Here is a 284409-nt window from a genome sequence, read left to right on the forward strand (position 1 = left end):
AAAACTAGGTACTTGATCCATATTTCTTGGAGGAGTAGAGCTGGGATCTAGTTTTGAAGAGAAGTTATTTAACTTCCTATTCTGTGTGGTTCAATTAGGTAAAAGTGTTTTCAAGTTCAAATGTGATCAAATAGGAAATTCAGACAAAGCCCAGTTATTTTTGAATGTGATTTTGGTGTTACATTCTTCCTGAACATGCTGGAGAAGTCAAGTTCAGAAGCATAGGTTTTGAGAAAGTAGGGTAGCCGCCCCTGATGGGTATTATTCCTGAGAATCGGTGTGGGCAGGAAGACCTTCAGTGTCCGTGTGTGAGGAGGTAGGGGTTTATTTTTATTTTTTATTTTTTTAATTTTTTAAAAGATTTTATCCATTTATTGGACAGACAGAGATCACAAGCAGGCAGAGAGGCAGAGAGAGAGAGGAGGAAGCAGGCTCCCCGTCTAGCAGAGAGCCCGATGTGGGGCTCGATCCCAGGACCCTGAGATCATGACTCGAGCTGAAGGCAGAGGCTTAACCCACTGAGTCACCCAGGTGCCCCGAGGAGGTAGAGGTTTCAATATGAATTTAAGGAAGGAAGTTTTGTCAGTTATTAAAAATCCTGTGTGAATGTCTTCTCCCTTGAAAAGAGAATGTCTTCTCCCTTAATGTCTTCTCCCTTGCAAAGCTCTTACTGACAGATAGACTGCTGGCCGACAGTGGCCTCCAGGCACCCAGGACATGCTGTAGTGTCGAGTGGCTGTAGCTGTTCTGTCAGCCGTGTAGCTGGTACAGCGTCCTGAACGGCCAGAAGTACTAACAGATAGTTGGTTACATAAATCTTAGCACATTGTTCTCTTACTGCTTTAGAAATCAGCGGTGAAAACGTTTCTTTTTCTGTATTCTCAATATTCACTTTTAGCCACCAAATGTGTGGGGGGTTTTCCGCACCAAGCTGTTCTCCTAGTTCCCTGCGGATACCACATCGGTGTCCCTCAGTCTGATTTAATTCTGACACTGTGTACGTGAAGTTAGTACGGACCCTGCAGGTTAAGGGCTCAGTCCCATAAGACTGGTTCCCCACCCCCACTTCAGAGGCCAGTCCCAAGTCCAGGCTGTCCCATGTGCTTTGACCAACCAGCTCTAGATCATGGGTTGTCACCGCGCCCTCCCTTTCCACAACGTGCCGGAGCAGCTCCCAGGACCCCGGGACACGGTTTCCTTATGAGATGACCTGTTTACTACAGAGGCTGCACCTCAGGAACCCCAGAGGGAGTTGACGCACAGAGCCAGGGATGCGGGTGCCCTCAGAGCTCCTGTGCTCCTCCAGGTGCACCAGCCTCCCGGCACCCCCATGCGCTTACTGACCAGGAAGCTCTCTGAATCCCTTCAGTTAAGTGTTTCTGTTTTTGTTTTTATGGAAGGTTCACTACATACACATGATTGATTAAAGGATTGGCCATTAGTGATTAGCTTGACCTCCAGCCCTTCCCCACTCCCCAGAGGTCAGAGGAGGGACCCGAAGTAGTTGGTTCCAGGGGCCATCATTAGGGGCTTTCCAAAAGACAGCCCATTAGCATAAGCTCAGATGTGGTTGAAAGGGGCTTCTTACAAATATCAAAAGACACCTTGATCTTCTTATCACTTAGGAAATTCCACAGGTTAGCTCTGTGCCAGGAATAGGGAGGAAGACCGAATACATATTTCTTACAAATTACTTGGAGGGGTTCAGTTTGGAGCAGCGGCTTGCATCAGGCGACCCAGTACCACTATTTACTAGGTACTACAGTGGCTCAAAGACAATGCATTTTCAAACTACTTCCAGAAATAACCCTATCAGTATGTACTCTCATCAACAGCGTGTGAAGATGTGTTTCACTTACACTGGGTTTTGCCAGTCTTACATTAGTGCCAACCTGAGAGGGAAATATTTGTTTTTCTTTGCATTTTTAATAGCTGTTGGGAACTTAAATTTTTATCAGCTATTTGTATTTCGACTTTTGTGAATTATCATTAAATATATTTAGCTTATTTTTCTGCTGGTATTTTATAATATCTTTACTGTTGTATAAAAACTCTATATTATGGATTAAATTTTTGTCTTTCTGATGTGTGTATTTTTCCTGGTTGTTTTTTTAACTTGTCCACATTGGGGTTTTTTTTTTTCTGTATGGAAATTTTAAATTCTGAAGTATGCAAAATTTACAATTTCCCATAATTTTTTGGCATCATATTTAGACCTTCCCTACTCTCAGAATTCTAAACTATTTCCTAATATTTTCCTTATCTACTTGAAATATAATTCACATATTACAAAATTGACTCTTAAAGCACATGATTCCTTGATGTGTAGTATATTCCTGGGGTTGTGCAACCGTTCTCACCACGTGATCCCATGTTGTTTTAATTACCGCAAACCTAACTACTTTTATGTCTTTTTTTTTTCTCATAATTCATCAACACTTTATCTGGATTTATTTTGTTGAAGGGGATGAGATAATGGTTGTGCCGAGATGTCAGTGGCCGCACAGCAGCTGTTGGAGCCGGGCAGCCCAGCCCGTTTCAGGGTGCCAGTGTGCCCAGCTTCCCGTGCAGGTAGGCGTGGGCGTGGGGCTGGGATCTGTCCTGGGTGTTCGTGCAGCCTATCCCGTGGGACCTCCGGAAAGATGACTTGAAAGCAGCCTGTCAGCCAGCGGAAGCACCATCCCGCCTCCCCCGTTCCCTCCTGCTGACGGTGCCGTGGCTGGGACCGCACGGGACAGCGGGGACTCCCAAGAGCCGCTTGGGATAGCGACTACCCGTGAGGACAGCTGGGAAAGTTTGGATGCCCCCTGAGTGCTCCGCTGCCCCGCCGCCCTGCCTGGCTTCTGCGGAGACGGCGACTCCTCGTGTGTCCACTCTGCCGCGTTCAGGTCTGATAGGAGCGCCCGACCGCAATTCTAACCTGTCCTTGACTAGTTTTACGGTTTCCTCAAGTGACAGGCCAGGGTGGCAGAACCGTATATTAAACAGTGTGTGTGATTTGAATGCTGTTTTCATGAACTAAATGTCCATAAAAGATTGAGTTTTCCCTAAATTTTATATCTCAAATCCTCTAATTAATGTATCTCATAAACTGATTTCAAAGAATGTTCTCCTCCGTTAATGTACGAAACAAACACTAATCTTGTGTTTTGAATTATTAATACTTAAATTTACTCTTCTGTAGTTTTCTGGTCAGTGACTCGTTCTTCTGTCTGGAAACCTCCAGTTAATATGGTGACTTTACCATGTACACTTGAATTATAATTTGGAAGATGTATTCTTTTAGACACATTAGCACTTACGTTGGCAAAGAAAATTCGTATTCACAAAACATTCCAGAGACAGTTGACAAAATTTGAATAAAATGTGTACATTAGTTAACACTTCTGTACCATTGTCAATTCTGGCTTAGATAATTTTACTGCGGTGTGTTGACGCGAGGGGAAGCTGGTGAAGGGTATATGGGAAGTCTATTTTTGCAACTGTTTAATCATTTGCAACAATTTAAAGTATTTAAAAATCCCAGAGACATTGTGTAAGAAAGAAATAATTTTACTTGGTTCAGAAACATGTACCTAAAAATTTTAAGTCATCTGCAAGGTGCCCTCAGGATGGAAGCCGGGTACTTGGGGAGGGAGGAACGGAAACAAGTGTGTGTGGTCTCAAGGGCACAAATGTCTGTGGTCCCTGATGGGCCCATCTCAGCCCTGCAGACGTGGCCTAGTGAGGCTGCATCCGGAGACGATCGTGTCTTCACAAAGACCTTGTGCACCCAGTACAGGCTCGTACAGGCATTCTTGGATACTGTGCAGCAGCTGTTTCCTTGACAAGCTCTGTGTGTGTTTCCACATGCAGGCCTGAGAACCTTGCAATTTTTCAACAAAACTCATGGAAAATCTGCCAAGGACAGTGCAGGCTTTGATCTCAGGTCTTTCCCTCTCTGAGCAGAAATAGGTCATAACTTAGGCTTATGAATTTAATATTACTGCTGATTATTGGGGCTGACAAAGAACTTTATTCCATAACACTATTGGGAGAGCCAGAGATTAAAAATTTCAAATTCTCATACCATTTTAGAGAAGTTAGATGTGTGTCCACACCCCTGCAGAAAGCAGAAAGCAAACATGGGATTGGGTTCAGGACACACCACTCTCACATATCGAATATTTTAAGCTGAAAGAATTTGAGGTTTAGCCTGAAACCTCCTGTGGGAGGCGGCCTCCCGGTACCCAGAGGAAGGGAGCCCCCTCACCCCCAAGAATCCTAACAGGCCTTGCCGAGTTCCCCGATTTACAGGCTTGCCTCACACTTCCCAGCCTGTTGTGTGTCCCACAACTGCCTGTTCCTCATCAGATGGGGTGAAGTAGGTCTGTCTTTGGGTCTTCATCTCTTTAGGAAGCGTCCCGCAGCAGGCGGAACTGGCGCTGAACGTCTCTGGGTGCTTTCCTCCCGCTGAGCAGGCTTCGTGGGGTTAGGTTTTAGACCCAGCCAGGGATCCAAGAGGTCAAGGAAGACTTTCCCTCTCCTCTGCTGTCTTTTAATACAGTTTGTATTTTCATCTTGACCCCAGGTGCATCCAGACAACTGCTCTTGCTCTCGGTTGTCGGCCACCAATGAGCTCTGCTCAAATCGAAGGCTCCACGGCGGGTGCTTCCCGACGTCTGGCAGTCACGTCCGCCGAGTCACTGTGCATTGCCTGAGTGCGTGGCTTTAGAAAATGAGGTTAGGAAGTGGCATTCTTCAAAGCCAGTTACGCTCTGGATGCTGTCCTAGGGTGTCGCTGTGGTAATCGATCTAAAAGCAAACTCTGCGCGCCCGGGACGTGCTGGCTACAAAGTAGGGCTTTGGTCTCCGCGGCTTCCCTCCCGGGTGTGTCTGTGCGATACGTGTGTGGCACACAGGCGCGGGGTGGCGCTCACTGCAAAACACGTGCTTTTGCCACTTCAACATTTTAAAGATTTAGTTAGCATTCACGAATCACAAAAGTTCTGCGATACCACGGCTGTTCTAGCTATATTATAGCTGTAACCTCAGTGTCTTTTCTTAATTGAGATATCTTTGTCATATAACATTCTGTTCGTTTCGGGGGCATAACACCATGAATGTATCTCTATATACTCTCCACAGCTTTCAAATATGCAGTACAGTACTGCTAACTTGTCCCGTGCTGTCCGTGACATCAGCAGGACTTCCTTTATGACTGGAAGTTTGTACCTTTGATCACTTCCACCCGTGTCACCCACTCCCCATCCCCCACCACAGGCAACCCCCAATCTGTGTTCTGTGTATCGATGAATCTGGTTTCTTTGTTGTTGTTTTTCAGAGTCCACATATAAGAAAGATCATATGGTATCTGTCTGTCTCTGACTGACTTCATTTAGTAGGATGCCTTTAGGGTCCGTCCATGTCCCAAGGGGCAGGATTTCCCTTTTCACAGCTGCAGAGTGTGTGCGTGTATGTGCAGCGCGTCTGGACACCACAGTTTTATCCGTCTCCTGATGGACACTCAGGCTGTTCCATACTTTGGCTGTTGTGAATGCTGCTGCAGTGGACACAAGGGTGCTAATACCTTTTTGAATTAGTGTTTTCTTTGTCTTTGGATAAGTGTACAAAAGTGGAATTGCAAAGTCACGTGGTAGGTCTACGTTAGTTTTCCGAGGAACCTCCACACTGTTTTCCACAGGGCCGCACCGGTTTGCTTCCCCACCAGCAGCGCGTCTTTTCACGTGCCTGTTGGCTGTCTGCATGTCTTTGGGGAGATGTCTGTTCGGATAGAACCATTTTTAAGTTGGACTGTTTGGTTTGCTGTGAGGTTGTATGAGTCCTTTATCTATTTGGATATTAATCCCTCAGCAGGTATGTGACATGCAAACATGTTGTCCCATTCAGTAGGTTTCCTTTTCATTTTGTTGCGGGTTTTTTAGTTTTGTTTTGTTTTTTTCGGTTTGGTTTTGGTGTTGGTTTTGTTTGCTGTGCAGCTTTTTTGTTTGATGCAGTCCCACTTGTTTATTTTTGCTTTTGTTGCCTTTGCTGTTGGTGTCAAATCCAAAAAGTCATCACCAAGACTGATGTCGAAGAGCTTACCACTGTGTGTTCTTCTAGGAGTTTTATGGTTTCAGGTGTTAGGTTCAAGTATTTAATCCATTTTGAGTTGACTTGTGTGTATGGTAAGAGAGTGGTCCAGTTCCGGTCTCCTGTGTACAGCTGTCCAGGTTCCCAGCAACATTTGTTGAAGAGAATGTTCTTTCCGCATTGCATATTCTTGGCTCCTTTGTCATAAATTAATTGACCTTATAGGTATGGGTTTGTTTCTGGGCTGTCTGTTTCACTGACCTATTTTTTATGCCAGTGCCATATTGCTGTTGGTGACAAGAGAGTAAGCATTTTTTTTTTTAAGATTTTATTTATTCACTTGACAGAGAGAGATCACAAGCAGGCAGAGAGGCAGGCAGGGAGAGAGAGAGAAGCAGGCTCCCTGCTGAGCAGAGAGCCCGATGCATTTTTAATTGGGAGGTGGGAGGTGTGCTTTTGAAGTATTAGAGAATCTGGCAACATTAAGTTCCATATTTTGGAATTCTGGAAAAACAACTGCTTTCTTCACTAATCTGTTACCTGCTTGGCTGCAGAAGGCATTTGAGTTTGCCTAGTTTGCTAGAATAAGAAATCCGATCCATCCATTGTTTATTTATTTGTATTTTTGTTGACATTTTTTTGCATATAGTTGACACACAGTGTCACATTAGTTTTGGGTACACAACGTTAGCTACCATCTGTCACCATCTTATCATTGACTGTATTCCCTGTGCAGTGTTGTTCTTTTAAGTGGGAATTCTGGCGCTGCTGGGGGCTCGCCTCAGAGGGGTCCGGCCGGCTCCATCCACAAGCACACTTCACGGGCTTCCCGCTCTTCTGGACAGTGGTGAACTGTATTGCACGTCTGTTGTCTATTAAGAGATGTCCATTTACGTGCAGATTGTCTTGTATGGAAGAAGCAAATAGTCCTGGGACTTACTAGGAAGTAAGTATGTATCAAAACAGCACTAGAGATGATTTCCCATGAGACTCGGTGACGCGCACGGCCAGTGCGCCCTCACGCACATTCCGGACAAGCCGGCCAGATGCTCTACAGGGAGCACCCCCAGCAGACTGCACCAGAGCGCGCATCACAGAAGCCGCTGTCGGTGGTGGTGGTGTGGCCAGCATACAGAGGGACATTTTAAAAATCTGTCCCATGAAACTCACCACCGCCTATCTGAAGGGATGCCTAAGTGGGCATCATTTTATTGTGTCATTTAATTTTGTCTTTATGGTAAAAGTCATGTCTGAGGACGAGCAGTGGTTGCCCATGAGGTGAGACTATGGACCTGTGTGAAGGGCGGGCTCCCCCGCGGTCGGGTCTGGACCCCCGTGGTGCTAGGGCGCAGCCTGGAAGCCTCCACGAGCGCCCACACAGACCCGAGGGGCAGCGGCAGGAGGATGTCAGCTCACTAACTCCCCACAGCTGATGCTCTTGAAATGCCATCTGCGGGCTGCAACTCCAGGGCCTTCCCAATTACCAATTCAAAGAACAGAAGAAAGGAGACATTTAAAAAAAAAAAAAGAGTAGTCATTCTTTCCTGAACACTTGCCTTATTTTTTACTCAGGGACACGACGCACAGTGGAACAGACATGAGTGTCCCCTTTGGGTCCACGACTAGGAAGCTCAGAACCGAGCGGGCCTCGCTCCCAGAGCGCGTGCGCGTGGGTGTGACGCGCGGCTCGCCCTCCTTTCTTCCCCTTTTTGGTTCACTCTTCTTTGGTTCCACCTGAGTTTGTGCTTTCTTGTATCCGTCAGAACTCTTTGGTTGCAGGTGCCAGAAACCAAAGTCACAAAGCTCAGGGAACGTATCTGGATCCAACTCACAGTTTGCAGTCAAGCCCAGCCAAGCCCACTGCAGGCCAGCCAGCCCCTGTCCGGCAAACGGGGGTGGGCGCTTGTCGCAGCAAGCCCTGTTCCAGCGACAGGACCGATAAATCCTCTTCCCTGTCCTAGGAGTTTACTCATCAGCATGGTGATAAGCCAAGTACCCCGCCACTGGGAATGTAAGCATGATTACGATGATGGATTTAAGTAGAATCACAGAATGTTCCTTTCTCAGGCCCTCCACTGATGCCCCACTTCTTGGGGCCCCAACTTTTTCTTGGTCAGTGACCCAGTTTTTATACAAGAGACCTGAGGCTGTGCTATAATCGTACAGAAGTCTGCATGGGTTTTGTGACTTGACCTGAAAATGTGTCATCATCGTCAAACTGCCCAGAGAAGCAGCTACTCTGTCGAAGTCCTTGTTTAGTATCCTGTGGTCAAGAGTTGGGTCTCCCCAAGCCTTTGAGGGGAATGCCATTCCAGAAGGTTTTTCGATAAGAAAGTGACCTGATTTGACATTGATTGTCACAGCTGCCCGAGACTCATCCCTGAGCACTGCCCTCATCCCCAGTAAGGACCAATTCCAGATGCCATTTCCACTGATTTCTCTGACTTTGCTGCCTACAACTCACTCATTCTTATGTCAAGTAAAGTACTCGGTTGTGCAGAGCAGAAATGGATTCTACCCACATACGCAGGAAAAAGTTTACTGGAAGGATATGGAGCAGCACAGAGGTCAGTGGGAAAGCTCAAGAAATGGGGTCCGAAGGCAGGCAGGCCCGCAGGGAGTCTGGGCAGCCGGAGCCAGGTCATCCTCCCCAGGAACGTGTTGGGATGTGGCCACACGCAGTCCTCAGGGGACTCTGTCACTCAATGACCTGAGCAAACTCGGACTCTCCCTCCAGCTTCCAAGATTGGGGCAGTGGCATCGGACTGGCCTGGCATTGGTCACGTGGCTTGCTCTCCCGTCTGGGCACAGGAGAGAGGCGCGTCTGCCTCGTTGGCCTTCTGAACAGACGCCTGAGGCCTGTGCGTGGCTTCCGTCTGCTGCGTCAGGGTAGAAGTGCTTATTCCTTGTTCAGAGCAGTCTCTGAGTTACAGCTGTCCCCCACGCCTACGCTCACCGCCCCCTTCCACAGTCCCGCTTCCACGGTCCCGGGCAGACGATTCTCCTGCCAGGTCATCAGAAGACCAGTAATAACCCGACGCTGCGTCCCGGGGCCGACGTCGGTCACCTCACTTCATCTTGCCGTGGAGGCATTTTACCTTCCAGCTTCAGCATCCCCAGAAGGCTGAGTACAGCATAGTAAGGGATTTTGAGAGAGAGACCACGTTCACATGACTTTTATTAGAGTATGTTCTGTTTATTGTTATTGTTAATTTCTTACTGCAGCCTAATTTATGAATTAAACTTTATCATAGTTTACCATTCAAATGTAGTTGAAAAATAAGGTCTGGTCCCCATATGCAGTTTCCTGGATCCATGGGGAGCGTCTTGGAACACGTCTCCTATGGATGAGGGGATGACTGTAACAGATTTTGAACAAATTTTTCTTGTCTAAATTTTGCAATGGGATACTCCATCATTTGAAAAATGTTTGAGCACAACCTAATATATGAGTATTTATTTATAAGTGGTATGTTTGTATACAGCTATTTAGAAATAAAACATACCAGACTAGCATTTTAAAAGGATGAGATTAAAAACATAGGAACACATATTTTATTTCTTTCCATAAGACACCAGGATTGTCCTACACCCTTGACATGTGCATACCTGGGCTTGGTGACCTGTGTGTTTCCCCCCCTGTGTTCTCACGCCCTGTCTCTGTCCTGTAGTTAGCTATGGCTGCGGGATGTGTGCCTGTTTGCCCGCACGGGGGCCATGAAACACCGTGGCCTGCTCTTCCCCAGCGACGAGAACATCCAGACTCAGGAGGAGCCTGGGAGCCAGAGGCCACGTGGAGCAGCCCCTCAGCCCTCACCCCACCTTTTCTGTGGGGTTCAGAACAGGGTTCTCTGTAAGCCACTGAAATGGGGGCCTTACCTGCGGCAGCAGCCAGACACCTGATCTGTACGACTGTACTTGTCATCATAAACAACCAAGCCCCCAGGAAGATGCTTCTGAGCAAAGCGGTTTCATGGATTTCTTCTTCCTGTACAAGCTGCAATAGTGTGGCTCCAAGTCATGAAAATGTGATTTACCAGCTTCTGCTGATGAATACCACTGAAGATTTTATTTTTATACTTTGGGTTTACATATTCGAAGTGCTGAAATATAATGGTAAGTTATCACATGGAAATAAAGCAATTACTACAAAACAAATAACTAGGAACGGCAGGGACCCAAGACAACTGGAAGTGTTTTTAGTTACCAGCTTGTGGTCAGACACTACCTCGATCTGAGTAACCGTGTGTACCCGGTGAGCCGGGACCAGCGTGCCATGACCATCCTGGCAGGTCTCCTACTGCCGGTCAGAACCTTGTGGAAACAGAACCACTTAATCAGATGACTGTGAAAGCAGGGGAGTGATTCCACTGTGTGGAGGGGTCCAAACCGATCAACTAGAAGCATAGTGAGTCACTAAATGATAGAACCTCAAGTTTTTATCCATTCCTCAAGTTTTTATCCATTCCTCACTTATTTCAATGGACTAAACTCATCAATTTGAAATTTTTATAAACTAAAGACTAAAATTGGGTATGCTGTCAGCTTTTAAAATATATATAGGGTCCCTATGTACAACTACTAAGTGTCTGTTTCATTGGAGAGCAGATTGCACTGTAGTACTTCACCCCAAACTCGTACAATTTTTACAAAATTGAGGTAAATCCCTCTCCCCCAGCACTGCCCAGGAGCAATATAATTCTTCCTGTGAATTCAGTATTCAAGAATTTTCTTCTGATAGCCAGAGCGGCAGAGGGGACACACGTGGAAAGGAGAACTGTCCCCCAAGGAGAACTCCTCCAGAGCAAGGAGACACGTGTGGTGGAACACATGTGAGCAGGACAGGAGGACCGTCTCCCGGGAAGACTGGCTGCGGCGCGTCTCGCCCGGATCCTGGTGACCGTCGGCGCTGGCTGGGAGCGGGGTGAGACAGATGGGACACTCGTAGGACTCCCGGTGCAGAGCCTGCGACACAGGAGAGCACGTGAGTTGCTGTGCAGGTCGTAACTCTGTCGTGATGGGGAACTTCCTAAATTTAAGTGAGAACTGTGTACCAAGAGACACGGACTTCTAGAAATGAAGTCTCATCCCATGTTTCAATGGCACCAGCTACACGTGCACTGCCAGTCTCGCGGAAGATGGGGAGGGAGACTAACCTGCTTGTGATGAGCAGTTCTAGAACCAAAATACCGTATAAGATGCTGAACATCAATGGTGTAGATTTCCTTTTAGTTGAGCAACCAAGGGTGGTCTTTTTCAAAATCCTCGACCCTATACAGCTTCCAAACTTCTTTATAAATTTTCATATTTCATGATTTTCTAAGTAAGTTTTTTCTCTGTTGAATTCTGAGTCTCCCTTTCTCCCAGGGCTGCTACAGCCGTCAGAGGGCAGCGCACAGGCACAGCCGGGGCAGAAAGCTCGGCACCACAGGGTCCCCAAGTCTTCCCGCTCATGTCACCCAGACTCCTGGGGGCTCTGCCGCTTCCAGTTAGTGACCATGCCTACCTGGATCTGGATCTTTTCCCAGTCTTCGTCTGTGAGCTCGTGGCCGCACCTGTCCTCCAGCTGCTGAAGAACACTTCGGTTTATGGCCAGGCAGTGGTCGATTTCCCAGAAGAGGTCCTCTATGTCTGTGCTGTAGGAGCACAGTAGGCGGTGACTGATCTCTGTGAACTGGAAAGGAAGCGGGAGGCACTGACAGGCCTGCAGGGGCTCTACCTGTAGGTGCAAAGGAAGCACCTTCTTGGGTTCTGGCCACCTTTTTTTTTTTTTTTTTTTACGAACTTTCCTCAGGTCTCTACCTTTGAATAAGACTTTTTGGGGAAACAGACATATGGATATTTACCTAATAAAGCCATGTCCAGATAGAAAGAGATTCAGAAATGCCCACCTGGTTGAAGTCTTGGTGGTTGCTAACAAGGGGTACTTTATAATTAAAAGTTGAGACCTAATAAAAGGGGAAAGGAGGGGCGCCTGGGTGGCTCAGTGGGTGAAGCCGCTGCCTTCGGCTCAGGTCATGATCTCAGGGTCCTGGGATGGAGCCCCACATCGGGCTCTCTGCTCAGCGGGGAGCCTGCTTCCTCCTCTCTCTCTGCCTGCCTCTCTGCCCACTTGTGACCTCTGTCAAATAAATAAAATTATTTTTTAAAAAGGGAAAAGGAAGAGGAGAGGAGAGAGGAATTAGAACTGCACAAACTTCATCCCATTACCACCCTGCTCTGGCAGCATCTGTTTTTTTTTTTTTTTTTTTAAGATGACATTTATTTACTTGACAGAGAGAGAGATCACGAATAGGCAGAGGGGCAGGCAGAGGCAGAGAGAGAGGAGGAAGCAGGCTCCCCACTGAGCGGAGAGCCCCATGCAGGGCTTGATCCCAGGACCCTGAGATCATGACCTGAGCCGAGGGCAGAGGCTTTAGCCCACTGAGCCACCCAGGCGCCCCTGGCAGCATCTCTTCTAATCAGTAAGCAGGGCGCTCACTGCGTGCGGCCACAGTGCCCTGCTTGCCGGGCCGTTGGAACCAGCACTCTTCCCTTCCTTCTGCTGGCCAGCTGTCTTCCCAGTGTGGATGCAGATTATGAACGATCATCTTAGCGTGACCATTATAAAAAAAAAATTATCCCCTTCTTCTAAACTAGTTTATTCATTCTGTTTTTTCTCACCAAACCCTAAAATAATAATAATAAAAACTCCCATTGCCCAAGGACCTTAAAAACCTCCTTAGCGGAGGTCATTGATTTATGGATAATTGTATAGCCCCTTGCTACAGAACAGATCTTTAGGACTTACTTTAAAAGTGTTTCCCTTGCCAGTCTACCACAATGGAGGCAGCATATTACTTTTATCTCAAACTTTAAAGAGTTTGCCTTGAAAGCACTGTCCTTGAATAGAGTTCTCTAACTCGCCCCTGCTCAGTTTATAAAGTACTACATTTTTGATACAAAAGGATTTAGAAAAACACCGTGATCTTAGGCCAACGATTTAGCAGGTTGTGGGGTGGCTGTCAGCACCTCCTGATGACAAGCAGCAGGAACGGCCGGGGTGAGGCAGGAGTTCTACAGACCCTCCTGCTACGGCGCGTGCACTGGTGGGAGAATTCGCTGGCGTCTGATGAGTAAAATGGAACATGCCTCCATCCTGTAGAAGCCACAGTTGCTAACTGCAAAGTGGTTTAACATCATCTCCTTCTCTCTCTATTCCTCCCCAGACTGTTTTGGTCTATGTTCTGATTTGGAAGTATTTACTGTGTGATTCTCCCTGGTTTTTCCACCACTTCTTTTCAAAAAGGGAACAGTTCTACGATTATTGGCTTGTTAGAAATTTAACGTGTCTAAATCTTTAGTAGGGGTTTTATTAAGACAGTTACTGTTTTGTTAGTGTCTTGGTTACAGTTATACAGGTCTTGGATGGTTTGTCCATCTTGCCCTAAGTCCTCTGTGAGTTCCCAGGAACAAACATGTTAGGAACAATGCCTACATAGAAAAGTGACTTTGTGATTACAAAGGGCTTCAAGAGTCCAGAAGTCATTCTCCTTCGCTAGGCTTGGAAGGAAGAATAGTTTCATGGTTTTCAGTTAGGTTGTAAAGATCTGGATTACCAGAGAAAAGGCAATCTTAGTTGAGAAAATCTTGAGAAAAGACTGGAAACAGCTAGGGCGTTGGGTGGGGCAGAGAGAATGGTTTTATTAAAGAGTTTTGGGGAACAGTGCTCATGCGCTGCTGGTGGGGATGTAGACTGGGTCAGCCGTTGTGGAAAACAGTACAGAGATTTCTCAAAAAATTGGAACTACCATATGATCTAATAGTTCAGTACTGGATATTTGCCCAGAAAACCCTCATTTGAAAAGATATATGTATTGTTTATACGTATTATAGCATTGTTTATAATAGCCAGGATATGGAAACCAGCAATGTGTCCATCCATAGATAAATGGATAAGATGTGGTACACACACACACACACACACACACACACACACAGAGCAATATTAGACAACCATAAAAATGATGACATTGTGTGATTTGTGACAACAGAGATGGACCTAGAGGGTATTATCCTCAGTGCAATAAGTCAGACAGAGCAAGACAAATACCACATGACTTCACGCATATGTGGGATCTAAAAACCATGAACGAAAAGCAGACACAGACCCGTAAGGACAGAGAACACACCGGCGGCTGCTCGAGGGAAAGGGGTTGGAGGGACGGGCACAGTGGGTGAACGGTTGTGGGAGAGTCTGGCTTCCAGGTACGACGGACGCGTCACGGGGATGAAAGGCACAGCTGCGGGAGGGCGGTCAGTGCTGGTGTGTCAGGGCCATGCGGGAGCTGGTGTGTCAGGGCCAGATGGGAGCTACGCCCGTGGGGAGCACAGCACGCTGGACAGACTCGGGAGTGTCTGTGTTGCACACCTGAAATCAGCGTAACATCACGTGTCAAATATCTTCAAATTGAAAGAGGGTTTTGGGGGTGGACTGCATTATTTTTCTTTATCTTCTCAAAATAGTGTGATACACTTAGAAAAACCCCCTTTAAGCGTCATTGTTTTTAGAACTTTCTAAAATGTAAGAGCTAGCTACTCTAGATCGTCCCTTTGCAAAAGAAATGTAACATGAGCTGCATCTTTAATCCTAAAACTTGCAGAAGCCACGTTTTAAAAAAATTTTTTTAAGGTAAAATTAATTTTCAAGTTTTACTTAACCCAGCATATCCAAAATATTATTTCAAAATATGTCAATTGAATAAACTATGAATGAGGTATTTTATTCTTTTTTTCCCGTTAAGTCCTTGAGATCTTGTGTATCCAGCCTGTTTCAACTCAGACTGGCCTCACTTCAAGGACTCGAGAGGCGCACACGGCATGTGGCTGGTGGCTCCCGCGGACAGTGCTACACGGAGTGGGGTTGTTGGAGAGTGACACAGTGCCCGAGGCCCAGGGATGTCGCTTGGCCAGGGCCACACCGGGGGGCTCCTTTTTAAACACGTAAATAGCTATGGAATCATCTTCTCCGAGGGCTGTGCTGGCTGTCACCCTCTTACTCTCTTGCTGCTCCTTCCCCAGCACAGAGCTGTCTGGAGAAGTTGGCACCCCGTCCAGAGACTCACACTGCCATTCCTCCCGCGCTAGCTGGGGCCACTGACATGGCTCTTCCAAGTGGACGTGGGGGTCTCCGGGCTGGACTCACAGTACTTTGCTGCTCCGGGGACAGCCCAGCAAAAGGCTGGAGGGGACAGAGTCTGCCTCCTACAGGGTGGCTGGCTGCACTCGTCCCTGGCTGCACTGCTTTGAGTCCCTGAAATCTGGGGGCTGTTTGCTCCAGCAGTTAGAAGTGTCCTGGTTGAGTGACCACACCTGTCCCGTGTTGCTGGGCTTGGAGATGGGAATGAAGCCTGTCCGAATCTCAGAGACAATGAGATGGATGATATAGGGGATGTAGATTCTAGATGGTGGTAAGAATTTCCAGCTCTCAAGTGTTCTGGTCCACGGGATATCTCACGTGTGTTCTGTTTTTATACGGCCCCACCTGTCTGAACACAGTGCGGAAGTCCCCTCTAGAGCTACGGCTCTGGGGTCAGACCTCAGAATGGGCCTTTGGGGACGAAGTGTGCCCTTCCACTTCTTTTCCTCCCCTAAGACGTCGTGGAGACCCACAGGAAGGGAGGGCAGCTGTGGTGAGGGAGCCCCTGCTGGCCTTTGTCCCTGGCTGGTGCAGGATGACTGCTGGGTTTCAGGGAAAGGCACCCACACGGCTGGTGGCTGGGGTTTTAATGATGTGTGCGGGAATCTTCCAGGCATAATTGTTTGCAATTATTTTTTAGCCATAAAGACGCCCCCAACTTACAGGAGTTTGACTCGCAATGTTTCGACGTTACGATGGTGGGAAAGCGACACACTCGTAGAAACTGTGGTCCACGTTCAGGACGTGGACCTCTTGCTGGGCTAGCACTTCGAGGTCGGACCCTCCCTGATGATGCTGGCTGGTGGCCGCAGCTCCCAGCAGCCGTGTGACCACCAGGGTCAACGGTCGGCAGGGTGGGAACTGGGTGCGCCCCCACCGCCCGCCCGTCCGTCACTTTCAGGACAGCGTTCGTGCAGTGCAGGAGCGACTGGACACCCTACTGTCACACAGGCTTCGTGTTTCCTGACTGCGTACCTGTGGGCTCGTGGGAGCACTCTGGGCACACTTCAGGTGGGCCGCGCTCTGCGGTGACCTTGGCGAGGGGAGGTGCGGGACATGCATTTTTGATTTAATGATATTTTTGATTTACGATGGCTTTGTCGGGAGCTCGTGCTGTCATCGGTCGAGGAGCGTCTGTATTTGGAGGCCTGGAGGAAGCTCGCCTGCTGCGAGGAAGCTGGTGCCGCTGCCCCCACTGAACTGCCAGGCAGCTGTAGCTTAACTGAGGTCGATCGGTGAATCCTAGGGCTTTGATTTTTATTTTGTTCTTTGGCTCTTCCACTGTCTGACACTCTCTAAACGGATGATGGGCAGAAGAGTTCCCTGCGGTGTAAACGGGAGAAGTCCTTGGCCGTCTGTACCGCGGGCTCCGGTTCAGGTTCCATGACCCCGGGTGCTGAGTTTTCTTGAAGGGAGAGCCATCTCCCAGGTCTCCATGGAATGGAATGTAGGATCTTTCCTTCCTCCAAAGTTATGCTCAGAGAAAAGGGGTCACATTCTAGTGCAGACCTTACAAAGAATTTCGGGTGCCGAGGCATATTCTGAAGTTCTTTCTGAACACAGACGTGTTGTCGGGTGTGACTGCCCGACCGGGGGCTGGCTCTCAACTGTCGCGCTGGGACAGCGGCCTCGGCCTCCCCGGAAGCCTGTTGGAAAGGCGGAGTCCCAGCCGTGCCCCGACCTGCTGGACCAGAACCTGGGCAGCGGCAGCCAGCTGGGGACTCTGCTGCTCGCTCGTTTGGGAACTGCTGCTGAGGTCACCCGCTTGACGGGAAGCGTCCACGTTATCTGGCTCCGCCTTCATGCCCTCCCTGGGCTGGGGCCCCCGCTGCAGGCGTGAGGGACCACCGGGGGCTCTCCGGGGCCCGCAGAGCCGGGAGCCAGCGCGGAGCGGAGGCCGCGTGCACGCGGAGCCCGTGTCGTAGCGGCGGATGCGCGGGGAGACCTGCGGGCGCCCAGACGCCGGCGGGACCCCAGCTGCTCGCACACGGGGAGGCAGACAAAGCCGCTCGGAGGGAAACACGCTTTGAAGGGCTGTTGGGGGACTGCCAGGGGCGCTGGCGAGGGCAGCCCCGGCACCTTGTCCAGGCGCCTCGTCCTGCCTCCGCGGGGCCGCCGGCACCCGCCCCGCTGCCTCTAGTACTCCGGGTCTGGGGCCGGGGGCGCCGGACCCCGCGCGGCCTCACCCTGCGCCGTTCCCCGAGGCTTCCCGCTCCGTCCTCGCCTCGGTCGCGGCTCGGGCCGTGCACCCGCCACGGCAGGCGCTTCTGGAAACCTGGGCCGGCCGGACCCGCGGCCCAACCGTCGTGGGGGGGGGTGTCTCCCGCTCCGAGCTCCGACCCGAGCGCTCCCCGGGGTCACCCGCGGCCCGACCGTCGGGGGGGGGGTCTCCCACTCCGAGCTCCGACCCGAGCGCTCCCCGGGGTCACCCGCGGCCCGACCGTCGGGGGGGGGGGGTCTCCCGCTCCGAGCTCCGACCCGAGCGCTCCCCGGGGTCACCCGCGGCCCGACCGTCGGGGGGGGGGTCTCCCACTCCGAGCTCCGACCCGAGCGCTCCCCGGGGTCACCCGCGGCCCGACCGTCGGGGGGGGGTCTCCCACTCCGAGCTCCGACCCGAGCGCTCCCCGGGGTCACCCGCGGCCCGACCGTCGGGGGGGGGGGGTCTCCCGCTCTGAGCTCCGACCCGAGCGCTCCCCGGGGTCACCCGCGGCCGCCGGGCGGGGAGGGGGGTCCGCCGTCGTGCAGCTCGGGGAGCGCCTGGCTCCGCCGTCCCGGCGTCAGCGGCGCTGGTTCCGCGCCGTCGCCCGCTGTCCAGGGGCGTCCGACGACCCCGCGTACGTCCCGGCGGCTTCACGCTTCCAGCCGAACGCCGCGGCGGACCGCTCTCTGCGCTTTAATCCTCGACCGGGACGGGCCCGTGCTCCGCTCCGCGTCTGCGCGTCCGCGCGTCCGCGTGTCTGTCCGAGCGCGGGCGCGGCGCGTGCTGGCGGCGGGGCCGGTCCCGCTCCCTGAGCCTCGGCCGGACGTGCGCGCGCCGCCTCTGCGCCCGTCTGCGCCTGCGTCACGTGCTCGTCTGCGCCTGCGTCACGTGCCCGTCTGCGCCTGCGCCTGCGCCGGTCTCCCCGTCGTTCGCGCGCTCCGTGTGGGGCCGCCGGGCGCGCGCCCGTCCTGCGTCGTCCGGGTCCCGCGAGTCGTGTCCGCTGCAGAGACGTGACGTGTCTAGCGGTTTAGAGAAGCTTCTCTTTATTGACAGACAGACAGACAGGGGGACGGGACCGAGACAGCGGAGGGCGGACCGAGGGGAGCGCGCGCCCCGCTGAGCCGGCCCGGGGCTCCGGGATCGCGACGGAGCGGAGCAGCCCCCGGGCGCTCGCGTGGACGGGTCGGTGTCCGCTTGTCTCCGCACCCGTGTGGACGCGGAAACTCCGACTCATTCCGTCGTGGCCGCCCGCGACCTGACCCCGCGGGAGCCCGGCCGAGGCTCCTGCACGGAAGGCGCGGCTCGGGCGCGGGAGCCGTCGGTGTCCGCGCCGCGCGGGGTCTCGGAACGCCGGGCGCCCTCCTCCTCCGGACTGTCCGTCGGGGCGACGCTGACTCACCGTCGCCGCACCGTCCTCCGGAACCGGCTTCCTGCGGCTCTGTGGTGCGGCTCCGGGACCCGCAGCCCCGCGCGGGCCTGCGCCCACGGCCCCGAGAGCCGCCTGCGGACCGGGCGCGGGGGTCCCCCGCGGTTCGACGCACGCGTGCGCGCAGACGCCGACGGCCTTGGGGACCTCCCGTGGGGACCACCCGCTCTTGTGTCTTTGCGGGAAACTGGCCTCGTTCAGCGCGAAATGCTGATGCCGGGGTCTCTGCTCGGACCCACGCGAACCGACGGGAGAACCTGCGGCGCCGCGAGACGCGGCCGGATGCAGGTCCGGTTTAACACAAGCGTCCGAGGGTCCGGCGTCCCGGGCTGCTGCTCCGGCCGCCGCTGCGCCGAGCCCCGGGTGCAGCCCCCGCGGCCACCCGCGCCCGCCCCGCGCCCCCCCCCCACGGGAGCCGCGCCCGCTGCGGGCCGGAGCCACCCACCCTCTGGGGGGCTGCGGGGGCTTGGGGTGCGCGGCTCCCCCGCAGCCCGGCCGTCGGCCTCCCCGAGCCGGGACCCACGGCTCCCCACGCGGCTCCCCGGCTCCGGCGTCGCCGCCTCCGTTGCGCGCTCACGGCTTCTCCACATCTGCACTCTTAACGGCACGCGTTAGTTGTGGTCTCCGCCCTGGAAGGCGACCTGCGGGGCGGGGCAGCCGCGACGGGGACCACCGCCCAGGGGGTGGCCCTAGGGCTCTGCTGGGGGACGGAGGGAGCTGGACGAGCTTGGCGAAGTGCGGAGCTGCGGGCATCCGCCCCCGAAGGGCTGTCGCCTGGGACGGACCGGCCCGGCCAAGCGCGGACCCCACACTCGGTGACGCGTCGCACTAATTCCTTCCTGCCGCTCGGAAGCACTTCGTCGTGAGGGAAGGAGCGGTTCCTGGCATGTGTGACGGTGCTGCAGGGCCACGAAAACGCGGTTACTCACTCTGAGTAACCACCGTGAGAGATTAACAGGATTGGTCCGACGGTGTGGGAACGGCTGGCACCGCACCTGCGACCCGGGGACCCAGGTGACCTGTCACAAGGCGGCCTCCAGCTTGCAGGAACAAGGAGGGCTCAGCAGAGGGCTCAGAGGCCCAGCAGGAGCCGGCAGGGTGCGGGGGGCTCTGCCAGCTGTGCCCGGCAGCAGGTGGGAGGGGGCGGGGGCCGGTGTGGCAGGAGTCGCCCTGCTGCCTCCCGCTGGCCTCTGATGGCCGAGTTGTCTTCTTGGAGCACGGGCCTCACCACCTCTTCTTTGACCTCAGACTCCTCATCCTGGGCCTGTCTGGAGGCTGAGACCCCTCCAGGATCCCTTGGGGCCTCGCGCCCACCTTCCCTCTCATTACTGTCCTGTGGGACTTTCCAGCCGGATGGTCATGGTTCCAGAGTCCCATGAATAACTGCCCTGTGTTCCTGTTTCCATGACTTCCTGCACCGAAGGCTCCCGAGGACCGCATGTGCACCCGGGGTGCGTGGCTCCGCTCCGGTGAGCTTGCTCTCTCAGCTCTCAGAGCACTGGGGCCCCTGCCCTGGGCACTTAGCGCCGCGGGACGCTGTTATCTTTTCCTGTGTGTATTTCTTATCTCCTCGAATGAATTCCTTAGGTCCAGAGAAGCATCTGATTCATGCTAAGGCCCTTAGCATTCCTTAAAAAATCTCGATTTTACGTTTGCTGTAGATTAGAAACAAGGACGCATATGTGCCCCAACGTCCACGTTCTAAAGGAGGACAGCACGGCGTCCTCTCTGGGATTAAAACAAAAGGGCGATGCCTCCGAGGAATGACGTGAAGTTATTTCCAACTCTCAAGATTGAACAAAGCATCGGCATTTAGCTTTTAGTCATGACATCGACGTTAGCTTATTAATAGGGATACTGAGAACCCTTCAGTCCGCATTTGCAGCAGAATCCTACACGCGAACTGCTGGGACCTTACTCTTGCAGCTGCACACAGTCAAAAGTCAGCAAGGGTGATAGTTACGACGTTAAATCAGCGATACTGACGACCACCTGTCCTGGCCGATTCTCAGCGCAGCCATTGTTAACTCTTGCTTGCATCTCAAGTTCTTGTGTGCTCTTGCTTTCTTTATTTCCTTACTGGGATCTGGGTCAGATGCCCTTAGTCACTGAAAGGGCAAAAACTGCCCCTCCCCCCAAAAGCAGCCAGTTGAGTTCTAGTTTTTAAACCAATGATTAATATTACTAATTCTACGGAAACAAAGTGTGTAAAATATTCAGTTTTAAGAAGGAATGTCTTCATATATGTTTCCTTTTAAGTCTTCTATTTCAGATATTTGATAAGCTTATTGATATGTAAAGCAATTACTGGTCATTTACAAGTAACATACGAGCTAAACATTAAAAAAAAATACATGAACAAAAGTACCAGGTGAACTTTGTCTGCCCGGGGGGCCTCTCTAAGTGATCCGTCTGGATGTCAGCAAATTGCTTACTAATGTGTTGACTTATGACCACCCTCAAAAGCAAAATGAAAAGCCTGGAATTTACAGCATATCAATGAATCAGTTGATAAGCTTTTACTGGTTTAATACCCTCCCAGTCTTGCTGCTTGGAACCACTCCAAGTTAGCAACAGAATGTTTGCCATCTCTACGTGATAAAGGAAGTCAAAGGACTAAACAAACTTTAAGACCATTATGCTGTTTGGTGAGATGTCAATGAAAAAAGTAAGAGAAATCTCATGTGGGTGGGTGTGGGAGCAGGCGGCCCCTCAAGTCAGCCAGGGCATCTGACAAATCACTAACCTTACTTTTTAAACAATGGTCAGGACTTTTAGCTTGGGTGGAGATAGTATAATGCATTTGAAAAGTTTTAATTGCAGCAATAAAAGACCATACCTCAATTATATGACATATGCTAGCAGAATTTCTAGATAAGGATCAAAGGCATTCAAGGACCAAGCACTGCATTGTGGCCAACACTCGGGCTTTCTGTACACACTGGGGACAGGTAGGAGCACAGCGGCTTTCCTGACCTCTCCAGGCCGCTCTGGCCGGAGTCCACCGAGACACGCTGTGAGAGCGCCCAGGACAGCTGTGCCATCCCCGACAGCCCCGGTGCCCACTCAAAGGCACTGCTGACTCCAACTGAATTCTCTGACACTCAGAGACAAAATCCAACATTTGATCTGTTCGGTTCTTTACACAGGACTGAAATCTATTGAAAAGATCCCACATTGTAACACATCACTTTGTTCTTGTTCAGTTTGTTAAGAATGTGCCAATGACATTTTAAAGGAAGAAAAATCTGCAAGAACAAATTCTCAGCGCATGGAAGCATTACTGTCTGTAGAAAGACGAACTCTGTATTGTATTCATTAGTTAACATCCAGTAGGTTCATGGAAGCCAAAGTTTAGAAGAGACTTCATTAGTCCCCCTGTAACAGAGGGAGGAAAAGGCAAGGCCAGAGTTCTGTTCTAAGAAAGAGGGGTCAGTTTATAAAGACAGAATGACCTGCACTAATCTAATCTACAGTATTAAAAACATGTCCATCTTGGCGAGATCTTGAAGCTCTAAACAGAAGCACCTTCTAATTTATTATGCCTAAAAATGTCACACTTTTCTCCCTCCTTGCCTTTCTTTCCTATTATAGACGTTTCCCTTGAAGGTAGCATATTGTTACTGCACATTTTGCTTTGTAAACTTACTAATTTCTCAAATTCAAACATCAGATGTCTGTTTACTAATGTACAGTTCCGTGCACTTTTAGGTGGTGGGAGGGTGGTGGGTGCCCAGGCCCGTTCTCACGGGCCGCCGCGAGGCTGACTTCTGGAGGAAAAGCTGGCATTTCTGGAATGTCACTATGTTACAAAGCTAGGCCCCTACCCAGAGGAGGCTTAATAAAGTCATTGTTCATTCTGGCTTTGGAATTTGTTTTTGTTTTTTTTTTTTTAAAGGTGGATTATTAGGAAAGCTGCACACGCTGCTTCTCCTGAAGCTGGACTTGAGCGCGCACCTTCAGTTCTGACACCAGCAGGACGGATGCCAGGAGAACCCAAGGCTGAGAGCTGCATTTTATTTCAAATCTCTTAGTCTGTGCTTTCTAGATTTTCAAGCTTCATGTTACTGGCAAGCTTATATTCCTTTTTTTTTTTTTTTTTTTGAAGATTTTATTTGAGTGAGAGCGGGTGGGCACGTGAGCCAGTGCAAGCAGGGGAGGAGCAGACGGAGAGAGTCTCAAGCAGATCCCCACTGAGCATGGAGCCCGATGGCGGGCTTGATCTCAGGACCCTGAGAGGACCCTGAGATCAAGACCTGAGCCAAACTCGAGAGCTGGACACGCAATCCACTGACCCACCCAGATGCTCCACGGTCTACCTTTTTGTACTGTATGGTCACTGACAAATTGGTGTAGATCTAGGTATTTTTGATACTTTTGTCCTTTAATCTGCACACAGAGGTGAGAGTTTCCCACCCATCATGTTACAGTATTAGGAGTCTGAATTTGCCTACGTATTTAGCTTTCCTGCCGTGCTGTGCATAGTCCTGTACTGGCACATTACTGATCAGCCTCCTATCATCTCAGCTTGGAGAGCTTTTTGCATTCTCGAAAGGCAGGCCCAGTGGTGATGGCCTCCCTCAGATCTGTTTGTCTGGGGACATCTTTATTCATCCTTCGTTTCTGAAGCCCACCTTTGCCAGAGAGTGTGGTCAGGTGAAATTTCTCCTTCCAGCACTCGGAGTATTTTGTCCCTCTCTATCCTGGCCGGCCGCGTCTCTGCTGGGAAATATGCCTTATGGGTGTTCCCCCGGGAGTGTGGAATATTTTTCTCTTGCTGCTTTCAAGGTTCTTTGGTTTTTGAGTTTTATTATAATATATTTTGCGAAGATCTCTCTCTATTTTTTAAAGATTTCACTAGTTGAGAGAGGGCAGAGGGAGAGGGAGAAGCAGACTCCTCGCTGAGCAGGGAAGCTGGCGCCGGCAGGGCTCAGTCCCAGGACCCCAGCATCATGACCTGAGCCCAAGGCAGACGCTTAACTGAGCCACCGAGGCGCCCTGGGGGAGATCTCTTTAAACTGAGTTTGTTTGGTGACTCCGAGCTCCATAAACTTTGCTCTCCAAATTTCTCACTGATTCGGGCAGTTCTTAGCCATGATTTCTTTTGACCAGCTTTCTGCCCCTCCCTCTCTCCTCCGGACTCCGATTCACAGACTGTTTCCTTGGATAGTATCACAAAGGTCACATATACTTTCTTCACTCTTGTTCATTCTTTTTTCTTTGTTTGCCTCTGACTGGATAATTTCCAAGTTCCTTTCTTCTAATTCACAGGTTCTTCCCTCTGCCTGATCCGTTCCGATGGTAATGCCATCTCTGCTCTTAGGCTCCAGAACTTCTTTGGTTCTTTGTTGTTATTTCTATTGAGCTTGTCACTTTTCTCACGTATTATTTTCCTGATTCCATCAAATGTGTCTTTTTGTTTTCCTGCACCTGAGCTTTCTTCAAATGCCTGTTTCGAATTCTTCACCAGGCTGTAGCTTGCCACGTCTTTGCTTGGTGACTAGGAGGCTGGCGAGACCCTTTGGTGGTATCATATCGTCCTGATTTTCACGTTTTTTTTCAGTCCTGCATTGCTGTCACCAAACCAAAGTAACCGTGGCCTCCTGTGTCTTTACTGAGTAGCGTCAGGAGAGATGTCCTGTCAGCCCTGTATGGGTTCTGAGGCTTTCTCAGACCTCCTATGGATACTCCTGCTCCATGTTGTGCTCCTCTTATGGCAGAATTCTTACGCTTGTGTGCCTTCTCTGGACTCTGCGTCACGCCAGGCCAGGCGCCGATGGCCTCCCTTCGACTTTCCCCAGGGTGACGGTGAGGCTCCAGTCTGTGTTCTCCCCCCGGCCCCCAGATGCAGGCTGGCTCTCCGCATGTGCTTCCTGGCCGTCGCCATCAGGAGTGCGCACAGAGAACCAGCCACAGGGTGTGGGTGAGTGAGGCACATGTGGCACTGGGGGCCACGTGCGGGGATCCACAGGTGAAGCACCTCCCCTGGGGCTTCTTGATGGAGGCTGCAGCAGTCAGTAGGGTCCTTGTGTTTTTCATGCCCTCAGGAGTCCTACCTGCTGCTCTTCCAGTTTCTTCCCACCCCGGGTCACGCAGCTCATGGCTCAGTATGCTGGATGGAAGGACGAGTCCCTTTGGTATGTCCCGCACAGCCCAAGAAGCTGGGTGCTCACTCACAAGCTCTCACGTTCCCCTGCAGGAGAAATCATGGCCAAGAAGATCTCTCTTGGGCCCGAGCTGTGCCTCCTTGGTGGAGGGGTGACATGGGTACAGTGTAAGTCCTCTGGCCCTCTCCAAGGGCGTTGTGGAGGTTTCCTTTGGAAACCTGGACTTCACAAAGTCTCTCTTGGATGTGGGTGATTGTCTGAGGCAGTGCTCTCCAGGGGCTCACAGACTGTGGCCAAGAGGGACTAGCGCACCTCAGGGTCCACAGGCACCGAGGTGTGTGTCCCTATTACTGGACACATGGTTGGGTGAGACTCCTGACTCGCTTGCTCGGTGGTGCTGGAACCCACAGTTCCCACAGAGGCGCTCTTACCTGTGGTTGGATGCCAGACTGTCATATGAGTGAGGAACATTTATTTGGCCATGCTGCTAATGTCAACCCCAGAAAACATTTTTTTCCTGATCAGAGTTTTTACGTCCCTTTATTTTTAGGTGTTAATTATTACAAAAGGATCCTATTCCACTGCACTTTGTACCTGATTCTTGTTGCTCTATAGGAAAAAATTATTGCATGTTTACCTTGAATTGGAATATCTAATAATTCTAATAACTCTTCAAATGACTTTACTGATTTAAAATCCATGTATATAGATAATATATGTACTAAATATTATATAATACAAACACACACACACGGTATTTTGTTTTCTTGTATTATTGCATTGGCAAGGATTGGCCAAAGTGTGATAATAGATAACCTATTTTGCATCTTTAGGGTTTCAGTATCTAAAAAATATGTTTTTAGTTTCTGATATATGGTCTTTACTGTGATAAGGAAATGTCACTTTAGCTTGAGATTGCTGTCATTACTAAGAAAGGCTGTTTAGATTTAGATTGAGACGATTTAATATAATTTTTCTCAGTCATTTTTATATATTTCTGTGTTTCCTATTTTGATAGGAGGTAAATAATTTCAGATTTAAGAGCATGAATTTGCACACAAGTCTTATCATAACCATAGATTTCCACATCTATGGTTATGCCTTCCATTCTGTGTGTCTACATTGTTTTATCTTTTTTAACCCTGGTGAGACTTTATCTTGTACTTGGTAGTTTTCCAATCACTGAAAAAATAGTCACTTCTAGTTTCTCTTTCCTGAAATACCAGCTATTGGCTTCACTTACTGGTTTTACTTTTATCCTAATAAATTACTTCTTTTATCTTTATACTTTCTACTTCCTACATTTAAGAGTTCTTTAGTGTTTAAATAGCTTTCTGACTTAAATGGTTAGTTCATTACTTTTCATCTTTCTTGTTTAATAATAAATGTGCTTAATCCTAGTGGCCCCTAAATACAGCGTTAGCTACACACCATAGAACTCTAGTGTGTTCACTGTCACAAGCGCCAGGACAGAATGTAACTTAGACTCTGAATTTCCTGATGTGTTTTAATACTCCTTTATTTTATTGTGATTTTCTATTTTTTCATGGCTTTTGCCTTTTTTTAAAAAAAAAACGATTTTATTTATTTGAGAGAGAGAGAGAGAAAGCATGAGTGGAGGAGAAGGCTAGAGGGAGAGGGAGAAGCAGACTCCATGGTAAGCAGGGACCCTGATGTGGGGCTCGATCCCAGGACCCTGGGATCCTGACTTGAGCCGAAAGGCAGATGTTTCACCAACTGAGCCACCCATGTGCTCTGGGATTTTCTATTTATTTGCATTTGCATCATTTCTTTTTGAGCATGCCTTTATATAAGGCATTTTTATTTCATTTGATTCAAATGTTTCTCTCATAAGCAGCTATTAGTGGACTTTGAATGTAATTCAAGTTTGTTATTTAATAAGGAAATTCATCTCAATCATGTTTGCTGTAATTACTATTATAGTTTAACCCTATCATGATACCTTGTCTACTTATTATTCTTTCTTGTTGCCTTTTCTTGGAAATCTTTAATCACTGTGCGGATGTTCCTTGGTGGCGGACTCTGGCTGTTTCTGGTTCTTTCTCTTTTATAATCATTGCCATAGTGAACGAGTCATGGACGTGTCTCAGCATACATGTATAGCTGTAGGGTGACTTCTAGAGATGGCTCAGAGAACTGTCAGCCAGAAGGATGTACATTCTTTGTCCTACCAATGTCTTATAAGAATGTCCATTTAGCGCTTGTTCTCATCAGTACTAGAAAATTATCTTCACATTTTCCAGTTCTTGCAATCTAATAGGTGAACAGTAAGAAGAGGTTCTTACTTTTGTTTAGTTTTTTTTTTTTTTTTTAAATGAGGATATTCCTCATTTTGGATTTCCTTGATCACATGCTTTCTTGATTGGGTTCAGGTTAAGCATTTTTGGCATGAAAGTATAAAGGTGATGTTTTGTTCTAGTATACTCTGTGCACATGAGGAGCATGTGGTATCAACTTGTGCAGTTATTGGTAATTTCGATCATTAGGTTGAGATGTCTGTTCGACCTTTCCGATGTAAAGGCTTCTCATACCCTTTGAAAATTATACATAATCTGTGGGTTGATGCTTTGAGACTTTGTGAATATCCTGTTCCTCCACCGTCTTTTACCCAGTAATTCATGGTAGTGTGATTTGTCCACATGGTCTGGATGCATCTGTACAGTACTAGGTAATGTGGCATTCAGTAGCCTCGTTCAGTGATTTTCAGATTTCACTAAAATTATACATTAAAATTGTAGATTAACTGGTCTATTTCCTAGACTATGCCAGCAGGAGAGTTTGAAAAAGGTAGGAAAAAGATCATTAAATTACAAGAGCCATTCCGTAAATGACTAAGAACTGGACTAAGAAAGGATAGCCTCTGGGCTCTGACCACATAGACACTCAGACACACAGCTGACCCCCCCTCTGCAGTCTTGCTTTTCACAGTGTCGGTTACCCACTGTGAACCATGACCTGTGGGTCACGTGGTACCCACTGTGAACCACTGTGAACCATGGAGCAGACGACCCTCCCCTTACACATTGTCAGAAGGTTGGTGTGGCCTAATGCTGTGTCACTCCCCTGCCTTCATCTCCTCACGGGGCATTTTGTCATCTCACATCATCACAAGAAGGATGGGTGCAGGTGGGTGCAGGAAGATATATTGAGGGAGAGAGACAGAGAGAAACAGAGTCATATAACTTTTATTATAGTGTGCTGTTTTAGATTTTTATAATTGTTCTGTCTTATTATTTGTTGTGGTTCATTTCTTACTGTGCCTAATTTATAAACTGAACTTTATCCTGAGTGTGTAGGTAGAGAAAAAATGTAGTATATATAGGGTTTGGTACCATCTGCAATTTCAGGCATCCACTGAGGCTCGTGGAGCACACCCCCAGGGTTAAGGGCAGACAGATGTGTACCCATATGGGCAACCAGAAACAATGACAAGAGTACCTACTACTAGTATACTATCTGACAGTAAATGCTGTCATTATTTATTTATTTATTTATTTAGGGCAAGAGTGGGAGTTGGGGGGAAGGGCGGAGGGAAAGGGAGACAGGGAGGCTTAAGCAGGCTCCATTTGCAACATGGAGCCCAATGTGAGGTTTGATCTTAGGCCCCTGAGATCATGGTCTGAGTTTAAGTCAAGAGTCAGATGCTTAACCAACTGAGCCACCCAGGTGCCCCTCTCTTTACTTACTCAAAATGAGGTTTGGCAATCCTAAAATTTGTATGGAACCACAGAAGACCCTGAATAGCCAAAGCAATTTTGAAAAAGAAGAGTGAAGCTGGAGGCATCGTGATTCCAGACTTCAAGCTGTATTGCAAAGCTGTAGTGTTCAAAACGGGATGGTACTGGCACAAAAATAGACATATAGATCAATGGGACAGAATAGAAAACCCAGAAATAAATGCACAATTATATGGTCAAACAATCTTCAATAAAGCAGGAAAGAGTATCCAGTGGGAAAAAGACCATCTCTTCAACAAATGGTGTTGGGAAAACTGGACAGCTAAGTGAAGAAGAATGAAACTGGCCCATTTCTTACACCATGCATAAGAATAAATTCAAAATGGATTAAAGACCTAAATATGAGACTTGAAACCACAAGAAATCCTTGAAGAGAATTCAGTCAGTAATTTCTCTGATGTTGGCCATAGCAGCTTTTTCTAGATAGCTTTCCTGAAGACACAAAAGCAAAGATAAACTATTGGGCCTCCCATCAAAATCAAAAGCTTCTGCCCAGTGCAGGAAACAGTCAACACTGCAGCGACCCTATGATGAAGTAATCACACTCCTGGATATTTACCCCAAAATACAAAAACACTCATTCAAAGGGATACCTGCACCCCTATGTTTAGTGCTGCACTATTTACAATAGCTAAACTATGGACGCCAACCCAAGTGTCCATCGACGGACGAATGGAGAAAGATGTGGTGTGTGCGTACATACAGTGGAATACTACACAGCCATCAAAAATAGCGAGCCCTTGCCATCTGCAATAACATGGACGGAGCCAGAGTGTATCATGCAAGTAAAATCAGTCAGAAAAGCACAAACGCCACATGATCTCACGATATGTGCGATCTAAGACAGACAAATGAGCAAAGGGGAAAAAAAGAGTGACACAAACCAAGAAACAGACTCTTAACTCTAGAGAACAGATTGCTGGTCACTGGAGGGGAGGTGGAGGGGAGGTGGAGGGGAGGTGGGTTAAAGAGGTGGTGGGATTAGAGGGCACCCACCGGTGGCGGCGCGCACTGACGCACACTGCTGTATGCAAGTGCTGAGTCGCTCGATTCTGTACCTGACGCTGATATCACACTGGAGGTTGATCAACCGGATTTAAAAAAATAAAATGAGGTTTGGGTTTATAGATTTCAATGTTTATGGCCAAATGGGACAAGTGAGTAGGGTGAGGAATGAAGAAACTGAAGTGAACATTTAGGAAAGTAGCAGAGAGAGCCGCGGATTATCGATCTAATTAACAGATAGCTGAAGCAGTTATAAAGTGCTTATTTGTTCAACAAATTGAGTATGACAGTAAATCAGCACTTTGGGGGAAGAATGATCTGAATTACAGTGTGTGTCTTTGTACGCGTGCGCACATTTGTGTGTTTGTGTCTGGGTACAGATGTATGATCATTGGAGTCTCACAATTCTGCTTTATGTGAAAGCAGAATGTAGCCTGTATTTTAAAAAATTATAATAAGATGATATATGTGAATGAAAAAATTACACACATAGGTAACATGACTATCATCTGTAATTAAAATTTTGTAAGAGAAAAAATTAATAATTTCTGATTTGAAAGCCAAGAGACTATTATATTAGAATTACTAAGAGTAATAATAATAATGTATCAGAACTCCTGTCCGAGCCAGGAGAGAGGCGAGCGTGAGGAAAACACAGGAGAAGGGTGACAACCCACCAGGCTCAGAGCCGCTCCCGGCCTCGAGGGTGAGCCCCCCTTGAGAGGCCGCCAGTCCCGGCCGGAGAGGGAGGAGGGGACCGACGGCCCTAAGACGGCCTCGGCGCGGGAGTGGCACTGCGGACCCCCGCCCAGGCTGAATCCACTGTCTTGGCCTACAGACGGGGCTTTTTGAAGCCGGATAAGGTCCGAGCGGAGGGGAGGACCGAGGGCAGCCCACTGCTCTCCCAGCTCTTAGAGCAGAGGCTCACATTTCCAGGCAGTTCGCAGCAGTTTAGCCGATCTGTTGTTGCTTCTGTCAAACGGGTGGTGCTGAACAAAGCCAAGCTTTTCTCTTGTCCCCCCCCCCCCCAGACAGCAAGGGAGGGGGCTTTCACTAGGACTCTGTCCTTGTCCCTCACATAGCCTGTGCTCCCCGATTCATGCCACAAGGTGCACGAACGGCTCAGAAAATAGAGTTTTTCTTACTCACAAGTAGAATGGCAGATTCTCTCCATAGCCTCTGCTCTGCCCTGCCTCCTCTTGGGCAACCAGCGGGCTGCTGTGGACGCTGCCCCGGCCGGAGCCGCCCCACGCCTGTGCCCGCCGGAGGGGACCCCCGCCTGCAGAGCAGCCAAGCACCTGTGGCCTCTCCCCCTGCGCTCGGGCTGCCCTTGCCGCACGGGCTCATCTCCAGCAGTGGTTACGTCTCCTTGTCTTCAGGATATTCAGGATTTTAGGGTTATTGGTTCCTATATCGCATTTAATGTCTTTCTCTCGAGGGTAGCTAAGTGTATTTTCTTAATGAAATCCATGAGATTTAATGACATCATAATCAGTCGAGTTCCCGATTTTCTTTTGTACTCACTGCCTGGACCAACTACTTGAGTGATCAGGAAGGGCCCCGGGACAGTCCGGCGTCATCTCGTTTGAGGGTCGAGCCTAAATGCACTTGGTTTCAGGATCCCTACGCGGTCCTGGGCTCTCTGGAGAAGCCCCCCAGCCAGGGCACAAACAAGCTGGCGAGGTTACGCGACGCACAGAGACACGCACCTCGGGTGAGAAGGCCGGACGGGGAGTCTGTGGAAGCCTGACGCTTCTGGTGGACGGCGGCCCCTGCCCCGGGGCACAGGGCCGCCGTCCCTCGGGCCTCACATTCTAACGGACCAGGGATCTCCTTACGCAGTAAAGGGTAATCTTCATCACTCTGACTCCCAACGCGAGTGCAGGCTCACAAAGCAGGTGCAGGAAGAGCTAAATAAACGTGTAAGGGACACTTCCATAAAGAAGGCGGCAGGGAAGTGCGACGGTGAGTTCCAGCTTTGCGATTTAAAGCTACGTGATGTCAGAACGCCAGAGCCTCATCCAGTGCTGTCCCCGGCAGCAGGGGCTGTGGCCACATCTGAAGCAGTCACCGTGAGGACGAGCTCGGACAACACAGGACGGAAGAGCGGCGCATCTCATGGCCTACTGGGCGTTAGTCCTAGAGCAGCGCTGGGGCTTCAGGTCATGACTGCCCTGTTACAGCTGAGCCCGGAGGCTGTGCCCGGAGCCACAAGCTGGTGGGACGGGCTGAGGCTGGAACCCAGGCTCGCCGGCTCCTCTGCTCTACCCCGCCTTGTGGGGTACAAGGGTGGAAAACTGGTAAGCCAAAAATAAACATGAAAGCTAAAAAGTTGGGGCACCTGGGTGGCTCAGTGGGTTAAGCCTCTGCCTTCGGCTCAGGTCATGATCTCAGGCTCCTGGGATCGAGCCCCGCATGGGGCTCTCTGCTCAGCGGGGAGTCTGCTTCCCCCCCATCATCCCCTGCCTGCCTTTCTGTCTACTTGTGGTCTCTGTCAAATAAATAAATAAAATCTTAAAAAAAAAAAGCTAAAAAGTTATTCAAAGAAAGGGTAGAAACCGAGGTTATTTATTTCTGAAACTCACATTTTGGTGACCCCATGAGGCCCAATGAGACACTTGGTAAAACTGTAGCACAGTGGGAACTCTATTTTTATAAATAAAACATTTTAACCTGCAACTCAGGGGATGTGAAAACTTAAGCTTTATCCATTCCTTCCTCTGAAGAGATTATTTAAGCAAGTGTCATGAAACAGCCAAACCAAAGTTGCTTTGAATTGAACCTTTTTTCAATTTTAGGATGTTTATGATTTAACTAGAAAAGAAAACCTAGAAGTATTTTACTGCCTGGGTTGGAAATCCAGGTGGGATGGGGTTTTAGCAGCTTCTCAAGCATCTGTAAAAGGCCTGCAAACGAAGTGAGTCTCTGGGCTTCACCGCCTCGGTGGGCCTCCCTGACCCCAGTGAACCACTGGTGGGCACACTACCAGGAGAATCAAGGCCCTGGACCTACCTTTTCTTCAAAGAATTTTCTTCTCAACTTGGCGTCTGTGGGAGGAACCTTTCTCTTCAGGTCTTGGTACCACTTCCTGACCACGTGTCCCCTCCAGCAGGCTTGGATCCTGGAACACAGATGTTTGACATGACTCACTCAGGATGGCCTTGACAGGTATTTCAAAACAGGGGGGAGGCCGGGGGGAGGCAGTGGCCAAGGAGGGAGGCAAAGCCCCTCCTTCCCTGAGAATGAGTCACCAGCCGGCGCCGCAGCTGGGGATGTTGTGGGGAGGGGGACGGACCCTTCCTACCTTGTGGCACACTTTATTTTGAACAGCCGGGCTCCGTCGTGAATCACTCTGGTTTGATACTGGTTCTTTCTACAGAGAGGGCAGGTTTTTTTATTTGTGAACTTTTCAAACGCCTGGAGGCATGCCTGAAGAAGAACATTTCACTTAAAATTTTATGAGCAATTACTTATAAATAACATTCTTACTCCTAATGTAATTATAGTGTTCTTTCCTCTCATCATCATGAGACAGTCCGGTTTGGATTCTGAAGGGAAGACATTTCATCAGATGTTAACACCTTCCTCATGAAACTTGTTCCAAAAATGAAATTTTACAAGAACATACATGCACATACATCAAAAACTTCTGAAAATCACTTGTGTCAAGGCAGGTGAGCCCAGTATAGACGGCTACCATGCAGTCAGGACACAGGGAGCAGGCGGCCACTCACTGTGAGGAATGTTAGTAACAGCACTGTGTTACACAAGCACGTGTGGTTCTTTTGTCACTTAAAATTCGTGATTTTCGGGCGCCTGGGTGGCTCAGTGGGTTAAGCCACTGCCTTCGGCTCAGGTCATGATCTCAGGATCCTGGGATCGAGTCCCGCATCGGGATCTCTGCTCAGCAGGGAGCCTGTTTCCCTCTCTCTCTGCCTGCCTGCCTCTCTGTCTACTGTGAACTCTCTCTGTCAAATAAATAAATAAAAAATCTTTGAAAAAAAAAATTCGTGATTTTCAAAACAATGAATTATTCTGTAGCCTAAAGTCAGATTTCTAACTCCCGAGTGGTGATTATGGATAAAATAAGTGGTTCATCTTGGGAAACTTTCAATGAGTAAGAGCTACGCGGCTGGCACCCCGCTCACTCTATCGGGGCAGGGGAGGGCGCGAGTCACTTACTCTGTGAAACACATGTGAACATGAAAGCAGCACCTGTGCATGAGAAGACAAAGAATGTTTGAAGTTTAAATTAGTGTTAAAAGAGCAGCAGCATAAATGCATTAATTAAAAGAAAAATTCTGAATGCTTAAAAGGTAGGCTGTGTTGTTTCTTTGAAAAATTAAAAAAGCAGATTAATAACCTTGATATTTCTAATATTTAGCATCTAAGTTGAGCACAGCACAGGCATATAATTCAACAAGAAAGACTAAGTTAACGACAGTCTGAAACATCAAACACACGTGTCTGCTAGTAAGTGTCCCAGCTTCTGAAATAGGTGTATTCCCTGGGTAGATCCTGAGAAAGGAAGCAAGCTGGGGTGTGTGTTGGGGGGGCCCAGCCCACACCAGGGTGTGGGGGGAAGGGGGTGCAGAGGGAGGGGACGGGCATCTCTGTGCAGGGCTTTGTTCAGCTGAGCTGCAGTCCTGGAGTGCTTAGCATTGCAGCTCATTGACTGTGATGCTTAAACAGAGAGTTCCAGAAATAAGTCCAGAGACGCTGGAATCATCTCTTCTTTCTCAAATGTGGGGAAAGTATGCTCACAAGAAAATGTCTCCTCTCTGTGGCCCAGAGTCCCCACCACACAGTGATACTCGAGGCTGTAGGATGAGGAGGAAGGTGTGTGGTTCTCCCAGAAGAACTGGGGGATGAGAGAGAGCAGGATACCAGTGCGGAAGGAGCCCACAAGGGGGCTGGTCTTCTGGCCACTGGCTTCTCTTCTCTCCAGTGTCTGGGGCCAAGAGAAGAGACGGCGGGCAAGACTCTTGGGGATGACTGAAGTCTCAGACACATTTGATGTGATTACTGATTCAATTTCTTTGCTGGTTATGGGTCTGTTGAAATTTTCTATTTCTTCCTGTTTCCATTTTGATAGTTTGTAGGTTTCTAGGGATTTGTTCACTTCTTTCAGATTGCCAGTTTTTTGGCGTATAATTTTTCCACAATATTCTCTTAGGGTTGTTTGTATTTCTGTGCTGTTGGTTGCAATCACTACTCTTTCATTTATGATTTTGTTTATTTGGGACCTTCCTCTTTCTTTTTGGTAAGTCTGGCTGGGGGGGTTATCAGTTTTATTAATTCTTTCAAAAACCATCTCTTAGTTTCATCGGTCTGCTCTTTGTTTCCAGATTGTTTATTTTTGCTCTAATCTTTATTATTTCCCTTCTGCTGGTTATTGGCTTTATTTGCTTTTCCTTTTCTAGCTCCTCTCAGTGTAGGGTTAAGTTTCTCTTCTTTTTTTTTTTTTAATTTAAATTTTACTTAGTTAACATACAGTGCAATATTCAGTGATTCATCACTTATGTACAACACCCAGTGCTCGTCACAGTAAGTGCCTCCTTAATACCCTTCACCCATCTATCCCATCCCCCCCCTCCACCTCCCTCCATGAACCCTCAGTTTGTTCTCTATGGTTAAGAATCTCTTAGGGTTTATCTCTCTCTCACCCTTCCCCTCTTTCCCATATATTCATCTGTTTTCTTTCTTAAAGTCCACATATGAGCGAGATCATATGGTATTGGTCTTTCTCTGACTTACTTAGCATAATATATTCTAGCTCCATCCATGCCATTGTGAATGGCAAGATTTCATTCTTTGTGATAAGTGGGTAATATTCCGTGTCTCTGTGTGTGTGTGTGTACATTTTTTTTATCCAGTCATCAGTTGATGGATATTTGGGCTCTCTCCATAGTTTGGCTATTGTTGATAATGCTGCTATAAACATTGGGCTGTATGTACCCCTTCAAGTCTGTATTTTTGTGTCCTTTGGATAAATACCTAGTAAATCAATTGTTGGGTCATGAGGTAGTTCTATTTTTAGCTCTTTTGAGGAACCTCCATATTGTTTTCCGAGTGGCTGTACCAGTTTGCATTCCCACTAACAGTGCAAAAGCATTCCCCTTTCTCCACATCCTCTCCAACACCTGCTGTTTCTTTTGTTAATTTTAGCCATTCTGACAGGTATGAGGTAGTATCTCATTGTACTTTTGATTTGTTTCCCTGTTGCAGAGTAATATGGAGCATTTTTTCATGTGTCTGTTGGCTATTTGTTTGTCTTCTTTGCAGAAATGCCTGTTCATATCTTATGCCCATTTCTTGATTGGATTATTTGTTTTTCGGGTGTTGGGTTTGATACATTCTTCATAGATTTTGGATACTAAACCTTTATCTGATCTATTGTTTGCAAATATCTTCTCCTATTCCATAGGCTGTCTTTTAGTTTTGTTGATTTTCCTTTGCTTTTTACCTTGATGGGGTCCCAATGATTCTTGCTTCTTGAGGTAGGCCTGTATTGCAATATACCTTCATCTTGTATGCCTGCCTTTGATGTATCCCAAAGGTTTTGGAATGTAGTATTTTCATTTTCACTTCCTTCTATGTATTTAAAAATTTCTTTTATTTCCTGGTTAACTCATTCATTCTTCAGTAGGTTGTTCTTTGACCTCCATGCATTCGTGGTCTTCCCAATTTTTTTCTTGTGGTTCACTTGAAGTTTCATAGCACTGTGGCCTGAAAATATGCATGGTATGATCTTGATCTTTTTGTGCTTGTTTAGGGCTGATTGTGACTCAATATGTGATCTATTCTGGAGAATGTTCCATGTGCGCTTCAAAGGAATGTGTATTCTGTTGCTTTAGGATGAAATGTTCTGAATATATCTTTTAAATCCAGCTGGTCTAGTGTGTCAGTCAAAGCCATTGTTTCCTCATTTTTCTGCTTAGCTGATCTGTCCATTTCTGTAAGTGGGGTGTTGAAGTCCCCTACTATTATTATATTACCAGTTTTCTTGTTTATTATTATTATTATTGCTATATTTTGAGATATCATGCACGAGCAGGGCAGAGAGGAGTAGAGGGAGAGGGAAAGGGAGGGAGAGAGAATCCACGCTGGGCATAGAATCTGATGTGGGGCTTGATCTCACAACCCTGAGATCGTGACCTGAACTGAAATCAAGAGTTGGATGCCTAACCAACTGAGCCACCCAAGTGTCCTTCTTTATGTTTATTATTAATTGATTTATATATTTGGGTGCTCCTAAGTTGGGGGACATAAATATTTACTTACCATTATTAGAGCTTCTTGATGGGTAGACCCCTTAATTATGATAAAATGCTCTTCTTCCATCTCTTGTTATGGTCTTCATTTTAAGATTTAGTTTGTCTGGGGTGTCTGGGTGGCTTAGTCAAACATCTGCCTTTGGGTCAGTTCATGATCTCAGGGTACAGGGATCAAGCCCCATGTCAGGCTCCCTGCTCAGCACTGAATCTGCTTTCCCTCTTTCCTTGTCCCCCCACCTTACCTCCTGCATGTGAACACACTCTCTCTCTCTCAAATAAATAAATGAATATATAAATAAGTATGACCATTCTGGCTTTCTTTTGACATCCATTAGCATGGTAGATGATTCTCTGTCCCCTCACTTTCAATCTGTACGTGTCTTTAGGTCTAAAATGAGTCTCTTATAGGCAGCATATCTTGTTTTTTAAGCTGTTCTGATACCCTGTGTCTTTTTATTGGAGTATTTAGTCCATTTACATTCAGAGTGATTATTGAAAGATACGAATTTAGTGCCATTGTGTTACCTGTAGAGTTGGTGTTTCTGGTGATGGTCTCTGTTCCTTTCTAGTCTTTGTTGCTTTTGGTCTCTCCCCACCCCCAACTCAAAGAGTCCCCCTTAATATTTCTTGCAGGGCTGGTCAAATGGTCATGAGCTCCTTTTTGTTTGGGAAACTTTTAGTCTCTCCTTCTATTCCACATTAGAGCCTTTTCTGGATAAAGTATTCTTGGCTGCATATTTTTCCCATTTGACATGTTGAATATTCCCTTCTGCTCTGTTCTGGCTTGCCAAGTTTCTGTGAACAGATCTGCTGTGAACCTGATCTGTTTTCCCTTACAGGTTAAGGACTTTTTCCCCCTTGCTGCCTTCAGGATTGTTTCCTTGTCTGTGTATTTTGTGAATTTGACTGTGATATATGTCTTGGCGATGGCCAGCTTTTGTTGAATTTTATAGGAATTATCTGTACTTCTTGGATTTTGATGTCTGTATCCTCCCCCAGATTAGGGAAGTTTTCAGCTCTACTTTGCTCAAATAAACCTTCTGTCCTTTTATCTCTCTCATATTCTGGGATGCCTAAAATACGAATGTTGTTGCATTTTAATAAGTTGCTAAGTTCCTTAAGTCTACCTTGGTGATCCATTACCTTTCTTTTCCTCTTCTTTTCAGCTTTATTACTTTCCATAATTTTATTTTCTATGTGACTGATTTGTTCCTCTGGTTCATCTATCCTCGTTTTATGGCATCCATTTGGGTTTGCACCTCAGTTATAGCATTTTACCTTTCATCCTGACTGGATTTTAGTTCTTTTATCTCTGCAGTAAGGATTTATCTAGAGTCTTCTATCCCTTTTTTCAAGCCCAGCTAATATCCTTAAAATTGTTGTTTTAAGTTCTAGTTTAGACATCTCACTTATATCTGTATTGATTAAATCCCTGGCCATATTATCAATAATAGCCAAACTAGGGAAAGAGCCCAAAACGTCCATCAACTGATGAATGGATAGAGAAGATGTGGTGTATCTATATCTATACCTAAGAGAATATAGATACAGCCATCAAAAAGAACGGCCATCAGCCATCAAAAAGCACGAGGTCTTACTATAAATATGCAGTGATGTGAATGGAGTTATATTATGCAAAGTGAAAAAAGAGAAAGACAAATATCATAGTTTCACTCATCTGTGGAATTTAAGAAACAATACAGGTGAACATATGGGAGGGAGAAGTGAAAAAAGAGAGAGGAAAACAAACCTTAAGAGACTCTTAAAGATAGAGAACAAACTGAGTGTTGATGGAGGAATGGGTGGGGGATGGGCTGAATGGATGATGGGCATTAAGGAGGGCTCTTTTCATGCAGAGCGTTGGGTATTGTATGTTAAGTGATGAATCACTGAATTCTACTCCTCAAACCAATATTTCAGCGTATGTTAACTAATTAGATTTAAGTAAAAATTTGAAGAACAGAAAGTCATGTACATACATATATACACACATACACACACACACATATTAAAAATTAAAAAGATAAAAAGTTAAAAAATTGAAAAATAAAAATATATCTTATATTTTTATATAAGGCTTACATATAATATATATTTTATATTATATATAATACATAATTTTATATATAACATTTTATATTATATAATATATAAATATATTTATATATTTCATATAATTTTTATACATAAAATAAATATATATTTTATATATTTTTATAAACAAAATATTTTTAATATTTTATATATCACATATTATATATTTGTTATAAATATATTATTTATTATAATAAATATATTTCATTATAAATATATGTATTTTATATATTTTATTATATATTATAGAAAATATTTTTTATATTTTTATTTTATATGTTTTATATAATATTTATATTTATATAAATATTTTTATATTTATAAAAAATATTAAAAGAAAGCTAAATCCTATTTCCCCTTAATTAAGCTTTGCTGTACTCTATGATCAGCCGACTTGGTAACTGCAAGGTGTTTGTACTGGCCTTCTGGGGCAGGAGCTTGTCGCACTGATTCTCAGATGGGCTTGTGCTAGTGCAAACGCAGCTGCGAGGCACAGGGGGCAGGGCTTGGTGTAAGCCGCTCCTCTCCACTTGGCTGCACTGTGCTGCCCCCTGAGGTGTTTCATCGTTGATGGGTGGGATGAACATGGCAGGCCGTGCTCTCTAGCCCCGGACCGGAAGGTTCTTGCTCCCCCTCACTCTTCGGGGAACCCCTACAGAAGGGCAATCAGTCACCCCTCTTGTGTTCCAAGCTTCCCTCAGATCCCTACCTTTACCTTCTGCCTGTGTCCAACCTGTTTTATCCCAGGTGGGACTGGGTTTTATAACGCCACAATTTTAGGGACCCCTGGGGCACAGAACCATACTGTTCCTCTGGGGGAGTGGGTCACTATGCTTTTGCCATTTGCCTGGACCATGCCAGGAAAGTGGTCGCAGGACCCACAGCAGTGCAGAGTTTATGGTGAGGCGGCGCAGAGAGCCGGCACCCGGACGTGGCCTGCAGGCAGAGTCCCTGCTCCTGTGCCTGCAAAGAGCGAAGCATGTTGATGCCACCGGTTCTTCTCGCAATCCAGGGTAACCTCAGACTACCCTATCCACTCCTGGGTCCACCCCGCCGACCCTCCTGAGCATGTTTAAGCCAGGCATGACCCCGGCGGTGGCAGACTTCTAAAACGTGAGACTTTGTCAGATATCGCACTCTGCTCTGTATAATCCGTTGTGGTGGTCTCTGCAAACAGGGCTCCTTTCCTGCTGCAGTACCCACAGTGGTAGCTCTCTCAGACCAACTCTCTGAACCTCCTACCTTCTGGCTGCTTTTCTACTTACAGACTTGCGGTTTTGTTATCACGGTCCTCAGACTGATTTCTTGGGGGTTCAGAACGATTTGATAATTATCTAGCTGTGTTTGAGGGACAAGGCAACCTTAGGGTCCCCCTAGTCTTCCTCCATCTTAACTCTTCTCCTCATACTTTCTAGAATAGTCTTTGGGTGTTTTATCAATAGATATTTGATTATCTGTACTGAATAACTTTGTACTTCCATATATTTAAAGTATTAGACTTTTACATGTACATAAATGTTCGATTTTGGCAAACATTCTCTGAGATAACAATGAATGATTAAATCGTGCTAAATGCACTAAGGATGTCCTAGAAGTTGGGATTAGACTCCAGCTGACCATGCAAACATTTCCCGAGCCACCCGGCTGTGGATTGCTAGACTTATTTCCGCATCTGTTAAATGGGTACAGTGCTTCCCTTAGTGATGCGCAAGAATTACTGGAGTCCGAAGTACTGAAATCATCAAATGCTGAGGAAATGCCAACTATTGGGAACAAGGAAAGGAAAACCAAGCATAACAAGAATAACGAGCTAAAGATGCAAAATAAACACAAGCATCTCTATGACGAAATGGAAATAAGAATTTAGTGAGAAATGTATAAAACACAGAACAGAGGAAATGGTAGGGATGATGTACCCTGAGCCCCTGCTGCCCTGCTTCTGAGACTCCGTGTAAGTTTTCATCCGTCATTCAACAGTCGGGCTCAATACTTACAGCACAGAAAAAAAGAGGTTGCTGGGGCCGGAATGACTCTGTGTGGGTCTATTAACTCTTGCTACACTAAAATGCTAAATTATACTAGATGATGATTCTGTGGTTTAAGGGTTAACATTTTACTAAAATACCTAGCTTTCATATATGTAAGATTAGGTCTTGATAGAGCACTGGAATACAATAAGTATACTTAAAATAACTTGTAAAATCAAATTAGCGAAGAACAAACGTTTTATGACTGTGAACTAACTTGTTAACGATGAAACTCATTAAAACAAATTAAGTTTGAGAGTTAAGTGTCAGGTAGAGAGTAAAGCTGGAGGTTTCCCAGGCTATGAATTTTGGGCCCGCTTTGACTCTGTTTGCTGTTTTTTTTTTTTCCAGCAAATGCCCAAGTGCCTGCTCTATAGGAATCACAATGCTGCATACATGGGAAACTGCTGTAGGGTGGCCACTAGCTTAAAATAAAACACAAAATTCTAGCAGTGGAAGTGTCCCTAACTGCCAGGAGATGACAATGGATCAGGCAGACATAGTATGTACAGGGAAACCTTTGATCAAGATTGATTGCATTTTATCTATTATGTCATCAACCTTCTTGTGGTAAAGTTTCACGAATAAAGATTATTAAAAGATTTTACTTGAAGATTCTTACACAAATTCTTTGGAGATATGTGAGCCTAGTTTTTCATTTCTTTTATCATTTCAATTCACAAAACAACTTAAAATTTCCATTTGCTTTCATTCTTCCTGGCCTGGCCTCCTCTTAGTGGTGCCTCCAGTCTCTCCTCAGCTATTTCCAGCCAGCGGAATGGAAGCATTCCTTTTGTATGAACTTTATACTTGAGAATATCATTTGGTAAATAAACAAAACTGTTTGATGAGGGTGTTTAGCTCTTTCTTACATATACATTTTAATTAATGGAAAAGAAAACGTAAAAGTATTTGAGGTCACATAGGCAGAAGAAACTAGAAAAATGAAACCTGGGATCTTAGGATCCAGCTCAGTCTAGTTCCCAAGCCTGCTTATCTGATCTTCAGGTTACACACCTGGGGGCGAAGTTCAAATTCTTCTTTGCATATTGGGCACGGCTGCACAGAGTCCCCTTGCAGGATGGATCTTTGTTTCACTTTTTCCCATTCATCTGAGGATAGTGGTGGTGGCGGAGGTTCAAAGAGGCCCAGCTTCTGTGCTAAAGTTAAAACAATACGAAACAGAAGTTGCAATCTATTTAGAATATAGAACTCAGATACAGTTTAATGATATTATTGTGTAAACAAATTTGAAAGCAAAACATACCATGTACTTCCACTGAATGCTAATCCTCCATGGTGTATAGAAGTCAATGGTAATAATACCTCCATTTGTGGCTTATGCTTTTATTTGTGAAGGATTCCCCACACCTACATCATGTTCACAATATCCTCTACAGGAGGCAGGACTGCTATCCAGTTTTAAGAAAGAAAATTTGAAGAATACTAGGCTTTCACATGTATTGGCCAAAGGTTCTCGCTGTTCACCTAATTTGTCTTTCAGGCTTCAGTGTTGTCTTCTGCCAGTTTAGTTTAGTTTAGTTTTTGCCACCAGTGACCTTCACAGAATGAGTGTCTGTCAGGTTCTTCTGTTGCTAAAAATTCTTACAATGTATAATTATTGTCAGGATCAATTCCTTACTTCAGCAATATTTGAGAGCCCACCATGTGTCTCCTCTGCATCAAGCATAGGTTACGTCCCAGTAGGAGCTGCCGCAGCTGGGGCACAGTGCTGGCAGGGTGCGAGCACCAATATCCACCCCCCACACGACCCCCAAATGAGGGAATGGGTAAAGTGCCACCCTATGGGCTCTCTTCAGATAGAAAGGGAAGTGTTACATCTACAAAACAAGAACAGGAAGTTGTACCAGGAACATTCAAACTACAAAAAAAGAGCTCTTAAAAATCAAAACTCTTATAGAAATGTGAAAGTCAACTCAAATACTGGAAGAGAAAGTTAAAGTCATCTCATAGAAAGTAGGAAGATGAGATAAAGCAGGAGACAGAAGATAAGAAAACTAAAGGACCAGACTAGGGAGGCCTGACATCTGAAAGACAGACATTCCGTAAAGAAAACAGAAAATCAAGAGTAAAGATCTTAAAATAGCCTAAAACATTTCCCACAAGAGGAAGTGAGTTTTTAGTTTGAGAGGCCCCAGGAAGGCCCAGAACAAAGGATTCACACCAAATCCCACCACTGTGAAACATCACAGCTGTAGGGACAAAAAGCAGATTTCAAAGTTTTGTGTGTGAGAGACATAACAGGTCTCAAAAAGGGTCAGAGGTCAGAATTAGATCAGACTTACCACCACCAACACAGACACGAGAAGGCAAATCTTTCAAAATTCTGAGAAGGACTCCCATACTGAAATTCTTTATTAGCTATCAATGGACTATGATAGGATGAAGCTATCTTTGTGTCCATACGCTTATACACTGGTCTCTTCTGGACTCTTTTCCCAGGAAGCTGCTGGAGGAGTGGCTTCACCCCAATGAGGGCATAAACAAAAAGGGGAAGCTGTGCCAGCCCCACAGAGCAACTGGGCCATAGGGGAGCAAAGTAATGGGAGGTTTTAGAAGGAATGCCTCCACAAAGATGAAAACGGAAGATCACCCACTCTGTTTTAGTATATGGAAGAATATACTTCTGAGATCTTGAGGATTGAATTTGGGGCCTTTTTATGCCAGCTATTAAGACATATTACAAAACTGCTATGAATTAAAACAGTAAAATCCTGACATAGAAACAGAAGCCCCTAATCATACATTCTGACTCTTCCTCCCTCTCTTGCATGAACTTGGAAAACTTGGGAAAGGCAAAATGTGGTGCTGCTGGTCAACCAAGAAAGGATAGAGGATGGTTTTAGGGAAAAATCTAATGTAAATTTTTCTATCAATTGGTTTTGCAAATACTGTATGCAAAGTAAACTGTGATGAGGTCTAAATGTGAAAGGCAAACTGTAAAAGTAAATAAAATGTGGTTTTGAAAACTTTTGTAATCTCAGAATGGGTAAGGATTTCTTAAATCACCCAAAGCATAAACAATAAAGAGAAAAACTGATGGATTTCACAGTAATCAGAATGAAGGTTTTATTCAATATAAAGTAACACCTAAAATTAAAAGACCGTGCCAGACTGAGAGATCTCAGTGGCTCCATCATCAAGGGATTAGTATGGAGAGTAATAAAGAGCTCCACGAAATCAGCAAGAAGAGACCTGAGTGCAATACAATGTATCGAGAATAATGAAGAGCATATGGTTCAACAGTTACTGGTAGCTGATATGCATAGTAGTGAAAAATTACTTTTCACAAAGAGCTCCTGGAAAAATAGCTCATTTACTCTTTTTAACCTCACTCTTTTTGCAAATTAGGAAGTTCTTGCTGATGTCTAATTTAAACCTTTCCTGCTAAACTGACTATGACGATCATCTAGTTGGTTGTCTCCATAAATTATATATGCACAAGAGACCCACTACATGACTGTGTCCTATTCTTCCCAGCGTCTGCATGTTCTCGGGCTGTGCCATTTCCTAGGAGACAAATAGCACTGTCTGCAGTGCAACGGGAAGTTATGAGTGTCCACTGGACTTGCTGCAGCCACAGGCTCCCCTTACACCATGCAGCAGCCCGCGGCTTCCCCGGGCTTCCTGCAGCTATCACACTTGCATGAGGGCACAGCGCCCCCCGACAAACCTAGTTTCCATGCCCAGCATTGTGTAAAAATCTTTTCTATTTCTAAATTTACAGTTTAAAATAATGAGACTTGCAAAAGATTGTAAAACCAGTATAAGGAATCCTCATGGGCCTGTTACCCACTTTTCCCAAATGTTAGTATTTTCATATCCCTTAGTTCAGTGATCAAGGTGAGGAAATTAATGTTGATCGAACACTGGCAATTAATCTGTACTCCTTACTGGATTTCATTCTTGTCTCATGGAGGTCTGTTTTTTGGACTCAGATTACACATAGCACTCAGTTGTCATGTCCCCTTTGTCCCTTGTATCTGGGACAGTTTCTCCTCATTTGCTTTCCTTGACTTGATACTTTTGAAGAGTACTGGCCAGGAAGTTATGTAGTGTCTCCATCAGTTTGGGGGAGTCTGATATTTCGTGATTAAATTCAGATATGCATGTTGGGAAGAATACCCCGGAGGGGATGCTGCGCCTTTCTCAGAGCATGAGATCGGGGGGCATGTCAGCATGTGTTCCTTTGGTGATGGCACTTGGGTCACATGGTCAGGGTGCCGCTGGCACCAGGTACCCGGTAGTTGGTGGCTATGCTTCCATCTGCAGTGCATGAGCACGCTGGGAGGCCGTGCCTGCACCCTGTGTCTCAGCAGCCACTGATGCTTGTTCTTACTGTGCTGTTGGCCGGATGGGGATTTTCTATTTCTGGCCCCATCTATGTATTTATCAGTTGTCATTCCACCGTAAGAGAGAACTTTTTCCTTTCCATTATTGATTGATTAACTTCCACCCATGTGGATTAGTGGATATTTATTGTATTCTACTATTTTTATTTTTATGTAGTTCTATCTTTATTTTCTTGCTCATATCATCCCCATCATTTTTAAACTTTAGTACATACATTCTTTCTGTAAGATTATAAATTAGAATCAGTTCTGTTCCAGGAAAAATCATAGTATTAATCTCAACTAGATTCCTTAGCTCTAATAAGCCAAAATATGAATGAGAAGATTAACTCACCTAAAGTTAATGGTGGTGGTTTTGGATCAAGAACATATTCTTTTTCTGGATCTTCCACTTTAGGGCCTTGTATAGTTTTCTTAAGTCCAGTATCTATTATTGCTTTTGTGTTTCTTTTTAGAGATTTGGATTTGTTCTCTGTCTTTTGTACCTTTGTCTTAGAGTGATCTGCTATTGAAAGATTTCGAAGTTGAAGATCATGTAAAATGTGATCTTGTAAAGCAACTGCAGTGACTGCTAAATTATCTTGTTTCGATGAATGACCCTAAAAATTAGAGAAAAAAGCCTTATTTATGGAACATTTTATAATATATCATTTGGAAGAAACCTTAAGCTTTAGTACTCAATCTGGGTGAGAAACTAGACCCTATGTAATGGTGCAGGATGCTTGACCCACGTTACGGAAGTGTGGGAAAGCCCAGTCTCCTCATTTATGTTGGTGACATAGTAATGTCTTTTCATCTGTTTGCAAAGGTCTTAAATATGAATTAATTCATTATGACCTATAAAAGCTGTGCATGCCTGAACACATTCTGCTTTACTACAATTAAATTAGACTCTAGGCAAAATCTTGCTTCCGTGATATGAAAGGGAATCCTGCGTTTAAGTATGCGCTCTTTTGGCAAAAACTTAACACGGAATAAAACTGCTGGGCGCCTACGTCATGCTTGCCGTCGGTACTATGGTGGACAGTTCCTCACTGGAGCGAGCTTTGCAATTATATTTTTATACTTTCGAACAGCGGAATTAAAATGCATGAAGCACTGGGCGTTACAGGCAAACAATGAGTCAGGGAACAGCACGTCGAAAACTAATGGTGTACTGTATGGTGACTCACAATGAGAAGAAATAAAGTACAATGAAAATACAAAAAAATAGTCATGAGTAAAACAGTGTTTATTTAAAAAAATTTTAAAATTTAAATTCAATGGATTAGCACAGAGCGTAGCATCAGTTTCCAAGGCAGCCGTCAGTGACTCATCGGTCGAACGCAACACCCGGGGCTCGTGACCTCGCGCCCTCCTTCACGCCCCCCCCCCCCGCAGCCCTGTTTACTTCCCAAGATGCAGAGTCTCTTAGGGTCTGTCTCCCGGATTTCATCCTGCATTTCCCTCCCTTCCCTTCGACCCCGCACCTCCACGCAGGAGCCAAGTCCTAGGAGAGCCCTCCTTCTCCGGCAGACTGACTTCACTGAGCACGATGCCCCCAGCCCCGTCCGCGGGCCGCAGAGGGCAAGACGCCCCGAAAGCCCTGGTCCCCACCAGGGCCGTACCTCGTGCTTGGACATGGTCCTCGGCGCTCCCGCTCCTCCGCGCGCCCGCGTCCGACGGCGCGTCCGGGCCTTCCGCGCGCCCTCTGCGAAGACAGAAGCAACCCGAGTCCCGCGGCACCGCCTCTCCCGGCCGCGGGGAGGACGCGCTGGAGGGTCTGCGGGACCGGGAGGCCCCGAGAGCGCGGACCTGGGCCGCACGGGGTGCCCGCGGGACTCGGACGGCGCGGCCCAGCGGCCGGGGCACAGCCGCGCAACGTCATTCAATGTCACGCGTCCACACGGCCGCCCCAAGCGGGCACGCCACGCCGGCCTGGGCCGAAGGCAGCCGCTGCCCCGACGGGGCCCCGCGCCGCGCCGTCCGTGAAGCGCGTCAGGGAGAGGACACGGACGGCGGGGCGCGACGCGCGACACTCGGGGACGACCCGGGCCTCGGGCCGCGGCGGGGCGCACGCTCGGCGGCGGCGAACACGGCCGGGGCGTCCCGCGCAGGAACCCGCGTCCCCGCCGCGCTCGCGGGCCCTTCCGGCCGCAGGGCGCGTGACCCGCCTCCGCCGTGTCCTCGGGGCGGCGCCGACCGCGCGTGGGACGCGGTGCCCAGACCGCCGGGGGCCCTTCCAGAACCTTCCTTCCGCGCCCGGCCGCCAGGGCTCACGGCCCGCCGGGCGCTCCTCCGCCGGGGCCGCAGTTCCCCGCCGGGAGCTCGGACAGCGTTGGCCCGTCACGCCCGCCGCGTCCCGACGGCTCCGGTGCGGGTGGGGCTCGCGTCAGGTCCTCGTGTCGCGTGGCCGTCGGCGCGCCAGTCCTCGCGCAGGGGGCGGAGCCGGCGTCGGGGGCGGAGCCGTCGGCCGCGGCAGTCCTCGCGCAGGGGGCGGAGCCGTCGGCCGCGGCAGTCCTCGCGCAGGGGGTGGAGCCGGCGCCGGGGGCGGAGCCGTCGGCCGCGGTAGTCTCGCGCAGGGGGCGGAGCCGGCGTCGGGGGCGGAGCCGTCGGCCGCGGTAGTCTCGCGCGGGGGGCGGAGCCGGCGCCGGGGGCGGAGCCGCTGGGGGAGGCGGTGGCTTCCGGTGCGTAGCGACCCGCGGTGAACCGCGCCCGGGCTCGGTAGCGACGGCGACCACCGGCGGCCGGAGTCGCTGGCGGCCGCCCCGTCGCGGTGGCCCTCCCCGGTGTCTGGACCGGCCGCCCCAAGCGGGTAGCGCGCCCGGATTCCCACGCTCTAGGGGCCCCTACCTGGGGGCGCCGCCCGGTCACCACGTCGGGACACCGTCCCCGCCTCTGCGCCGTCGCGAGAGCGGTCCCGATGAGCCCGCGGTGCTGCGGACCGAGGACCCTCCCCGCGGCCCCTCGCTCCCCGCTCGCTCCGGCAGCTCCGCACCGACCCCGACCCCGACCCGCGACTTCCGCGCCGCTAGCCGTTGCCCGGAAACCCGGTGCGCATGCTCAACCGCCGCGCCCCGCCCCTCGCGGCGCCCAGCTCGGGGCCACAGCGCGCATGCTCGGCGGCTCGGCCCGGGTCCCGGCGCTCCCGCGCGGCGCACGCTCGCCGCCCCACCCCGCGCAGGCGGCCCCGCGCTCGCTCGCGCCCTGGGTGGACGTCCCCGGCCGCGGGCACCAGCGGTCTCGGCGCGTGGGTCGGGTCTCGGCCCCCCTCCGAGCGCCGTTACGTCGGTCCGTTCCCGGCGCGTGTGCACCTGTCGGCTGTCGCGTGCTCAGATCGCGGCGGGCCCCCTGCTGCGGGCACCTGCGGGGCGCCTCCTCCCCGCGGGGCCCGGCCCGCCCCCGCCCCCGCCGGCGCCTCCGGGTGTTGCCCCGCGTTCCGCGTCCTCCTCCCGTGGGCGCGGGCCGTCCGGACGGGCGTTTTCACGGCCCCGGCGGGACGTGGCGCGCCGTGCGTGGGGCGCAGAGGGAGTCGCGTGCGGGCCGGGGTGGGCGCCCGAGCGCCGCGGGGTCCCCAGGACCCGAGCCGACGGGAGCCCTTTCGGGGGCCGCGCGCGAGCTCGGCCGGCCACTGTGCCCCGCCCGCTCCCCGCCCCGAGCTGGCGGCCGGCGGGACGCGGCGGGAGACCCCGGCCGGGCCTTCGGGGTCCGCCTGGCGCCGCGCGGGGCCTCCTGCGGGCCTTGAGTGTGTGTCCGCGGACCCGCCGGGGCCTGCTCGCTCGTGGCCTGGAACCCGCCGCCCGTGGCTTCCCTGCGCTGGAGGGCGGCGGCCCCAGAGCGGGGGTCCGCGTCGCGTCTGGTCCCCGAAACCCCGTCCTGGCCAGAAGCAGAGATTAGTAGACGTTCGTCTTTTTTTTTTTTTTTTTTTTTTTTTGAATGAAGTGACTCAATTGTGTTATTTAGTGTTTGGACGGTTACTGAAATCCAGTTCGGCTGAAAGTATGAAGAAGACATAGAAATGCAAACAGTCCCCCTCCCCCGCCCCTTTATACCTCTAAGGAAGTTACAACTTGAGTAGAAATTGGTCATTGGTCATTAAAAGACCTTAAAGTGAAAGTGTCTGACATGACTCGGAGTCCATAGTCTTCTGCTGTGAGCACAAGGTGACGTGAAGCTCCGCTTCTCCTAACGGTTTTCACAGCGGAATTCAGTTTCCTAAGCTGGCCAGTCCTGTCTGGGAGTTTTTAAAAGACAGACTAAACGCAAGCTAAATGTTTTTTGAGAAACCAAATTAAGTTCATAATTAATTTTAAGTTATTTAAACTTTTCTAACAAATGTTGTACTCTCGATTTATGTCGCAGTAGTAATGGGTCTAGAATGCAAGTAGGGTCTCTCTGTGGACCTGAGAGTTTTTCATTCTGTGACTGTTAGGACTGTGCCGAGGACACGGTGAGAAAGCTTTGGGTTTAGATAGGTAGATCTGAGTTCAGATCTAGTCTGACTCCTTAGGGGTCTGAATTTGGGAAGTTACTTCATTTTCCGAAACGATGGGTCCCTTCTACAGAAAGGGACATTTTCTACTTCTCTTGTCAACATCTGCCCGCCCTTTAGCAATAGCCCTGGGGATTCATCAGTTCTAGGATGGAACCTATGACCAGCCTGAGCTACTCAGAAATCAGTGTCCTGGCCACACTGACACAGCTGGTCTGGGCATGTGACCTAATGGGGCCACTCAGGTGAATTTAGTATTTTTGTGGGAGCAACTGTAAAATTCTTGTAATTCTTCCTACTGACGTAGAAACAAGAGAAGACATGAAACTACAGCTGTGCCAGCTCTCCTGTCATCACAACGTGAGAGCTGGTGCTGTGGGGCCAAGGTGTGAGCTGTAGAAGAGAATCACTCAGGAAACCGCCCAGATCGGGACAGGGACCAAGCCCTGGCAACATAGCTAATGCTGTGAAGCCAGCCCTACTCAGGGTTTTTACCTCCCCATGTGGCTGGGGTTCCCGTATGCTTCAGCCAGCTTGGGGCTGGTTTTCTGTTACTTGTGACAGGATTAATTTGAATGATAAGTGGGTGTGCTGTTAACCACCTGATGCCTGTGGTTAGATTAAAAACGGTCTTATGGGGGCACCTGGGTGGCTTGGTGGGTTAAGCCTCTGCCTTCAGCTCAGGTCATGGTCTCAGGGTCTTGGGATCCAGCCCTGCATGGGGCTCTCTGCTCTGCCACCCCCCCGGCCTGCTTCTCTACCTGCTTGTGATCTCTGTCAAATAAATAAATAAAATATTTTTAAAAACCCCATCTTATGTATATGAAGTGCTTAGTACAGTGCCTGCTACTCTCTGTACCCATTTTAAGGTATCTCTCTTCAACTCCATAAAGTTCTAAGAAAAATCCCCATTAAAAATTTCCCCTTCCCTCCGAGTGTCTAAAGTCAACAGTTTTACCCCCAGCACGTTTTCCATCCAGAAGATGTTGGTCTTTCTTGTTAGCTACGTAGACTATTTCTGTGCAGGCTTTTGCTTGGAAATTCAAGCTTGTGATTAAGACTCTGTAATTCTTGAGAAAATCAGAGCTGAGGTGGTTGATGTTGGAAGAAGATGCTGTGGGGAGCGTGTCCCTTATCCTTCCTTCAGGTGGTATCTTCTGTTCTTGGTCTCACTCCCCAAAAGTGCTCTTGATGATGTATTAGTGTCACGGCATTAAGGTTTCGTTTGTCTAAAGATGGGCCTAAGGTACTGCACGTCGGTAGACTATGTTTGCATTTTCTAAAAGCCCAGTGGCGTGCTGTTGTGTGCTTTGCAAAAGCACTCATGTGACTCATTTATTTTAGGGTTTCAAGACGCGAATGGAACGTTCTGGGAATGATCTGAAGAGAAAGGCTGAAGAAGACAAGACGCAGGTAAGGGTGTACGTAGAGGACCAGAGGTGTTTGGTTGCTCTGTTCAGTCACACAGAGAAGGGAGAGGAAGTGCCTGGGGTGAATGGCCCGCACGCCTGTGCTCTGCCATGTCTAAGCTGTGGTGCCCGGTGCCATATTAAAGAGATGCGCGTGTAAACATTGCGATGAGAAAGGAGATGATGCCTGTGCATCTCGGAGAAGGGGGTCCAAGGGTGGGAAGGCCTGGCTATTGAAGCGGGACACATGGATGCAGAGGGGAATCTTATTCTGTATCCTGCATAGGAGAAAATTAGAGAACATGTCCAAATTCTAGAACGACAGCTGGAGTTTGCCGGTTGACAGTGAGGTTTTTCCACAGTGACCCTAGAGACCAATCGCTGGGAACATATGGATCTTTGGTACATCGTGTCCATAGGGTTCACGTGTGCCCACCTCTGTGGGCTCCACTAGACACTGCGTGGATCAGAGTGGTTCTGCCGGTTCAACGTCCTCCCTTGCTCCTACTTTCTATCTCAGTGCTCCCACGTTTCTTCTTTGTGATCCACAAAATGCTCTAATCCTACACAAGCCATATTCTGTTCCTGCCTCTCTTCGCCCAGTTCTTCACCTTGAAAACAAATGGAAGGAGCAGAAGTCTGTGGCACAAAGTCCATCTTCTTCCTTAATTTAACTGTCATTGAAAACAAGTTTCCTGCACTTCATTTCTCTTAATCTTTAGTATTGCTTTTAATTTTCTACTAACACTTCTAGATTTATTACTGATTTCTATTCCTAAACTTGCCTCCACCCCAGGGCTTTCTTCCGCACCCCCCAGATAACTCAAGTCCTTTTCTGTATTTTGTGATGGATGAGGGTCAGCCATTTGGGGGGCGATCTGCCATCTCTCCTCCGCCCACAGCAGTGATCCCTGTAGAGACTCAGGGATATGGTAGGAGTCCCTAAAATATTTTCTTTCCTAGAGATTATACTAGATTTTATTTTTAATAAAGAAAGAGAAAGAGCTTAGGACGAGTTGTTTTAACTCCTCTGGCAAAATGTATACTTTCCTTTTTTTTTTTTTTAATCTCTAACAAGAGGTATGATGATTATGTCATTCCTGTTCACATTACAGTAGAGTGGTGAAATAACACTGATGAAAATATCTTGAGCACCGGAGAAATAAGGCAGAATTATCTTATTTCAGTTCTTTGTCTATAAACTCATGGGTGTAACAAAAGAGCTCTGTTAAAAACTCATTTTCTGAATAGAAAATGGAGCAAATTCATTCTTTGTTGTTGAATCCAATAGAGTTAGAAGCAATTTATCACTTTGGTAAAGAACAGTGTCTTGTTATGATCTAAAAACTGACATGATAAAGATATTCATGTTAAAAATGCTGTTGATCACCATGTACCAGACATTAAAAAGTCTTGTCAGAAGCAATTAGTACATATTCATTGTATCAAAGGACTTTGATTGGGTAATATGAACCTATTTCAGACATTTGTGATTTTTCTGCCCTAACTGAAAGTTTTAGGAGGTGTGTAAAAGCAGAAAAAACTCCAGGTTACTAGTACAGTCTCTACAATAACCTGGGACTCAGTGCATGCTGGTTGCCAACTGCTGCTGCTAAAGTATGTTTCTCTAACTTAAATTGGTTTGTGCGCTAGTATGTTTCATAGAGAAGGAGCTATTTCCTGACTAAACCAAGGTAAATTTTTTAATTAAATAGTTTTTATTTAAAGACATTTACTGATAAATTATGCAGGCCGTATAGGGAGTTCTCATTCCGTATAAGGTCAGAATTTCCCTGATACCAAGACCAGATAAAGATAAAAGATTACAGACCAATATCCTCATGAGCACAGATCCAAATTCCTTAATAAAATATTGCAAATAGAACTCAACAATGTATAAAAAGAATTATGTACCATGACCAAGTGGTACTTATCCTAGATGTACAAGACTTAGTTAACATTCAGAAATCAGTTAATGTAACCCATAACATCAACAGGCTAAAGAAGAAAGTTCATATGACCATATCAATAGATACAGAAAAAGTACTTGAGATAATTCAATACTCATTCTCAATAAAAACTCTCAGCACATAAGAAATGGAGGGGAACTCCTCAACTTAGAAAGAATACTGCAAAAACATCATATTTAATGGTGAAACTCTAGTTGATTTACCCCTCTGTCAAGGCAAGAATGTCCGTTCTTACCACCTATTTAACTTCATATCGAAAGTCCTAGCTAATGCAATATGACAAGAAAAGGAAATAAAAGTATACAGATTGGGAAGGAAGAAATAAAATTATATTTGTTGATCGATGACACGGTTATATAGAACATCCCAAAGAATTGGCAAAAAAACCCCACACTCAGCTTAGAACTAATAAACAATTATAATAAAGTTCCAGGATACAAAAGCGAACCACTCTTTGTTGTTGAGTTTCAGTCTTTGTATATTCTGGATATAAAACCTTTATCATAGATGCGATTTGCAAATATTTTCTCTCATTCTATGGGATATCTTTTCACTCTCTTGATAGTCTTTTTTGATCCATAAAAGTTTTTCATTTCAATTGTGTCCAATTTATCTGTTTTCTTTTGTTGCCTGAGTTCTTGGTGTCATATCCTGGGGAATCATTGCCAAATTCAATATTATGAAGGTTTTACCATATGTTTTCTTCTACAAGTCTTATAGTTTTAGCTCTTATAATTCAATCTTTGATCCATTTGAAGTTAATTTTTGTGTATGATGTAAAGCAGGGGTCCTGCTTCATTCATTTGTGGATATCTGTTTTTCCCAGCACAATTTTTTCAAAACGATTCCTTTCCCATTAAATGGTCTTGGCACTTCTGTCAAAAAACAATTAAACAAGCAAGTGAAAGTTTAGTTTAGGCTCTCAATTCTATCCACTGATCTGTGTGTCTATCCTTATGCTGATACCATACAGTTTTGATACTGTAGTTTGTAATAAGTTTTGAAATTATGAAGTGTGAGATCTCCAACTTTGCTTTTCTTTTTCAAGATTGTTGTAGCTATTCTGGATTCCTTGAAATTCCATATACATTTTAGAATGTATTTTTCCATTTCTACAAAAATGTTATTGGGATTTTGATAGGGGATTCATCACACTGAGTCTGTGTATCACTTGAGGTAGTACTTAATTATACTAGATCTTCCAGTAGTACTAAACCTTAATAGTATTATCATCTTTTTCTTTTTTCTATTTATTTATTTATATTATTTTTTACTGTGTTATGTTAGTTATCATACAATACATCATTTGTTTTTGATGTAATGTTCCAAGATTCATTGTTTACATGTAACACCCAGTGCTCCATGTACTACATGCCCTCCTTAATACTCACCACTGGGCTCACCCATCCTCCTACTGCCTCGTCTCTGAAAACCTCAGTTTGTTTCTTGGAGTCCACAGTTTCTCATGGTTCATCTCCCGCTTTGGCCCCGCCTTCACTTTGCCTTTCTTTCTCCTAATATCCTCCATGTTATTCCTTGTGTTACACAAGTAAGTGAAACTGTATAGTTGACTTTCTCTGCTTGACTCATTTCACTCAGCATAATCTCCAGTCCTATCCATGTTGATACAAAATGTTGGTGTTCATCCCTTCTGATGGCTGAGTAATATTCCATTGTATATATGGACCACATCTTTATCCATTTGTCTGTTGAAGAGCATCTAGGCTCTTTCCATAGTTTGGCTATTGTGGACATTGCTGCTATGAACATTGCTGTACATATGGCCCTTCTTTTCACTATGTCTGTATCTTTGGGGTAAATACCTAGTAGTGCAATTGCCGGGTCATAGGGTAGCACTATTTTTAATTTTTTTGAGGAACCTCCACACTGTTTTCCAAAGTGGCTGTACCACCTTGCATTCCCACCAACAGTGTAAGAGGTCCCCTTTCTCCACATCCACTCTAACATTTGTTGTTCCCTGCCTTGTTAGTTTTTGCCATTCTAACTGGTGTAAAGTGGTATCTCAATGTGGTTTTGATTTGAATTTCCCTGATGGCTAATGATGATGAACATTTTCAGAAAAATAAACATTGTTAAAATGTCTATGCTGCCCAGAGCAATCTTACTTTCAGTGCTATCCTTATCAAAATACCATTGGCATTTTTCAAAGTGCTGGAACAAACAATCCTGAAATTTGTATGGAACCAGAAAAGACCCTGAATCATCAAGGAAATGTTGAAAAAGAAAAGCAAAGCAGGGGGCATCACGTTGCCTGATTTCAAGCTTTATTACAAAGCTGTGATCACCAGGACAGCATGGTACTGGCATAAAAACAGACACGTAGACCTATGGATCAGAATAGAGAGCCTAGATATGGACCCTCAACTCTATGGTCAAATAATCTTCAACAAAGCAGGAAAAAATATCCAATGGAAAAAAGACAATCTCTTCAAAAAATGGTGCTGGGAAAATTGGACAACTATGTATAGAAGAATGAAACTCTACCATTCTCTCACACCACACACAAAGATAAACTCAAAATGGATGAAATACCACAACATGAGACAGGAATCCATCAAAATCCTAGAGGAGCACATAGACAATAACTTCTTCAACATCAGCCACAGCAAATTCTTTCAAGACACATCTCCAAAGGCAAGGGAATCCAAAGTGAAAAATGAACTTTTGGGACTTCTTCAAGATAAAAAGCTTTTGCACAGCAAAGGAAACCGTCAATAAAACAAAGAGGCAACCCATGGAATGGGAGAAGATATTTGCAAATGTCATTACAGACAAAGGGGTGGTATCCAAGATCTATAAAGAACTTCTCAAACTCAACACCCAAAAAACACATAATCAAGTAAAAAAATGGGCAGAAGCCATGAATAGACACTTCTCCAATGAAGACATACAAATGGCTAGCAGACGCATGAAAAAATGTTCATCAACATTAGTACTATCATCTTAAGAATATTATACCTTCCAGTTCTTGAACACAAGACATCTTTCCATTTATTTCGGTCTTTAAAAATTTCCTTCAGCAACATTTGTAGTTTTCAGTATACAAGTCTTGCACCTCCTTGGTTAAATTTATTCCTAAATATTTTCTTCATTTTGATGTTATCATAAATAGAATTTTTTTCTTTTTAAAAATTTATTATCATGTTCAGTTAGCCAATATATAGTACATCATTTAGGTGTAGTGTTCAATGATTCATTAGTTGGGCATAATACCCACTGCTCATCACAACATATGCCCTCCTTAATACCCATCACCTGGTTACCCAATTTCCCAACCACCCTCCCTTCTGTAACCCTCAGTTTGTTCTAGGAGTCCAGAGTCTCTCATGGTTTGTCTCCCTCTCATATTTCTTCCATTCAGATTTCCCTTCCTTTCACTATGGTCTGTGCACTATTACTTATGTTCCATATAAGCATTGTGGTCTGAAAATATGCAGAGAATAATTTCAGTCTTCTTGTATTGGTTGAGATCTGATTTGTGATCCAGTATGTGATCTATTCTGGAGAAAGTTCCATGTGCAGTCGAGAAGAATGAGTATTCTATTGTTTTAGGATGGAATGTTGTATATATCTACAAAGTCCATCTGGCCCAATTATCATTCAGAGCTCTTGTTTCTTTGCTGATCTTCTCCTTAGATGATCTGTCCATTGCTGTGAACGGACTGTTGAAGTCTCCTACTATTAATGTACTATTTTCACTATGTTTCTTTATTTTAGTTATTAATTGGTTTATATAATAGAACCCATGTTGGGGACATAAATGTTTACAACTGTTAGATTTTTCTTGTTGGATAAGTATGCTATTAAGTATGCTATATTGTTACTCTACATCTCTTACTACAGTCTTTGGTTTAAAATCTAATTTGTCTGATATGCGGATTGCTACTCCAGCTTTCTTTTGAGGTCCATTAGTTTGATAAATGGTTTTCCATCTCCTGACTTTCAATCTGGAGTTGTCTTTGGGTTCAAAATGAGTCTCTTATAAACAATATATGGATGGGTCCTGCTTTTTTATCCAATCTGAAACCCTGGGCCTTTTGATGGAAGCATTCAGCCCATTTAAATTCAGAGTAACTATTGAAAAACATGAATTTAGTGCCATTGTATTGCCTGCAGAGCCCCCATTTCTGTAGATTTTCTGTTTCTTTCTGGTCTGCATGACTTTCAGGTTTCTCTTTGCTTACAGAATTCCGCTTAATATTTCTTGCAGGACTGGCTTGGTGGTCACATGTTCTTTTAGTTTCTGCCTGTCTTAGAAGCTCTTTATCTCTGCATCCATTCTGAATGACAGCCGTTTCAGATAAAGTGTTCCTGGCTGCATGTTCTTCCCATTTAGTACCCTAGATATGTTTTGCCAGTCCTTTCTGGCTTGCCACGTCTCTGTGGACAGGTCTGATGTTATTCTGATGTTCCTCCCTCCATATGTAAAGAACATCCTCCCCGTGGCTACTCTCAGGATAGTTTCTTTGCTTGCAAAATTTGTAAGCTTCACTATTACATATGAGGGTGTTGGTCTATTTTTATTGATTTGGGAGGGGTCTTCTCTGCCTCTTGGACTTGAATGCTTGTTTCCTTCCCCAGATTAGGGAAGTTGTCAGTTATGATTTGCTCAAATATACCTTGTAGCCTTCTCTTTCTCTCCACCCACTCACGGATTCCAGGAGTTCTGACATTAGAATGTTTCATGGCATCATTAATCTTTCCAACATGTGCTACTAGCTGCCTATCTCTGTTCCTCAATTTCCTTCCTTTCCATCAGCTTATCTTCTAGAACACTGATTCTCTCTTCTGCCTCGTTTACCTTGGCTATAAGAGTATTCTCATTCATAGCATTTTTAAAATTTCACCTGGTTAGATCTCATTTCTGCCCTTAGAAATTCTATGTTGTCACTAATGCTTTTTTCAAGCCTAGCTATTGAATTTATGATTTCTATCCTGAATTCTATCTCTGACATCTTGTTTATATCTATATCCATTAGTTCTGTGGCAGGGGGCATTGTTTCTGGTTCTTTTCTTTGTTGAGAGTTCCTCCTCCTAGTCATTCTGTTGAGGGATGGTTGAGCAAGTGAGCAGAGTCCAAAATATCAATCATGACCCAAGAAAGATACACCTAGCAAAATCTGGAGTGGTCAGAAGCCACCACCAAAAAACAAGGCCAAAATGAAACACAAGCATAAAATCAAAAAATTAAAAAAAAAAAAAAAAAAGAAAGAAAAAAATGGGGATGGGGACCTATGATCTCTGTGAGGGCAAATCAGGATGTTCCAGTTGTTCCTGGGTGTATTTTGGTCCATGTGTTAGGGGACAGACACTACATCCCCAAATTCCAAGGAATGTAAAACTTACATATATATATACATGTGACGATAAAATTGAAGAGAGTGAGGACTAAAATGAGGCATGTATCTATGAAACATATAGGTGTGAAAAAATACAAGTTAAAAAGCAACCAGGAAATAAAAGTTGATACAATAAACATCTAGTTGAAATGAGGTTAAGGTAAAAGGAGAAAAACAGAGAAAAAGAAAAGGAGAATTATATCTGAAAAAAATAAAAAATATCTGAATTATATCTGGCTTCAGTCAACACCTGGAGCTCAATGTACTATTTTCTTTTGGCCTTGGGATCTTACAGTTTTGTGAGAGCCATAGGACTGTTGTCCAGCTGTTCTTCCAGCCCGTCTTCTGAGGGAGGGGCCTGCCATGCTATTTCTCAGGTAACCCTGCCTGGACAGTGTTGCTCTGCCCCCTCTTGGGGGAATGGGCTCAGTGGGGACTGATTCTGTGTGCTTTTGTTTCCTGGAGGCTTTCCATTCCTCTTCCAAGGATCAGAGCAAAAATGGCCCACACCCCAAACCTATGGCCCAGAGCAGAAAAAAATGCAGTCTTCTCTCTTTGATAAGCCCTCAAGAACAGTCTCCACTTCTGTATGCTCCCACAGTCTCCCACAGTGCATGCCCACAGCATCTCTTTCAGAGGTAGTCCCAGGGGCCTGGGAGTGCCATTGCCCTTTTTTATTTCAAAACCTCAAGTGGCTACAGGCTCGTGTGCACACCAGCAGCTCTTGGATCATGTCTGGGTGCTGCCTTAAAGCCCCTTCTGGGCGGTTATCACTCTGCAAGTTTTTGCCCGGTTGTGGGTGCGAGTTCCAGACTTTTTCAGGCTGCTCAGGAAAAGAGGAAAAGAGCAATTATCCACAGGCCTGGCTCAGAGTTTATAGTGATCTGAGCCGAGAGTCCCCTCCTGGCTTGCTGACCATAACCTGCTACCTGGCTCCTCTGCTAGGGCACTTTACCAGTTCAGGCAACCCCTTTTGCTCTGTGGTTCCTTGTATCCTGAGACCACAATGCCCTACCTAGAATTCTGCCTTTTCATTTCCTGAGGCCCTTTCAGAGAGGGATGTCTCTCACTAGAGCAGATTTCTAGGGCTCTGATTTTGCACTCCAGTGTTATACCACTTTCCAGGAGTCAGTTTAGGGAGGCTCCCTCCCCCTTTTGTTTATCTTCTGATATCTCCCCAACAGATCCATGACTCCACATGTCCTGCCTTGCAAAAACAGTCACTTTTCTGCTTGTAGATATCCAGATATACAGTCTTTTATCTCAGGATGATTTTGTGGGTGTTCAAAATGTTTTGTTAGATATCCAGCTAAATTCAGGGAACGAGTTGAAATGGGTTCCCTACTCCTCCACCATCTTGCCTCTCCTGGAATTATTTTCTTAATTTCCTTATCAGATGTTTCATTGCTAGTGTCTCTTTCACTTAAAAAAAAAAAAAGATTTATTTATTTTAGAGAGAAAGAAAGTGTAGAATGAATGGGGGAAGGGGCAGAGGGGGAAAATATCCAAGGAGACTCCTAGTAAGTGTGGAGCCCAACGTGGGGCTTGATCCCATGAGCTATGGGGTCAGGACCTGAGCTGAAACCAAGAATCAGTTGCTTAATCAACTGAGCCACTCAGGTACCCCTATCCTTCACTTCTGAAGTGTAATTTCATTAGATACAGAATTCTAGGTTACTGGAGTTTTTTTCTTTCAACACTTAAATAATTACTCGACTTTCTTCTTGTTTGCATGATTTCTGAAGTACAGTCTGGTGTCATTCTTAATCTTCTGTAAGGAAGGTGATTTTCTTCAGCTTCCTTCAAGATATTCTCTTTTTCTTTGTTTCTGCAGTTGGTATATGACATGCCTTGGCACACAGTTTTTGATACTTATCTTGCTTGATGTTCTCTGAGACTCTTGGATCTGTGGTTTGATATCTTTCATTAATTTTAGAAAATTCTTAGCCATTACTACTCCATATATTTCTTATACACCTCTCTTTCTTCCTGTATTCTCATTATAAGTATGTTAAATCTTTTGTAATTGCCACAGATTTCTTGGATATTCTCTTCCATTTTTTTTTTTTTCATTACTTTTTCTGTTTGAGCACAAGGTTTGGAAGCTTTTATTGACACATCTTCAGGATCACTGATTTTCTTGTCCATCGAGGCACTCTCTATTTATGCCACAGTGTTGTTGATTTCTAGCATTTCCTTGTGGATCTTTCTTAGAGTTTCCATCTCTCTGTGTACATTGCCCATCTGTTTTTGAATGTCGTTCACTTTTCCTCCTGGACCATCTTAGCCATAGTTTTAAAAAAATTTTTTCATTTGATAATTCCAGAGGTCTCTGTCATATTTGAGTCTGACTTTGATGCTTGCTTTGTCTCTTCAGACAGTGTTCTTGCTTTTGTTTTTGCCCTCCCCCTCCCTTTTTGCATCTCTTTTTTGTTGTTGAAAGCCAGACATATGTATTGTAATAAGAACTGAGGCAAATAGGCCTCTAATGAGAGCTGTACTTTTATCTGGAAAGTAGTTGTGCTGTGTTTAATCTTCACTGTACTTGTAGGTGTCAAAGCTTGCATTTCCTCCAGTGTTCTTACTGGGAGCACCTCCACTGTTCTTGGGTATCCCTTGAGACTCCTTTTTAAATAGATGCTGTGCCTCCATTATCAGCTCACTGAGTTGTGACCCACTTTGATGATACTGGAGCTCTGTGGATGGGGGCAAGGTGTTGGGGAGGAGAAGCATTCTATAATATTATGATTGAATCCTTATTCCTTTAATGGACTAATATCCTTGGGTTGTGACCTTTACAGAGTCCCTCAGTCCTTTTCTCCTCCCATTATGTGAGACAGGAAAACAAGCAGGGTCTCAGTCTAGGTCACACAGATTCCAACAAGAAGGCGTCGCCTGAGGGCAGATCCCTAGAGCAGAGTGACCAGAAGAGAATGCTCTGGCTTTATTTCAGAATGCCTACTTACCTCTCTCACTGCCACAAACACTAGGGGGACTTTTGTGAAATATTCACTGAGAGAACCTGGTCAGGCCTCCTATAGGTAAAACTCATGAAAGTGTGGTGGCCCCATAAGATGGTATCTGCTGTGTGTTGTTTTTTTAAAAATTTTTATTTATTTATTTATTTATTTATTTATAATAAACATATAATGTATTTTTATCCCCAGGGGTACAGGTCTGTGAATCACTATGTTTTACACACTTCACAGCACTCACCATAGCACATACCCTCCCCAATGCCCATAACCCCACCCCCCTCTCCCAACCCCCTCCCCCCAGCAACTGTCAGTTTGTTTTGTGAGATTAAGAGTCACTTATGGTTTGTCTCCCTCCTAATCCCATCTTGTTTCATTTATTCTCCTACCCCCTTAACCACCCCCCCCATGTTGCATCTCCACTTCCTCATATCAGGGAGATCTTATGATAGTTGTCTTTCTCCGATTGACTTATTTCACTAAGCATGATACCCTCTAGTTCCATCCACGTCATCGCAAATGGCAAGATTTCATTTCTTTTGATGGCTGCATAGTATTCCATTGTGTATATATACCACATCTTCTTTATTCATTCATCTGTTGATGGACATCTAGGTTCTTTCCACAGTTTGGCTATTGTAGACATTGCTGCTATAAACATTCGGGTGCACATGCCCCTTCGGATCACTACGTTTGTATCTTTAGGGTAAATACCCAGTAGTGCAATTGCTGGGTCATAGGGTAGTTCTATTTTCAACTTTTTGAGGAACCTCCATGCTGTTTTCCAGAGTGGCTGAACCAGCTTGCATTCCCACCAACAGTGTAGGAGGGTTCCCCTTTCTCCACATCCTTGCCAGCATCTATCATTTCCTGACTTGTTTATTTTAGCCATTCTGACTGGTGTGAGGTGATATCTCATTGTGGTTTTGACTTGTATTTCCCTGATGCCGAGTGATATGGAGCACTTTTTCATGTGTCTGTTGGCCATCTGGATGTTTCCTTAGCAGAAATGTCTGTTCATGTCCTCTGCCCATTTCTTGATTGGATTATTTGTTCTTTGGTTGTTGAGTTTGCTAAGTTCTTTATAGATTTTGGACACTAGCCCTTTATCTGATGCGTTGTTTGCAAATATCTTCTCCCGTTCTGTCAGTTGTCTTTTGGTTTTGTTAACTGTTTCCTTTGCTGTGCAAAAGCTTTTGATCTTGATGAAATCCCAATAGTTCATTTTTGCCCTTGCTTCCCTTGCCTTTGGCAGTGTTCCTAGGAAGATGTTGCTGCGGCTGAGGTCGAAGAGGTTGCTGCCTGTGTTCTCCTCAAGGATTTTGATGGATTCCTTTCGCACATTGAGGTCCTTCATCCCTTTTGAGTCTATTTTCATGTGTGATGTAAGGAAATGTTCCTATTTCATTTTTCTGCATGTGGCTGTCCAATTTTCCCAACACCATTTATTGAAGAGGCTGTCTTTTTTCCATTGGACATTCTTTCCTGCTTTGTCGAGTTGATCATAGAGTTGAGGGTCTATTTCTGGGCTCTCTATTCTGTTCCATTAATCTATGTGTCTGTTTTTGTGCCAGTACCATGCTGTCTTGATGATGACAGCTTTGTAATAGAGTTTGAAGTCCAGAATTGTGATGCCACCAACTTTGGCTTTCTTTTTCAATATTCCTTTGGCTATTCAAGATCTTTTCTGGTTCCATATAAATTTTAGGATTATTTGTTCCATTTCTTTGAAAAAAAAAAAAAAAGGATGGTATTTTGATAGGGATTGCATTAAATGTGTAGATTGCTTTAGGTAGCATAGACATTTTCACAATATTTGTTCTTCCAATCCAGGAGCATGGAACATTTTCCCATTTCTTTGTGTTTTCCTCAATTTCTTTCATGAGTACTTTATAGTTTTCTGAGTATAGATTCTGTGCCTCTTTGGTTAGGTTTATTCCTAAGTATCTTATAGTTTTGGGTGCAACTGTAAATGGGATTGACTCCTTAATTTCTCTTTCTTCTGTCTTGTTGTTGGTGTAAAGAAATGCAACCGATTTCTGTGCATTGATTTTATATCCTCACACTTTACTGAATTCCTGTACAAGTTCTAGCAGTTTTGGAGTGGAGTCTTTTGGGTTTTCCACATAGAGTATCATGTCATCTGCAAAGAGTGATAGTTTGACTTCTTCTTTGCTGATTTGGATGCCTTTAATTTCCTTTTGTTGTCTGATTGCTGAGGCTAGGACTTCTAGTACTATGTTGAATAGCAGTGGTGATAATGGACATCCCTGCCGTGTTCCTGACCTTAGCGGAAAAGCTTTCAGTTTTTCTCCATTGAGAATGATATTTGTGGTGGGTTTTTCATAGATGGCTTTATAATATTGAGGTATGTGATCTCTCTCCCTACACTTTGAAGAGTTTTGATCAGGAAAGGATGCTGTACTTTGTCAACTGCTTTTTCAGCATCTATTGAGAGTATCATATGGCTCTTGTTCTTTCTTTTATTAATGTGTTGTATCACATTGACTGATTTGCGGATGTTGAACCAACCTTGCAGCCTTGGAATAAATCCCACTTGGTCGTGGTGAATAATCCTTTTAATGTACTGTTGAATCCTATTGACTAGTATTTTGGTGAGAATTTTTGCATCTGTGTTCATCAAGGATATTGGTCTGTAGTTCTTTTATTTGATGGGATCCTTGTCTGGTTTTGGGATCAAGGTGATGCTGGCCTCATAAAATGAGTTTGGAAGTTTTCCTTCCATTTCTATTTTTTGGAACAGTTAGGAGAATAGGAATTAGTTCTTCTTTAAATGTTTGGTAGAATTCCCCTGGGAAGCCGTCTGGCCCCAGGCTTTTGTTTGGAGATTTTTGATGACTGTTTCGATCTCCTTACTTGTTATGGGTCTGTTTAGGTTTTCTATTTCTTCCTGGTTCAGTTTTGGTAGTTTGTATGTCTCTAGGGATGCATCCATTTCTTCCAGATTGTCAAATTTGTTGGCATAGAGTTGCTCCTAGTATGTTCTTATAATTGTCTGTATTTCTTTGGTGTTAGTTGTGATCTCTCCTCTTTCATTCATGATTTTATTTATTTGGGTCCTTTCTCTTTTCTTTTTGATAAGTCTGGCCAGGGGTTTATCAATCCTATTAATTCTTTCAAAGAACCAGCTCCTAGTTTCGTTGATTTGTTCTATTTTTTTTTTCTATTTCATTGATTTCTGCTCTGATCTTTATGATTTCTCTTCTCCTGCTGGGTTTAGGGTTTCTTTTTTGTTCTTTCTCCAGCTCCTTCAGGTGTGGGGTTAGGTTGTGTATTTGAGACCTTTCTTGTTTCTTGAGAGAGGCTTGTACTGCTATATATTTTCCTCTCAGGACTGCCTTTGTTGTGCCCCACAGATTTTGAACCATTGTGTTTTCATTATCATTTGTTTCCACGAACTTTTTTCAATTCTTCTTTAATTTCCCGGTTGACCCATTCATTCTTTAGAAGGATGCTGTTTAGTCTCCATGTATTTGGGTTCTTTCCAAACTTCCTCTTGTGGTTGAGTTCTAGCTTCAGAGCATTGTGGTCTGAAAATATGCAGGGAATGATCCCAATCTTATGATACCAGTTGAGACCTGATTTAGGACCGAGGATGTGATCTATTCTGGAGAATGTTCCATGTGCACTAGAGAAGAATGTGGATTTTGTTGCTTTGGGATGAAACGTTCTGAATATAGCTGTGATGTCCATCTGGTCCAGTGTGTCATTTAAGGCCTTTATTTCCTTGTTGATCTTTTGCTTGGGTGATCTGTCCATTTCAGTGAGGGGAGTGTTAAAGTCCCCTACTATTATTGTATTATTGTTGATGTGTTTCTTTGATTTTTGTTATTAATTGGTTTATATAGTTGGCTACTCCCACGTTAGGGGCATAGATATTTAAAATCGTTAGATTTTCTTGTTGAACAGACCATTTGAGTATGATATAGTGTCCTTCCTCATCTCTTATTATAGTCTTTGGCTTAAAATCTATTTGATCTGATATAAGGATTGCCTCCCCTGCTTTCTTCTGATGTCCATTAGCGTGGTAAATTGTTTTCCACCCCCGCACTTTAAATCTGGAGGTGTCTTCTGGTCTAAAATGAGTTTCTTGTAGGCAGCATATAGATGGGTTTTATTTTTTTTTAGTCCATTTTGATACCCTGTGTCTTTTGATTGGGGCATTTAGCCCATTAACATTCAGGGTAACTATTGAGAGATATGAATTTAGTGTCATTGTATTGCCTGTAGGGTGACTATTACTGTATATTGTCTCTGTTTCTTTCTGATCTACTACTTTTAGGCTCTCTCTTTGCTTAGAGGACCCCTTTTATTATTTCCTGTAGAGCTGGTTTGGTGTTTGCAAATTCTTTCAGTTTTTGTTTGTCCTGGAAGCTTTTTATCTCTCCTTCTATTTTCAATGATAGCCTAGCTGGATATAGTATTCTTGGCTGCACGTTTTTCTCATTTAGTGCTCTGAATATATCATGCCAGGTCTTTATGGCCTGCCAGGTCTCTGTGGATATGTCTGCTGCCAGTCTAATATTTTTACCATTGTATGTTACAGACTTCTTTTCCCAGACTGCTTTCAGGATTTTCTCTTTGTCACTAAGACTTGTAAATTTTACTATTAGGTGACGGGGTGTGGACCTATTCATGTTCATTTTGAGGGGGGTTCTCTGCACCTCCTGGATTTTGATGCTTGTTCCCTTTGTCATATTAGGGAAATTCTCTCCAATAATTCTCTCCAGTATACCTTCTGCTCTCCTCTCTCTTTCTTCTTCTTCTGGAATCCCAATTATTTTAATGTTGTTTCATCTTATGGTGTCACTTATCTCTCGAATTCTCCCCTCATGGTCCAGTAGCTGTTTGTCCCTCTTTTGCTCAACTTCTTTATTCTCTGTCATTTGGTCTTCTTTATGACTATTTCTTTCTTCTGCTTCATTTATCCTAGCAGTGAGAGTCTCCATTTTTGATTGCACCTCATTAATAGTTTTTTTTTTTTATTTCAACTTGGTTAGATTTTAGTTCTTTTATTTCTCCAGAAAGGGCTTTTATATCTCCCGAGAGGGTTTCTCTAATATCTTCCGTGCCTTTTTCGAGCCCGGCTAGAACCTTGAGAATCATCATTCTGAACTCTAGATCTGACATATTACCAATGTCTGTATTGATTAGGTCCCTAGCCTTTGGTACTGCCTCTTGTTCTTTTTCTTGTAGTGAATTTTTCTGCCTTGTCATTTTGTCCAGATAAGAGTATACGAAGGAGCAAGTAAAATTCTAAAAGGGTGACAAAGACCCCAGGAAAATACGCTTTAACCAAATCAGAAGAGACCCCAAATCATGGTGGGGGGGAGAAAGGGGATAAAAAGAGGTTCAGAGAAAAAAAAAAGAAACAATTAAAAAAAGAAAACAAATAAAGAAAAAATATAAAAAAGAAAAAATATATTAGATAAACTAGTTAAAAAACGTTAAAAAAGAGGGGCACCTGGGTAGCTCAGTGGGTTAAAGCCTCTGCCTTCAGCTCAGGTCGTGATCCCAGGGTTCTGGGATCGAGCCCCACATCGGGCTCTCTGCTCAGCATTGAGCCTGCTTCCCCCCTCTCTCTTTCTGTCTGTCTCTCTGACTACTTGTGATCTCTGTCTGTCAAATAAATGAATAAAATCTTTAAAAAAAAAGTTAAAAAAGAAAAGGGTAAAAGTTAAAAAAAATTCAGCAGCAGCAGAAAAAAAAAATTGAAAAAAAAATTAAATTAACTGCAAGACTAAAGAATCATGGGGAGAAAGCCAGGAGTTCGTGCTTTGCTTTCTCCTCCTCTGGAATTCTGCTGCTCTCCTTGGTATTGAAACCGCACTCCTTGGTAGGTGAACTTGGTCTCGGCTGGATTTCTTGTTGATCTTCTGGGGGAGGGGCCTGTTGTAGTGATTCTCAAGTGTCTTTGCCCCAGGCGGAATTGCACCGCCCTTCCCAGGGGCTGAGTAATCCGCTCGGGTTTGCTTTCAGGAGCTTTTGTTCCCTGAGCGCTTTCCGTAGAGTTCCGGAGGACGGGAATACAAATGGCGGCCTCCTGGTCTCCGGCCCGGAGGAGCCGAGAGCCCAGGGCCCCACTCCTCAGTGCGCCCTCAGAGAACAGCGCCCAGTCACTCCCGTCTGCCTGACCTCTGGCCGGCTCCGAGCTCACCGAGCCTGCGACCGGTTCAAGGTAACACGGAGCTGCGAGCTTACTGTCAGCTCTGTCTCTGCAGCCGGCTTTCCCGTTCCAATACCCGCAAGCTCTGCGACACTCAGACACCCCCGATCCTTCTGTGACCCCCCGGGACCTGAGGCCACGCTGACCCCGCGTGGGCTTCGCCCCGGTTTAGCCTCTGGAGCGATGTCCCTCCTCGGAACAGACTTTTAAAAGTCCCGATTTTGTGCGCCGTTGCTCCGCCGCTTGCCGGGAGCCGGCCCCTCCCCCCGGGGTCTGTCTTCCCGTCGCTTCGGATTCACTTCTCCGCCGGTCCTACCTTTCAGAGAGTGGTTGATTTTCTGTTTCTAGAATTGCTGTTCTTCTTTTCGATCTCCCTTCTCCCGTTGGATTTGCAGGTGTTTGCAATCTTTAGGTAAGCTATCTGGCTGATCTCCTGCTGCCTGATGTAGCCTCAGCTGGTACTTCTCTGCCATCTTGACTCCTCCTCCTCTGCTGTGATTTTTAACCCCAAAGCTTGTCCACACTCAGCACACAGCCGTTCCCAGTTACCGTGTAGCATGTCTGCCAGTGGCAGCCCCACCCAGTAAGCTTAGGTGTCTTGCGTTCCTGTGTATCTCTGGTGTTTTTTTGGGGGGGGGGTTTGCCCTGCGACCCCAGTCCTCGGGTTGCTCTAAGAAGAGTTGTTGACTTTCAGTTTACTCAGCTTTTTTCTTGGCACAAGGGTGGGAGTGATAGGTGCAGGCTCTGTGTGTGTGGGAGCAAAAAGCAGAATTGGGGAGTCTGGATAAGCTTTTGTTTATTTGACTGTTTTGTTTTTCCTTTAACTGTGTTTTTAGCTCGTTTCATTCTCTTTCCTTAGATAGTTTTTTTCCCTTTTTCCCTCATTATGTGTCCTTTTAGTCTCTCTACCCTTATTTTCTATGACCCCGGGATGTTTTTCCATGTTCACATTGTCCTCTAGTGCCTACTGTTTACTTGGTATTGCATGTTTCTAAAATTTCTCTCATTTTCTCACCTTCATAAATTGTCAGGAGATTGTTGAATAAATGAATTCAGATCTTCATTTGTATATTTTCAAGTTTTGGACTTTCTAAAAGACTACCCTTACCTTTTCATCAAATGATAGAACTTTGGGATAACATTTCTACCAATATGTAACTGTGCAAAGAAGAAAGTAAACATACGCATGCACACATGTGTACACATACTTAACATCTCACCTCCCAGAATTATCGTGAACATTTGGTGAACATCATTTAGCTGTATTTCCAGTGCACATATACAGATAGATGGTGAAAATTAGTTTGATATAAAGGGAATCACACTGTATTTACTATTTTAAAATAAAAATTATTGAGTTTTATTATTCGATAAAAGTTCTTTCGTACTGAATTTTTGTTTCTAAAATACTTTTCTAAAGTATAGGGAAAATTATAAAAACATTGAAGTACTGATATCCTACTTTCATCATCAAATTTCTTTACTGAAACATTTATAAGATTAGCGAATGTCCCTTCCCTGTCCCACTGTCATCTGTGCTATCAGGATCCTTGGGAGTGTCTTGCAGAACGGATACTGCAAACCTGTAAAAATATGAGGCAAAGAGATTGCAAAGCTCGAATTACAAATCTTGTGTAAGATTTGGGATTCAATGTACTTGATAAGAATCACATAAAGCCATTACTGATTGAAAATCTGGAAGAATTAGACCAAGTAATATTTATTTATTTATTTATTTAAAGATTTTATTTATTTATTTCATGGAGAGAGAGAGATATCACAAGCAGGGGCAGAGGAGAGGGAGAAACAGACTTCCTGGTCAGCAGGGAGCCCAATGTGGGACTTGATCCCAGGACCCCAGGATCATGACCTGAGCCAAAGGCAGTCACTTAACCCACTGAGCCACCCAGGCGCCCCAATTTATTTGTTTTTAAGTAAACTCCACCCATAACATAGGGCTTGAACTCACAACCCTGAGGTCAAGAGTCACATGCTCTACCTACTTTCTCAGCCGTTCAGGTGCCCCAGACCAGACAATGATTTTAGAAGAGAGAATGTAAAAGGACTGTGGCAAGAGGGGGCTTCAAGAGAGAAAAGTCTGCAGGCCACAGGCTGAGAGAGGCTCTTGGGAACATGGAGAAGTCTCCGGAATCATCTGTGACAAAAGAGGACGCTTTTGTTGCAGTCTAAGTGGAAGTGAACACACGTGATGGTGCAGCGTTTTGATCTGGCATTAGTTACTCAGATTAATTACTGTCGCAGTTTGTGACGCATCCATGTGGCTCCTGGTTAGGTATCTGTTACGACTTGTCATCGTAGTCACAATTCTGTATGCCCTTTGTGTTGTGGAAATGAAGAAAGACCCGCCAGGTGGGGACACATAGGTCTTTATCCAGAGCGTGCTCTGCCAGGGGTTTAGCACACTCACTCGAGTTCAGTGACACTCGGTGGCATGGGGGGGGGGTGTTGCGGGAGCTTCCCAGGGAGAAGCAGAAGGTTCTAGAGGGCCCTGAGGGAGGCTGTCGGCACAGGGAAGCTGGAGGAGGCTAGACAGAAGTGGGGCATCTTGCATGGCCGGTATGGGGGAGATTTGGCTTCGTCTAGCTTGTCCTGAGTGGGGATGAGGGGCTGCTTCGCTGGCCTGGTCCTGACCACGTGGGGCCAGTTGCTGTGACTGTGGTTGGCTTTGCGGGCTGGTCGCCGCAGGTTATGGCAGTGTTCTTGTCCTGTACGTTCTGGCGAGAGTCCGTTTGTAGATTCGGTGTCGCTCTTGCGTCCTTCCAGCAACGCTGGCTTCCAGCCCCTCTCCAGCCCAGGGTCAGTCACAAACAGTTGGGTTCACTTGACTTACAGGAAAGCCTGCAGGTTGGCACTTTGGGCTGGGCTTAGTTTGGAGGTGATTTTGGTCTCAACTGGGATCACTTACTGTATGAACGGGCAACTTACTGAAGAGGAAACCCCCAAAAGAGCTGTTATTCCAATGGAACTGGCAGGCCCTTGGCTCATCTCGGTTGGCTGGGGCGACCGGAGCCACTCAGCCGCACTCCAGAGGCTTCCCATCCTCTAGCCGGCGAGCCCAGGCGTGTTCTTCCTGTGATGGTGAAGCGCGAGGGGCCCAGCCCCAGTGCGCAAGCCTGTTCCAAGCCTTTGCTCCGGTGTCTGCGAATGTGCTACCGGGCAAACAAGTCACACGGTGGGGCCCAGAGTCAGAATGCGCGGTCCTGCAGAGTCGCCTGGCACCACGGGCAGGCGTGGGAGAAGTGCAGGCCTGGAGCCGGCTTTGCAGTCCCTCTGTCTGGTGTCTCTGCCGTTGTGCGCGCCCAGCCCTGTGCTTGGCTGCATGACTTGCTTTGTCCAGGCAAGTGAAATAGTTGCATGTAAGAAAACAACTTCACTGATGGCTGTGCATTAGTTTTCACATATGAAATGTGTCATTACTACTTTGAAAATGAGATCTTAATCCATGAACCTAGAATTTGTTAATACATAGATCAAATGTTTAAAATGAGGCCGTTAAGCTACTTTTCTGCTCCCAGATCTCTGTATTTTTTCACAGACAAAGGTAATTTGGAAGTAAATGTTTTTGTGAACGTCTGCGTTCTCTGTCACTCCAATTTATTTTCATCATCACTGAAACCCTCTGGGAGTTTCCACAGCAAAGTTTCCATTCATTTCTTCTTGATTGTGCTCGGTTTCTTAGTTGTGAGCCTGTAGGTAGCAACAGTCTTGCAGACTCGTTATACTTTTTACTCACATTAAATCCTATTATAATAACTGTCACTATCCCTTTATTACCCTTTAATGGATGCGAATGAAAGTGGAGTATGTTTAAGTCCGGCAGGTGTGCGGTTTTCTAAGATATCATCACGCTTTGTGTGCAAAGCGATGCGTACAGTTGAGGCCTGAAAAGTCCAGCTGCCCCAGCTGTGAGTGCCCTATTGTGAATGCTTCGAGATGCTCTCTAACTCTTCAAATGCTCGTTCATGGAGGGGATAAACACTGCACCAGGACAAGTGTCGTGTTGAGAACTGTTACCGAGCTTAAACTTCTTTAACAGAAAAAGATGTAGTTTTATGCTAGTATAAATACAAAAAGGAACCATTAAATAAAAGAATAGTACGTAAAATATTAGTTCTCTCTTTCTCTGAAATTGTTCTATTTTATTGTAATCCTCTCAGTAGTTTGGTTTGGGTGTATTTTCATGTTTATTTTCATTAGTGTCTGCTTCTGTGTTACTCTCAACATAACCGACTTAGGAAAGCTGATGGCCATGTCTTTAAATTCATATTTGACTTGCTTGTTCATTAAACTAGTGTTGCTTAGATGGTTATTTTATGAAAGAATGGCCTGGAGAATTGCAGAGGTAACAGGGAGGCCAGGGGAGAGTCGTGCCCTCAAGGAGATGTGAGTTTGGAAGGACAAAGACGTGCGCATGCTGAGCTCGGATCCAGGTGGACTGCGCCCGGGAGGAACGCTGGGTCAGTCTGGCGTGGGTTTGGAGCAGAGATAACACTTGGCTTTGGAGGTGTGGGCGTGGGGTCAGAGTGGGCTTGGAGGGCAGAGCTGGACTGTGAGGACAGGGAGGGTGTAGGCCTGCCGAGTGTGGGAGGAAGTGCCTGGAAGAATAGGAATGTGCAGGTGCAGAAGACCTGTCCTGGGCCTGGGAAGGGCAGGTCTGGCCGGGGAAGGGCGTTAGATGGGGAGGAGGGGGCCGGGCTTATACAGAGCCACTGAGGACCTTGGGGGCGAGAACTGCTCTCCTGCAGGTCGCTCACTGAGGGCTGGGAGCAAGCCGGGGGTCAGCGAGAGCAGGGAACACCCAGCCAGGTCGGTGCTGAAACAGTAGGGTCCCTGCGAGGAGGGGAGCCAGGATCTCCGGAGAGCCGCCTGTGGCCACAGAGCAGGGCTAAGGAAGGGGCAGCAGGAGGGGTGGGGGCCAGGGCTAGCTCCAGGGTGGAGAGAGGGGAAAGTGCTCTGCTGCCTGGAAACGCATTGGACAGTAATTTGTAGTGGAGAGAAGAAAGGTTTAGATTCTGAACTGAAAGCGTTTCTTTTTCCTATAGGAAAAAACCTATAATAACCCTCGCAAAAGATGTCTATAGCCATGAAACATAGGCATCCCTAAGCAAATCCGGTCAAGAATATTTGGTTTTTGCTCAAGAGGAAAGATGAATTATTTGCTCTAACGACACGGGCTTTCGCTAGCACAGTGCGTTCTCGCGTCCTGTGTCCTGGCGGACGGAAGAAGCGCCGGGAGCTTCCATTCAGCGGTTTACAATGGCCCTGTTTTTGTTCTGTGATTATCAATTGCTGTCCCAATGGCACAAATCACGTTCCCTAATTATTCTGGGTCATTGTAGGGGACAGAAGGATTAGTGACAGTTTGGAATGTGGAATGTTTTGCTCAGATGTTCTGGACTTGCTGATTTTTTTTTTGCTGGCAGGACATCTGAATCCAAAAAATATTTTAAAAATAAATCAAAATCCTAATTCTTAGAGAACCAATAATAATTTTGTTTGTTTTCTTATTTATGATGGTCCCACCACACAGTCCAGCACCCTGTCGCAGGAGGCACCCGACGAGTATTTGTGGAATTCACCGTCTCCGCGCTGGGGTACACATAATGGAAGTGCTCAGGAGGACAAGCTAGGATGACCTTTTTTCTCTTTGATTCAGGAAGGATTTGAAACAAAAGACCAGTGTGTCCTTTCTTTCACCATCAGGGCCACTCACACGCTTGTTAGAAGACCGTGTTCTCCCCTGTGAGTCCAGTGCAACTTGGGTTTTAGAAAAGACTGGTTTACGTCCGGGCTCTCTCACTTTCCAGAGGTGTGTGACCTCGCGCAGGTTACTTGAAGGCTTTGCGCCTTAGTTTCCTCATCTGGAAGATGGGAGCAGAAATTTCTGCCTCCTAGGATTTTTGGAGGGACTAAGGTCATCTACGTAAAGCATCTCCCCAGGGCCCAGCAGACAGCAGACGCTCGGTGAGCCGCCGTCTCTGCTGATAGTGGTCCCCACGGGCACTGGAGAGCGCGGCCCTGACAAAGCGGGCATCTCTTGTCCGATGTCATTTGTCACTTGTGGGCCCTTTACACAGGTCCATGCGGGAAAGGAATGGTCGGTTGTACTGTTGTTGAATAATATCAAAGACATTTTTATATAGTCTCGTGGGCACAGACACGCTGCAAATTATTGCTCAACTCAAAAAAATGGAGTCCAATGAACATGTTTTGGTTAAACTGATGCTACTTAGTTTAAACTTCACAATGGCTTCAGAGGAGGGCAAATTGAAACCACAGTCCTTTGAACAATGAGAATTTCAGTGGTTGAGCACGTGAGTTTCACTTACGGCTTTTCCTTGTTATTTAAAGCTCTTCGTTCTTTGAGAATGTGGTAAAGTTCTATCATTTCAGACCTCAGAATTAGAATTGAAAACATGGGATTCTTTACCTGGGCTGATGAAAGTAATTTATTGTTTGCCGGGTCAGACGCGGCATGCTATTTGTCACACTGTGGTTTGTGTATCTTTCTGGAAGCTTTCAACTTTGATCTGAGTCAAAGTACACTCAGTAGCACAGATGACAGAGTTAAAAAAAAAAAGCCAGTGATGTGCATTGTCACTCAGAGAAGCTCTAAATCAACAAGTAGAGAGATTCAGAGTGAAAAACCCTGTTCCTTTAAAGAGGCTTGTACGTTCTTGTGAGAGCAGACCTCTGCCTTTCTTGGGCGAGACAAAGGTGTGGGACAATTTATTAGTTAAAGATTGAGTTCACTGTGTGCAATCAAAAGGCGCCTCTTCAAGGCCAGATTCTGGCCCTTGCCTGTATTTTTAGGTAAACACTCGCATTTAAAAGACCTTGCAGAGCAGGGCTCTGCGCACATAAAAGCGGCTTTCTTAAACTGTCATCAGAGTGGATTTTAGAATGTGCTTTTAATACTTACAAGGTTGATGTTTGCCTTTTAAAAAATGCTATTTGAGATAGCTTTTTATTTAACTTTCCCCTCGGCATGCCTTTTACCTGATCTGCAGCAGCATTAAGGGAACTCACCTTGTTGAGAGAGCAGACGAAGTTTTAGGGAAATGTTGCACATGTGACCTTCTGAAAGTCAAGGCTTTAAAAAATCCTTGTTTAAACACCATAAAAACTGGATGGAAAACAAAGGCATATACTCTTCACTTGAACATTTGGTTTCAGATTCTTTTTGTTGAGGCTGAGTTGATTATACTGTGAGATAAATTAGTTGTTTTCCAGGATCGCTGTGTGCTTCCATTTCCTCTGGTTTTAATGAACAATGGCTCAGATCCATGAAAAGGTAAAAGAAAGAGGTTTGGAATGTAGGACAGACATACATATGGTTCTCTTACAAGATGTTTAGCTCTGTTGTTCCATCTGTTTTATAGATTTAATTATTGGAGATTCGAGCTTATAAAAATGTTATTCGAAGCTACAAACGACTGCCTGGTCTGGGTGCGACACGGTCTGTTCCGCTCTCCCCTATTTTGGATGCGACACGGTCTGTTCGGCTCTCCCCAGCACACTGCACTCTGTCTCCTCTTCCGAAGCAGCTGGTTTCCCATGGGCTTCTATTTCTATACCTGATACGTGTTTAAAGTCAAGTCTGTGGAGGTAAGTGATGCACATACTGTTTAAATTGTGTAGTTTCATGCGTTTTCACAAGACCCAAAGTCGTGTGATCACCAACGTCAAGATTGGCAACATGACCACCAGCAGGAGAAGGTTCCTTGGGGCCTTCTGTCAGCAGTCCCTTCTCTTCACCCCCAGCCCCTGCAATCACTCCTCTGTTTTCTGGGCCGGTAGTGTTGTCTGGTTCCAGAATGTTCATATACACAAAATCATATAATACGTGACCTTCCGAATCTGGCTTCTCCCCTGAGCGGCACGCATTGGAGATTCATTCATGCTGTGATGTGTGTGTCTGTCCTTCCTCTTCATGGCTGAGATATATCCCGTCCGCCTCACTTCGATGACCATTCACGGGTTGCTGGACATCTGGGTTGTTTCCAGTTTTTGGTAACGATAAATAAAGCCACTGTAAACAATCATGTGCGGGTTTTGTTTAAGGTTATGTTTCAGAGTGGGGCTGCTGGGTCCTGTGGTGGGGAGTTTCACTGCTTTCCCCAGTGTGCTGTGGCTGTGGCCCAGCTGCCCCCCATCCTCACCGGCACCAGGTGAGGGCAGACTTTCTTCCTCCGCCCTCTGCTCTCCGTCTCCCTCCGTGTAGCCGTCCCAGTGCGGTTCTGTCTCAGCATGGGTTAAGTTTCCCCAAACGGAGAATGATGTTCAGAATCTTTTCAGGTGCTTATTTTCCACCCATGTATCTTGGCGAAGCATTTGTTCAGTCTTTGCCCCCCTCTTTTTTAATTGGGTTGTTTGAATTTACTGTGTTTTCTGGCTACAAGTCCTTTGTTAGATAAGTGATTTGCAAATATTTTTCTCCAGTCTATAGCTTTTTTTTTTTTTTTAAACAGTATCTTTGCAGAGCAAACATTTCTAATTTTGACGAAGGCCTTTATCAATTTCTGTTTTCAAGGATTCTGCTTTTGGTGTCATATGTAAGAAATCTTTACCTAACTCCAGGTCACAAAAATCACTCCCATGATTTCTTCCAAGAGGTACATAGATCAACAGTTTGCATTTAAATCTATGGTGCATGGTGGGCTCCTTTTTATATAAGGTGTTTGTTTATCTATTTATTTATATATTTGCGCAAGAGCATGAGGAGAGGCAGTGGGGGGGATGCAGAGGCAGAGGGAGAGAGAGAATCTTAAGCAGGCTTCTTGCCCGGTGTGGAGTCCAGGACCCGGGGCTTGATCTCGCAAACCTGAGATCATGACCTGAGCCAAAATGGAGAATTGGATGCTTAACCAACTGAGCCACCAAGATGCCCCAAGGTGTGAGGTTTATACCAACATTAATCTTTTCTGAGTATGGATATCCAATTATTTCAGCAGCATTTGTTGTAAACACTATCATTTTTCTTCTAATTGTCTTTGTATTTTTGTCAAAGATCAAATGGCCATTTATGTGGGCTCATTTCTCAACTATTCTGTTGCATTAATAGGTATTTTTTTTTTTTGCTTCCTTTGCCAAAACTATACTGTCTTGATTTCTGTAGCTTTATAGTAATTCTTAAAATTGGATAGTGGGGGCACCTGGCTGGCTCAGTGGGTTAAAGCCTCTGCCTTTGGTTCAGATCGTGATCCTGGGGTCCTGGGATCAGGCTCCACATCAGGCTCTCTGCTCAGCGGGGAGCCTGCTTCCTCCTCTCTCTCTCTCTGCCTGCTTCTCTGCCTACTTGTGATCTCTGTCAAATAAATAAATAAAATCTTTTAAAAAAATTAAAAAAAAATTGGATAGTGGGAGTCTTCCAACTTGGCTCTCTTTTTCACTGTTGTTTGATGATTTTGGATTCCTTGCCTTTCCATGTCAATTTTGGAATCAGCTTGACTATATACACAAACGTCCTGGTGGGATTTTGGTTGGAATTGCACTAAATTGGTTGGTTGGAGAGAATACTCCAATCCATGAACACAGTACGCCTCTCCATCTAATAAGCTCTTTCTTCCTTTATTTTCATCAGGGTTTTACAGTTTTCAAAAAATGTTTTGTATTTATACCTAGATATATCATTTTTGGAGCTATTATAAATGGTATAGTTTTAATTATTTTCTTTCTCATGATTCATTGCTTGTTTATAGAACTAATTTCTGTGAGTTGACCTTATATCTTACGAACTTGATAAACTCATTTATTAGTTTTAGAAGTTTGTTTTGTAGATTCTTTGAGATTTTCTAAAGTCATGACATCTGAAAAGACAGCAAATTTTCTATTGCCTTTTCTTTTCCTTTTTTTTTTTTTTTTTTAAGGTCTACTTATTTGAGAGAGAGAAAGAGAGAGAGAGAGTGAGCACTCAGGGAGATGGGGAGAGGAAGAAGGAGAGAGAATCTCAAGCAAACTCCCCACTGAGTGTGGAGCCTGATGCAGGGCTCAATCTCATGACCCTGAGATCATGACCTGAGCTGAAACCAAGAGCCGGATGCTCAGTCGACTGAGCCACCCAGGCACCCCTCTTTTTCTTTTTTTGCCATACTGAACTGGCTAGGACTTAGAGTGTGATGTTGAATAGGTGTAGTGATTGGTTCTCTTGTTTAAAGCAGAAAATAGTGAGTTTTTCCACCATTAAATGTAATGTTAGCTCTAGATTGTTCTGTAGATGCCCCTTATCAGATTAAGAGATTTCTTTCTTATCAGTTTGCTGTATATTTATAATGAATTAATGTTCAATTTTGTTACATGCTTTTCTGTACCAGTTCATGTGATCATGTGGTTTTTCTTCTTTTGTCTATTATATAATGGATTTGATTGATTTTTGAATGTTGAACAAGCTTTGTATTCCTGGGATAAGCTCCAAATGATAATGGAATATTACTCTTTTTTTTTAATTTTAATTTTTTTTTTGGTTTTAAGGCTTCATTTATTAAAAAAAAAAAGACCAGTGATATGGTAAAAAAGGTTAACAATATTTGTGTTAGAGCAATTGTAAAAATGTTGTCTCTTTTTATGTATCGCTAGATTCAATCGGCTAGTATTTGCTGCTAGAATTTTATGTCTGTGTTCATGAGGGTTATTGGTATGTGGATTTCTTTCCTTATAATGAGTTTGCCTGGTTTTGGTGTCAGGGTAAGGTGGAGTAGAGTTCCTTGCTCTTACATGTTATATATAAATATATGTGTGAAAGTTTAATCCAATAATGTCTGAATCCACCACCCCGGTGTGGGGACTAGAGATCTACCACTGCATGTACCTCGTTCCTTTCTCATTCTGCGTCAGGATTCTCCTGCATTCCACCATGTTGAATTTGGTGTTTATCATCTCCTTGGTTTTGTTTCTATATTTATTCTGTGTTTCTAATTCTCAGCAACTTGTAAACATTTTCCTCTTCATTTTTCAGCTTTATACAAATGACACCACACTGATTATCATCTTCTAGGACTTTGTTCAAGTAATGTTGTTTTTGAGATTCATCCGTGCTGTTGCCTGTAGTTGTAGGTCATTTATTTTTTTACTGCTATACAGTGTTCTGCTGTGTGATGCTTACACCTTAATTTGTCTTAATTTGTCTACCCATTCTCCAGTGAATGGCCATTCAGGTTTTTCTTAGCTTATTTTATTTTTATTAGGCTCAGGGTTGCTATGGGAGTGTCTCTGTGTAGAGGTATGAGAACTTTGCTAGGTTATATACCTAATAACAAAACTGCTAGGTGAGGTAAGCAAACGCCCAACTGTGGAAAACAATGTCAAGGTGCTTTTTTTGGGGGGGGGGAAGGGGCAGAGAGAGAAGGAGAGCCAGAATTGCAAGCAGACCCCCTGCTGAACAGAGCCCAGTGTGGGATCCCAAGACCCTGAGGTCACGACCTGAGCTCAGCCAACTGACTGAGCCCCCCAGGTGCCCCTAAGATGCTTTGTGTAGTGGTTGCATCGTGGTTGTAGCAACATATATTCCCAAGAGGGTAGGTAAAGTTCTCACTAACCTGCCGTGTCTCCAACATTTGGCATTGTTCAGCTTCTTAAATCTAGTTAAATGTAACATGTAATCTCATTGCAGTCTTAATTTTAATTTTCTTGATTATTAAGGCAGAAAAACTTTTCATATGATAATTCTCTGCTTCTATTTTGTCTTCTGTGAAATCCCCATTCATATCTTTTTTCTACTTATCAATGTCATTTACCTTTTCCTAGTATCGTCATATGTAGTCATCTGTAGGTCCTTCCTCAGTTAGATCTGTTGCTAATATCCCAGGTCGTGACTGACTTTTTCATTTTATTTATATCATTTTTTGGTAAAGAGAAGCCCTTAATTGTAATGTAGCCCACTTTATCAAACTTTCTCTTTATGGTTAGTGCTTTCTGTGTTCTACGAGATCTCTCTTTGCCTTCAGGTCATGAAGACGGTACCTGAAGTATCTTTTTTTTTTTAAGTACTATATATATATTTTTAAATTTTTTCAGTTTATTTATTTTTAAAAAAACAGTATTCATTGTTTTTTCACCACACCCAGTGCTCCATGCAATCGTGCCCTCTATAATACCCACCACCTGGTTCCCCCAACCTCCCAACCCCCACCCCTTCAAAACCCTCAGATTGTTTTTCAGAGTCCATAGTCTCTCGTGATTCACCTCCCCTTCCAGTTTCCTCCAACTCCCTTCTCCTCTCTAACACCCCTTGTCCTCCATGCTATTTGTTATGCTCCACAAATAAGTGAAACCATATGATAATTGACTCTCTCTGCTTGACTTATTTCACTCAGCGTAATCTCTTCCAGTCCCGTCCATGTTGCTACAAAAGTTGGGTATTCATCCTTTCTGATGTAGGCATCATACTCCATAGTGTATATGGACCACATCTTCCTTATCCATTCGTCCGTTGAAGGGCATCTTGGTTCTTTCCACAGTTTGGCGACCGTGGCCATTGCTGCTATAAACATTGGGGTACACATGGCTCTTCTTTTCACGACATCTGTATTTTTGGGGTAAATTCCTAGGAGTGCAATTGCAGGGTCATAGGGAAGCTCTATTTTTAATTTCTTGAGGAATCTCCACACTGTTCTCCAAAGAGGCTGCACCAACTTGCATTCCCACCAACAGTGGAAGAGGGTTCCCCTTTCTCCACATCCTCTCCAACACATGTTTCCTGTTTTGTTAATTTTGGCCATTCTGACTAGTGTAAGGTGGTATCTCAATGTGGTTTTAATTTGAATCTCCCTGAGGGCTAATGATGATGAACATTTTTTCACGTGTCTGATAGCCATTTGTATGTCTTGATTGGAGAAGTGTCTGTTCATATCTTCTGCCCATTTTTTGATATGTTTGCCTGTTTCATGTGCGTTGAGTTTGAGGAGTTCATTATAGATCTTGGATATCAACCTTTTGTCTGTACTGTCATTTGCAAATATCTTCTCCCATTCTGTGGGTTGCCTCTTTGTTTTTTTTGAATGTTTCCTTTGCTGTGCAGAAGCTTTTGATTTTGATGAAGTCCCAAAAGTTTATTTTCGCTTGAAGTGTCTTTGAATTACCTAGAATAGATGGTTTATGAAAGAATGTAGGGGTTCAGTCTTATTTTTTTCCAGGGAAGATACTTATTTTTTCCCAGGACCATTTAATAAATAGCTGTCCTTCCCTCAGTGGAATCAACCTGTCTCTGTTTTATATAAACTTCCCAACTTTCCTCCTGGGTCTGACTATGGGATTCCCATTCTTCTGCAATGATTGGTTGTAAACGCTGCAGCCCTGTCTTATGTACTCTGGAGTTATGATGCTTCTTGCTGTCTGGCGGGCTCCGTGTCCCCCCGTGACCTTCCTCAAGAGTTATCTTGGTTATTCCTGGCCCTTGACTGCTTCATCTGAATTTTAAAATCAGCCCATCACCGTCGATAGAAAGCCTCACGGGGAGTAGCACTCTGATTCTGCTGTGTCTGCATGCGCTCTGGGATAGCACATCGGGGCACTGAGTCTCTGCACAGAAACATCGTCTTTCCACGTGTTCTGTACTTCTGCCTTGATGCCTTTCAGCAACACGTCAGGAAATGTCCGTGTGCCGGCGTGGCCCGTCGGTGTCAGGTGCACCCCTCATTGCTGTTCGAATGCTATTAGTTTTCTTCTCTGTCTCTGCTTAAGAAATGGTACTGAGTGTTGTATGTGGATTGTCTGGTGAGCGGTTTTGATAAACTCTGATCGTTTCTAATAATTTGTCTAAATATGCTTTTTGGGTTTTCCGGAAGCCACATCATCTGTAAATAATTAAATTCCTTCTTTCCCAGTTGTGAGGTCCCTAGTCTCGTTCTCTGCTGTGCCTGCCGCCCTGCCTGCCTGGTGTCGTGGAAGAGGGATGGTGGCGGTCATTGCTGCGCTTCTGGCGGTAAAGCCGTGCTTCTGGTGTGTTGCTGCTGAAGCGACCTTGCTTCAGGTGTTGGCGGATATTCCTGATCTGGTTAAGGATTTCCCTCCTGTTCCTTCACTTTTGTTCAGGGATTAGTGATCTTTTCCTTGAAAGTTTGATGAAGTCACTTATAAAACCGTCTGAATATTTTCTCAGTAGGAAAATCATTGATTCAATTTCATTAATTGTTATAGAACCATTTAAGTTTTATTACTTGATTCAGTTTGATGAGTTGTATTTTTCTGGGAATTTTTCAATTTGCTCTAAATGTTTGTATTTGTGTATAAAGCTTTTTATGACATTATCTTTATAATTTCTGAAGTGTTTGTAGTGATCTTCCTGTTTTCATTCCTGATAGTGGTGGTTTGTTCCCTCTTCTGTAAACCCTTGCTCAGTGTCAGAAACTTGTCAACTTCACTCATCTCTTCAAGGAGCAAGATTTTGTCTTTTGGCTCTGTTTATCGAATGTTGTTACTTCATTAATTTCAGCTCTTTATTATTTCATTTTTCTATTTTCTTTGGTTTATTTTACATTTTTTTCCTTTTCTTTCTTTTTTTGAGAAGGACTGTTAGCTCATTTATTGTCAGCTTTCTTCTTTTCTAACACACATTTAAGACCACAAATTTTCCATTAATTCTTGCTTTAGCTAAAGTCTACAAATTTGTTAGGTGATATTTTCTTTATGCTTCTTTTCCTAGTTCCTTTACTTCTAATCTAAAACCTCTATAAATGATTATTTTATATCTCACCTGTGATCAGCATGGGATACAGGGGAAAAGTAGACCCTGTAGTCTGTGTGTGCGTGATGACTTTGAGGGGAGTAGATGGCTCTGCTGCAGAGAGACGTGGTTAGAAATACATCGTGTCGGGCCACCTGGGTGGCTCGGTCGGGTAAGCTGCTGTCTTCAGCTCAGGTTGTAAACCCAGGGTCCTGGGATCAAGTCCTGCATCGGGCTCCCTGCTAAGCAGGGAGCCTGCTTCCTCCACTCTCTCTGCCCGCCACTCCGCCTGCCTATGTGCACATGCTCTCTCTCTGAAAAAAAAAAAAAAAAAAAAAAGAAAAGAAAAGAAAAGAAAAGAACAGAACTACATCTGGTTAAATACCCTGCATGGGGTTGAATGAAATAAGGGGAAGTATTGAAGCAATGTGGTCACTTGGTGTTTGTACTTTTTGGGGGACTGCTGCAGAGCTGCCTGTATGTGTGTCAAAGCACATCCATTGTAACGTTTGATGGGTTAGACACAACAAGTATTTATAACCTGCTGTATACGGGCAGGGACCATGCTAGCTTCCCGGAGTAGAGATGAGTAAGGTGCATTTCCTGCCCTTGAGCATTTTAGATTTAGGACAGAGGGAGAATAACATGTAGGCAGATGGTTTTAGTCAAGTGCAGTAATGATTATGCTAGGAGAACCCAGCTCGGTCTGCGTGTCGGTGCTTCGGGAAACGGGAGTCAGGAAGGATTTCCTGGGATACACACCCAAGGGGAACTTTGCACCCCATCTTGGTCACTGATTCACAGCCTACACTGGCCCTGCATGGTGTTGCCGCACACCTGGGCCCACAACTGAGTCGTGGACAGGCCGTTCTACCATTCGGCCAGTTGCTTCGGTAACGGAGAACACAGGCAGACCAGTGGGTGTCGTGGACAGGACCGGATTCCCATCCATAGTCTGCTGTGAACTCCCCGGTCCGCAGCCGTGCTGCGTGGAATGTCTGCTGAGGATAAAGCCGTTCCGTCATTTGCGGGATGGTGATTTTGGCAAAAGTAGGTGGGTAGGGAAAACAAGCCTCCGCTCAGAGTAGCTGTCTATTCCAGAAGAAGGACGCGACGGCAGGGCAGGCAGCAGGCTGTCACGGGCGCCCTCCCCGGGGCGGGGCTGGGGTGCTGAGGACTCCGAGCTGGTCTCTGGGGTTGGCGATCTGGGCGGCGGCCATCGCCACATCAGATTTAGGTAGCGGGAGTCCGAGTGGCAAAGCCCACCCAGCCCCGCTCTGGTAGCCTCTGCCCTGCTCTTCAGGAGCCCCTGGGGCGAGGCCGCGTGGCTGGGAGCAGAGGCCGGCCGATCACCAGTCTGGTTCTCCAGTCCTTCTCAGGTGAAGTGGCCCTTGGGTGAGTGTCCCAGGTAGCTGACATAGAGGCACACGGGGTGCCTGCTGCAGAGTCTGTCCACGCGCCGCCTCCCCGCGCTCCCGATCATTTCCCAAGTTTCCTTCCAAACCTCTGTCCACCAGAGTGATCGCTACTGTCCACCATATCTCTGGCCATATTTCCTTTTGGGCAAAATGAGCAGTTGGGGGCTTTGCTTGAGCGGTGGCGAGGACGTCCCTCCACTGCCATCCTTCTGAGTCTCGCGTGGGGCTGCAGTGCCCCATCTGCCCAGTTTGGGGTGGTACCAGCGCGTGGTGCGCAGCCAGCCGTGCGCCAGCCTGAGCGCTCCGTTTCGAAGTCAGCTGCTCAGAGGATGCTCTTCTGAGGCCGCAGCTGTCGGTTAGGAGAGGCTGAGCGTGGGAGGAGCTGGGGGCTAAGCTCCTTGCTCGTGCGGCTTACTTGTGATTGCAGAATCTGTTCGGCTCTGGTCCAATATTTGCCACTTTGCCGTGATGGTGGAGAGCTGCCCTGAAGGCCAAATTCTGATGCTGTGTGTCACTGAGCGTCGAGGTCTGACAAAGCGTAAGACAAGAGGAGAGATGGGGCCGGCGTAGAATTGAGAAGTCTGGTACTTCTTAATTACATAAGTGAGGAGTCTGTTGATAAATTAAAACCCACAGGTGCTCTCCAAAGTAAGCAATGTTTCTTGTCTTTGAGTTTTACAGATTTTGCCTGAAAAAAATGTTAAACCTTTTCTATTTCTTGCATTCCAGTATTCTCTTTACCTTTTTCAGGATTGTTGCAATACAAGAAAAGGTCTCTCTGTTTTTGTCTTTAAATCCTGTATACAGGGTTCGGTTGGAGACCCATGTGACACGCAGATATGGCCGTGACTCTTCCCTACGTGAAAGGCTCTAACAGCCCCCGTGTATTCATTCAGCAAACACCGCTGGGTGCCCCCTGGGCCTGGCACCGGGTGCCGCAGCGGACGGGAGGGCCGAGGTCCCCGCTCGTGCTCACGACTCAGGATGAGCACAGAGATGCAGACAGACCGCAGCGCCCAGGGCTGGTGCCAGACCTGTGACACTGCTCATGTCGGTTGGGAGAAAATCTCCGGAGCCGTCCGTGGCTTCGTTGGTGACTTAAGAATCCCCAGGTCTGTGAGTGATACGAAGCCGAGGAAGTCGCTCGCGCCTGGGTAACTTGGGCGCACGTTATAGTCACTCGGGGAGCTTTAAAGCTGCCCTCACAAGGCCGGCGGCCCCTGGTCATCCCGTCTTTTCTCCGCGTTGCTTCTCGGGGTGGTCCCAGGCCAGCAGGGTCGGGCTTGCGTCGGAGCTTGTTACGCAGGTAGATCCCTACCGCCCCCGGCCCCCCTGTTCTCCCCGAATCAGGACCATCTGTCCCTTAACAAGCTCTCCAGGTGACTCCAGAGGAGCTAATTTGAGGAGCGGCTGCCCCAGAGTCATCCTCGTCGTCCTCGTCCTCGTCCTCGTCGTCGGGTCGGGGCTCGCTCCAGCCCCCCGTGTGGGCTGCTCGGATGCTGCGCCCCGGCCTGCGGTCCGGGTGGCTCTGGCCAGATGCGGACTTTGTCAGACGCATGTGAAATAAAAACCTAAATTCTCTGTCTTGCTATGTTATCGCCGAGGAGTCTTTCGGAAGCAACGTCAATAAATTGCTGTCAGTGATGTTTAGGAATAAAAGCAATGTGACAAGTGTGCGTTTAGTCCAGTTTTGTTTTATACCGAGCTGCAAGGGGTCCCCAGGTTCTTTTTTTTTTTTTTTAAAGATTTTTAAAAAAATGTATTTGACACACACACAGATCACAAGTAGGCAGAGCCGCAGGCAGACGGTGGGAGGGAAGCAGGCTCCCCGCGGAGCAGAGCGCCCAATGCGGGCTCGATCCCAGGACCCTGGGATCATGACCTGAGCCGAAGGCAGAGGCTTAACCCACTGAGCCACCCAGGCACCCCAGGTCCTTGGGTTCTAAACGAAATGTTTATGCCAAGAAAAAAATTACTTAATGTTCTGTTCATTTCAGACTGAAATGAAAACAGAATTTGCCAGATATATTTTATTTGTTTTCTTTCAGTAGTGGAAAAAAGTTATCCACCAAAACCACGTTCTCAGACTCTGACCACAGCAATCGAGTCTTCGACACGGTCCTGCCCCAGTGCAGAGGTCGGTCTCGGACAGCGTGCAGCGCCCGACTAGGTACGCAAGAACACTTTCCACCTCCCGTGTTTGCCTGCTTGCGAAGATGCCTCTGGAGTCAGGCAGGTGGTCTCTGCTGGGCTGGGAGCGTGTGGCAGTGCCCCCCGTAAGGACTGGCCTCGTCCCGGCCTTGCGCTTGCCCGCAGAGTCCGCTCCTAGAAGAGAGAGGAGGCCACCGGTGTAGGTCTCACCGTCCTCACTGAGGGGAAGAATGCAGCCGAGTCGCTGAGAGCCGAGGCAGGAGACGACAGTGTTTGGCCCGTGACCCTTGTTGTGTAGAAGAGGAAACAGAGGCAAAATTGAGTAGCTCGTACAAGGCGATAAGATAATTTATCATCGGAACGCAGAAGTCTCATCTTCTGGTCTCGTTTCGTTCCACAACACCTCCAAGGGGACTTGGAGTTTTGATTGAGAAGACCCGGGTCACAAACACAAAACAGGTGAACATAGCTGTGTCCGCACATTCCGCAGGCAGCAGGAGCCCGAGGCGTGCTCCTGGGACAGCCTCGCCCAGGTGGCTGTGGGCAAGGGGGGGAGCGAGCCGGGTCGAGAAGGGGGGGGCACACCGTGGCGGCGGTGGCCGGAACCCCATGTGCTCGGGGAAAGGGGTGAGGCGAGTCGGCCCGCGGCGAGCAGAAGGAGCTAGAGCTCTGGAACGCAGGGGGGTGACGGGCGCCACGTCGCCGGGAGCCTGGGCCTTCGGGGAGCAGGGGTGGACTTGCTGTCCTCACTTCCTGTGCACAGGGGACGGGGACATTGACGGAGCATTTGATTTTCCCGCCTGCCTTCGTACTTCTGTCATAATTTCACACGTATATGTATTTTATGACACATCTGATTTTCCGGCTTGTTGTTTTCAATGTGTTGGTCTTTCCAGGAGGCTTGGGGCTTCTCGAGGACGCGGAACAAGTCTGTGTTCCATGTGCTTGTCCGGAGTCTGGCACAGACTTCCAGCGGCCGCGCAGTCAGTGAGCGGCCGTGGCTGCTGCGGTGTGGACGGAGGGGCCGCCGGACGGAGGGCGCGTCGGTGTCTGCGGCGTGCGACGGGGCTGGCGCAGGAGCCCAGGCCAGCGACAGGAGAAGCCCGAGCCGAGAGGAGAGGCAGCTGGGCCGACCGGGCGCGTGGCCCGGAGGGCGGCGGGGAAGGGTGCAGGGTCATGGTGCGCGGTAGGGGTGCGTGTTGGTGCTGTGGCTGCGGCTGCCCGCGTGGGACGTGGCACTGCGTCTGTCGTTGCTCACGGTGCTGTGTCAGTCAGTCGCACCCTGGAGCCCTTTGCTGGGCGCGTGCTGCCTCCCCTCCGGCCCTGAAGCTCTGTCTCTGGCCCATGTTTTTGTGCCCCGGTGTAGGCAATCTCCGTAGCTCTGCCCTGCAGGACAGTCACTTCCTTTTTCTTGTGGCTTTGAGGACACCTGGTTTTTTATTTTAGTGATTATATTTTTTAGTTTAATAATTTTCATTTTGTTCTCTACTAAATGTATTCTTTAAAAATTTTTTAATTTTCTTAAAACTTTTTTAAAAACGATTTTATTTATCATAGAGAGATGAAGAGGGGGGAGCACAAGCAGGGTAAGGGTCAGAGGGGAAGCAGACTCCCCGCTGAGTAGGGAGCCCAATGCGGGACTCGGTCCCAGGACCCCAGGATCATGACGGGAGCCGAGGTGGACGCCCGACCGCCGAGTCAGCCCGGTGCCACGTACCGGCTTCTGTTTGCGGAGTGCCCTTTGCTACCTCTCTGGAAGACTCCGCGCCGGCCTCCTGCTGTCATTCTGGGTGGCCGTGGCGGGTTCTTCCTGCCCTCTTCAGGGTCTGGTCCACCTCAGCACGGGCTGCGCTGCCCGCACCCAGGCCTTGCCGTTGCCCAGCCAGTGCGCTCTTCTCCGGCCCTGCCCGCCACCGCGACCCCAGGCTGCCCCCCAGTTTCTGCGGGCCGCGTGCACAAGCACCTCCATTCACCCGGCCCTGTTCTCCCGCCGCCCGCACCCCATTCTCACCGTTCTCCGACCCAGCTCGGGAGCGAACGGGTTGTCATCACCCGAGACACACACGGAGCAGTGATGACTCTGCCCTGAGCTCCTTTCCCCCTTCCGTGTGCTGTGCTCACGTGGGAACAGTTCAGCCTCTGCTCCACCCACAGGAGCAACCGTGTTACCTTGAAGATTCAAATGAGTCGGAGCCTTTCCTAGAAATCAAGTGCTTTGTAACGTCAAATTTTCTTACTGGCTTCCTTTGTGATACTTGAAAAAACTGGAGATCATACTTATAAATCCTATAATCCACAAATTAGCAATAGTAGTGTATCACACGGGAAAACATGATTTCTGGTGTGCAGTGAAACAACATCGAATTCACTTTCATCTGACGGGTATGAACTTGGCATGGGTTTTTCTTGTTGTTTTTAACATCTCCAGCTCTGGAGCTGCCGCTTCACTCTGCAGTGGTCCGCCCGGCGCCTCCCGCTCAGGTGGGTGGAAATCTGCCCCGGCGGGGTGCGGTTTGAGTCTGTTTCTGAACTTCGTCTCTAGATCACGGAGATGTTGGAGAAGCAGGAACTCAGATGGCAAAGACTGGCTCTGCGTCTTCTATTTCATGGGGCTGTTGACTCAGAGACCATGACTTCAGTGCGGACTTTTATTGTTTCAATTAAAGACTGATTTGATTTTATGCGATCATGCATTTTAATTTTATGAAAGTCTATAGTTAAATCCAGTTTAAAGATTTCTCTGTATTAAAGTAAAGTACAAGCATGCACAGTGTCAGAATTATATTGTGCTTCTCTGAAAACTCGGACATTGCAGCTTCTGTGTGGCCGAGCCCTTGGTGGAAACGGGTGTCTCCGGACGCAGCTGCGTGACAGCTGCAGGAAAGTGACTCGGTTCACTCTGCTGTGAACTTACAAGCGTCTCTCTACTTGTTGACTATACCAAGTCCAACGAAGCCTCTGGTCAGTTTTCTGCGGAACAGAAAAGTGCTTTTCTTTGAGCTGATTCTTGGAGGAAGGCATTTTTGGGGTCAAAGTGAGCTTCTTTGCTGTTGTACTGTTTGTGCAGTGCAAGAGTGTGGGGCTGTGACAATGCAGGACGGCCACTCAAACGCCAGCTCTGGCCCCCGCGTTTCACAAAGGGCGGACATGAAGGAGCCGAGTGCGGGACATTTGGGCCAGAGTGTGCACAAAGCCATGGTGTGACTGCAAAGGCCAGCTATGACTTTGGAAGTTTCCTTGCGGGTTTTGAAGCCTTTTTTGTTTTGTTTCGATGGAGGAAAAGAATGTAAAGGACTATTTGCACTAAATAGATTAAGCTGTTAGTAAACATGTCCCCTTTCAATGAACTGACGTGGGGACAAAGGACTGCTTTGCCGTGGTCAGCTGGATTTGTCTTAAGTCACAGGGACAAACAGGTGACGTGGCAGACCCTCTTTCAGGCCTCACTTGGAGAGGGTCCGTGAGATGAGTAGAAATTGAATTGGCTTCTTCTTCCCATTTATTTTGGCTAAAAGCCTGCTCTTGTCCGCCTTGTCTTTCTTGGGAGGGAAACCTGGTTTTTCCAAAATCAAATTAGCCTGGGAACAAATATGACTCAGGAATGTGAGTCCTTTTCAAGGTCCCAGCACTTGTGATGAACAGCTCCTGCTCGCTGAGTGGCTGGCGCACAGCTCTGTGGCGGTCCCTGCGGCCCGGCGGGCGACAATGAGCCTCGCTGTCACAGCCGCGAGACAGAGGGAGCTTGTTCCTGGTGGCGGCGGGGCTGGGGGTGCGCTGAGCCCCCGAGAGAGCCCTGCCGCCCATCAGACCCTCGCTTCCTGCGGGCACGCTGCGTCCGTCCGTCAGGCCCCCGCTCAGTGGCAGAAAGAACAGCGAAGAAAGGAAGGACTGGAGGTTCGCGGCGCACCGTGTTGGGAGTCCTTTGGTCCTGGGCGGGCATTGTAAAGCCTGGAGGAATTCTCCAGAAGGAGGCACGGTGTGGGGGCCCCAGGGACAAAGAGAGGCCCCAGCGTGGTGGAAGTTGGTCCAGCTGTTTCCCCAACTGTGTCGTTCTCAAACGTGGCGTTTTGGTGAAAGTGGCTGGTGTCCGTCGGCGACGGGCAGGAGAGCCAGCGAGGGGAGGCGCCATCACGACGCCGACTTTCTCTCCCACTCAGTAGCTTGGCTTTTTATAGGAAAGTTTACCTCCAGAAGTTCAGGTTGTACGAGCATCCAAAGCTAGGGGTTCAGCAAGGAAAGCTGAACGTCGCGACGCGGGGGTGTCCTGGGCCCAGTTTTCAAGCACGGCGTGAACATGGCTTGTGAGGGGCCTCCGGGAAGGTGCCAGTCTGGGTCCCTTAAATACAGTTAGAACAGGGCTGCCCCCTCCTTGAGGCCGCCACTTCGCTGCGGGGACATTGTTGTGTCACAGCTCTTGCCCAGCCCTCGGGCCACGTGTCACGGGTGGGAAGACGTGGACTTTGAGGCCTTGGCGCTCTGGAGGCGACCCGAGGGGTCATCCACTCGTGTCTGCGGGAGCCGTGAGAGGGAGGCCCTGGGGAGCAGGGGTGTGTACTTCTGTGCGCCTGTGGCTCCTCTGGCCCCGAGATGGGCCTGTCAGCCCTGCGTCCTCAGGAGGAGGGGAGCGGCCGGGCAGGCACCACGATGTCACGCACATGGACAGAGATCTGGCCCGAGAGCTAGGCCCTTCCTGTCTCAGGACTGTATTAATTTAAGGTGATTTCAAACTTAATCATAGAATGATCAACACTGAGAAAAACACCTAAGAAATTAACATTGGCACAATATGGCTTCAGTTCTCGGTGTGACGTTCGTTTTAGGTGTACAACGGAGCGGCTCGGCCCTTCTCCGCGCCACCGCACACTCCTCAGGACAGGCCCGTCCTCCGCCGCCCTGCCGGGCCTCCCCCCGCGCCTGTAGGTCTGTCTCGGCTGCTCGTCTCTCCTCTTCTCTCTTTGCTCAGGGTTCGGTTCATTGAAGTCCACATATGAGGGAGATCGCGTGGTGCTGTCTTTCTCTGACTGACCTGGCTCATTCAGCTGATGCTCCCTATTTCCAAGCACAGGCTTGCAAATGGCGAGACTGCCTGCTTTCTAACGGCTGCGCGATATTCCACGGCACACACACCACATCTTCTTTCTCCATTCATTGCTCAATGGATGCTGGAGCTGCTTCCATACCTTGGCTATTGTTGATGACGCCGCCTTAGACATAGGGGGCATGTATTTTTTCGAATTAGTGTTTTTGTGTCCATTGGGTAAATTACCAATGGCAGCACAATGCTACTAATTGGGCTACAGATGTTATTGGATTTCACCAGCCCAAGGACCTGGTGGGACATAGCAGGAACAAAGTGTGCGGCTCTTGCTTGCTTTGCATTATAGAAGCAAAATGTGGTCCACATGTCGCGGGAAGACCAGTCATCAGAGAACAACACACGGCAGCATCAGCACAGAGCCACAAACACGTTCCCCTGTTTCTCTGATACACTGGTAGGAGTAACTAGAAATGTGAGCTTCGTTTGACCCCAATGGGGCACCACGTGACTGGTCCGGAGGCGGTCATAGGTGGAACATCGGCAAAGTCACGAGAAGAAGCAAAGGAATAAGAATTTTTTATAAGAGTTTAAGTATTTAGGGCGCCTGGGTGGCTCAGTGGGTTAAGCCTCTGCTTTCGGCTCAGGTCATGATCCCAGGGTCCTGGGATCGAGTCCCGCATCGGGCTCTCTGCTCAGCGGGGAGCCTGCTTCCCCCTCTCTCTCTCTCTGCCTGCCTCTCTGCCTACTTGTGATCTCTCTCTGTCAAATAAATAAATAAAATCTTTAAAAATAAAAGAATTTAAGTATTTAAAAAAATTAGAGTTTAAACAAATATATTGTTGCAAGGTTGGTGCATGCAAACTGTTTGTCCAGCGAGCAGTTTCTGACCAGTGACTGATCGAAGAACCTACCGGTAACAATTTTTCTTTTTTCTTGGTTGATCTGTTGCCCTTGCTGTGCTGAACAACCCAGGATGTGGGGACGGAGTTGGCTCCGGAACAAGCTGAGTTGGAACGAGCTGAGAACCGTTGCTCGGCTGCGGCCGCTCCTCTTCCCTTTGTTCAGGGGCGAGGTGTCCCCAGTAGACGGGGTCGCTGACGCGGACGGCCATGTTCTCCGAATGTGGGGGGGCTGTGTTCCGCCGACGGGGCCTCCCTGGCAGCAGGGCACCTCCCCCTCCTCTCCTTTGGTTCCTCTTATGTCCACGTATAAAGCACAGAGCGGATGGGAGAGTTTTGGGAATGCAGGAGACAGGGACCAAGGTAGGACACCACTGCAGAAGACCCTGGTGAGTGGAAGAGCCATTGTTTTGAGGTTCGTGGCTACAGAAGTGGGGGGGGTGTCTAGCCAGCGGGATAGAGACCCGGCAGAGAGGACCTGGGCCCGAGAGTTTTGCTCAGTGCTCCTGTCTTTGTCAGCGGAGGGCAACTGTAACAGGTCCTGCAGGGCGGGGGCTAAAGAGCTCACATTTCCTGTCCCAGTTCTAGAGGCTGGCAGGCCAAGATCAGGCATCAGCAGGTGGGTTTGTCCTGAGGCCCGTCCTCGGCCTGCAGACGCCCCTCTGTGTCCTCACAGGTGGCTTTTCTCTGGGCCCGGCCCTGTGCCTCCTCCTCCCCCCCTGAGGACATCGGTCGTATAGGATCAGGGCCCTGCCCTTATGGCTTCATTTAACCTCGGCTGCCTCTTTAAAAGCCCTTCCTCCAAATGCAGTCACATGTGGGGTTAGGGCTTTAACTCACAAATTTTCGCAAGTCACCCCTCAGTTGATAACAGCCTATCTTGACAGTAGACTTGAGCCATGTAGCCTAGTTATGGTCAGTTTTAGAGAAGACCAGGAGGTTGTCTTGCTTTCTACAGTGGCTCACAGTAGGCCACAACAGCCCTTTGAGTCCTAAAGCCTCAGATGCTAAGAATAGATACACTTGTCAATAATGAACCAGAGCAATTCTTTCCCTGTGCATACCACTCAAAAATCTGACCTGGAGTCACATTCTCAGCATTTCCATTTTTGTACGCAAACAGAGGGAAAGTACGCATGTCCCAGGCTCTGGGCCTGCCCTAGGCCAGGCTTGTAATTGTCAACAACCCCTACTTAATTATTATTTTGACCCAGAGCTTCCTGTCACCTGGTTATTCATTATATGTGCTTTTCCTACCTCCCGGGTTTTTATGCAGATTCGGTAAGACTGTGTGAGGTCATGGCGTGAAGACCTTGGCCACCACTGGGCTCGGTGACTTAGTCTGGCTCTTTGGTCCCACGGATACTTATTGAGAGCTTGTTGTCTTGCAGCAGGTGTTGGGGATATAAAATCGAAGAATAAAGTTGTTTTCAGGACAAAGGAAAGACAGGGGGACATGATCTCATATACAGATCATTTCACAAAGAGACAGTATGGTATGCTGTCCCTGTGCGCAGCCCGGGCAGAAGACGGGCGGACAGAGAAGGTGCTGGTTCCTCTAATGTCCTGTAGTCTGACTGAAAGAAAACAGAGGCTTAATTCCTATTACTTTAAACAATAGAGTCAGGAACACAGCTGAGGAAATCACTCAGCAAATAGAAGGTTGTTCAGGTATTGGAGTCTGGGATGTGTACACAGAAAATCTGAAAGAACCTGCGGGTGAACTCTTAGAATTCATTGGTGAAGTTTTTTGTTTTTTTTTTTTTTAAAGATTTTATTTATTTATTTGACAGACAGAGATCACAAGTAGACAGAGAGGCAGGCAGAGAGAGAGGAGGAAGCAGGCTCCCTGCTGAGCAGAGAGCCCGATGCGGGACTCGATCCCAGGACCCTGAGATCATGACCTGAGCCAAAGGCAGCGGCTTAACCCACTGAGCCACCCAGGCGCCCCATTGGTGAAGTTTTTAAGGTTGTAAGGTAAAAGGTAAATGATAGTTGCATTTTTATACATGGTCATTGAGCAATTAGAAATAGAATTTTAATAACTTACTCTAGTATCCCAAACATGAAACACCTAGTCATAAACTGAGTGAAAGATATGTAAGATCTCCATACTGGAAATGATAAAGACCCTCCTCCTTTATGGAGAGACCTGCTATATCCTGATCTGGAAGACATACTATGGTAAAAATGTCATTATTTCTAAGTACATCTGTAGATACAGTGCAATTCCAATAAAAATACTGCAAAACTTTATGGAAATTGATGGGCTGATTCTAAAAGTGATGAGAATAAAAAGAACCAAAAACAGCAAAGGCAGTTTTGAAGAAGAAAAATGGAAGGTGACCTAGCTTGTGAACGCCCGAAGTTACTGTAGATTAAAATGGCCCCAGAAGTCCATGAAGTCAAACATGTGCGTGGTTTCCTCCTGTTCCGCCCTTTCTGCTCTTACTTTTATTTCCTTCTGTCTTAGTCAGCTCAGGCTCCCAAAACAAAATGCCTTTGATGGGGGCTCCCCCAGCAGACGTTCCTGTCCCGGCTCTGGAGGTGGAGAGGCCAAGATCAGGGTGTCCCATGGTCGGACTCTGGAGAGAGCCTGTTCCCTGGGCTGCATCCTCCCTGGGCGGAGCTCTCTGGAGTTCCCTCTTCTCCCAGAACACGAGTCCTGCTGGGTCGGGCTCCCAGCTTTGTGACCTCATTTAACCTTGATGACTTCCCCAAGGGCCCCGTCTCCAAACACAGCCCTCTGGGAGTCAGTGCCGCAGCAGACACGTTTGGGGGACCCAAACCTTTAGTCCACTCCACCCTCCCTCTCCTTTCTTAGGGGGGACAAGCTGAAGCTGTCCTCTTCACTCATCCATTTCTAAGTTTGTTCGTCATACCTGCGCGGAAGGCTAACTATTTCCCTTCAGGTACCGCGAGCTCTTAACGTTTGGAGAGTACTGGGTTCATCTCCTCTGACTCACAGTTTGTAGCCTCCATTCAGAGGGACCTCTGCTGGCAGGGACACAGATTCTCCTGTCTCATCCGGCTGCGCGAGTGCACTGGTGGCGAGGTTCAGAGTTGGAGTCAACACTGGGTTTCAGACGCTGTGGTCTAGCCAGATGGCCTTGTTCAGGTATCAGCTGCACTCCTTAGCAGCGCCTTGACCGTGGGGAAAATGACAATTCTCGCGTGGTTCGGTTTCCACAGCTCAGCAGTGGAAAAACTAAGGTGTGTATTGTGGTGTGCGCGTGGGCGTGCACGTGCGTGTGTGTGACTTCATCTGTCCTGGTCCGCAGCTCCGCGCGTGGCGTGCTCACTGCGGCGGTCTCAGCGCACGTGGGCTGCCGCGGTTCCGGACGCAGCTGACGCCGGTCTCTGTGCTCCGTGCCCCTCCCGGCCCTCTGGGTTTGCACATCCAGACTCGGTCCCCTTCTTGGACATCTTGTGGAGAGATGGCAGGCGTCCTGCTGTGCCGCAGGTGCTGACCGACGGCCTTTGGGGGTTCCGGGCTGACCCCGGGCTGGGCCGGAGTTTGCTGCCGCAGGTGCTGGTCATGCTCAGAAGCTGTGGCCCCACAGTCCAGTCCCGGCCCCTGGAGTCTTGGGTCGCCAGAGCATCGTCTGGCGCATTTCCTCCTCTGCCTTCTCTTTTTGCCCTTGGCCTCTGGGGTTTTCTGCTCTTCCTGTTAGGCTCAGCTGTGTGTTGTTTTTTTTTATCGTTCTATGTGGAACTAGTTCTGACATGACAGAGTGGGAGAAATCTCGTTTGCATGAGTCCTGGCCCCGAATTCCTAGAAGTGGGCCACGGTAGCCCTGCTCATCGGGCACTATGTCTTCGCACAACTTCCGTTTTATTCAGTGAATGGCACCGCTTCCATTGATCTGGGGCAAGTGAGTCCGGATTTAAAAGAAATTAGTTCATACAGTTGACTGAATCTGTACTTTTCTGCATGACAAGGTGAACTGTAGCATGACCATTGGTGTGAACATTTCCCCCAGGTCACTCAAGCTTAGGTTGCTGCTTAGGGACAAGCCATTTCTGCGCATGGTCCAAGGAGAAGGCTCGAGGTCTACACTGCTGGAGACCCTCCTCCTCACTGGGTGAGTCAGGTGTGCTGTTGACGGGCTTTGCCCACTGTGCCGCACGCACCGTTGCCCAATGGTTTAATAATTCCACTGCCTGTGTCCATCTGGATATTTCATGCAGCCCCTCTGCTTCCTTCCGTATGTTGGTTACGCTGAAAGCCCACCAAGGACCAGCTATTTTTTGCAGCATAATGAATTTCTAATGACATCTTGGGAATTCTTTGGAAAGAAACGGATGACTGCGTAAATCTACATCTCTGAGTCTATCGAACGATCTCAAGAACGATCTCAAGAAAAGTGTTATTTGGGCACCTAAAACTTTTCAAATTCTCCTCCTTTTCTGTTTTGTTGAATTTCATAGGAAGCTTAAGTTATAAAAATGAAACAACTATCTTGCACCTTTTTTGGCTGACGGCCTGGAACTCTTTTAAATTGGATCTTATAAATATTCCATAAAGTCCTCCTTTTCTCCTGGCAGTTAGCTTGTGTGGATGGCATCTTAAATGTTTATGCCCTTTTTGTAAAACTTGATAAAAACCTATCTGGTACTAATAATTTGGTTAATCAATTACTCAGTACCCAAACTTATTATTTAAGAAAATTCTTGAAGCCAGTCACTCTGCTGTTTTACATTTTGACACTTGGCAAGCCGTTGCTAGCCTACAAAGTATCGATTTCATGCTGATTCTCAAAAGGGAGCATTTAAAAAATACTCAAGGCAGTATTTCTATGATATCTTCCCCTTGAGGAGAGGCAGCCAAGAAAGCAAGCTTATTGGCCTCATTTAAAGAACGGTGAGGTAGGCATTATCCCCACTTAATCCATAAAGAAACCAAGTTGAGAGGTTAAGTCACTCGGCCCATGTGATAAGTCTAGTAGGTTTCAGAGCCAAAATTCACACTCAGGTCTGAGTCCACACTGTGCTCTCACTGCTCTATCAGAGTTTTCAAATATCTGTAGTACAAAACCTTTTTCTGGAAAAAAAAAAATGAGCCTGGAACCTCAAGAGACAAAGTAAACACCCAAATAATGGTGGTATTTTGGATGTATATAATACATAACAAATATGTGACTGTCTTACTACGAAATAAATCAGTGAAAACAATAGTGAATTCGGATCATCGGAAATTGGTGATTGTGGGTTACATTAGCGATTTTCTAGGTGCTGCATCCCACTTACTTTTGTCTTTTGGTTACACAGCACCCTGCATAGCTGAACGTAGCTAGGTGTTTTTAACATTTTACCTGTTAGATAGATATCAGTTACGTAATGATAGGCCAACTGGTGAAGCCACCGGCCTGTGTCCTTTATTCATTCCCTGTTCTCCAGCTGGAAAGTGTACAAAGCCAGAAAAAACAGGGAGACATTCCTGAGCAGTGTTCGTGAGTGGCGAGGCAGGGAAAGATGAAAAGTTCACTGACTAAATTGAGATAATTGTTTCATGGGGATCTTAGGGTTGGGTTAAAAATCTTCCCTCCCTTTGTAGTTCTGATAAACCCAGGTCTGAGAAGACCTCCTGAAAGAAAGCTGGGCATAGATGCAGATGAAGAGAAAACTCAGCTTGCTCGGAGCTTTCATTAATTCATTTATGCATCTGTTCACCAAATTGGCATTAAGGGTTTCTCATGCCTTGAGGTCACAGTGCCTCACATATAGTAGATGCACAATCCTAGGTGGGCATTCTGATCATTGCTAGTGTCCACCCCTTTGCTGAGACATGCTGAACAAATTAGGCTCCATCCTTGAAGAGCTCTAAGCTTGGGGAGAGTGCCGTGATTGGTCAGGGTCAAGTGCACTGGTTATTTGGAAGCCGTATTAATTTGAGTCTTGGCTTTTTATCCACTCTGATAAGACAGTCCCTGTCTTTTAATGAATGTCTTTAGGCCATTCACATTTAAAGTGATTGCCACCTGTCATGTGTGTAACTGTTTTCCGCTTGTTGCACTCTTTGTTTGTTGACCTCCCCTTCTTACTCTGCCTCCTCCGGTTTTATTTGATGTCATCTGGTCCCGTTTTCTCTCTCTCTTTAGCACATCATTTATACTTATTTCTAGATTTTCCTTCAGTGGTTGCCTGACAGTCTGGAACATACATTTACAATTCACCTAAATTCCCTTTCAGATGACACTACACTGCTTCACGAGGCCGGCAGGCGCGTTATACCAAAGCGTCACAAGCCTCATGCTCCTCCCTCGCACTGTTGCTGTCAATCGCGGCGCTTCCCCATATGCTGTAGCCACCCAGTGCCTTGTTACTGTGGTTACTGATGGGGAGAAAGGCAGTTATCTTTCGGATTAGGTCAGAATATGAAAAAAAATTGTATTTTTCTTCATTTATTCCTTCTCTGATGCTCTGCCTTTCTGCAAGTACACCCAACCTCCTGACTTCTGTCACTTTAGGGGAGAAAGGAAGGCTGGAGGGGGCTGGAGTGGGTAACTGTCCGCTCAGGTGGGAGGAGTCTTTCCCTGCAAAGGACTTTGTAATGGTGAATGCTCTGGGCATCTTTCAAACTGGGTCCTTGCCCCCTGCCTGCTAGAAACAGAGGAAGATTTAAAAATTTAATTTAATTTTTTTCAGTGTTCCAAAATTGATTGTTTATGCACCACACCCAGTGCCCCGTGCAACAGATGTTCTCCTTAATACCCACCACCAGGCTCACCCAACCTCCCCTCCCCCCCCCCCAAAACCCTCAGGCTGTTTCTCAGAGTCCACAGTCTCTCATGGTTCATCATCCTTAGGACAGCCTCGGTATTGGTGAACATGGTCACCTATGCTGCAGTCTGTTACTATGTAGTGCCATAAGTACCATAGTTTGTTACCATGTAGCTACTATATCCTGTAGTTCATTCCTTTGTAGCCACTAAATATTGTAGTTCATTACTATGTAGCTACTAAATATCAGCCTGTTACTATGTAGCTACTAAACATTGTAGTTTGTTATCATGTAGCTACTAAATACTATAGTTTGTTATCATGTAACTACTAAATATCATAGTTCATTACCATGTAGCTACTTACTATTAGTTTGTTACTATGTAGCTACTAAATATTGTAGTTTGCTACTAAGTAGTTACAAAACGATATACTTTGTTACTGTTAACTTTTGCTATTTGTGTTTCATTGCAAATCCTCTAGATTGAAGTAATATGATCTGGATGTTTTGAAAAATCAAAGAAAAACCATGATATATTACTTGGTTATATTTCACTTGATTATATTTCTGATTTTCAAACTTGTGCATGAGAATTAATGTGACCACCATGCATTTGGCTATTAAACTTTTAGGTTTCTCATACCAATGACCAGGCTTGCTAAACAAGAGAACTTTTAAATGGAACTTCTAATTTTCCTTCTTTTATGTGTGTATTCTGATTAACCCTACAGATATAGGTGCGGGCATTCACTTTTTGTGTATTGTCTATGTGTCTGTGATTCTCAGATTGTTATTTCCAACTCACATCTCCATCCAAGGTTCCAGAGGGGGATATCCAGCTGCACCTCGTCACTTATATTCCGTTGTCTCAAAAGTGTTAAATTTAATGATTCAAACCTAAAGATTGATTTCTCTCCATTTTAACCTGTGATTCTATTAGTCTTTCATTTCAGAAAACATGATCAATGTCTACTGTTTTGGGAAAAGCAGAAACTGGAAAGACCTAGGTACAATAAACAGAAATACTTGATAAGAATCAAGAGTGGAGTACATAAGAAAAGGTGTATATTATTTTGAGTGTTACCTGGGGATCTTCCAGAGATCATCTCAAGAAAAGAGCACGGAGGAAGTTCCTATGCCAACGAAGGCTGAAATTTACACGCTATTGAGGTTTTCTTTTCTTAGGTTATCTCTCTTAGATTATCGAGGGAATTAATATTATTAGAGCATTCAAGGAAAGAGAGAATATAACACACTTTTAGCAGAACAAGATCAGAGCATGAGGGGACAACAGTGTTACATGGGCAGGTGTAAAAGGAACTGAAGCTGGAGGAAGTTGCTTACAGTGACTATATTTATGGATGATGAGCTGTCTAAAGTTTAATCTTTTTGCAGAGGTAACATGTACTGACAATTTTTTTTTAGGAAAAAAAGAATCCTTGTGAGATGGCTCTGGTGGTTCCACATAGTACGACATGTACATTATAAAATTCTGGATTTTCCTTGTCACATATAGCGATGGTCCATGGAAGACCAGGCTGTAGAGAAAGAAGAGCGCGAATGAGCTAGGGTTAAAGGCATCTCTGTGTGGGGATTTAGGTGAGGGAAGCAGATGGGTTTCTGGTCCAGAGATAGCAATAGGGTCCATTGGCCTATAGGATATTTAAATACGTCTGCATTGCACGGTCCCCAGATCCAAGGTTTTCCTCCCTGGTCGTCCATGGCACATGAACTCCCCTGTCAGAGCAGACTGAGACGTCTTCACGGTGGGAATCCTGTCTGTCTTGCACACCATTGTATCTCCGTGCCCAGCACAATACCAGTGACGGGGTAGTTCTCTGTAAGTAGTTGTTGAGTAAATAAAATAGTGTTTGATAGCTATTATTTTTTTTTTAAAGATTTTTTATTTATTTATTTTTGATAACTATTAAATACCAATTGTATGTTCAGCAATAATGAAAAATAAACTTTAGGTTTGGGGACAAAAAATTAAAATAAAGCAGTTCGGTAATAATACAAGCTTTTTTATATCTAAATACCAAATATGTGGTGACAAGTTCGAAAAGATTCCTGAGAAGAGGTGTAGGGTGCATCAGCACAGAGACAGTTTCTTGGGAGAGGCAAGAGTGCATGAGGAAGCTTGGAGGCTGCGTCGCCTCCCAGGTAACGGTAGTAAGATTCCGTAAAGCCGTGGGGACCTTGAACTTCAGATGAAGACGACTTTTGGGGGGAAATCTTTTGAGGTGGAGTTACGTAAGAAGAGTCGCGCCTTTAGGAAGATAAGTGTGTTATTTGTGCCTACGTTGGAAGACTCGCTGGAGTCGCACGTTGGTGTGCTATGATGACAGTGGCGCGGCATGAGGGGTAGAATCATGGGCTGGTGGAGGCGCCATGGAATACCAGGCAGGAAGGGTTGGAAAAACCTGGTTCAGGAACAAAGCAGGAGTCCCAGACTGATTGGAGATGTTTCTAGAAGAAGCCCCTGAGGATCTGTGGAAATGGGGAATCGGGCTGGAGTGCTGGCGGAGGGCACGGGGATGGGCATTTGGACAAGGTTGAGTTGGGCCAAGGAGTGGCCACAGGAAGCAGCAAGAGCAGGAAGGGTCAGTGTCCCTAACAGAGGGGAGGTTTGGGGGGACCGGTGGGGAGAACGGAGTGTAGATTGGGTTCAATGCCCCAGAGAACCCAGGAAGAAGGAAGACCGAGTTGTGGTGAATTCCCAAGGGAAAGGTCCAGAGCGCTTCGGGAGGACCAGAGTGTCGGGTGGAAGGCAAAGTGACAAAAACGTGTTTGACTGTGGCCGAGGCCCAGAGAGGGAGGAGGTGATGCCCTTCATTGCTGGTGTTTGAGAGACAGCTGGTAACAAGCTCGATCTTGAATGTCAGGAAATGCTCATGTAAGATGATGGGCGCAGGGGGTCACGGGGCTCCTCCCAGTCATGAGGTCGGGGGGGCACCAGGCGGCGCGCGGCAGCCCAGCTCTGTCCCTCTGGTTGAGGGCGGCGAGCGTCCCCCTGAGCTCGCTCTGCGCCGGTAGAGAGATGTTGGACGCTGGGGGCGCCTACAGGGCTTTGGCAGGTGGCGTGAATCCGGCTGGGAGGGGGGCGGGTAAGAAGCCCCGCTGGGGGTGGCCGGCTGGCGTCTCCCTGTCCCGCCCGTGCTGCTGCCCCTCCCGCGGCCGTCCCGTGTCCTCACTTCGGCCGCCCCGCCTTGCCTCTCTCCTCCCCTCACTTCGTACTGCTTTCCCAGTGCTGGTGAACTTAAAACCCGAATGATTTTTCTGTGCACAGCAGTGCCTGTCGAGGAACGAGAGACAGTAAATGGAATCCCTCCAGCGCACGGCAAATACACAAAACCTGTGGGATCCGGAGCTGATGGAAACCAGAGCGGAAGGACGACAGGGCCCAGGACAACGAGTGCAAGACGGGAAGTGCCGAAGAACGGGAAGACATTAGAACAAAATGCAGCCTGGGGCGGCGATCTGTCCGAACGGGTTCGTGGACTGTGGTTTTTTTAAAACTTGGCTAAATGGGCATGAATATCAATTGTCATAGATCTTTTTCTTTGTCTTTTTTTTTTGGTCCTGGTTTTCAAAAGAAGAAATAAATGACGAGAGAGGATTTCTGAGCCTGCTTGTCCCTCTGTGAATAAGTTTAACAAGGGGACGCTCGTGTGACCTGTGACCATTTGCTCCTGTTGAGGGAGGAATGGAAACGTCTTTCTCCTGTCCTCAAGTTCTCCAGAAATTAGCGACAGATCTTTAATGGAGCCCTGGTATTGTGTTCTTGGTTTCAGACTTCTTTTTTAAATCTAAGGTTTTTGTTTGTTTCTGTTTCTTCATGTTTCTTTGTTTTTTCCCCTACATTGTGCCTTTGTCGTTGTTGTTCTAAATTTCCATGAATTGAACCCTAATGAAACGACTTAAGACACCATTTAGTAAACACAAACACCAGCAAATAAACCCGAAAGACGAAAAGCAAAACAAAAAAAGCTCTTCTGTTTTTAGCACGGTGAGTGATTTTAGAATCATTTCCTTTCATAAGACACGAGTAACCATGTGGAACTTTTGGCAGTAACAGGGCTGATCGTTATAACCCATTGGGTAGTGATTTTATATTCGGATGGATTACTTAATAATAATTACATTGAACTTACCGTTTAATTAAATGTTTATTTGCCATGTAAATTTTATATTTCGTCAAAATTATGTGATTTTTACAGCAAGGATAATTATCCTATGATTATGAGGCAGTGACCTTGAACAGTCCCTTAATAATTAGTTATAGTTTCTGATGTAATTAAATCATTGAACCAGATCTTGCTGGGTGAGAAGGTAACTAACCACATGCACAGAGGGACTCAAGTGCAGAGGAGCTAAAAATCACGCTGCCTCACTAACGAGAGAGGGCTGTGCTGTGACCTCCCCTCCTGAGGCTGCCGGACCTTGGCTGGGGACCACACTGGTGTGTGCTTTGAGTATTATTTGTAACAGCCCGCATTTGTGCCGTTCTGAGACCGTGAGCCCACGGAGCACCAGCTCCCGGGACTGACCTCAGGAGAGGACCTGGTGGATCCAGGGGTTGTCCCGTGAGCCTGTCCGCCGACCCGTTTAGGGACGGGACCCTGACCCGGTTCTGGCCTATGAGACTGAGGAGAACTTCACTGGGGGCTGTGGGAGAAGCTCTTCCCCCGCTCAGAGAGAGAGTCGCGGAAAGCCGGTGCTGCTCTCACTGGTGTGCCTGTGCAGGTCTCGTAGCCAAGGTCGCTGCTGGGTGCCAGCCTGGAGGGAGGGAAGTCGTCGTGTTCACGGAGCTGTCCTTGAACCCTGCACTGACCTTCGAGGCCGTCCAGAGTTTCGTATTTGCCGCATGTGGATCTCCTGGTCTGATGTTGCCCCTGCTTACCCCCGCCCGAGCCCGCTGGTGATCACTCACGGTTAGTTCATGTTCCCACATGAATGAGAGCGCCGGGGCCCATCTATTTGATTAGGTACGTTCTTGTCGGTATAATATTACTTCAAAGATTAATTTACAAAACATACAATTTGATGCCTTTAATTAATAGCCTGCCGTGGTGCGCAGTTCAGTGGTGTGACCTAAGGGTCAAGACCCACAGTTTACGAACTGTTAATCACGCATCAGCCCATCTGCTCACGGGACCTGTTGATCCATCCGCTCAGCTGCGAGCAGGAAGCTAAGTGGCCCCAAAAGATAGACTATGTCACTTCCAAAAAGTTTCCAGGAGAAGTTGACACTTGGATGAGAAAGAGCAGAAGACATGATCCTTGATTTCCAAGGCACTTTGCTGCCTCGCGTGGAAGAGCAGGGGACCGTCACGGGGACGGCGCGCGCTGTCCCCGTCACACCCCTGATGACACGGGTCAAGTGACTCGATTCTTTTTCCCTTGTGATTCTTAAAAAAGGAGGGGGACCCAAACAAATTTCTGCCAGTCTTGGGAATGTGTGATATCAAGCCTCAGCTCTAAGCTTCATTTACTAAGTGCTGCATTACCTCACCCTTCAGTTGTAACTATGGATTTTCTATAAATCTCCATGCGGCCAAACGTGATAAGCTGCTTGACATACCACAGAGCACGGCAGGGCTTATTAGCACTTGGGAAGTTATCGATCGCTTGTCTTGATTAATCTTTTATGGGTCTCTGTGGGAGTAACTGCAGAGGAAGGACCAGGGGACCTGCCGCAGAGCTCATTCACAGTTTCTCCTCCTACTGCGAGGGTCTCGATGCTGCAGCTCTTGGTCTAATGATGACTTTTCTAGCACAGGTTGTTCTGGGTCTCTATCAGCAATGAGAATTTTTTTTTTTTTAAGATTTCATTTATTTATTTGTCAGAGAGAGAGCAAGCGAGAGCGAGCATAGGCAGACAGAGTGGAAGGCAGAGTCAGAGGGAGAAGCAGGCTCCCTGCAGAGCAAGGAGCCGGATGTGGGACTCGATCCCAGGACGCTGGGATCATGACCTGAGCCGAAGGCAGCTGCTTAACCAACTGAGCCACCCAGGCGTCCCAGCAATGAGAATTTTTAAGTTATATTTATTTTCAAGACCTGCCAATAAGATGAAAAGGGTTCCCCGTGTGTTTCATACTTAAGGGTAAACAAGGAATTTTTAATTTATGTTTTAAAATAAAATCTGCTTTTCTTGGTTATATAAGTTAAAATATATATATATAATATATATATATATATATATATATATATGGTGATGAGGTTGTTTTTCACCTGACAACTCAGGAGTCGTATGAAGGAGCCATTTTCCTGACTTTGCTGCTGCTTTCACTACTGAGCGCTCTCTGAACGAGGAGCAGGTTATGCCGTGGAGCCGTACCCCGGCTGAGGCGGTTTTAGTATCTTTTGCAAGTGGCCTTGAATGGAGCCGTGGAGGCTACGGAAGGCTTAGCACAGAAGGGGTGTGGGGCGCGGGGTGCAGGGCAGCTCTCTGGTTTGGGGCAGGGCGACGTGGGACCTGGTTGTCCACCTCCGTCTGCTCCTCCTTAAGCCCGGAGGAGGGGCAGGGCCGGCTGGGGCCCCCACATTTCTGCTTCACCTCTGCCTTTGGGATGGCTGGCTGACCTCACAGGAGGCGGGCATGGTGCTGCCCGAAGACGTTAGCCGCCTCCCCGAGTCATTGCTCAGAGCGAAGCGTTCCTCCCGTTTCCGAACAAAGTGCTGAGGGTCCTGTGGGTGCGGCTACGTCCAGCTCCTGACGGGGCCCACCTGACGGGCGCCCACCTGACGGACGCCCCGCCCTGGGTCTGCGCGTCCTGGTGCCCCATCCAGGCTCAGTGAATTCAGCTGGAACAGCCCAGCGCTCGCTGGTTCATTAGGTGACAGCTCTGACAGGGACACCTTCGGGTGGAGGTTAGTACAGAGTGGAAGGAACGGGAGGGACCGTTTATGAGGAAGTGCCCGTGGGTACCACGAATGGAACCTGAAATGTGCCAGGGTCGCCCTAGGTGGCTCTAACTACTGTCTTGGATTTAAGACACAAGAAGTGACGTGATTTCATATCAACAAACTCTGGTGTAGCAGATGCTCAGAGTAAGTGTCAAAATGCTGCCTATTACTCTTGTTTCTGGCCTCCGTTAGACCACATGTGCTCAAGAAGGGTCATTTCTTTTTTTTAAAAGCAGGCTCCATGCCCAGCATGGAACCCAACAGGTGGCTTGAACTCATGACCCTGAGATCAAGACCTGAGCTGAGATCAAGTTGGACACTTACCCTACTAAACCACCCTGGCTCCCCAACAAGGGTCATTTATTTATTTTTAAAAATTTAAAATTATTGGGGCACCTGGGTGGCTTAGTGGGTTAAGCGTCTGCCTTCGCCTCAGGTCATGATCCCAGCGTCCTGGGATCGAGCCCCATATCGGGCTCCCTGCTCAACTTGATCTGATGACCTTGAGATCATGGCCTGAGCTGAAGCTAAGACTTGAATGCTTAACCAACTGAGCCATCCAGGTGCCCCAGAAACGGTCATTTTTAAGGGAGGTTTTAGGTAATCATATTTCCCAGCTTGTGTAATGTCATGTGTCTCAAACACTGTCTCTATGTTGCTGTTTCGCCCATCAGGGCAAGATGAACACGTCAGAGCTCCCTTGAGGACCAGGGAGCAGGTTCAATACATCGATCTCAAATCGGAAGGGCAATCCTCTGCGCGCCGGCCTCGTTTGTCTTAAAGATACGTGTTATGACGTCAGCTCGTAAGTTTCGTGGGTCTTCTGGAAGTTGCACATTTTGGGGGCTGGAGGGGTCATATTCAAACGAATGCTCTGATTCCTCACAGAGCTGGTCAGCAAAGATCGTTGGTTTTTAACTTTGATCTGAGGTCAGAAAGGTCCTGGGTTTGAAATCCAGTTCCATCATTTACCAGCTTTCAAACTTGGACACTTTACTTAATCTCCTTGATTCGTTGTCCTAGTCCGTACCTCAGATCACTTTTGCAAGGGTTAAGTTAGGTGAGATGTTTCCCAACACAAGGAGATGCTCAGAAAGTGGCAGCTTTATTTAGTGACCTGAAGTCCTAGTGGAAGCTTCGGTGTGATGCGATGGAAATATTAGAATCCTTCAGTGATGACTGATGTTGGACGAGCTCACCACGTCTGGTGCCGGGAGCCGGGACCACCTTCAGTGATGACTGATGTCGGACGAGCTCACGTCTGGTGCCGGGAGCCGGGACCACAAAGACGAAGAAGACTCCGCTCTGGGAGCCCGCGGTCTGCAGGCCGGTCTTCTGAGTGCTGATTCCCGGGCACGTTCTCTTGCTCCGGGGCTAGAAGGGCAGAATCTGAGTTGAGGGCTGGCTCCAGGACGGCCCACGAGAAGATCATAATTTTGAAATTGCTGTTCTCGATCAAATGCCATGTCTTTTTCTGATAAAGGTGAAGGCTGGGGAGTTGGCGGGGGCTGACGTATGTGTGGTGTCGAGGTATGGGACCACAAGGGAAGCCGAAACAGAGAAGGCACAGGGTGTGACGTCCTAGAGTGTGTTTCTAGGATGATGAGTAGCTTTGGCAATTAAGTAAATCCAAGTTGGCCAAGTATTGGCTCAAATGATTAACCGGGACCATAAGCTGAAAGAGAAGAGTGTCAGCGTCTTAAGTTATATCCACAAGGCACCGGAGCCACTCGGAAGCAGTCAAGCAATATTGCTAGAATCACGGAGGATATAGTCTGCGGTCTGTGCCGACAGGTTGTCTTGTTTGGTCTGGGGATTCGGGTAGAGGGAGCCCGTCCCCACTGCCCCACTTGCTCTTCCTTTCCTTCCTTCTGAAGGAGAGCAACACTTGATTCCTCACCCCCCAAGGGTCCGCGGCGGGGTCCGACGGTTACACTGACAAAGACAGACGAGCAGGAGAACAGCACACAGATGTACAGGTTGCACCTGACGTGGAGCGTAAGGAAATGAAAACCCAAAGAAACCGTTAGACCCCAGTATTTTATGCTGGATTCGAAGCGCACTGCACCGTCACGGGGAGCACGGGTGCTTCAGGAGCGCGCGGTAAGGGCAGCCCGTGGGCAGACTGCGGGACTCTGCTCCGCGTTACTCCGTCTCGGAGCTACGGGCTCTCCCTTCCCTGCGTCCAGGGGGCCTGTCTCGTGAGGGGCTTGTGACCTGCCTCAGGGAGGGCAGGGTCGGGTCGTCAGAGAGAACTTCCTGCGCTTCTCTGCCTCCTTCAGCGGGAAACACTTGTGTCCCGGCACCGTATTTGGGGGGAGTGTGCCCTGAACCCCATCATTTCCTTATTTCTGTAGGCCAGGCCGACTGCCCCCTGTGACTAGCCAAATCCTCATATAGCTCACACTGTAATGGAAGACAAACAGGTATTCTCAGTTGTCCCCTCCTATCCCTTGGGAATGCGTTCCAAGAGCCCCAGCGGATGCCCGAAAGTACAGATTGTACCAAACCCTGTATACGCTACATTTTTTCGTGTCTATATTGTTCCTGTGGGGCTGTCCAAGGAGCCTTCTCTCTGTGGACTTCCCAACGAAATCCTGCCCGTAGGAACATGGGCATAGGATTAACCCAACAATCTCATCCTTATTTTAAAAAAATTTTATTTAATCTTACTTTATCATTTACTTACTATCACGTTCAGTTAGCCAGCACAGAGTGCATCGTTGGCTCTGGGTGGAGCGTTCAGTGACTCCTTAGTTGAAAATCCTGCTCTTTAAAGGCCATATCCCAGCAGCTCTCAGTGGCCATTGTGACATGAATAGTATCGTTTTATCCCAGTCATTCCTAAATCGGCTTCTGTCTCCTCCTTCTCTTATCCCCTGCAGTAATGGGTGTCATCAACAGGTTGCCCGTCAGGCTTCTGGGACCCAGCTGAAGGGCGGTGGTGCTCCGAGCGGGCCTGGCGGCCGGCCGGTGACAGGGGCGGGGGAGGCGGGGGGACATGAGGAACTCCGAACTCGGGGGGACGTGCGGGCTGTGCGCCTCCCTTCCCTGTAGCACCGGCCGGTGCGCGCTTCGAGTTTCTGCGACAGACAAGTGAGTTTTGATCAACCTCGCCCCTTCCCCTGCCCCAGTCCTGATCAGTCGTCATGAAAGCCTCTCGGAGTTCCTGAATTCCTGAGTGTGATTCCACGAGAGTGAGTGATGGAAACAAAATCATCACTATTCAGTTATTCGCTCCTTTGAACACGCAGGGCCGTGGGAGAGCTCGAGGGGGTGGCCGGGGTCCCCGCGCGTGACCTCACTGTGTAAGGACGGTTAAGATACGCAGGAGCTTGTGATCCCCGTGAAAGCAGAAAAATCAATCTCTCCATCTTTTAATAGATACTAGCATCAATCACTGCCGCAAAATGTGTTTTCTTAAATGCTTTAGGGAGAAATTTAGGGAAAGCCATTGAAATAGACACATTCCGGGGGTATTTGCTTGATTTTGAGCCAATCGTCTTTCCCTGAGATGCCGACCTGCTTTGCATAAAAGACGCGTCTGTTCAATGTGTCCTGGCCGCCCATGACCCCGAGCTGGGACCCGGGTGGACGCGGACCTGTGCTCAGCTTGTCAGATCCCGGGAGAGACTGGAAGTTGGAGCCAAACGTGGGCTCTTGTCTGCTTCAGTCTGGAGGTGCGGGAGGATCTTGAGCTCTGGAATCGCGAGAGAAGGGGTCAGAGGGAGGGTGGACAGGGAAGCCGGGAGGAGGGTCGTCCTGCGCGTCTGCCAGGGCCGCCGACTGTCGTTAGGAGGCCGTGCGGGCTTGTCCACGCACACGCGCTGCAGAGAAGCGTGTCGTTTGGACGTAGGTTTTCTTTTCTAAGAGGGAGCGCGGGCTGGAATCGAGGGGTACCTGCGGTGCATTCCGCTAATTTTCACCTGAAAGGCGGCTCGTAATTCCTACCTGCTTTGCTTGGGTTTAATGTTTTCCTGTCTTCTAATGGACAGTAATTGAAATGGATTTATTATCTAAATTATTCCTTAGTTCAGGATATCACTTAGAAAAATGGGGCCGTAAAATGAGGTCTTCATGGTGAAAAGCCATCTGCGGGAGCCTGGAGGGTCATAGCAGCAGTCCGCCTGCCCGAGTCTTCCCTGTGGAATACAGAGTAGTTTTTCAAATTTGGAAAATTTATTATATTATAAATTGGATTTAATATCTTTCTTTACCCAATTTAGAAAAAATTGTCGGGAGAAAATGTGTTTGATTTCACAGGCAATTTCAGTCTTAGGTACTTTTACAAGAGAACGGAGCCCAGGAGCCCTGGTCTGGATGAGGGGTCGGGGACTCTTTCCTGTCGGGTTGCACGCGGACCTCTCGTGGTTCGGGCCGTGGAGCCCCTGCACGCCACACCCCATTCCCTCCTCTATCCCACGCCCCTGGGGGGACACCCAGGACACCCAGGACACCCAGGACACGGCTTGCACTGAGTCTGCTCTTAGGCTAGTTGTTCACTTACTATCGTGTGTACGTGGCAGGCCACAATCCCAGGGTCCTAAACGTGCAATGATGGAATCACTCGTTTCTAGGAGCTTTCTGTGTAGATGACGGACCGGCGTCTTCGTGGAACAGTCGCTATAGAGGAGATAGGTCCCCAGTGCAGCAGGGACAGCAGGGACGGGGGCTCCCTGCTGCCCGGAGCTGGGGTTGGCCACGACAGACGGGAAGCAGCGTCACCAAACCCTGGGAGCTGGGGAGCTTATGAGGGGAGCCCAGGGTGTGGAAGTGTGCTTGTGAATAAGGCACACGCACGCACACAAACACACACACGCACGCGCCAGCGTGCACACGCACATGCGTACACACACATCTGTGCCCGCACACACGCACGCATGTGCTGCTCACACTGTGCTGGGCGGGGACACACATCCCGGAGAGCCGCTTGGAAGAGCCGTGTGAGATGCTGGGGCTCGAGGCCGGGGAGGTGGCCTGCACCGGGCAAGCGCCAGCCTTCATGCCCATGCGGGCTGCAGGTTTCGCCCTGCATAGCCACGGAGGCTGTGAACTTTTGTCGCCGGTGGCAGTGTTGGGGGGACACCGAGGTAAGGGCAGCCGCAGGAGATGCCGTCATGATTTCCTGGAGTTTGGGGTTGAACCTTTGAGCTTGATCCCAGGACGATCTTACCCTAAGCAAATGGATGAGATCCGCGCCCGGAGCCAGAGCGCAGCTGCGGAGTCTGGCCGTGAGAGCCACTGGAGGCCAGGGGCACCGGCGTGTGCGTGCGGCGAGCGTGTCTCCCGCGGCCGAGTCCGGGGTGCTGAGCGCAGCTGCCGGCGGGGCACGTGGCTGAGGTGCGTCTTCGGGGATCTCATGCCCTACGACACCATCGGGTCACTGGGGTGGGGACACCAGAAGTGCCTTTCCTAGAACCCGGCATCCACCGTTAGGGCCCCTTCCAGGACGCGTGGAGTTCTCCAGGCTTTCTCTGCCCTAGGCGGGGTTCACCCTAAATCTCACACGGATCTCGCAGTCACCCTAACTCGCAGCTCCTGTTTTTCCTTCAGAGGCCTGGTGTGTTCCGTGAAGTCAGAGTCCGATGCCTTTAGCTGGGCTGGCACCCACGCCCCCGATGGCCGCCGTCCCCCGCCACCGCCCGGCTGCCGTAGCCCGCACGGTAGAGGGTGACGCAGCGCCCCTTTCCCCTATTCCAGGGGCAGCCTTCGCAGGAGGTCCGGAGGGAGACGGACCCCGGCGATGCCTGCTGCGGGGCCTTCATTTCAGTCGGTCACAGCTCTGCACGGGGAGGTCCGTCCGTTCGTGGTTGGGAGGGGTGCGGGGCCCGGCCGCATCCGTGCGACACGCCCGCTCCCCACTCGGACCCGCCGCATCCGTGCGACACGCCCGGCCCCCACTCGGACCCGCCGCCCCGTCCCGTCAGGAGCCGGCCTGCTCTCGCCTCCCTCCCCGGCCGCAGCCTCGTGGTACCGGAGGTGGGGGCTTAGCTTTCACTGGCCCTTTGCCCTCAAGAGAGAATCTAATTAATTGACAATTCATCTCATTTAAAAACTATAAAAATGTTAAAATTCAACATACTACTCTACTCAAGTCATGCTGATTCTACAGTTGCCTGTTTATATCCTAACCCCAAACTTTCCGGATGCACCTGACGCATACATGGTATCACTTTTCTGTCTCTTTTTCAAGGAGGAAAGTCAGATTTTATGGGAAATGTCTGCTTTCCAGGCTGGTACCTTCTTAACTTTATCGTGAAGTTTAGAACGTCCTACACGGAGCCTGAATGATGGACGAAACTGTGGCCATAGCCGCACTGAGGAATTCTGGAACGTGTTGTGAAAATCAGGACCCTCCATTCTTGGGCTTTCTCGTGGGAACTTCACAGAAACCTCTTGTCCTGGCATCGACGTTAGCCTCAGCTGATTCCTCACCGCGGTGATGTCACAGCTCACTCATCAGGTGCCAGGCCGCCTGCATGAGGTCAGAACGGGTGGGTCTCTGGTGTTTCTGTCACTGTGGTCACGCAGGAGCGAGTAGGCACAGTCCATGGTGATACCAGATTTAACAGGCTCCGCGGCTTCCGGGGGCGCCCAGTGGTATGTGCTCAGAGTGACCGTCACTCACTGGGGGCAGCGCGGGGTGGGGAGGCGGCCCGGGATACCTGTGCACGGCCCTGGTGACAGCTGCTCACAGTCCTATGTGTCAGTGTTCACGCTGCCACGGTCAGTGTTCTCTAGGGAAGGAGCTGGCAGCGTGTGAGGGTCTGTACAGTTGCATACACACACTCACGCCTGCGCGCGCGCACACACACGTGCACACACACGACGGGGACTGGGGTGAGAGACGCTGACTGGTTCTGTTCCAGGACCTTCCACCATATTTCCCGTCCTCTCTAACACCAGGGACGGAACCTTTAGTTGAGAACGAGGAAGGGCTCAGCAGTGAGGTCCAACTTCTTTGTTGGACAGGTGGGGAAACTGAGTCTAGCACACTGAACGGAGTCAGGCACGTGAGCTGGAGGAGGAACAGGGTGTGCCTGGGTCAACACACAGCGATGGAACACTGGAGCCGGTCTCCATCACGAGCTGTGAGACCACTGCCTCCCGATTCCGTCCGCACAAAATAAGGACCAAGGAAGCTTCTAGAAGCATAAAGGCTGGACAGGAAACAACGGGGTTTTAAGTCTGTCCACTCTGCATCCTGGTACTTTTGGCTCTTTGGGATAGCGATAGGCAGAAAGAGAGAGAGCTACAGACATGCATGTAAGTTTTTCTACAATATGGAACAAACCCTGTTTCCCAAATCTTCGCTATCATAACTTGCAGCTCCTTGACTTAGCGTTTCGGACACTGTTTTCTCTGATCTCCTCGTACGACTGAAGAATATTTAACTATTTTATATCACCCATACTTTCCCCTTTAATATAATTACATTACTGTTTTGACTTTAATTAATAAACAGCATTTTTTGGCATGAAGATATTTTACATTTTCATTTCAACTAGTATTTATGGTTTCTGCTTTGATGTCAGTCTTAGAAAGCCTTTCTTCCCTGTAGATTACAGAAATAGTCATCTAATTATTTCATTTATGCTCTTAGTTCCTCCCCTTTCATCTGTAGTCTACCTGTAATTTATTTTAATGGAAGATGTGAGATCTAGGTTGGACATCATCTTTTTCTTTTTCTTTTCTTTCTTTTTTTTTTTTTAAGATTTTATTTATTCATTTGACAGACAGAGATCACAAGTATGCAGAGAGAGAGGAGGAAGCAGGCTCCCTGCCCAGCAGAGAGCCCCATGCGGGGCTCGATCCCAGGACCCTGGGATCATGACCTGAGCCGAAAGCAGAGGCCTTAACCCACTGAGCCACCCAGGCGCCCCAAGACATCATCTTTTTCTAAATAACGATACGGTTGTTCTAAGAACCATTTCTTACTCGGTCATGACTATGGTAATCTAAAATGCCTCCTTTATTATATGTTTAATTTGCACATATGCTGGGATCTATTTTTGGATTCCGTTTTGTTCTGTTCATGCATATGATTATTGTTCCACCTGTTCTAGACCATTCTGATGACTCTTTTAATGTTTTATTATTTGGTAGTACAAGTCTTCCTCATTCTACCCACAGAGAGACTGGTACGTGAGTCCCCATCACTTGTGAAATAAAATGTTCAAATTCCTAAATTAATCTCATGAAGATTCAGATGGAAATTAAGTTACTAGTTTAGGGGAGAACTGAGATTTTACAATGCTGAGTTTTTCCATTCGGGAACAAACAGCGTGTATTCTCTTAAGTCTGTCTTATGTCCCCGAGTGGCATTGATTATTTATTGTGTAATGGAATGCCTCAGTTGGGATGTGGGGGTTTCCCCAGGGCTTTTGTGTGTGTGTGTGTGTGTGTGTGTGTGTGTTTGGTGTGTATGTGTGTGTGTCTGTCTGGTGCAGGTGTGTCGTGTATGTGTGTGTCTATGTGTGTGTGTGTCTGTGGTGTGTGTGTCTGTGTGTGTGTGTATACATGTCGACAAAAGACACCGCTGCTTGCTTGTCTCTATGGGAACGCAGGAAACTACCTTAGAGGAAATTGTTTGTTCTGTGAATCGGTGTCTCCTCATTAGAGCCCTGCCTTGGCAGCGCTGGCTGTTGGGGTTAAGGAAGGACACAGTGTACTAGGTCTGGTGTACTAATGCAGCTCTTCTCTTGGGATGCAGGTTTGGGGGGCACACTGTTTATGGGGGGTCCAGGGTCTTCTTGGAGGGAGCCAACACTGTGACCTTTTCTTTCCTGGATCTGGACCTTGGGACACCGGCCAGGGCTCCGCAGGCTGGCACAGAAGTAGACGAAGGGCCGGGAGTAAGGGTCCTGAAGTCCCTTCGTCCTGCCGGCCGGAGGAGGCGCGAAGGGCGGGCAGCCTGGCGGTGGTCTGGGAGAGGATGGCGGGAGCCCGGTGGTGAGTCCGTGAGACTGTGTACACCACAACCTGGTTGGCCCGGCCCCACTCCCAGGCAGACCTGCCTCCCTGGGAAGGGCCAGGGTTGGTGGGATCATAGGCCCGGCCCGTGGTGCTCTGGGTTGCCTCTGTCAGCCTCTCCCTGTTCTGTGTTTGAGAGGTCAGAGCTCGAGGCACCTTGCCCGGACACTCACGCAGGGAGGCGTGGCGCGTGGCTAAGTGTGCACAAGGAGGAGGGCCCCGGCCCCGGCCCCCCCTTGCCTGCCTGCCGGTGGCCAGGGCAGACCCAGAGAGTGTCACACGTTGAGCACGGCCAGGATGACTGGCCAGCCTGGGTCCTTCTCTTCCAGCCACGCGTGACGTCTGGAGTGTGACACGAGAGAGGACAAACCGCTCTCTTCCCGATGCCTCTGCGCTCCGGGTCTCGGTCTGCTCGCTTGTCCGCAGTCCGAGCCTGCATGTTTGGGGGTTGGTGAGCACTGGCTCAGCGGCCGCATGGCCGCGGGGAGAGACAGATGTCATCAGCCGACCCATGGGGACCTTGGTGGGCCGTGACCAGACGTTTGGCTCAGGAAGTACTGGTGAGAGGCTGGTGTGCAAGGCGGGCCGTGGGCTCGCGGGGCCTGCACCTTGCGGGGAAGCAGTCTTGGGAGGAACTGCAGTCCTGGTGCCGCAGGGCTGTCCTGCTGGCAGGCCGGCCTGGAGAGCGGAGGCCGACGGGCAGCGGGTCCAGAAGGGACTTCCGTGCGGCACTACGAGGCTCTCCGGCGAGCAATGGGCACGACTTTCCGGCTAGGAACTTGGTTGTCAACTTTTAAAGAATGTAATGTGGCTTTTTAATGTTTTGTTGGTGTTACGCATCGTAAGCAGCTCTGGGGCTGTGATGGCTTTCCTGCCGTCCTCTCGGGCTTCAGGCTTGCTGCCAGCGTGTGATGTTTGCTGAGCCTCCCTCCGCAATGGAGCCTGCTTGGAACTGGCAGAAATTCCCCACTCTGTGCCTCGATGACGTCTTCCACTAGTTTTAGGAAAGCGGGTTGTCATGTGCCGACACATGCGTTCTCCGTGCTGTCCGGCTCTTGTCCCTCTGGAGCCCCGTGTCCCGGGTCACCTGCTCTTCCCTGCTCCCCGCTCCTTGGCACAGGCTGGGTGCTCTCTGCACACCTGCCCTCACGCCACGAGCGTCTCCTTCCGCTGCGTATTGTCTGCGTGCACTGCTCCGAGGAGGTCGTAACTCCAGTTACTCTGTGGTTCAGCTCTGACGTTTCCATCTGGTTCTTCTCGATGGATTTTCGCTCCTGACGGGAAAAGCCCTTCTGTCATCATCCCCCATCGTTTCCTTGTACACATTCATAACTGCTTCAAGTTGCTTATCTGGTGATTTTACTATGTGCTTCAGATATGGGTCTGTTTCTATCGGCTGGTTTGTCCTTGACTTTGGTGAAACGGCTCTGTCCCTGTCCTGCAAGGCCTTCTTCCCCTTAACGCTGCACATTGTGCGTGAACAACTGGAGGCCTCTGAGCTGCTCCTCTCCCAGACAGGGTCTGCCCGTTCTTCTCTGGGCCCACGTGGCTGTGATGGCCTCGGCAGCTGCAGGCTGGGCTCCCTCAGGGCCGGGCTGTGGAGCTCCTGTCTGCCCGTCCTCCCGCAGGCTTTGGCCCTCTCCCCTGCCTGGCCTTGCCCCTGGTCCCGGATTTCTTAGCAACCACCTGCAAATTCACTCCTGCATCACCGCGTCCTGCCCCTGCACGTGTGTGGGGGGAAGAGGTAACGGCCCACAGTGACCAGCAGTCTCTTCCCTTCTAGCTGGGGCCCTAGCCCCTCACACCTCTGGCTGACCCCCTGTCCTGGCCGGACTGCCAAAGCCCTAGAAGCTTCCTCTGCCCTTCAGGGTTGCCTGCGGACGGCCCTCTGTCTAGGTGCACAGCCTTGCCCTGCCCCAGGGTCAGCAAATGCCCAGAAGGGAAAAGCTGCAGGATATGGGCTCACCTTCCTTGTGATTTCCTCTTGCCCACGCTCTTGTTCCCCGGGCCCCGATGGCCCCAGTGGCTCTCCAGGGCTTTCAAACAGAATTTCTTTCTGGCATCTCACTCTGCCCCCACCAGAATATTCTGTTTATTCTCGGCAGGAGCCTGTTTGTCCCCAGCTCCTTTATCATAGCTAGAGGGGAAGCCTGCAGTGGGTTCTGATGATCTTTTTTCGGGGGGGATGGGAATCAGGTTAGTGAAGTTTCTATTGTGTGAGTCACTTGGTCGGCAGGAGTGATGGCCAAGTTTATAAAATGATTTTTCTGAATCCGTTGAGATCACACCGCTTTCGCTCTTTAATGGGTCAATTCGATAGGGTTGCCTGACCGGGTAATCTCAGGCTGAGCCATTTTCATTCTTACGTGAAATCCTACTCTGCCATGCTACCTTCTCTCTCTACACTGTTGATTTGCTGATATTTTATTTGGAATTTTTGCATTCGTGATCAAAAGGATGATCAGTGTGTGACGGCTCGTGAGGCCATTCTCTGGCTTCGTTCTGCGTGAAGGGAGTCAAACACCCGCTTGGGTCTCGGCCTGTGGGTTTCTTCTCCCAGCCTGAGACACTGGATCGTTGCTGGTGAGTCTGTTTCCAGACCTGACTTCCAGCAAGCCTGGGGTCTAGTCCTGCTGGCGCCATTACACCGGAGGGCTGCCTCTGGGTCCTTGGGCTGTTTGTGTCGTTTTGAGCTTGATTGTGTCTTTTCTGTTTTTTGTTTATTTTTGTCTGGTAGATTTTATCCGTCATGTTAAAATGATTAAATCTGTCATGTTTTATCCGTCATGGGGCAGAGAAGGTTCGTCAAAAACTGACTCTGTTTTGATATCTTGACTAGAAGCCTCTGGAAGATATATATTGACTGTTGCATGTTTTCCCCTCTGTCTTTGGGAGATTTTCAAACACAGGTGGACGTTTTCAAACTTCTGTAAGGGACACTGATGTAGAGGGACACCTTCCTGAAATATTGGAGAGTACATTTCAGGCTCAATGTTCCGTACATACGTCTAGGAGGACCTTCTAGAGCTTTGAAATAGCCCAGGTCGGAGGGATCACAGATAATGAACTGCACCTCCCCTTCTCCACGATCGCTATTACTGGTAACTGTCTTCTAACCGCTCACAGAAGGCAATCAGCAAAGGGGACAATCCTAGAATCAGCGAGGTCACCAGGCCTGTGATTCCAGCCACTGGACAGCTTGCTGACGACACCTGAGTGCCATGTTTCTGTTTCCTCCCCCAGAGACTTTGGATTTGATTTGTTTATTTCAAATTGTTGAGACGTTTTACTAAGGTTTGCATACTCTGACCTTACAGATCTTTCATGTCCGCTCATGTAATGTGTCGGATATAGCGTCACTCCAACACGTAACTCACAGAAACACGCCTGAGTCAGAATGCTACAGTGTTGGGAAGGAAATTACTTTAGTACCAACAAATCAGAAACAATTTCACATTCACATTGTTGACCGATGTATGTCAAGTTTCCCACATTTGGGTTTCTAACATTTAGGTTATTCTGCAGTGATTTATAAAAGGAAAACTTTACATTTTTGATTCTGGTTACATATCTATCTGCTTTATTATTCATTTGCATTTTGAATATACTTGGAAGAGTAGTCGGGTGAAACTTGTATTTAGGTAGTGTGTCTTTTCTAGTGTTCTGTGTAATGAGAAGAAAGCATCTCCGACTTTTGCCTGTGCGGTGACCGTCGGCAGACCTAGGTTCAAGGTGCCAGGAGCTTGCTGAACCAGATCAGCCACCCCAGTCCAACCCCAAGTCTCATTCAGAGGCGGTCAGAACAAGTACTTAAAACTTAAATTACACAAGTGGGTTCCAGTAGCTGGGCTAGAGTGTCCACTGTGTCAGGGGAATGGGAATGTGGATTGGGATTACTCTTTTTCCAATTAATTTTCGTCTTGTGTGTTGGCACGAAAGACTGTGTACTTGCCCTAAGTCTTCACTCCTCACTCTAACACATGGTTCATTATGTGAATCTGTGCTTCCCCCAAGAAGGGCTGATGTACCTCCCCGCCCTTGACTTGGGTTCTTGTGACTTGCTTTGGCCAGTAGACAAGGTAGATATGATGGCGCTCAGGTATAAGCCTGCATCCAGAGAACTGTGTGTTTGCTCACTCTCTTGCACCTGTCTTTGCTCTGGGAGCCCATGGCCTGCTAGTCCCAGGAGGAAGAGCTGAGTTGCTCTGGCTGGACCCAACCTGTATGAGCTGACCTTCTCGCTCACCATCCGATGCATGGGCCAAATACACACTTCTGAGTTCCTAAAGTTGGAGTTATTTGTTATGCAGCATTATTGTGCCTGTAGGTAACCATTACAGGTGTCAGTGGGCAAGAATGCTGTGAGTCACCCAAAGTGTGGTCCTTCACAATGACACTTCCTCCCTCTCTCCCTCCATTCCTTCCTCTCTCTCTCTTTCTGACAGTGTTCGTGTAAGAATAATCCAAGAACTGTAAGTACGGAAGTGTTTCTGTGGTTGGCCTCAGGCGTAAAGCTCTTCTTTTACAGATGAGGAAATAGCACGATGAGTTAATAATGGCCAGAGCCGTGGCTGGAAACCTGGCTTCTGGGCTGCTCGTCCCGTGCCCTTTCTGTCCCCTCCAGACATAAATAATGAAAAAAGCTGTAGACCGGCATTTGCATACTGTATATGCTAACTGAAAAGTGAAAACAGACCCCCCTGCTGGGGCTGGTCCATGTACCAAGGCACTTGCAACATTTTGTAAGTTTTCGTGCTTAAATGCTGTCAACTTGGCTCTGTGCTGATGCGTCATCTCCAGATGCTCACTGGGAAAGGGAAGCTCTACAAGAACTCGTGTGCTTGTAGGCACAAGATGTCACTCTCGTGCTTACTGTGCAGATAACATTCTTGTTGAAATTTTAATGCCTTTAATGGTTTGCCATTTTAGCCCAGAGTGAACTAATCCGACAGCCCGTGCTGGGACGTAAATCATGGCATATTCCTGGGGGACTGCAGGTGACATGAATCAAGGAATTTCTTTTTCAATCGACTCTTCAATCATCCCTTTTAGTCACATAGAAAATATGGTCCGTGCTGTATTTACAGTTTGATGGTAAGGAGATGCTTAACATCACTGCAGGAGATTAAAAATGACAAGTTATATGGTGAAGAGTGTGAAAAGGTGTTTACACTGACATGTAATATCTAGGCTGATCTACAACCCAGTAATAGATACCATAAATCTCATAGTGGGCCCACGGGATTGAGCACTGGGGAGTTAACACGGTGGGTCAGTGCGTTCACACGGCACATACCCCACGTGTGGGAAGATGACACTGTTGACCAACCATTGGTCGGACGCGTGCGTGCGTAGGCTACTAGCGTGCGTGCTCTCTACTCCTCCCTCTGAGTTTAGGATTGCAGAATTTTGTGTATATCGTGCCTGACATCTATTCACCCATCTGGTCTCTACTTTCAAAGAATTAAAACATGTTTTCCTGATTTATGTAAAAGATAAACAAACCAAAGAAAATACCATTTTTGTTTTGCCTCTGCTTCTAAACACAGTCCAGTTCTTTCAAGAGAATTGTAGATAGCAAATGTCTTCAGTTTTTATTTAAAAAATGAAATTTTTATATGTTATGTAAAACATTCAATGAAAAAACTTGACAGACACCAAGATTACTAAAATTATATATAAAGTAAAAAAGAGTTTATTCCGAGAAAAAGCTGGAGCGCTCTCTTATAAGCCTTGTGCTTTGGACTTCCAGGAGCTGTACTTGCCCCATTTCTCTTCCACAGAAAACAAAAAACCAATGAAGCAAAATCAGCTTCACCCATCCCTGTGCACATCCACACGCACACCCATCACATCCTCCAGTTTTCCACCGTGTTACAGGGTGACGGCTTCAGGCTGGGGTGGAAAGGGTTTCGTACCAGCCTATGCAAACTCTTTTGAACTCTAGTGCACCTAATACCAAAAAAATATTTATGAGATAATGACCCTGGTTAGTAGTGGGATTCCTGGCTATCAACAGCTTTTTGCAATTTTGTTTATATTCAGTAAGTATTTATTGAATGTACTTTCAGCAAAATGACAGCTGCTATGTAGAATATGAAAGAAGCATAAACCATGGCTACTGTTCTAAGAAGATTTTGAACTTTTTGGAAAGGCAGATAGATACATAATATGCTAACTAAAACATGTTACCTGATCAACATGACTGGCTTAACTCATGTAAAAAACAAAAATATTTTACCATAGTAAAATAATGACTATAAAAAAAACAGAAAGGATTTTTGCTCATAGCATGTTGTAATATTTTTAAATTCAATTTTAGAGTACTACATAATGTAAGGGTTTCCATGGCAGGGTAATTGCCCTCACAGCATATCATGTTTATTCTTCACAAGTTCTCCTCCACCCCAAAATATTATTTAAGATGACTAGAGTTGGTGAGATGACTCTCAGACCAGGAGCTGGGGTTGTGCAGTCCTCTCTCTGGCTTACCTCCATGTCGGGGGGTAGCAGGCTCTGCCCAACACACTTTCTGGCCTGGCACCACCACTGTAGGAGGGAGCCCCTTGGTGCTTCTGACTTTCTGCTTCGCAGAGCTCCTGGACTTCCAGGAAGGCGACTCTCAAATACTCAGTGGACAAAGGGCATTTCCTAATTCATTTCAGAATCTGCTCCCGGCTTTCTTCCTCCTCTTTCTCACCATGATTTCTCTCTCAGGTCTGGGAGTTGCAAGCTGGTCCTCCATGTCTCACATTGTTCCATATGTGTTATTATTCATCTACATTTCTGAAATATTTGTGATATAATTTCCTAATTTCCTGCATGATACTCAATAGTGAAGCATTGGAGGAAATACTGTTAAAAACATGAAAAACAATGAATGCTTAGTATTCTATTGTATAATGCTATTCTGATACAAAAATGACATGATAATAGGAACACATTTTTAAAATAGAGGGAAAAAATCAATCATTATTTTAAGTGTTAGGACAGAACTCTAAAAGGGAGCAAGTTAAAAACAATCAGATTCAGTGAGTACAGTTGCTGGATATATAATAAATATACAAATGGCAAGGTTATTACTATATATGGGAATAACTTGTGGATAATATAATGAAAGGCAACTTCTGCTGAGGATAACAAATTTGTGTACAGTGTTTCAGAATACCTTTGGATATGTGCATCATTTCCTGACCAACTTACTGTACTTCTAGAGACCTTGCCTGTCTCGTCCACTGTCATACATGCGGCTAGCCACCGTACTACACACCTCTTTTGCAGCTTTGCCCCTCACACTGTGCCACCTTCACACCCACATGGGACTGACTGGTCCAGGAGGGAAGTTGCTAATCCAAACCTGCCAGTGACTCGCCAACATTTCATTAGACTTTTCTTTCTCATGAATATGAGCTAAGAGACACAGACACTAATAGGGTTCACTGGTGAAGGGGGTGCAAAAGTTAAATTCATTCAAGGATAGAAATGGGCCATGGCAAACCACAGCTATGTGTCAACTAAAATTATGGAGAAAGCGAAACCATGAGTAAGTAGAGAAGTTGGTCTGAAGACAGAAGCAGAGGAATGGAGCAGATTCATGGAAAAAGCAATCAGGAAATCACGTGGCTCCAGGGAGAGGGGTGGAAGGAAGAGTCATGGCTCCTGATCACCCTATTTCAGTCCCTGTGACATTTGTCTATATTTTGATTTTTGGGTATTTTTTTGCCTTTGAATTCTATGGGTATATTCTAACAGAATCTCCTTTTTTGTGTTAGTTTGGTATTTTGTTTTTTGAAGTCAATGATTCCTATCTAAAATAATACTATTAAGAGGGTAAGTATAGAACCTATTTGGGGGAAATTATTATTAATTTAATTGAGAGGTAGAAGCAAAGAGATAGAATAAAAGGAGAGATATCTTCTGTTCATACAGACACTGAATATTGTGGAGATGTCAGTCTTTGAAGAAATGAATTGCTAGGGCCAAAAGAATCAATGAAAATCAGATCACAGTCCCTCTTTATTTTGTTGGATGGAGAAAATTATTTTAAAGCTCTGAATAAACCTAATAAGCAATTACATCATTATTAACATTTATTTAGAGATTACTATGTGCCAGATTATTTTTATCTATTTTTAACTAGTTTGCATGAACTCAGAATAGAATAACTATGAGTAATTATGGAAGTTTTATTTTTTACTTTTCAAAAAGGCTTTATTTATTTGTCAGAGAGAGAGAGTGAGTACAAGCAGGGGGAGCAGGAGGCAGGGGCAGAGGAGAAGCAGGCTCCCTGCTGAGCAAGGACCCTGACGGGGGGCTTGATCCTAGGATCCTAAGATCATGACCCGAGCCAAATGCAGACAATTAACCAACTGAGTCCATAATTATGAAAGTTTTTAAAAAAATTATGTTTATTTTTGTGTTTAATTATGTTTATTTTTTAACTATGGAAGTTTTGAAAAGAGTGGTAAGGAGGTACTGGCCCCACAAAAATATTGAAGCAAGCTATAAAGTACTTAATGAACCAGTGTAATAATGTGTCCAAGAAAGTAAGTAAGATGAAAATGTATCATTATGAATTTATGTTCTTATTTTTATAGACATGATATTTCATATAGTCTATATGTGACAGGTACTAGTTTTGATATTGTTTTAAAAGGTCACCTGAGAACTCAGTTTATACTCTCAGATAAGTCACATTTCGATGAAGTAAAAAGATTAGAGCCACTGGGGCGCCTGGGTGGCTCCGTGGGTTAAGCTGCTGCCTTCGGCTCAGGTCATGATCTCAGAGTCCTGGGATCGAGTCCCGCATCGGGCTCTCTGCTCATCGGAGAGCCTGCTTCCCTCTCTCTCTCTGCCTGCCTCTCCATCTACTTGTGATTTCTCTCTGTCAAATAAATAAAATAAATAAAATCTTAAAAAAAAAAAAAAAGATTAGAGCCATAGAAACCTGACGGTGGTTATTGCAGCTTCCCCTCAAGTTTTGTAGACACAGGTTCCATTTCAGTTTCTTCAGCTGTTTTTCACGAGTTATATTTTCTGGACTCTCCATAATTCTGGCCACACCAAAAAGCCCTTTTTCCCATGTTAATGACGTTAGACATTATCTCTTGAGCTGTTTTAAGTAGGTAAATATCTTTGAATTATTACCCTATTTGCAAAACAGAAAATGGTTTGGAGTTGGAAAGGCGGAAGGACATGCTAGGAAGCTGTTGTAGGTTAAGACAGACAACAGGGGCTCTGATTAGGGCGAGGGTCATGAGCAAGCACAGGTGTGTGAGAACGAGTGAATGATAGGATGCGGGTCCTGGACCGCGGCGCCGTCCTCACGATGGGATTCTGGAGGAGCAGACCGCGTGGAATTCATGGGTTCATTCTTGGCTGAGTTTGAGGTGCCTTGAAATACGGCAGTGGAGGTTCAGGTGGAAGACACGAGTGAGCGGATGGGACTCCTGAGTGGAAAGGTGGGTTTGGGGGTTGTTGGTGTAGAGACAGAGACTGAGGCCAGGAGTCAGACTGGTGGCTGAGTCCGTTAGAAGAGAAGCCCACAGAGCTGGAATGTCCTTGACAGGCCCTTGGCCTTGGAAGGTGAGGACTGTCATGGGGAACATGGTGGCAGAGGTGGAGGTGACCCGGGGCCTCAACGCAGAGGCCCCGGTTACCAGAGGTGGTTTAGCTACAGCTCCTCTGAATGTTCAGCCAACCGGCCGGCAACGAGGGTCTCCACTAAGCCCTGATATGCTCAAGCCCATATGGAGACTCTCCAGCCACCTGGTGGCAAATTGACTTGCTTCTGTCCAAAAGGGCCCACAGTTGGTCCTCATGGTAATAATCCTGCCCTCTCCCGCTCTGGGCTCTGCAGGCAGGGGGGTCTTAGGCCCCCAAGAATGAGAACCGCCAGCTCTTAATTACACCATAGGCCCAACCACTCAGGAGCTCTGGACTGCTTGTATCCAGGCTGCAGATGAGAGTCATGGTCTTGGCGGGGATAGCTGACCTTGACCAGTGGAAGAGGCTGGGCTGCTGGTGCACAGAGGGGCAGGGGGAGTGTGTTTGCCTGTCAGGTGCTTCCCTTGGGACTGCCATGGTGTGACCTTGTCTACTTGCGGCCTGAGAAAAGATGAGGGTCCAGGTTGTACCACCAATAAGTCACCAAGACCTGAGGAAGCGACTGTTGAGAGGTGGAGATTTGGAATAAATACTGGAGGTTACTTTCTCGGGCTGTAACTTTTACTTCTAGCTCCTGCAGGAAGCTAAGCCCAGAGGAGCCATGGGAAGCTGCTTACAAAAGCACGTAGAGAAGTGGGTCTGCGGTGCCCAGAGAGTGGTCCTGATAGCCGTGGACGACAGTAGTCCCCCCTCTGCACAGGATGCAGCAGCTGGCCTGCCCTGTGCTCCGCACCTCCAGATCTGTGCACCGGGATGCAGACGTGTCCTCCAGGGCAGCTCCCGGGCCGTGTGTGTGGCTGCTGTCGGTCCTCAGGCCTGGCCACTTCTTTCCGTCGTGAGGGTCCTCTACTCTGCGTGGGATGCGTGCGGGCCGGCAGGGACTTAGCCACATGGTGGTCTAGCAGCCTTCATCTTTCTTCCCCTTTTCTTCCATGGGTGTCAGGCCTGTGGCTTTGCGTGGGGACTGTCCTTGCCTCCTCCTGCTCCCTCTCCTCTTCTCTTCCCCGGACTGCCCCCCCTCAGTCTCCTGTACATCCCATTCCCCTTCGGCATCTGCTTCATCGAGGACCTGCGCTAACCCAGGGGAGATTTGTGTCGGCTGGAATCAGGGAGACTGTCTGGGATCTCTGTGATGTCCTGCATTGGAGGACTTGGTTTGAGCGACACAGAGGTATTGGACTCACAAGTTTGATGTCACATTTTGGGAAGATTATGAATATTTCATTAAAAGAGGCAAATTTTATTTAGGAAGATACAGGGAACAGAGACCCTATAAAAAATCGCAGTAGAGGAAATCTCACTGAAGCAGATGACAGGCTGAAACTGGCGAGTGTCTTGAGGGATCAGAGTGGTACAGACACATGCTCTGCCACTGGGTTGGTGCAAACCACTGGCGGGGGCTGGGTTAGGTTGTGAAGCTGGTCATAAGTCTCACATAGAGACCACACCGATTCTACAGCCAGAGGGAACTTTGGGCATCTTTTAACTGTAACTATTTCCACTACAATGTTGCCTCTTGTTATGGTCTGAGCATTTGTGTCCCTTCCCCACACAGGTCCTTCTGCCCAAGTCCTCACCCAGGGTGCTGGTGTTAGGAGGCAGGGTCTTTGGGGGGTGGTTAGTTCATGGGGGTGGGGCTTCATGAATGGGGCCGCTGCTCTTACAGAAGGAACCCCAGAGCACCCCCTGGCCCTGCCACCAACTGAGGCCTTGAGAAGACGCCCTCTGTGAACCAGGGAGTGACCCCCACCACCTGCCCCTGGTCTTGGACTTGAGCCTCCAGAACTGGGAGAAATGTGTCCATTGTTTATAAGCCACCAACAGGCCAAGACAGCCTGATGTTTGGTTTCTATTCCTGTAAGCTGCAAGCGTTCATCCACTTTTGACTTTGTCTAATTCCTGAGTTTTAAAGCTGTGGGTGGGGCCAGAATAGTGTCTTCAGAAAGGCTCTGACCCCAGAGGCAGAACACAGGGCATCTGTTTTGGGGGTAGACTGAGGAATGTCTTGGAAGACTCAGAGGCCTGCTAGACGTCCCTCCAGAGCCCTTGGAACTCTGGAGTTAGATAGAGTTGGAATTGTCCACAGTTTCCTGCCGAAAGGCAAAAACTGGAACCAAGCAGGCAGCATTTGAGGAACAACCCTGATGGCTGTTTACACATCTAGAGGGACCACTGCGGACAGAAGGGTGTGACTGGTGGGGAAGGACGCTGGAGCCCCCACACCCTGTTTCACACCCGGTCCCTCCAGCTGGAGTCCGGACGGAGCCTCTTGCTGCCGTTGACTGGCAGGACTGTTGCTCATGAGAACTTTCAAAGCAGAGACGTGACCAACTCCACGTCTAACTCTCCTTTGCCGAGGTAGAAGTTCTTCCGGATTGATTGCCTTTGTCTCGGGGTACATCGGTGAGGTAGAAGGTGGTGGCACATTCGTCTGAGTTTATAGCAGAGAAAACCAAGACACCAGGAAACCAGGAGCCCTTGCTGTCCTGGAGTCTACGCCAGCATTCTTTCCACTAAGTGATGCTGTCTTGTCACACGTGCAACGTCCGTCCGAGGCCTCAAAGGAAACCCATTCCAGAGGGAAGAGAGCGCTGGGGCAAAGGACAGCCACTTGGGGGGGCAGAGTAGGGGAACTCGCTGATAACGAGGGGAACTCTGGCCGCTTCCGGGAAACGCCTTCCTGGCCCCGGTCTTACTTCTGTCTTCTGCGAAGTCATGTTCTGCTGTGGAGCGGTTTGGAGCCAGCTTGCGGGGAGCTGGCCCGCGGCCCCCACACACTAGGGCTGACGGACCTTTCTGATGGGAACACAGAGGCGGAGGAAGTCAGAGGATCCGCAGCACAAATGATGCGTCCGTAACCTGTCGTTCCCAGATGCCTTTGGTGATTTTGCAACGGAAAAGTCGTGGTGGGTCTTCAGTGATTCAGAAAGAGTCCACAGGGAAACCAGGAACTGGAAACCCACTGCTGGGCACAGAACCTCTTCTACTAAACAAACTTCAGGAGAGGTTTTTTTTTTCTTTCTTTCTTTCCTTCTCCAGGAGACTACTGGTTGCCTAGAAGCAGGATTCTTTACCATGTCTGTCTGATTTTAAAAAGCACATTTCTCCTGTTTTCACGAATCACACCTGACTCCTTGTGGCAGAGTGGCTGTGGAGAAAGCCTTCTGGATGCTGGTGGTGCGGTCGCTGCGGGCAGGGTGCCGAGCTCCCGGGGCGGGCGGCGGCGGTGGCTGCTGGAGGCCGGACGGCCAGCTCCAGGCCAACGCCGGGCTTTCTGTCGGCTGCTGCCCATGGGACGCAGCCTCTTCCCAGAGGCGAGGCGATGGCGGAGGCAGGCTTCTGCGGGCCTCTGCCCTTGTCCCGGGTGGTGGGCGCGGAGCAGGGGGGCCTCGTGTGACCGTCAACCTGTGCACTTCTCTGTGTGGTGCTCCTGGGGGAGCGGAGGTCACTTGAGGGCTGTGGCGTCCGAGACGCGCCGTGTGAGGAGCTGAGCTGTAGCTTGGGCCTTTCCATGGCCCGTGTTCAAGCTGATGAGGCCTCTGGTGGTTTTTGCCAGATTTTTAAATGTTGAAACTGTCTTGGTAGCAGTTAACGAGAGTAGCGAGAGGTAACGAGAACATGGCGTATTGATTGTTTTGCTGAAATCTCTTCTGATTTCCCTTTATTAACTTCTTGTCAGTGAGGGTTTTGGAGGAAGCCGTGCCAACCCAGGGCTCTGGGAACCATCTGGGAAGTTGCTGCCCCCAGAGCTGGTGCCTGCAGGATCCAGGGGGCAGGAGGCCTTGGAGACATGGCTCCTTGGCCATCCGCCGCCCGCCCGAGTCACCCAGTGGACTCACCCGAAACCAGAAGTCATGGGATCGGGACTGTGCTTCCTCCAGGATGGGCCCTGGCCCAGAGCAGTGCAGAGAAGGACGGCGAGTGGTGGCGAGGACGGGAGAGAATGTGTGTGGTCACGCCGGCCCGGCAGCCGGGCAAGGCAAGGAGGTGCAGCGGACATTTCTCTGGGCCTCCGTGCGCACATCCTCTGCGTATCTGCCTGGTAACTAAAGCGCGTGTATTTTAACTGCCTGGAGGGGCACCGCCCTCAGCTTCGAAGGCTTCTGCCTGAATGGCAGGGTAGCTCTGCTCTTCCTAATCCATGGTATTCTGAAAAAATCAAATCCCGAAGCACTTTTTTAAAAACAGATTTTATTTATTTATTTATTTGACAGAGATCACAAGCAGGCAGAGAGGCAGGTAGAGAGAGAGAGGGGGAAGCAGGCTCCCTGCTGAGCAGAGAGCCTGATGTGGGACTTGATCCCAGGACCCTGAGACCATGACCTGAGCCGAAGGCAGAGGCTTTAACCCACTGAGCCACCCAGGCTCACCCCAAAGCACTTTTAAAATGAGGGCTCTGCTGTCATTCTCTTGGTCCTGCCACCAAGATGGTAACAAAGGTCCTTGCAGAGGAGATTTTTCCCATTTAGAAAACTGCACGTGTTTTTAACCTCAGAGCTGAACGTGATGAGAAATGGAAAGGCAACGCGTCGTTCACGTGGGAAGCACTGAGCGATCTGTTCTTCTCTTCGGACCTCCGCGTTGTCAAATAGGACAGAGTCTCTGCTCCTGCTGGTCGTGAGAGGAGACGAAGAGCGACGCGTCCGTGGAGAGAGCTCGTGGATGCCCGCGGGAATGGTCAGTCCCGGGCTCTGAGGCCCTCACACACGTGGGCCTTCAGGGGACGGGGTCATGACCGAGCACCCAGACGACGTATCACAGGCGCCCGCAATGAGCCGGAGTGCACGGAGAAGAATCAGTCGCAGATCATCGCTGTCCCCAGTTCAAATTACCACTTGACAAAGTAAGAGCGTGTAGAGGCGTGTGCGTGTGTCCCGCCCGGCATGCGGAGCTCGAGGCCGCATCGTGCTGAATGACCGGGACTTGGAGTGAGTGGCGTGTGTGGATCGTGTCTCTTGGCATCACAGATGTCACCCGCCTTGAAGCTAATTTCCTGGGGCGTATGTGGCAAGTTCGGCCCACGTTGTGTGGAGTTTCCCGGCCGGTCCTGTCTGTGGGGTGGGAAGCGGGGTGGGCTGCGTGTGGAGGGAGAGGTCAGGGCCCGGATGAGCGCCTCGGCTCAGGGAAGCAGAGTCCCTGCAGGAGACCTGCCGCGAGGGTCCGGAAGTGGGGCGGGAGCAAGCGGAGGCCACGGGCAGGTCGAAGGTCAGAATTACAAGTATCGAGCAGGAAGAGGAGGCAGCAGCCGCGGCCGGGGGCAAGGCTGGCCAGCGGCCACTCTCGGGAGCCGCACTGTTTGCCTTGGCCCGCCTTCTGAGGCTCTCTGAAATGTCACCGTCAAGGGCACAGCTCTGTCTGGCTCGAAGTCATTGCTTCCCCAAGGCAGCAGCTGACACGGGCTAGCGCCTGTCCAAGCAGAGATTCTGTGTTTTTCTATCGGGCTCAAGCAGAACGGATCCTAATTTCTTGTGCAATGTCCTAATAATAGAGGAGTTCAGACGGTGCGTTCTCCTTCTTCTGTCCAACAAACACGATCAATTGCCCTGGGTCTTGAGATCTGCTTCTGTAATTTGTACGTAATGATACCGGTAGGACACGTGTTAGGTATTATCAACGGCTTACTTTATTTTTTCTTCTGTTTGTTAGGAAGAGTTTTAAGCCTAAACATAATAGGATGTTGCAGACACAGAAGCAGACATCACCCACTCCCTGCGCATCTCACCAGAACATTTTTGCTGAATCCTATCAAGTAAATCAAAGATGGTCTAGACATCAGCGTGCTTTATCCTGCAAAGCTTCAGCACATACCCTCCCAGAACAAGGGGATTTTCCTGTGTAAACACCATGCCTCCCTCACAACAAACAAAATGAACAATTACCACGGAGATCTCGGGCTGTGTCCGTAAGCCACTGCCCGTGTCCATAAGCCACTGACCATGTCCGTAAGCCACTGCCCGTGCCCTCACTTGGGGGCTGCTTTATTTCTGTCTCTAGCAGTCAGGGCCTCAGACTTCCCTTTTACTGGCCCAGTGGTAGTCATGGTGTCCACATTTCCTGTTTTATGGGACTATTCTGAGACGAGGAAAGTCAGACTCAGAGTCCCCTTGGAAGCACAGTGTTCATTTCAGGGATCCCTTTTTTGTAGAAATGAGATTTCTCAGAGACGAAGTGGGGGGGGGACTTTCTACGTCATCACTCCAGCAGGCATGAGTGTCTAAGAGAAGCCTTTGCATTGGGGGGACTCCAGACAGGAGGCCCCCGTCACCTCAAGACAACGACCCCTGGCGTAGAAAGGGCAAGAACATGGAGGCCCACGAAGGACTCCTGCCTCGCGGACAGCAGCTGGTGGACGGCTGCTCGGCCGTGACTCCCGGCAGCCCTCAGGCTCTCCAGGAGCTCCAGCCTTCCCAGAGCCCCATCTGGGTGCAGGAACGCTTCTGGCTTCTCCTCCCAGTTTCTCGGACCTGCTTCCCCTGCTCCAGCCACAGGGTCTCGCCAGCTCACCCCCATGCTCAGAAATGTGACATTTGCTGTAAAACACGAAATCTGGGATGTCTTAAATGCAGTATTTTTAAAATGTTCTGGGTGTCTGATCTCCGCAAGTGAATTGTCTGCCCCTGAAGTCCCGGCCTAGTCCCAGGGACGCGCCTTACGGCCCGGGACGCTCCCAGGATGCTCCGACTCGGTGCTAGTCACAGATCAGAGTCCCCGCTCGGTAACCGAGAAGAAACTTTCTTCTTCATCTTTCAATTGTAAGTCAAGAATGGGGAGGAATGCCCGTTTTATAATTTTGACTAATTTAGCACTGAAGAGAAAAACAGAAGGGTTTTCATGGCAAGATTTATGGCATAAAGCCCCTGGCTTCTCTTGTCACCATTCTTCTGGGAAATACCTTGTAGCCTTTACTTCCTTGAAGAATTTGACCTTAGAGGCATTGAGGACAGCGGACAGCAGTCTTTGTGGAATGCCTCCCATTGGCATGATTTCAGAAGAAGAGAAGCCTGGCCAGGTAGAAATGCAGGATTCAGGACAAAACCAAGGTCTTTTAATGATTAGCTCAGCCCTCTAGTTCACCAACAATGGAGAGCGCACGCCCCGAACCAGGGTAATACCTTTTCCTGATGCTGTCACCCCGGGTCACTCATCAGTCATCGTCAGCGGCATTTCCTGAGTCTTTAGCCTGGAGACACCCTCCTCTGTGCATGGTGGCAAGGAGTTTGGGTGGGTTCCAATCCGCTGACTGCTTACTGACCACGAGCCGTCTTCAGGCTCAGTTTCCTTATCTGGAGAAGGGGGTCATAGTAGTACACCTCTCCCGGAAGGGTTTAGTACGGCCCCTGAGACACAGGCAGTGCCCAGCGATGTCCGCTGTTTTCATTCCTCACACGTGCACATATGTAGCACCTTGGGTTTGCCAGGAGCTGGCGCTGGACAGAGCTGAACGAGGCCACGCTCAGAGCCTCCTTAGACAAGCACAATTCTGTGCACAGGACCAGCTAAAAATACTGGCGGGTTACATGGTGGCAGCCCGTCCAAGGACGACCGGAGGGGAAGCAGGAGCGTTCTTGTCCAGGGACCCACGCTGTCCCTGGCCGCAGTGTCTTCATCTCCATGGAGAGGTTCTCCATTTGATGAACAGCTCCCAGCCTTGTCTTGGGTGCACTGAACCTATAGAGTGCTCTGTGGGAAAGGAGTCTCGTCAAGTAAATTTGGGAAAAAAGTGAACATTTTCTCTCCCTTTTGAGAATCACAGTGTCTTTAAATACTCTGAATTAAAGAAACCTGCTTAATTTGGTTAAACTCAGTTTCCTGAAATTGTTTGTCTGTTGACCCTCTGCCCCTTTTGAGTCTGTAGGACATACTTTAACTTTCCGTAAACCCAAGGTTTCAAAAAACGTACTTAGAAGATGTTGGACTAGGGACCTCACGTCCCTTTGAAAAGTCCATTATTAGGTCTGATACAAGGCTGACATTCTCCTTAGTCTCTGTGCTGATGCCTTTTCTGATGCCCCCCCCCCCCCCCGAGTGTCCTCAGAACGTCTTCTCTGTGACCTCAGATGAGCTGTGTTTCTAGAAAGTCGAGTTACACCATCCTTCAGTTTATTGTTTGGATTTTGCAAAAGTGTGTGTACTGTCAGGCCTCTACGTTAAACTTCATAAAATAAAATAGGATTTTGAAGCTTTTATGATAAATAAATGGGATTATTATATTATAATTATATATTCATAGACTATAAAATCATATTCATGGAATCTGAAAGAGATGACCCTGGGGCCACAGAATTCATACCAGTGAATTTTGCCTGTGAGTTAAAAATCCACTTGTAAATACCATATGATTTCACTCGTATGTGGAATTTAAGAAACAAAACAGGTGAACATAGGGGGAAAAACAGGGCCAAACCAGAAAACAGGCTTAATTCTAGAGAACAAACTGAGGACTCCTGGAGGGGAGGCGGGTGGGGGCTGGGGACCCGGCGGTGGGGGTTCTGGGCGAGTGATGAATGACTACACCGTCCTCTTGGAGCTAACATTACACCGTATATTAACTAACTGGCATTTAGATAAAAACTTGGAAAAAAAAAAGAAAAAAAAAAAGGAAAATCTAGTTGTAAAGCTTGACACATGGCCATTGAGGGTCACAGTGGGTAATAACCACAATAACACTTATTTTGTTCTCAGGAGTCAGGATATCAAGGAGGGGAGAAAGCGATGAATTCTTCCCTTAGTTGGAGGCACAGTGTTTAGTGTTAAGATTTAACTAGTAACCTTACTTAATCGTCTTTAAAATTTATGGGCCACGAGAGCCTACTGAAGACGAAATTTATACAGATTTTCACCAAATGGAAGGAGAGAGCAGCCGGTGTAGGTCGTAAGGAAGCCTAACTTCAGAGTCCAGGGACGGGGAAGTGTGTTTATAGAACTTTGTTGATCTTGACATGGGGAGTGTTCCCTTCCAGCCACCTGCTGGAAATCTTCGGGAGTCCTTGTCGAAGGCATGAACTCTGCTGTTACTTCCTTTACGGGAGCAATGCCCAGTGAACACAATTTCGTCTTTTTGTGTGGCTGAGAATCTTGCAGTTTGTCTGCGTCATGATTCTGAAAGCAAATTTTGTTTTGTCTGTGAGGTTGCCGTAGAGGCTGGATGGTCTGGCCTGTGGGGGCCGAGTTCTCCCTCAGCCACCAAGTGCTTGCTTGAGTGAGCCAAACCTTTTGCCTGAATGGGAAGGGAGAGCGTACAGCGGCCTCTAACCGTGAGAGGCTCCGCCAGAGGCACAGGACGCTCCCGTCTGGGTTACAGTCCTTAGTAAATGTTAGTTCTTGCATGAACTTAGATGTTAAAATGTCCGCACCGCCCAAAGCAATCTACGGACTCGTGCGATCTCCATTGATAGTCCAGTGGTCTTCTTTACAGAACTAAAACAAACAGCCCTAAAATTGTCACGAAACCACAGAAGATGCTGAACAGCTGAAGCGATCTGGAGAAAGAACAAAGTAGGAGGCATGGTGCTCCCTGATTTCACGCTGTGTTTCAGAGCCACCGTAATCGGCATAAAATGGGACGTATCGACCAATGGAACGGAGTAGAGCCCAGAAATAAAACTGTGTGTATATGATCAGTTGATTCTGATAAAGGAACCAAGAAAGTACAGTGAGGAAAGAGCGGCCTCTTTGAAAAATGCTGGGAAACCTGGACAGCCACGGGCAGAAGGACGCTGGACCGCTGTCTTACACCATCCACAGAAATAGCTCAGAATGGATTAAATACTTGAACAAAGTCCCTGAACCATAACACCCCCAGAAGAACATCTAGGGGGTAAGCTTGTTGACATTGGTCTTGTGATGATTTTTTTAATCTGTCACAAAAAAACAAAGGTGACAAAAGGAAAAATGAACAAGTAGAACTACATCAAATAAAAATCTTCCGCAAAGCGAAGGGCACCGTCAACAGAATAAAAAGGTGGCCTATGGAATGGGAGATGATATTTGCAAATCCTACATCTGATAAAACAGTTAGTGTCCAAAATATAGAACAGATCCATAGGCTCAGCAGCAGAAAACCCCAAAACAAAACAAAAACCCAAACCCAAACAACAACAACAAAACCCAAACAAACAAACAAAAAACCCAAAAACCAAAACAAAACTCAGTTCAATTTAAAAATGGGCACAGGATCTGAGTGGATATTTCTGCAAAGACGACGCACAGATTGCCAACAGGCACACGAGAAGAGGCTGAACATTGTTCACCGTCCGGGGATGCGAGTCGAAAGCGCAATGAGATGTTCCCTCATACTGTTAGGATGCCTGTTTTCAGAAAGGTCAGAAACAGCAGCTGTTGGCAAGGACATAGAGAAGACCGACCCCCGTGCACCCGCTGATGGGAAGGCCAACGGGTGCAGCCACTGTGGGGAACAGCATGGAGGGTTCTCAGACTTTTCAGACTAGAACTAGCATATGATTCAGCAACCCCTCTTCTGGGTATTTATGCAAAGAAAACAATAACACTAACTTGAAAAGATGTCCACGCTGCATGCTCACTGCAGAATTACTCATGATAAGATACAGAAACAACGGAAGTGTCTACTGATGGCCAGCGCAAGAAGATGGTAGACACGCACACGCACGCGCACACGCCCCACAGCGGACTAGTACTCAGCCGTAAGAGGGAATGAAATCTTGCCATTTGTGACGACATGGATGTCTCTGGAGGGCATTATGCTTGGTGAAACAAGTCTGACAGAGAAAGACAAGCATACGTCCTGTCGTCTCTCTTGTATGTGGGATCTAAAAACACACAGAACAGGCCGATGGTTGCCAGAGCCGGGCGGCGGGAGAAATGGGTGAAGGAATCGGAATGTAAGAAGGAAATAAAACAGCGATGCATGTTCACCTGGGAAACTTCGAACATTGCAGATGCACAAAAGGAAAAGAAGCGCAGTATGGACCGTAAGTTTGCTAAGCAGAGGACCGCCTCTTTCTAGCTGGAATGGAGGCACCAAATAGTATATATATGCTTCACGCTTCATTGCAATTAGATTCAGTTGACATATGCTGTGTTAGTAGTTCCAGGGGTAGACTTCCGTGATTCCTCACGTGGCCTCCTTAATGCTCATGTCCTAGGGACCCCATGCCCCTGCTCACCGCCCCCTATGTTGACTGAGATGTTCACTTAAAGAAATTCTGCTGCCCTCGACAGGGAGACATCAGAGACATCCCAGCCTTAACAAAGATGACAAAAAATAACTTCGTATTTTAGGCAAGAAATAGGAGCCAAGGAGCACCCGGTGAAGAGTGATGTGTAGAACTCTTAAAATACTGCAGGATTCTGTCTTTCCTTGTCTGTAGGTCTCATTCTGGGACATCGTATCTGTGAAGGTTAGAGCACAGCTTACCACCACAGGTTGAATTGTCCCCCCCCATCCCCAAATTCACGTGTTGAAGTCCTAACCCCACGGCCTTGTTCAGACACGGTCACTGCGCACGTAATCAACTTAAGGTGAGGTCATGGTGGTGCTGGCCCAGTGTGCCTGCTGTCCTTACAGAAAGGGGGATTCAGAGGCAGGGGGGTGCCACGGGACAGTGATGGGGTCAACCGCAGGCCGAGGGCAGTGCCCTGGAACAGCCCCTCCCCCTCACAGATTCAGGAGGAGCCGGCCTGGTCCGCCTCTTGAGCTTGGACTTCTGGTCTCCACCCTACAGTCTAGGCTGCAACGGTTGTGGTCTTGGCGATGTCAGCCTTAGCAAACTAATACACATACCCAAATCCTTCGGATTTCCACCTTGAACTTTGGTGTCCATGGTCAGGGGCTCCTGCTGTGACTCACGATTCCTGTTGGCCCTGGTCCCTGCAGAAATCATTGCCCCCGTGATTTCCCCGGCGTTTCTTCTACGGGATCACTCACCGTGTGCTTCTCCACCAGCCCAGGCTCTTTTCAGTCTCTGCCTCAGCTCAAGAGCCAGTGTCCTGGCGCAGCTTCTCTTCCAGGCCGCGGGCCGCCCCGTCCACTCGCCCTGCCTCGGCTCCTGCACGGACCCCCGGCTCGCGCACTGCACGGCCACCGCCTCAGCGTGGCGCGCGGTATCGTTTACCGTCCTTCCAAGCGGAGCGGACCGTGGTCACGCCGGCCACGCGCCACACACTCAGCGAGGGCTTGGTGGCACGGGGGAGCTGGTCATGAACGGAAGCGAAGCGCGTTGTTTCCAGAAGAACATTCGTGTTCCTTAAGTTCCGGGTCTTGTGAGTGAGGATGTTTTCTCTTTCAAGTGTTGGGTTACCTTAAAGCCAACAAGGTCTCTAGGGCCATGTGGCCTCCATCTTCCTCACTTCCGTTCTGTGCCCCCAGCGACCTCCGTCACCGGCCTCAGGTGTGGAGTCGCAGGTGGTGGGATGGTGTTTCTGTCGTTTCCGTGCAGATTTGCCTGGAGACTGAGTTATGGAGAATTCCTGGGGTTTACGTCTCTCAGCCAGGGTTTGGGGGTCCCTCATCAGCCCAACCATCGCTGTGGCTGCTTGTGGGAGCTGAGAAAAGTGGGTGGTTCTGCTCTGTTCTTCCCCCACGCTGGGGCGATGGTCACATCCCGGGGGCCCTCCTGCCCTCCAGCCCGCTGCCCAGTGAGCGGCACCCCCTCGCTTTCCTTCTGCTTCTGTTCAATTTCAGAAAACAGGTCAGTGGCTCTTTGTGCTTGAAGAGGTTCTGCTGGTGACACTGCCAGGGGTGGGCAGCGAGGTCCTGGGGCTCATGAACTGGTTGGGGGCTGAGAATGGAATCTGGGGGTCCCGCTCTGCACCTGGCAGAGATTGCTCATCTCTGGCGCTGGGTTTCTTTGGGGCCCTTCTTTGTTTCTCCGTGTTGAGGAGGAGCATGTTCCTTGTTTTCTCTTCCATCATATTTGCATCCTCCTGATTTTTCTCTGCTTTTCAGATTTGCTCGAGCTAATTAAGTCTGAATATGTGCAGAGCCTGGTGCCAGGTCCTGTCTGAGGGTTTTACAAGGTTCCTCTGACTGCATGATTAAACCCGAGAAGGACAAATATAAATGAACGGGCTAATGAAAAGTGCACAAACTGTATAATTAGGTCCTAAAATTGCACCGTATTCTCTCCACGAAACCAGGAAAGTAAAAGTGGCCAGAGTTCTCTGGGAATAGAAGAAATAAAAGTAAAAGTGCTTCAATTCCGTTCCACTCACTTTGTCATTGGGGGTTGGATTTGGGGGAGCATGGTCGGAGCTGTCATTCGACATTTGGATTTGCGGAGAGGACAGTCCGAGCTGTCATTCGACGTTCCAGGCTCAGAGGGGGTTCGGGAGAGGTTGCGCAGTGGCCCTGAGGCTGTCTCTGTGCGGGGCAGGGGCCTCATTTGCGGGGCTCTGGACGGCTGGCCTCTGGGGGTGTGCCCTGGCGACAGCCACCGCGGGGCTGCACCTGCTCTGCTCGCCCCACCCCATAGCGATGTGGCCCCACAGACGTGGCCCCACAGACGGTGCAGGTGCATGAGCCACCCGGCTCGTGTGCACCGTTGTGCAAAGCCAGTTTGCTGATCGAACCTCATGTGTGCACCGCTTGCTCACAGATGGGCGCTGTCCCTGAAAAGAGCCTCCTGGACCCCCTCTTGTCCTCGCTTGGGAAAGTTTTGCTTGGCAGCTTTGGTGTCACTCTGGTCCTGATTTGTTCCCACATCCATCTCTCCCCTCAGGGTGTGAACTCCTCGGAGGCAAAGGACATGAGCGTGGAGCCCCGTGCGGCCCCGACCGCAGAGGGGACTCGGGGCCCAGAGGGGCACGTTGAGGTGTTTAGGGACCTCGCAGCTGTCCTCCGAAGGTCAGACGACATAACGTGTTTGAAACTGTCAAGGAAGAAGCCAGTCACCAAGGCCGCAGCAGCACGGGCTATGTGCGAGTACCGGCGCACGAGTACCAATGTGCGAGTACCACTGTGCGAGTACCACTGTGCGTGAGTACCAGCGCGCGAGTACCACTGTGCGAGTACCGGTGCACGAGTACCACTGTGCGAGTACCACTGTGCGAGTACCAGTGCGTGAGTACCACTGTGCGTGTACCGGTGCACGAGTACCACTGTGCGAGTACCAGTGCGTGAGCACCAGTGCGTGAGCACCAGTGCGCGAGTACCACTGTGCGAGTACCGGTGCGTGAGTACCAATGTGCGAGTACCACTGTGCGCGAGTACCAATGTGCGAGTACCGGTGCGTGAGTACCAGTGCGCGAGTACCAGTGCGTGAGTACCAGTGCGCGAGTACCAATGTGCGAGTACCGGTGCGTGAGTACCAGTGCGCGAGTACCACTGTGCGAGTACCAATGTGCGAGTACCACTGTGCGCGAGTACCACGGTGCGAGTACCACTGTGCGAGTACCACTGTGCGAGTACCGGCGCACGAGTACCACTGTGCGAGTACCACTGTGCGAGTACCACTGTGCGTGAGTACCACTGTGCGTGAGTACCAGCGCGCGAGTACCACTGTGCGAGTACCACTGTGTGAGTACCGGTGCGTGAGTACCACTGTGTGAGTACCAGTGCGTGAGTACCGGTGCACGAGTACCACTGTGCGTGTACCGGTGCGCGAGTACCACTGTGCGAGTACCAGTGCGTGAGCACCAGTGCGCGAGTACCACTGTGCGAGTACCGGTGCGTGAGTACCAATGTGCGAGTACCACTGTGCGCGAGTACCACTGTGCGAGTACCGGTGCGTGAGTACCAGTGCGTGAGTACCACTGTGCGAGTACCAATGTGCGCGAGTACCAATGTGCGAGTACCGGTGCGTGAGTACCAGTGCGCGAGTACCAATGTGCGAGTACCGGTGCGTGAGTACCAGTGCGCGAGTACCGGTGCGTGAGTACCAGTGCGCGAGTACCAATGTGCGAGTACCGGTGCGCGAGTACCAGTGCGCGAGTACCAATGTGCGAGTACCGGTGCGTGAGTACCAGTGCGCGAGTACCGGTGCGTGAGTACCACTGTGCGCGAGTACCAATGTGCGAGTACCGGTGCGCGAGTACCAGTGCGCGAGTACCAATGTGCGAGTACCGGTGCGTGAGTACCAGTGCGCGAGTACCAATGTGCGAGTACCACTGTGCGCGAGTACCAATGTGCGAGTACCGGTGCGTGAGTACCAGTGCGCGAGTACCAATGTGCGAGTACCACTGTGCGCGAGTACCAATGTGCGAGTACCGGTGCGTGAGTACCAGTGCGCGAGTACCAATGTGCGAGTACCGGTGCGTGAGTACCACTGTGCGAGTACCGGTGCGCGAGTACCAGTGCGCGAGTACCACTGTGCATGTACCAGTGCGCGAGTACCACTGTGCAAAGTACCAGTGTGCAAGTACCAGTGCGCGAGTACCACTGTGCGAGTACCAGTGCGCGAGTACCACTGTGCAAGTACCAGTACGTGAGTACCGGTGTGCGAGGACCAAGCACCATGTGCTTCCTTCACCTAAATTTTGACACAGTGACCACCTGCTTCACACAAGGAAACAATCGGAGAGGAAAAAGCCAAGAGATGCACAGACCAAGTCTTACCTTTTTTTGGGAATTCTTTCTACAAATATGATTGTAGGAAGTAAGCCGTCTTTGTTATTCAGATTCTATCAGAGTAAGAAATTCTTGAGATTTGGTGCAGTTTTCTTTATTAGATCACATGTGCGTATTTATTAATTTCTCTCAGTTTATGGTATCTTGTCCCTTGCAGCACTTACTCCTTCTAGAAAGGAGTTTTAGATTTTTATTTGAAAGTCTTTCCTGAAATAACGGGTTTGTTGTTGGACTTCCTTCCGCTTTTATTTCTAGAGTTCAAAAACCGTAAAATTTCTTGGTGGCTGTTGATTTCTTTGCAGGTTGGTTCTGTGTACAGGGTCAGGTGTGTTGTTGGATGTCTAGAGGGGAGGCACGAATCGGCAGATCCAGGGACACGACATGGAGGGAGAGGACGATGAACAGAGCAGAGGACGAGATGCTGTTTCCTGGCTTCGGGACTTACTGGTGTCACTATACTTTACAAGGACACAGAATTGGTTTTATTTATAACCCTCTCATTTGGCAGATAATAAACACTGTGATGTATTTCTGCTATTAGACTGACATTTTTATTTTTGATGAGGATGGAAAAGAATATGTATTTAAAGATAGAATTGTATCAGCTGTCATATCTTCACATTTTCCTCCGAGTATATTATAATCTGTTTGATACTTAGTAGCTTCATATCTGACATCTGGTTTTCTTCAGTGACACTATTTGACCAATAATCAAAGAAAACTCTGCTATGATTTCTTTTTTAGAGCGAGCGTAATGAAGACTTTAGTTTTGAACATAAGGTCAAGAAATGTCAAGTACAGATCATCAAATTAAAAGTAATTAAATTAATAGCATGAGGAGGCTAAAAATACTTCTGCCCAACACTGGAAAACTAATAGGGCCACGAAGTCATCAGATGAGAAAAGTGTTAATATAATGGGACACATTTCAAATAATTCAAAGCACAAATGAGAGTGGGAAGGAGAAGAAATAGGCAAGCCGCGCATTTAAGATGGAACTGTACAAGAGAAAGGCCTAGAAACGCCCAGATCTTCTTTGTGACAGTCCTAGGACATTCATCCCTGGAAATCATCCCTGTGGATAGGGAACACGGAAGACTGTCCTGTATCATTAACATCCGGGTACTGACCAGCCTCTTTCCCCAAACTGAGTGGGACAAACAGGCCAACCTCCCGCCGTCTCTGAGCCTGCTGTGCGGCCCGAGTGGGATGCAGTCACTGTGCCCATATTTTGTTGAGGGACAGTCAACCCCTCCCGGCCCAAGCCCAGCCCGTTGCAGGCAGAAGTCTGGAGATGCTCTCAGTAGAGAGGTTAGGAGCGGCCCCTAGACCCAAACCTAGTTTAGCCCTGAGTTCAGTCTTTCCCTGCTCATCTGCAGAATGGGGCGATTACTGCCCCATACTGTATTTGTTCAGTTAGGTGAAACTCATACTGCAGGAAAGCACCGGTTTTGAAGAGTTAACACATTCACATTGGTGTGCACCCACCACCTGTTTCTGGACCTAAAGCATCTTCAACACCGGCCTTCTTCTGTCTCTGGACCTATGTGCTTAGGAGATTTCACGTAAGTGGGATCATTCAGAATGTGACCTTTCACTCAGCATCGTGTTTTCAGGATTGGGCCACGTTGTAGCAGGTATCTGTCCCTTTGTTCCTTTTCGTGGCCAAGTAACGTTCCAGGGATTGGATGGACCACGTTTTGCATACACGTTCCTCGTGGGTGGGCGCCTGGGTCATTTCCACCTTTGGCTGTCGTGGGCAGTGCTGCTGCGGTTATGAGTGTGCAGGGACTTTGTCGGAGCTCCTGGGGCTGCTGGGTCCTAAGGCTGGGGCTGCTGGGTCCTGTGGTTCTGTGTGGAGCTCTTTGAGAACCTGCTCACTTTCTCCCCACAGCAGCTGAACCATCTGTTTCTCCTCCAGAAATGTCTGCAGATGCTCGCCCAGATTTTTGAGCCCAGAGTCCCAGAGTTGAGCTAATTACCTCCGTTTTGGGGGCAGAGTCAAAGGGAGAAAGGACACAGGGCATTGGAGGGTGATTTCTAGCTGGTGTTGTGCTTGGAGTTAGTTCCTTCTGGAGGCTTCCATCCCGGCCTGGGGAACAGGATGAGAAGACAAGCGAGAAGAATCTGAGCCATCACCCAGTTACTTCCTAGCGAGTATGCGTCGTGTGGTGTCCTGTCCACAGCTCCTGGACCCCCTTCTCTCCTGAGGCTCATGCCCCACCGTTTTCTGGGTGGCCGCTGTAGCTGGTGCGCCAGTGGCCCATTGGCTGCTGTTCCATGTTTGTCCCCCTCCTCTGGACTCTGTGTTTCTGCTTCTCCATCCTGGAGCCCCTGGGACCCAGAGCCTCAGCCATAATTGACTGCTCTGGATTCTCCTCCGCATGTGTTCTGCAGTCCAGGGTGTGCCTGTGGGGACGGACCGCGGTGGGCTCTGCGGGAACCAGGAACTAGAGGCCCGCGTGTCCTTGACTGAGGCAATGGCAGTGGGGGAGGGGAAGAGGGGTGTTAGGTGCGGAGATCACAGAAGTCTGTGTTTGCCTCTCAGTGTCTCTAGGACATTAACTGTGTAATCCTGGGGCAACAGCCCCAGCCACACAGGCTCTTGTCCTGGCCCGTCACTTCGCGGCCTCAGAGACAGAGCGACGTCCCCCCGCCGCGAGGGCCGCCCAGGGAGTGGGATGGTGTGAGGCAGATGGCGCGTGTCCTCCCTATGACCCTGTTCTGGTGCGGAGGGAGAGCGCGACCCGCTGTGGGACTGGCGGTTGGGGTCCTTCCTCATAAATACTCGGCCTCCAGCCACTGTAGTGGCCGAAGTTCTTGGTTGATAATAGTAGACATGATGCCATGTCAGATCAAAAAAAGAGGGGGGTTTATTGGGAGGCCCCAAGGTTGACTGAAGGTTGAAAACCAGGCTTGGAAGGGGGGCTGAGGCCCAGAGTGCCCGGGGGTCTGAGAAGCAGCCACAGAGCAGCCCCTACGCAGGGCCCGTCGTGGCGGCTGCCTGCAGGACCCCGGGGCTGGACGTGGCCCCGTCTCCCCCATACGCAGATCCGTCAGAAAGAGCTCCCAGCCGGCCAGCACGGCTTGCATGCCCCGTCTCTGCCGGACTGGGGTGGGGAAGGGTGTCCAGAACCCTAAATGCTCGTCCAGACGCCACAGGAGGCAGGTGTGAGCAGAGTCGGGGCGCACAGGGCCGGGGAAGAGTGTTCAGCATAGGCTCGCCGTTTTCTCTCGACGTGCCGTGCTTCGGGGGAGACGGGGCTTTCAGAACGTCTGGCGGCTTCCCTTCGCGAGAGACCACAGGCTTGGTTTGGGGACACCGCGGGTCAGCCCCTCTGCACGAATGAGCACCTTTCTTGCCCTCAGGCTCGTGCCTCGGGAGGTTGACGAAGACAAGCGCGTCTCCTGCCATCGCGTCCCGCAGGCCGCTGTAGATTTGCAAGAAAAAGCCGCTTAGGAAGGAGGGATGTTTGCAAAGAAGGATGGTGTCCTGACAATGGTGGGGGCTTGGGGTGTACCCTCAGGTCAGGCTGAGCAGAATCACGAACAAAATGTGTTGATGGTAGAATAAGTCAGACAGACGAGAACACGCCTTCCGAGCTCGGTTGTTCTGACTCCGCGGGGCTCCTGTTAGGTGCGGCGGATCAGCGGTGAGGAACGACACTGGTCGGCACAGAGTTCTCGGGGGGCTGCGCCCGTCTAGTTCTTCCTGGTCTGGGCACCGGAACCCGCATAGGAACAGTCTGGCTGGCTCTGGCCGGCTCGGGGGCTGGCGGCGGGGCGCGGCGTGAGGGTAGCCGAGGCTAGGTGAGGGCGGGCGCCCCTGCGGGGAGGGATGGGGCCGCAGGCGGGCACGTCTGCGTAAACCGTCCCGACACTAGCATCCGCGGGTGGTGTTTACCGACTACGGCGAAGTGTGTATTCGAACTCACAGGTACTAGGACTGTGTCCGCTTCTTAGAAGGAAACTGAGGCCCAGACGGAGGAAGGAGCTCCCTGGGGTGGCGAGGAGGCGCCGGAGTGGGGTGCGGACCAGGCAGCGGACTCCCCCTCCCCGGGGCTGGGACCCTAGCCACCGGACTGCCTGCTCGCCGGCCACGAGGAGTAAACTCCTCCTCCAGAACGATCCAGGGGACAGTCTCTCAGAGGCACGAGGACACTCGGGTGCCCGCTGGACTCTCCCGGCATTCCTGAGTCTCTGTCGGTCGCCTCTGTTTCTGATGTGGCTGCTGGTCCTGCTGCTTCTGTTCTGGAAGGGCTCCTCGGGGGGGATACACGAGACCCCAGACTGACCCGCTGCTCACGCCCATTCTTTGCGTCATTCTTGGTGGCCTTTGTGGGGAGTATAGGCTTTCGCGGCTACAGGCTCTGGATAGCAGGAGGCGGTTTGAAGGGATGAACTCCCGCCTCACACTTCAGTTTTCTGAACATCCCTGTCTCAAGCCTTGGTGCTTTCTCTACCTCTAAATGACAAAATACACAAAAATAATACCCTAGGAACTTTCTTGGGAAAACCGATGTCACCGAAACAAAAATGTTAATTCTGGGAAAATGGGGTCCCACCCTAAATGGAATTCTGTGGAAGAGGCCAAGAGGAGAGACTTGTGAGGTACGCGGCCTTCTCAAGCGCCCTCGTGATCCCGTTCTCTGATGCAGTAGGTCTCAGCCATCTTCCCCCGACGCCTGCTGGGAGTCATGAGGGCTGCAGATGAAGTTCCACCGGCCACGCCAAGGACTTGGTAATCTTGTTAGAAGAAGAAAGTCCTTGCTTCTGAAATACATTTTAGCATTTCAGTACAAGGCGTGAGAACAGTAGAGACAAGAAACTCTCTGGACTTGGAGAGGATGGCGCAGCTTCCTAGTGGGGGCAGGTGCTGCTCTGGACCCCGAAGGATGGGCATGATTTGGAGACTAAGGGGACAAGGGGAGCGGCGCTGGAGATAACCCGGGAAAGCCCCTGGTCCACACCAGACAAGCAGGCCGCATCCTCCATGGTAGCAGAGGCTTTTCGGGCGCGGGAGATTGATGTGAAGTACAGCTCTCCAATTAACGGCTTAAAGGAGAGGCAGGTCTGAAGGAAACCAGCGCATGCGCGGTAGCGTGGCTGTAAGTCAGGGATGAGACACTCAGAGGGACGGCAGGGACAGACAGACAGGAAGCCACAGAAGAGGCTGCTCTGAGGGGCACGGCACAGTCACGGGCTGTGGAGATGAATGGAAAGCATTTTATTTTATTTCAAAATTTCATTTATTTATTTGTCAGAGAACAAGAGAACAGATGCATGGGAAGTGGCACGCAGAGGGAGAAGCGGGGTCCATGCTCATCAGGGAGCCCGACGTGGGGCTTGATCCCAGGGCCCCAGGATCACGACCTGTGCCGAAGGCAGACACTTAACTGACTGAGCCTCCCAGGCGCCCCAAAGGTAAGGGATTTTAGTTCAAAAATATTGTTTGTTGCTTATGGCGTGTAAAGCACCGTCTTCATCACGTTGAGATGTGAAAAAACAAGGAAGCTTGACCTCACCTGTGTTTGCAGTCATAACTGGGGTCAGAGAAGACACCGTAGGAACATGATCTTGAGACTCGGTGAGTGACGGGAGGGCGGCGCTGGCCTGGGGTGGGGGCATGGCGTGCAGGGCTCTGGTCGTTCCAGGCCAGCTGTGGGAGAAGCCAGCTAGGGAGGGGGGCAGATGCGTGGCTGCAGGACGGGTTGGAAAGCCATCTCGGGCCGGTGCTTGTGAAGTGGCTGAGTTTACTGGGAGACGGCGAGCAGGCTGAGTGTTGGGAAAGTCCACAGTGCTGGGCCGGGGGGCAGAGGGCCAGAGACAGACCAACGCCCAGAGGTGTCTCAGGAACGGCCATTAGCATTCTGAGGGCCCGGAGGACGCGCTGCGGAAAGGCTTAGAACCGTTGTCCGGGAGGAGGTCAAGCCCAATAGCTGGCAGATCCAGGAGGACACGGACGACACACGTAGATCTGCTCGACCACGGGTCCCCAGGCGCGAACCTGTGATCAATGGCGCTTCCCCTCCGCATGGGAAAGCCCAGACACTCTGCCCGTGACTCGGTAGGTGGCATGCGGGGGAACGACGGGCAGAGGCAGCGGGCCTGGAGCTCGGGGAGGGAAGCGTTGCTCCCCGTGCGGGAGAGTCGAGGTCGGAAGGACGGCGAGCAGAGCCGGACCGGACCGTGCAGAAGGAAGAGTGGGTTGGGCGTCCACGCGTTCCCGGGATTTGAACGTCTGCAGGTAGTGGAATAGGGTTTCAAGAAACTGGGTTAGAAGGGGCAGATGATTTGGGGTTGAAACCAGTCGGCGTGTAGGCTTACCCAGGAGTGGCGTGCTCGACAGTATTGAGCGAGCCCGCTGCGGAGGTCAGGTGGGCCTTTGTCAGCAGTGTGGGGTGCCCGGCAGAGTGAGCAGCGGGGTCTGTGCTCGCCAGCTCGCTGTCTCTGCCGCCCGCGCGTGCGCACGCGCACACAGACACACACACACACACACACACACACACACACACACACACACTATAGTCTTATTTACTGGTGTGTAATCATGTAAACGGCAACGCACCCGCTTACGGTATACGGTTCACTGAGCTTTGATGAGTGTAAAATCATGCAACGATGGCCACAACGATGTTCTAGAACACTCGTGTCACCCCAAACCCCTTCTTGCCCCTTTGCGGTCAGCCCCTCCCCTGACCCCAGCCTCCAGCAGCGCCGAGCCGCCAGAGCTTCGCCTTCCCCGCAGCTTCGGGGAAACAGAATCACGCGCTGCAGAGCCCTCTGTGTCCGGCTCTTCCAGGAGCGGGAAGGGTTGAGATTCATCCGCTTTGCTGCACGTGGTAGTGGTTGCTTCCCTGCTGCGGCGGAGTGCTGCCTCGCGGGACAGACACACTGCGGCTGGTTTGTTTGTTTACCAGACGATGCGTGTTTGGGCTTTTTCCTAATTTCTAGATGTTATGAATGGAGCTGTTCGGAGCCTTCACATGCAGGTTCCTGCGTGGACACATTCATTTTTCTGGGGTAGGTTCTTAGAAGTGGCGTCCTGTTGCTGGGCCTGTTGCTTAAGCGTGTGTTCACTTAACTAAGAAATTGTCACTCTCTCTGGTCTCCATACGTAGCCCTGATGAATGTGTAGTATTTCATCAGGTTAGATAAAGGCTTATAAATCTTACTGATCTGGTCAAAGAGCCATTTCTTGGTTTTATTGATCCGTATCTGTTGCTTCCTTGTTCCTCACTGGAATTTCATGTCGCCTGACTACAGACTTCCTTCTCTCCCAGTGTAAGTTTCTGGGGATGAATTTCCCTCTGAGTGCTGCTTTAGCTGCACCTCTTGGATTCTGACACATGGTGTTTCCATTTTCATTCTGCTCCTGCTGTGTTTTCGTTATGATTTCTCCTCTGGTCATTTATAAGTATCTAGTATACTTTCCACATGTTTTTGGGATTTACCAGAATATTTTTTCTGTTACTAATTTAAAGTCTAATTCTTACTGTGGTCAGAAACCATGCTCCTTATGATTTTTTTTTTTTTATTATGTTCAGTTAGCCACTGTACAGCACATCATTAATTTTTGACGTACTGTTCAGTGATTCATTAGTTACATATAAGACCCAGTACTCATCACAACACGGGCCTTCCTTAACACCCATCACTCTGTTACCCCATCCCCCCACCCTCCTCCCCTCTGAAACCCTCAGTTTGTTTCCTGGGGTCCATAATCTCTCATGGTTCGGCTCTCTTTCTGATTTCTCCCCCTTCAGATTTCCCTCCCTTCCCCTAGGATCCTCCGTGCTGTTGCTTATGTTCCACATATGAGTGAAACTGTGTGATAATCATCTTTCTCTGCTTGACTCACTTCACTCAGCATGATCCCCTCTAGATCCATCCATGTCGATGTAAATGCTGGGTGTTCATCCTTTCTGATGACTGAGGAATAGTCCATTGTATATATGAACCACATCTTCTTGATCCATTTGTCTGTTGAAGGCATCTCATCTCCTTCTACAGTTTGGCTATTGTGGACATTGCTGATATGAATGTTGGGATGCACATGCCCCTTCTTTTCACTACATCTGTGTCTCGGTGGTAAATACCCAGTAGTGTAATTGCTGGGTCCTAGGGTAGCTCTAGTTTGAACATCTTGAGGAACCTCCACACTGTTTTCCAGAGTGGTTGTACCAGCCTGCATTCCCACCAACAGTGTAAGAGGGTTCCCCTTTCTCTATGTCCTCACCAACATTTGTCATTTCCTGCCTTGTTAATTTTTGCCATTCCAACTGGTGTAAGGTGGTATCGCATTCTGGTTTTGATTTGTATTTCCCTGATGGCTAATGATGTTGGGCATTTTTCCACATGTTCGTTAGCCACTTGTAGGTCTTCTTTGGAGAAGTGTCTGTTCATGTCTTTTGCGCATTTTTTGACTGGGTTATTTGATTTTGGAGTGTTGAGTTTGAGAAGTTCTTTATAGATCTTGGATACCAGACTTTTATCTGTAATGTCATTTGCAAATATCTTCTCCCATTCCATGGGTTGCCTCTTAGTTTTGCTGACTGTTAACTTTGCTGTGCAGAAGTTTTTATCTTGAAGTCCCCAAAATTCATTTTTTCTTTTGTTTCCCTTGCCTTTGGAGACATGTCTTAGAAGAAGTTACTGTGGCCAGTGTTGAAGAGTTTACTAACAACGCAACTGTAGAAAGAGAAATTAAGGAATCAATTCCATTTACAATAGCACCAAAAAATCACAAGATCCCTGGGAATAAACCTAACCAAAGAGGTAAGGGATCTATACTCTAGAAACTATAGAACACTCATGAAAGAAATCAAAGAAGACACAAAGAGATGGAAAAATGTTCCATGCTTATGAATCGAAAGAATAAACATTGTTAAAATGTCTATGCTGCCCAGAGTCATCTTTCAATGCTCCTTATGATTTTAAACTTTCTGAGACCTGCTCTGTGGTCAGTCCTGGTAAATGCTCCATGTGTGTTTGAAAAGAATGAGCATTTTGCTACTGTTGAGAGGAGAGTTTTATGGATATAGTTGTTTGACTGTGTGGTTTAAGGTGTCTGTCCTTACCAGTTGTCTTTCTGCTGGATCTAAAATTTTGGAGAGAAGACTGGTGAAATCTCCAGCTATTATCCTTTTTTTTTTCAATCCTGTCAGATTTTGCTTCATATATTTTGCAGTTCTGTAGGTAGGGGCATATATGCCTAAATTATTATGCCTTTTTACTACACTGAGCATTTTATCATTAATACCTCTTTGTCTTGAGTAATATTCCTTAGATTAAAAACTATTTGTTGGGTATCTTATAGCTGCTCCAGGTCTCTCATGCATGAACTATGCATATTTATTCATTTTTGCTGTCTTTATAATTTCAGATTTACAGTGTGTCTCAGGTAGATAGCGTGTAGTTAGATTTTGCCTTTACTTACAGTCTGGCAACTCTGCCTTTTTGTGGGAGTGATTAGTACATTTGTATTTAATGTAATTCTTGATATGGTTGGATTCATGTCTGCCATTCAGCTCGCTCATTCTTCCGTCTTTTGTGTTAAATATTTATGTAGAGCACTTTTCTCTCTCCATTGACTTCTTACTTACAGTTCTTTGTCTGATTTTCTATAAACATTATTTCGTGATGGCTGCAGAGGTTATGTAGGCATTGTGAACTCATTACAGTCTGCTTCATGGTAACGATGACTTTCTTCTGGCAAAATGTCGGCGATCTGCTGTGGTGTAGTGAGTAGAATTATCTACACATGTGCATGCCTGTGTGCACGCGCACACACACACACACACACACACACACACACACACACCCGCGCACCCATATATTCTGTATGTTAGAGTCTGTCAACACGTACAGTGGTTGCTTTAAACACCCTTAAAGAAGGTAACAGATGAAAGAGAAGAGCGTGCGTTATCGCACCTTCTTACTTACCGCTACTTACCGTTCCCGGCGTGCTCCATCCTCTCCTCTGGTCCGAGTTACCTGCTGGCATCGGTTTCTTTCATTCCAGGGGACTTCCTTCGTCAGCACTCATGGTGCAGTTTCAGTAACAGTACGTTCTCTCCATTCCTGTGCATCTAGAAATATCTTGGCTTCACTACCAGTTTTCAAAGATCATTTCCCTGGACATAGAGCTGTTGGTTGAGAGTTTTTTCTGTGCACACTGACTGTGTCATTCCAGCATCTTCTGGCCTCAGCGAGAAATCAGTTTTCAGTTGTATCTTTGTTCCTTGCTGTGTGTGGGTCCTTTTCTCCGGTTGCTTTCAAGAGGTTGTTTTTTTTGTTTGTTTTTTTCATCTTTGACTTTTGGTGGTCTGACGAAGCTGTTGTCTGGGTGTGGTTTTCTTACCATTCACCCCACCAGGATTTGGTGACCTTCTTGGATTTCTATCATACTTTTATTTAAACCAAATTTGGGATTCTTTGTACAATATTTTGAATACATTTTCTTCCCTCACCGTGTCTCCTTCTGGACTCCTGTTGCATGTGTGTTGGGACACACAGTGCTGCTTTGGGCTCTGGAGCTCAGCTCGTCTCTGCTCAGCCCTCCTCCCTCCTGTTCTCCGGACGGAGGCATTTCTCTTGTCTTTGTCCCCCTTCCCTGGCTACGTTCTTCTCCTGCCGCTCTGTGCAGGTGAGTCCCTCAGGTGGCATTTCCATTCCCTTCTTTGTACTTGTCGGCCTGCGGTCTGGTTTCCACGTGTTTCCTGTTCCTGCTCTGCTCACTCATGCCTAACACATCTCCCTTCGGTTCTTTGAACCTATTTTCCTTTGAAGCTTTGAACACATTTACAAAAGTGAACTTTTTAAAAAGAAATGTTGGTAAATTCAACTTTTGGTCCACTTGGAGTCACTTCTTTTGATCACACCCCCCCATGGCCCAGGATGGCTCATACTTTTCTCTGTATTTGTGTATCTGGGAACTTGCATTTGGAAACTGGCCGTTTGAAGTGATACTCTTGGGTGCCTGTGACTCTGGCCTGTGCCTCTAGGGGTGTCGGCAGGTGGCCCTGCTGGGCTCAGATCACAGTGTTCTCCCCTCCTCCCCCCCCTCCCCCCGCAGCATGCAGCAAGACCCTCTCTGTCCAGCTGTCACCAGCCTGCTCCCCAGAGGTCCCCTGGGCCTGGGTGGTGTGACAGTGACTTGACTAGAGGTTATTCTCTGACATTGGACACGGGAAGGGACTCCACCCTCTGCCCTCTGGGCCCCGTGTGGCTTGAGTTTACGTGCGAAGGGACAGCGGTTTCATGGATGTCTCTGCCTGTACGTTCACAGCCTGCTCAGAGTCCCCGCTCAAGACACGGTGTCTTGTCTGCCAGGGACCTGTGAGCATGTCTCAGCTGCCCGCTGGCTCTTTGTTCCCACAATACCCCTTGCTTCTCTGGCTGCTTTGCCCCCCAACCCTGAACCAAGCCACCTTGAGCCCCAAGCTGCAGCCCCTCCCCACCTACCTGGGGAGGAGGGCTGGGAAGGCCCCCGGCAGGAAGGTCGCTGTCCTGGCGTGCTTGCCTGCTGTGGCTGGTTTTCCTCTGGGGACCAGTCCTCTGGCTGTGGCCTGTGCTGGGCTGTCTTCCCGTGGGCCGGGGCTGGTGATGGGCGGTGAGAGCTGGAGGGAGACTGAGCAGGGGAGAGCAGGGGAGTGGGGCACCCATGCTCTGGTCTACAAGACGGTTGTTGGAACTCACCAAACTCCAGACCAAGTTGTTAGAAACTGAGAAGTAGGCACGAGAGAGAGTAACATTGCTGGGAAGGGAAACAGGCCAGCGTTGTCGGCAGAGAGCACAGCCTGGTGAAGAGTCTGAATACCGTGCGTGGAAACGCAGTGGGGTGGCCTGTCCTCCTCACCTGGGATTTCGAGCGGGTACACAACCGCTTTCACTCTGGTGCAGACCGTGACCGTGGAGGAGCCGCTCCCCAAGCTGCCCCAGGGCTCCCCTTGCTTCTTCGGCTCAGGACGCAGGTGTCTCAATGCCTGTGCCAACTCTCTGCTTCTGCTGGAAGCTCACTTCTCTTTTCTGAGAAGGAAGAGGGGGGATACATGTTTTTCTAAACCTGTGACTGTCACTGTGTAGGAAGACCGTGTGTGGCCCGGGGACCAGTGACCAGTCAGTCCCCTCACAGACATAGAAAGGGACACTAGCACGGGGCTGACGTTGGTGATGACAGGTGCGCTTGGGAGCTGGTGTGTGGGCTGCTGCGGTGGGTCGGAGTGGAGACCTGGGTCTCTGTCACCAGCTGTGTGACTGGGGCGGAGTCATCTCTCGGCTCAGTCTTCTAGTCTCTTCTCTGTCCCCCCAGGGCACTGGCTTGGAAGGCATCTGAAGACCTGCACGGGTCCTTCCTTCATGATGATTCTACTGGTCTGGTTGGGGAGTATTTATTCTAACACATTTGTGGATTCTTGTACCAGTGGTTCCTTTGATATAGGAACAAAGGAAATATTGCCTTATAATAAATTGGCAAGATCATTTGATAATGAGATATTTTTATTACATTCGTGATCAAAGCTTGAGATTTAGTTAAACCCTCTTGGCAATGTTCACGATGCCTTCTGTTCTGCTAGCTTCCTGTCTGCTGAGAGGGGCACTGGAGCAGCCCTGCAGTGCCGTCCCTGCCACACTCCCCTGTGGTCCCAGGATCACCTGCGGAGGGAGGGGGAGTGCCTAGATGGCGGCGCGTGAAAGCTCATCTGCTCAGAGTCATCTTCCAGACCCGCACTCGGGTGCCTGGAGTTCTGCCCTTTGTAACTGCTCCTGGAGCGTTAAGGTGCTGTGTTTCTAGGATTCATCTTCAGGAGCTCTAGTTCCTCAGGAAATGATGGGAACGACGCCGCTAGCCATGGGATGGGCATGAGCTGATTTCACACGGTGGAGCAGCGCTGCATCAGAGGCCCGGAAGGCCACTGAAAGGTCTTAACAGCTGGACTACCCACATCCTGGGTCCCTCCCCTCTAGTCTGCCAAGAGTCCACTCGCCACCTTAATCTTCTTGTCATGGTCAGAGTTCTGTTAGTTACAAACACCAGAAACCCATTCACGTTCGGGTAAAAGAAAGTGAGGAAGGGCATCGATCTAAGGCACTGGAGAAGTCAACGACAGGAAGCGAGCAGCTGGGTCTCTTGCAAGCCAGAAGGGGAGTCACATCAGCAGGGGTTGGAACGGTGCTTGGCTGTGCTGCTCTCGCTGGCTGGCAGCCCTCCTCTGCTCCAGCGTGAGCCTCCAATGGCCAGCTCAGCCCAGATGTGAAGCCCTCCCAGCCCCGGCTCCCCTCACTCACCACCTGATTCCTTCTGGATCTCTTGGCTCACATTTCTAGGAGGAAGACTGACTGACTCAGCTCCACTTGGCTTGGGACGTCTTTGCATTAGCCTTTGCCACCGCAGGGAGAGCGGGCCACAGGGTCTGCTGCTCTTCACCTGCCCCCGGATGCAGAGGGGATTTCTACGGTCTCCAAGGCACATCGAGGACTGCTCTGATTGTGTCATTCATTTGCACAAAAAACTTCAAAAACATCCCCATTTCTTACCGGACTGCCTGTGATCAGCTCCTTTGTCTGTCCGGCCTCATTTAGTCCTGCTCTCCTGGGCACTGTGTCCGGTCACCCTGGTCTCCCTGCTGTTCCTGATATGTCCAGCCCATTCCTGCCTCGGGACATTTGCACACGCTGTTTCCTAGGCTTACCTGCATGTTACACTCCCTCATCTCCTTCAGGTCTTTGCTCGAAGTCTGTCTTTTGTCTTAGTGAGGCTGCCCCGAGCATCTTGTCCCCTGACATGATAGGAGGTGAAGGGCGTGCAGCCTCTGGGCACAGCCCCAGCCTGGGAGCAGCGTCAGACAACTCCCACTGAGGGCATTTGGTACTTCTGAAACCTTCAAGGTCATGAAAACCCAGGAGCGCTGGGGAACTGAGGTGGCCCAGCGGAGGCTAAGGGGATGCGACCACGCCAGGCAGTGGATGTGCTGGGTGGGGTCCTGCAGCCCAGGCAGGACGTCCGCGGAACAGCCGGTGAGATGCGGGCAAGTCCGGAGTTCTGCCAGGACTACAGCAACACTGGCTTCTTCGTGGTGGCAGAGGCACTAGAGGGGAACAGGAGGTGGGCTCTCTGCCCATTTGGGCATCATTTCTACAAATCCAAAAACGGTTCTGAAGTAAACATTAATGTCACCTGCGCATTCTTGTTGCCTCCTCCCTCCGTGTTTCCTCTGTAGCGTTTATCACTCTGAGTCTGACCCGGTCTGCTCATTTCTTCACTGCCGCCCACCCCGTGAGAACGGGAGTTCCAGACGGGGACGGGGGAGCGGTCTGTCCCGGCTTCGCACGACGGTAACCGCGCTTGGTGTGTAATCGGAAGTAGGAGCCGAGTTACATTTCTTCACGTGGCGTGCAGGCTCCCGGCTCCTCGCCAGCCACCCCGGCACGCTGCGGACGGCGGACCGTGGGGAGCCCGCCAATGCTGGGACTGCCGGCCTCGCCTGGGAGGCTGCTTCTCCGGCTGCGGTCCTCTCCCTCCTCCTGTCTGCACTCTCAGCTTCCGGGTCACATGTCACCCCTTTGAAGGAGCTGCCTCGGACCCACACCCACAGAAGCAACCACTGGCTCCGCGGGAGGCCCCCCGGCACCTGCCTCCACGCCCCACGGCACCCCGGTGCGCGCTCCTGCTCCGCGCCTTCCTCCACCAGGCCCTGCGCCTCTCCGGGTCAGCCGCGCCTTTCCCTCATTTTGTTTCCTGGGGTGCAGGCCCGTGACGGTTCTCGGTGACCATTGGTGGCCCGGGTAAAGCCGAAGATTGCCTGCGCATGCTGGAGGGGCTGGGGGGGGGGTGGCAGGTCAGTCACTGTGTGGATTTTGGGGAGGAACGGCCAAGTTAAAAGTTAATGAGTAGCGGATACATCCTGAAGACCCAAGAATCTGGAAGAGGCCTGGAAAAGGAGAGCACGTGCAGTGGGTGCCTGGATGCCGGAGAGTTAGGGGATGAAGCGGGTGCCTGTGAGGGGGACCCTGGCCTTGGAGAGAGCCTGACGGTGCAGGCTTCCTCTGAGCGGCTGGAGAACGCATGAGGAGCAGCCCCGCAGCTGGCCGGGGGGCTGGGCCGAATCTGCAGGAGCCCGGCGGAGCACATTAATGTGTCACCACGGGCACAGGTCTGCTGTGGTCTCCGCCGAGGTCTCTGGTCTGCGCCCGCGCCCAGTGTGGCGGCCGCGCTTCCCTCCAGGATTAAGGCGCCTGCCAGGAGGCCTGAGGGCGAGCATGTGAGCGGAGTCGGGGAGGGCATTTCTCCGGCCCAGCCACGGGGAAAGGGACATTGTTGCACAGCCTGATGATCGTAAAGCAGATTCAGATGGAGTGAGTGGACCTGAGGCTACAGAAGAGACAGATGGACGGACAGCTTCCTGGGTCTTGTAATGAATCTGCAAACCTGGGCATGCACACATGCAGGATGGTCACTCCTGAGAGCCCAGGGCTGGCACGCTGGCTGCCGGAGACCCTTCCTTCGCCGCCGGGGTCCCCAGGAGTGCCTGCTGAATGGAGCGTGCCCCGAGCTCGGTGCCCACCTGAGCCCATGCCAGCCCTCACCTGCAGGGCATTCAGAGAAACATGGAGCTGTCGGAACAGCTCGGAATTACGGAAGAAATGAAAACTCTGGACCAGGGGGCCAGGCTGCTGTCAGCAGAGCCCCGGGGACCGGCAGGCCTGGCTCCTGTGTCTGGAACGCAAGCCCCGCCCTACCCCACTGCCTCGCTGGTGGTTGGACACACGAGCCTATGGGGACATCTCTTTGGATGCGTGACCTCGGAAGTGGGAAGGGGAGCCAAGCTGTTGAAGGGCCTGGTGATGCAGCCTCCATGAGTATTTCTTCCCTAAGATGCACCTGCGAGGGGCGGTCCCACGGCCTGGGGCAGCATGGAGCAGCCTGCCCTGTCTGTCCCAGCGTCGGGGAGGGGTGGAGGAGAGCGGGCTTGACGAGGCCAGAGGCTGAGTTGTCACTGCCACAGCCACACTGTGTCCGAGATGCCTAGCGAAGCCTGAATTCCAGAAAACAACAGATAGCTCCTTTGCTATAAGCGTGTTTATGAAATATTTGATATATACTAAAAGTTATTCGTTGCCAGTAAATTGTGTATTTTGCCTCCTGATGTCTCTGCTCAGTCTCGAGCCCCAGCGCGCCGTGGTTCCTGCGAGCTTCCCTGCGGAGGGACCCCGTTGGTACTGGCCAATCTGTGCGGTGGGTCCCTCTGCGCTGGCGATGGACCTGCCACCTGGTCAGCCTTCGCGCGCTGCTGGGAGCTGGCCCGGGGCCCTGAGTGCCGCACATCTGTGAGTGCAGCTGCGTGTTCCATGGGGAGGCGGCTAGGTGCGGATCGCACAGTGGTGACCGAAGACGGAGCGTGTCGGGGACAGAAGTCACACGCCTGTGCCGTCCTCTGCTGCCCACGGTGGACCCTGCAGCCGTGCTCACAGGGCACGTGGCTCTGCACGGTGAGAGCTCCCGAGGCAGCAGCCCCGTGCGTGTGTGGTCCGCGCTGAGCATGCAGGCGGGGGCCAGCGGACTCCCTTGGGTGCCGATGGACAGCAGGGCGTGGGGTTGGCCGGCTCTCCTTCTCCGCCCGCCCACATGGCTCCCGGGGCCGGAGGCCGGGCAGCAGGAAGCGGTGGTGCCCTGTGAGCATCCCCAGAGCCCACTGTCCCTGGGCTTGGAAGCCCCTTGCGGAAAGGTGCCCACTGTGGGGATTTCCCTCTCCCGAAAGACAGAGCGGCGTGAGCGCACGGGGGATGGCCACATCTGCAAACAGGCGGTGGTTCTCAGGCGGTGCGTTGGTATGGCCGCATGGTGTGATGTGGGCCAGGAATGAAGAAAGAAAGGAAGCCCTGACCTTGATGCTTTCCCCAAATCCTGATGAGGGGCAGCTACGTGGGGGGCCTGTCAGATCCCAGTGGTTCCTGAAATCCCGTAGGAGGCAAGGCCCAGAGGTTTGGGCCCTTGGTCCAGCTCGTTTCCTCGACTCAAGTCCACCTTTGCCGGGGTGCGTGTCCACAGCCGTGGTCCCAGCGCTGCCGGTCTGTTCCCAGAGTCTGTTCCAGGCTCAGGGCACGTTTGCTGAAGCCCGTTCACTCGGAGCCACCTGCTTCCTGGCGAGTCAGGGGAGGTGAGAGTGCTGTCCCCCGTACCTTCCTTGTCCACACTTCGTTCGAACTGACGGAGTCTATGGGTCACTTTCTGCTGGGGTAGAACGTTACTTCGTGCCTGCACAAAGCGCACCAGCATAGCGGGGACACAGTCCTTCGGCGTTGCCAGAAGACCCCTGGGCTGCCTTGCCTTCCAGGAGAGTTGTTCCGTTTTTTCATGCTGTCCTGGAGGGCGCAGGAGAGGCGTGCCCTGTGCTGGGACGGTAAGACCTGGGCCTGGTCAGGTGGCAGCTGGTTGAAGAGCTCAAGCAGACGGGGAAGGGGGGCCAGGCTGTTCTGGGGACCTGGGATTTAGGTGTGCTGCTGTTCCGAGTTCCCTCCTCGACAGGGAAGCAGCGATTTCTTTGGACTCGCTGGTCATCAGCTTAGCAAGGTTGGAAATCCGCAGGACCTGACCACGGATGCAGACCCAGCCCCAAGGTCTGATTCCGCTCCCCTCAGCAGGTTGATTTGAGCTGGGAAGGTCACCGTTCTGGGACACTCAGGAGGGTGAGTGGGAGCCATGACCTTGCGTCGGGCACCAGGTGGGCAGTGCAGAGTGCATGCGAGATGCGGGAAGGAGCGGGGGTGTGGATGTCTGGCCGGCTTTGGGAGCAGGGCTGTGGGGCCAGCACAAGGTGAGGGTGACCCAGTGGACGTGGGGCCCTGCTGTCTTCATTGATTGAGATAAAAAAAGTTACCTTGGAGAAGATACTTTCCAGAAGCTGAAAACAGCTCTTCTCTCTGCCCAACACATTACGCTCACCATTAGCTTCCGCAGGCCAGAAAGCTCGCATCGATCCTTGTTATCGATTTACAGAAACGCAAGTGGCCAGGGTGCACCTGGCATTTTAGAAGCCCGTGAAGAGCCGTGAGGAGGAGGCAGTGCGTTCCTGTCTGCCTCCCAGACAGTTGGTAGAAGAGAATCGTGATGTTGGGAGCTTCATGTCGTATGAGCAGTCAGCCTTATTAACGTCTCCCCTACTCATTTTGATGCAATGGGGTTTCTTTTTGAAATCCTGGTTTTAGTTTCCAGGGACGCCTGATTGGCCGCGCACAAACGCAAAGCGCGCAGTGTCAATGGTCTGTTTCCTTTTACAGTAAACACCTCGAAAGCCAGTGCGTCTGTCGGTGAAAACGGCTGCAGTCCTTTCGGCGGGTGTGTGGCCGGACTGAGCGTGCCGCCCGCGGAGTGCGCCCCGCTTCCGGGAAGGTGGCAGGGAGAGGGCGGAGGGGCAGGTGCCTGTGGTTCACGGCAGAAGATGGCTGGTCTGCGAAGTGAGCAGCAGGCACGTTCAAACCGGGCGACTTTTCTAAAATCCGTTAAAAATGCCAAGGGAGTGTTATACCGCAGCGCGGAGCCGTCCTCTGTTCCAAACTCACCGCGCTCTTTCAGGAGGAGGAGGGCTTGACGGCGACGGTCCTGTTACTGGGGAGCGGGTCAGGTCTGCCAACTCTCGGCAGACACTCCTCCACCTCTTGGAAAGACCCCAAGAATCACACTCGTGGGGAGACGAAGTGAAGCCTGGTCCTTCGGTTTGTTTGTTTACTCCGTGGATTGCTCCGGGATTTGATGTACGCGTGCCCTGTCTGTCTGGCAATCGTCACCTCACACAGTTCCGCGGTTTTTCTCTCGTAATAGGACGTCTGAGATTTCCTTTCCTAGCACCTTCCAAGCACACGTGCCGGCGTTGTGGGCCGGAGGCTCGGGGGACCTTGCGTCTGGAGCACAGGTAAGTTTCCCGTGTCGCTGTCCCGGTTGGGACAAGCCGGTAGAACCTGCATCCGAGAGCAGCCGGGGAGACCTCGTGTGTTCGCGCCCGGCGTGGAGCTCGCCGCACGTTCCCGCGAGCAGTCTGGTCCGCGCAGGAGAGCCGGTGGCCGGGGTCGGGCGCGGGTTGGAGCCCCCAGCAGCGCGGTGAGCCCGCACCTGCTCCGCGTGTCGGCTGAAAGCTTCCTGCTTCCCTTCCTGGTTTCCCTGGGCTGCGTGGCAGGTGAGGATTCAAGCAGAGCTGGCCCTGCCGCTCGGCTGCTTTCATCTCTGCAGACCAGCAGCGGGGCTTCGGCCTTGATCTGCCGCACTCCGGGTCCGCCTCTTAGAGGCCCTGGGTCACCCCCAGGCTTTTAAGGGTTTTGGGGGTTAAATTGATAATAAATTGAAGCTTTGTTGTTTGGCAGATTTTCCCCTTGTATTTGCTCTTCTTTCCTCAGTGGAGAGCCTGGGAGGCCCCATCCAGCTCCGTCCGCGTCTCAGATCTGCCGGGACAGCCCGTCGCCGGCTGGGACGGGCTTGGAGTCAGCGCTTTGGTGTGTTTCTCCTTCTCAGATAATGACCCCGAGTGCCAGCGTCTGCGTGTGGAGATGACCAGTGTGTAAAGTCTCGGGCACGTCCGTGCGGGGCTGGGCCTCCTCTGTGTCCCTCTGTGGGGACACCGGCCCGGCCCGGCCCGTCTGCTCGGCTCCCGCCTGGTGTGGACACACCCAGGAGGCTGTTGTTTTCTTCCGTGTGTTTGTGTCCCTGGAATTTCACTTTGTTCGAGGCAGAGCCGAGTGCATTCAGGGAGTGTCTGAGCGGCGGAGGCTGCCTGGTTCGGGAAGCACCGGCTCGGAGGGCCGAGCGGGCCCGATCGCAAAACCACTCAACCTGCGGACGGTCGGTTCCAGACACGCGCGTCTGGGCTGCAGGCGTACGAGGTCGGGTTTTGAGCTGCCTGTGGGAAGGGGCGGTTTACAGCCGCCGGCGATACAGCGCCCACACCGAGGACGAAATGACGTGGTGGGGACGGGCTGGCGGGGGCGGGGCCTCACCGGGCAGAGCCTCTCTTCTTCCTTTGATTCCAGTCGGGCGCCAAGCTCGGGCGTGTGGAAGAGCCACGGAGGACGCGGGAAGGTTGTGTTGACTTTGTGCTCAGCCTTCACTCTGTTCCTTGGGCCAAGGTGACTGAGCTCTGCCTGTACGTGCCGAGACACCCCGCTCCCTCCGCTGGATTCTTTGTAAATAAGCCGCAGCTCCCGGTTCCCTGCCCCGCTGCCTTGCCCTGGTTTCCTCCAGCACCGCAGTTCAGCCTGGTCGCAGCTCCTGGAAATAATATGAGAAAGTTATGCCGTTTCACTCCATCAGATTTAATAAGTTTGGATGCTTTCCAAATACGAGGCATTAATCACACTTAAGCCCAGGGCTTGAGAGTTCATCCACCCGGAGCACTCATGTCAGAGACATAAAGCCATCTGCTTTAATGCCCGCAGGTCTCTTTAAATTGAGCACTTGCCTTGTGTTAATAAAGCTTGCTTTGCATTGAGGGGCTGGGGTGGCGACTGGGGGGGGCGGATTTTTATATCATGTAAAGCATTTCGTGGCCAAATGTTCCCTTCCTGTTTTAAAGCCTTGCAGAATTACATGGGAAAAGAAAAGGAATTAGGTAAGCTCAGAATAAGGAAGCATTAGTCACACCTTGGCAGGGTGCAGAGCTTGGTTCCTGTCAGAGAGATGAAGAGGACCGTGGCCCTTCCAATTGGACGGCTCTCCCGTTGTCATTCTTGTGCTCTGTTCCGGGCAGCGGTGCCGTCGGACGGTGGGGTTCGCGCGCGTGCCGGTCGCGGGTGCAGGGCTCCCCGCCCGCGCCGCCTGCCGCAGTGGGAGGGGCCGCAGGGAAGCTGGCGGACCGAACGCAGACGCGGGAACCCTGCTTTCCTCGCCGGTGTGGGTTTGCCGTGCTCCTTACCTTGGTTTTCCTCCGTCCTTGTAAACAGATCGCGTGCTGCCCCTTCTCCGCCCCTGGGAAGAGAATGCTTTCTGCTATGTCTGCCTTCGTTTAGGCATGGACGTCCTCCTGTGGTAGCAGAGTTACTCTGGTATGTAAGTGGGGGATGGAAGTCTCCGCTTGTTGGCATTTTACTAAGGAATCTGCCCCATCGCGGGAGAGATTTTCCCTGGGGGACCGAGGAAGCACAGGGCTCACCCTTTGCCCAGGCTGGCATGGGCGGTACTGGGGCTGGGTCTCAGGATGCTCTCCCTCTTCCGTCCACAAAGCACGGTCGTGGCAGGTGGCCCGCCCGGCTTTTGGCCAAAGTACCTGTTGGCCCACACACATCCTGAAACCGCGTGCTTTGCACATAACCAGCCTAGGAAACCCCGAAATCAGGCACGCACAGACTCCGCTACAAGACAGTTGAAGCGCCAGGCGACGCAGGTGGGGTAAGTAATCGCGGAGCGCTGTGGCACCCGGGGACGTTGGAGCGGTTCTGAGAAGGGGCAGGCGAGGTTGCATGCGAGGTCGGCCCGCAGCGAGGAGCTGACGGTCCAGGGTGCTGCCCCTTCCTCTGGCCTCAGGCACCCTGCTCGGCCAGCTCCTGCCTGACTCTGCCACTAAAGGTTTTCTGGAAGCTTCATTTATTTCATTGGATGAAGACCACACGTCCGAGAAATTTTGATTTCTGTCGGCGAGCACAGTACACCACCCAGACTGAAACCCATCGAGAAGGAAGCAAGCCTCCAGGTTAAAGAGTTGTCGTGTGGGAGGGCCCATCCCTGACTCCCGGGAGGGCCCAGCCGCCGCAGAGCAGACAGCGTACCATCCATCTCCTGTCTCTCACCGACCGGGCTGAACAGCGTCTGTCTTTATAAGATACGGCTAAGAAATGTAGGGGATTAATTTGCTTCCAACTATGCGGACATCTAAAATTCACACCAGCCTCGGTGTTCCCGTTCAGAGTTTAGAATATGTTTAACTGGGCTCGTCTTTAGCTACGGGTCACGAATAGTCTACGTATGTTTGTTTGTACACAAATTCAGTATTTCTTCGGGGTACATATGCGATCAGCCTGCCGGCCCGGTTTCCGGGCTGATGGTGGTCAGTAGGGCTTATCTCTCACGAAGCTCGTAATCGGATGTGGCGGTCCTAACCCTTCCTGGAAACTATCCGAACCCTCATGATGTCCTACTGTGGAATACGCCACCCTGTACGACTCTCTGCTTCAGCGTTTACCAGGGAGCTCCCTGTCACGTGCCCGTTGTGGTCCAGGGGCTCCTGCAGGCGTCAGGGACGGAGCCGTGAGCAGACGCAGACCGGGTTCTTGCCCTCACAGGCCGTGCACTTGCCGGGAGGGAAGACGGACGCTGGGGATACAGGGGTCTGTGTGGATTTGCATTAATGGTGCGTGCAGAAGTGAAGGGCTGGCGGCAGGTGTGCAAAGATGTGGTCCGAGAAGCCCCCATGTGCAGCCCCTTGAGCAGAGACCTGAGTGAGTGAGCCGACATTGGCGGTGTCTAAGGGAAAGGTCGTTCTAGGACCAACCCCGGGGCAAAGACCTTGCAGTGAAAGTGTGCTGGAGTCTTCAGGGACTTGTTGCTCTCCCACAGCATACGTTGTCTGTTTAAGGATATTTTTAACTTCATCACAATTTTCAAGTATAGCTAGATTGCTTTCCCAGCCAGACTTGTCATTGTTTGAGGACTGGAACCATATCTTAATGTGTCGTGTACTTCCATAATGGTCGGCCCATAACACATGCTCAACAAACACATTAAAGTTAATGGACTCGGGGAGGAAAAGACTCACATTAACCGTTACGTGACGGACGTGTCGTCGGTACGGAATGTTTCTCAAGGAAAAGGAAAAGCTCCGTTGTCTCAACCGTTCTCGGTCAGTTTCCTGCTAAGATTTTAGAGGCTCGTCGGACCCCATGGAATAACTGAGCGCCGTCCCAGGAACTGGCCCAGTCCCGGGTGTTTGAGGAGACTTTTCCTTACTCTAGAATGCCCACCAGCACCAGCTTGTGTCCTCAGGTTGTGCAGGTTAGTGGAGTCGAGTGGGTGAGGACGGCTTCCCAGGGCAGCCTCGGGGCTCAGAGGAAGTGTTTGGGGGTTCGCTCTGAGTTCAGTCATCTGTAGAGGAGGCATAGTTCAGTTTGTACTGAGCTGGGCTCCGAAATTCATTCGCGTCATGGGTGAAGCAGAGTGAAGGCACTTCGTGGATATTTGGGGAGTTTGGCTTTAGAGGAGCCTGTGTGAAATCATTGGAAAGGCAAGAAATCCTCACATGACTATCCTAGCCCTGGTCTGTGTAGGAACAGACTGAGCATACCTGTGTGTTTCTCCATGTTACACACTTTTGATGGGTAGAGGGTGATTCTAGGAGGCAGTAAGTGCAAAGGTCCTGAGGCGCAAGGCTTCTCGGAATGATCCGTGAGCGAGGGTCAGAAGGTCATTGTACTGTGTGTGCGCCGCACGTTGTCTGTACAAATCACAGCAGCTAGACCTCGATTGATGGGGGACCAGAACGGGCTTCATGTACTGGCTTCATGTTTCACGCTGGGTTGTGATGTCCCGAGACTGAAGGAGATACGGAGGAGACAGATCGGAGGAGGAGTACGCAGAAAGGCAAGGAGCTCTGCTGACTCTGCAAGTTTCTCGAAGTGCGGCTCCCGAGACGAGGGCTTGGATGCAAGTGGGTTTTTTTTTTTTTTTTTTTTTTTTAAGATTTTATTTGACAGAGGAAGAGAGATCACAAGTAGACAGAGAGGTAGGCAGAGAGAGGAGGGGAAGCAGGCTCCCCCCGATGCGGGGCTTGATCTCAGGACCCTGGGATCATGACCTGAGCCGAAGGCAGAGGCCTAACCCACTGAGCCACCCACGTGCCCCTGGATGCAAGTGGTTTATAGAGCCTCGCGAAGGAGGAGACCAGCAAGTTAGACAAACTCCATAATTTGCGGGCCCAGTGCTAAAGACAAGAGCAGAATCCCTTGTTCAAAAGTGATGGAAAAATTCAAGACAACCACAGAGGAGCTTTAAGTCAAGCTTGATGGGGACCCACCAAGGGAAGGGCTCTGTGCAACCATGGGTGCCCTAGGAAGACCTGGGGCTTGCATTTACCAGGAGGTGTTGGCTTGGGCTTCGTCCCCCCGGGGACCCTGGATGGGACCCAGCCCCGCCTGGTCCTCCCGAGGCCGGGGTGTTTATCCACGACTCCCCCATGGGGTGAGGCCCTTGCTGTGGCTTTGCCCCTCACCCTTCCGGCCTGTGCTGCACACAGGCGAGGTGCGCTCCGCAGAGGCGTGTCTCGAGACAGATGTGGGAGTGTGTCTGGTTTGTGGCTCATCTGCGATGATCTCCAGGGCAGGAGATCCCTGTGATCAGGCACCCAAAGCCTGCCTGCCGGGTTTTGCCCAGGACGCGCGATGGTGCAGAGACCATTCCTGCCTGTCTCCGGAGCGGTGCTCGTGCCCGGGTGTCGAGGGCACAGAAATGTGCTGCTGGAGGTGGAGCCTGACATGGGGGAGAGCGTGGTGCTGCTGAACGAAGCAAGGAAACCTCGGTCCGGTGCGGTGTGGCGAGAGCAAGCCCGCAAGCCTGAGAAGGACCCAGAGGGCTGCAGTGCGGGTCCCTCTGCGCAGCGCTCCGGGGAGAGCTAAAAATGCCCCCCACCTCACCCAGCACAGAGCCAGCGTGTGCCAGCGCTCCGCCAGCCCCTGCGAGATCCGGGCTCGGCTCTTCCTCGGGGAGCGCCTCCCGCCTGCGCCTCTGTGCTTCCTCCCGTGGGGCTGTTCTCTCCAGCTGCCCCTGGGGCTGGGGACAGGCTCCGCGCTTGCCCGCGCTCCGTCTCTCTGGGGCTCCCAGGCTCCAGCTGCGAGCCCTTGTCCTTGAGGCGCGTCCGAGCGGCTGCGCCCCGGCCCTTGCGTTCTCCCTTCCACGCTTCCGGGCGCTCTTACAGAACCTCGTCTCCGGCCATCGGGTCCTTAAGGTCCCAACCCTATCGTGTGTTTTTCTCAGTATCACAATCCTTACACACACTTGCTACTGGCACACCCACTCGGTAGAGGCTTTCTGCGCGCCTCCCGCGTGCGGTGCACTCTTGGCGCGGACGGACCCCGCTCTCCTGGAGCTCACGCTCCGGCGGGGCCCCAGAGCCAATGAACAGCAAACAGACAGTTGAAGGTGGGGAGCAGAGCTTGGAAGGAAGCGAGAGAGATGTTGCCGAGACAGAGCCAGGACTGGCTGAGGAGGGCCTCGGGGGGAGACAGTATTTGGCAGCTGGGCAGAGTGATCGAGCTGCGGGGATGGAGCAGCATCTGCGGATCTGAAGGGATAAGACCAGCGTGTCTTGTGGTGTCAGGGAAGGAAAGGAAGCAGAATGACCCTGGTGTCTTGAGTCTGAGCCCCTGGGAGGGTTGTGGTTGTGGCTGGAGGTGGGGATATTGGGCGGCCATGAAGGGGTTGTGAGGGGCTCTCCTGGGGAGAAGGTGGGAACAGCTGATGGTGCCCTCGGTGGAATCCCTGGTAGGACTGAATAGTTCTGTAGGTTTAGTAAGTATTTTTAGGTCTGTCATCAATGACGATCCAAATACAATTTTGGAAAAATGGAACATTTGCTTTGGGGAGAAATCATTCTCTGCCATCTCAGGCCAAATTCTATAGTAGGCAACAGTCAAGCTTTTCTGATGGCTAAAGGGTTAGGAAGAAGTCCCTGTTTTTCTTGGAGGCAACTGTGTGATTGGCATAGTGTGTGTTTGTGCGATTGATGGGAAAGTTACATATTGAAAGTTGCTCTGTTTTAAAATCTTATTTTATTATTTTTTATTTCATTTTTTCAAAGACTTTATTTATTTATTTGACAGAGATAGCGCAAGTAGGCAGAGCAGCCGGTTGAGGGAGAGAGAGAAGCAGGTGGCCCGTGGAACAGGGAGCCCTACGTGGGGCTTGAACCCAGGACCCTGGGGTCATGACCTGAGCTGAAGAGAGATGCTTAACTGATTGAGCCCCCCAGGGGCCCCTGAAAGTTGCTCTTTTAAAATGCAGCCCCAGCCATTATGCAGAAGGGCCCACTGCTTTGCTTCCAGGGTAAAGTTAAACTGTTTTCACGAACCCAGTGAAATGGAGTGTTTCTTTGAAATAATTTACATACAAAGATACACTACAGCCTTAAAAAAGATAATCTTCTTTTTTTTCTTTAAGAGACAGTCTTCTTAGTCTTGGCCAGAATTTCCTAGTTAGCTGCTTAAATTCGGCAAGGATATGAAAACAGGACTGAGGAAAACAGGTGATAGCCCCCCCCCCCCCCCCCCCCCCCCCCCCCCGCCAATAACCTAGAGCAAGGTCACCCTGACGGGACATGTGAGGAAATTGTGGAAGCCATCTGAGACTTGCTCTTTGTCACATACAAAGACAGTTCTGGAAATTGTGCTGCCTCTGAAGAGTGGTCGGGCTTGGGAAGGCCAGGCGCACACTCAGGAGATGAGGCCTGCTCGGGCAGCTTGAAACGTGTCCCTTGCTGGTGGCACCATTGTGGCCCAGCGTCCCAAATCCTGTTGGCCGCCTAGGCTCGTCTGTCCTTTAAAACCTGTCTTGGGTCATCTCTCTCTCTCTCTCAGACTGCTGTTCTGTTCTGATTCCTAGTGCTAATTATAAAACACCCATCCCTCCAACTAATAGGAAAAAAAACCCGTCAAGAATCTTTTAAGACATTTCATAGAATTTATGTATCTACCATCAACCTTTGACTCCATAGACAGAAATTGTTAACTGGGCAATTTGAATGATCTTAATATTGATTTAAGCTTTTAAATGGTTTTTGAGACATTTTATCCTAATGCCATCCTGAGAACTGAGAGGGCAAAAATGATGTTCTAATTTATCAAATCTCCATTTTAAATGGTGTAAACTAATGTTGAGACCTAGCTCCTTAAATATTTGATGTGTACTCTAATATTTGTACACTTTTTTAGAGAGAAATTGAGTGTTTTTCCTGTATGCTAGTGATTAGCCTCTATATTCATGTTTCTCGAGTGGGATCAAGAAGCCTTTGATTTAGCAAATCAGGGTCAAGAATATCATCTAAATTGCAATTTTACCCAAACTCAAATAATCATTTTTGGTGGTTTTCCTTTGGCACTTAGATGGGTATCTCAAATACCTCTATTAAAATCAGTAAAGGTGCTTATTCAGTGCGTTGATTCTGTGTGCAGTCTGTTGGCACATACAACACAAGAGGGACACTAAATGTTCGCACTTGAGTAGGTGGGGGTTTGGTAACAGCAGGAGAAAGAAATTAGATGTGGCTCATTGGACAGAACTCTATGGCCTCAGGAACCTCCTTATGCAGTCTCATAAGTCACGTAAGTCCAAGCAGCTCCTACTTGTCAGCTTCCTCCATTATGACCAAAGGAACAAGTTGGGTTCTTCTGCTTTTTCAGTAAGACGGTCTCTGCTCCCTGCATGGCCAAATAGTCCTCAGTCTCAGTAGCTTTCCCTGTGGAAGGCTTGGCTGGAATGATGATATGTAAAGCATGGTCATTCCTTTCCACTATTCCCCATTGCCAGCTCCATTTGTAAAGAGAGATAAGGCTATGTGACCTGTGCCATATCATCTGGACTTCTAGAGAAATAAAGATACATAGCCATGCTTCTATATTATGTCCATAAGGCCGATAAAGAAACAGTCATGTGTAGCTCAAATGTGCTTTTAAAGAAAACTTCCGTTGATGGCATAGTTCAGAATCACATTGCTCAGGACCAGGGAAAACTCTACGTTCACAAGAGCTGGTACATTTACTTCAGATAAGGGTGCTGTAAGCATTGCCTTGACTGCCAGGAAGTCTGTCTCTCTATCTGTCCATTGGTCCATCCATCCATCTAACCATCCAACCTTCGATCCATCCGTCCATCCATCCATCTGTCCGTCCATCCACCCAAGCCATCCATGCAGGTACATGGGTAGATGGTGACCACCCTTATACCTACTGCCAATCTTTACTTCCTGGCTTTCATCTTTTTCTCAGTGTTGATTGCTTTGGGTCTGTGCCGTTGTCAGCCATGTGCAATCCCATTCGGACATGGCCTACGTGTGGAAGAGCCCACTAGTGCTAAGACTTTGTTTCCTGAAAACAAACTCTTAGACATGTGATTGCAGTGTTCGGGAATATGTTTATTAAATTAAACCGAAAAATTTCAAGTTTCCTTTACCAAATTTCCCACCAGAATTCTTTGCCTACTTATGCTCCTGTGTTCCACGAGCACTCCAATACTCTAAGCATTGTTTTCTTTTAAGTGTATGACTTCTTTCTGATTATAAGAACAATATATATTTATAAAAGAACCCATTTGCTCTCCCATCTTAATATCTCGAGGGGTCCGAGGCACAAAGCTGTTCAGCTCGTAGGACGGGGCAGATGGAAGCAGGTGGAGAAGGAGTGTCCTGCTCTGGGGGACTTGGGTCCATACACAGCTCTGAGGGCCAGTGGGCTTGCCGGCTGTGCGTGAGCGCCCTGGATACGGAGGCTCCCGGATAAAGGGGCATTTTCATTTTCTGAATCTCTTTCTTCCCTCAGGCACAGCAGAGACCCTGAGTGTAAATACCAGCCCAGATGGGTCCCACAACCACGGAACCGCTCTATCCAAGCCCCCGCGTGCATTCCTGCGCTCCCCTTGGCTTTCTCCAGATGCTGCCCAAGGGCGGTCCAGGTTCAAATGCAGCCCTGGGGACTGTGACTGTGGGCCCAGCGGCTGACCTGTGTGGACCCAGCAGCATCTTCATCGGGTCGGTGTGAAAAACACGCAGTCAGTAACGTGTTGCAGCGTCACGTCACTAAATGCCGAGGCCGAGGTTTTCGTCCGGCACGTAGCTGAGCTAGCCGCTGACGCTTGTGGGCTGAGGAGCGGGCGTGGTCCTGCCACGTCGATGGGGGTCTAGCATGACTCGCGGCACAAGTGCGTGGTTTTCAAGCACCTCGGTCACGTGCAAGCAAGTCGGAGGACCTATCGCACAGCGAGCCCCACACACTGGGGAGATCGGTGATGTGGGAGCTTCATGTGGTTCGCGCAGTGGGGAAATCTGCTGGGAGGAAGTCCATGGAGATATAATTACGTGCATAACAGAAGGGAGCCCCGTGTCCGTGCGATGGGGGCCTCTTCTGGCTTCGGTGGCGATTCTGCACGGCAAGACGAAGGTGATTCTGAATCCCCTCAGCCCGCGTGCCGTCCTTCACGTGGCGTTGTGCGTCTGTGTGTTTGTATGACAGAAGCTCACAGTATCCTGCTTGATCGGCCCGTGTCGTTTTACTCCTAAGGATGATTTACCGTGGCCTGGACATTTGCAGGTCTGGATCTGAGGCTCCGAGAAACACCTCGGTGCCTCAGCTCCGAGCCCACTGGCGGCTAAGGGTGAAGGCGCCCTCGCGGGCCGTCTGGCCTGTGGGATGGGGGCAAGGGGAGGTCCTGGGAGCACCGGGCGGGGGAGGGCCAGTGAGACTGTCTGGGCAGCCTCTCCGACTTGGTAATGGAGGACATAGAGGTCTTAGGCCATGAAACTTGTCCAACTTCATAAATCAACCAATTTTGTGACTTGAGCGTAGATATAATAACATATTGATGGCAGAAAGTTTTGAGATTGAACTGAAATGAGGTTTCTGGATTACCTGTGGACTTCAATTACCTGCTCCATCTCGCGCTCACCGTGGGACGGGCTCTCTGTGATTCTGGGTAATAACGATTCTTTTTGAGATAGGCTTGACCCAGAGAAAAATGACAGAATCGAGTGGCACAATAATGAATTTTATGTTTTTTATAGATCAAAATCTAATTTTAGATTTTGGTGTTACTATATAGCAACATGCTATTTCTAGCTCATTAGTATTGCATTTTTGCTCTAGTTTTAAACCTTAGTTTGGGGAAGAAATTTGATAAACTCGAAATTTTAGGCTTGAAAGGAAGAACGTGAGTGAGGCAGAGGAGTGGTTCCCAGCTAGGAACTTCAGTTGCCTGAGGGGAGATCAGCGATGGAGAAGTCGATTCGCAGTCCTTGTTCATGTTACTACAGTGACTCTTGAGTTTACTGAAGGGCGGTCTGTCTGTGCTTCCTAGACTGGGATCCCTTGCGTGTGGGTGCGCTTTAAGAAGACACAGGAGGTTGGAACCTACTAAGCCCCTCGAGTGCTTACTGTCGCCAGGCTGCCTCCCTCATCGCCCGTCGCCCAGCCTCCCAGGAGCTCTCAGTCTCCCTGATGGTCTTGAATGCACCGAATATATGCCTGCCTCGGGGCCTTTGCACTTGTCTCCTTATAGGCCTGGTCTTTTCTCATGTCCCTCGGGCATCTTCTTGTCCTAGAGCAGCTTAGCCCGCCACCCCCTCTCCATTCCACTGTGCGAGGTTCCTCCAGGCCCTCCTGTGTCCGTCGCTCAGAGAAGGGTGTTGCTCGAGCAGCTGTGCGAGCCCGAGACCCAGGACAGATCCTTGACTGTTTGGGTCGCTGATTTGCCTCTGAGTCCTCTTCACCTCATCCCCAAACACCCTGCGAGTCTGCCCTCGGCCGTGACCTGAGCTCTGAACACCCATGCTGGTTGGGCCCTGGTGGCTCTGCCCACTTCTGCTCTGAAAGGCCTTTGAATTGAGGCAACTTTGTTGTCCCACATGGCTGCCGCCTATCATTTCTGTTGTCACAGACCGTTCCTCGGTGCGAATGTGCCACCATTTGGGTCTCCACTCACCGCAGAGGACATCGGAGCTCTTTCTAGCCAACACTTTCCTAGACCTTTCTTCAGGCTCGTGCGCCAGGCTTCCTCGGGAACATACCCCACGAGTGGGGCTGTTGGATCGGGGGCCATCCGGACTGTCGGTGCCACTGAATAACAGCAAATTGCTTTCGAAGGGGTCGTGTCAGCTTGCGCTCTGGGACACCCTGGTCCACATAAACTCTGGGCTTTGGTGTGGTCAGGATTCTTGGTTTCTCTAACATCGTGGGTGTGGCGTGGTGGCTCGTGTGCTCCTGGTTTACATGGAGGTAATCGGTGGTGAGACCGAACGTCTTCCCGTATGTCACTGATCTCCTGTACGTACCTTCTACAGTTGGTAGTGACCTTCCTTCTTCCTTTCCTGCTGACTTGAATGTATTTCACTTCCTCACATGCCGACTCCGCTCTCTGCCGCGGCATTGAGTCAGAGGGCGTCCGTGGTGGCCTGACCAGTCCCTGATCTCGAGGGAACGCTGCTTCCGGAGTCTTCCCATGGAGAAGGACGTTCACGGCAGGTGTTTTAGCCACAAGCTTGACGAGGTTAGAGACCTCTCTTTCTGTTCCTAGCTTGAACGAGGTTTGACCATGTGTCTGTCGAGACAGCTGTAGGATGTTCTGATAATGTGAGGAATGAAGTCGTGGATTTTTCGCTCTTGCATTTCTGGAACAACTGAGGCTTGGCCAGGACATGCCATGTTTTCTTACTCACTGTCGGGCCTGGCTTACTAATATTTTATTTAGGATTTGGGTTCTGTGTTCATGAATGCGATCGGCCTGGTGTAAATTTGACATCTAGTTTATTGCGGCCTCCTATGGTGGGAGCAGCCTCTCTCTTCATCCCCTAGAAGGAGAGAATTGTGTGAGAATGGAACGGTCTGGGTCTTGAGAAGTTTCTAGAACTCACTTATGAAAACCTCTTGTTTTGTGCTTTTTCTCTGGGAAAATTCTTAACCACTGCTTTGGTTTCTTGAGAAATTCTATTTATTTTTGAGTTCTTGTAAGTTACAAAGAATTTATCTATTTGTCCAAGTTTTCGAGTTTTGGCATTAAGCTGTGTCATTGATTATATCTGGCATTACGTCTCTTTTTCGGGAGAAAAAAATTGCCAAATCGTGTCTTTGTCTTCTCTACCAGTTCACCCAGAAGTTTGCCTGTTAGTTTTTCTAGAGAAACACGTTTTAGCTGTGCTGGTGGTCATCAGACTGCTGGGGGCTCAAGACGGAGCACTGAGTTTGGGGCCGAAGCCCCTGAACAGTTGGGGAATTTATGGGGCCTGCTGGGTTTTCGTCTGGAGCAGAGAGAGGTTACCTGTGATGCTGTCCCTCCTTAAAGGGACGCTAGCAGGCCAAAATGAACGCGCTTCTGGTCACTTGTGCGTGCATCCGGCCCGTTCAGTGTGTGGTTTGTTGGGACCAACACCTGAGGTTTCCCAGAAGGAAGCGAGTGCTGCGTGGGCAGTAAGCGACGGTCCGTCCTCTGGGTGTGACTCCGTCTGGAAACAGGAGCGGGGTGGGCGGAGTTTATAGCGGCTCCCCTGCAGGAAATGTTCGATGACGTCAGGGAGGGGTCCTGGGGAGTCTAGTGCTGGTCTCCCGAGGCCGACCCTGGAGTTGACCACAGTCGTCCTCACACGTACTCCTTTGAGGCAGGGCTTCAGCGGGTCCCACGTGCTCACACGGTGTTTTGTCCTGTCTGTCCCATCAGTTAAGTTACCTTCACTGTTTGCTCTGCCCTTCCTGTGTCCTGTCTGGTGCTTCCACGACGGCTGCGTCGGCGACCCCTCCTCAGGCCGGCACCGACAGCGTTTCAGGAGTCCGCAGTGATGGGCTACGGGGCACACGGGTGCGCAGTGGCAACGTCGGGCATCTGTTAGCGACACAGAGCCCAATTTTCTTTAAAAAGTTTCCTGTCATTGTTTCGCTCTGCGAGTTAGAGAGATTTGCAACCCCCCAACAAATCAGAGATCCCGAGTGCGGGGACAGCAGAGAACAGAGGAGCCTGGGGGTCCTGTCGCCTCCGGGGACGCCCTGGGGCCTCGTGCGGATTCTGCTGACATTGTACTGTCCTCTCCCCTCAAGGCTCTCCTGTAGCTTGTTACACGATCACTTAGAAGAATTGTTTGCCAGGAAGCCAGTTAGGGGACGGGCAGCTGGATTCTTTCTCGCCTTGTTGGAGACTCGGGAGTCCTGGCGCAGGGCGCGTCGGCTGTTAGTTTGGGTTTGGGATATCATTTTGAGCAATTTTCTATGCCTGGCAACTTTCAGAACAACAGCCCTAGACACACACACGTGCTCACACACGCGGACACACGTGCACACACGCACACGCACGCGCACATTCTCATCACGGCGACGTGGCGAGCGTGCGGAACTTGGCGCCGTCCCGCACTGACCTCGTCCGTCCTTCAGGCGACCGTCCGTCTCCGTGTCTGCCCTCCTCTTCCGCTGCAGGCCACGGCGGTCAGACCGCTGTCAACAGTGGCCACGCGGGGTGGCTGAGCCGGGGGTGCTGTTGCTGAGTCTTTGCTTCAAAGAAAATGTTAACTGATGACATGAAGCTAATGGTAGAGGCTTCCCTCTCTTAAAAATAATTATAGATCAATAAATTATGTGGCAAATCATAAAATAATCATAAAACAATTTACGACAGCGTTCCTTTAAATATTGGTGATAACTGATTTAGTATTGAAGACGGCTCTCCCTTGTTTCGTAACTCTCGAGTGAAGGCGCGGAGGGTGTCCTGAGGGCAGGCACGGGGTTCCGTGGGTCGCTGTTTGCTAAACGTCCGCCAGGTGCCGGGCTGCCCACGTCCTGCTCCTCACGGCGGACCTGGAAGGGGGTCGTCCGACTTCCTGATGCCCCGTGAGCGCCTTTACACGTGGGTGTGTGGGCGGCAGCCTGGGAAACGCGCCGCCCACGGGTGGTCCACGTCAGAGTCACGGACGCGGGCGAGACGCGCACAGCATGTGGGTCTGAGCCCAGCCCGGCGCACGGAGGCTGACACGGGCGTCAGTAGTGCGCGCGGAGGTTCTTCAAAGGACACACAGCTTCTCCGCGCGAAGAAACCCAGTGACTTGTGCGGGAAAGCGAGCAGCGAGGCTTTCTGGCCGGAGTCCGGCGTCCCCTGCCGTCCGGCGATGCAGGCCTCCCCCTCCCCGGCCCTGGGGCCACCCGTTGGCTTTCGTGCTCTGCACTTGCTGTTCTGGACGTTTCGTAGAGACGGACTCACTCCGCACGTGACCTCTCGTGACCGACCTCTGTCCTCAGGTTCCCTCCGTGTTTTGGCGTATGAGCTACACGATACTCTAGCGCGTGGACAGGGCCCATCTGTGTCGTGTCATCTGTTGAGGGACGTTGGGGCTGTGACTGCCTCCTAGTCACCACGAGCGACCGGCGCTGCCCCGGGCCAGTGCAGACGTGTGCCGGCGTTTGTCGCTTCTGGGTCACACCGGGTCACACTGGGAGGCGGACTTGGCGGGTCGTGTGGCAGTTCCGTGTCACTGCTTTGGGAGCCACCGGACGTCTCCTCAGCGGTTGCAGCATTTCACGTCCTCAGAGCTCGCGTCCCAGCTTCTCCGTGTCCCCCCAGAGGTCACCTGCCTCTCAGGCTGGGCCGTGGAGTCAGTCAGGAGACGAGGTGCTTGGACCTGAGAGCTGGCCTGGGGGGCCCTGGTGTCGCTGAGCGTGGAGCTCTGGATCCCTTTCCACTGGGACGTTCTGCGTCGGCCGCGTCATCCTCTCGGGGCGGCCGCCCAGTGCCAGCGCTGTCCCCTTGCTTCTGTCCACCCCGGGCTCAGAGGGGGTTCCTGCGGCCATCATCGCTCGTCCTCTACGCACCGTGACTTCGGCAAGAATTCGGGGCTGGGGGCCCGCGGTCAGCAGGGGTCCCAGGCTCGTTGGTAATTAAGATCAAGGAGCAATGACTGGCGTCCGCTCTGTGTGTGGATGCGGTGACGTCGCGGGGAGGGGTGCGCCGTGCACCCCGTGGAGAAGCTGGCCCAGTTCCGGCCCGACTCGCACTGCCCCTGCCGGAGCCGCACCTCTGAGCCTGGGAGGCCTGCCTGGCGGAGGCTGCCGCTGGGCGCGGCTCTGGAGATCAGAGATGCCTCGTGCTTGCTGGCCGAGAAGGGAGGAGGGACTCTTGCCGCCGGTAGAAGGGGCCATAGCCCTCCAGCCTGCGGTTCCAGAGCTTTCCATGGCCCCTGTCCTCAGCACTGGCGCTACCTGGGTGCACCCTGCTGCTGGGGACTCTGAGGCAGAGGTCGCATTTATGGAGGTGGGACACCTTGTTGGGCTCCCGTGTGAGGGCTGTGCGTGAAGTGTTTGGATGAGACAGAGGGGGCGCTCGCGGCGGACAGCTTGGCGTGGACTTGTGGTTCTCCCAGAAGCACTTGGAGCCTCGTCCCTCCGTGCTCCACCTCACCCGGGCGGGCAGGGCCTCCCCTGATGAGCAGCACAGACAGGTGCTGGGGGAGGGGGAGGAGGCTGGGACTCTGCCGCAGAGCGGCCGTGCGAGCGGTGGTTCCCCTTCCACTGCTGAGGCCTGCATGTGGCCCCCAGCCTGTACCAAAGACAAGGGGTGGGCTCGCTGCCCCCGGGCCCGGCCCAGTGCCACTCCCTCCCACTCCTGGCTGTTCTCATCACCCTCCCTCAGACCTGGGTCGTTTCACGCACTCTGCCCCGTCCCCAGGCTTGCAGCCCAGCCACTGGGACAGGGACATCCGTCGGCTAAGGCAGATGAGGCTACGTGTGGCCCCGAGGGACCCGGAAGGCCCCGCCTACTGAGCTGAGGGGGACTCTGGTCGGGGGGAGGAGGGGACAGGCGTTCCAGCAGGACAGGTGATGTAGGGAGCCGTGGAAATAGGCGAGGCGGCACGGCCTCCTGAGAAAGTCAAGTTCATCCTCCCCCAGGAGTGCGGCTGGCGATGGCTCAGCTGGGAGGGCAGGGGCCCCGCTGGCCGCCCGAGTCCAAAACCACAAGCAGTTGCTAGCTGAGCGCCAGAGAAGATACCAGACCTGCAGGCCGGACTCTGCAAGGCGGACACCGTTGTAGGAACGAGAGAGCCGAGGTCTGGATGCACCCGAAGCCACATCTTGGGCCCGTATGACCGCGGGGCTAGGCTCGCGTGGACGGTCGTCGGTGAGCGCGGCCCCGCCAGCGACCCGGATTGTTGAGGACCCTTCGGGGGGGGCTGTTGGTGCGAGGGCTGCCGTCAGGAGGGAATCAGAAATGAGATCAAACAAGCCAGGCCTTCCGTGCTCGACGGTGGTTTTGTAGATGCCGTGACTCATCGCCACTCATGGGGCCGGCAGGAGGGGCCGGACGGGTGTCCCTGAGGAGGGTGCGTCTGGGTGGCCGCCAGTGGGGCTCGCACGGTGGGGAGGGCTTTGCCGTCCGGCCCGTTTCCATGCCGATGCGGCCAGGAGAGGCTGCTTGTATTCCGGGAAGGGAAAGTCAGTGCAGCGCGGGGATCTTCGCACTTTCATTTCCTTTAGTACTTTGAGTTTCCAAGTCAGCTTTAGGTGTGGGAGGAGGGTCCCCCGTGCCCTTACAGACAGAACTTGGCGAAGAAAGCTTCCGTTTGCTCCGTGAATTTCCAGGACGAAGAACTCTCACGTGGAAAATGCTTTCATTATCTAGAAATAGGTTTCTGCGGGAAGAGGGCCGTTGTGCCCGGACGAGTGTTGGTGTCAGTCGAACGTCACGTGCTCTGTTTTGGCTAAACTTGGAATGATTTTCAAGTTGGTTTCCAGACTGTGTCTGTTTTTCGCAGCACTTTGGGACCGGCCGCGACGACAGAGGGTTGTGTTCAGCGTCTTCCTCTCCGGGCTAACAAAGGGGACTGGTGGGCGCCTCGGCCGGACGCCCTTGCTCTGTGCGGGCACCAGAGGGCGCCATGCCGCATGTTCTCAACGCATTCATTTATTATTTTAAAAATGGAATTTGGGAATTAGGGCTTCTGGTATTCTAGGTTCACCGGATTTTCGTGCAGTGTCAAACGGTGGGGACTCCAAGACTGTGTTTAGGATACTTTTTCCAGTCTCCGTTCTCATCAGTTACAGTAGAAAGACTCCTCCCCAGCCTTGATTTTCGAAGGAGGAGGAGACAGAACTTACGCAGAGGCTGTGGGTGGCGAAACTTTGATGCTTTTGCCCCCTCCCCCGCCGCCTCTGCATTTCGGTGTTCTGACCCTCCCTTCCACTTGTGAAAAGCGATTCACTAGAGTAACTTATACTATAACGTTAGTGACTATTTTTACCAGAGGACTAGAGGCACAGGGTAACGTCCGCCGCCCCAGATTGGGTTGCCCGTGGAGTTGCAGCTCTCCGTGGCCAAGCAGCTTAGAACAGACGCTTACGATGTACTTTGACCTCCAACCTTACCAGTATTCTTTCTATCTGGACGGTAACAAAACCACGGGTCACGTGGTGTGATAAAATCACTCTGCTCAAGGCAAATTTGGCTTTCCTGGTTTTCACACGAATAGTCAGGCTAAGAATGGCCACCGCGAGTTTACAATTAGCGAGTGAATATTCCCGAAGCGCCGACTGGACGTCCGGAGGAGCTGCGTGCGACGCGGAACAGGAACGGACGTGCGAGGGCCCAGGAACGCTGTAATTGCCGTGTTTGACTCTGAAAACACTGTTTATCGCGGTCGCTAATGCGGAGGGATGTGTACCGCGGAGGCTTCAAACGAGCAGAGTGAATTCCGTTGTGGAAATTACAGTTCTATTGTGTGCTCTCGCAGGTTATCCTTTATTTTTACAAAAATACTCCTCTCGCCGAACATCTATTTTGAGATTAAGAAGTGCCTTTTCTGTCTCAGAGAAGACCGCTTCTCAGCCTTCCGATCGTAGGACGGCGGACAAGAGCTTGCGACAGCCGGCGCTCGCAGTGTGCAGGGAGGGGCGGCAGAGGCAGGCGAGAGCCGGGGGTGACCCCGTTCCCTTGGCCACCAGCGCGGGGAGAAGTGGACGGGCACCTGCTGCGTGTCGGGCTCCGTACCAGGCAGCGGCGGCGCCGGGGTCAGGTCTGAGTGAGGAGAGATGAATTCGTCCAGACGGTGTTGAACACTGCCTCGGGGGGCAGCACGGACAGAGGGTGGGTCGGACTCGACAGAGCTCCTGGACGTGGAATCCGGAAAGTGGGGAGCAGGGGTGGGGGAGCATGGAACAGTTCATGGGCTTCTCCCTCCCCAAAGAGAAAAGGTCCAGTCAGGCACGCGTGGACAGAGCCTGTCTCAGGGTCATTGTGATTCTCCTGGTACCACTGGCCACGGGGAGAGGTTTCGGGGCTGCCCTGCACCTCCCCGTTCCTCACTTAGTTAAGGGTAAGGTCACTAGTCATAATTTTAAAAATTGTAGACAACCAGCCACTGGACTTGATAGTCAAGACAGATTCGGATACAATGGTGCTGGGTTTCCACGAGGGGGATATTATGGATATTTTGTGTTTATTATGTTCCTGTGAAGGCCGCGTCTTCGGCACGACGGATCCTTGGCGCATCCGTGTCTGGGGCGCCTCCTCCCCCAGCTGCAGCCGAGAAGGGGGGCAAGTTCCGTGCTGGATCGTCTGGCGTGTAGACCCCGTCCTTCGAGTGCTGCTTGCGTGTGTGTTTGTGCCGGGCCATGGCGGGCCCTCCGTGCAGTAGCCCTGCCCCAGGGAGTCTGGCCGGGCCGGGCTGCCTGCTGGCTCTGCGACCCCCGGCACCCCTCTCCCTTCGTGACGCCCGTGCAGATACGATCCCCGAGGACCTCGGAGTCCCTCCTAATTCACATTAGTTCCCTTTGTCCGTGCGTGCGCAGGTGACAGACTAGGGCCTGGAGCAAAGGCCGGATTCGGACGGCGGAGGCCTGGGCTCGTCCCCACCTGTCAGAGTGGAGCGGCTTCGGCGCCGGAGGCCCGGGCTTCAGCTTCTCGTCCGGGTCAGCCTCCCCTGCAGGCCAGCAAGGGCGAGGGCTTCGGTTTCTACAGCCTCGGACAGGGAGAGGCGAGTGGCTCGTCCCCGGCCCTGGGAGGCGGGAGTGATGACTGATGGGGACGAGGCTGGCGTCTTCTCCGCGAAGCGCGGAGGGAAGCGGGGAAGCAGGGAACGGCTCCGTGTCGCAGGAGGGGCGCGCTCGTCGTCCGTTCCCGGCGTTCTCACGGTCTCGCTCTGGTTCCGTTTCCGGCGTTCTCACGGCCCCCGCTCCGGTTCTGGCCGCTCGCCCCCGTCGCCCTCCGCCCTCGCCTGTCCGCCGCTCGCTCGCTCGCTCTTCACCGAATCCAGGGCTTGGACGTGGCGCCCGAGAAGCGCGTTCTGGAGACGCGGGCTCCTGTTCCCGCAGGAGACCCCGGTTGTGGACTCTGACTCCGGGGCCGAGGGGTCTCATCCCCTGTCCACAGCCACAGGACACTGTAGAGAACAGAAGGGACGGGGCGTCACCGGCCGTCCGGGAGGTGAGGGCAGGACGAGCTCGCAGGCTGCGCGGCCGGAGAGGCCGGAGTGGCCGGAGTGGCCGGAGCCGCGGGGAGGCGGTGGCGGTGGGAGAGCTCGGCTCCCTCTTGACCCCTTGGCTGCTCCGTGCACTGTGACACGGCCACATGGGGGACACCGTGCGGGACGGTCCCTCCACGGCCCTCGGAACCCCAGGCCCCGTTCCCTCCGGAGGCTTCCCACCCTCACACTCACAGGCATCCACGCTGCGCCCGTTGGGTGAGAAGGTGGCCAGGCCGTGGCGACCAAGGACATTGTCCCCGCCATCCTGGAGGGTTTCATCTGTTCTGCAGAGCAGAGCCTTTTGGTCCCTTGGGTTTTCTGATGGTGACGGTGGCTGACCCGACTCCCTGGCAGGTGTGACTGTGTCACACACGCAGCAGTGCTGGGGACGGGTCATGCCGTGGAGCCCCCCACCCCCGGGGAACGGCCTGTGCCTCGGTCCCTGCCCGGCCGGCCGGACTGCTCCATCCTCCTCAGAGCGCGACCACCTTCTGGGGCAGGGCGTCGTCTTTCATCTTTGTCTGCTTTGTGGGCTGGAAGGGGCGGTGGGTCCCCCGGACTGTCGCCGAGCCCGCAGCCCTTGTGTCCCTCCTGCCACTTGAAGAATTCCAACCATTCCAGGCAGGAAAACCCACTTCAACTCCTGAGCTACAAACAACAAAGACACACAAAAGCCGGCCTTGGAACGTAGAGCAGGGAAGGCATTTGCTCGATGCCCCAGACCCTTCTTTTCCCTCCCCCGAGGGCACGAAGTCGTCCTTTTCGGGTTGCATTTACGGTAGGAACTTGGAGACTGGTCTGCTGCCGGTCGTCAGGCAGGACGGCGGCCGTTTCGCCCTCGCAGACCGCCGGCGCAAGAGAAGCCGCACTCGGGCTCCACCTTGTAGATGGGGACTCAGTCCAACAGTGGGTCCCTTCGCACCTGGGCCGAGATGACGACCACCGTAGCAGCGTTTGTCTCGGAGACGGTGGGATGATAAAATGCAGTCACTACGAAATTACGTCGTGGGCTGAAGTTGATTTCACCATTAATTGGATCTAGGCCCTCTGACCTTTCCACAGGAAGCAAACTAAAGGTATAATAATTTTTATAAAGATGAGCTTTCCGTGCTTCCAGTCATTTTTTTTTAAAGCATGGAAATAATTTCTGGACCATGAAAGAACTCTGACTCTCTTGTTCTCGAGATAAATAAAGCTTTGATTTTCAAGGCTGCCCCGTTGGCTCTTTGTCTCCGTCCGGGCCCACAGCCCACCCCGCAGCCCGCTGGGGACAGCACAGGGAAATGACTCACAGAGGGCTCCCATTCAGGAAGAAAAACCGAATGCCATCAAATGTGTGTTTCTACCAATACTGTTTTTTAAATGAACCGATTCAGACTCTTCCTCCAAAATAACAAGCCAAGTAAGAGCCAAACTAACATTTGACAAACTTAAGTGTGTATAACCAGTGGTGGTTTTTTCTTTCCCCTTTGGGACTAAACACTTTAAAATTGGTAAAACCCTCAAACTACGATACGGAAAGCAGGCTGAGGCACTGAGAGCTCCGTAGTGGACCTGTGAGGCCACGCGGCCGGGATCGAGCCGGGGCAGGGCCACATGGGTCCAAACTCACTTGTTGCGGATTCCAGCCCGTTTCTTTATCTGTCTGTTTCTGAGTTCTGTCTGTTTGCACGGTATTTGCTCCACACACTGGCCAGGCTGCGATGCTCACTAGCTCTGCTCAGCACCATTTCTGTCATTTCCCAAGTGACATTTGTACGTCGCTCGACAGAACCGGGTAAATCCCAGGGTTGACCCCCACCTGCTATCACGTGATAGGAAGACTGCCAAGACTTTTCTAAGCTGAAGCTGACGGTCAGACACCAGGGGCGTAAGTGCTTGGGGGAAGAGGGGCTGATGGTTTAGCCCGAGGGTGTGAGGGAATATGAGTGTATATATTTGCGGTTGAGATTTGTGGCCCCGCGATCCTGCCGTCTGTGGTGTCTGATGTTCCCCAGGCCCCGGCCTCTCAAAGGACCCCAACTGTCCCAGGTTGGGATGTACAAAGAGCAGATGCTTTCGAGGCACCGTAGACGCCATCCCCCAGGATACGAAGTGGGAACAACTTCACAAAGCTGAGGGGGTAACTTGTGCACTTATAAGTTTAAATGAAATAACCAAGCCATTTGACCTGTAGATGTGGACTCACTGCCTTGAGATAATGGTGTGGAATTTCTCACTTAGGACGGTTGCATGAAAGTTTAGAGCGAATCATTTTGTTCTGCAACTAAAGGATATACAAAAGCCCGTGTCTGTGTGCGTACACGTACACACACGTATTTTTGTGAAATAATTTCAAAGACACAAGTGCACCTTTTTATATCCCTTACTTGTGCAGCCGTGGAAAGATAATTAACAACATACATGCAGTATTTTTAAGTAAAGACACGGGAGAGGCAGTTAGTCCTACTTCTACTGAACTGTCACAGGTTGTTTGTAAGGGAGGTCAGCAAGATACTAACTCCATGGTTGGATGCTTAATTTGAAGTAAGGGTGTGTGATCTTCGAGTGAAGTTATTAATGAGGTGACAAAAATCTTGAAAAACACTCATTTCAACGGGTAACTCTAGTCAAAGCTTTGTGCTAACAAGTCAGCTGCCAGGGCACAGCTTTGGGGAACATAGCTTGTGGGCGTTCGTCCCAAGAATGCAAAATAGGAAAAGCAGTCACTCTGTGGATCTCCTCCTTGGGGCCAGACCTCGCTCATGACGGTGTCCCCCGGCTCGTGGATTTCCTTTCTGGGCTGGGACTTTCTTCTCCTGCTTCTGCATCTCCTCGGCACAGACACGGATCATGCTGATGAATTCATCCAAAGGTACCATCCGGGAGCACAGGTGACGAGCCGGAGAGATGCGGGGTCAGATGCGTGAGCCCTGCTGAAAACCCGGGCCGAGTCTGGGAAACTGACCTGAGGCCACAGATGCGGGGCCTGGGGGGAGGCATGCAGGGCAAACCAGAATTTATTCCGGAAACCCTAGTATTCTTCCATAGGGTCCCTCCCCCACCTTCCCAAATAAATACACTCTGGGTAGACTACTTAACCAGCAACCCCCCGCCAAGACAGACAGACAGCCTCCCCCTGGGGCTGAGGTTGAGCTCCATCTGGAGTCACGAGGACTCTGCTGGGGGCCCGGCCGACGTGGGGACTGGGAGCCGCGGTCCACCTCGGGCCTCAGGGTTGACCTCGGGGAGGAGCGCCCTGGTTCTTCCCTCCGTCCCTGCAGTATCTCTGGGCTGCTGGACCAAGGTGTCAGGCCAGAGTGGCCGTCTTCGTGTTCTCACCTAACCAGGTTGTGCCGGCAACAGGACCTTTGCTCCCTTTGAAAGCAATTTGAGAAAAACGTCTTTTCTGGAGGACTTGGCAGGAAGTGCACTCCCGCAGCTTTCAGCCGCCTGCGGAGCGGGTCTGCCCCACGCGGGAGCCGTCCGAAGGACCGCCCGCCTCACATGCTCTGCCCCAGGGTTGACCTCGGATGCCCGGACACGTACCTGAGCTCCTAAGAGCTAGTCCGCCGGCGCAGGCTTCCCCACCAGCCTAGAGTGAGGCCCAAGGAAGCGAAATATCCAGAAACACTGCCTTGGTGCAAAAAGGCAGTGCTCTTCTGTAGTTTTTGCCAGGCGGAGCCTGCAGAGTGTTCCCCCGCCGTCTGTGTGCCGCTGTGTCTGTCCCGTCCGCGGGGGGCCGACGGCCTCCCGGACCACAGATGGCAGCGCCCGCTCCAGCGGCTGGGCTGCGGCCCGAGACGGTCCACGCCAGGAAAACAGCAGCCTCGCTTGGCAGGGAGATAACGCAGCGTAATCCGATGCAAAGGAAACGGAGTATTTTAAGGGGCTGGTGGGCGGGGGGACTCTGGTCCGGCGGTGACACGTGACAGCCGGGTCGTCGCCCGCGCGGATAGCCGAGGTTTAGGAGAAGATGCTGCTGGAGGAAGAACGCCCTTCTCTGCCGGACCACCCGGCTGTTGGTTTGAACGTTGTCGGCGCTCTCAAGAGCAGTTTTCTGTCGTGTGCAGAGCGGCCGAAACGCGGCTCTTCCGTTCAGCTCCCGGGAGCCGGCGAAGCCCAGCCAGGCCGCGAGTTCCTTACAGAATCGCCGCTGGGGACAGCGCCGCGCGAAGGGGCGGTCCTCGTGCGACTCCTGCTGCTGAGTTGTGACCGTGGCCTCAACACACCCCTGCACGCGCGCTCGCTGCATTCGCGAGGTAGCCGCGGGCGACGGGGATTTAGAGGGAACGCGGCCGACAGGGTCGTGCCGTTGTGAAGCCACTTTCTGGGCCGGTACTTACAGTTTCTGTGCTTCGGCTGCGCACAGCGGTGGGCGCTTCTTTTCAGCAGCGCCACCTTCACACGAAGGAAAAGATCAATATACACAGATTCAGAGTTTCAGAAAATGCTAATATTTTAAAGAAAATACGCCCTTTCTCCTTGATCACTTGAACTTGACGAATCCATTCATTCCTTCGCTCACGCGACCGAGGCAGGAGGCGGTGCTGGCGCGTGCTGGGTGTTTGGGGTCAGGAGGAGAAATCGTCCCTAGCAGAACTTACAGGCTCGTTTTCGGAGACGGATGATAGATAAGCAAGTAACAGCCCTGCTGCGTCCGAGGTGGAAAGTGCTGCGACAGAAGCTAGAGGGGGTTGTGCCGCCGTGGCGGGGGCGGGGGGCGGTGCAGGGCCATCCGGGTGTGCAGGTGCCGTGGGGACAAGCAGGTGTTGGGGGTGGAAGACCCAGGACAAGCCAGGAGCCACAGGAGGGCTGCGCGGGGGAGCGGCAGGTCAGAGCCCCATCTGAGAGCTGCTCCTCTGGCTTCTGTCTCGTCTTACTGGGGTCGGGCACACTTAAGATAGAGCAGACGCGTCCCGCCATCTCTGAGCAAACCCCGGCATGGAGCTCCGCCACCCCGACGGGCATCCCAGCGTCCCAGTGCCTCACCTTGTTCATCTTGTGCAGCTGGGACTCTGTCCCCAGGAAACAGAGTCCCCTGCCCTGCCCCAGTCCTTCCCTCCACTCTCCCCTGCGTGTCTCTACCCTCCAGGGACCACGTTTGAGGAATCCCCCAGCACGGGCCCCTTTGGGAGGGGCTTCCCAGACTGAGTGTTATGATCTCTGGGTTCACCATGTGGGAGTGGGGGGCAGGATTTCCCTTCTCTTGAAGCCTGAATACGATTCCGTTGTCCGGAGAAACAGACGGTGCTCAGCCCATTGGTCCGTGCTGTTGCCACTTTCTGCTGCCGTGAGCGTGGCTGTGAGCCCAGCTTCCTCCCATGTCTGCACCCAGAAGTGCGCTGCTGCAGCACGGGCAGCTCTACGTTCCGCTCCGGAGGGCCCGGCCTGCCGTCTGCCGCCGCCGCGCCACCGGCCTCCCCACCAGCAGCCCCCGACTTCTTGTGTCCCCAAGAACACCGATCATCTTCTGTGGTCTGGGAACACAGCTTCCCTTTGAAACAAGATTGGTCAGGCCCACGGCAGAAGCACATGGGCCTCTGCAGACCGTGGCCATGAGCGTGGCCATGGAGGGGCCACTCTGCCCCGGGCCCGGCTGTGCTCCGAGGGTAAAGCCCTATTTGTTGCCGATGGGTCAGGCGCTGGCCATGGAGAGGGATGCCAAGGAGGAGCAGAGTGTCCTTGTCCCACACAAGCAAAAGGAAGGCGTTCCTTGGCTGAGACGGGCGTGGGAGGGCTGCCAGTTTGCAGATGTGACTACGTAAGTCACTCTGTACTCCGGACTAGGACGGGCTGTGCTATAAGGTCGGCATTTCTGGCAAAACCCTGAGCAATCTCATGGACCAGTAGGACACAGCACAGGAATGTCCACTCATTCCTCAGCGGTGGCAAGAAAAAGGCCCAGACCTGGAAGAACAGTTGCATTTGTTCCTGCCCCTGCTCTGTCTTCGCACCTGTGCCTTTCCTGTCCGTGCTCCCGCAAGCAGCTCCCTCCTCCCGTCCACCTCTCCCGTGTCCCCTGGGAAAGCCCCTGCTCCCTAGGGCCAGAGTCTGCCTGTGTGGGTCTCCTGCATGCACCCCACACTCTCGCAGTTGTGATTTCTGGGTGACGGCTGTGCACCCTGCTGGCACTCACTGATGGTTGGTTACGTGAGCTCCGAGGGCAAGGACGCGTCTGAAGTTGACCTGTGTCACCGGAGAGGGAAAGATCGAGAGGGGGTGCAGGGCCGCAGTGGGACCAAGGCGGGTCCCCCACGCAGCCCGACGTCACCGCACCCCAGATGAGCCCCCCACACCCCCACCCTCCCACCCTGCTTTAGCTGTTTTAGATTTTAGGTTGTGTCACAAGAGCCACACGTCCCCTCCACCTGCCGTGACCCTCGAGTCATCCAGGAGTACCCAGACCAGCTTCTGGAAGGTCTTTGCTCATCGCGACCTGTGTGCATCCCCCACTCCCCCGCCCCGGAAACCGCGGAGCACCGGGTCTTACTGGTTGGGAGCCGTTGCCGCACATAATCGGTGGCAAATCTTCTTCTCAACTCCATGCTCGGAGCGCGTGGGGCAAGAGCCGTGTCTGTGATTTTTCTGTTCGTGTCATTTTCTGATTTAGTGGTGGCTGGATTGGGACACGGTCAGCAACCACTTGTGGAGAGAGGATGTGTTGCACGCATCGCACACTAGAGTTCTCGAATTTTCTTGCACAGAAATACATGGTTTATTGTGAGGTAACATAGGGAGCAAGATCGCTAGTGTGGTGTAGCCCCGTTAAGTAGTACAAGGTTTGGGTCTGAAGAGGAACGACTCGTGCCGGGAGCTCTAACTTGGTGGCTCGCTCGTGCGGCCCTAGCCGGGGGAGTGGGCCTGAACACGCGTTGTCCAGGGGCTGGAACGCATGCCATGTGGCCAGTGCCTGTATTCAGCAGGCGCTGACGCGTGCACGCAGGACTCCCTCTCTTGCTGCCGACTTTGACCTACACCTCTCGGGAAGGGTGTGCCCCACACCTCTGCAGTGTTGGGCGCACTCTCCATGGGGCTGGCCCCTGCCCACCGCATTTATTCTCAAAGTTCTAGTTTGAGGCCTTTGGCTTTTCTTAACTAAGCTGATGGCGTTCCGTCAGCTGGGGAAAAGTCTGAAAACGCAGCAGGGCAGAATTCTCCATAGACTTTCATGACGTTCCAAGGCCCCGAGGGTGGAGAACAGTGATGCACCTTCCTCTGTCCCTGCCTCCTCCACGGCGGGCACCGTCTGGTGTTTCCCGGCAGAGCAACGGGGCCCCCACCTCTCAGCTCGGAGCCGGCAGGGGAAGGGCCTCTGTGGTTCCCGGGACAGGCTGCGTTCAGTAAGGATGTCCTCGAAGGTCCTCCAGCCTGCCGGGAACGCTACACTCCAGCCGTCAGCTGCCGGGGCCCAGACCGCAGGCCGGAAGTCAGCCTGCGAGGGCCAGCAGAGTTCTCCAAGTTTTACTGAGTGACTTCGCTGTACAAAGCTATTTTTTCCCCTAGGTGAGAAACAAAACCAGAATTCTAACTCCGTGATAACCCTGAGCAAACAGTGGTGAGCACCGTGGATTATGCGGCTGTAACTGGAGATCGGCCCAACCCCGAGCCAACGCCGGCCGCACGTCTGCTTTGATGCCGGCCCCACCCGCCCTGTCCTCGCCTTCACAGTCATCTGCCGGGACTTCAAAGCTGCCCGGATGGCGGCACAGCCCCGCCTGGACCCCCAGATGCGGGCGGAGCTTTGCAAGGAGCCCTCCCGCCCAGCTTCAGGCCAAGCGGCAATTTGTTCTCGCTGCTGTCGACTTTGAACTCTGTATCTCAGATTTCTCTCTGTGTCACTGGCTTTGAACTCCCACTGAAGGTGCCCGAATTATCTCTCACTTTACGACTGCGCCCTGATTCCTGCCAGAGGGCCTCGTGAATTCCGACCCCTCACCTGCCGGGACCTAGCCCATACCTGCTGCTGGAAGCCTCACCTGTCCCAGCCGCACTACAGAAAGACCTTGGGCCTGGGATGTGTTCGGGACACTTGCTGGCAGTCTTCCCGCGTCAGAACCAAAGATGAAGCAGCAAGGGCCAGTGTCGGTCACCAAGGACAGATCTTGGCCACCCCTCCTGCCCCCAAGCCCTCTGTCCCCCTCTGCCCCGCACCGCTTCTCTGTTTCTGTCTTGCCCAGACCCTGTCCTGTCATTGTGTCCGACAGCTCGGTGCTGGCTAGTTAGGGCCTGGCCCCCACCTCCCCAGCACGAACCCTTCCTGAGCAGCCAACGCACCTTCAGGAGCTCATCCACCCCCACCGGCCTCCCCCACAGCCACTCGAGGACAGGGATCACGTGCGGGCTTTCTGTCTTTTCCTGACCTCAGGCCCACAGATTGTGCCTGTGGCTCCTAGATGACGTGTGAAACCAGGTTTGAATACAAGGAGAGTCTGCGAACGTAGACTGAGCTTTTGTCACCAAAATGAGAAAAATAAACACAGTTGCCACCTGTCAATGGAACCAAAGCATCTAGATTTGTTTTTCCTGCTCACCCCAGAAATTTTATTTGAAAGTCAAGATGTAAGCACCATCATGGAATTCTTGAGTGAGATCTGGTCCTACCTCTGATTTTATTTTATTTCACTGTTTCGCTTTTTTACTTTTACTATTTTTCTACCCCTGATTTTAAAGGCGAGAAGATAGAGGCCCTAATGCTTGGAGCCCAGGCCACAGTCTGCCGCGAGGACTGAAGGGCAGGGCTGGGCCCCTTGCACTTCTGATCCGAATTCTAGTCCCTGAGCGAAGCTCGGCCTTCCTCAGCTGGGCCTTCCGCTCGGCCTGCAGCCTGCCCTCCCCAGAGCCCTGCTCCTCTATGATCTGCTTCTCCGGGCACCAGTCCCTGGTCAGAGTCCATACCCACGTGACGATCCTTGTTTGTCAGGGGAGGTTTGCGGGTCCTGGAACCACGCCTGCCCATCGGCAGCTCTGGGTGTGTGCTGGGGGACCCGCTGGCTTCTCGCAACACATCCTGAGCTTTCTGGACCCGCGGCTGTAAAGAGGGTGTTTTCTTGCTAAAAGCTCTTATTCCCTGTCCCATTCTTCACTTCAAGCTCAGAGTTTCTTGGGACATCTTTCTGAAATGCTCCCTCCCTTCCTCCGAAGACCTATGGTGTCTGTGTGTGTTATTATCTGAAACGTGGTTTTCTTACATTTTCCAGCTTTAAGCACCCAGAAAAACATCTTATGTGTTTCTAAGCTGGTGCCTGTCCGTGCGTGTTCAGGGACGGGTTTTATAGATGAAGACTTACACGTTGGTCTTTCTGTTGGGGGCTGCAGGCCGAGCTTCAGCGCGGGGCGTGGGGGGTAGTCACAGGGCCCCCAGAACAGACGCTGTCCAAGCGGGGCAGGGGCTTGTGGGCGGACCCCAGAGCAGCCATGGCTGGACTCTAGGCAGGCAGTGGGGAGGATTCAGGTCCCGAGAGGAAGGGACCTTTCAGGGCCGTGATCGTGAGGGGGGCTGGCAGGTGGTCTCGGCATCTGTGGGCTCAGGTGCAGAGGAAGGGCCCAGGATGAGGACCTCGTGGAACATGGAGCACAGAACCACCATCCTCCCGGCGAGCGGCCAGGCTGGAGATGTGAGTCGGGCAGGGGCAGCCGGCGTGCGTGGGACGCGGGGGGTCTGGCACGATGAGCTAGCGGGCATGTATTAATAATCTCCTGGTTCTTCTGTTTCTTGATGCTGCAATTTCAAGATCTTAGCAAACATCTCTTTCTAGTCATTAAGAGTTCCTGAAAGTCGTCGCACCCCGGAGTCACGCGTTTCCGCGCCACGTCGCAGACATTGTCCCCGAGTGCCCGCCGCCCACCTCCTCATTTCCAGGTCACCACACAAACCCGCGCCGATGGCCCGTGACTCTGCAGGGGGAGCGGCCCGGCCGCACTGGGTCGCTCCAGGGGCTGTCAGCGGGGCCCCTCCGGCCAGCTGCCCGCCTCTGCGGAGCACATCCCGGTCTGGGAAGAGTCCGTCTGCAGGAACCCAGCCAACGCTTTCTGGTGTGGGGGACCCGTCTCCCTGCCCAGCTGCCCGTCCTGCGGCTGCTTCTCGGCCTCTCCTTCCTCGACCTCCTGGCTGGAGCCCGCACCCCTCCTCGCCCCCACCCCAGTCTGCTCCCTCCTCTGCCCTCCCCCTCATCAGCCCTGTCCTTCCCCTCCCCCGCCAGTCCTCCGCCAGCTCCTCCCTCCTTGCCCGGCCCCTCGCGAGCCCCTCCCCTGCCCCGCCCCTCCCCCCTCCCCCCTCCCTCCCACCAGCCGCTGGGCTCGCATCCTCCTCACCAGACCGGGTTCTTCTTTGGTCCCGCTCCGTTGTTTCTTCTGGATTCCTGTCCTCCTCCTGTCTCAAGCGTCACCCTTTCCTAAACCTCTGGTGGATGCCGTTTCGTCCCATAATGAACTTTTAATTTGACTGCACACAGCCCGAGCACTTCAGAACCCCACACCCCCCGGAGACGGTAGCCCGCACCCAGTGCTTAGCCTCCCCCGCTGAAAGGTCTGCTTCATGCAGGCAGAGCCAGTGCTGCAGGGGCCGGCCGGACATCGGAGCTGGGTTTGCTGTGTGGGGTCCCAGCCGGTGACTCCCAGCTTGACATATGCCGCAGCGGGTGACTCCATGGTGGACACCACTGCCTGCTTCTCAGGTTTCTTCATGTCGGCTGCCTCTTTCCTGCGGCCCTTGTGGACGCCCTGCTCCCCCCCCCCACCCGGCTGTCTGCCCACGCCCGGTGCGCTCCAGCGGCCGGAGAGCCGCTCCCGGTCGTTTCTGCTCGCTCCTTGGCCTCCTGCCTCACTCTCTCCTCCTGTGCGGCTCCCGTCTTAGCCTTCCTTGCCCGCTGCAGGGTGGTTTTGCGGCCTGGAGACACTTATCCATTAAAAACAGAGTGGAGAGCACGAAGTCATCTGAGCTAATAATACTTCGCACTAAGTGCCGTGCATTTCACCTACACACCGGCGAGGTCTCGGTGTTCGGAACCAGAAATCTCAAGCAGGAGGGTGTCATCCTTTAGAAGCCAAAAGTTGGCCACCTCCAGGTCTGCCCAGGATTCGGTCAGAAGGGAGAGACCTCGGTGGGAGCCCATCTTTGCCGGCACCATCTTACCTGTCGTGTTCCTTCTCTGTCCAGATGGGGTCCTCAGGACAACCAGCGGCACGGGGGGGCCGCCGATCTGACTCCAGCTCTGGTGGTGTGGGAGAGCCAGGCACAGGGCACATGCCCTTCCCAGGGGAGCCAGACTTTTGGGCTGGTTCTTCCCCCACAGTCTGGGCGAGGTGACACAGGGGTGCCAGGTGCACGTCAAGTCTCTGCTGAACCCCCCACTCCTTCACCAGCAGTACGAAGCCCTCAGCACACGGCCCAGTCGGGAGTGGGGGAGCAGAAACCGAGCACCGTCTCTGCCACCTGCCCGTCAGCAGTGCTCAGCGCGGCCCCTCCTTCTGGGCGGACGGCCCTCCCTGAGGGCTCCGTGGGCTTCCACTCATAACTACTGGCTCGCGGTCCTGCTGTTATTACGCTCCCGGCATTTAAAACACCTAATATGCACATGAATTTCAACACACACACACACAGACACACACACCCCAGACGTACCACAGAAATCACAGTATCACCAAGAAAATTCTGCGATGGTTTCATAACCGTGGATCAGCTACTTTGATGCTGGTGTGAAGAGATGACGTGACGTCACTAGGTGTCACGGCCGCTAGTAATCTCACTGTCCTTGATTGAGACTAGCAGTGTCCACGCGAAGCCCCAGGGGATTCAGTCCCCCAGATGGATTTTAAGACTATCTGGGTAAATCTTCAGGTCAACAGGGGGCTCCCCCCACCGTGTGCCGTCTGCCCAGTGACCTGGTACTGAATGTGACCCCCCAAAAGTGAGATCAAAACCATGAGCCTCTCTCCCCTCCTGCTGATTTGACAATCATGGGCCATTAAAAATGACGGATTTGAGCCCGTAAACAGCACGTAGGGCTCTCCTTCTCTGCCCCGTTGGTCACAGAACCCAGCACACCAAACGTCAGTGCGAAGGCAGTACTGTTGCGGGTCTAAAGTCGCACGGCTGTGTGTTTGCTTTCCTGCTGGAATTTCATTTCGATAAAGAACATGGGAGGAGCCCGGGCCCACGTGGAGGAGAGGTGATTTGGAATGTGCTTCTAAGCTCAAGGTCAGCTGGGTCTTGGCCCCCGGAAAGTCACTGAGCCTCAGTGTCCACAGTGGGGGCCCGGCTGGCGCCCACCGCAGGGTTGTGAGAGCCATAGCACATGTGGCTGTGTCTGGGGACGCTGCTCCCTGCAGCGGCTGGCCAGTGCCGGACGTGCAGACGTCCCCTCCCGGGCCGCTCGCGTCCCCAGATGCACGTGGACCACTGTGCAGCCACGTCCACGTCAGCGATTCTCAGGACTGGCAGCTGCGGCGGCAGGTGCCAACCCCTCCACCTTCCCGGAGTTTGACCTCAGCCCCTCTGCGGTGTGTTTCCTGAGCCCCAGGATCTGGATTACTGTGGATTCACTTCGGGGTTTCTGAAGTGATTCCCATAGGTGCAGGGACTTCTGGATCACAGTCGGGGGGAGTCTGGTGCCCCAGAGAGCACCTGGCTCGGCTGGAGGAAAGCCGTTGGTGGCCGCTGGGATGAGGTCCTCTCTCTGGTCCTGGGTCATCTCACAGCAGTTGGGTATGAGCAGAACAGAAGCTCCAAAATCAGGACAGCAAATATGGTCTTGGAAAGAATTAATTTATTTATTTTGAAGGCATTGAAGACATTGTCAAGAAGAATCAAAACTTGTTGAATTTATTTATACTTTTGAGGAATAATAGTGTTTTTGCTGAATTAAATGAGGGGGTAGCAATCTTTTAGGGGACTTAAGGCCTCTAAAGATCTTTGTTTGGTCTTGATTTAATGCCATGTGAGGAAATAAGCTTAAACGGTGTCCCCAGAGGTGCACACACAGGAGGGTGAACGTGGTCTTTCCTCAACGGGGGCGCCCGGTGTTGGAGCACAAAGGAGCCGTGACGCGTCCGCCCCGGACAGGAAAGCAGAGAGCGACACAGAGGAGCACACGGGCCGCCTCGCACTGGCCCTCGCTGCCACTGGGCTGCTCGGAGCGGACCTCGCACGAGTAACGAAGGACGCGGAAGGCACATGTGGACGTGGCCGAGCTTTCACCCTTTCACGTTAGGACATACTTCCTAGAGCCACAAGTAGGAGTAGAGGACGCAATCTGAGCCCAAGGAGGGGCAGAGTGTACTGGACCGTGGGAGGAGCGATGTTCATGGGGTTTAAAGGCCGTTGGCCTGTTAACAAAGCCTTGGTGTCTGTGGGAAGCACACAAGCTTTGGAAAGGTGAGATGCTTTCCTAGTGGCCCAGGGCTGTTCAGTCCTCAGTGAGGTCGGGAACGGACCACTGGTGACCACTTGAAGTCCATCGCTTTGCGCGGGCAACGGCAGACTGAGGACCACGTCCCAGCGGGGAGCAGGGCAAGTGGGAGCTCTTCCTCCTTCTCCAGATTGGGGCGCTGCCCTCGCCACAGCTGGCCGCCCCAGCAACGGGTCCTGTTCGCGTCTCTGGAGGAAGGTCCAGGGTAGGAATGACCAAATGCAGCCCCTTTGGAGAGAAATCTCTATACGGTGGCTGTGTTTGCACGAGGGCTTCGCCTTCTTACAATGCTCCCCTTCTGGGGCATTCCTCCCAACAGGAGGACCCCCTTCCCCCACCTGTGCAGGCTTCGGGGTTTGCCGGCACGAGGTACGGCTGGGCGCTGGGGCAGACATGCTGTGCTCACCCTGCGCGGTGATAAAACCCGAGCAGCTCAGAAGCTGCCTGGAGCTGGAGGGGCTCCCGCGCGTGCCTCCGCCCTCCCCGGCAGGAGGCTCGCGCAGCAGAGGATGCTGTTAGGCCAGTGTGTGCGTGAGGCTGGGGAGACTGTCTCAGGTTCTCGGGCTCCCCTCTGACCTGGGAATGTCCCCCCTTCTCACTCCGGGTTTGTTCTCTTCGCCACGTCCTCTGATACCTGCCCTTTAGGAACTGCTTTGGGTGGCTTCTTGGTCATCCCCAAATCCCACGTTTCCTCTCCCATTAGTGACCGGGACAGTCTGTACACTCTCCTGTCCTGTCGTTTGACTGGACATTTTTCTCCAGAGAAATTCCAGCTCTGAAGACTGGGGAGTTTGGTTTATCTGGCCCATTCCCCAGGCTGCTGTGTGCAGATGGAAGACTCAAAACTGGGCACGATGGCCACTTTCTGCAAGGATTCTCCAAGATTAGCTTAGTGACATTTGCTAGAAGAAGGCCTCTAGTGCCTGCATGCCTGCCTGTGACTTTCGGACCTTAAACAAGCTCTTTCTCTCGCCGGTCACTCACATCCCCGGATATCAGTGTCCTTTAGCCTTTGTAGGATCTGTAGCCTTTTACAGCATTCTTCAGGTGGTCCTGCACGTACCGGCATGATCACGCGGCTTCCCATGTGGACCCATCATGAGGCCATGGTGCGTCGACTTGTGACCTTGTGGACTTAAATACTGATGGATTGTCTGTTTTGTTCTAGAACGTGTTCTGGGCAGTGGGAACACAGAGTATGGAAGACAGGAATGTTCGTGCTCTCCATACGCTTCTCGTCTGTTGGGAGACAGCAACGGTCAGTAAGCAAGGACTGGCCGTTTCACGGAGTGATCAGGGACAGGGAGTGACTAGCAGAGCTTTGGGAAGGCTTCCATGGGGCCGTGACATGTGAGACCAGACCCTGTGTTCAGAAGGAGCTACAGTGTGAAGAGCCAGGCAGATCCCTCCAGGCAGATGGGGACACGTCCAAGGACTCTGTGTGAGCTCAGAAGAACTGAGAGCTCTGTAGCCTCGTCCGCTACTGTCCGTGTGTGCGGAGTGACACTGCTGGCTCGACTCGGAGGGTCTTACAGGTGCACTGTACCTAGCATGGCTCGTTCCGGGAGAGCAAGTGTCTCCTCACTGGAAACTTCTCTGTCGGTCACCACATTGACGCACCGAGGGAGGAAGGGTCGTCCGCTAGCTCAGTAGGTGCAGAAGACACATTTGATGACGTCCAACATTTACAAATGAAGAGACTTCTCAGAAATTAAGGCTGTAAAGAAATGTCCTTGATTTCAAAAGGTCATGTAAACAAAAGTGACCAGCAGGCGATGTGTTTTATGGCGAAACCTTAGAGAATTTCTTTATGATTGCGGTCCAGACACGGTCTCTAATTTCCAACATAGATCCTGGTCCTGGGATCAGGACCAGAACGGCAAAGCGAAGGCAGACACGTGGCACAAACGGAACAAGATGACACTGGGCGGCGTCTGTCACGGGACGTACGAGTCTGTAGAGAAGATGGAGCGGCAGCAGCGGAGGAGATGTTGAAGCCGCAAGAGAGGCCAGCGGAGCAGCTGGACGCGGCCGAAGCCGGACTCCTCGGCGGCGCTTCCCCCGGCCACGGTGGGCGGCGGGGGCGTGTGGTGGAAACAAAGCTGCACCGAGAACAGTCACGCGGCCGCTCAGTGCGGACACGTGACCCGACAGAGTCTGGGAGACTTTGTACAGAATCTTAAACACCCCGTTGTGGAACAGGGAAGGAGATTTTCATCAATGGGATGACAGATCGTGCTCACGGATGCAGGAGTTGACACCGTCAAGATGTCAGTTTGTCCCAGATGAGTCAATGACTTCACTAAAAATCCCAGCAAGATTTCTTTCAGAAACTCAAGAAATGGATTAATTTGGAAAAATAAAGGTGCACAAGAAACCGAGAAATGTCTGATTTTTCCTCAAACAGGAAAAATCCGTACCACGTGGGACGGGCATTAGAGTCCACAGTGAGCACAGAGCACCCGACGGCACGAGTCCCTGCAGGACAGGACGCAGGGCCCAGAACCAGACACTGGGGTGTGGGGACTGTGCCCCGCGGCCCCGCCCAGCAGGGAGGACGGGCTCTGCAGGAGGGTTTGGAGAAACTGACCCTCTCAATGGGAAGGTCTAGTATATCCCCACCTCTCAATGGGAAGGTCTAGTATATCCCCACCTCTCAATGGGAAGGTCTAGTATATCCCCACCTCTCAATGGGAAGGTCTAGTATATCCCCACCTCTCAATGGGAAGGTCTAGTATATCCCCACCTCTCAATGGGAAGGTCTAGTATATCCCCACCTCTCAATGGGAAGGTCTAGTATATCCCCACCTCTCAATGGGAAGGTCTAGTATATCCCCACCTCTCACAACGTATACAGTCCAACTTTGCGCAAATTTTTAAAAAACAACGATAAAGTTAATGAAGGAAAATGCAGCGGAATATCTTTGCGGAGTGGAGGTGGGAGACAGCTCCGAAGACCCCAGGCCCTCAGGCGAAGCAGGGTTGGCGTGCGCGCCTCCGGCTCAAGGCGGCTCTCCGGGGAAGGGCATCACTGATGACGCCTTCAGGTGTAGGAGCGTAGAAGGTCCTGGTCATGTCCAAACTAGGCTACATGAAGAACTCTTAGAAATTAATAAGAAAAGGACTTGAACCCGAATAGAAAAATGGGCACAGGATGTATATTGTTTCAGTGTTTCTTAGAAGAAGATACGGTGGCTCACGGGCAGCGCCTTGACCGTGGCCGGAGCCCCAAGGTGGGGATGGCAGGGCATCCCTGGAGTGAAGAGGGGGCAGGGGGTCACCCCCCCGTCCTTGCAAGGTTTTGCCCGGCGCCTGTCCTCACAGTGATCAGCAGTAGCTTTGGCTCCCGGGATGCCTCACTGAGAATCATCGCGGACACATCTCTTCCTTCCAGAAGGGGGTTCGTGCAGAGGCCCAGCCCTGCCGCCTCCACTTGTGATGCGGTTTGCTTATCTTTCTTCCCAAGCCCCCCCCCCCCCGCCTTGTGCCTTCATGGCGCATCCGCCACGTGCGTCCCAGCAGGACTTCCGCTGCCCGCCTCGCCTCAGAGTCTGTTTCCAGGGAGCCTGGTCCACGGGTTTAGGGTGACAGGACATCCTTCCTCGTGTACAGGGCTCCTCCACACCCTCGCCTTTGTCCGCCGTGTCCCGGGAAATGTGTGGGAGGTGCTGAGCAGACCGTGCAGAACCTTGGTGAAGTCTCCCGTGGACTGTGGAAGGAGACGCTGCCTTTGAAGTGGGTCCTGCTGCCGGGGGCTCCCGGTCCCAGGTTTAAGTGCTGGGTGACGGGGTCTCCCCTCGGAGGTGAGCTGGGGACAGCTGGCCGTCCTACGGCGGCGGGTGTGTAGCGCTCACATGGCAGGAAACTTGGCGTGGCTGTCGGTCACACTGTCCCTGGGAATGAAACTGGCGGAGGCCGGCCAGCTATCGGCACTTGCCAGTAACCCTTCGGTGGGGCGCGGAGACGGTCATGTGGGCTCCTGCCATGTGCCAGAGCCGGTCGGGTCATTGCCGTGGGAATGGGAAGACGGGGTCCCCTGGAGGCGGGACTCCCCATCCCTGTGCAGGAGCCAGGCACACCCTCACCTGCGCTTTCCCAAGGGGACCTGGGGACACATGTCGGTGGGAATGTGTGCTGGAGAGGCAGGGCACGCAGACCCCGGGGGTTATTTGAAGCAGCTGGAAGTGGATGTTAACGGATCCAGTGCAGCTGGGGTGCCTGGGCCGAGGGGAGACTGTGGAGGTTGGAAGACCCCACCTGATCTCATCCCGCTGGACAAAGCGGGTGTGCCGGCCCGCGCCTTGGTCGTCGGAGTGCGTCACCACGGCTGGCCCCCCTGGGCTCCGCTGGACCCTGATCGTTCCCGCAGCAGCTGCGGTGAGGAGCTTGGAGCTCTGGCACCAGGAGCTGGCTCTCAGGGCTGTGCCCTCCGAGGGCTCTGGCGGCCGAGGCTCCAGGGCAGAGCTGGTGCCTGCTGCTGGGGTTTCAGGAGCACCAGGCCCGGCCACCGTGGTTCCGGGTTCCCAAGGCCTCCTGCAGTTCCCACCGCGGAGTCCTGCGCGCTTCCCTCCCTGTGGCTCCAGCCCCCGGAGGGCGCGGCTTCCCGCGGGAGCTCACCTCTGGGCTCCTCCTGTTCCGATTTACTCCTTCTGTCATTCCGACCCTTTTGTAACCAGCTCCTTAACTTAAATCCCCTTCCTGTGAATACCTAGTGTGATTTCTATGTTCCGGTCAATCTCTGACTTGGAAAGTTCACCATTAATCAGATAGTCTTGAGTTCCAGTTAGCCGAGCAATAGAAATCAGAACAATCATGAAATACCGTGATACATACATAAAATCACCAAAACGTGGACAATCTTTTAACATCAAATGTCAGCAAGGATATGGGGGAATGGGTGTTACCCTAATTTAGAGGAAAGGCGGCGGGGCAGCCACGCGGAAGGGCGGTCTGGGACTCTGCAGCGAGAGCGCGTCCGTACTCCGCGGCTCACGGTACAACCGTCCCACTTCCAGGCGCGCCCCAGAGAAACTCCGGCTGGTCCGGCCGTCCAGCGGTGATGCCTGCATCAGCTTTGAACGTGGTGTTGGGAAGCAGGAGGCAACCTGGTAGGTCCATCCCTTGGGGAACGGCTAAGTCACACGGTGGCAGCTGGGTGCTGCGGAACGTGGCCCGGCAGGAAGCTGTGAGGGACACCTCCCTGAAGCGGTGGGGACGGTGCCCGAGTGCACGGTGTCAGCCCACGGGGCAGCAGTGGCGACAAAACAAGCGGAATGTGGTCTGTAGCTTAGTGCCATGCGTACAGATTTGTAGCCTGCAAGTAAGACACCCTCCCAGGCAGGGACGACACCCCTCGTCAGCACCATCACCGCCACCACCGTTGCCACGGCAATGACCACCACCGCCGCAGCCATGACCACCGCCACCACCACCACCCTCACTGGACCAGCACTGCCACTGCCGCCGCCACAACCGCCATGACCACCACCACCACCATCACTGCCACCGCTGTCCCCACCACAGTCACTACCACCATGACCTCTCCTAGCACTGCCATCATCCCCACCGACACCATCACCGTCACCATCACCACCACCACCACCGCCAGTCACCACCAGTCACTACCACCATCAGCACCTTCACCACCATCAGCCGGCCCCACCACCACAGCAGCCAAATCCAATCAGCGCGAAACATGGCCAGAGGCAATGGCAAGGGAAGAATCCGTAGACCATGCTGATTATAAATAGTAATATTGGCGTGAGTGGGCGAGGTCTCGCTAGAATGAAGAGACCAGTGCACCTGCAGGAGTGGGGGCGAAGGAGTTAGACGTGGGTCTTCAGCTGAGAGACAGGAGCAAAACGGCAGCTCCGCTCCCCTGCGTGGCGGCTCCCTCGAGCAGACTGCGGAGACCAGGATGAGGGATTGGCATGGTGCCTGAATCCGTTTATTCCAGTTTATTCCCTGCCAAAATGCCAGCTTATGTTAGTGTAAGCACAGCCCATCATTCCACAAATGAAGATCAACTTCATCTTTTCAGCCATTTTAATGTCTGGGGTAGAGGCTTCTGGAAGCCAGCGGGCCTCGTAAACCAGTTTCGGCTAAGTGCGTTTCCAGTTCTTCTCGGTGAGCCAAGTCCTCATCCTCTAGCTCTGTACAACAGCGTACGATGTGTCACAGACATTGGGAATCTCGTCTAAATAATCCTCTTCTATCCTCACCACTTCTGCCCGTTAAATATCTGATGATGTTTATCTTGTCTTCACTGAGTCCGTGATTAGGGAAGCCGTGCACACTCAGCGTCCTTAATCTTTCTTCCTAAATCAATCCTTGAAACCAGCCCCTTAATAGTGTCATTACTCTGTTCCTCTCTGAACCTCTTCCAAATCGTCGATCTTTCTTGTATTGAGCTGCCGACCTGAGGAGCTGAAGGGAGTGTTGTTATGGGTACAGACTCACCGACGTGCCCTCGCAGCGTGCTAAGGCTTTGGCCCAAGCCTCCTCAAATTAAGCCCGGCTCCCCCTCCTACATTTCTGACTGTAGATACCTCAGAGCCTTCGCTCTCTCTTGACTCTGGTTTTTTTTTTTTTTTTTTAATGCAAGATTATTGCTAATTATCTTCCCAACATATTAGCTGCTGTAATCTGAGTCAGGAGGAGGGGAAAGTTCACAGCGGGTAACTTTCTCCATTTCCTTTCCAATGCCTAAGAAATTAGCGTGATTCTGACAAAACCATGATTTACCTGAATTTATGCCCTTCTGTTTTCCCAGTTTTCATATGAGAGCCTCATAGTGACTCTGCAGAATGGTCAGCGTCTGATTGTCTCATGGGTGTTGTGACCTCAGGAAGAGGGTCAGGCAGTGGCTTCAGGTCACCTGGGTTGGCGGCCGGCTTCCAGCTCTCCCCGTCACATGGCGCTGCCTTGCTCTTGAGTTTGTACCAGTGATCAGCTTGGACATCCTTCCATTTCATAAATCTGTTCTTATGCTCTCTTCTTAAATGAAACCTTAAAATAATTCCTGTAATACCCTGATAGACACACTCCAGTTTGGCAACCTTTCATCATTTTATTATTTACTCTCTCATTGCAGGCTTTCTGCACAGCTACGCTCTACATGACTTATTTATATGTTATAAATGCTAGCATGAATTACCAAGCAAGCTTTTATGACAGTCTGTCATGCTTTATTCTGATTAGTTCTGATGTATTACCAGGACTAGCTTCCAGTCCTAAAATATCTAACTGCAAAAATCTGCCTTTCACACAGAAGGCTGTTGGGTGGGAGGAGAGAATGAAGAGCAGGATGGCCCTGTACGGTTGCAGTGTCCAACACTGCACACTTGGGGGGGGGTGTCTTTCTCCCGGACCATCATGTGAATGGTAGCCTTGGAGTCCTTCAGTGCACAATTTGCACTTTCATGTGCAGAAGTGCTGGCAGGGGCAGGGGTCTCCCCCAAATGTAGGAGGTGGGGAGCTTTAGAACACCTGTTGTCTAGAGGGCAGAAGTTCAGAGTGCATTTAAGGCAACTTCCGAACCGGCTTCAGTCTGGATTTTAAGCTTTGCTCCCTCCACCTTCTGCCCTGACACACACCTGCATGATCTCCAAATCTTTATTTCTCTCTACGTTTTTATCCACTTGTCCTTTGTTCTAAATGCCCTTCTCTTTGCACCCAGCAGAGGCCCATTTCCTCTGAGACGTCATCTCTCCATTCTGTCCTTGGAGCGAGCTGCCTCCTGCCCTTGTATTCTGTCCGGAGTTGCAGGATTGCACGTGTCACATTGTACTGAGTGAATTGTTACATATTCGTGTTCCCAGTTAGTCCTAAACTTGGCTCTTATCTTCCTCTGAGCCAGGCTTCCTGCAGGGAATGTGGACGGCAGGTTCTCCTAATGTCTACGAAGATAATACCTCTCCACTCTCAGCTCCTCTGTCTTATCCCTGATCCAAATCCACAAAATCGAATCTCGGGGAAGTAATGCAACTGACCACAGGCAATTACAAGAGAAGTTTAAAGCTTTAAGGTCCTGATGGGGACCTATTCTATGGAAATTTAAAAAAACCCTTTGTTCTTGTTCTCCAGGAGTTGGGAAAGGCAAGACCAGCGTGCTCTGCTGGAAAAGCTGGTTCGCGGTCATGTGATCTGTCCGTGTTGTTGACCGCGCACGTCTCGGGGAGACTGCGGTTTTGTTTGACGCACTGAGCGGGGCAGGAAAAATGAGGCAGGGGTGTGTAAGGTTTCAGAGGAGTGTGTGGCGGGCGGGCTGGGGCTCCCATCCCCAAAAGGTACGTCCCTCCATAGGGGACCTGATTTAGAAAAGAGGGTTTTGCAGATATAATTACGGCTCTCAAGTGGGGTATCCCGGATTAACTAGACGGGCTCTGGACTCAAGGCCACAGAGATGCGGGAGGAAGACCACGTGGCGACAGAGAACCAGCAAGGCCCATGCCTGCTGGTGGCAGCGGGAAGCAGGAGAGAGGCAAGGAGTAGGTGCCCCCCCCACCATGGCCTTCAGGAGGGACCAACCCTGCTGGCACCTTGACATTGGCTACGTGTCCTCCAGAACTGGGCGAGAGAATTTCTCTTGTCTTCCTGTTCCCTTGTTACAACAGCCCTAGGACACGAATGCACAAACACATGACGCCTTGCCAGGCAGGGGGCAGGGACGCGGGGGCACTGAGCCCCCCATGCCTCACTTTGAGCTCAGTCTCAGGGTGTTTCTGGGGGGCACAGGTGGGGTGCCTCCTGGTTTGTGGCATGGTTTCTCTTGTTGCTGACTTCAGCGTGAGCCATGTCCTCTAGGCAGGGAGGAGAGATGGAGTGTGCGCTGGACACATTGCTGGGAAGCCGGCTGTGCCTGGAGCTCACCCTGTGGGAGACCCTGGGCCAGGGTGCGCTCGCGCTGCCGCTCCAAGAAGGAACGCCAACAGCGGCGGCTTCGCACGTATTGGTCAGCTGGAGCCTGGCTGCGTCTGCGTGCCTGCCACCTGGGTCACTGTTCCCCGCCCCGTCCCCCATGGGTGACGTCCTACAGAGCCTCTGAGCCAGAGGGTGTGTGCGCCCCTGCCTTCCCGTGGCCACAGTTCTTACGTGACTGTTGGGCGCTCTGGGAGGTCTGTGGAGGACGGAAGCTCTCCCGGGACCGTGACAAGTCGGCCTGCAGGGCTCTGCCTCCAGCCCTTCAGTGACGGAGGAAGACGAGGGGGCCGAGCTGGGCTCTGCCGGAAGAGGGAACCTGAGCCCCGTGTTCTAGGACACCCGGCGAGCACGGCATTTTGTCGGCTCTGTTGTCCCCATGGGTTGCAATTCCCGATTGGGGAGGGGCGGCTCTGCCCATGTCGCACTCCACAGAGGGAAACAGACAGTGGCTCTAGATCCATTATTCGTTGTGTTTTTTGAGATCGTTCATGTTGCGTTATTAAGGGTAGGATTCATTTAACTGTGACTAGTAGAATACCTTGTTGTTCCTCTCTCGAATGTACCATTTTTTCTAACCCAACACCTCAAGGCTTGGCATAGGACTGGCTAGAGTGAGAGGGGAAAATTGTGAAGGTTTGGTGGCGTTCCCCCTGTTTGAGCATGAAGCCACACTGCAGACATGCGCCCCTCTGGAAGACGGTGCGCTACTCTTCTGGAGAGGAGTGCAGAAAAGACCGGGAAGATGCAAAGCCTGGGAGAGGCGAGAGCGCTGGCTGGCTCCTGGCAGCCCCTGTGAGTCCTGAGTGCTTTCTGTGGGCGGGGGCGGGGCGGGGCGGGGGCGGGACTCAGAGAGGAGTCTGCGATAGGATCTGGCCTTAAAGGGACTTGCAGCGTAATGAACGAGCTAGGACATAATTACAATCAGAGCACAAGTTAAAACGTGGCTGGTTTCATGGAAGAGATAAAAATAGAGCATGGGCAGGAGAAGGGGGGGTCAGAGAGCCGGTGCCCAGAGGCATGGAACCAGAGCTCTGCTACTTACTCCCAGAGGCCAATACGTTTCATAATCTTAATTTTCTAGATGTTTTCCAAGCATGGGGCATGTTCAACTCCCTCAGAGTTTAAGTTAAACAGCGAGCAAATTAAGATTTAAAAACTCCTCGCGTGAGAGGCTGCCCACTTACAGGGCCGCGGTTTCTTTGCCCCTCTCTGGTGCTGGTGGGGCTCAGAAAGGGTTATGCTTTCCATCTCTTCACGGGAAAGCGGGAAAAAACCCAGAAAAAACATTTCACGTTGTATTGCTCTAAACTCCGGATCTTCTTCATTGCTTGCGGTTCCTCTGCACTGCGCATAGGCTACAGCGGTGACACTTAGGCAGTGACACTTACTGCTCGGAATGGCGTGGGGGAGGCGGGAACACGGGAAGAAGCAACAGAGAGCGAGGAAGCAACGCCAACAAAGCCGCCTTCGAAATGAGATCATCTTTTCATGTGTGCCGTTGAATGATTTCTTTCGTTTGAAGCTATGTAAAAGCAAGTAATTATTGTTATTCCTAATATCCTAATGCCAAATCGTAAACCGAGGGCACCGGAGAGAGGAATGGGTGCGAGTCCTTGCTGATCTCGTGTGTGATAGATCGCTGCGGGTCCGATAGTGCCGTTACATAATTTGATCGGGTAGCCAAGAAATATGTCAGCAGCTCCGCGGCGTTGGTGCGTCTGTTTGCTCAGCGTGGAGCTCCTCTCCCTGGAAAAGAAAAGCAATTTGCAAGACTGCATGGGGCTCACTAGCTGGGGGCTGTGGGATCGCTTCCCCCACTGAACACCTCGGGCGTTCTGGAAGGCTCTCTCCGGGGAGGGGCGTATCAGAGGTTTCCCCCGCCGCCCGCGAGGCTGCGTCTCCGCCTCACGGCCTGGAAATGCTAAGCAGGTAATTAACAAATCATAGGCACAGGTGAGCCAGCTGAAGTTTGGTAAATTGCTTTTGATCTAAATTGAGATGCTTTGGGGATTTAACTTCTTAGACAAAAAGGGCATAAATAAATAATCAGGACTTTAACGTTGGAACTTGCAAGCCAGCTCTAAAATGTCTTAATGCGCTGGAGGAGGGATGTGGGAGAGCGTCTGGGGCCAGCCCTTCGCTCGCCCTTCGTGCTGTGAGGTTGGCTCACCTGAGGAGCTCAGAACCGCCGCTTGGTGACGTCCAGAGGCTTTAGAGGCCGAGCATTTTGTCAGGAACGTGAGTTGCTCACGGACGGCTCCGGTTTCGTCTCTTATCTCATGAGAGAGGAGAGGAGAAGGGAAGTGAGCTCTTCCACGGTGGGTGGGCCGTGCTGCACAGGGTCCGGGCAGCGCCGGGTGGGCCTGGCCGCAGCAGGGTACGTGCCCGCATGGAGAGGCCCCGGGAGCGTCCCTCGACACCGCCTGCTGCTGCCTACAGGGCGCGCACTGGGCAGGACCCCGTCGGGCCGACACGTGACGAGGCCTCGGCTCCCATCATCCTGCAGTGCTCATCTGACAGCACGGATGACGCAGGTGCTGCTAATACTCTCCTCGGCACTCCAGACCATTCGCTGACCTCCTCAGCCCTGTGGTGGGCCCCGGGGGGCTGACCTCTCTGGGCTTCATCATCTGGGCCCCTCGCCCTCTGACCTCTGCTGGGTTTGAACAGCGGTGGCCCCGGGGAGGAAGAAAGGGGACTCCTTCCCTGACAGGTCGTGGTGGCCGGGGCCAGCGGGCTCTGGGGACCATGCTGTCCCTCACCCTTTACTGGGTACGTCTGCGGTGCCCTCTTCATCCCTGCCACAGCCCCCGACAGCCCCCCAGATTTCGGCAGACACCCCGTGTGTGCTCTCCGCTGCTTCTGTGCTGACGTCACAGTCTGACCAAGGCGGCCACTTTCCTAGGAAAGTCCGAGATCCTGGTTCTGTAATGGTCTCCCTAGCACCTGCTGGAGGACACACAGCCTCTGGGAGGAACTACCCTCTTGTGGTTTAGCCCAGCTGGGCGTGATTCAAGGTGGAAGGATTTACCAGCTGTTTTGATTGGTTTGTTTGTCCGTCTCTCCAGGAGTCACTCCGTAGAAAGCTGGGACACAGCGGGCCCGGGAGATTCAGAGGCGTGAAGAGCCCTCCTTCCTGCCAGGAGATGCACAGTGATCCAGCAGTCCCTTCGGAACGTGATCACGGTCTACGGTACGTGCTGCACGGAAGCGGGTGTCGTGAGGCTGGAGAGAAGCGGAGAGAAGTTGGTAGAAACCACGGGGGAAGGGGTGTTTCAGTAGAACAGGAAGTAAGAGGAGAGCAGTCTGGGGGGAGGGACCAGTGTGTGCAAAGGCCCCGAGGTGTGTGCAGGCAGCTGTTAGGAGGTAGGAGGTCAGCGTGTCCAGGTAACAGTGTGTCAGCAGAAATGGGGTGTGGGGCCAGTGGAGACTCATACAGGAGCAGGAGGCAGCTTGTGGAACTGATTCGTGGGGTCCTGGGAGGCCATTGAGGGTTTTGGGCACAAGCATGACGAGCTCAGATCTGTGGTCCTAAAATCCCCTGGCTGTTGGGTAGAGACTGGATCTCAGGGCACCCGGGGCCATCCTGTACCAGAGAGTGGGCAGGTGAGGTGTGCAGGGTCTCAGGCATGATGGGGGATGTTGTCCAAAAAGAAATGTAAGGCACACGGAAACCTTTCCTGGGAAGCTCCGGCAGGACTTTGGTAACAGCTAGAATTTGAATCTGGGGTTGGTTTGGGAGGCGCCAGTGGAAGGACCTCTTGGTCCTTGGCTTGTGGGGCTGGCTGAGACACGGATCCCCACGAAGGGGGGAGGTTTCTGTCCTCAATGGAGCTAGCAGCTGAGGCTGTGGGCTGGTGTGCTGGTTTGGGAGGTGCGGTACAGACTCTGACATGGAAGTTGACATTTCCGTGAGCTGAGGCTGCAGGAGGACCCGGACGCTCACAGGATCTCACCATACCTTGCATTGTGAGAATTCTCAAGTGTGAGATAATTAGGTAAAAATACGGTCAAAGATTTCTCACATGGAAGTGTAGAAAATGTCCATCGTGGAAGTCAGGGAAAAAAGAAGGCATCAGGAGCCGTGGTGGCCAAGCGGCTGCCCTCCTTTGGGTAAAAGGTCTCCCTCCCAAGGACCCCGTGCCCCCAGGACCTTTGAGCCCCACTGTTCCAGCTCCAGATCCTCTCTCGGCGTGGGGGTCACAGGGCAGGGTGTCTGGGACCCCTGTTACTTACCTGACAGCCGACATCACTGGTGACTACCACCTAATAATGTTTACAGAGCTGGATACGTCCATTCGCAGACATCTCTTCTTTTTCTCCACAAATGTGTAGTGCTTATCAGGGACGGTACAGGCTTTGTCCTCCCTGATTTGCGGGTGAGACGGTGCTCATCCCCAGGGGCCTCCCCTGTGCTGCGAACACCATTCCTCTCACCCGACCCGCTCTGGTTCTTCACGCAGCGTGAAGACCAGCAGGTGGCTGACCGTGTCGCACAGCTGTCTGCGATCTCTGTGGCTCACGGTGGCCGCTTACCCGGGACCACCCTTGGAGTCCCTCCTTTATCTTCTGCCCATGACCAAGCTGACCACACCCAGGCCCGGCTGTGGGACAGGGAAGTGGCTCTGAGGACTGTGCCTCGTGGCTGATACCTGTGGTCCATGCCCAGGCATCCGGACCCCCGCTGCAGAGAGCCCAGAGCCAAGGACGGGAGTAAGTGATGTCCTAATACGCGGTTCCCAGCAGTCTGGCGTGCAGCCCTGCTGTTCGGGGGCCAGGCCCACGTAGGCATACATTTGTGGCCTCCTGAGGGCTCTCACGTGGAGCTGGGGGCCCAGGGTCACGGTCAGGAAGCCAGAGCCAAGCTGACGGGGTAAGGGGAGGCAAGCAGGAGCACGAGCGCCTCACAAGGCCCTCCTCTCTCTGGTCTTCCAAACCTTACGTCTCCAACTGTTCGCAAGTCACCTGCATGAGGTTAGAGAATGTGCCTGCGCGCAGGCACCTGTGCCTCGGGAGTGCGCCTGCGCCCAGACACCTGCGCCAGGATGCGGACTGAGCCCTGGGAAGGCGCGTGGCAGGACATCTCATGGTGGGACTCATTCTGGTCCTGGACGTCCTCTCCCCGGAGGCCATGTGAGTCTCACTCCTGCCTGGTCCTCGCTCAGCAGCAGCTCCTCCAGAGCCCACCTTTCTCTGCCTCACTAGCTCTCTCCAAGTTTCATCCAAAAGTCGCTGCCCTGTAGACCAGCGCTTCAGTGTCCTCGGGAGCTCAATGCTCAAAAGAACTTCCCAGCAATTCCCGTAAAGTAAAGAATATTTTAGGGGTACCTGGGGGGCTCAGTGGGTTAAAAGCCTCTGCCTTCGGCTCCGGTCATGATTCCAGGGTCCTGGGATCGAGCCCTGTGTCGGGCTCTCTGCTCTGCAGGGAGCCTGCTCCCCCACACCGTCTCTGCCTGCTTGTGATCTCTGTCTGTCCAATAAATAAATAAAATCTTTTATTGGACAGACAGAGATCACAAGTAGGCAGAGGGAAGCAGAGAGAGAGAGGAGGAAGCAGGCTCCCCAACAGAGAGCCCGATGCGGGGCTCCACCCCAGGACCCTGAGATCATGACCCGAGCTGAAGGCAGAGGCTTTAACCCACTGAGACACCCAGGTGCCCCTATAAATAAAATTTTTTTAAAAAAGAATATTTTTGAAAATAAACATTCCCTCCTGTTTAGTGTAACTCTTCTTCATAAGCCTGTTATATATAAACTTTATATTCTATGTAATATATGTTACTCATATATTCATGTGTTATTTTAAATCAAAGTGGACATCAGTTATATTTTTATGATTTTCAGACAAATAATGGGGCCTAGTATAATGAGTTTCAGGTGAGCTGTGAGCTTTCAGAGAAGCAGGCTTCAGCAGGCTAAGTTGGCCTCTGGTCATCTGCATTTGGACACTTAGTGGCCTTATGAAGGCCCAGGTGACTCATCACACTTCTTTTAGGGTTGGTGGAGCTTGTCCTTGTTCTGTTTTTGATTTCAGAGCACTCCGAGGCATGCACGGGTACCTGTGAAGGTAGTTTGTTTTAGGAACTTCAGTACATTCCTTGAATTTGTGCATCCCAAGCATACAGGGATTTACTGAATTAAACAGTATGAGTTTTCCTCCAAGAGTGGTTAAAAATCACGAGATCAGTCAGGAGCGTGGTGGCGGGGTCATCCATGGTCACGATCCGTGGCTGTGGTCAGTGAGACCGGTCAGGGGTGTGCTGGCGGATCATCCACTGTCACAATGCATGGCTTGGTTTCTTTTTTCTTACCTTTTACTCCTCTCCTGGAACAGAGCTCTTTTGTTTGATTATTACCTGGCAAATTTGCTGTGCGATAAAAAAAAATTATGCACGCGGCTGAGTCCCGTCCAGATACCCTTAGGAGAAGACATTCATTTTCATCTTGTTTCCCAAATGAAGCTTTAAATCTAATTAGATCTTGAAAGAAAATACCTGTGATATGGTTTCTGTAAGTAAGGGGCCTCTCATTTAAATAATGTTCTTATTTGTTTATGCCGTGTGATTTACCGTCAGTGACGGGATCTTTGTGGCTCGCTGGCTGCACGCTCCGGGTCCTTTGCACAGGCACTTTGAGTAAGTTATAAACCATTCTAGACACAGAAAAATTTAATTGTTGGGACATTTAATAGTGTAATAGCATAGCCCAGCTCCTGGTAGGGCCTTTGACATAGTGGAGGCTCAATAAATATTTGCTGAATAAACGAACTCCTGCTCCTCCATCCCTGGGTCAGGAGAGAGCCGCTGTTTTACGAGGGTTTAGCTGTTTCCCGTGAGTTTGCCGTGGGGGCACTTGAAGGAAGTCTTCAATGTGGTTAACGGTTTCAGTCTCTGCAAAGAGGACCGTCCCCACGAAGGAAGCCCCGAGCCGGATGGCGGCTGCCGGGAGATGCGGGAGCGGTCGCCAGCGAGCCGTGCGCCCCACAGCCGCGTGGTTGGCCGGACGCCCCCACTTCCCAGGTAAGGGGCTTCCTCCCGGGGGCTCTGAGTGCGCCTCGGCGGGCTGCGGGCTCCGGCCAGCATCTCCACAAAAAATGACTGCCTAAGCATTTTGTAAATGAGCGCATAAATATTTATACATTTAAAAATAGACTTCCACGAGACTTGGCGGTGAGAAATTGAAACATTGGCGTGGCTCACGTGGAGCAGAACCGCTCGGGAAGCAGCCGGCTCCAGACGAGGCTTGGACGTGACCTCCGCGGACGTCTCTCCCATGACCCCAGCTCCCCGCTCCACGTTTGCAGAACAGGGATGGGGGTCCAGGAAGCTGGCAGGACAGTGAAGAAAATGAGCTGTCTCTCGAGACTTGGAGTGAAGACTTCTTATTCCTTAGGATTGTCCCTCATTACCTCCCTGCTTTCTTCTCCACGTGGCGAAGCCGAGGACTCTGGCCGGGGGAGCCTCTGCCTGGATGGCATCTGTCAGCGTCTGCGAGTCAGACAGAAGGTCGGAAAGCCCCCAGCCCAGCTCTCAGGCTCCTGCCCAGCGCCCCGCCCTCAGGGGCTGGCTCCGTAATTAGGACAAAAGCTTATTTGAGATGGTGCTTTCAATAAATGGGAGCAGAGCTTCTAGAAGGCTCACCAGCTATTTTTATCTCCGAGGAGAAAGCACGGATGTCAGTGGGGAGCCTGCGTGGCCTTTACAGAGCATCGCACAAGAAAGATGGGCGGAGGGTCGGGGCCACACTCCGCTCTGCTGAGGACTCGGGGCCATCTGATGGCGGGGCTTCTCGTCGGCGAAGGGACGTCCACTCGGGACACCTAGGAGTTCCCTCCCCCATTGGTCTCTTCCTCCCTTTGAGGCGAGTGAGCCTGGGGACACTGCCTTGTTGGGGGAGGAGACGGCCTGGGCCACGGCAGGGCCCGGTTGCTCCCCTGGGCATGCTCCCCTCCCTGTGTGGCCTCGAGGGGGGCCTCCCCAGCCTCAGCGGGCCTCAGAATCCTTCCCATCCAAGAGACGGCGCGGGGCCAGGCTGGAAAGGCTGTGGGGCTCCCCGGAGGAGGGTGCTGTCCCGTGCTCTGCGGGCCGGAGGGTCTCCCCGGCACACCCTCTCAGAGCCCAGGGGAAGGCCCCAGGCAAGGGTGCCGCTCTCCGGGGTGCTGAGTCAGAGCGCTGGCCGGGCCCGTAAGCAGGAAAGGGGTTTCTGTAGCTCAAGAGAAAAGCCAACAACGAGGGAGGTTAGAGCTAGATCACTGAATTCGAGTGTTTCTCCTTGTTTCAAAAATGGAAGTTTAACAGGTGTTGGCCATAATAACGTGATCCCAGCTCTGTGACCTTGCATGAGCTGGGTGTCCTCCCTGAGTCTGTATGAAGCGGACGGTAGTTAGTGCCAGATCCCGGGGCCGCAAGGGCTCAGCGGGCCTGGCCACGGTGTGTGCGGCCCGCACGGTGGGGCCGCCGTGGTGGCCACTGGGGTCTGGGTGCTGCCGGACTGGGCCGCCGTTGTGACCGTTCTCACTCCCGTCTCTGTCATCAGTTCTGCCGGACGGTGACTGAGTTCTGAAGGCAAGGCTTCTAAAAGCATCTTCTTGGCAAACACTTGTTCATTTTTCTCTGGTTTGGGATGAAGAGCTAAGTGCCTCGTGTCCTCCAGCTCGACTTTCCTCCTTCCTACCGAAATGCCTGGTTCACCTTCCGCTGGGCTTTCCTCTGAGCGGCTCTCGCTCTGCGTTCCCTGAACGTTTCGCGTTCGGGCTGAGCCACGGCAGGCCACACCTGTGGTTAATTAATTGCATAATATTAAATCTGAAAAGAATGCTGGTGTTTTCGGATTACGCGTGGGTGTGTGCGTGCGCGTGCGTGTGCACATGTACGTGCGTGCCTTTGGCTCCGTGTGAATGCTTGTAAAAGCTGAAGGCGCTCTGTTTTCCGTCTGCCCTGGCTCAGTCCTCACCCTCCCGTGCATCCGTCTTGCCTGCAGCCCTCTGCGTGGGTGACCCCGCCACTTGCTGCGGGACCTCCCTCGAGGGGGCTTGTATTGGAGCCTCACTCACACATCACTCCTCCAGGATCCTTCCAGACCCGCCAGCTGTAATCTCACTGGGGAACGTAGTCTGTTGGCCAACCCCACCTTCCTCCGAACTCCCTGCCGCCGCCCTTGGACCTGGACCTCATCGTCAACGTCTGGGTGTGCCATAGGCACGCTCCACCCCTGGAGCCGTTTCTGCCGCGTGTCCTGGCTCTGAGCCCAGTGCGGTGTCCCGCCCCGCAGTCCCCGCACGCTGCCGCTGCCGTGCGGCCTCACGCTCTTGGCGTGTCCCTTCTCCACGGGCACTGGGCCAGCGCCCTGAACTGACCGAGGGTGTTGCTTCCGCCAGGCCTGGCCTGTCCTCCTGCCCCACCCGCTGCTGACCGTGTCTGCTCAACCCATAAGGCCCATCTGGGGTGGCTGCCTCCTGCACAAGGCCACCCTGTGTCCCCACACAGCCTCTGTCCCTGTCGAGCCCACCCCGACCTCTCTCCATTCTTACTGGCGCAGGCCCTCTGTGCTGGGTCTAAAGCCTTTGCATCCAAACCCGCCTTCCCACAGCCGTGAGCGGGAGGCTCTGGGTCCAACTGCCAGCCTCCAGCGTTCCCCTGTGAACGGACAGGTACCCCGCAGGAAGGCACCCCCGCAGGAAGGCCTGTGAGGCCCCCGCCCCATGCAGGCCGTCAGCCTGGTCGTTCACCTTCTTGGGAATAACCAACGCAGCGATCGCTACTTTCTTAGTGACGAGGAGGAGGAAGGGCTGGTCTGGAGTAGGGGTGAGCTGCGCGCCACCCCGAGGGGCAGGGGGGCAGGTCTCTGGGGGAGGGGGCCGCGAGGAGACTGGACGGCGAGCTGCCGCTCTGGCCCTGGCCTGGCTCGGAGCCCGCGACGGTGGGGAGCGCCGTGCGTTTATCACCTGTGAGTGTAGTTAGTACGCGAGCTGCTTTCACTTCCAATTCCTGTGAAGGATGCGTTTCTCCAAGAACGCCTTTAACCGCATTGCTCGGCCGTGCATGGAGCGCTCCACGCCGGCGCGGCTGGCCTGGCCTTCCCAGCCTCTGGGGGAGCTGCAGACGAACCGATTCCTCGTCGTTAGCCGGGAGGATCGCTGCGGGGCTTGCTGTCTGTGGAGTCCGGCTGCCGACAGGGGCCTGTGCTGACCGAGGCTCTCCGAGTGGGGCTGGTGTCCGGCTGTACGGGCTCCCTTGGTGTATGCGACTTGTTGAGCTCCCGTGGAAGGACCCGGTCACGGTCTCGGGACGTAGGGAGCCAAACAAAACCCCGGCAGAAAGGTGGGCTTGAAGCCATGAAGTCAAGAGTCACAAGGCGGCTGCAGTGTTGGGTCCCCTCGGCAGCCCCTGGTGACCCGCGCCCACTCTCGTGCCCCCCTTGGAGAGGGATCACGCCTCCCACACCGGCCTCTGCCTCTGTCCCTCTCCCTCCTCCCCGAATCCTCCTCAGAGGGCCTACCTGTCCTCTAGGGCGACCGTGCCCCCGGGGCTGGCCCCCCCAGCTCCTGCCATGCCCGCCTGCCCTGGGGGGCTGCTCTGCCGGCCGCCGCTGCGGGGACAGCCCTCATGGAGCGTTCTGTCCCTCTGCAAATGTCCCTGCTTTCCGGACGCTTCTGACTGTATTCCGGACGTCTCCCTGAGGACAACCCCAGAGGGGCTCCTCCGATGTGGGGTCTCCATCCCCTCAACTCCTCTTCTCCTGCCTGTTCAAGCTGAATCCCCCACTGCTGAGATGCTGCCCAGTGCACGGGATCCAGCCCTCGTCCCGGGCCAGCCGCTGAGCCCAGGGTGGTTCGGTCCTGACCCTGTGTGGCTGCCGTTGGCCACTGTGTCTTCCCTAGGCTCTGTGCTGCCCTTGCTTCCAGTCGTGCCTCGGAATACCTCCAGGGTAGCACCCTCCGGCTCTTCCCCAAATGTTGGTGGGCACCAGGCTTCTGTCCCGGGTATAGGCCGACCCGCGGTGGGGCCACACCTACCGTCCTGACAACTCAGCGGCTGCTGACTCCTGTCCCGCTGGGCCCGGACCCGCCTGCCACGTGGGTAGACATGGCTCTTCGCGTGTCCCACAAGGGCTGCGACATCCCCAGATGAACTTCTTGTCTCCCGTGTTCCTCCAGTTCCCTGCCCCGAGGAACGGGGGCCCAGCCGGCCAGCGCCCGGGGGATACGTAACTATACACACAGCGTCCTGTTGGTTGCCGTGCACCTGTCCACACGGTATCGTGAGACACGTGTTCTGAGGGGTCGGCCCTCATGATCTTGGAGGTTGGGCAGCACCAGGATGTCTGGGTGGCAGGTGGGAGACCCAGGAGGAGCAGCAGTTTCTGTTGGAGTCCAGAGCCCAGAGGCAGGGAGAAGCTGATGTCCCAGCTCAAAGCCAGGCAGGAGAATTCCCTCTTTCCAGAGGAGGCCGGCCTTTTTGTCCTAACCCGGGCTCCAGCCGCTTGCAGGAGGGCCACCCACGCTGGGGAGTGTAGTCCGCCCTGCTCCGTCTCCGGACTCCAGCGCTCGTCTCCCTGAGGACACCCTCTCAGGCGCAGCCAGAATAATGGGAGACCGGCTGTCTGGTGCCTGTGGCCCAGTCGCGTGGACCCCACGTTAGCCATCACGAGGCGCGTGTGCTGGGGCCGGGAACGCAGTTCCACAGGACGGGCAGCGTGGCGGGAGCAGGGAGCTGGAGGGCGGCTGGGACGGGGGGAGCTGCCAGGGCCCCGGAAGCCTGGGGCCGGAGAGGAGGGGGCGGTCTGGTCAGCTGCGAGGAGCGTCCCTCTGGCTGAGCGGAGGGTCGAGGTGGGCGGGGCAGAGGGGAGGCAGCTGCGTGGCGGAGTGTTCGAGTTACCGATTTACTGCCGCTCTGCTTCCTGTTCACCCTTCTCTGCCCGCTCTGCCGAAGCGGACGTGGGCCCACGGAACACTTCTCGTTTGCCCGCTGGCTGGACGTGAAGCTCTGTTCGCAGAGGTCAGTGGGGAGCCCTCCGAGAGGACGGGCTTTGACCTCCTGGCTCTGCCGTAGCCGGGCGGCGTCTGTGGCTTTAGCAGCGCGGACAGCCTTTCTGGCACTGGTCTCCCGTGCGGGGTGGGCTCTCCCAATGCCGACCTGTGCAGACACGTGATCTCCCTGCACCCAGCAGGGTGGGTGACCCCTAGGGACGGTTCCTATGGTGGACGGTGGCCTGCCGTTTTCCTTGGCCATCCTCTCGGTCACTGTCGTGGCACAGCTCCTCTGGGCAGACGCTTCCCTGTGAACAGCTTCCCAGGCTCCGTAGAGGGAGGGCTTCGGATAAGCTCTGCTGCTGCGGCGCCCCAGGAACTGGCGTGGGTGGTCGAGCCATGGGCGTGCATCTCCGAGAAGGCCTGGATCTCGGCCGCGGGGGGGGGCGTGTGGGGGGCGGGGCCGTCCCGGGCTCTGCGGTCCTTTCCTTCTTAGGAGTTCTCCCTCCTTGTCGCTCGCCAGTCCACGATGGTGCGCATTCCTGCTTACGGTCCGGGCTTCATTATGCTAAACTTTCCCCGTTTGGGGGACAGTGTGGGTTTTCTCTCCTGTCTAGACCCTGACCGATGTGATGTCGCTTCGAGTTACGCAGTTATGCGGTGTTGGCGGAAGTCCCAAGCCCGCCCAGCCTTGGAGGAGGTGGACACGGACCCTGCTTCCTGCAGCCAGCTGCTGTCCCCCGACCCCCAGGAGCGAGGCAGGTGCTGCGGGGCTCAGTCTGACTGATACGTGGGCGTGTGGCTGTGACAAGCTAGGCTAGCCCCCGACAGCCCTGTGCCAATCACTGGGCTCTTCTGGGCGTTTCTTATATACAAGAACCCAGTAGCGACACGATGTTTGGAAATCTCAGGTCGTATCCCAGAAGAGGCTGACAGCGGCCGACAGTGTTATTTGTCAAGAAGACCTTTCTGCAGACCTCAGGCTTCACCGTGGTCAACAAATAGAGTTTGCGTGGGTTTCGGTCCGTAAGTGTCTTTGCAGGTAACGATGTGAAACTCGTGCTGTGTGTGGCCGATTAGTCTCCGTGTTGATAAGACGTGACGGAGGGGTCTCTGCTGAGCGTGTCTCACATGCAGGAGGGGGAGCGCTGCTTGCATGATCCGTGACCTCCCCCACGTGCTGAGCTGTCCCTGGGGTCAGACGAGAGGCCTGAGGTCAGGGGCCAGGCTTTGTGGGGAGCCAGGCAGCTGAGTCGTCAGCCCCCCTCCTTTCCTGTGAGGGACCGAGACGTGTTTCTCCCGGCCAGGGGAGCCCTGCGGGCGTCTCGGGACAGAGACGGCGCGGATCTTCCCTGGATCTGCTCTCCTGGCTCTTCTCAGAAGGTCCTGCGTGCTGGAACTTTTGCGCTCAGTACCGCACCGTTCTGGTGATTTCTGGTGGATTCTAGCTTGTCAGTGCTTTGAGCGCAGGTCTGTCTGTGCTGGGGACAAGACCTCTGAACAGTGTGGGTGCCGTGAGGGGACGGAAGCCACCATTGGGGTGTGTGGGTGTGGAGAGCACATCTGTGACGTAGGGAGACTTGGGCAGAGCGCGTCGTTTATGGGGAAGGAGCGGCCCTCACCCCCCCTGCCGCGGGTGCCGTCGTGGTTTAGGCCGCGCAAGCAGAATGTCCCCAATCTGGGTGGCTTCGCTGATGTTCCCTCTCACAGATCTGGAGGGCGCAGCAGCTTTGGTGTCTGCTGGGGCTGGGGTCCCACGTCCGGACACCGACAGAGAGCAGAGAGAGGACGCAAGCACTCGAGTGCCTCGACTCAGCAGGGCACTGATCCTAGCCCGAGGCCCTGCCCTCATGACCCAACCAGCCGGTCGGGTTTCAGCAGATGAGTCTGGGGGACGCGCACGTGGTCGTAGTCGTGATCTCTGGGAGACAATGAAGAGGGCGCTGATGGAAAGCAAACACACTCAGTGTTGCAAGGACACACGGGGGACAGTCACTTCCTGGGGCTGTCCTCAGTCTGCGCAGCCGTGATGAAGAGGGTTGGAGGGTGTTCTTTGTCGCCGCTGCCCTGAAATCCTGCTTGGAGCGGCTGCAGGGTCTCTGTGTGCTGGTTGACCGCAGGCCCCAAGACGCAGGCCCGGACTCATGCGGTCTCGGTGTGCGACGCGTGGCTCACTGTGGGACCCGCCTGCTCTCTCTCTGCTCCCCCTGCCGGGCTCCGGCCCACACCTGTGCGGGCGTGTGGGCTGCACCCTGCGTGCTGTGAGGACGCTGTCCTGCAGGACCGCAGAGCCGCCAGCTGCGTCAGGTGGCAGGGGACCCACAGCCGGCCTTCGGCTGAGCAGGTGTCCCCCACCCCGGGAACATGGCGCTCACTAGTATCTTGCCCACAGGACACGGGTTCTGGTTATCCAGCTTTCTGCAAGGCCGAAGGTCTTCCACAAAGAAGCATCAGAACATTTGGGGTCCACCCTTGCTTCCAGAAGCGTCTCTAAAATTCAGATGCGTCCCTGTTCCAGTACCCGCCTCACCCAGAGTCTTGGTCACGTGAGCGCCTCTGTCTGGGTCCTTCTAGCTTAGGTCCTGAAACAGCGACCCAGGCCGTGGCTGCTGAGTTGGGGGGGCCAGATAGAGGGGGAGGAAGTCGGGGGAGCCCACAGCTCATCGTCTCGATCACGGGATGATTTTGTCATACAATATAGACAATATAATTGGTTTAGAACCACCCGAGCCTCGCCGCAGGTTGAGGATGCCGGTTTCATGCCGACGTGCCTGTGTGCGGGAGTGAGCACATGCCACTGCCTGTGGCCCCGCGGGATGCAGGGGTTCCGGCAGGGGTGTAGCAGCCGCAGCCGCTGTGGAGACAGGAGGCGGCTGGGCCAGGGAAGAGTCGTGCTCGACGGCGACCTTGCTGGGATTCAGTCGCTGTGGGGCACACACGGGCCGCCTCTAGAAGGCTGATGTTGGCGCCTGGCGGCTTGTGTGTGAGCGCCGCAGCGTGCAGGTGCGTGGCAGCCGGGCCCCGGGCGTGGGTGTGAGGGGCAGCCCCGCGGGGTGCGGGGGGGGCGTCAGGTCACAGGCTGCTGTTGGGCCCAGGGGGGCGGGGGGCGCACACATCCGGCTGACCCAGCCTAGCAGGTGAGTCACTAGCGGTCTGGACAGCAGCGCAGAGGTCAGAAGCGAGACCAGGAGACCCAGGACAGGCCACCACATTGTAAGTGTCCCCTGAGGTCACTACTTACGGGACTCTCAGGATGTGGGGGGACAGTAGAACCTTATTTTGAAACTAAATCTTACTCAGAGCCTCGGTGATGGAACAGATGAGTTGAGGGGTGAGACGTGGAGCCCCTGGGCCCTGAGTCCCGTGCCCAGAGCCGCTGCCTCTCAGGACCGTGTGGAAATGCTTGCGCCCTGGGGTGGGGGGCAGGCCGGGGTCTGCGTGGTGCCGCATGGGAACCCACCTTCGTCAGTGGGGACGCTGCTCACAGGCTAATCTGAGCCATCAGCGTCTCGTCTGGGTTCGTGGCGAGGGCTGAAGCCATCAGCGGGTGGGAGGGTCCAGTGGTTTCCTTCCAGGCCAGTTTCTAGTCGGCACATCTGCCTACGGTTGGGAGGAGAAGACCTCTGACTCGGGGCTGTGCAGGCGACGGGTGCCGGACGTCGTCAGCCTTCCGACATCACCTCCCCTCCCCCGCCTCCCGGCCGCTCACGAGTGTCTCTCGTTGGCCGCACGTCTTGCAAGGCCGTGGGGGCTGACGAGGAGGGGTGGAGGCCAGCGTGCCTGGCACTGGCGCCGAGCCTCGTCTCTGGTCGTCCGGCCCTCGCTCCTCCTCTTCTGGCCTACGCGGAATGCACCGTGGTCGCATGTAGAGCCCGACCCCGAACTCATTCCTCTTCTTACGGGACTTTGAAGGGGCCTTTCCACGGCTTTTGCCGGAGAGCCCAAGCTCCCAACCACAGTCCCCGGGGCTCTGAGCTGCCTTCCGCCGCCTCACCGACTCAGTACCTGTTCCCTCTCCCATGGCCTTTCTTTATTTTTCTTTTCTGAAGTTCTGTTTTACTGTGGCAAGAACGCTTCGTGTGGAATCTACTCTCTTAAAGGTTTTTCAAGTGATGATACATGTGGGTGAACACAGGTCTGCGGTTGTGCCGGGAGCTCTGGGGCTTGTTTGCCTGGCTCCGTGGGACACCCCAGGCCCCCCAGGTGAGCAACGGCCCCCCACCCCACCTGCGGCCCTCCAGGCCTCCAGGCAACTGCCACGCGGCTCTGTGGTCTTATGAGTGTGGCTGCCTCAGGTGCCTCATGGAGTGGACACGCACCGGGTCGGTCTTTCTGCGGCTGCCTTGTCTCACTGAGCACAGTGTCCTCAGGTGCCCCGGTGTTGTGGCATGTCGTAGAGTCCCTTCTTTCTAAGGGCCGCGGAGAGTGTATGCAGCCCATAGTCTTTCTCCGGTTGCGCGTCGGTGGACACCATCTCTGCCGCCGGGCTCCACGAGTAGCTGCCGTGACTCAGAGAGCAGGTGGCTTTTTAAGATTCTCGTCTTAGTTCTTCTGAGCAAACGTCCAGAGCTGGATTGCTGGACCACACAGTAGTTGTCGTTCTAGTTTTTCAAGGACCCTCTGTCCTGTGTTCCACAGCGTCCGCACGCGCTCGTGTTCCCAGTGACGCGGGTTCCCGGGTCTCCGCATCCTTGCCAGCGCTGCTGTGTCCCGTTTTCTGTGCTCACTCTCCTGCACCTCCTGCCCCCGGCTCGGCACTTGTCCGGTCCCTTTGTCCGGTTCTCTCCTCTCATGTCTGGAGCCGCTCGCGGACACTCTGTCTCTCAGGGTCTCCAGCCGTCACCCCACCCTGCTCTCCCCTCTCTCCCCACTCCCCAGACCCCAGGGGAAGGTGCTCACCGGGAGACGGCCTCGTCTTTCATGCCTATGACAGCCTCTCCAGCCGTGCGTTCCCAGTGCGATTCTTAGAAGGGCCTTGACAAATAGTTGTTGGTTGAAATAGTTTATCAAACAATTTGCATTTCTAAGTTGGAAAAGTTTGTGTTTCCCGTTTCCTGTGGGCCTTGTTGTAGGTGCCAAGATCGCGGACTGGTCGACTCTTCACATAGGTGTCTAACAGCTTGTAATTCTTCATTTGAAGCTTCTGTAATTATTATTAGTAAATCACAAAGGTTTGCCAGAGGGGGCAGGCAAGGGGATGATCGTCGTGATGAAGTAGACGCCTGAAGTAGTCGCAGATTGAGCAGAAATCTGTCTTTGCAGTGGATAGGCCTGAAAGTGCAGGCAACCGCTTGTATTGATGGAATCGCAGGATCAGGGTGTTCAGTAAAGGGTGCTCAGCCCCCCGGGAGACACACCACTGGCGCCCCTAGAGCAACGGCGAGGCAGACAAGTAACGCCTACTCGGGAACCGGTCACCTCTCCAGGGCTCGAACGTTGGTAGAGGACGGTAGAGTTTCTCTTGCAGCTGTAGCGCATTAACGGACAGGACGGCCTTCGCTCTCAGTCTGCGGTGGGAACGGATCATCCTGGTGAAATCCAGGTGTCTGGGCATAAACCCAAGTAAGTCCAAGGGGGTTCTGCTGGGTAGGAGGAAATGTTTAAGAAAAGATTATCTTTAGCTGCCAGGAGGTCATAGAGATCTGTGTCAGCATCAGTGGAATTTATAGCCAACTGACTTTTTAAAAAAATTTAGTTATGGCCTATGTTTCTTAAAGTTTAATTCTTGATGGAATGAAATCCTCTAGTTAACTCATCCATTCTGAGCCGAACCTACTTAGATGAATCGAAGGGCGTTTTCATTGTATCAGTGTTTGTGATTCAGATCAGTGTAGATGAAGCGTTGCCAGCGGTCGAGTCACACTAGGTCAGCTTGGGAGCAGGAGTCGCAGAGACGGAGGTGTGTGGTCTGTTAAGTTCAGACACTTTTCCTCTGCAAAGTGTCTTGGGTATTTACCTTGAAGTTAACCAGGGGAATGGAGGGAGCATGGTAAAAAGCACAGACTGATTTGCAGAGATCTGGGTTCCAATTCTGGGTCCATCCAGGTTCTGTCACTCCGGCTCCATCACTTAGAAAGTGTACCGATAATTTCCCTGTCGGTCAGTTGAAGGTTTATGTGAACGTATGCATACCATCATAGGGTCCTACTCATTCCAGAAAAGGTTTAGAGGCCTCTGAACACCAGCAACAGAAAAACACTGTTAATAAGAATTCAAAGAATGGGAATAGAAGCAGTTTGGTAGTGGAGGGAAAGAGCCCAAGTAGACCGAGAGCTCCCAGAGACGTGAGGATTCTGCTCACATTCGGTTTTGAGCTTCCTGGAATGTAAGATGAAAATGAAGCCATGGTGAGAACCAGAATTTTCATCATCAGAAAGGAAGGAACATCTTAGTTCCCCGGGAGAAGCAAACCTTTTCTGAGAACTAGATGCAAAAAGTATTTATGTTGGGCTTTTCTGTTAGGCCCAGACGGTTAGCATGCTGTGTCCTCAACAGCCACAAACATGGCAAGAAATTTGTTAATATTTGTACCGTTACTAGTTCCATGGAGGATTTGGGGTGAGCGCTTACGTAAAGTGATCTCTCTTAGTGACCCCAATAGAACATTGTTCCAGGAGGGGAATCGGTGGCTCACCCCATGACAAGGTCCAAATATCCCATTGTCAGCGTCCCCCTTGGTCAAAGGTCTGTGTGTGCCTGTTGGTGGGGGATTTCCTACCCCACCTGACCCATATGGCTGTATGTGACTCGCAAACAAGGTGGTTCTGGAAAGTACTTGAGAAATTATACAGCGTTGAAATCATGCCCCTGGTTACTGTTGTTTACCTACTAAGTCATAACAAAGAAAAAGATGAAAACTGCCTTAAAACTTTTCTTAGAAGTACCTGAGAGAAATAAATATATGTCATGTTCTTGCTATGGTAGCTTACGGCCCCGAGGGGACCCACACCTGTGACACGTGTTTCCCAGCACTGCCCGTCGGTCGTGGGGATTCCTTGCAGCATGTATTTTGGAATCTGGAGTTCTGGGGAATATCTTTGCTGGAATGAGGTTGACCGTGTAGTTCCCGGATACGCCACTTCTTGTCCTCGTCTGCTTTTGAAGACCATGGAAGAAAAGATTTTGTTGACAAAGCACAATTTGTGACCTTGTTAATAAGCCCTCCGCGGTGTCCAGCTTCGTGAGGACAGGGTAGTTCGTCTGTCTGCTCGGTTGTCTGCCGGGGTGCAGAGCAGTGACGGGCAGAGAGTGGGAATCAGGAGCCACGAAGCAGGGGCGAGGTCTGTCGTAGGGAATGAGATCCAGCAGATGCTGGAGAGAAGCGTCAGGGACATGTGCTCATCATGGTACGAAACCAGAAACATCAAAGATGCAAGCGAGTGGCGAGGGGATTCTCACACAGGACCTGGGGATCCCCAGGGAGCCGCTGACATGCTGCTGCAAGGCACCTGTGATTCACATTGTTATTTCCTACTTTTTCATGAATAATACCATAAAATTTTAATGTCTCTGTAAATATCTGAGGAAGACTACCTTAGGAGCACAGAAAATTTAAATTCATGCTTGTAAAAACTATTTAAATCCTTTAAGTGAATCTTCGGGTGACAGGTAATTGGCTGTTGGCCTAATTTTTTGGATCGATTTAACTCGAGGCCAATGGACACAGGTGCGCCTGCTGTCTCTTCTTAACTTCCAAGCACCAGTGTTTGGCAAGGACAACAAATTGTTGCATAATATGGCCGTCCCTCCCCCCTTTCAGATTTGGCCTCAAGTCTTTTTAGTGGTTGCCTCTGAAGCCTTTGTAGGGAGCCGGAATGCTTTTCTGAGTTACATTTCTATTAAACTGTGCTTACGGAAATACCTGTGGCTTGGGAACTCGTCTGCGTGTGTGCGCTGGTTATGTGTCGGGTGATTTTCATTCGCAGAGCGGCAGCATGGATACGGAAGAACGTGGCCTGTAGTCAGGGGCCACACTCCCGGGCCACCTGTCGCCATCACGTGTCTCTTCGGCACCTGGCCGGGCCTCTTTCTGGACCTCAGTCTCCATGATGGGAGAATGGCGTTCTCTGAGGTGGTTGCTCCAACCGTCTGTGCCCAAGTCCGTGTTCCTCAAACAGAGCCTTCCCAGTGGAGTAAAAAACGATCCAACATCTTGTGCGTTTGGCCGGCACTTGGTTAAACAGAGGTGAATCGCAGGCTCTCCCAGAAAGCCAAGGGGATGAGCTGTTTTCCAGCTGATCTGCTCGTGAGAGCTCTTGGTTCCCGTCACCCCAGTGTTCACATCGGACCAGACGGCAGCTCTCTGCAGAGCCCACCGGTCTGCCAACTCGGTTCCTCTGAGGTTCTCGTGTGGAACACGAGGCCCTTGTGGCCTCAGTGGTGAACAGCTTTCCCGTGAGCAAGCCACAGTGTGTGGTTTTCCTCTCCCCAGACGCACCTGGAAGGGACTTACCTGTAGAGCACGGGGGTGGGGGTCACTGCGTCATCACTGGGCGGCGTCACCGTGGACGTGGGCATGTTTGGCGTCAAGCTTCTGCTTCGAGGTCTTTGGGTGGAAACCACGCGACCAAATGACATTGAATGTTCTGTTTCCTGAAGGAAGGTGGATTTCCCTTTCCCATTTCTTCAGGGAGTGGAAAGACACCTGGATTTGCGTGTATTAAGGTGGCAGCAAGGGCCCAAGGCCTCATCCTCTGCACTCTAGGACCACTGGCCTGGGTGGAGGTGCTCTTCTCAGTTTTACCCCATGATTTCAAGTGAGCAGACGTGATGAGCTCCGTGAGTTAACCTGCCTTTGTGCGTGAGCCCACCCCAGATGCGTGGCTTCCAGGTGTGACTGTAGGGGTGTGTGAGCAGGAAGCCCTTCACGGCTCTGTTCCTGGGTCGTCTGGAAGCTCTGCTGTGTGGAGGGCAGGTGTTGCAGGAGGACGCTGTCAGGCCTTGGTCTTATCTTACATCCGTCCTGTTGGAAGATTCTGACACATTCAGTGACTCAGTACCAGCGTGCCTGCAACGGTCTCTGCCAGCCCACAGGGAGGAGGTTCCGGGGATGAGGTCCTCCACGGTGCACAACCCTGTCGCCTCCCACTTTATGCCGTGACCCGGGCGAGCTCCCTGAGTGAGCCACCGAGGGCTGCTCCGTGAGGTCCCCTTTCTCTGCACGGCCCATCGTCCCCACAGAGCAGGCACACAGCAGGCACTTACTGTGTGCTTTGCTGCAGGAACAGACGACCTCCGCTCTGACCAGTCCTGACGGGAGGCTGCTGGACTGCTCCTCGATGAGTCCAGCAAAAGAAATGGTTGCTGTCCCGGTCAGACGTGTCATGGTCAGGCAGTTCCGCGTTTGGACAAAGTTCCTTCTTCCTGTCCCTGAAATACGCCTCCCTTGGGTCAACCCCTTGGCCCCGCAGGGGCAGCGCCGGCGCCGCACGGCCCTCCGAGTCGGCGAGGTCCGTCAACGCGCCGGTTCTGGTTTTTGCCTGTGTTTACTTTTCCCAATATTTACGTCAATAGCTTCTTCGCTGATTTCTTCTTTTTAAAAGACTCTATTTCTATTAGAGCAGTTTTGGGTTCACAGCAACGTGGAGAAGAATGCAGGGACAGCTCCTGCGTGCCCCCCCAGCCCCGCACAGCAGACGTCAGGCACAGAGTGGCGTGGTGGCGGGGTTGACAGAGCCACACGGACACGTCATCACGCAGAGTCCGTAGTGCAGCCGAGGGGGTGCGTGCTGCGGGTCTGTACTCACACGTGGCGACGGGTCCCCCGCAGGGTGGCGCCCGCAGAGCGCTCTCCCTGCCGCCCGGCAGGCGCCAGCGTCCTGGAGGTCGCCGCACCGTGTCGGCTTGCTTCCGGCCTGGCCGGGGTCAGTCTCGGGCGGCCATTCCCTGGCTCGTCTGCGCAGACTCGTCGTGTCCCGAGCACACCAGACCTTCTTCAGCGGCCACTGTGGGCTGCCCTGTCCCTGACTCGCTCAGCACAGACTCGCCGCGTGCCCAGCGTGTGCTGCCGGGACGGGGCCCTGAGCGGACCAGGCTGAGCTCTGAGGGTCAGGAGTACACTGGTCCGTCGTCTCACGGACACATTTAAATGATGTCATTCGAAACAGCTTAGAATTGTTATTTCTCTAACACAAACTGCTGCCTCGGTTTTCCCGAGATTCTGCAGCTGAGCTTCTGGAGGAGAGGACTTTTCGTCTAGTTTCGTCCAGTTTTTGTTTTTTGTTTAGCCTGCGAACTTTTTATGATTCGGGGTACTGTTTCTCCTCCGTTCTGTCCCGTGTGCACTCGATAGACACACTGTCTAATATTTTATTCAAATCGTTAAAGATATTCATCAGAGCAGGGCCACGCACAGAGCCTGTGGCAGACCACTGGAGAGTTCCTTCCAGGAGGACACGCATCCGCGTAATTCAGTCGGTTACTGGTGTAACACGGGATTTCTTCCCAGGAGCTGTGTTGGAAAGAGGGGTTGACTGGAATGATGGTTTACTGGAATCAAAACCCAGTTGTTTGTGTGAGTTACTTTTCTGGTTGGTTCACAATGGTTGAATTTTGGCCTGACCCATAGTCCTCTTAAGCATCTTCCAATAAAGAGCCTGTGTTTGCTCAAGAAGAAGGAGGCACGTTGTGATGGTCACGGATGACCACAAGAGCAATGGTATCAGTGTCCCCCCGAATCATGCCTCCCCCATTCTTTCATATAGTCTGAGATTTATGGGAAAACAGAGATTCTTCATGTGGTACGTTGAGAAACCAGAATCAGGTGTCTGAAGGAAGGCTTCCTTATGAGAGGTTAATTCTGAAGATCCAATTATTAATGGGGAGACCAAATCACTGAGGTAATGTTTAGATACTTGCTAAATATAATTGAGCTGGGGAAATTTACATTTTGTGCATTGTGAGGAGACATAGTTTACCAGCCTCAGAGCTAGATTTGGGAATACACGCAGCTGAGTTTGTAGGAACTCAGGGTACCCCCCGCCAAGTCGTTCTGGGGGTGTGTCTGGGCCCTGTGAGAAACTAGGTGCTGTCCCTTTGGTTAAGTCTCTGTTCCTGGGCTTTGAATGAGTAGTGAATGTCTCAGACAAGGAGACTGGCTGTTTGAGGGCTCATGCATTTCTTTCTTTCTTTTTTAAGATTTATTTATTTATTAGAGAGGGGGAAGAGCAGAGGGAGAGAGAGAATCCTGAAGCAGACTCCCTGCCAAGTGCAGAGCCTGACGTGGGGCTCAAACCCAGGACCCTGAGATCATGGCCTGGGCGGAGACCCAGAGCTAGCCGCTGGCTGACTGACCCCCAGACGCCCCGAGGCTCCTATGTTTCTTAATGAAGAGTGGGCCGCTAACCCTAAGGGCAGACTCGGAGCCTTCTCACCTTGCCCGACCAGAGTGTTTGCATAACCTTGACCAATAACCTTAACCGTGTGGCCTCATTTTCTCAGCCGGGTCTCAAGACTGTGTGTGTGGGGGGAGCAGAGGTGGGAGTAGAGAAATACTCACAAGCCCGGAGAGGCCCTTGCTGGGAAGGAGTCTTGCGTTTTAGAGGCACACGGGCTCTGGTTCTAGTTGGAACTGGGGCTGCGCAGCCTGTCTGCCTGGTACTGTGCTGTCGTTCCCCACCAGGGTGAAGTCACGGTTCCGGGGATGACCTTGGAGCTTGGCGATGCCCTCTGCCGGGAAGTCACTTCCTCCACACCGACTGGTCTTCCCCGGCTCACCTTCTCGAACATTGATGGTACTTCTTATCACATTCTCACTTATGTTTACTTCGTGTTTTTTTTCTTCCCCACTGGACTGTCGATTCTTGGTACCAGAGACCAAGCCTTGTGTTGTACATCAGCGTGTACGTTGGCCCCCAGCAGAATGCCTGATGCGTGGGGGCACTCGGCTTCAAACCAGAGTTGAAATCAAATGTGTCGTGAAGATCTGAAATTTGAACCTCTCATGTTGCCTCCAGGATTATGCCAAAAACTCATTCTCAGGCATCATGTAGGTGGTGGGGTTGGAAATCCCATGTCCCTACACTGGGCGCCCTCAAACCAACATGGGTTTAGGATGAAGGACTCCCCTGTGGCTGAACCCTGTTCTGGAGTTCTGCTCCTTGGGGCTCTGGAGATCACAAAGGAGGAGTCTCATCATTAAGCCATTTGTGGTCTAATTGAAGGGTCTAGACCAACTCGTGCAAAATGATCAGTGGCCATTACTAGGTAACCTACAACCACGGGCTCAGACCACCGGGACAGTAGGACTCCGGGAGGAAGACATGACTGTGGGCTCAGACCACTGGGACAGTAGGACTCCGGCAGGAAGACGTGACTGCAGGCTCAGACCACCGGGACAGTAGGACTCCGGGAGGAAGACATGACTGCTTACCAACCCGTCTCAAACAGGCCGTGGTCCTGGGCCTGCTCCCCAGAACACGCTCTTGTGTTGCTTCTCTGCATTCGCGTGGGTTGTGCGGAAGGAAGGCGGTGAGGGGTGTGTGGACTGAGCTGTCGTTGGACTTTGCCAGGGAGCTGTGGGCATGCAGCTGGGGTCCAGCCTGGACAGAGGCAGGAGCTTGGTGTGCAGATCCCCTGGTGCCCTCTCAGCAGTCCTGGGTTTCACGCCTCACTCTTGGCCTTGTCTTTCAGAGAGAAATAAACAAGATCACAGGAGCAGACTTCTGCCCTTTATTGAGGTCCTTCCCTGGAAAGGCCTGCACAGTGTGGCTTTAGGGACACATGGTGGCTGCTCAGTGCCTGTGGGCCCCCGGAGACGTCTGACTCTGTGCACATGCCTGGGCCATGTTGGTGAGGAGCCATCTGGATATCTGTCCGGGTGGTGGGCTGTCCGGGGAGCATCACGCCACCGGCTCTGAGCCTCAGGGACGCCTTGGCTGGTGCCTCCCACACATGCACGCGCACACCCCTATATGGAATCCCGAGACCCTCTCTTGGTCTCTACCAGACTCTTGTTCCTCCTGAGATGTTTGTACCACGTTCTGTGGCAGTGGCTGTGTCATCTGATGAGCTGTGCCTAGACCACATATCCTGGGATTGACTGAAATCTGGAAAGACCACAGTTGGGGTAGCTGGAGAGGCTGGTAGGAAACCAGTGCTGGAGAGGCCAGTCACGGATAGAAGGACAGTCCCTGGCTGGGCTGGCGTGGGAGACGGGGACCTGCAGGGACATGAGAAGAGTGGGGGCCTCAAGGAGCAGAGCGGTGGGCAGGTGCGCACCAGAGAACAACGCCAGAACCCGGTTCTAGAACTAGTGCTTCTGATAGGGTCTCGGCTTCCAGAACAAGCCCCAGGAGAAGCCGCCCCTCAGAGCTCGGGTACCAGCAGGACGGGACCAGGTAGTGAGTCCCGGGGCAGGACACGCTCTGCTGTCTGAGGCCAGATGCTTCCAGCTTCCCGGAGCTGCAGGAGGGGCTGGGTGGCTCAGCATGGGCAGGTTGTGCATTAAGGATGGGGCGACCAGTTACCTTAACATTAGCAATAAGAATCAGTTTAAAGTTACTTCTTTTAGGCTATTTGTAATTCAAAAGGAGGAATGACTTTTGCATTCAAGGAGGCCGTTTTAAATTAAAGGATAAATCTGGGGGCACAGGAGGTCATTTTGGATGACCCGTCCCTCAGGAGGGGCGTCTATCACATGGTCTCATTCTTCCTGGTCACAATGCTGCCTGGATATCTGGGGAGTAAATTCTTTTATAACATTGATCCGAAGTTATAATCTCATCCAAGGGAAAATACGTGTCCTCTATTTTTGGTGAAGTTGGTGAAATTGCTGTGTCATGGTGCGTGTCTCCCTGTTTATGGAAGAGATCATTACTGAACAGTCTGACACATGCTCTCCCTGCTCTGGGGGGATACAAGCAACACAGAACATTCGAAAGCTTGTCCTGTTCTAACTGAGTAGAGACCTGAAAAGTGAAAAGAAGACCACCACTCCAAGATTAGTTGATTAAATATTCAGCATCTAGCTCTGTGTGTCAGGTGCTGTGGGCACAGAAGTAAAGAAAAAAAATCCAATCCCTGCTCTCTGCTCTCAAGAGACAATAACAGATGAACACTTCCAACGTCACGCACGTGTGCACGGTGTCGTTCATTTACTCATCAGCTTAACAAGTATTTATTGAGCATCTGCTGTGCGCTGGGCCCTGGGCACACAGCAGTAAACAAGCCAGAAAAAATCTTCTATTCATGGAGCGTATCTTCCAGTATAATGAGGACGATCAAGGAAACAAGTAAGTAAAGTGTGTAATACGTTAGAGTCAGGGCCCGTAGGAGAAGGGGCTGCAGTTTTAAATGGAACCAGAAGATCCGAGTGAAGGGGGTGGTGAGGAAGAGTGCTGCCCAGACGTCCGCCTGAAGACTGGGTCCCGGACCCTCCAGCAGGCCAGTGGGCAGGAGTGAGGAGCTGGGACGGTGGGGGCCCTGCTCGTGGGTGGCCCGTGGGCAGCACAGAGAAGAAGGGATCTGTCTCTTTGTTTCCAAGTCGAGTGCCCTCAGGGAGCAGTCATCTAATAACGGGAGTCACCTCGTACCAAAGAGAGACCCAGCACCATGGGAGAAGGAAGCGTGGTTGTAGGGGTGTGAGCCGGCGGGTGCACGTTAAGGGTTGGTCTTAGATCCTCTGTTTGTGCAATAGCAGAGACAGAGGACACGGGGACAGATCCAGGTAACTGGAGGGGTTGGCTGGTGAGAGGGACAAGGATCGTTACGGACCATTCATTTTGGAGGATGGGGTACCTGGAAGTTTAGAAGGGAGGAGGAAGCAGGGACTGGCTGTCAGTGACGTGTGGGCGTGGGTTTCACAAGCGGCTGAGCAGCACTGTCCTGCGTCCTGAGACCACTGGCCACAACTTGATGTGAGTCTTGTTAGCAGATCGAGGGATTTTCTCCAATGACTGTCCCCTGCTCCGATGCAGGTACCACACAAGCAGATAGCTGGGCTTGACCAGAATCAGGGATTTTCCAGGTAAACCAAATTTGCATTAATTAATCCAAAAAGGAGAGTGAGGGAGGTAAAGCTATTAGTAACAGTTGCAGTGAAATCTCAGAGTCTGTGCTGGAGGAGGGACTGAGGGGGCACGGAGACCCGGCCAGGTCTGAGCAGCGTGCTGGTAGGGTGGCGGGGCTGCAGCACGGGGTGTCCAGACTGAGGCTGTGGAAGTGGTGTGGTCTAGCGTTTACCCTTTGAGGGGTATCTAACATTGGCAGAGGATGTGATTGTTAGAGTTAAGAGGGTTAAAGAATTAAAAGTTCAGATAGGATAAAGTAAGAAATCTTCATGGAAAGTGTTATTAGGTGCCTCTGATAACATCTGGAAACATTTTTGGGTGTCCCAGCTGGGAGGGGCTCCTGGTCTAGTGGGCAGAGCCCAGGGATGGTGCTCCCCATCCTATGATTCCCACAACAGCACCCACACAAACTGTGCCCCAATACCGGTGAGCACCGCTGTGGAGAAGCACCGGTGCAAGTTGGTATCAGAGCCGGCAGGAGGATCGAGGTGGTGTGTTCAGCCATGAACAAGGGAGAGCCACAGAATAGGAAGGGGTAGCAAAGTTTGCTCCCGCATCCTTGAACAAATCTTTTACAGAAGAGGGGGAGGTGGTTTGGAAGTGCAGTGAGAGCATGGGGTCATGTGAAGGAAGGCCATGAGGGCAGAATGCCTGGAGCACCGCCAGCTGTGGTTGGAGCAGGAGGAGAATGTGCGGGGAGGTGGGACTTGCCTTTGGAAGGCATGACTGCTGGGGCCAGGAGCACGGAGAACAGCGTGGGGGGCCCGGAGTCCTGTGGGGGCCGCTCATCAGAAACGAGCATTTGGGTGCGCGTGAAGCATAAGATGGATCCTTGAGGCTGAAGGGGTTTGAGATTTGGGCCAGCTACTTTCTGCCCTGAGTACATCGTGACCAAAGACCCCAGGAAGGTAGGCCCACCCTGAGGGAGGTACTGTTTCATCCAACCTGTAGTAGAGGGTCCAATGGTTGTCATGAGGAAAAATGGGAATGTTTCCCCTCTGAACCTGCTCTGAAAACACAATGGACTTTATTCAACATAATCGATGGGTGTGCCAGGTGGTGGGTATCAAGGAGGGCACAGATTGCATGGAGCCCTGCGTGTGATGCACAAACAATGAAACTTGGGACACTGAAAAAATAAAATAAAATTTAAAAAAAGATAATTTATGTTAATGCCAAGCTAATAAAGGCGAGGAAGAGGAGAAATGCTTAGTATTTTAAAGATTTTCCATAACTGTCTTCACTGGTTCTCATCAACCATCTATGATATGCATTTGGATAAAACATTCTGACATGTAAATGTATGTAACAGGGACCCGTTTGGAATACTTGAACAATCAGGAAAGCAGTGTGGTGCTAGTAGGGGTAGTGATGGTGGCAAGAAGGTGTATTTCAAGCCCTTCTTAAAACCCTGAAAGCACTGACGTGCTCAATATTTCGTGGCTTTCAGGGCTGTTGACATTCCTTAATTTTATTATAGTTTAAAGATGTTACTGTGAAGTAGATATATGAGAAAGTGTATTAACTGTAAAGGAAGACTGATAAATAATTTTAAGCAAAAGTATGTGGATCTACCATCCTTACCATATTGCTTCCTTCTCTCCCCATTTTCTTTGACATGAGTGGTAATTATTTCCTTGGTTTTCTTTATCATTTTGCCACCCATTTGTGCATCCTGAAACCACCAGTATGGAAAGGTCTCCTGGGGACTTTATACTAATTATATCATGTAGTCTCTATTCTTCTGTGTCTTGCTTCTCTTACCCAATATTGTGTTAATGAAGTACATCCATATTGTTGCCTGTCATCATAGCTTGCTTTTCATTCCATATGGTTTCTTTATTATTTATGTTTGGTTTTCCATTGTATGAACATACCAGAATGTATTTATCCCCTCTCCCATTGATCACTAGGGTTGCTTTCAAGTTGTGGTTATTGCACAAAAACACTGTGGAGAATGTTCCTTTACGTGGGTCTTGCTGTACATACGCGTGAGAATAAATGAAGAATGACATTGCTGGGTTGAGGAGTATATCGTGTTCAACATTACAGGTTGACAAGAGTGACAGTGCTAAGTGTGGGGGAGATGTGGGATGTTTATAAATTTCATCACTGCCTGTGGATGTCCACATATTCTCCTAAATGGTGTGGCAATTTTCACATCCACCGGCTTCTCAGCACACCTCCTGCCCTCGTGTTTCTTGCACCTCTGGGTTAGAATGAGCACTGGGACAGCCTGACTCACAAGTCCCATTTCTGTAGCCTTGTGTCACAGAAATGATGACAATCACAAACACTCCACATCTCACCAACACTTGGCATTGTCAAGCTAATGGGGTACTGTGGTATTTCATTATGAGTATTTCTTTTTCTCCTTTATTTTAAAAAATCATTATCATATTATTTTCATCAAGACACATAGCAATGGTAGCTAGTTTCCTTTTAAATATCAGAATTAAATATTAGGGATTTCACTATCATTTTGTATTTGTGTTGCCCTACAGAGAAAAAAAGGAAAAACAAACATTGATAAAGCTTGGACATGCTGTCCTGATTAGCTGGGCTAGTAAATATGGTTGACTGTTTGCTGGGTTTTGGCTCTAGTAACAAGAAGCCCAGGTTACAATATTTTTAATGGAATAGTACAATAAAAGGGGTTAATTAAGTCTAAACCAGGTAATGAAAGGGAGCAAGAAGGACATTTCATTTCAGAAATAGATTTTTTGAAGATTCTCAATTCATCAGGGTGTTTTTCCCTAATCCAAATGAATTATAGGGGATACAATTAATATGACCTTCAAAGTACTGTCTATGGGAGATGGTTGTGGTTTCCATTCTGGGAAGGGGGATGGCAAGTTGAGATGAATTCTCCGATATTTTCAATGTACTGCTCTACTTGGCTTGGCTTCAGAGTCTGAGAAATTCTCCACCAGTGGTCCTGCCATGGTCTGGTCCACTGGACTTGCTCACAGTACTGTAAGAACTCCTTCTAGGAAAAGTAAAGGAAGAGAAACATCTCATGCTGGTTCGGGTTAGAGTTTTGTTGTAGGAATTATTGATCTTATCATGATACTGGACTCAGAATCCACTATGTGGTAGTTGAAATTTGTGATAATGGTGGAAGAGCTTAGTCAGATTAACTGTTCCATAGATAATCACAGAATCTGAACAACTGTATGTGTATCTGTGGGGGAGGGGTTAAAGGAGTGTAACTGGTAAATAGGTAGAACTAGAGGGGAGGCTACCTTTTCAATTCAAGCACTTGATTTGGTTAAAGTTTTGAGTTCACACCGTTTTGCCTCTGGTACTCCACTGTCTGTGGCTTTGCACAGGAGAAACTTTGCATGTTTCTGGACTGGGCTGTTAGAAGAGAGAATTTGGAGCTGGCAGATCATCTAGAAAGAGGGAAAATCCTGAAAGAGAGAGTGCCCCAATCTGCACCTAAAATCCACCCAGATAATAGGCCAACCACTTAACTATGCTTGTGTGGGGGAGATCTCAGAAAATCTGGAGTAAAGCAGCATCTGAAAGCCAACATACTTAAACAGAGATGTTAGCTGTTGTCTGTTGCAGATAATGGAGTTTGAGCCTGCCTAATTAACTGCTTTCTAAAATAAAAATCATTGTCCAGAGCAGCATAAAAGAAACCAGAGACTACAATGTTTTACTCATAATTACTTATATTTAATAATAAATAAAAAACTAGATACATGAGGAAACAAGAAAATGCGACCCATAATCAAGAAAAAAGCAGCATCAAATAACAAATTCTGAATGAAACAGCTATTGTAATGAGCAGACAAATACTTTAAAGCCTTAATAAGGTGTGTACTAGAACCCAAAGGAAAACAAATGTGTAATAACTGAATAGGTGGCAACTATGGCCAAGAACTGAAAATAGAAATTATAGACCTTAAATGTTCAATAAGAGAAATGAAAGATTCACAGAATTGACTTAACAAAAGAACATAGGTGGCGGAAGAATCAGTGAACTTGAAAATAAGTCAATAGAAATGATCAGTTCTGAAGTACAAAAAGCTTGACGGAAATGAACAGAACCTCCAAAACCTGTAGAGAAATACTGAGTCATCTAATATATGGTAATTAGAATCCCAGAAAGAGATGAGAAAGATAATGGGACAGAAAAATATGTTTGAAGAAATCATGGTTAATAATGTCTTGAATTGGATTAAAGACATTAAGTTACAAATCCAACAAGCTAAAAAACCCTGCATATGAGATCAAACAAACAAACAAACAAACCCACACACGTAGGCATATGGTAAATTTACTAAAATACAGATGTCAAGTATTAAACAGCAGTCAGAGAAAAATGGCATGTTACATAAGGCAAAGGATCCTACAGTTAACAGCAGATTTCTTGCCAGAAACAATAGAAACTGGAAGACAATGGAATGACATTTTTAAAACGATGCAGTAAAAAAACTGTCAGGGCACAGGGGTGGCTCCGTTGGTTGAGTCTGACTCTTGATTTCTGCTCATCATGATCTCATGGTCAGGAGATAGAGCCCCATGTCAGGCTCTGCGCTCAGCGCTGAGTCTGCTTGAGATTCTCTCTCTCCCTGTCCTTCTGCCCCTCCCTCTGTTCATGCTTTCTCTCTTTCTCTCTAAAATAAATTCATAAATCTTCAAAAAATATCAACTTAGAATTCTATATCGATGAAGCTAGTCTTCAACATTGAAGCAAAGAGATGTTCCAGGACTGCGCCATCCAGTTCACTGGCCACTAGTGAAAGCTACTGAGCATTTAAATATGAGTCGTCTGAATGGAGATGTAGGTGTCCAATAAGCCAAATTTTACAGACTAGGCATGAATGAAAATAAGGTAAACTATATCAGTATTAATTTTATTACATTGAGTGCATGTTGAAATGATATTCTAGATATGTTGAGTTAAATAAAACATTAATACAATTTTTAAAATGAATGTGAAAGACATTTTGGATCAACAAGCTCTAGGAAAATCCATGTGCAGCACACTCACACTCATAAATGCTAAAGGAAGTTCTTCACATTCAAGAGAAATAACGGGGGGGGGGGTGCTTCTACATCTAGAAGATGTAGTGACGTCCCTGGAGATGGTTAACATGTGGGTGAAGACTATATTGATATTTTTATTTTAATAGAAAGACAAAAGAATCTTTAAAAATACAAATTATAAGACCAGTCTGCCATGAAGAAGCACTAGTGCATTGGGGGGAGGAGACTATAGGACTGTAAGATCCCTCTATGTCATAGGAGGTGATACAATATTGAATATAAGTAATTCTCTGTAATAAATTATACATGTACTGTGTAATCTCCAGAGCAACCACTAAAAAAATTTAAAGAATATAGCTAAAAAGCCTAGACAGAGACTAAAATAGAATGTCAAAAAATCTGTGATTAACCTAAAAGAAGGCAAGAAAGGAGAAACTGAGAAACCAAAATGAGACAAGATACATAGAAAACAAAGAGGAAAATGGTAGACCTAAATGAAACCATGTTAATACTTGGTAGACGTATAAATGACTAAGACACTAATGAAAAGGCATAAATTGTCAGACTTGGTTAAAAAAGCCAGGTCGGGGCGCCTGGGTGGCTCAGTGGTTTGGGCTGCTGACTTCGGCTCGGGTCATGATCTCAGGGTCCTGGGATCGAGCCCCGCATCGGGCTCTCCGCTCAGTGGAGAGCCTGCTTCTCTCTCTCTCTCTCTGCCTGCCTCTCTGCCTGCTTGTGATCTCTGTCTGTCAAATAAATAAATAAAATCTTAAAAAAAAAAAAAAAGCCAGGTCAACTGTATGTTGTCTTAAAAGATACACTTTAGATTTATATATATTTAAATTTAGTGTGTGTGTTTATATAAACATACTGCAAACTGTAATCATTAAAAATTGGAGTAGAAAAAAAAAATAGAGTAGCTACAGTAGTGCTAGGCAAAGTAGACTTTGAGGCAAAGCACATTACCCAAAGTAAAGAAAGACACTTTACAGTAATGAGAGGCTGCACCAGCAAGACGAAATTAAAATTTACACAAACTTAGTAACAGAGATTCAAAATACATGCACCAAGAAATTAAAAAAGAGAGATTAATGCAGGATCATAGTAAAATTCTGTTCTCAATAATCTATAAAAACGAAACATTAAAAGTCAGTAAAGATATAAGATCCAAATAATAAATGATGATTATAAATCAGTTCATTTATAAATCTATACATTTAAACTATAAATCTAAGTTATAGGATCTAAATGACTTAATCGACATTTACGGAAACTCCACTCAACATTGCAGAATCCGCGTTATTTTCAAGCATATATGGAATGCTTATCACAGTAATTCACACGCTGAGCCATAAAACAACACTTAATCAATTTCAGGAGATTGAAATATTACAGAATCTGTCTTATGACCACAATGGAATTGCATTTGAAATCAATAAGAATAAGAGCTCTAGAAAAACAACAAATATTTACGTTAAATGATGAACTTCAAGAAAACTGAAATGTCAATGAAGAAATCACAGAAGAAAAGAGAAATAATTCACACTGAATGAAAATGGAAAATACTACATATAAAATTTTATGGAACATAGTTGAAGCTGTGCTCAGGGGGAAATTTATAACTCCAGAATGTTTATTGTAGAAAGGAATTGATTTAAATCAATGATCTAATTTCCCACTTTAAGAAACTACAGGAAAAATGAGCATATGAAACCCAAAGTCAGTGTGAGGACAATGATAGAGGTAGGAGCAGAAATAAACGGAACAGAAAGGGACAGAAACAACGGAGTACATGACAACACTCAGTGAGGCCTTTGGAAATATTAATAGAATTAATAAATCCCTGGCTGTAACTACTCAGAAAAAGAAGAAAACATAAATTAATAATTTCAGTAATGAAAGTTGGAGGATCATTATAGGTCCTATGGGCATTAAAAGTATAATAAGGAGATATTATAAACAACTTTGTACCAATAAGTTTAATAAATTTATTGATAATTGGTCAATAAACATCAAGTTGAAATGGAAAAGTTCCTTATAAAGAATCACATCGAAAATGACATAAGAGAAAAGAAAAAGTCTGAATAGGTTTATAGCTATCAAAGACCTTAAACTTTCTCAGAATAATTTCCCACAAAGAGAACTCTAGGCACAGATGGTTTTATTAGCAAATTCTTTCAAACACCTAAGGAAAAAATATTACCAGTCCTACACAATTTTTTTAGAAAACAGAGAAAGAACACTGAGTGTTATATGCAACTAACCGATTGTTGAACACGACATCCAAAACTGATGAGGTGCTGTATGTTGGCTACTGAACATACAGAGTAGATTTAGAAAAGACCACGTGGCATAGAAACAATGCGGTATGACTCGGCCATAAAGGCGGAGCCTCGCCGTTCGTGGTGACGTGGTTGGAGCTAAGCAAAATGCGTCAGGCAGAGAAAGATGAGCCTCATGGGATCTCACTCATATATAGAATTTACGAAGCAAAATAGATGAACATAGGGGAAACGAAAAAAAGGAGGCAAACCCTAAGAGACTCCTAACTCTGGAGGACACGCTGTGGGCTGCTGGAGGGGAGGTGGGTGGGGGACGGGCTCCGTCGCTGACAGGCACCCAGGAGGGCACTCGTGAGAGCACTGGGTGTCATATGGATGTGATGAATCACTAAAATCCACTCCTGAAACCAACACGGCCTGTTAACCAACCGGCATTTAAGTAAAAACTTAAAAAAGTAAAAAAAATAAATTAAAAAAAGTTAAAAAAGAAAATAGAGAAGGAGAATTGTCAGCTCATTTTATGAGGGAGCATAGTTGTGGCACCAAAGCCCGACACAGGAATCACGGAAAAAGAAAATCACAGACCACTAGCTCTGAGGCACACGCAGGATTAAATCTTTCACAAGGTGGTGGTCCGCTGAACCCAGCAGTGCGATGAAAGGGTACCTCGTGGCCAGACGGGCTTCATCCCAGGAACGCGAAGTTGGTTTAATGTTTGACAATCAATATATTCCACCAGAGTCATTGAATAAAGAGAAAGGGTGTGTTTATCTCAATAGATGCAGAAAACACTGATAAAAGCTAAAACCCCTTCAGGATAGAAACTCTCAGGCACGAGTGATAGAGGGAACGTCCCCAATCTGGTAAAATGCAGCTACAAAGCCCTTCGTGTAACGTGATACCCCATGTTGAAAGACCGGGTGCCTTCCGCCAAGACGGGGGACAAGGCAGAGAGGTCTGCTGTCATCACTTCCACTCGGCATTGTCCTGGGGGTCCTCGCCGGTGGGCGGGGGGAGCATGTCGAGGAATCCGCGGTGGGGCCGTAAGGCTGTGCTCCTTCTGGGCGGCCTGATTGTTCACGTAGGAAATGCTGCTTTGTCGACGGCAGTAGTAGCTTATAGGATCCATGCGAGTGTTTAACGAAGTCTTGGGATAAAAGGTCAACATTCAAAAATACAACTGAATTTCTACATACTAGCAGCAAGCAAGTGGACAATAAAATAAAAACTTCAGGTGTGATTGTGCCGAAAACATAAAATCTCTCCCGTCCCCCAGAGCTACTCCTCAGGGGGTGCCGGCGTCCGTACGGGGGACGGAGGAAAGGGAGCTGATTTTCAACTTTTGTCCCTAATAGGATTTTTTAAAAAGATTCTATTTATTTATCTCACAGAGATCACAAGTAGGCGGGGGGCGGGGTGTGGGAGGAAGCAGGCTCCCCGCCGAGCAGAGACCCCGATGCGGGACTCCATCCCAGGACCCTGGGACCATGACCTGAGCCGAGGGCCCTGAGCCACCCAGGTGCCCCTCTAATAGGATTTTTATGATGACAAAATAACCATGAAGTCCAGGTCTTGTCAAGAGGGCATCTTGTCTAAGGTCCTTTCCTCCCTCAGGCTGTGGAGAGCCGGCCGTGGAGCAGAGCACGCGCCGGACAGGGCAGGCCCAGACCCGAAGGCACAGGTTCGAGAGCCGCGGGCTCCTGACCCTCAGGCTGTGGCAGGGAGGAGGAGCGTGGCGATGACAGAGGACGCTATCCCTCTCTTGGCCCCACAGGGCTGAGGCTCCAGGGAGCGCTGCATGCTGGGGGAGTCCAGAGCAAGGGTGGTCCCCTCCCCAGCCCCAGCGCTGGTGCCAGAGCCAAGATGGCACCATAGCATGGTGTGGTCTGGCCGGTGGGTATGGGTGCGTGGGCCTGAGGCCAGGCTCCAGGCTCTCCCATGGTCTGCAGGGAGTGACGGGGTCTCCAGTTGTCACCCTGGGTCCTGCTGAAGGGATGCAGAGGGGCTGGGGTTCGGTGTAGGGGCCACACCTTGGGACAAAAGAGAGACATTTGAATGGGGTTTTCATAGCTGGTTGCTGCTCTGCTGTTACCAGCCCCGGGCCCCGGCCGGTCAGCCTGCGATGCTGTCCAGAGGACCCCCGGGGTACCAGGAACCCTTCATTCCTGCTGATGTTGGGTTGCAGAAACTGTGGATGTCTTAGAAATGCCATGCGTTTGCCCCATAGACAGGACCGAAACAGGAGCCCGGATGCCCCGTCTGGCCGTCGCCCCGCGGCCCTCAGCCCGCCCCGCTCCAGCCACAGCACCCAGGCTCCCCTGCTGGCTCTTGCCCTCCAGGAGGGGCAGGCTCAGAAGGACTAGGGCAGCTGGAGCCTCAGGTCTAGGTGTGACGTTGCTGCGTCTAGTCTGGCTTCTTAGGGGTTCAGTCAACACTGGGCGTGTTCCGGCCACACCACACCCAGCCTGGCGCCCCGGAACGCGGTCGGATCCCCGGCTCTCACTTTTCCCAGGAGGACATCTAGGCTTCTGAGGGCACGGGCACAGATCTTTTTTATGTTTATTTTAGCGAACAGCATAATACGCCCCCCCATAAATGCCCAATAAAGATTAGTTTCCGCAGCGACGTGCAAGGAAATGGGTCAGTTCTGCACACTCAGGGGTTGCGTTTGGCTGGGATCCGCTCCAGCCGGCACCGGCTGCGTTCGCCAGGGTGACGTGTGGCGCTCGAAACAGTGCGCTTTTTGGTTTTGTATTTCTTTTGTACGTTTAATGAAAGAACATACCTTTAAGGATGCTGATGTGGAATGTGTCTTCCCATGATGGCATTAAGTAGCTGATTTACTTAGATATTTCCAAGTTCCTTGTGTTCCAAACATAATCTCTGAAAGGGGGAGAAGCTGCCGTGTTAGATGACATCGTTCTAAGTGGAGAGGCGTGTGAGTGCAGTACTCTGTGTCTCGGCCTGCTGTGTGGAAAGTGGATCACACTGTCCAGCGCGACTGTGTTCTCCTTTGGAGGCCGTCTCAGAGAGGTGTTTCTCTGATTCAGACACCCAGCACGTGTGAGTGGGGTTCTGGGAACAGGCAGAGCCCCCGGTCGGCTCCTGCCTCATGCTTGAGGTCTTGCCTCCCACCAGAGGAGGAGGGTGGCCTGCCGCCCGGACAGAGCGGCCTGTCCGCTACTGAGGGCAGGAGTGGCGGTTTCCACTCACCGCGCGCCACCGGGCCTGCATCTGCTCCCGTGTCACCGACCCGGGGAGGTGGTCTGGGCGGTGCAGGTCGTCAGCAGCCAAGAGCAGGGTGAGACGTACCCAGTTGCCCCTTTTAAGATGCAAAACTTCAGTAAAGGGTGTAAGAATTTTGGAATTTGTTCCCCAGCATACAAATCATCCCCATGAAAATTTATTTGCAGCTGCGCCCCGATGCCGATAGACTTATCCCATAAACCAGGGATCCATAAACACCACGAACCCCATAAAGAGCCGGACAAGTCCTTGCTCATCACTCACTTAATTGCAGGGGCTCGATCCAAGCCCCTCCCTCTGAGTCACCAGCCGCAGGGCGGGCTTGTGTCGGACACGGGGGTTTCGGTCCTTGTTTTTCCAGCTGTTAAAATGAAAGATTCTTGGAATATCTCGTATGTGAGGCTTGTTTATGATGCAAATACACAGATGCCCTTTCATCTCCCAGTGGCTTTGATGTCGTGATAGCCAGCCACCTCCTCGCAGACGCACCGAGATGTTATCAGGCTCACGAGCTCGCGGCCTGGTGTACAATGTGGGAACCGATTACGGATGAACCGGCCACTTCCCAATTAATAGAAAGATGAGAAGGGCTTGTGGATTCGTGTTTCGTTGAGGTTTTGGGGTTGCGTCTGGAGAACCAAGATGAGGGGGGTCTGCTGAGACCAGAAAAGGAGGCAGTCCTGGACGTTGGGCGGCGCAGCTGGGGACCGTTCCTCCAGGGACGTGGCCGTCCGCGCCCCCAGGGACAGGGTGTCCTCTCCCGTCCAGATGGGACAGAGCGTTCTTGTTTTAATACACATTCAGCGAAGAAGCTCGTTTTTTTCTCCGCCACAGTCCGGGTTTCAACTCGGGTTAGTGTCTCCCTGAACAGTGGAGGTGCCCCTGCCTGGGCCCCACCCCAGAACATTTAAATTACCAAAAAAAAGAAAAAAAAACAATCTCAGGCACGGGCCTGGGTGTGGCCTTTTTAAAAGACTCCTGGGTCATGGGTGTCGTAGGGTGCACGGCCAAGGTTAACAGCCGCAGGTTTACTGGACTGCGTTACCTTTTCATCTCATTTTATTCATTTAAAAATTATTCTTACTAATCAAATGCTTCTGAGGGCAGATGCGTAAAGAAACCTACACGTCCAAGCCAAAACCCAGAAACAATAGTTAAAACATTCTTTTTCTGTTCATTAGATAATCTTTGAGTGAATGGATATGAAGTTGAAGAAAAGCTGGGTAAATATGCCAGATTTAATTTGAACTGCTTCAGTTTCTGCTGAAATGGCTGTTAACATGTGGGACCAAAATAGATTTTATCGGGAGAATACTAATTAACTAATTCCTGTACGGAGAGACAGACAAAACTGTGGGAGTGAGGAAACGCCTAACGTTCCGGCTCCCTGGAAATTTCCCCCCAACTTTCTGCTCGTTCCTCCTGACGTCTGGAAACTGTGTTCCTTAACCACCCTTTGTCCAGAACTGGAGCTGCCGGGAGGTCGGCGTGACGCGCTGAAGTGCCGGCGAGTGAAAGCGGCGGAATGCGGTTTCACGGACGTGTCGGGCGTCGGGGAAGGTGTGAGCTTCTCCGTCAGGCGCGCTGCGTTTCTGGGACTCCAGCTTTCCTCCACGCTGCCGCCCGGCCGTGCAGCACGAGGCCCGGGACGAGGCTGTCCGGTCGTTCTGGAATCGTGCGGCTGCGTCGTGTCTGGTGGGACTGTAGGCCCACGTCTATCTGATTATATTCTGATTTTGTAGAAGCCGGTCTTCTGCATATATATGTTCTCCTTTTACTGACCCGAATGTTTAATTAATTAGAACACCCCATCTTACCATCATCCTCCGTAATGAGAGTTTACTGTACAGCTATTTTCGGCAGGCTGAACGAGTGGAAAGCTATTCACGGTGATGAGACCTGAATCCGCTGATTGTAGACGCGGGCAATTCACAATATCCCATCAGCGGTGATGGGGAGCAGACAAAGCTAATGGCCCACTTAAGGGATGGAGCTCCCCAAAGAGGGCTGTCTTTCATGGTTCAAGTTCCATTAATCAACAAATACTCATCGAGCTCCTGCTGGGTGCCTAGCATGATGCTGGAGACACCAGGGCGCGGGCGTGAGCGCGGGCCGTGTCCCGCGGCCCTGATTCGGATGGAGCACAAGACATGCACACGCGCCGCTTCCAGTGAAAAATACGGTCTTGATCAGACGTGGCCGTATGTACCCAGGAGAAGAAGGGCTCCCTTGCCCCAGAGTGGCACCAGGAATAAAGGGGTATACGGGGTAATACAGCAGTGACGGGTCCCATGCAGGGACCACAAAACACAGAGCCCGATGAGAGTCCCCCCCCGGCGCAGAAGATGTCCCGCGTCCTCACACACAGCCGCCTGCCGCCTTTCCTGCCTCAGAGAGGGAGCAGCCGCCGAGACGGCTTCTGGCTCCTGTAAACCCGAGTCTGTCCAGTTCTGGGGGTTGGGGCTTTTGTCTGTTGGGTTTGCACTTCTCGTTTACCCCAAGATTTTGCTCCCAGGAACACAGAGTGGGTGCCTCTTAGATCTGGGCCCCGGAGTCAGTGCGGCCATGCCGGGGCCAAAGCACAAAGTGGAGGGACCGGCCGCTTCCGCTCGGTGACACAGCTGTGCCCCAGGAGTCGGCCTGCGAGCCTAGACCCACTCACGCTTCCACTGTGTGAGTTTTAAAAAATATTTTCATTCATTTACAGGCCCCAGGCTAACGTCAAAATAATCGTCGCCGTCTGAAGACAGCCTGTGTTTCCCTGAGGTTGTGGGCGGGCCGTGGGCCTGTGTGCACAGGAGAAGGTGGGGCGGGGGCCGGGACAGGACCCTGTGCTTCGGGTCCGTCGCATCCCGTACTTCTCTGAGTGCTTTCAGGGGGCGAAGCTTCAAGAAGCCTGGGGCCCATCCAGCCTCCCAGGAAGGGAGACTGGAGGAGGAGGGGTGGCCACCACCCCTTGGGACATCACCCGAAGAACTTTCTACCCATGGAGGTTTGTGAAAACGGTTCTCTGGTGTGTGCAGCTCTGCCACGAGCGGCCAGTCGCCTGTGTAGCCCCAAGAATCCGCAGTCCAGGGTGGAGCCTGTGGGCTTTGCTCTCTCCCCTTCCAGGTTTGGGAAGAGGCAGGGCCGGGGGCGAGCCGGGGGAGGGAGCTGGCTGCACCGCAGCCCACGGCCGCGCTAACTGCCCTGTACCTGACGATGCACTCCCACCGCCGGAGCCCTGTTTGCACCAACCTTGGGCTAAAGGCGTGACAGTGAAGCCAAACGTCGTGGCGAGTTTTAGAAAGATTAGGATAATGGTGACGTGAGGCAGAAACTATTTCAAGTAACACTCGATAGTCTGCGTCGGAACTTGCACTGGAGGGAAACTATTCTGCCAAAAAGTGATTAGTTCCCTCCAAGATGGTCTCTCATTTTTACACTCAGCCTCACAATGCAATATGCCGCCCTCCTTTGATTTCATCCCCACTTATCTCTCCCACTTGGGCTCATTTCACAGACTTTTGATTTGATTTACAAATTTGCGATTGGGTTTTACAGGCATTATGGAGCCCACGCCTGTGCCAAAATACCCATCACCGGCTTCTATGTTCAGCTTTTCTGGGATCACTTGTCATCCTATATTCCTGTCGGGACACTGCCTGAGCACTGCCGGCGAGCCCCCATGGGGCTGAGGCCGCAGAGGCAAGCTCTGAGCCTGACCCCGGCGGCCGGGCTGTCCTTCCTGCTCAGTGCCCGGTGTCCCCAGAGCGCGTGGCCCTGCGGGGTGGCCCCAAGAGGCCCCAAGTGGCCCTCGCAGACCTTCTGCCTTCCGTGGGTGACTTTGTCTGTCTTGTCTTCTCCATTCAGGCCTCGGATCCTCGTGAGAAAAGACCGACGAGGCAGCATGGGGTCCGGAGGAGGACATGTGGCGGAGAGGGAGCGCGGTGGCCCTTGGGCCCAGGAGTGCGCGCCCTGTCACCTGTGGCCTGGGGCTGAGCTGGCTTCCCTGAGGTCCAACATCTGCTGTCTGTGCCCTTACCCATCCCGCGAATGTTGCGTGACCCCCTCGGCCGTTCCGGGATCCGAGGTGCCAACAACGTTACCCGCCCGCCCCTCCCAGGTGAGGCTTGCGTCTACCCAGCCTGCTCTGTTGCCAGACCCTGCGGGCGGGGGCAGGACACCCTGGCTCCTTCCCCCGAAGGCCTGGCCCCCCACCCCAGATACCAGGTCACGAGTCCGCTGCGGGTTACTAGGGTGACCTGGTTCTTGTCCTCTTATGGTCAGGTACTCTGCTTAAGTGTGTCCCAAATAGGGTTTTCTTTTTCTGTTTTTTAATATGGTTGCAATAATCTTCTTCTTCCTCTTCTTGGTGATTTTCCCCAGAAGTCGCCGGTGCTCTGCCCGGCCCCCGAGCATCCTTCCTCCGGCCGGCGACGTCACCCGCCGGCACCTACGGCCTCAGCCTGCGCCCCCCACGCCGAGCCCCACGCGGAGCCCCCCACGGAGGTCAGACGCGCTGGCTCGCTGGTGCCCCCGGCAGTCCTCGGCGGCCGACCAGGTGGATGAACGCCCCAGGCATCTCCTGTCTCAGGAAGGGCACCTCGGCGTGCAGTCCTGCTCCATCTCCCCGGGCCCTCCGGGCGTTTCTGCCTCTCTTCTGCCCACGGCGTTTCCAGCTGCTCGTCCGCAAACCCTCACCCCCGGCCCGGCTCTGCAGGAGTCAGGTATGTTCGCGGCGCTTCCTCTGGAATCAGTGCTGCGCAGGAGACCCAGTCACGGCTGACAGTGTGTGGGCAAGTGCTCGGTCCGTCTGCCGCCCCGTCTCCCGCCTCCCCTTGGCCCCCGCACCACGTGGACAGTTTCCCTCGGGATCCCCTCCCCCCCCTTCCTTCTTACGTTCCCTCCTTCCAATAATGTGTCTGTCTTTTTCCCAAAGACTGAAATGTCCTTCTATACTGTGACGTGACTCCCTTGTAAGGGTGCCATCCATCCGCCTCTCGGTGAACACCATTTCTCCAGCTTCCGGGACAGCAATCTGGTTGGCTGACGGTCTGTGTGGCCGTCCATGACGTCTTAGCTTCAGACCCCTGGGCCCGAAGCCCCCAGACCAGCCTGCCTCATGTTGTTAAAGCTTTTGCTGCAGTTTCCAAATGGACCTCCCCAAAGCTTAGGCCTGTGCCGCCTGCACGGGATGCTTTCTGCTTCCCCAAACGCCTGACGAGGGCAGGCTTTAACCTTCGCCAATGTGATGGGGAAGTGCAGTCTTCCTAATTTTTTTTCTCTGAATTACCTTGTTTTAAATACCACTTTGGATATTACATCTCCTCTTGTCCAATGACCTCCCGTTTGGGCCATACTTCCCTAGTGGACTTACTGATTGTAGCTGCAAATGTCTCAAAAGGTTGATAGTTTTCCTTTTCATTGTATTTATGACATGTTTTAATTTGCAGAACTTACAAGTGATCATGTTATAAATCTGTCAAGGTTTTCCTTATGGTTTTTCCCTTGAGGCTGTGCTGCTATGGGCAACCTCAACCTTCAGGTTAAAACAGGGTTTTCTGAAAAACAAACTACACTTTCCGTGGTGTCTTGTAGTTTATTTTCAATCAATCAATCGTTATCACTTATTCTAGTCTGTATCTGTCTTACGGGTTGTTCTTACAGGTTGTTTTTATACGGTTTGGAATGAGGTCCTCATTTTATTTCTTTCCAAGTGCTTGAGTTTTCTCGTTTCATTTAAAAAACTGTTCCCTGTTTCCCCACTCACCTCGGGTGTCATCCTAGATTCTCGTTCCTGTGAGGGCTCAGGGCCAAGGGTACGTGGTACTCGAAGAGATGTCAGGTTTAAAAAGGCCTGCTCCATTCAAATCGTCCTTCGGAAGCTGGGGAGGAGCGAGGTTAGCCTTCTGTCCTGCAGGAACTCTCGGTCTGGGTGTGCCCGTGCGCACCGGGGGTGATGGCGGCCGTGGGCAGCCCATCGGAGCAATGGCGCGGCGGCCGGTCCTGTTCTGAGCTCGCTCCGCGCGTTCCTGCTGTAACTAAGTGTCCTCTGGTGCCGATGCAGCCCCCACGTGACAGGCCAGAAACTGAGGCTTCCACACTGGGATGGCGTGTGGCATTTCTAAAACGCGTTGCCCACCGTACCCACACGGGCGCGCCGCGGCCCCACAAGGCCCCTCTTCTCCATCGTGGTCCCTCCGGAGCCCGTGCCGGTGTTTTCCGGGCTTCCACCGGGCTCCTTGGTGGAAGGAGCCTTCTCCACATCAGACTGTGTCGCTTTTCTCGTGACATTTTCAGTGACGTGTCATTTTTGCCAGATTGTTTTTCATATAAATTTTAGATTCACTCATCAAATTATAAAAACAGCAATCATGCTATTTGAAACTGAAATTGTAAGACGCACACGCGTTAACCCGAGGGAAGTCGGTCGTGGCATAATCCTTCATTTAACGGACGTGGCGGTGACGCTGGACTCCTCCGTTTCCGTAGAGGGCCTTGCTCGTGACTCCCAGCTTAGCTTCCTGGGCTCAGCACATTTCCCAAGATCTTCGACGTTTTCTGTTTTTATCATAACTTCTTGTTAAGTGAGACCTTTGAAGTTATAGATCTTAAAGTATACAGAACAGAGAAGCAACACGAAGCTGCTTCTGGAAATGTAATGGAAATTGTAACTATTGACAAGAGAAATAAAGTATCACCTATAACAATAAATACAAATGGGTTAAGATTTGGAATAAAAACCAAAGCCATTCATCATGGTCCAGAAAGAAAAACAAGCCACTCGTAAAATACATACCTAAACAAAATGTCAGAGCCGGGTTAGGCAAAAGTACGACAAGAAAACACGAACAGAGAGACTAAGCCATGGTATTAGCACGAAAATGTCCTTAAAAGCAAAAGTCATGACGTGAGACTGAAGTGTCATATAAAAAGGTATAGTAAGCAACACTGCTGGAATAATTAGTAATCTTTAATGCCCCTTAATTGGGGAAGGGTAGACAATAAATATGATTATAAGTAGAAAGATAATAGTTTTTTCCTATGTTATCTTTAACCTACTTCCTTGTTTTTCTTTTTGAGGTTCTTTCTCCAGTCCACATGTAATGGACTTCTATGCGCAGTGAAGTAATAACCAGGGCCTTTAAAAATCTATACTGTATCTAATTGCCCTAGAATCTTCTATTGCAAATAACTTCTCCGCACTTTTGCATCTGATTGTGCTAGAATCTAGTATTACAAAGAACAACTTCTTCCTGTCTTAGCGCCACATTTGTGTTATAGTGACTGTACATTTAGGGGCCTGTCTGGCTGCCCGTTCTGTTCTGATTGTCCATTTGTCTCTTGTTTCATCAATACTAGAGCATATCAATCACTGTGACTTTAAAAGGTCTTCCTGTTGAATAGAGCGCGTCTCCTGATTTGTTCTTATTGGGGCACATCTTGGCTATTCTTTGCTCTTTGAATTTTCATGTCGTTAGAATCAGCTTGTCAAGCTTCTAAAAAAGGTCTTCTGGGGTTTGATTAGCATTGTATCCGATACATAGATGAGTCTTGGTGAATGGATATCGTCACCATGCGTGTCCTTCCAAGCTACAAATGCTCTAGGAGGCTCTTTTACGGTTTTATGCAGAGAAGTCTCACACGTCTTCCGTAAGAGTCATTCATAGTCACACACGTTATCTGCAGCTCTTGTACATGGTTTCCGCTCATGTTCTCCTGAAGGAGAGCCCGAGACAAGGATGTGGGCACAGGTAGTTTACGTAGAACCTGGCCCCAGGATGCAGAGCAGCGCGTGCAGGACAGGAAAGAGGAAAGCCAGGACGGCAGGGACTCGTGAGCGACTGTCGCTGTGGACAGCCAGGACTCCGTCTCATGGGAAGCAGAGAAAGGGTCCTGGGATTTTCCCACCAGAGGACAGACTGGGACATTGGCCGACGATCCCATTCCCGCCGCGCTTGAGGGCTGCCTCCAGAGCTGTTCTGTCTCTGGGCTTCTGCCCGTCTCTGTGCACGGACCGAGAGGTCGCCGGGGCTTGGACGGACGCCTGCAGCAGACGGCAGACCCCACACGCGTGCTGGCTGCGGGCCGGCCACGCGCGTGGAGCTGTCCGCCGCCGCTGTGCTGAAGTCGGGCTGGCCGGCGGGACGCCGCCCGGGGCCCTGCCAGCAGCGGCTCCGTCATCTTTCTCCTTTCCCCAAAGTCATGTGTGTTTGCCCTCAGGACAAAGGTAGCGGGCTGACTTGTGTGTGTGACCACACCCAGCAGCCCCCTGAATTCACTTACAGACTCTAGTACTTTATCCACTGGTTCTCCTGGATTTTACACTTACAAAGTGCCACCAGCTGTAGGTACTGACCGTCCTGTTTTCTCCTCTCAGTCCCTCCATACTCAGTTCCTCTCTCGTCTTCCTGAAGCTTCCAGTGCCGTGCTGGACGGAAGTGGAGGGATGGGCGCCGCTCCCTGCCTCGGAGACAACGCTTCCGGCTCCCAAAGGATGACGTTCGGTGCCGATTTCGTGAAGATGACTTTTATCTGGTTGAGAGCATCTTCTAGTCATAGTTTCCTGGAGGCAGTAGACCTTAAGTGGGTACTGAACGTCGCCATCTTTGATTCATCACAGGTAGTTTTTCTTCTTTTGCCTGATTTTTGTGTCAACTTACTTCAGACCCCACGGCTCTTCGGTTATTATCAAAAGTCACTTGCACAAAATCGCGTTGATGGAGATACCTCTGAAAGAGATTCAGTTCATGTAGCATTTTCTTAAATACGTTGTTATTTCTTAAATCATTTGCCTACGGACCTGGGGTGGGCCCCTTCTCAAGATAAGATTTTGCGATGCAGGAAACACGTAGCACTGCCTGTTTCAGGGGGAAGGTGTGTTGTAGGAACGGGAATGGAATTGGTGGTGGTGGGACGCTTCTGCTTTTAGAGCAGTGCTGCTCAGGCGTCAGACGGGTGGCTTCGTGTCCCCTGGCCTGGGGCAGTGCTGAGCTTGAGCACTGTTTTGTGAGCTCTTCAGCAAGGTCATCGGATGTGAAATTTTCTGTGATCTCAGGGATGCCCGTCTTGGTTGACGGGCATGAACAGAAGGTGTTCATCACTGGAGGAACACCAGAGTTCAGTCAAAGTTTAGTAAAAATAAAGATGTGCTTTTTCCATACACTCGTTTGAAGACCCCCGGATTCTCTGCTGGAGTCGGGGGTCCACAGAGTCCACTCACTCCCCCATCTGTCCTGGAAGGCTTCACCCCCGTCCCGCACGAGTGGCTCCTTCTTGGCCTTCAGGACGTGCTCACGTCGCTGCCCACACCCCAGGATCCCCGCCACCCTCTCTGCATATGTGCTCACATTCCTGCACACGCTGCTTGCACTCTGCGTGTCTGTCCAGACTGTGTGCTTGTGTCGGTCTCCCCTGCTGGACCATCAGCATCTTGGGGCTTTCCTGTCCTCCGCTGCACATCCATGGCTAGCCTGGCACTGGGTCATCCCCGGTTGTTGGAGGACTAAAAAGTGCTCCTTTCTGAATTATGTTTTAGCAACTGAGGCCACAGCGGGAGGGGACCCGGGACACGGCCGTGAACACAGCGAGGCTGCCGCTGTGTTGTTTGCGCCCGTGTCTTGAGAGGCTGCCTTGGAGCCTGGGAGAGCTGAGGGTTCCCATTTGTTTGACACTAGACGCTCAGACCCAGACCCGGGCCCGGCTCGGACACTGCAGGACCCAGAGTGTGTCCGATGTGCTCTGGGCCTCCTGCTTCATCTCTCTGTCCCGGGCCTTCTTTGTTCTTCTTGTGCTTATTTAGGAATCTTATTTTTTGTGCTGTACTTATTTCTAAAAGCACTGATTCATCATTTTCCTTTTTTTTTTTTTAAGATTTATTTATTTATTTGACAGAGATCACAAGTAGACAGAAGCAGGCAGAGAGAGAGGAGGAAGCAGAGCCCCTGCTGAGCAGAGAGCCCGATGTGGGGCTCGATCCCAGGACCCTGAGATCATGACCTGAGCCGAAGGCAGCGGCTTCACCCACTGAGCCACCCAGGCGCCCTCATTTTCTTTTTTAAGTATGTTTTTCTGTGGCTATTGGGGAGGGGTGGTGAGTAGGGGGCAGGTGAACAGACACCTGAGTCCCTCTCCCCCTGCCTGGCAGGACCGCGTGCTGCCGAACACACCGCTGACCCCCCAGTAACAGGACAGTAACAGGCAGAGGTGAACACGTGCTGCCCAGGCTGGACGGAGTTGAGGTGGCCCGAGGACAGAGCGGGGTGGAGCAGGGGGCGGGGCAGGGCCATGCGCTTCACCTTCTGGGGATGCCTTTGGAGAGGAAGGAAGTTGCTGCTTGCACGGCCCACAGGTCGAGCGCTCCTGCTCGTACAGGGACGTGCAGGTGACAGTCGGGACGCGGCTTGCCGGCCGCAGGGCGGGCTCCCCTCTGTGTCTGACCGTGGCACACCCCATTCATAACCTCCCCCGTGGCACACCGGGCCCCGCGTGAGTGCTGCTGGAGGGCGGCTTCTCTGGACGCAGCATTCTTGGCAGAACTCAGAGAGCTCTCAGCGCCTCCGAGCCTTCCACCCTTTGTCCGCCAGGTCGCACGCTGAGTTCTCTTCATTGGCGCAGACCGCCTAGCCCAGACCGCACGGAGTCAGGGAAGCCTGTCCGTGGCGAGCAGCACAGACAGAAACCTGGTCTGTGGTCCGGAGAGAATGGAGCTCTCTGTTGCAGAGACGACAGCATGGAACACGGCTGTGTCGTCTCTACGGTGACCAGGCACGGTGTCAGGGCGGGGTGCTAAGTGTCCAGCTGACTGCAGATCATCTCTCCAGAGAGCCCTGCTGCAAACATTCTGCCCACACGAAAGGAAAAGACCAGTTCCTGCCCCATGTCAGCCCTTCATGCCGCCGCAAAGGGCTTGGGGCTGGGAAGGGGACACGTACCGCCGAGGCCACAGTCCTTCTGAATTCCAAACATACCTGCAACTCCCCGCCTCTCCCGAAAGTCGCGGCTCTTATCTGGGAAGCACACGGCTGTTGGGTTAGACGAGAATTCTAGAGAAATACAGCCTGCCTCGGAGTTACCTCTCCGCATGGCCCAAATAAACCAAGAATTATGTAAGACCGCATGCCCTTTCCACCGCGGATGGACACTTGATTGTGAGCTACAAAACCGTTTTGATTTTGCAGAAGCCATTAGATTCTGGCACCTGATAAATATTGCTGCCTGTGATTATAATCAGCACCTGCTGTCTGTGGGCGCCGTCTGCGGAGGAGGAGACACATTTGCCCAAATTAATTGGAGGGGAATGATGAAAGGCAGCTGTTCTCAGCTCTGGGCCCCGTAAGTGAGCTGTACTCGGCTGGATGCAGCCCTCCCCACTCCCCAGGAGGGCGTAGGCCTCAGGATGCCGGTGCTCAGAGCCCCCGAGAGCACCTTGCTCGCACAGGTAGAGCGGCTTGGGGAGCGTGCGACGCCGACGCCTGCAGCCATGACGCAGACACTTTACACGCTTTTATGTCAGTGAAATCTGCCTCCATGGAGACGCCACGGTTCACTCGAGCTGAGACACTGGTTTCCTACTAGATCCTTTCCCTTTCCAGTGCATCTGATGGAAAAACAGTCTCGTCCCCTGCAGGGGAGCTTGGGTCCGGCTGGTGTCAGGGGTTGGATCTAGGTTGGGGGGGGGCGGGAGTCCTGGAGTCAGCCAGGGAGGGACGGCTCTCTGCCTGGCTCCCTTTCAGGACGCTTGGCACTTGCAGAGATGATGGGAACTAGGCATGCATCCTAACTTCCAGAAAAAATCATTCCCAGCAGGTGACCCTGGTCAGGCAGAGGTAGAAATCGCTTTGATTTAAAAACAGACGACATACTAGGGCCAGGAAAGGAGGAGCCATCTGGCCCCACTTTCCCCAGACCTGATGGGGTCACAGCTGGACAAGAGCGCATGTGGCTTTGAGCACGGCAGGAAGAAGCACTTGCCCCTCCGAGCGGGAGTGGGTGAAGGGACCAGCGCACCGTGGGGCCAGCTCCCTGGTGGGCTGTCAGTGCTGGTGGCCGGGGAAGCCCTGGAAGGCCCTGTCAGACCCTGTGGATGGGAGCCCCAGGCCGAGGCACCAGAGCCGCGGGGCCCATCCTCCTAGGAGGGGAAGGGCAGCACGGAGCCGGAGCCTTGGAAGGAGCCATGCACACACAGTGACTCGTTCCTGAGTCGGCAGCTGGAGCTGAGGTCCGTGTGCGGCCACACAGAGCAGAGTGTCGCTGTGCCAGCCTGGCCTGTGGCTTGATGAAGGGGCTCCAGCTGACTGGCCCCAGGGGCTGCCGCTGCCCCTACGACAGGGACACACGCCAGCAGCCCCCTGGCTGGTCGGGGACCTGCTCTGAGTTCAGAGACCGGTGTGTGGGCCGCGCCCCCTCTCACTTGCGCTCCCATGTGCTGTTGGCTCTCCATGCACATGCGTTTGTCCTTAGCTCAGAGGTGGGGCTCGTGACCTCCTCTTTCATAAGGGAGAGTGAGGGAGTCTGTGTCTGATGTGGCAACTTAGGCACCACGGGAAGACGGCACATGGCACAGTGATGTCAGCCACGAGGACGGGAAGGGGACACTCGGTGGGTGGAGGCACTCGCCCCACTCTCGAGTACCCGCTGTCACGGTCCCCTTGGCTAGTGATCCCAATCTCAGGCAGTAGTTCCTGCTTCTGCTGCGGGAGCGCCAGGCATTTCCACACAATCCAAAGCTGGATGCCAGACAAAATATAAACAGACGGACAGCAGGGCGGTGCGCCGGGGGTGGCGCTGGCTCTGGCCGCTGCTAGGGTCCCTCTCTATGACTCTCTTCAGGAGCCGGGCTTGGGGCTGCTGGAGGAGCAGGGACCGTGGCGGGGGGTCTGCAGCCCTTCTGACCTCCACTGCTGGGTCTTTCCTACCAGGCGGGTGTTGGCGGGTGAGCAAAGCAAGGTGTTCCCACAGAGTCATGCCCCCGGCCACGACGTCCCCGGCGGCGGTCCGAATGCAGGCTGCCGTTGGCAGAGTGTGTTTCTGCAGCAAGCGTAGGCAGCCCTCGCCGGGCCTGATGAGTCCATTCTACAGTCTCACCTGACGTGGGGGATGAAAACGAACTCACTGGGGACATCGCGCCACCTGTGGTGGCTGGAATCTGCTGACAGCCGGCAAAGTCATTTTCAACTCAGAGTGTCTGTTTCAGCTGCACCTGCCCGCTGAGCCCGCAGGGCTCCGAGCTCGCATGGCGGTCTGCTAGGAGTGCAGGGGTGGCGCGGGGCTTCTCCGTGCTGTTCTGGACAGGGGAACACCTGCAGATCGCTCCTGTGGGACCCAGTGGGACCCAGGGGCATTTCTGCCCTGGGTTCCTCCAACCTATCACTGTGGAGGGGCAGTGGTCTGTCAGAGATTCCCCCTGACAGCGAGGAAAGGGACCACAAACACTTTGGGTGCAGGACTTTGGACAGGTGGTCTCTGACTCACAGGCAGTCATCTCTCCAGGAATATCTGCGCGCTAGCCTTGTTACCCCACAGGCATCACGTTGTTCGAGGACACGTGGAGAGCAGCGCGGTGATCCCACAGGCTTCTGGTGCGTGGGTCAGATGGCCAACCGATGCCTCCTTCCAAAGAAGAAGAAGGGCCTCGGTTTTCCCCGCTGGACTGGTTGGGCTCTTCTCCTCTGAGCACACCTGACAGCCCAGGCGTGCCACTGTCCGTTACGGGAGCTCCGTCATGAGACAGTCCTTGCTCGTGAAAATACCCAACTTTCTTTGTTGTGTTGTGAGCCCAAGGTTGGAAGTTCTGAGCTCCAGGATGCAAGCTGTAAAATGCTGGCCCAGAAAGTGACAAATGTCACTGGGGAGTCTGAGAACCCCTCGTCGGCCGCCCTCACACAGAGGCCATCTGTGCCCATCCCAGCACCTCTGGCCACCAGGCAGGAAGTCCTTACATGGTTCAGATCATCAAATAGTTTCCAGGGAATTGTATAGGTTTTCACCGTTTTCCTTCTAAAGGAAGCTGATGAGTTCAGGGATCACTCTGGGTTTAGATGCATCTTTCAAAAGCACAAGCCAATCACAAGGTTATTGCCATGGTTTTTCTTCCAGAGCTCATGCTCCCTCCTGGAACGCAGGATAGAGGATCAGGGGCACGCGGGAAGAAGGGATCGGGCTCTGCATCGTCATCCGTCCCACCGAGAGGCCCTGGGCAGCACTTCCCACCCTCGCTCCTTAGGAACTAATGCTCTTTTCTCCTTTGAAGAACCACGGTATTACCTTAGCTTGTTCAAACGTCTGAGAGTTAAAAGCTGCCTCTTGAACCTGCGGTCCTTTAAACTTTATGGAGGAACATGCCGCGTCAGGCTCAACGAGGCTGGCCCCATGGAAAGTCAATACTTGTCTGAAAGCAAACACAGTCTTCGAATACAAGGTCAGAGCAAAAGAATGCCCTCCCCTCGCTCCCCCAACCCCTCGTCTCCTTTCAAAGACGGAGGTGGTGACCCAGCCCCTTGCGCAGGTCAACTGCGTGTCACGGCAGACGCTGGAGTTAATCGTCAACTAAAAATTAATAGATTAGGTAACTATTACATGCTTTTAGTGCCAATTAATTTAATAGCTCTTCCCGACCCCAACCCCCCTTTTACAAGGCAGGAAAGCACAGAGCACAGTTTCCGGTGGGGGGGTCCCAGGTACACCTTTGTGTTGCCGTTGCCATCAAGTGACGGGGCTGACGCGGGTAATCCCCTCGGATCCCGCCGCGGCCCCGTGTCAGGCAGGAGCCCCCCAAGCAAGGCCATTAAAGAGCTCGTTGGACGTGCTCCTTGTCGTAAGATTTATGCGAGCTTATGCTAGAATAACAGTGATGCCATGGTATTTGTTTGAAAACGAAAGGATTATATGGTCTTTGTAAAATGAGGAATTCAGTTTTGGGGAGGGGCCGCAAAATGGTGATTTATTTTTTGTTGGTGTTCCTGGGAATCCTTTGATATGTCAACTTCTGTCACTGCGTATTAGGACACTTGTAATTTCTTGAATCGGCGCAGATGAAATGCACACGGCCTCCCAGAGTTCATGTCGAAAACTCACCCGTGCCACAGGAGTGCCGACGCCACCGTGAGGGCAGCGTGGGGTCGGGCTCGCTGGTCCCGTGGGGTCCGCAGCAATTCCTCCGCATACTGATTATTGATGAGAAGAGTGTGTCTTTGAGTTTTGTTCCAGGGAGAAATGGTGAAAGCCACGTCTCCTCAGAGTCCTGGTCGCTTTCTCAGGAGGGCTGGTCCTGCCCCAGAGACAACACACGTCCCATCCAGCTGGTGCTCGGGGACCTACGCTTCCCGTGCAGAATGTTCCCACAGGAGGGACCGGTGAATTTGGGGGATGACACAAAATGGCCCTATAGACGGAAGATGCCAGTTTCCCGTCATGCACCATGCTGTGCCGCTCCCTGGGCTCTGCCTGGCCCCTCAGACACCCTTGACTTGCGTCCGCGGAGTGCGTGGTGAGTGAGCGCAGCCCCGTCCTTTAGGTGAGGAGCTGGAGCCCCGACGGGTGAGGAGTCACCCTGCTGCCCTGCGGCACGCCTGGGCCTCCCGCTTGGGCTTCAGCTATGGACCCAGAATCTTAGAAGAATATGGGATATTCGTACTCACGAGCGGCTTGCCAATGCCACCGTCCCACGGTAAGCGAGCAAACAACAAACAGACAAAACTCCACAAAACCCAAACCACCATGGCCGTGACGCCCCCCAAAGGTGCTTCACGCGTGGGTTTCTGGAAGCGGTGGGGTGGGCTGGCGTGTTTCTCTGTCACTGGAGAAGACGCTGCGTAGTTAAAGCGCGTGCTTACCGTCCTCCCCCGTCTGGCTCGTAGTGCTGCCACGTGACACATTTCAGAGAACGTTTTCCATGGGAAACTAGGAAGGGAGCCGGAGCATCATCAGCTCAACAAACCCTAACTTGTTTGGAAACTGGGGAGGGTCCCGGTGCCCCCTGGCAGGAAGCCCGAGGGATCCGGAGCACCACGGCTCGTGAGGGGCGGTGGGTGGCCGGGGCAGTGCAGACCTGCGCGCTCTCCCCGTGGACAGTCATGCTTCTTGCTGTGCCCACCAGAGAGGTGCTTGGCTGGGGACGTGGGGCTCTGAGAAGGAGCTGGCTTGAATCGCTGCGTCCTTGGGGTCTGCCCTGCAGCGTGGAAGCTCCGGCCGTGGCTGTGCCTGAAGGTAAAGCCGGAGGGCGTGGTTATTGCTTTGGCGAGTGTCTGTCTCCGAGCCGGGTATTTTCTTACAAAAGGGAAGTTTGTTATAGAGTCAGCTGGACAGCAGGACGTGGGGTCATGCGTGTCCCGCTAGTGACGGTGCGTGAGGATCGGGGGTGTGGGGGAGCACGGGGCACACGAGGGCACGGGGCTCCTTTCTTGGCCCCGGGAGGCACGGCTGTGTGACCGCACGGGTTCTCAGCCTGTTTGCTTCTCTCCAAGTGGAGAACACCGGAGCCCTGGGGAGAATGAGGTGGGAACGATGGGGTGAACCGCGAAGGTCTCAGACGACCATTTTCAGTGTCCTCTGTCTAACTCGGCGCTCCGGACTCGCCGCTTTCTCGTGCCGGACCGCGCCACTCCACTGTCTCACCGGCCCGTCCCCCCAGACTCGTTTCTTCCAATTCGCGTCTCCTTCGCCGATGGGCATCTGACCGTGCTCGTCCCGCGGAGCGAAGCGGGGCCGGGAACCGAAGAGTCTGCTCCCGGGAGACGGCCGTGCGAACAGAGTCCGGCTCGGCCCCGTCCCCTCTGTCTCACACACGCATGTGCACACACAGGCACACGGACACACAAACACGCTCCGACACAAGCACACACCCACACAACTTGGAAATATGTTTATTCCTGAATCCAGTCATTCTGGGCGCTCTGTGGCCTGACCATGGACGAGAGGAAGCAGAAAATATTTTTAATTTAACTCTGAGAAAGCTGAGAAAGGCTGAAATTTATAAAAGGGGCTTTACTAAAAGGTTAAAAAAAATGAATCATGAGAGACGTTTGACTCTGAAAAACAATCTGAGGGGTTTGAAGGGGCGGGGGTTGGGAGGTCAGGATACGAGGTGGTGGGTATTAGAGAGGTCACGGATTGCATGGAGCACTGGGTGTGGTGCAAAAATAATGAATACTGTTTTTCTGAAAATAAATTAAAAAAATGATATAAAAAAAATTAAATAAAAGGCAAAGCAGGGTTTAAGATGCCGCTCCTGCTGTTGTCATGACCCTGGCACGTGGGCTGTGGGAAGGCACAGGTCGCATTGCTGCCAGCTGGAAGACGCCTTCGAACTGTTTCTGAATCTGGCCTCTTGGCTTAGGAGGACACCGTTTTTCGTTTCTTTGGGTGAGACTTGACCTCTGCATAGTGCTGGGGCCCCACATTTGCCCCGGGGGGGCGGAGAAGCCCCTTCCTCAGCCCACCGCCAGGCATCTGGTCTCCTGCCCTGGCCCAGCCCCTGCCTGGAGGTTCCGGCAGGCATTCATGGCTTCAGGGCCTCGGGGAGTCTTACCGTTACCCATTTCCCTCTCCGTGTTTAAAATTCCACTCAGAATTTATTGAGAGATTCTTATTTAGAATTAGCTATGTAAAGATGGCATTTTCCATCCTATCATCCTGAAAGTCACCCGAAAGCAACAAAAAAATTGAAAAATAAAAATGCAAATGCCATCTTTACAACAAAAGCAGGAGACATCTGTAAGCCTGAAATACAATATGTGAGGGAAGGCTGCCAAGGAGAGAGCAGGTCAAGGAGAGGCCCAGAGAGACCTCCGAGGAGCACCCCCCCCCCCGCCACCCCCGCTGCAGATCTCAGGACACAGTGTCAGAGCCTTCCTCTCCAAAACAGGTGACCTAGTGATTGGGGAAGACCAGTAACTATTTATTTGGAGCGAGGGAAGGAGACTGTGCTGGCAGCAGGCATTTCCTGGGTGCTGTGTGGCATCCAGTGTCAAGAATCAGTGCAGGCAGGAGCCCACTGAACAAGGATGCAGTTAGCTCTATTTGTGATGTATAAATATATTTATCTGGGTGTGTTGGTGAGCAGGGCAGAGGGAAGCACTACGTTAGGGACAGCCTTGCAGGGGTATTTTGACTGGATGGAACAAAGTGAGTTCTCATGAATTTATTCATACAGACAACTCTGGACATAAGGAGAATTCCCACTGGCTTAGAATATGTCCTTGGAATTTCCATTATGTGTAACTTCATCAAATGGTTCATGGGAAGAAATCTCCTTATTCAGTAATAAGTTATAATTTAAAACGTCTATTTTGAAATATGAAAGAGATATATATTAACAGGATGAACAGATGGCAAGTGAAACTATTTGAAAAACATTGCCTAGAGGTAAGCAAGCACATTACCGTGAACTTTCAAAACCAGCCCTACAGTTTACCTCAATAAAACAAGAGCACAAATATAGCATATAAGAGCTCATGAAAAAGAAAAGGTCTAATCACGGGTAATAATCAATGCTAGGTCGCCAGACTTCAGGAAAGAGGTGAGTAAAACTACCACATGATCCAGCAATCCCTGGGTATATGTCCATGGGAGACGTAATGGAGGTGTGGAAGAGGTGTGCCCCATGTTCATGGCAGCATTATTCACAGCAAACAGCTGAGACAGAGAAGCAACCTAAGTGTCCATGGGCAGAGTAGGTAGAGATCTGGCAAATGTTACAACCATACTCGTCTTGATTCATGACACCTGGGGGTGTGTCTTAGGTTATTTTTATCCTTTCTAGCAGGGCATATGCAGGGTCTTGCAAGTATTTTACATTGTCACTAAACGAAGTGTACTCTTACCCCGTGTCATGAACTCTGCTTCAAACTACGGAGATCCCTTGCAGCCTCCTCTCTTACATGCCACTGGTTCCTACCTATGCCTTGGTTTGTGCTGCTTCTGCTGATGACTCATCCCCACTCTTGTGCAACCCACAACCCAAGCCTGGCTTGCCTCATTTGCTCTTCCTCCAAATCTTCTCAACTACCTCTGCAAATCCTAATCTCTTCTCCCCCAGGATGCTTATGGAGGGCACTGCTCTTCTGCTTTGTCAGTCATGGCTCTTTATCAAAACAATACACTCCTTGCACACTTTTCTAATATATTCTAAACACCTGCAATAAGCCTGAGGAAAGAATAAGGGCTTGATAGTTGTCTTTTTATTAACTGATGGACTCGTGTGGGGGGGATGGTCACAGGGCAAGCATAAGCAAGGCTGCCTAGCTAACCAGCAACACTGTGGTACTGCAAAGCTCTGTAACTATGTTTAACTACTTTGCCGCTGTTTAACAGTGGGTATTGTGTATGCATTTCTGACATTGCCCAAGTGTATCCATAACTGATTTAGGGGATGTGCAGGCTTACGTATTGGTGGTTTAAGGAGGACGGAAATGTGAGTGGTATAGATTAATAATTGCTGTTGAAGTGAAAGCAGAGATGAGTTTTTAAGCCTTTGGCAAGGGGAATGGTAATGATTCTCTGTGAAGTATAATCCTGAGAAAAGAGGAGTCACCTTCCCTAAAATACTCTCTCCAACCTTGATGCTTTATGACCGCTCTCTCGAAAATACTCACCTCTTGGCAGTGTCTCTTGCATGGAGATGGGGTGGTTTTTTCAAGAGCTGAGCCAATCTTGGCTTAATTGATAAATTACAATGGAAAATGAAGCTGGAGAGCAAAGAACTGAGTCTGGAAATTGAACTTATTACCCAACACACATCGTCTTTCAGATGCCCATCACCTCTGCCTCCTGGCTCTGCCTGGGCATCCCAATTGTCTGAGCAACACTCCTAATGAAAGATTAAAGATTGAGAGAAATATATTTTTTTCCCAGCAGAATTAATGAAGAGGTTGAGAGGTGTTCTCATACTGTTCAGAGGGAAGGATACGCCCAGCTTCGGCAAAAATGGATTCAAAGCCTGGGGTTTCACCATGGTGGTTACGTCCCTTTCTCCATCTAACCCCTGAGCCCCAGCTCACCTACAGAGTCCTCCCCTGAGAATCCACGATCCAGGAGTGGCATTATTAGGAATTAAGTTCTTTAATTCTGTAGAGGGAGGAACTGAGTCCTGGAAAAGGCGATGGGATCTGCCAAAGGCCTCCAGACGGTACCCGTTCCTCCTCCTCCTCACTGGCCTCATTTCTCTACTTACTCAGCTTATCTGAGCATAAATTACAGCATACTTGCTTTTGATTTCTGCCTTGTCATTTCTATTAGACGCATGGGCTGTTTGATGCAGAGAAATGCATTATGTATTTTTATTTCGGCCATTTTATTCCCATTGAACAGGTAGCTAGAAGCAAATGGTGCACAATGCTGGCGAATCTCCATGAAGCAAGTACACTATTATTAGAGTATAAATTGAGTCACATCAAACATTTTAAGCTCATTGGAGCAAAAATTGGGTCCAGTCTGGCAGCGCCACGGTGGACTTGGCCAGGAGGGAGCTCTGCAGAAGCGGGGGCCAGGGGAGACTTCGTGGAGAAAGTGTGGCCATATTTGAACACCAGTAGCTTGGAGCCCAGTTGGCTGGCTGACTGGTGGTCCTTTGGCTTCCCCCTCACACCCTTGAGGCATGCACAGGCCGGGTTTACAGTTTGCCTCCTGGGGCGCAGGGGCCTCCGTGTTTAGCTGATCCCTTGTTCCTGGGTGGCTGAGTGTCGTGGGGGTGTGTCCCATTGGGGCTGTGCTTGTGGGTGGCTGTGCTCACGGCACGACTCGTACTTTTTCAATTTGTATCGCAGATACGTACTTTATTTTGGAGCCACTGGTAACGTCAGGCTTCGGAAGCGCGCTCCGCATTGATTCTTACTGTGTTTGCAGACTCGCTTCTCCGTCTGTAAGGGGAGGACAGTGTCCCTCCCAGAGCTGTAGCAGCAGACAGTGCTGTAGGCTGTGAGGACACAGGAATAGCAATTAGGAGGCTTGGAGTTTTGTTCAAATGTTCACATTAACTGATGCGACCTTGGGCAAATAACCAAACCTCCCTGGGTCTCTTCTTTCTCTAAAATGAAGAAATGGGGCCAGATGTCTGCAGCGGCCTTTCCAGCTCTGATGCGCGATACTTGGACCAAGAACAAAGAGGACATTGCCTGCAGTGAGTGCGCCCTGCTCTCATGGTGAAAAACCCTCCTGACCTTGTCCGTGCAGAGGTGTCCCTGGAAGTGCAGCCTGTCACTTCTGGCAGCAAGCTCGGAAACCTGTTACAGCCTCAGGCTGGGGAGTGTCTGCAGTGACCTGAAGACAAATGTGCAGAACGCCCTCTGTCATCTTCACAAACTGCTGTGGGGACAGCGCGTCACTCGGAATAGAAGGCTCCAGAGAGCGCTGAACTGCATTGTTTCCGTCCTCTGAGTCTCTCCTTGACTCCTTCCCGCAAGGTGTGCCCCAGAAGGTGATCCCCTGTGTGTACCCAAAAGGGGGTGTCCTCGGAGGTGGGGTGATCCCAGGTGAGCAGTGTATCAGGGTTACCAGCAGCCTGCTTGCGTGGTGAGGAGGATTGTCTCTGTGCTCAGAGGATGAAGCAGAAAGACCGAGCCTCTAGGGTGGACTGGGCCTCCCGATGCTCTGCTTCCCAGTGGTCAGTGGGCGCCAGAACGAAGTCCACGTGTCGCTCAACGGTCAGCTCTCAGCTCAGCACAAGCACAGTTCAGTCCTTGACAGTGAGAGGAGAGGGGAGCCCAGCCGTCCACACCTGTAGTTTCACGAGATCCGAGAGCCCATCTGGCTCTTGGCGGTTCCTCTGGTCCACACTGGCGGACAAGGACTCAGCTATCCGCCCCTGCGCTAGTGGATATTAGGATCTGAGGCCCCTGCCTTGTGGGCTCAGCGCCACTGGCTGCTGAGGGACCGTGTGCCCAGCCCTGGGCCACCGGCTGTAAGCTCAGCATCGGCAGACACTGGGCTCCCGGCGCCTGTGCTGTTGGTTTGATGACATCTGACAAGAGAGGTGCTCGGGACCGGCCGCCGTCCGCGGGGTGGCCTCGCCACGTCTCAGCTCCCTCATTGCGATTCCAGAGCGGAACACCCAGGGCACAAGGTGGGTGGTCAGGCTGTTCCGGTCTCACGCAAAACCGCCAGCCTAGCTCCTGGGTACACTAGGCGAAGTGGGCCGTGTCCCAGGGCTGCTCGCCACGCACTCGGGACGGCCCTCACTGAAATCGCTGGAAAATCCTGCTCAAGACAAGGAGGTCAGTGCAGTCGAGCATTTGCACCCAGACTCCCGGGAGAGCTGGGGGGGAGCTGAGATACCAACGCAGTCATCAAGATGCCGGGGCTCACTGCCCCGGGTGCGGGACCCCCAGCCGCGGACGGGGGAGTGCCCGGAGGGAGGGGCTGGTGACGGTGGGCGAGAGCGGGGTGGAGCCCCAGGACCAGCTGGGCGTGGCTTTTGGCTCAGCTGTTCCTGCACTGCCCCGTGGACCCCCCTCCCCCGAGCCCGTGACTGTGTGAACCCGTTCACGAGTGACCCCATGAGGCCGTGGCGGGGACTGTGCGGTAGCTGGTGACACGTCTGGGGCTAGTGGCCTGAGAGGGTTTTATTTCGTCTGCACCGCGTCTGGCTGCGTGAGAGGGGCCCGTTCACATGTGTCCTTGTCGCTCTGCAGGATACCCGGCCGGCGGTGTAGCAGACCCTGGGTTTCTCTGGGATCTGTGATTTGCATGTGAACCTGGCCCTCAGCAAGGGTGTGAAGGGGGGAGGGTCTGCACGTACCCAGCACCCTGTGGGTGTGAGCTGTGCCCAGGTGTGTGGATAACCCTCCGTCATGCGGTCAGCGGGCTTCCAACCAGAGGTGAAGAAACGGACGTTCCTCTCTCGCCAGCCGTGACCCGTCACCTCCGGTCCCACAGCTGGGTCCTCCCCCGCCTCCGCACCAGGCACCCTCGGGATCGCTCGGGTCAGGCCGGGCTCCTTCCCTGTCTTGAACCCTACCGCCCACAACCTTTCCCAAATGTGCTACCTTTCCGGGGTCATTTCCAGAATTCCTGGTCATCTCTCTTGTCCCATTCCCTGGTCCCTTTGGGAAACGGAGATCCGTGGCTCCCCGGCCTGCTCCAGTCCCCAGACTTGCTGTAGTGGTGACACTGGGGACTCTCTGGTCACAAGAGCACACTCCTCGCTGTTATCCAGTTTGAGACCCACAACAAGCCCAAGATGGGCCTTTGGACCCTCATCTTCAGCAGGGGAAGGTGGCAGCGGGGCTGGTAGACACTGCGCAGTAGCACAAAGAACCGTGTCCCTGTGGTCTTCGGGAACGCCCTGGGGAGAAGTCCTGGCATGGGCCACCCCCGATGTGAAAATTGGGACTGACATTCCTTGGACCACCCCCTACTCCTGCCCCGAGGCTGATTCCAGGGAAACCTGGGGTCCCCTGGAGCCAGCAAGGCCCCAGCGGGTGCGGGCCGGCGGGTGCGGGCCGGCCACGGGGAGGGCTGTCAGAGGGACCCTGTTACCAGTTCTTCGCCGCTGCTGGCTGCTTCCCGCCTTCCACTCTACCGAGGACCCCAGTGCTTCCTGCTGGGATTCCTTAAATAGTCGTGCAACGGAAGACATTACGGTGCTTCCCCGAGGAGCCATGCACGTTCCCAGGAACGACTTGCCGTTAGAAACATTTACCCTGTGGGGGGATTGTCCTTTCCCTTCTTGGCTTCTGGGATAAAACGCACAGAATCATGCCTGGCAACAGAGCAGGCACTGAATTAAAGTATCTGTGGCTGCTGAATTAACTAATTAATAAGGGAGTCGCCAATTTGCAAAGAAATGGCACCGCTTGTTTGCCGTCTGACAGAGAGACTCGGGGGCTGCTTTCCCTGTACGAGCTCTCTTTGGGGTGACAAAGTGGGGCAGGAGAGGTAGGTCAGTGGAACGGTATTTTGGGACTGCCACTGGGAGCGCTTTCCGTGCCGGCCCTTCCTTGGTGCCGTGGCTCAGGTAGACCAGCGCGTTATTTAAAAACCTGCTCGTGCCTGAGCGGAGGCAAAGACGTGCGGAACCTGTGGAAGCAAACAGTGTGTGAGAAGAGCGGGTCATGGCCCGGAGGTCGGGACGGGCGGTGCGGGTCACGCGCTCCCACCGAGGGGGGCTACGTGGGAGGCGGAGCCGAGGGAAGGTCGTCCCGTGGTGCAGGACGTGCGTCTGCTGTCGCCTCGGCTGACCGAGCGGGTGGAGTTGCGGGCCTCGGTGGGGGGGGCCCGAAGCAGGGTCTGAGGACCCGCACGAGAGGGCCGGCCCTGGGGAGGGAGGATTCCCCATCCGAGGGCGTCTTTGCCGGCCTCCCCGCGCGGTCGGGGCTCACCCAACGGGAACCGGACTGAGAGGGAGGGAGGACTTCCAGGAGGCGCTGGGTGTGCGGGCTTTAGGCGTTCGGGCCCCGAGACCTGGGCCTCGGATCTGTCCCTCGGTCACCCTTGAATTCCGAGCACCTTGAAATGTCCCCTCGTAGTGTGACCTCGCCTCCACAATCACCAAGAATGCTGGGGAGAGCCTCGCTGTCCTCAGACAACAGCCCGAAGTCCTGTCAGTGATCGGGAACGAGACTTGGCGAGATTTGGAAACGTCGGTTCTGTGGTTCCACGTGTTTGAAGTAATAAGAATTGAATTTCTTATTAAAATATTTTAATTAGAATAATAACCCCAGCCTCCCACCTGGAGTCAAACGACTTTTCTACCCAAACGGAGCTTTGCCTTTGAGCCAGGAGGAAGCGAAGCAAAGTGGCCTTCACAGAGGAGGCGACAATTGTGGGCGATTCTGGGTGCGCTTCTCCGAGTCTGCCTGGAAAAACCCGCGCGAGGGGCTTAGGGCTCGTGGAGCAAAATGACGCAAGGAACCCCGAGCTGGTCCTGAAGGCCGGCCTTCTCCGCTCGCGGTCAGGGGGCGGGGCGGCCGTGGCCGAGGCCATGAGCATGACCGGACGCTCCCAGCCGTGCTCTGTGTCCCTGGCATGTGGCGCTGCTCATGAGGCAGAAAGATGGCGACCCCGTAGTGGTTCCCATGATGGACCCTTTTCCTGATGCGTTTTGACATCTCCACAGCTGGCGTGTCACTCGCCTTGCTGAAGTCTCCCTAAGCGACGCAACCAAGCCAATCAAGCAATGAAGTGGCTGCGTGTTACCTGACCCCAGCAGCTACCGATTCTCCCGTTCCTCGGGGCCCAAAATGCGCTCGACTTGTTTGCAGTGGTCGCGGCCTGCACGGGTGTGTGCGGACAGGACCTCTGCCCTCCACTGGGAGGGCCCCATGCCTGCCCCCCGCACCATCAGAGACTGTTCTTGCTCTGGACGCCACCTCGTCTGGGGGCATTTCTGCGTCTGGGGGACGTGGCAGCGGACGAACAGGGGCTGGGACTCCCGGAAGCAGGTCAGCCACTGGAGACGAGCGGCGCTCCCATCTCTGAAACATGCGTAGGATGGAATTAGAGACGGACACAAGCACAGCACCCACGAAGGACCTTACGCTGGCCGTGCGGTCGCTCTTCACGTGTCTGCTCTAGCTCCTTCCCGGCTTCCTGTGCCCACGTCGGGGGCTTCGCTCCGGCCGGGACCCTGCACAGCCTCCCTGATGTCCCCCGCCTTCCCCTCCGCCTTCCGGACACCAAGCGCTCCTGATCTGCACCTTTCCCCAGAAAAAGGCCGATGTGTACTGGGAGTTCTCTTTCTGGACATGGTCATCAGGGAATGCAGATCAAACCACGACGAGGTGGCACCTCGCACCCGTTAGGATGGCTGTGACCGAAGAAGAAAGTCCAGGTGCTGGCGAGGAGTTGGAGGGAAAGGTCGCAGGCACGGCGTGCGGGACGCAATGTGGTGCTGACCTTGTGCCAACAGGACAGGTGCCCCCCCCAAACCAGAAACGACCGTGAGATCCAGCAGCCCCACTTCTGGGTGTTCCCAAAGGAAAGGACATCAGTGCCTCAAAGAGACGTCTGCAGCCCCGTGTTTGTTGTAGCCTTGTTCTCGGTAGCCAAGACACGCGGGCAGCCTGAGTGTCCACCGGTGGCTGCGCGGACAAGAAGCTGGGGTGGACACATGCGCATGTGCACATGGAATTTCACTCAGCCTTTCGAAGAGGAGAGTCTGGCGTTTGTGGCGACATGAGACACCTGCCGAGCTTGAGGCTGCGCCAAGGTGGCCGGACGCAGGGCGGAGACCTGCAGGATCACACTTCGCAGGGGCTCCTGAAGCAGAGGACCGGGGTCGTTGCTGGGGTCCTGGGGGGGCGGGAGATGCTCACAGGGTATGGAGCGGTGGTGCTCTAGGAGGCCTGATGGACAGCACGAGGCCCGTGGTTGGCAGTGCTGTGCCGGGTACTGGGGGTTTGCTCGAGGGGGCTTTCAGGTGCTCCCACCGCGTGTGTGAGCACACACACACACACACACGCACACACACACGCACGTGCATGCACACACACACACACACACACACGGTAACCTTGCAAAGAGGTGACATCTTAATGAGCTTGACAGGAGTGACCCTGTCCCTGTGCCTGTGTGTGTCAGATCACGGCATAGACCCTTAACTACACATAGCTCTTATTTGGGAGTTAAATTAAATCTAAAATAAGCCGCATGGAATCTTTGATCTTGTCGGAGGGAGCGGAGTGCCCACCACCTCCCGGGGACGGCTGCGGATTGCTGGCCCGGCTGGTGGGCTCACCGGGAGCTGCCCCGCGTCCAGTGCAGGAGGTGAGGCTAGAGGCGAGGTCCGTTCAGGCAGGAGAGGCACATGCCGGGGCCCCTCCTCCTCTCGTGTTTGCCACAAGGATGCCCGAGGGGCGGCCGCGGCTGTGCGGGAGAGGAGAGCCGCCTCCTGGGGCCGGCTGGTGTCTGAAGCTTCGTGGGGACTCACTCCCCCACCGCAGTCTCTGCTGTTGTGGCCCTGGGGCCGGGCGGGGGCGGGGCACGGCAGAACCAGGGAGCCGGGCTTCCTGTCCGCTGAGCACAGTTCCCTGGCTTTACTGGTGGTCGTTTTGTTCGCTCTTGAAATGACCTTGAACACGGCTCCTGGCTGCGAAGACGGGGAAGGTCCCCAGGGACCAGCCGAGCTCAGCGGGGAGCCGGCTATTTTTAGGTGTGGGCTGTGAGTCAGGTGTTGACTTCACGGAAATGACGTCATCGTCATGGCTGCCTGAGAATGGACTGTTCCGAATCCAAACCCATTTCTTATCGACTGTGTAATAACCTCAGAGAAGGAAATCCTACCCTAATTTCTGATTGATTTTCAATCAGCCTCAGCTCCTGACGCATTAAACGTCTCTGCCTGATTCCTTCGACAAGTAATTAACAAGCCAGAGCCACTGCTCACGGTCGCCCCGAAGTTATTTCAAGGGGAGACGGAGAGACGCCGCTGGTCCAGCAGAATTCTTAGCCTGTTTCCTGGGGCTGCTGGAGGGAGGGCCGCGTGGGTGCAACTTTGCAAGTTAAATCAAATTAACGGGTAACATCAAGTTTCTGCTCTGTTCCTCTTTTAAGCCCTGGACTTGTGGTCTTGGGTTTCACGGTGTGGTGGCCGCCTCAGGAAGCCCATGGCCGCTGACCCCCAGCGTGGGTCTCTGATGTCCCCTAGTGTGGGTCTCTAATGCTTGCCCGGCAGGCTGGGCCCCACCCGGGGCAGCAGGCCCGCACGGGCAGCTGCAATCGCCCCACCTGCTGAGCCGGGTCTGCTCCCTGGACCTCGCCCAGGCACTGGGGGGCCCTGGGACTCTCTGTGGCGGTCGTCGTGGCCGGCTCACAGGAGAACGGCCAGTCTCTGCGTGGCACGCGGTTATAAGCAGCGCTGTTTCCGCTTTCAGCATTCCCTCCTGCGCGGCCCGCTCGTGCCTGATCCCTCCTCCCCGCACGTCCGCGGACTCTCCTCTGCGGTGCCCAGCCCCTCCGCTGCGGGGTCCCCCGTTCGACGAGAGCTCTCGGAGCATCTGCCGCCTCCCAGGACTGGAGGACGGGGCCTCCCTCTCCCGCTCGTGAGAACGTGGAAACAGGGAAAGTGGCACGTAGTAGCTTCTCGATAAATACTTAAAAACCAGGAGAACTTTGATTGAGGCAGACGCCCCACATGTGTGCCCCGTTACCCTTGCTTTCAGAGCACCCCTCCTCACTCATCCTGAATCGCAGACGCTAGGTCGTCCTCGGACCCTCCGTCCCACCCGTATTCTCTTTATCTTAGCAGTCGTAAGGGTAACCTCTGTTCATTTTAAGTAATAGGCACATCTGTCATTAAAGTCTAGCCACGGATAACGAGCGGCCATTTATGGCACGAAGCCCTCCGTTTTCAGATCTTAGGGTTCCCTGCATTGGAGGGTTATTAAATATGCCTCATAACGATATTTTAATATGATTAAAAGTGCCATGCTGCCTCCTCCAGGATCTGGAGGAAAGGCCTAGGCAGATGTTAACGTCGAGTGAGAGGAGTCACTTCCCGCTCAGGCCCCCGACCCCCACACCAACCTCCCACTCTCCCAGCAAGAGCCCTGTCTTCCCTGCCGGGAGCCCGACATGCACGGCAGCCCCCGGAGCAGGCGAGCGAGGGAGCTGCTGTGCAGGTCTCCGGTAGAGAGAAGGGGTGGGGGTTGTGGGGTCCACAGCTGGCCCGGGCCCGTCAGGCACTGCCGCGGACCCCACTGCAAGCACCTAAGGTAACGGGCTCTCGCCCTGCTCCTCCCGATCCCGGTCTTCTTCCCTTTGGCGGGAGCACCCACCAGACCTATCTGAAGGTGGACGGCCCTGAGAACGCCCAAAGACGGGTTTGTCCCGTCCAACTGGTCACAAAAGAAACAGTAAAGCAATATCAGCATAGATTTCAATTAAAAAAATAACAATGGTTTCTTTTTAGAAAAGATTTTATTTATGTAAAAAAAATTAATAAATAACAATAGTTAACTCGCCGCGGTGGTCCCGGAGAGAACCTGAGACATACAAATAGGGCAAAAGGAGAAACATGACTTTTTAAACAGGAAATGCTGGTATTGCTACTGCTTTAAAGACAAGCTGTATGTACAAGAACATTGTACAAAATTTGCTTTCCTAATGAGCGTGGGAATAGTCTTCAGGGACGAAGAGGTCACATTTCTGAGCCTCCGACTCACTCGTCAGCTGCAGCGAGGCCCGGTCGCACGCCTGTGAAGCTGAAGGCCGTGTGCCGGCGTGTAAAGGCAGCTGAAGGCTCTGTGCCCCGTGTTGTCTGGGGGACAGACAGACCCGAAGAGCGGGAAGGGGCACAGCCAGCATCACAGGTAGCGCAGGGTCCCTGGGACAATAGCCCCGGCGAGTGGGCACGCCGGCGTCCACCCTCCATGATGGGCGCGGCGGCTCCATGACAGCGGGTGCGCTTCCCTCGGCCTTGCTTCTGCGGCTGCGGAACGTGGGCGCTTCTCCTCCTGCTCACTCATCCTTCGGGCTCTTTCTCTTGGAGCTGCATGGACGGCACCGCAGAATTCTGGAGAAAGTCAGTGTGACTCCCGTCCGCCCCAACCTGTCCCCTCCGCGTTTCCATGAGCCCTCCTTGTTGGCTGTGACTATTTTGCGTAACGGAGGTGACTGGGGTCTCGGAGTCAGGCGTGGGGCTGGCCCCTGACGAGCAGGAGGCTGGGCACCGTCACTGACATTTTGAAGTAGTTTATGAGCCTGTACTGGGGGCTCTCGTGTCGAGCAGGGATCGCTCTGAGAACGGTCAAGCCAGTCTTTGTGCCCGTGCAGTGCATGGGCCCCCGTGGCGGCAGGAATGTCAGCTCCTGCCCTGTCCTCTGTTGTCCCACGCTAGGCCCATCCCGCGCGCTCCCGGGCCTCTTTCCAATCAGATATGCAAATGCGAGTGAGCTATTTGGTGAATGTCCGTCAGGGCAAAGGTGTGCAGGTCTCGTTCAGGGTTTTATCTGAGCTCGGGCCGTGGATCCTGACGCTATTCCTTCCCCGCAGCCCTCCGTTACGCGGGCTGTACCGCCACGGAAGCTCCGTGAATTTGTCGTTCCACCTGAAACCTCAGGTTTTTTTTTGTTTGTCGTGAAACTAGGTTTCCTGGCCCCAGTGGCTGGCAACTGATTTTAAAGCCCAGGAGCGGGATCTCTCTGCTGCTTCTAGCCGATGGTTTGCTCGCGTGGCCCTGAGATGCAGTTGGGTCTTGACTCCCTGACTTTCCTGCGGCCTCTCCTCCCGGTGTCGGCTGCGGTTTGCTGAGCATATTTTATTTTAAAATTTGAGGCTGATCTGGCTGCAATTTCTTTTCTTCATCGATCACCAGGGTTGGATCTGCATTAAGGATTGCAAAGCAAGCATCCCACACCTCTCCTTAAATGTGCTTTCAGCTGAAGAACGCGACCTTCCAGCTTGGAGGAGGCATTTTTTTCAGTCAAGGACAGGCTGTCTATTTCTTCGTCCCATCAGTCCGCAACTGCACAAGAGGGAACGTGGCCTGGCACAGAGTCCTGCCGTCCGGACTTCCCGGCAGGAGGGTGCGGGCTCGTGCGCCCTTTGGACTGTGCTCAGCTCCCCGGGAATGCGTGCGACAGACTCGGCCATCGCGCCCCGTGTCAGTGTGCGGAACTTCACAAACGCTCCCTGTCTCTGTGCAAGGCCTTACCAGTAACGATGGTGGCGGAAATTTGCCGAGAGCATCGTGCTAAGAGATGTCCCTAAATTATCACGAGGGAATTACGTGTCGAGTACGATTCCTGCTCTTACCTTACAGCGGGGAGAGTGAGGCTTCTGGAAGTTCAGGAACTTGCCCCAAATCATAGCCTAGAAAGTAGAGGAGCTGGGTGTGGACGCAGACAAGCTGGCGTGGTCTTGACCATGACTTGCTTTTGGATTGGCTGCAGGTATCAGCCCTTATGACCGGACAGTGCTCAGATGTTCTCTGAATTTGAAGCGAAGCACAGAGAGTATCTTCAGGGAAGACTGCGGTGATTCCCTCGCTACAGACAAAGGCAGAGAGTAATGTTGCCGCTGCTTTCTGTGCAGCTGGAGGTGCCACTGTTGGCACAGTAGTGCCGGCTCTGGGACACGTTCCCTTTGAAAATGAAAGCACAAATAAGTAAAACACACGATCCTGTTACCTGCTGTCCCAGAGCCGTGGTGCCGGCAGACCTGCCTCCTGACATCCACCCCCACAATATAGGCAGGGGCCGGCGGCCCTGAGCTGCCCAACAATGACCTTGAGTCACATTGCGGCGTCTCCAACAAGAGAAGTCACTTAAAATCCACGTACCGAGTCTTGCTCACGGAGCAGTGACGTGGGGAGGGACCAAGGATGTCCTGCTCATTCTCTTTGCTAATCACAATGTTCTCTTCTCCAGTACCCCTGTTCAGAAGCTCTTTTTTAAAAATGAAAAAAGTATATATTTAAATTCAATTTAGTAAACGTGTAGCCTATGATTCCTTTCAGGGGTAGAGTTGAGGACTCAGCGGTGTGTATAGTCTCCGGGGCTCACCACATCACGTGTTCTTATGCCCCCAGCCGCCCACCCCGCCTCTCCCCTGCAGCAGCCCTCACTTCGCTCCCTGGAGTTAACAGTCTCGTACGGTTTGTCTCCCTCTTTGTTCTGCTCTCGTGCGGTCCAGCAGTGCTTACCCTCCTCCCTTATAGGTCATGAATCACTATCTCAACATCCTCAAAAACATGTCCTATATGGTCATGTTACATGAAAATCTGTTCAACAGGAAATCTTGATTTCTATGGTCATGTCTCACTTATTCAGATCTTAGTGACCCAAATGTCAGCTCCTTCCCGTTGGATCCTTTTTTGAGCCACACGTGGCATGACTTTAAAGCCCTCAACCTACTGGTGTTCTCAGAGAGCATGGCGAGCACTCGAAGTCGCTGAGAGCTGGCATTCTCTTGAAATCCCTTAACTAGTTGTTGTCACCCAAGACCCAGCGAGACACCTGGCACCAGGGAAGCTGTCCTCCTGGTGAGACACCGAGGAGTTGGGCGTATGGGCCCCGGGGAGCTGGAACTATGCTGGGGGCCCTGGGGACAGGGGCTCGGGTGCCAGCCTCCAGCCCCGCGCGTAACAGGGGCTCGGGTGCCAGCCTCCAGCCCCGCGCGTATCATTGTCGTTCGTTCCCGACGATGCTGCCGCAGTGCTGACACGGCCGTTTCCTGGGCCAAGATGTCCATTTAGCGTGGACTGAGAGTGCCTCTTTGCCGCACCCTCTCGCACGGCAGGCTGAGGGCTCATGTTGCAGGCCCGGCTCTGCGCTCTCGGACAATTCTGGGGAGGCTTTCTGAAAAGTGCCCACGTGGTCACTCGGCCGATGTTAGCTGGAGGCAGTGGCAATAAGACCCGGGGGGAAAGTTCATTTTTCTTTTAGAGACCTCAGAATACTTGACCTTGCTCCTGAGTTTATCAAAGTAAGCAAGCTCGGCCCCATGCCGGTAAACCAGCGGCCCCGCCTCTGGCTAGTGTGGAGGGCAGCAGCTGAGGAAGGGCTCTCTCCTCTGGCGCACACACCCTCCAACACTCGTTTGCAGCCCCAGGTTCGGCTGCGCCTGCTCACGAAGGAAGGTGTGCGGTCTTTCCCCACAAGCAGCAAAGGGGCCTGGCCCGGCAGAGACCAGGGCTCCGGGGATGGTCTGGGGATGGTCCTGTCTCCAGTGAAAATTCTCCGGAAAGCACAGGAAATGCGTGGTGGAGAAAATGCACGTGTGGACACCGGAGTGCACTTTCAGAGCCACGAAACTGACACGAGAAGCTGTGGAGGAAAACTCACGGCTTTACCACAGAACGGCCGCCGGACGATGAGGCACAGCAGAAGGGACATCTCCAGGGTGACAGCACCTCGCTGAGGGCCCAGCGAGGCCGAGAGGACACAGAGCAGTCGGATTTGAACAGGATGATGCATGGACAGTGTCCAACCACCGAGAAATCAGAAGCCACAGCAGGCCCGGGGGGGAAGGCCCTGGGCTCAGAGCGCTGGCGTGGACTTGGGAAGAAGACGGTCTCCGCCGTACAGCATCGGGCCTCGGCATTGTTCGCACCACCAGGGGCACGGACACCGCCTGCGTCTGGCGGTGGGCGGGCCGGTAACACAGCGTGGACAGATCATCTGCGGCCGCAAAGAGGAGGGAATCCGGCCGTTCTCAACACGATGGATGAACCCGGGGCTGCTGTGCTACGTGAAACAAGCCAAGCACTGAAAGACACGCGCCGTGTGATCTCGTTCACATGTGGCGTCGGAAACGAACAGTCCCGAGTCCCAGGCGCAGAGGGTAGAGCTGCAGTCACCGGGGGCCGGCGAGGATGCCAGGCATGTAGACGAGTGTAGTCAGCCGTGCCGTGCAGGGCGCTGGGAGTTCGCTGGGGCAGGACACCCGGGCCCTCCTGGCACGTGCACACGGACACGGCGTGGCGGTTAGCTGGCCCGAAGCGGTCTTTCCACGTGTGCCCAATCATCGTGTCGTACAACTTAAATGTGTAACTTCCATGAAAAATAAACAATGTTCTCAACTTAGAAAGAAAAGGATTTTAAGCTCACCAAAGGTTCCTATTCCAAGACCCACACCGTTACATATACACGTAACGATCTCCCATAACAGTATTTTACCTTAATAGGTTAACAGGTTATTTCAATTTCTGTGCATCTATTATCAACATCATTGACTTATAAGGGGAAGAAAATAAGCCAGTGGGACTAAAGCCTGTTTCGCTGTAAATGTTCTCCAATACCTCTGGGGTGTAGACAGACCTTACACACGGCAGCAGGCAGATTCGTGGATGGAGTGTGTTCACGTGGGGAAAAACCTTTGAACAAGGGAGAAGCCACCTCTGAGCAGTTAACAGCTAGCTCACTCAAAACCACGCGCACGCCCGTCAGCTCACTCAAAACCACGCGCACGCCCGTCAGCTCACTCAAAACCACGCGCACGCCGGCCAGGCACCTCCAGAATTAAAGTGACTTCAAAAGACTTAAATCATTTCTTTGGCACGTTTGGCAAATACACCCAAAAAAGTCACACTATGCCCTGTAAATAGCAATGATATTTTAAAAGGAACACATAGGTTTCTAGAATAACAGAAGGACATGTTGTTGGTATTTCAAACCCACAGTCCCTGACAGTAGGAGGGTGAGACCCCTTGAAGGGGACTCAGGGTCCAGGCCATGTGTCCGGAAGCCGGTGCCCCGGTAGAGGCAGGGTGAAAAGCGAGAACATCGGGGCGAGCCGCTGCTGCAGCGGGAGGGGCGAGATGTGCGTCGACGTCATGCGTGGCCCCGGGCTTTGTCCTTCTCGTGTGGCAGTGCAGAGGTCCACACGGGCAGACACCTGCCGTCTCACTACGCACCCCTCACTCTTAAAGGAGAGCAAGGAACCAAAATATGAGTCTGTAAAACCAGAAGACACGGTGGGAGATTCAACCTGGTTAAAACCTATGCACATTTCTCCGTGTGGCTCCTCAGTGAGACCTTCTGTCTCTTATGTCCTATTGAACTTTCGTGACATCTGGGAGGTCATGAAGAAACTGACTAGAAAGAGAACCGTGGCCATCGGGTGAGCAGAGATGTCACTGGTGGAGGCCGAGTGTGACGGGAGCCCCTCTCCCCCGTGCCTCCACAGCGCCCCTGTAAAAATGCCCTTGGCTCCCAGATTCCTTGCGATGGCTTTTAGGAAAGCACCGCATGGCGCATTCTTTACTTTAGTTCCGTGGAGCAGTTGGCCCGTGGCTGGGGCGGGCCGTGCAGACATAAGGGTACTGACTGTTGGAGGAAGACACGGACAGAGGGCCGGGGGCGCCGGTGGTGGGTGTGTCGAGGCAGGCGAGACCGGGGTGGTGGTGGGATGACCAGAAGGGCTCAGTTGACAAAGCCTACCAGACGGCGGAACGAGCCACACGTGATCGTTCATTTCCTCTGATTCGTGTGGTTTTAGTGCAGAGCCTTATCCTGATGTGCCGGGCTGGCAACGCGCCCTCTGAATGTTACCCAGTTATTACTTCTGTTCTGGACACTTTGAAATGGATCTAAAGCAAAGCGCTCAGCGGTCTCCACGTCTCGCCCAACGTGCCGGCGGAGCGGTGCAGCCCCGGCGGGTCGGGCGGAGGTGGGGCCCGCCGGCCACGTTGCCCACAGCTCCAGGGAGCCCGCGAGGCTCTTTTTTTGATAAAGTGGATGTCAGTGTTTTCAGCTCAGAAACATTTCAGACACATGGAGGTGTAAAGAGCGTGGGTACGGCACCGCATTTGGTAAAATGACCTCCGGCCTGACCTTACTGGAATGCTTCCATCTTCTCTTCGGCTGTCATTCTGCAGCAACATTTTAGCGTATATTGAGGCGTCATGATGATTTACTCCTGCAACACATGCTTCTAAAGCTTGGGGACGGTTCTCCTCAGGCTCGCCGGGACAAGGAGCCGTCGCGCTCGTCCGTGACATGGGACGGTCATGGAGATCCGCCTAGAGGCCCCATGACAGCCCAAGACGGCAGATGCGAAGGTCACCGCGTCTGCTTTCGGCAGCCAAGTGACGAGTGCGACGGCACCGTGAGCATCAGGTCGTTTCTCCCTGCCGAGGGGAGGCAGATGGGCAGCGGCCAGGCGCCGCGGGCGGTGTGGTCTCCAGGGCCTGGACGCAGCGTGGCTTCCACAGCCGCTGGGATTTCCCGGACCGTGGGTTATCCTGCATCCAAGAGCCGCACTCCGTGTTGTTCTGAGATCAATTCGGGCTTAGAGAACAGAAAACATGGGAAAAAATGAACACACCCAAAGTAGCATCGGTAACTTAGGATGGAAATAATATTTTAGTATGTTTCTGAGAAATCATCATAAATTTAAGAACTTATGAAACACATCAATAATGAACAGTTCAATATTTTAAATTAATTTCAGTTATTCATGACTTATTAGTAATTAAGAATATTAAATGATTATTAAACATGAAATTATTTTGGTCTGATAGGATAAAATCAATTTAATGTTAACTTTACTATTTAATGCTTAAAATTCATAATAATTTAGAAATGAATGAGCAGAAGTGTGAAAACTTAGCATGAATTTTAGAAACTATGAAAGTTTTGTACTAGGTGAATTAAGTTTTTTGATTAAAATGTTTACCTATAGCTAGAGTTTCTTTGTTCCCAGCAGAAATTGTGGACTTTTGGTTGTTTTTTTTCCTTTTCTGATTCACACGATCCCATCCATCACATAGAGAGTCGCTCAGACCTGATTGAGTCATGCTCATTCTCTGAGGGCCAAGAAAGGAGAAATCAACAAGACTCACTGTTTTTAAGATGTCAGTTCTCAGCTCGAGCCACAGATTCAACTCCGTCCCCATCCAAAGCCCAGCGTGGTGTTTTGTGCTCTCAACAAGCCGGTCCTGAAGTTTGCCAGGAGGCGAAGACCGGAGTAACCAACGCAATGTTGAAGAACCACAAAGCTGGGGCCGGCACTACCAGACGCACTAGATGTTCGTAGACGGAACTGAGGTGTCCTTTTAGTGGTGAGTTCAAAGGATCGTCCATGTGTGATCGGATCATTCCCGCTGTCCACTCCGTGACCGTTTGGAGGGGAATGCCTGTGTGTGTATGTGTGTGGCCACATGCGACGACCGTGTCTCTGATTCTATAAGCAAATTCCACTGGAGAAGCATGACTTTTTTAAAAAAAGATTTTATTTATTTATTTGACACAGACAGAGATCACAAGTAGGCAGAGGCAGGCAGAGAAGGGGAAGCAGGCTCCCCGCTGAGCAGAGAGCCCGATGCGGGGCTCGATCCCAGGACCCTGAGATCATGACCCGAGCCGAAGGCAGCGGCTTTTAACCACTTGAGCCAACCAGGTGCTGAGAAGTGTGAGTTTTAATACAAAAACTCTACTCCTGGCAAACCTGAGAGCACATGTCCCTTCTGAGAAATGAAGCGTTCTCTACAGCAGTCACAGGACGTAATTGGCCTTGGTCTTAAGACTTGGCCGTTGCTTCTACAAGTTCTGCTCTCCAAAATCTGGGAGAATGGGTGGCAGGACGAGGTCCCCAGCTGGATCTCAGGGGACCCTGGATCTGTCCCCGCTGCCGGGGGTTCTCATGAGGCTGCAAGAATGCAAGAATGCAGGACCCAGCACTGGGAGCAGGAGGCACTCGGGGACACGGGTCAGTCCCTTGTTGCCTTCTGGGGATGGTGGGCTCAGTATTCAGACACCTGTGTCCTGGTCCTGCGTCCACTGGGCACAGACACAGCCCTGTGGCAGCCACCATCCCTCCGGGTTCAGACACCACTGGATGAGTGAGGGCTAGCGGGGGAGGGGGAACCCGAGGACCCCTTTCTGACCTCCGCTTCATTTGTGAATATTTACGGATGGCTTACTTTCACTTACATCTGTGTTTTTCCCCTAAAATGCCCCTTTCGTGCTTCATTCGGAGGGTCGCCCCCTCCCTCGTGTTGACATATCTGTGAGGGCAGATGGAGGAGCAGTCCCCAGACACGTCTTAGTTTTACTCATCCCTGCAGAGAACCTCAGGGGGTGCGTATCGCGGCCTGGCTGTCTCACCCGCTGCCTCGCGGGAGGCAGGAAGTGATTTGCTCACCCATGCAGCCCTGGTCACGGAGCACCGAGAAAGGCCAGAAGCCACGGGCAGCGACGAGCCAGTGCCGCCACCAGCCAGCACCGCACCGGGGCCAAGAGTGGGGGGTCGTGGGTCCTCCTGGAACCTGCCCCATCGAGGCTTCATCCTGGTGGGAAGATGACGAGAACCTTCTCTCCAGGGTCAGTCAACTCACACAAAGGGCGTGTGGAGGCATCGGACAGTCCGGGCCGGTGGTCGCTGCTCATAGAGCTCGGACGGATGGACGGGGACCTGGGCCTCCACGGGGCAGCCTCCGTTTGGAAATTAAGAGAGCAAAGGGGTCTTTCTTTCGACTTTTACTTGGGGCCCTCAGGACTCCCAGGCTGAGTTGTAGTCCTTCCAGGGACCAGACAGCCGTGGCGGTGGAGACTCGTGGTCTCTGGGCCCGTGCCTTCATTTGAAACCTCACCAGGGTGACCGACCAGCCAGAGTCCATGGGAGCAAAGCGGCAGGAGACGTCCCCCCGGCTGCCCCCGCGCTGCGAGGCCGGAGCAGCCGCTCTGCGCCCCGAGCCCGCGCTGGAACCGTCGGCCGCCCTCCCCTTGTTCTCTTCCTGGAACACAGACAGATGCACGTTACTCAGGGCAACTGTGTGCCAGGACTTCAAGCAGTTGCTTTCTCTCAGCTGTGGCACGTTTAAACGCCCCAACCATCTCAGGAGACAGTTAACCTGTGTGCTTTCATGAAGGCGTGCCTGTTCCGACGTGCTCGCCGGCACTCCCCGGTGGGGCGGGCGCTGGGGACGGACACGCGGTGGGGAGTTTCCTCTGCTCGGCTCCCGGTACCGTTTCAGCTCTCCGCTCGTTCCTACGTTCTCCCGCCACCTGCGCACGCCGGCGTGGAGCTCACGTGGGGGCCCTGATCAGCCATCAGGCGGGAGTCGATCCTGCCGGGTCCCCGGGTGCAGGGCTCCCCCGGCTCGCGGCAGAGGGGCGCACCTGAGACAGGGCCAGCTCTGCTCCCGCAGGGCGGGGTGGGGCGGGGCGGGGCATTCCTTGTTTTGTACCGTCTCTGGGTCCTCAAAACGACCGCCACGGAAATACCCTTCGGTTCTGCAAGCAGTTGAGATCCTATCTCTGCTCGAAATCATCATTACAGGAGAGAGAAGTAATTTCGGTGAGACTATTAGCAGCACGCCCGAAACGTCCTATTAACTTCTCCTTCTTTTGTGGTCCATCTTTTATCCGAGTCTATCTGCGCTCCGCGCGGCCCCGCGCCAGGACATTTTAATAATAATACGTTGTACTTTTCGGGGACCCTTTCATCCAGGGAGCCCAGAGCACTTTCCAAACACTAATTAATTAAGCTCCACACAACACCCCTTTGAGGTAGGTACGCCCCAGCCACGGTACAAGATGGCTCAAGTGGTTCTCCCTCGGGCTCGCCCGCTCTGGAGCTCAAGCAAAAGCCCCGACAAAGGCTCCCGGGCTCCAGGGTTCAGCTGGTCCTGGATGAAAGGACAGCCCCCAGCTGAGGGGCTCCTGGCGGGGACCGCCTGGCCCTTCTCCTTGGGCGTCAGCCGAGGCCGGCGGGGCAGAGTCCGGCTGCGTCCCCTTCAGGCTCCTCGCTGCTGGCTCTCCCAGCGTGAACCTCGGCCCCTCCCCCTCCCCGGAGACCAGTGCGGATTCTGGAACCATCCCCCCTCGTGGGAACATGAACGGAGGTGGCCACCGGGTTTGCAGGTCCTGTTCCCGCGGAGGTCAGAGGAGAGACACGGCCTTCCGCGTCCCCGGTCCCGCGGCATCACGGTGGAGGCCTCACGGGAGTCAGAAGCACAGGCCGGCGGCAGCGCGTGCGCCGGGGCTTCCAGCAAACACTCGAGTCCGCGCCGCGCCGGGCCGCGGTCAGGAGGAGCAGGAGCGACGCGCTCCCTGCCCCGCTCCCTCATCCGCGCCGCGCGTGAGGCCGTGTGCACCGCAGGGTGTGCAGTGCGCCTTCGGGATTGTTGGCCGCGGTGACAGAGCGGGGGAGGTGCCGGGCTGGAGGTCGTCACCACGGAGGGTGTGGCTGGGGAAGGCCTCGACGCCCCGGCCGGCACGAGCGGTCTTCTCCGGAGTTCTCGAAGGCGAGCCGCCGCAGGGCCAGGGCGGTGAGCTCGGCATTCTTGCCGGGCCCTACACTGCCTTTCTCTGTGGCCCCGTGGAACAGTCCCTGCAGAAGTTAAACAGAGTGACCCACGGCTTCTCACGCCTCAGGGTCTTCGACTCAGTTTGTCTGAGAGGGCGAGCCAGATCTGGGCTCAGTGGGTAAAAAAATCTACCAATCTCTGATGGAAAAATTCATACAAGGGCTGATTCTCTTAGTCAGCGGTTGGCTCACGGCGTCTGTGTGACCTGCTCAGAGCCCTGGGGACACAAGCACCAGCCCCAAGGGGAAACACGGCGTGCCCCGAGTCTGTCTACGTGTGTGTCTGCGAGTGTGTCTACATGTGTGTCTGCAGGTGTCCTTGTGTGCGGGGGGCCAGGTGTGTCTGCAAGTGTGTCTGTGTGTGTGTCTGCATGTGTGCATGTGTGTGAGGGCTGGGGTGTGTCTGCGAGTATGTCCACACGTGCATCTGTAGGTGTGCATGTGTGCAAGGGTCGGGTGTGTCTGCAACTGTGCCTGCGAGTGTGTCTGTGTGTGTGTGTGTGTGTGTGTGTGTGTGTGAGGGCAGGGTGGCTGCCCGGGTGCAGTCCTGGCTGGGTGGGACACTGGCTTCCAGGTCCCTGTGCGTGGGGCCCTTGGGAACGTGGCACATGGCTCAGTGTCACAGGCTTTCGTCCAGTGCCGGGAGGGGCTGCGTTTGGCCCCGTGACCGAACGTGTCTAGGTTCTGAGTCTGACAGCCCAACTCAAACACAGCCTCAACCTGCCGCGGCTCCTTGTCGCCTGGTGGCTCCCGTTCCCGGATTCGCTCTGACTCCAGCTCCTTGAGGAACCGTCCATGAGGTTCTCAGCTGGTGCCACTGAGCGGCTCCCAAGGCTTCTGTGTCCTAAGACCAGCTGGGGAGCTCTCAGAAGTCCCCTGCCCAAGCTTGGCCCCCAACAATGACTTCAGGGTCTGGGGGACCGGACCCTGGTTTCCCTCGGGCGACTCCAACATGCGGCCAAGTCAAGAGTCCGCGCTCTGGGCGACGCTCTCTCCCTGACGCTGACTCTAGATCGTCTCTGCTTCCAGACTTTTCCTTATAGCTCAGAGGTGAAAGGTGTGCCGGCCTCTCGGAACTACCCGGACTTGCCGGCTTGCGGCAGCCGCGCGGGACCCCTGTGCATGGAACGGGAGGCTCCTTCCTGACACCGAGCTCCTCGACCCCTGGAAAACGGGCACAGAAGCTACATTTGTGCTCTGCACCGGATCTTTTCATAGCCTTCCCTGTGGCCAAATCTCAGCTCACACTGTTGGCTTGAGCTCTGGGGGTCTTCTGACAAGGGCCGCCTCAACACAGCATAATCTTCCCCGCGCTCAGTTTGTTGGATTATCTATTGAGAAGTCACTGGAAGAGAACAGAAGGAAAAGAGATCCACTTCCTGTCTTGCACCTGACATAGTGTCCCCCGTTGTCTGAGGCTGACTGGTGGCTCTGTGCTCTTGCACCGGCACAGACCCTCTCCCCACTGTTCCAGTGAATCTGCTCCTCTGTGGGGTTCCCACGCTCGCTGCACCATGGCTGAGACGGGTCTCGGCACACACAGCTGCCTCCCTGTGCAGTGCTCCTGGCTGCTGAGCCAACGCCTTTTGCAGGAAAGGCCTCCCTCTCAACTGCTGGGAAGAGTGGTGTGTGTCCTGGGCTTGCTGGACGTCCAGATGCGACCCAGGAGAAGGGGTTGCCTGTCCAGGTTGCCTCGCAAACCCCCTGACAGCTCGCAGGTTGATTGCAAACTTGGACTTCTCTCCAGCTGCCGGGTCGGAGACACCAGCTGGAATGTGCCCCACACGTACCACGTCGCCCGCTGGAAATTCCCTTGTTAGAGGTTCCTTCCCTTGCCCACATGGCGCAGGAAAGTCAGAAAGCCCCTCCCAGTGATCGGAGCTTCCTCCGGCCAGGACGCAGGGTCTGATGACGGGCGGTGGGAGGTGGGCCTGGAGGCCCCGCGGCCAGCCTGCCCCTTGCTCCGGATCCAGGCTCAGGTCACAGGACGCCGTGTGACCTCGAGAAGGGCACGGACATCCAGGAACCTGACTTAGGTGTTGGCTTTGCCCGTAACGTTGTCGTATTGAATAAATCCCTTTATTTTTTCCCCAAATTCAGTTTCCTCATTAATGAGATGAGAACTAAAAGTTATCTCACTGGCTTGTGGTAAAGTCCAAATACATTGATGGCTGTGAAACAATTCTGGAGACCGTCTGCGGAGACCCCTACCTGTTCCTAGGACCTTGGAAGCACTGGTCAAACAGAACAGTGAATCGTTTGGATAAAATTAGCTTGTTAGATGCTTTTACAATAATAAGTGGCAGGTTTGAGATTTATTATTAATATATTTATGGATTTTTAAATGGATTTTTATGCGGGTCTCAGTATGCACTGTTCCAACTTCACTCGGACTCTAAGATCCCTTTGAGTTTGGCTCACACCATGCGGCGCAGCCCCTCGCTCCCTCCCCCATAAAGCGCTTGGCTAACTGGCTCTTCAGAGGCCGTTTTCGGAAGGGCCTGTACCCTCCCCAGATACAGGACATTTGGAACCCTTTTAGAAAGAGGTTTTGAAATGCTCTGACAGTATTTGGTCCGAAGGAATAACACCATGCTGTTGCGGAGCACGAGGGCTTCTCTTGCCTTCGGGCCAGGGCAGCCTTCACGGGATCCGCCAAGCAGGGGCGAGCGGCCTGGACCGGGAGGCAGCCTCTGCGACCGTCCTCTGCACGGCAGGAAACCTTCCGTAGCTTCTGCTTCCAAGGTCTCTGAGATGCAGAACAGTAACAGAATGTTCTGGCTTCGCTCTAATCCTTGCTGCTAAAGGACACTGGGAGGAGCCCAGCTTTCCTGACCCGAGGGGTGGGGGTAGCAAGCACAGGGAGTCTCCAGCAAGGCTACCGGGGCCCTCCCGTTTCACACCCCAATGTCCGCAGAAACTGTGCTTCTGGCGAAAAAGGTCAGAGAGAAGAAAAGACCAAATTTCCTCCATTCTATTAAGAAAAACGGGTTTATCCCAGAAAGGAGACGGCTCCCGTAGACGGTGCCCTCCCCGTCTGGACAGGAGGAGGAGTAAGGCCCGGAGAGGGAGACCATGCCTCGCAGACGTGGACGTTTGTCATTTGCGTGTGCTGCCCTGGAAGTGATCCCATTAGGACAGTCTCACAGTCAGTGCTATTACAAAATAAACTATAAAACAAAATCCGTCATTTGTGAAATAATAACATAATTGCACTCTCTTCTAACCAAATTGTCAAATCTAAGAAAAAACCACGGTAACGTCCAACAAGTGAAAACTTGGCATCTCCGGTATAAACCGCTGGAAATTAAATTTCGTAATATTTATCAAAAGTCTTGAGATAATTTCCACGTGGAGGAAGTCAGGATTATGCACCATCGTTATTAGCAGATATCACTGGGCTTTATTTATAAAAGTGAAAATTGCGAAGAGCACAAGTGGGAAGCGGTGAGGTAAGTTGCAGGCTCTGCACTTTGCGGGACGCTGAGGTGAGACCCGCACCCTGTCGTGACCACACGAGGACACTCGGGGCGGCCAGGTACGCAGCTGTTGGAACCCGAAGGGGCAGAGTTTCAATTCTGGCTTCAAAGATCACTCGGCGTGAGATTTTAGCGAAGCGCGGAGAGAAGGGACGCACAGGCTCAGCAGCTTGCCCAAGCCTCCGCTTCCCGACCCAGGACGTGGGAGGGATTACATGTTGTGCGTGTTGCAAGGATCACCTTTTATAGAGGGCAAATCGCCTGCTACGTGTGCTCCGTCGCCGTGCGCTGGCCTTCACCGTGTCACTTCAGTAGGACGAAAATTCTGTGAGAAATAAACAGAACTCTCCACCTGCTGTCTTGGAAAGGCGAGGGGGGCGAGGAACAGTATTAATTTCCATTTTTGTACTTTCTCCTGTGCTTCAAGTGTTCCCATGGTGATCGTTTATTATTTTTGTAATAAAAATTAGTTGTATTTAATGATTATTTTTAAAGAATATTTTTCACGGAGACAAGCTGATGAGATCAAGTGAAATATGCAAGAGCAAGTACACACCCAGCATACCCCTCTTCCTTTAATTTCTAGGTAAGAGTGCAAATCAAGGACTGAATTGAAGTAAAATGCGACGGTTCGGTTTTTATTTTCTTTTCCGTACTCTCCGTTATTTAAGGAATTTTCTCGATGCAGTGTTTTATAATGAGAAAAGAACCCCAAGGGCAGCCAGACCAGTACGTTCCTCGTTGTTCGTGGCGTCCCTCGTGGATTACTTACTCGCCCACATTCATCTGTCACCCCAGGCTCCGTACCGGGAGGGCACCGGGGGCTCACAGGCACGCCCGGCCTCACGCCGTCAAGCCGCCGGGCCGCCCCTGGCCAGCTCTGCTTTCTGGCGTCGGCACATTCTGGACCCGTTCGCGGGCTTGTGTCCGTGTGTTCCATGGCGTGTTTACGTTGGCGTCTCCCTGTCCAGCAGTGGTCGGGCCGAACGCCGCAGAGTCGTCAGGGGCTCCTGAACCCGAGAGGCTGCTCGTGCCCATGGGGGGCACGCACGTGTGAGGGAAGCTTCCCGGGGCTGAGCCACAGGGCGGGTGGCGTGAGTGCGGCCCAGGGAGCCGACCGGATGTGTCCCGGAAAGTCTCTGAAACAGAAACACACATAAACGAGATTCTGGACTCACCAGGGGGTGAAAATGCGGAGACAGAGCCTTGCGGGAGAGGCCTGTGTCTCTCCTGGAGCCACAGCCTGGCTGTCCCGACTCAGCGACCTCCTAGGACGTGACGAGGCGCGGGGACTGGTAAGACCCGATTGTCGGCGTAACGTCAGCGGCACTGGCAGGCCAGAGTGGGGGTGGGGGTCTGGCCCCGAAGGCGCTCCCGACCTGAGCCCCCGGCCCGGCCCGATCTGCCCTGCCCTGCCCTGCCCAGGCCTGCCCTGCCCCGGCCTGCCCTGCCTCTGCGATTTCATCGATTTCATCGCCAGGTCACTGTGTCCTTCCGATCTTCTGCCCACCGCTCCCCACGCGTGTTTGTCTCCCTACTGGACGCTCAGCTTCCTTCCCCAACCTTCTGGGCGTCACAGAGCGGAGCCACGGGGGCCTGAGCCGAGCCGGCCTCTTCAGTGCCCGGGGAGCTGGCGGGGCCCGGGCTCACCAGCCGACAGCTGCCTCGGCCGTGCTCCCCTACGGAGCTGGGCTGGTGATGCCGGTGGGGCCCCGGTCTCCCGTCTCGCTCCCTCGGGCTGCTGGGCAGCGAGCGGTAAGTCACTGCCCCTGGGCTGCCGACGAGGCAGATGAGAGTGTCGGCCGCTCGGGGGACCGTGGACGGGGAAAATGAAACCCTTGCCCTGCTTTGCTTACAAAACCATGTACGGATTTATTCTTTTCTCTCCCCGTCTACACGGTGAGAGCGGCTAAGTGGACCCCGCGCCTCCCCTGAGCTTTCCCTGCAGCCCCGAGACTCAGCCCTCGGCCTCCCGCCAGCCGGTTCTCGCCCGGAGGACAGAGACGGGCCCTGCCCCACGGGCTCGGGGTGGGAGCCTCGCGCGTGCTTGTACGTTCAGTGGTAACCAGTGTAGACGAAGTGTTTAACAACAGCAAAAGGCTGGTAATGACTCGGTCTCTCTCACCGTGGAGCGTATGAAACATGACCTGCCTGCGCGCCGCTCTTACCGAACTCGGGCTGGGACGTCGTCCCCCGGACTATCCCGGTCTTCGGAAGCCAAGCCTGCGGCTCGGGTGGGCCCTGGGTGGGGCTCCGGCCGCTCCTCTGGCCTCGGCCGCGTCAGGCCGACCCCGGACAGTCGGGCTGTGCTCTGCTGCCTGCTCATGTCCGAAGAACTGGCGTGTGTCCCTGGACATATAGTCCGAGGAAGATGCGACAGACAAGCCTCCCTGAGACCTG

At 51.4% G+C, this 284409-nt stretch overlaps 2 protein-coding genes and 2 long non-coding RNA genes across 16 annotated transcripts; 3 read left to right on the top strand and 1 right to left on the bottom strand.

The window, feature by feature from the left end:
- Positions 1-9243: 9243 nt before the first annotated feature.
- RNF32 (ring finger protein 32) lies at positions 9244-48447 on the bottom strand. Of its 12 annotated transcripts, none has more exons than XM_045086294.1 (9): positions 48350-48447; positions 47125-47207; positions 45852-46116; positions 42162-42304; positions 33929-33961; positions 33051-33175; positions 32759-32867; positions 11579-11791; positions 9244-10069 (listed from the first exon to the last, which is right to left on the bottom strand). In XM_045086294.1, exons 2-9 carry the CDS (start codon positions 47137-47139, stop codon positions 9659-9661), a joined length of 1314 nt encoding a protein of 437 aa, XP_044942229.1. In that variant the 5' UTR covers positions 47140-47207; positions 48350-48447; the 3' UTR covers positions 9244-9658. The 12 variants fall into 12 exon arrangements, 11 of the variants coding, with proteins under 11 accessions (XP_044942229.1, XP_012918723.2, XP_012918722.2 ...); XM_013063269.2 differs by lacking the exon at positions 48350-48447 and having other exon boundaries at positions 9244-9413; positions 9952-10069; positions 47125-47667; XM_013063268.2 differs by lacking the exon at positions 48350-48447 and having other exon boundaries at positions 9244-9431; positions 9952-10069; positions 47125-47667.
- A 108-nt stretch (positions 48448-48555) lies between these two features.
- On the top strand, positions 48556-102291 carry LOC101692193 (translation initiation factor IF-2-like). Its single transcript, XM_045086260.1, has 3 exons — positions 48556-49398; positions 51333-51401; positions 102089-102291. Exons 1-3 carry the CDS (start codon positions 48556-48558, stop codon positions 102116-102118), a joined length of 942 nt encoding a protein of 313 aa, XP_044942195.1. The 3' UTR covers positions 102119-102291.
- Positions 102292-102817: 526 nt separating this feature from the next.
- Positions 102818-145088, top strand: LOC123393646. The gene is made up of 3 exons (XR_006608475.1): positions 102818-103733; positions 106383-106513; positions 138045-145088. It is a non-coding gene; the product is annotated as an uncharacterized LOC123393646 (long non-coding RNA).
- Positions 145089-145282: 194 nt separating this feature from the next.
- Positions 145283-187525, top strand: LOC123393645. Of its 2 annotated transcripts, XR_006608474.1 has the most exons (5): positions 145283-145315; positions 145429-145478; positions 158712-160921; positions 161191-161264; positions 168392-185294. It is a non-coding gene; the product is annotated as an uncharacterized LOC123393645 (long non-coding RNA). The 2 variants fall into 2 exon arrangements; XR_006608473.1 differs by lacking the exons at positions 145283-145315; positions 145429-145478; positions 168392-185294 and adding an exon at positions 186535-187525 and having other exon boundaries at positions 148762-160921.
- Positions 187526-284409: the final 96884 nt, after the last annotated feature.

The sequence above is a fragment of the Mustela putorius genome, unplaced genomic scaffold (assembly GCF_011764305.1).
Source record: "Mustela putorius furo isolate JIRA1106 unplaced genomic scaffold, ASM1176430v1.1 tig00000929_pilon_pilon_pilon, whole genome shotgun sequence".
In the NCBI taxonomy this organism is placed as follows: Eukaryota; Metazoa; Chordata; class Mammalia; order Carnivora; family Mustelidae; genus Mustela; species Mustela putorius.

Coding starts and splice junctions, on each gene's coding strand:
- LOC101692193 (XM_045086260.1), top strand. CDS start 48,556: ATGCTCAACCGCCGCGCCCCGCCCCTCGCGGCGCCCAGCTCGGGGCCA. Junction 49,399..51,332: donor AGAAGCAGAGATTAGTAGAC/GTTCGTCTTTTT, acceptor CATTTATTTTAG/GGTTTCAAGACGCGAATGGA. Junction 51,402..102,088: donor CTGAAGAAGACAAGACGCAG/GTAAGGGTGTAC, acceptor TTCTGTGCACAG/CAGTGCCTGTCGAGGAACGA.
- RNF32 (XM_045086294.1), bottom strand. Junction 32,868..33,050: donor AAAATAAAGTGTGCCACAAG/GTAGGAAGGGTC, acceptor TCTGTGTTCCAG/GATCCAAGCCTGCTGGAGGG. Junction 11,792..32,758: donor GAAAATTCTTTGAAGAAAAG/GTAGGTCCAGGG, acceptor TTGCACCTACAG/GTAGAGCCCCTGCAGGCCTG.